The 288,358-nt window shown below is 37.3% G+C and overlaps 1 protein-coding gene across 1 annotated transcript; it reads right to left on the bottom strand.

The window, feature by feature from the left end:
• Positions 1-47,835: 47,835 nt before the first annotated feature.
• Positions 47,836-275,612, bottom strand: LOC149545093 (putative LRR receptor-like serine/threonine-protein kinase At1g53440). The gene is made up of 24 exons (XM_089795589.1): positions 275,292-275,612; positions 275,024-275,195; positions 274,871-274,942; positions 246,482-246,553; positions 245,951-246,022; positions 245,786-245,857; positions 151,338-151,409; positions 151,175-151,246; positions 150,877-150,948; positions 150,555-150,626; positions 150,351-150,422; positions 76,123-76,206; positions 75,035-75,103; positions 66,568-66,630; positions 66,285-66,329; positions 66,089-66,141; positions 54,915-55,297; positions 54,587-54,782; positions 54,025-54,180; positions 53,780-53,898; positions 53,426-53,636; positions 52,691-52,928; positions 52,406-52,556; positions 47,836-48,723 (listed from the first exon to the last, which is right to left on the bottom strand). The coding sequence occupies exons 1-24, from the start codon at positions 275,401-275,403 to the stop codon at positions 48,352-48,354; spliced, it is 3,072 nt and encodes a 1,023-aa protein (XP_089651715.1). The 5' UTR covers positions 275,404-275,612; the 3' UTR covers positions 47,836-48,351.
• Between the last annotated feature and the right edge of the window lie 12,746 nt (positions 275,613-288,358).

Here is a 288,358-nt window from a genome sequence, read left to right as displayed (position 1 = left end):
TCATCAACAAACTAGAGGTGGGAAAGAGTGGAAAAACCATTTCCCCATTGCCATCCTTGAATTAGATTTTGGGAAACATGAAACTTGATAAGTCTGCCAACTCCCTTAGCCATAATGATAAACAAATAAGAAGAGAGGGGATCTTCCTGGTGAAGACCTCTAAAGGCCCCAAAAAGCTTCGCCGGTTCACCATTGAGAAGGACCGAGAAGGAAGGAGTAGTAACACAGGTAAGAACCCATCTAACCCATTCCTAACAGAAGCCAAAAGCCAGAAGAACTTTCTAGAAGAAATCCCAATTGACTTTGTCATAAGCCTTAGCCATATCAAGCTTAATAAACACGACCCATTCCCTTGAAGTAGACATAGAGTGAATAGCTTCGGAAGCAATTTCTATTCTAAATTTTTAGTGTTTTCAATTTTTTAGAATTTGATATACACTTTTAGTTTTTAAGAATTCCATATACACCCTAAATTATCCTACCATCAACTTGTCAATTTTATTAGTTCCTGCCTTATATAAGGTAGGGAATTTTCATTGTACAAAAACAATTCTTCCAAACTAAGGTTTGAAACCATGTATTTTTAAATGCATTCACGCTCTTCAAATTTTTTATTTTTTATTGGCCCATGGCCAATTTCCTAAGGAAAATATATTTTTGGAAATTGAAAAAAAAGAAAAAATTTAGCGATAAGAATTAATAAATGCATTCTATCTAGAAATTACTATTGTCATCTCTCCAATATTGTTGACCACTCGTCTTCCCCTGAGTTGAAAAGTTACTCACTGACATGGAAACAAAATAAGGCCTTGTCATTTCCTCCATGGCTCAAGGACTCTGCAGAGATCATTTTTTATGTTCAGTACCGATTTGAAATTCATTAATACTTACTAAGACAGTCATGGAATCAACATTTACCTTTCTTTAAAAGCAAAAATTTGAACAATTTGTAAATGTTTAGAAATTATAATGTGGCATATATATTAAAATTAAAATTCTTTAAAGTTTTAAATTAATTGATTTTAGAAATTATAACGTGGCATACATATTAAATGCAAAAATTTGAACAATTTGTAAATTTTTAGTTTTAAGACGATTTACATTGTTTACAATATGCAAATATGCAAGTTATAATTTATAGGTTGTCCTTTTATATTTGACTTTTAAATAATGTAAAGTTTTATAGAGATGCAACTTATTGTGGATTTCATTGTGTGTTATATTTTAGTGATCATTTTCTAAATGAATGCAAAAAAATTATACAAATATAATCATAGGTCTATCAAACAAAAAGACTTGGGGGGGTATATTTAATATGCACAACGTATATATCATGGCTTTTTTTTTATATAGTTTTAGAGTGACTATTATTCCTCGATGAGTTGCAAATACCATTATTTATCTATATAGGATGTGATTTATGTTCTCAACTCCCTAGTCTAGCTTCAATTAGGTATACATTTCTCAACTTCATCCCTGCTTCCACTCTCAAAAGGCAGGGACTCCAGCTTAGCAAGAGCTCTAGTTTATAAGATTTAGGGTTTGTTTGGTTGCTAGAATATGATTTAAGAATTGGAATTTAAAATCCTTGGTTTGGGATTCTGGAACTTGAAATCGAGATTATGGTTTTTTGAGACTATTTGGTTCAAACCCAAAAAGATTTTATATTTGGAATTTTTTATTCCAACCTTGTTTTGTTGAAAATAGGAATATATGGCTCAACAAATGAATATAAAAATTACAATGAGAAAGATGATTTGTATCTCCAATTTGTAGTTCAAGGACCTATTCATGGTTCTTCCAACTCCATACATGTCAAAAATGACGATGTTCATTGCAAAATAAAAATTCAAGAAAAAGTTAAAAGAAAGATAAAAGAAATTACATGTGTGTAGTGCTAGTTATTTTATTTAATCCAAACATATGAGCAGGTGCAACAATAACAAAAAAAATTCCCCTAATTTTTAAAAATTTAACTTCAAAAATATGCAAAAAAATAAGTGCCCTCAAATTGGCATCTAGATGTCAAACCCAATTAAATTTCACTTTAGTTGAAATCCTCATTTTCAAAAAATGGGAATTAAAACAAGAATTCCAAATAACAAGTATTTTGAGGGGAGATGGAATACTTGTTGGTCTCAGATTGGTTTTGACAATTGAGTGTCAACACACTTAAGAAAATTCTAAGGTTGATGCCAAGTATAATATAGATGCCGAGCTAGAAATTCAACAGGTGTCGAGTGAACGGAGTTACTATAAGGAGTCGAGCAAGACAAAAATCCTATATGTGCCAAGCATCAATAGATAGTAAGTGTCGAGTAACATAGAATCAACATATGAGTTTGTAACTTCACAAACTCAGATGAAAACCATTTTTGGAGCCGACACAAGATGAATCTCAAAGGATTGAGAGATAAGATCGAATCTTTTTGATTCCCTATGAAATCTGCATGCAACCAATAGGAAAAGTGTAATGATTTGAGAAGGAAAAGATGGGTGAATATTGATCATCAATTCATACCTAACCCTAAGCCTCGAAAGCCTTTATAAGGAGGTCAAGACCCCATAACTCGTGTGTGCATGTGCAAGAAAGTGAGAAAGCATGATATTAGAATGCAGGGAGAGAATGCTAGAGAAGTTTGAAGGGGTGTAAAGACTTAGAAGAAGAGAAACACTGCAGAATCAAGTTGATTAGAACATAGCATCAATACTATGAATAGATGTTTATCAGATCAGGAAGGATCATATCAGATTGAGCATAACAAGGGTCTGGAATCAACAATAGAAGATTGTAAGTCATCAGATCAAGACATTCTACTATACTTTCTAACCATTGTATTAGGAGAATGAAAATCCTATGTGAATAGGTTGGATTAACAACTATATTGTAAGATCCTTAACAGGGTTGTAAATCCTTTTACAGGGTGACATTCTAAGTGATTGTTTGTAAATCCATTAGATAGGTCACTTTTAATAGTGTGTAAAGCCTTTAACAGGTTAGGCCTTTCACAGGGTAGATCATTGATGATGGCCAAACTTTGTAACCTTGACAAGTTACATATTGCTATAGTGATAAGTTGTGGGTGTCATCCCCACCCCAGTTTTACCTTCTCATTTTGGAGGGTTTCTGGGTGATCAAATCTTGTGTTATCTATTTTCATGCATGTCTTTACTTTCATGTTGATTAGATGAGTTAGATGCATGTGATTGATTTCAGTTAAATGGTTTTAGAGGTTAAAGTTTGTTACTTCTAATTCACCCCCCCTCTCAGAAGTAAATCTTCCCAGTTGTAAATTCCAACAATTGGTATTAGGGTACAAAGTTCTCACAAGGAGAAGCCTTATAGCTTGGAGAAAGGATCTTGAAATGGAAGTCTAAAAACTTGGGAAGATCATAGAGAACCAAGAAATTGAGATACATCTCATTTTAAACTCTCTGGAAGAAGCCAGGGAAGAATTGAGAAAATCCTTAAAGAGAATAAGAGAGATTGCTATAGCTAAGAATGATACAAAATACAAGAAGATTGACACCTCAAAAGTATTTGCAAATGGAGATTCCAAAGAGTTTGATGTAGCAATAGCAGATATATGGAGAAGAATAGAGCTCAAGTAGAAGAAATCAGAACTCTGGAGATTGAACAAGAATCACAAGCCATGATGCTTTATGAAGTGACTAAACAAAAGAAAAGAGCCATTGAATATAAAGCTATGATAGAAGATGACAAGAGAAATCTTACCAATAGATTGGAGGAAAAGACAATTGAGTTTGAAATAATTTCCAACATACAGCTAGACACCCTAAGCCAGATGATGAATGCACATCATGAGTTGAATGTCAAGGACATTGAGATCTCTACACTAAAGATGCAAAATGAACAACTACAAAATGACTTGAGAAGAGAAAAGGAAATTTTAGAAAGCTTAAACAAACCTAATGAAGCCATCAAGTACTTTGAACAGCTTCTGAAATCACCAAGGTCCAACAATGACACTTAAGGACTGGGATACACTAGCACTGAAGAAGGAGAGTCATCCAAGACTGCAAAAGAAAGAAATAACAAAGGTAAGAACAAAAAACCCACTTGTCATTTTTGTGGTAAGAAGGGACATACCTCTAATTTGTGTAGGAGCAAGAATGCCAATCAACATGAAAAACTTAAAAAAATAGGTCATTGTCACAAGTGCAATAGACAGGGACATTAGGCACTTGACTGCAAGACTAGAACTATCAGGACACCAAGATTTAAAGTTCACTGCTACAATTGCAAGAAGTATGGACATAGAGCTTTTGAATGCAGATCAAAGCCTATGTGGACATCAAATCAACTATCAAAGACAAAAAGTCGTGGACATCACTATAATTGGGACTACAATACTAGGCATAGCTGTCACTACTGTCAAGAGTATGGACACATTCCTAAAAATTGCATAAGAACCCATTTCAGTGGAAACTACAGTAGATGGTTGAGCCAAACTACATGCTTCAGTTGTTTGAAGATTGGGCATATCAGCTGGAATTTCCCAACAAGGTCAAAGGCATCCAATTCAGAGTTCAACAAAGGAAAAGACAAAGTTGATGTTGAACACATTAGTAGAGAGATGAATAAAACATGGAAGAAGAAAGATGAAAGTAGCACATCCAATGAAGAGATCACTTCATCTGAAAGGTCAAGTGATCTCACTTCATCCAACTAAGAAAAAGAAGGTATGTGGGACTGATTTACAAAGCTATTTCATACATTAGTTCCAAAACAAGTAAGTACTGAAAATGATAGATTAGCATGAATAGAGATGCAAAGTTAAAATTTCAAGTTTTCACAAGTGTATCCAAGTTGGTAGTGGATGCTAAGTGAAAGAAAGTTTCAGTTAAAGCCAAGTAAGGGAAACTCTAGTGTATACTAATTGATTGAAAATCAACAGAAGCTGAGTGATGAAGAAAAGCTTAAGAAGCCGAGTGAACAATTGTAAACACACTAAGCATTAAATGCTAGGTATTGAAGGGTATATGTTTTCATTTTGAATCATTTTTCACCATTGTGAGCAAAGAGAAAAGATGAGAAGAGTGCAAAATGATTTCAAAGTAGAATTTGAAGCATTTGAGGAGATTTCATCACAAATTTAGCTTCATTTTGATGATTCAAAGTATTTATACTAAGTGTCGAGCTACGCTATTTCACAATTTCTTTGTGTTGAAACCCTAGATTGCACAAATGGCCTCTAGTTCTAGGAAACCTTGCGAGAATGAACCATTTGAAGTTCAATTAGTGTCGAATGAAGTAAAACAACCTAATTTTTGACCTATCCCTGAAGTTGCCTACAAAAATGACCTAGTCAGTGCCCTATCTATTATTCCTCCTAAGGTAGTAATGGTACAAGACATTAGGAGATGCTATAATTTCAAGATAGGTGCTATTGGAAATATGGAGGTAAGGGAAGTGTATGATAGATTGTGTGAAAATGGAGTCTTGAAGGAAGAATATCAAATCACCGAGAGGAAGGTCTTATCCCATGCCCTAGAATTCCCTATGTCTTTAAGATCGAATGGATTAGAATTGTGTTGAGTAGGATTCATGATGGTAGTATGTGGTTAGAAGATGGCCCAATCAAAATAACAAAAAGGATTGTTCATAGAGTAACAGGGTATCCAACCCTAGATCAACACAAGACCCTAAGAAGTGACTCCAAAGAAGTTATTGAGAAGAATATAGGAATCAAATGGAACAAGAGAGGCATGAACATAGATACCATTAAAGATCCTCTTGTTGATTTTGTTGTCAGAGTTATATCTCACAATTTTTATCAATCTAGTAGACTCAATAGTGTTCCATGTATTGCAGTAGATGTTGGCTACAAACTTGTTAAAAAGGATTGTACTTATGATCTTGCAGAACTGCAACTACAACAAATTAATGAAAATTTGGGAGCTATAAGAAGAACAAAGGGAGCCCAATGAAAATTTGGTGCAATTTAGATTTGCATATTTTTCTATGCATAGAATGAATTTCCATCTTTTGGAAAAGTTAACTGGAAAACAAATAGGTTCATAGTAGCCTAGGTAAATGAATACATTGAACAAATGGGGGCAAATTTTGAGGCATTAATGACTAACTATTTTGAAGATTTCAAGAAGTCTATGAAATAGAGACTGAGGATACCTGGACACATCTCAAAAATGTGAAATATCTATGTGCTACCCCTAGAAATGATTGAAAACTAATCTAAAATCTAAAATCTAATTTTTTTTTTTTAAAGTGTGTAGAATGGCGTCTAGTTTTAGTTGTTGAGAAATTTGATGAACGAACTAAAATCTACAACCCAATTAGTACATGTTGGTTTTTGATAAAAATGGACATACATTCAAAAGAAAATATAGTTGAAAGGCTTGAAATAGTTCAAATAAAAAATAAATTATATGGTTATATAGCTAACACAGAGACCTGCGACCTGCAATGTCATGTAACCTAATTTTAATAATGCTCAACCACGAGGAAACTTGAAGGAGAGTACATAAGAAAAATCAATCATTTTTTGTATGTTTGCAATAAAATACGTCTCAGATTAGTTTAGAGACTCCAAACCTTTGGGTTGGATCCCCAAGGCAAAACTAAGCGTTAGGCTTGGTAGAATGCAAAGCTTTGAACAGCATGTGTGCACTATACTGCACACGCACTATTTAAAGCTTTTATTTAAATTTGGGTCTTAATAGCACATATGCACTTTAGTGTGCACGCACTATTAAGACCTAAATTTCAATAGAGAGAGAAGGAGAGAGGCAGAGAATGTAGAGAATGAGAGAGATTAGAAGATTGGAAGAGAGTAGGAGGTAGGATAGGGAGGGGGGGGGGGGGGGGGAGAGAGAGAGAGAGAGAGAGAGAGAGAGAGAGAGAGAGGATCAGAGAAGGTGGGATAGGGAGAGAGGGATGGATAGAGAGAAAGAGAGAGTAGGGGATGGGAGAGAAAGAGAGATAGAGAGAGTAGGGGATGGGGGGGGGAGAGAGAGAGAGAGAGTGGGGGTGGTAGAGAGAGCAGGGGATGGGAGGGAGGGAGAGTAGGGGATGGGAGAGAGAGAGTAGAGAGGGAGAGAGAGAGAGAGAGAGAGAGAGAGAGAGAGAGAGAGAGTAGAGGGTGGGAGAGAGAGAGTAGGGGATGGGGGAGAGAGAGAGAGAGAGAGAGAGAGAGAGAGAGAGAGAGAGAGAGAGAGAGAGAGAGAGAGAGAGAATAGGAAATGGGAGAGGGAGTGGAAGTGGGAGAGCAAGAGAGAGAGGGGTGAGAGAGAGAGAGTAGGCAATGGGAGAGGGAGAGTGAGAGAGAGTAGGAGGTGGGAGAGAGAGAGAGAGAGAGAGAGAGAGAGTAGGGGATGGGAGAGAGAGTAGGGGGTGGGAGAATGAGAGAGAGAGTAGAGGATAGGGGAGAGAGTGAGAGAGAGTAGGTGGTGGGAGAGGGAGTGGGAGAGTGAGAGTGAGAGGAGAGGGGGGATGGGAGTGTGTGTGTATGTGAGAGAGAGAGAAAGTAGGGGATGGGAGAGGGGAGAGAGAGAGCAAGAGAGAGTAGGGGATGGGAGAGAGGAAGTGTGAGAGAGAGTAGGGGGTGGCAGAGAGAGAGAGTGAGAGAGCATGGGATGGGAAAGAGAGAGTAGAGAGGGAGAGAGAGAGTAGGTGATGGGAGATGTAGTGAGAGATGGAGAGTGAGAGAGAGGGGGGGGATGGGAGTGTGTGTGTGAGAGAGAGAGAGAGAATTGGATGGGAGAGGGAAGAGAGGGGGGATGGGATTGTGTGTGTGTGTGTGAAAGAGAGAAAGGGATGGAAGAGGGGAGAGAGAGAGATTAGCTTGAGAGAGAGAGTAGGGGATGGGAGAGAGAGTGAGAGAGAGAGAGAGAGTAGGTAGTGGGAGAGATGGTGGGAGAGGGAGAGAGAGAGAGAGAGAGAGAGAGAGAGAGAGAGGGGATGGGATTGTGTGCAAGAGAGAGAGTAGGGGATGGGAGAGAGAGAGAGTGAGAGAGAGAGTAGGCAGTGGGAGAGAGAGAGTGGGAGAGGGGGAGAGAGAGAGAGAGAGAGAGAGAGGGGATGGGATTGTGTGCAAGAGAGAGAGTAGGGGATGGGAGAGAGTGTGAGAGTGTGAGAGAGAGTAGAGAGTGGCAGAGAGAGAGTATGGAATGGGAGAGAGAGAGTGAGAGTAGGGGATGCGAGAGACAGAGAGAGAGAGTAGAGAGGGAGAGAGAGAGAGAGAGTAGGCAGTGGGAGAGGGAGTGGGAGAGGGAGAGTGAGAGAGAGAGAGAGTAGGAGATGGGGGAGAGAGAGTGAGAGAGAAAGTAGGCGGTGGGAGAGGGACAGCGAGAGAGAGAGAGAGAGTAGGGGATGGGAGAGAGAAAGTACGTAGTGGGAGAGGGAGTGGGAGAGGGAGATAGATAAAGAGAGAGTAGCCTAAGAGAGAGAGAGAGAGTAGGGGATGGGAGAGGAGAGAGAGAAAGAGAGAGAGAGTAGGGGATGGGAAAGGAGAGAGAGTGAGAGGGAGAGTAGGGGATGGTATAGGAGAGAGAGAAGAGAGAGAGTGAGAGAGATTAGGAGATGGGAGAGGTCTAGACAATGAGAGAGAGAGTAGGTCGTGGAAGAGGGAGTGGGAGAGGGTGAGAGAGAGAGTAGGAGATATAGTGTGAGAGAGAGTAGGCAATGGGAGAGGGAGTGGGAGGGAGAGAGAGAGAGAGAGAGAGTAGGGGATGGGGAGAGAGAGAGAGTAGGGGATGGGAGAGAGTGAGAGAGAGAGAGAGAGTAGGAAGTGGGAGAGGGAGTGGGAGAGGGAGAGAGAGAGAGAGAGGGATGCGAGTGTGTGTGAGAGAGAGAGAGAGAAGGGGATGGGAGAGGAGAGAGAGGGGAGGATGGGAGTGTATGTGTGTGTGAAAGAGAGATAATAGGGGATAGGAGAGGGGAGAGAGAGTAGGGGATGGGGGAGAGAGAGAGAGAGAGAGAGAGTAGGGGATGGGAGAGAGAGTGTGTGAGAAAGAGAGTAGGTGGTGGGAGAGGGAGTGGGAGAGGGAGAGAGAGATAGGAGGATGGGAGTGTGTAAGAGAGAGAGAGAGAGAGAGAGAGAGAGAGAGAGAGAGTAGGGGATGGGAGAGAGTGTGAGAGTGTGAGAGAAAGTAGGGGGTGGTAGAGAGAGAGTACAAGATGGGAGAGAGAGAGTGAGTAGAGGATGTGTTACCATTTTTTACACCTCACCAATATTCAAATTTCAAATTTTTGCCCACCAACGGCTAGTTCCCAGAGTTAATGTTATTTTAATGCCTAAGAAACATCGAAACAATTAAAAAATAAAACTTGTGTTATGTTTCGCCGGCTTGCAAGTTCCTCATCGTTGGATCTTCTTAGATCAACAACCCTTGTTACGTCGCCAAGGAAAGCTGTTTGAAAGATATGTATCGCGACATAGTGAGTGATTTCTACATGGATCGACGGGCCCAATCTAGTAGTAGTGGTTCGATCTATTTCTCTGGCGCCAAGTTTGGACATCATCACTAGCACTCTCTACCTTGCTATTGGAAAACTCAACAATCTCACCATTAGCGAAGTAGCGAGGCATCGTAAAATCAACCACTGGTGGGACCGCATGCGACATGGAAAGGTAACAGTACACAGGAGAGATCATGAGCATCAGATCAATGCAAAATCAATGGCCATCATCTTCTCACCATGAAGAGTTGCAAGTTGTTTATGTCTAGAAACTTAGCAAGAACGGGGCCCACCACTTTTCAGAAGGCTTCGTGCAGCTTCCCCACCTTTGATTTGATCTCAAATCAACGGCCATTATCTACTCACTATGGAAAGTTGCAAGTCATTTATTCATAGCGACTTAGCGAGTATGGGACCCACCAATCTTCAAGATGTTGGATGTAGTTTCTTCGCCCTTGGATTGACCTCAGATCAAAGGCTCTCGTTAGCTCACCAAGAGAAGATGCTTAGAGTTTAGCTATAGTGAGTTAGTGATTCGCTGCCACGTGTCTTGTGGAGCCAGAACCAATGATGTGTCATGAATGAATGTACAAGTGAGTGTACACATCGGCAATTGGTTGATTTCTCATTGGCTAGGGCGATGACAGTGCAAATGTGGGCTAGTCTCTTCAATGCATCTTGACTACCATCAGATGGTGGCAGATCTATGGTCCTCGTTAACTCACCATGGGAAGATGCACGTCGTTTAGCTATAGCGAGTTAATGACCTGGTGACACGTGGATGGTGGGTCCTAGTTCTAAGCTGCAAAGCATAGGGTGGATTTTATATATCTTCAGGACCGTCGAATGATGGAAAATCGACGATACTCGTTACGTCACTATGGAAAGATGCTCAGAAGATATGTATGGCAAGGTAGTGAGCAAGGGACCCACCATTATTCTCATTAGGTTGTATCAAATGTCATCCACAGGATCAAAGGTAGATCTACGGCCGTCATTAACTCGCCATGGAAAGGAGCTCGAAGGTTATGTATAGTGAGTTGGAAATTTAGCGACACGTTTCCTCGTGGGCCCAGGAAGGTAATGCTAAGGGTTAACAGTTAAGGGCTGGCTGTTCTGTTACAAGTTGTCATCGTTAAGTTTTAATAGGTTGGCATGGTTAGTTAGAGAAAGACGTGGTCAACTCGGGAAGACTCTGCTAGGTGGAAAAATGAAATAAATTGGTTGGTCCACATGGCTCATCTCGGTGCCAAGGTTATTTTGACCTACTGATCATGCTGATTCACGAACTAGGAACAGGAGGAGATTAGATTTTGTTGCACGATTTGATCTTTGTGATCAATCCCAACCACCAGAAGTGAATGCAAAATGCAGGAGAGCACTCCACCGCCTTCAGTGATCTGTCTACTTGGTTAGAGCACAGTAATGGTGTCATTTATATATTCTCAAGGCATTATTTGACAGACAAAGATCAGATTTTCTTCAGATCCGCATGATTGTTCCCTGCAGGACTTGATGGCGGTGGTTGCAGGATAGTTTTGGAGGGAAAATCTCAGTTATGCCTACACTATAAAGGCAAGTTTTGTAGATTTTGCTAAGGTCGATCATTCTTTTTTATTCTTTGTTGTTGCTCTGCAACTCCAGTGTAAATTATTCTGTGCCTCTGAACTGTATGATTCTCTACCTTATCTCCTTCAGCCATTGGTGTGAAAGTGCAAGAATCCTTGCCTCTCATTGATGCTTTGTGGAAAGTAGTAATCTGCATGACTGTATCTCTTTTAGCCTGTGAATGATATATAAGTGAATATTCTCTTCCTTGTGTCATTCATTCAACTTTTTCTGATCTACATGTAGTTATTAGATTAAAACAAGTCTGAATGTGTAATATCCTTAGTTTCATTTTGGTTCAATAGTGCATATATGGGTAGAGTTTGGTCTGAACACGCTATTTTGGTGCATCACCTCTTTAGATTATATTAGGTAGATTTTCTTTCATGCTCTCCTTCTCCCTTTTCCCCTCCAAGAGTAGTTAGGTGCATCCTAATAGTAAGAGGAAGTCGGCCTTCTCTGGAGACTCAACCTCACAGTTCAAGTCCCACAACTTGGAGGTTAAAAAGGAAAGATTTCAAGATCGATATCGAGAAGATAGTACTGGCTTCAGTGTTTAAGCCTTCAAGAGGCTCATTCTTCAAAGTACTTGGTGACTCTGAGCTTCAATACATATCTAATTCCAAGCCAAAGTTGTAGTGATTCATGCCTAAAGCTAAAACAAAGGCATCTTCTAGAGGTAACTTTCATTATCAAGAACTCTCACTTTCAAATCCTAGAAGAAAGAAGACTAGAATATCTCTATCACTAGTTAGAAGTGTAGTAGTAAAAAATACCCCTACAAGATCTATCTCTACTCCTCCTATTGTTAGATCTCAGCCTAGATTGCCATCAATACATATCAATAGATCACTTGTCTATATGGTGTTGCCTAGAGCTCATACTTTTGCCACCTTTAATGGTGGGAGCCCTCTCTTATTAGCCCAAAGACATGACATACCAGTAGCTACCCTCAAAAGTATACCAGAGTTTACTGGTGAAACCTCTATTTCTCCCTCAGAACATATTCAAGAGGTTGCAAATGTCTGCAATATTCATGGTGTTACAGAGGATGATGTTGCAGTTAGGCTCTTAGCCTCATCCTTGAAAGGAAAAGCACTACAATGGTATAAAGGTTTAGCTCATGGTTCTATAATAGATTGGGATGGATTAGGAGCAGGATTGTGCAAACATTTTGAGGATAAAAGTGACTATATGTCACTTTTAAAATAGTTGACTACTATAAAAAGAGCCCCCCATGAATGTATGATCGATTTTAACTATAGATTTCAAAAGAAATGGGATAGAATACCTACTTCAGTGAAGCCTACCCCTAGTAATGCCCTCTTGCATTATCGTAGAGCTTTTAATTGTGATATTACCACCACAATCCAAACTATGGGAGGAGATACCTTACCTTGTCAAAGAAAAGTTAATTGTATGTGGAGATTATTCTTTGAAGAATTAAATATTACAGGTCAATGCCAATTATTTGTTGAAATGATGAGGAATTTGAAATTTAGGCCTATCATGAAGATTATTGGGCTAAGAATGATGGACGATTCAAATGAAAAAAGTATTATAAAGAATCTAATGAGTGCTTATGACAAAGTGGGTTCTAAATCATGCACCAAAGATAGTAATATCACAAGACAAGTACTTACATCAACAATAGTAAGTGCCCAAATGAAGAAAGTTCAACTCACAAGAAAGACAAGCAAAACATTGAAAATTGGTAGAGGTACTCTAAGGAGAGCCATGCCAAGGCGTGAGAGATTGAAAGATCTAACAAAAAATGAGTTATGAACATTTAGTGGTAGACTACTGCAAAAGGATAAAAAAATTAGTGAAGCTTTAAAATTATTGATCAAAAAATTTTGGACAAATAACACGCGTGTTTCCCTTAATCAAAGAGATGTTGTAACGAGGATTGGTAGCCAAAATCACAACCCACATGTGAAATATTTTTTGGACTCAACTCAGACACAATTTTTTGCAAAATTTATTGGTATATATCCTCAAATTCGAATAAGTCAAAGATTTTTTGAGATGGGTAAATTTTTTTATGTGAAGATAAACCACACATGCACAACTTGTTGTTGTAGAATACATATTGAATTTTCTAACCATTTTGATGTTTTTAGGCATATATCTATGTTTTTGCATTCTAAGTTTGTTTTGCAAGATTGTGACATGCATTAGCCACCTAGATCTTCAAGAGAATTCATATCCAACATTTTATGTGAAATAGGGGACAACCAACAATTTTACAAGACATCATGCTTGGATGGTACATACTTATTTTGAGGTTCTTTCCAACTTTTATTAACTTGTGAACATATGAATAGTACACATTCACTTAGAAATGAAATAGTAGATTACATAAAATATAAGACAGTGATATATGCTTTAAAAGATGGAAAATAAGGTAAAAGATGTGATTTAGTCATTAAAAATATTCTAGTGTATGAGTTCATGAAGATTTATCATGAAAAGATTATGTACAAGTATGCAAGGCATACACATAGAGCTCGATGACAGGATTTGCAATTCAAGTTGTGCAAGGATACATTTCCACTGGACACCATTGTTTTAGTTGTACACTTTGTAGAGAACTACACACTACAACCACAGAATGAGGTGCAAGAAAAGTATTATACTTCTCAACAGGTTTCCATATTTGTTCACATAACATTCATGCATTGCCTACAAGTACAGAGGATGACAGAAAAATTTTGAGGGAGTACCATTTTTATATCAGCAATGATTGATCACATTCTATGGAGTTTGTACATGGTTATTTTCAACTATTTTATGGAGATTTGGCTAACAAGGGCATACCATATCGTCAGCACATTATTTGGTCAGACAATTTCACATCTTAATTCAAGAATACATGGATGTTCTATTGGTTGAGCAGGATGCACAGGTTGTATAGAATTCAATATATGTGGAATTTCACTGATGGTACAAGAACATGCATCAAAAGAGCCTTAGCTCTTGAAGAACTAAAGTATAAAGAGGGATTAATATTGACAGATGCAAAATCCATCATCTAGTGGTGTAACACTACAATGGTTCTAGGTAAGGAAGGTGACTCTACGGTTCGTATATTTTTTTGGTTGATAGATAATACTAACATTGCACCATATGAGGATTGTTGCACACTAACAGGGTCAAGTGAATTGCATTCTTTTAGAAGCTCTGATGCAAGTTCATGGAGTATCTGTACACAAAAAATGGCATGCTATTGTCCATCATATCTAGAGGAAAATTGGGATGAGTGTGAGTCGACTGAATGGGTGGACAAATGAGATATACAAGTTTTGGACCCAATTGACACTATCATCCCCCACAAGCACTAGAAATGGTAGAGATCGATTCATCCATTGACTTTGACTGCTTGTTTGATCTAGTGCAACCTAGTAATATATATATATATATATATATATATATATATATATATATATATATATATATATATATATATATATATATATATAACTTTATAACTTTTACCTACGTATTTTTTGAATTAATGACCACATTTTGTACATTTATCACTGTAGATTGTGTTTTTGTTGTTATTGCACCTGAAGACAATGAAGAAGGGACAAATTATTATTTATGTCATTGTGTCCAAGACAAACAAAAATTGGATCACTCGGTTATAGATGGTGAAGGTTTAGAGTACCATATCAGTGTGGTGGTTGTAACTAGCACATGGCTTAGATGAAATTCTATGAAGAACCCTAACTTGTGGTTATTTGAGGATTCACAAATAGAGAGGAAGATTTTTCATTATTCAAACTTTGTTGTCACATCAAATGTCCACTTGATAAAATATGGTGGAAAATCACATAATAAGACTCTTTGAAAAGTTCACGAGGCAATACTTGAAACATTAAAATGTAGAGCAGATCTAGTTGGTTTATTAGATTGAATAGGGAGAGGGGGGGAGGGAGGGGGAGGGAGGCAGAGAGAGAGAGAGAGAGAGAGAGAGAGAGAGAGAGAGGGAGCGAGGGAGGTAGGTGCAGGGGCATCTTGAATCATAGGGCCCTCACCTTTTCATTTTTATTGTGTTATGCTCCAAGTGACCCTTGTAAGTAAAATAAGGGTCATTGGACCTAGGTGTGGTAGTTAGGGTATTGGATGTCATTTAATGTCCTTAGAAGAGTCACTATTTAGGCCTAAAAATCAAGGAATACCTTGCCATAAGGCAATGAGTAACCTAAGGGATGAGTCATTAGCTTAGAGAAGGGTCCCTAGCATGAAATTGCTAAGGGATAGCCTAAATAACAAGTTAGAAGTGTTAAGAAGAGCAAGCAAGAAAAATTGCAAAAATTGTTATATTGCAATTTTGCAAGAAATTGTGGATTTTCCTTTTAAAACTTCAAGGAGACCAATGCAAACCATAAGGATGAAGGGAAAATACCTAGAAGGAGATATAAAGACTTTCTAAACCCTAAAATGAGAGAACACAATATCATTGTGTATGGTCAGCATGCTATAACATGATATTTGAAGGCAAAATTACTAAATTTCTGAGTTTAAGGCATTTTTGAAAAAAAAATTTGTAGACAATACTAGTTCCCATGGTAGATTGGTTTGTTTAGAAAAATTTTGTTTTAAGAAGTTTGGTTTGATTATCTTTTTTTTCATAGTTGCTCAAAAAGTTGCTTGACAACTTTTGAGCTACTTCTTAAAAAGTTGTTAAATTTTCAAAAAATCTTCCCCAAATGGCTAGTTAGTTCAAACCAACCTTGTAATTGTTGAGGACAACCTATATTATCCCTTACATGTGGGTGATAGGTATGATGTACTTATTTTGGCAAGAAATTAATAAAATAACCTATTTTCTTGTAAAATTCCATGTTTCAAAGCATTGTACAGATTGTTACGAATGTTGGGACATGTGCCAATGATCCTAGGAATTAGAGGGGTGAGTTACCTTTCATTTTAACTTGATTTCGTGTTTTCATTCTTTGTAGTTTGCAAGTTATTCAAGTATTGTTGAAGGTGCCTAGAAATCAGCATTAAACCAAGGCTTTCACCTAGGGCCTTGTTATTTTGGCACTTTTGACCATGGGAATTTGATGCCCCTTGGTGGAATGCAAGCCCTATCAGTGTACTTCATGATTTTTTAGTTTTACAGATGGCCAAGAAAGGAATGAATTTTTCCACCATACCCTAGGTGTATGGCTCCATATATGCACCATTCAACATTTTACCACAGTCACTATAATTTTTTCTCTAGAGTGATCCAAGGTCTGTAACTTTAGATTTGGACCTTTTTCAAATGCCCCTCATTGTTTCAATAATTTTTTTGTAGTTTGGTACGTGTGAAAGGGTACCTATAGTGTAACTGTAGCCTAATTAGGCCTATCAACACTTTCCAAACATTGTTACAGCAACAACTTCTAGTCTCTTCTAGTTTGTGAGGTTTACATATGTTTTATATGTCATAAAAGGGTATTTGAATCTCACTTTAAATTGTGTCTTCATGTGGGGTTTTTCCATATTATGTTCAATTTAAAATTTGAAGGACTACTAGCCTTTTCAATGGCAAACTATTGTAACTGTATATCAGTGTTGTTTGGACACAAGAGAATCAATTTATCTACTGTATATAGACCTTAATAAGTCTAAGGTGTGTTTTTATTCCATTCCATGGCCATTGTTCTTTTTTCATTCATGTTTGGGGGTATATTCCCTTATTAGGCTTTTGGAGACTCCTTATGTTTTGGTGCTTTTGAACTTAGTAAAACATAGTGATTAGGTTCCCTACCTTGTTTGGTTTGTTATAACCTATGATAATTTCATTATCGATGCTTGTGATAAGTGTCCCAGCACTAAACCCTCTTTTTGAGAAATTTGAAGGATTCCAACCTTGTCTAATTGCCTAGTGGCTTTCCTTTTAGAAGCCTCCACCATGCACTGTTGCATCACAACCCATCCTAAGTGAACTATTTAGGATCATTAGGTGCCTTCTTTGATGAGTCTAGAATGGGTACTCCTGCACCAGTCATTTACTTGACTGGGACATGTTTGGGAACTGACAATCTCCATTTAAACTCAAGTCTCCATTTAAAGGTGGCAATGACCTTTTTGTTGTTCTGTTAAGATCATTAATATATTTCAATGAGAACTTTGAGGGATCATGCCCAGCTTGAGTATCCTAGCTTCAAAAGTCCTGTAAAAGCAAGGCCATTGATGAATAGGAATTTCTAATTGAAACATCTATGAAGCTGGAATGAAGTGTGTGACCAAATTGTTTGCCTACTAATGGGTCAATTTGAGTCTTCACTTCACATTGCTCCATGGATAATTCTATAGCACTTGTTACTTCACTATCTAAAATTTTTGTGTCTGTGTACATGTGCACTCTTTCCCAATAGTTGTAGGTTTTCTCTCTTTATCCTAAGTAATTGTCATACCCTTGATGGCACTAAGATAATAATTTTCTTCTAAAATGTCCTTTTTTCTTAGACTAATCTCTCTATTAAGCAAGTTTTCTATATCTTCCTTTGTATATTCAATAGATGTAGTTGCAATTCCTCTATATATATTCCTTTGTATATTAAGCTTTCCTCCGTAGGAATGAGAAGGCATGGGGAGTGAGGAAAACTATTGGTCACTATATTAAAGAGGTAGTTCTTGGCCATGCCACTGATGGGAATTGTTTCAATCTTATTTTTAGAATCAATACCTCATTTTTCTTAAAAGAATAATATATATTGTTTTCAATGTCTTTGAAATATCTGTAGCTGGTAGCCAATTGCTTATTCATAAATTTTTAATATTCATGGAAAACTAAGGTATTTAGTTACCTAATAGGTCCTAGTAATCTTAACTAGGGTCCTAGAATAGTCCTAGATGGACACATTTGACCTAAATATGTAAAGAGCAAAAATTTCTCAAAAGTTGCAATGTTACTCAAAAAGTTGCTTGAGCAACTTTTGCATTTTTTGCAAAAAAGTTGCAAATGGAAGTTTGGGAAGTTGTAACTATCCATGCTCAAGTTAATGAGTATGGAAAACATATTTTTGAAGGTTAGAAGGTTTCTAGTTAGATTTTCATTTTAAAGCAATTTTTACAACTTTTGCAATTTTGCATGAAAAGTGCAACTTTTGCAAAGTTCACTAGATTTAACTTCTAGGACTTGAAAAAGGTTCCAAACTATTAGAAAATAACTAAAAACACCTAATCCTAGGCTACTTTGACCAAAAACTCAAAAAGACTCAATTTTGTCTAATTACCAACTTTTTCTCATATCTTGCACAAAGTGGCCTAAGCATACATATCTTGCTCATATCTCTCTCACCATTTTTCATGGGATCAAACTATCTATTTTGTAAGCTCTGATCAAACTATCTATTTTGTAAGCTCTAGGTGGATAGGTAAACCCTAGCCCCAAGCTCATCATGTCTTTTTGAGCACTCAAATTTTCTTAGGCACATCAAATCGAAATGTCCCTAAGAGTCACTAAATGCCATTGGGAAGCAATCTTTCACAAGGTATATCTTAGAGCTTGTACAAGATATGGATGTGATTCTAGATGCTATAGGACCATGTTGCAAATACCTACAATAATCTCTCTCTCTTTTTGAAGATCTTATTCCATTTTGATTTTGTGACCGCATCTCGGGTGATGCTAAAACTTGTAGTGTTGGCTAGTACAAAGTTGCCAACTATCAATCTCCCTCACCGTTCATCATAAGATAGAACTATCTATTCCATTAGCTCAGGGTGGTTGGGTAAACCCTATCCCAAAGCTCATCCCATCCTGTTGAGCATGCAAACGTTCTTGGGCATGCCGAACTGAAACATCCCTAAGATTCACTAAATGTCATAGGGAAATGATTTTTGATGGGGCATATCTTAGAGCTCATACAAGGTATGGATCCAATTCTAGGTGCTATAGGACCATGTTGTGAAGACCTACAATAACCTCTCTCACTTTTTGGAGATCTTATTCCATTTTGATTTTGCGACCCCATCTTGGGTGATATTAAAACTTGTAGTGTTGGCCAGTACAAAGTTACCAATTATCGAATCTCCCTCACCGTTCATCATGGGATTGAACTATCTATTCTACTAGCTTTGAGTGTCCAAGTAAACCCTAGTCCAAATCTTGTCCTGTCCAGTTGAGCACTTGAACATTCTCGGGCATGCCAAACCAAAATGTCCCTAAGAGTCACTAAATACCATAGGGCAATGATCTTTGACAAGGCATATCTCAAAGCTTGTGTGAGGCATGGATGCAATTTTGGGTGCTATAGGACCATGTTATAGAGACCTACAATAATCTCTCTCACTTTTTGGAGATCTTATTCCATTTTGAATTTGCGACCCCATCTCGGGTGATGCTAAAACTTGTAATATTATTCAGTACAAAGTTGCCAACTATCAAATCTCCCTCACTATTTGTCATGGGATCAAACTATCTATTTTGTTAGCTCTAGGTGGCTAATTAAACCCTAGCCCCAAGCTCGTCCTATCTCATTGAGCACTTGAACATTCTTAGGCATGCTAGACTAGAACATCCCTAAGAGTCACTAAATGCCATAGGGTAGTGATCTTTGATGGGGCATATCTTGAATCTCATGCGAGGTATGGATGCAGTTTTGAGTTCTATAGGACCATGTTGTCGAGACCTACAATAACCTTTCTCTCTTTTTGGAGATCTTATTTCATTTTAATTTTGTGATCCCATCTTGGGTGGTGCTAAAACTTGTAGTGTTAGCCAATACAAAGTTGTCAACTGCCAAATCTCTCTCACCTTTTATTGTGGGATCAAACTATCTATTCTATTATCTTTGAGTGGCTAGGTAAACACTAGCCCCAAGCTCCTCCTATCTCGTTGAGCACTCAAACATTCTCAAGCATGTTGAACCGAATTGTCCCTAAGAGTCATTAAATGCTATAGGGTAGTGATCTTTAATAGGGCATATATTGGAGCTCGTGCAATGTACGAATATGATTTTGGGTGCTATAGGACCATTTTTGTGGTGACCTACAATAACCTCTCTCACTTTTTGGAGACCTTATTCCATTTTGATTGTGCGACCCCATTTCAAGTGATGTTGAAACTTGTAGTGTTGGCCAATACAAAGTTGCCAACTATAAAATCTCTCTCATTGTTTGTTGTGGGATTGAACTATTTATTCCATTAGCTTCATATGGTTGGGTAAACCCTAGCCCGATCCTGTTGAGTGCTCAAATTTTCTCAAGCACGTCAAACCGAATTGTCCCTAGGAGTCACTAAATGCCATAGGATAGTGATCTTTGACTATGGCAACTGGATATGTCATCTCATCCAATGATGGAGACTTGAGATAGAAGGTAAAGGGGTGATCATACACCTCATTTTTAACATGTTATTTTTTTATGGTAATAAGGTAATCCTTGTTTGTAAGGTCAAGGAACTTGAGGTCACCTATAAACCCAAGTTGCCTTAGTCCTAACGATTTTTCCTTTTTTTGTTATCTTTGTTAATAAGTTGACTCAATAAGTGTTTTGAGAGTCATTACACCTTATATAGGTCCTATGTGTTACCAAAAACCACTTCATTAAGTTTTAGGAAGAGTTAGTGTAAAAATTGCATTTTGCAATAAAAGTTGCTGACAACTTTTTAGCAATTTTAACAATTTTTTGGAAAACCTTGAAATTAACCTTGTAACCAATCAAACCAACTAGTAATCGGTTGGAATGGATGTCAAATGATGAAAATACCCTCTAAGAATTTAGAGGAGGCATAAGGTATTGATTATTATTAAAAAATAATAATATGGCAAGGAATCACTGCTGATGTTAAACTTGTATATAGGATCATTGAGTTATTGTCAAATATCATTACTTCCTATTTGGAACAACAAATTCGTACTTTGTCAAAATGAAACACCTCTTTAGCTGCATGTTATTACTGAATAGAGTTAGTGGAAGATGTTAAGGATCTTGTTGTTTGTCTTAATAGCCATTTCATGGGTTTGAAACATAATCACTTCCCTTTGTGAAGAGTTGTTCGAAAATCAACAAATTACATGTTGTTGCAAAGAAAATGCAGTCATAGGATGTTGAAGAATCTCTTGGAAGGATGGAATAGATGATAGATTGAAGTTTGTGAGATAGTTATTAGGTGTTCCTTGAAGTGTCTAAGATGTTATTTTGAAGCAATAAGTTGATTATGATCCATTTCTCAAATTTGCTCATTTTTCCCTTATTGCTTCCCAAGTCTTGAATAGGGAAAGTGATCAAGTAGTTTTGTGAAATTGGGTACAACTTTTTGCAATTTTGTAACCAAGTTGGAAAGAGTCTTTTGAAGACACTTAAGAAGGTGGGAAAGGTAGTTTTCCTTAAAAATGTTCTTGCTGAGAATCCACTAGCTTTTGGTGTGAACACTTTGCATCATTTTAGATGCAGTTTACATTAAAATGAAATACATGAAATGTACTTAAAATTTAAACAAGAAAAACAAGATATATATTATGATAACCAATAATGTCATAGATGAACAAACATATAATATATTATGATAACCAATAATGTCATACATGAATGAACACATAATATATTATGATAATCATTAATGTCATACATGAACAAACATACAATATATTATGATAACCAATAATTTCATACATTAACAAACATATAATATATTATGATAACCAATAATGTCATATATAAACAAACATATCATATATTAACCACTAATGTCATAAGTCTAATAATTTCATGCATCAAATATATGGCATACATCAAATATAAAATATCATATATACATCAAACAACATAAATGTCCACTAATGCCTATACATGTGTGTCTATCAAGTATATCTTCTCCTTCCCACAAGGGGAAGGAAACAAATCCCTAGAGGTCTTCGGTCATTATGCGGAGGGAGATAATGGGGATAATGTGGTCTTCCTCAAATACTCACTCATCCTCTTGTTTAGGCTCTTCTCTAACTCAAGTTGATACAAAGTAGATATGAATCAATAATTATTATACATTGAAATAAAATATATGTACACACAAAATTAATTATTTTTTTACTACCATCAAATAGTCACTTTGTACATCCACCTCAAAGGCTCGTGGACAATCAGGTGTAATAAAGCCCTACAACAATTCAATCAATATAATCACTTATAAATAGCATTAAAAAATTTGATACTAACTATTATAAACTTAAACTAAAACCAATAAAAGTCTTTCATACCTCATTCAATGGCTCTGAACTAGCCATCATTGCAAGAACTCCAAGATCAACAGACTAGCGAAGATGAGGAGTCTCAAACATCAATAGCTACATGTCATATAATAAAATTTACATGTAACATGAAACATGAAACAAATATAATCAAATGAATTAAATTAACATGAAAAAAATGTACCTTTACAAAGCTAGTATCATGCCTAGGCTCAGAGTCCCTTGTGAATGTTGATGGTCCAGTAGAGAACTGATGCACATGCATAAATTTTTTTGTCAATCCTTCATATAATTACTTAATAAACTTATGTATTAATTTAAATGATTAAATTGATACATACCTCTCGACTTGTTGATAGGATGAAAAATGGTGCCAAGGAATCTGTACTAGGGCTAGCAATACTCTTACCCTAAATTTTGAACAATGTCAATACATGCTAATTAATTAGTCATTCACTATACATACAAAATGTGATCAAATTAGTTTATTATAATTGTAATTTACCTGTGTGTCAATGCTAAATGTGTCACTCAAGAACTCATTAGTGACTATCCCATCATCCATACTGTCTCCAGCATGACTACCAAATGTGCATAAGGATCCGCATCATGTGCACATGTGATCACAATGCACAGAAGGCTTCTCCTCAACTAATGGATTGGCACAATCAATGAGGGTCTGCATCAAAGCATTGATAGTCCCTAGAGTGTTGGTATCTGCATATTCCTTCACAACTAAAGGAATAATCATATGCTCACCTTGTGACTTGACAATAGGTTACCTAACTACATTAGGGTCACGACGTGCCCTTGGCCTCTCAAATGATGACCCCCCACCTCTGCTCTGAGATTCTAATATATCAAAATAATTGGGAATCTCCCCAAGGACAAATTCATAATACAATTTCTTTAAGAAATACTTTGGAACCTCATGATTATTGTACAGAGGGGTATCAAAGACCATCCACCATCTATCCCAAAAGTTATTTCTAGTACCATCATGTATGCACCAATGGATGGGGAACCTTTTAGTTGTATGTTTAATAGTGTCTTGTTCTCCAAGCTTTTTAAACAATGCACAAATGCTACCTTTTTCTATTCCCTTTTTTTTATATCTTGATATGATAATTTGTTTGCATAATATCTTCTTTGTTCATCCCTCTTAACATGTCAAATATCCAAATGACCACTAACAAAAGCTATATGGTTCATAATGGACTCAAGGGAGGATGCCAATTGTGCTCTCATCAAATTGGTTTGTCCACAAGCTTTCAACCTACCAATAAGTGCTTCTAATTCATTTTTCTTTTTTTCTATTTCATTCATTATGTTGTCTTTGATGCCAAGAGGAGGTCTTCCAATCAATGGAGGTTGCAGAATTTTTTGCTCTTCTTGTGAAGTGTTTTAATTTTTATATTGTAGAGGGTTTTGATTTGGATCTTGTGGAGGGTTTTCATTTTGATTTTGTTGATCTAGCTAGGGATTTGGTGGTTCATTATTCACATTTCTTGATAAGAAATCAATTTAAATTTAAATAAATAAATAAATTTAAAGAAAATTTGAAAAAACTTACAAAACAATGTAAAAACTTACAAAACAATGCAAAAACATATAAAATAATGTAAAAACAAGAGTAGAAAACATAATACATGATCCCGATCTTGATCTTCGATGACAAGGAGGCATTTTGAGGAGGCAGGTGATAAAATTCTTCAATGTTTCCAATTCGGGTGTGTGCTATTAAGGAGAAATAATGCAAAATCGAAAAACAATAAAATGGGTAGCAAGTTTATAGCCCATATATAGAAATTTTTAGTTTTCCAAAGTGCGTGCAGGAAAAAAAACTTTGTGTCATGTTTTTGACACCACAACTTGGTGCACATGCCCACTAGTTGGTTGGGGAAGACCACTATTTGGGTATAAAACCAAAAAAATGTAACCAGCCCTATACATAAATAATATAGTTTTCAATGAAATTATATAGTGTGGTTTTTCAATGAAATTATAGTATCGTTGACAGCTATTAGTCAATATCATGAAAGACGGTGTAACGCCTCGCCAAGGAACCCAAAATAAATTAGCCTAAAGTTTCACTAAGTTTTTCAAGCTTTTTTTTTTGAAAGATGACAACTTAACAACAACAGATAAAATATAGCAGAAGCATTTACTCACATACATAAAAACCATCATAAAACAAATTACATCTCCTAAGGTTTCATGTTGAATTACATTTAAGTTTAATTAATACTAAATCCAATACACAAGATAACCACATCAAAGAATAATTATAAGTACAAATCTATTTAAACAATATACAATTATATAAGATGCCACTCGACAATAATCAGAAATTCTTAATCATCTATTGTACAAGTCACAGGATATGATAAGCTCAAAGAATATACATCATCAATAATATACAACATCTCATAAGATCTTCGATAAATCAAGCACAATATAATAGGATATAACCATCCAACAGAAATATAAGATAAAAAAAAAGGATCAGCTACATAAGCACATCCAACAACTACATCTAACGGTTTAAGAAAAAACATTGCCACCTAGACACATAGAACCTAAATGGCCCACTCTTGCCATGCTGAGGAGATAAACTCAAGTCCCAAATGGATATCCAAAAAGTAAGTCATAACCAGTATCTAGGTCAAGGAAACACCTAAAAAATCTATCTCAAAGGTTACTAAGACACAAATATCATCTAAACCTAGAGGCAACAAGACACGTAGGAAATCTACTATGCAAGTGGGCAAGTGTCATCGCATGAGCCAACTCTAAGGTTACCCTAGCAACTTTGCTAGACTCTAACCCCCTAGTGTCTATATGCAACATCAATATCCTTTCATACAAACAAGGCATACTAATGAGTCAACTCTAAGGTTACCCTGGAAACCTCTTAGGACTCTGGTCCACTAGTGACTTTATGTGGCACCAATATCTTATTAATTTATTTTAAACTCATTTAATGAATGTTATCACTTGTTAAAACAACCTACAATGAGTTACCCAAGTAGCCTCTTTAGGACTCCAACCTCCATTGCAAGCTACTTCCCAACATGACATACAGATAACCTACCTTATGCTTAGCAAAAGAAGAAGGTCTCATATGACCATAAACCACACATCAATTTTTAAACAAGCAACCAGAAAGTATCGAAATATCACTGATCAAAATCATAGATTTCACCAATATAATCATACTAATATGACTGATCCAAAATCAAGTACATGTATACCAACCCATGACATCACCAAAAATAAATCACATAATCACCTCAATCCTATACAAGAAACTGAGAAGCAATCCAAAGATAACTAATCGAAGACTCAAAGGTTATACTAGAAAAGTCACACCATTCACTTTAGTTTTGCACAAGATAAATTGGAAAGTACAACAAAACATCTGATCAAACTCATCATAGAACACACATAACACATCACCATGGTCAGGTATCAAAGATTGTAACCAAAATAATCCATAACATCATCACTAAACAAAACCCCCAAGCCTCTAGTAAAACTCTTGATTTGGTCAAAGATAAGTCAACCCCAAAACCCATAACAGTAAACCACACGTCATAAAGAGTACATACAAAAGTATCTTTCATAACTCGTTAGGTTTTGAAAACACAAAAGTTTAATCTTCACTATTAGTTTTGAAGTTTTCATTTATAAGTCACAAGTTTGCTAATGTTCTCGAGTCCACATGAGTCTCAACACTCAACAAATCATAAAAGGTTGTTTAAACATTGTTTTCATAGTTCAATTCATTTTCTTCAAACATAAGATTTTAGTATACAAACAAGTTTTAGTTTCTATTTTTCTAGATGTCAGATTCACCAAGGTTTCTAAGTTCACAAGAAAGAACCTCAAGAGATTCAACAATCAACAAAATAAAATTGTTTAAAAATAAACCCCATTTTCAATTATCAAATTTATTTTCCAATATGTCTTAATAATAAAATTCTTTAATTTACCTATTATTAAGACTCATAATAACAATCAATAAACTATTGATGATAATAATTATTTATAAAATAATTATTATTGCTAAAATAATTTTCAATTAAATTATTAATAAAATAATTTCTTATCTAAAAGCCCACAAATGTTTACAAAAAGATCATTTAAGTAAATCAAATCTAGATTCAAAATAAACAAATCAATTATACCAGATTTAATTTGAAACTATAATCAATTTCCAAATATTGTACTTCATTTATCTGGATATGTTTTAAGTAATAATTTATTCTTATAATAATTTAATAAAAGTTAACAATGATTATATAAAAATAATCATATTAATTAATATTAAAACAAACTATATTATGCAACTTAATATAATATAATATAATTATAAAACTTTATTTTAAAATATTTTATTTAATATATAATAATAAACAAAATAAAATTAAAAAACTACCAAATGTATTCATACATTTTAGGCCTGTCAGTCTATTGCCTTTAGTAGCGCCACTGCTTAGGCAACCTTGGCTGCCACAGTGACTATGATCACTGCTGGGAACCCTAGCTACCTTCGCAGCCGATGGCTAGAGGTAAAATGGGAAGGGGGATGAGGGATGTGGTTGCCTCCCTTTCCAAGTTAATATTATTTTATTTTTAAAATTTTTTATTTAAAAATAAAGAAAAACTTCCAGCCCCCATCCTAATACAAATCACCCAAAATCTTACTTCATTAAGTATATCAAATACACGTTTAAATGTATAAAATTATCACAATAAATTTATTTTACTATGCTAATTTTATTATAAATATATTTTTTTTAAAAAACTTACATAAAAGATTTGATAGAGGAAACACAATTAACCAATCAGATATTGCATTTTAAATTTTGTTTTCCTTGAAAAATCCTTATTCCGATTTCCAATCAATTAGACAATGGTTTCAAAACTATAGCCATTCAAAAAAAAATTTGAAACAAAGAACAATAAATTCACAATGAGATTTCAGACTAAATCACGAAATTTTTTATAATGGAAATCAATTTTCTCAAACAAGGGTTTCAACCCAAACTAAATTTTGAAAACAAATTCACAAATACAAAGAAGACAAAGAAATCAAAGAATGACCAATTATTGCACAAACCCACAATATCCTACCTGGATCTAATACTAAAACAACAAATGCACAAAACATGCAAGAATTTTCCTTCTCTTTTGAAAACTCTCTTCTTTGAAATCAGCTCCTCCAAACCTATGTATGGAGAAATGAGCTCTGGTTTCCTAATAAAGAGCTTTTCTGCAAATCAAGGCTTCGATTGTGCAATCATGCAAATAGCCCTTTATCTTTTATTATTTTATTCTTTTAATTTCATGCACGAGCTTTATGCAATTTAATTAAAATAAGCTTTATTAAATTAATTCTTTCTCTCTCTTATTAAAGCATGAGACACTATTGATATCTGATTGAAAAGATCATTTGAAAAGAGATTGTTAAGAAGGAGATTTTTGAAGAAGACTATGTGTTTCAATCATTGTTTTGTCATTGATGTTAAACTTTCTATTTTTTGGTAAGAAAATTGCTTACAAGATTCAAGTACTATCACTTAGGTGATTGATGAGGAGAATTTGATCAATAAGATGTAACAAGAGTATCTAGAGGAAAGGTTGAGTTATGATTATGTAATGAAGTACAAGGATCAGTTAAGATAGTGATAACATGATGTATTAATGATCTACTTAAGCTTAGAAAATGGATGGCTACACTTAGAAAGTTTAAAAGAATAAGTTAAATAAAGTTTGTCTGCCAAGCTTTACCAAGTGGATAGTAGGTGCTGAACAAAGTTAGTGCAAGCCAAGCAGAAAGTCAATTGGAGTCGATTGAAAGAAAATTCTAGTGGATGCAGAGAAAAATAGTAGATGCTGAGTAAATTTTAGTTGATGTCAAGCACTGAAAGAATCTAGTTTGTGAGGCCTTGCCCCGACCCATCCTAGCATCGATGATACTTTATTATTTTGTTACTTATGACTTGATATGTCAGAACATTATTTGATGCACTGAACATTATTATGCTATTTATGATGTATGATGCTTTACTTTAGTTATTTGATTTTGTCATTTAATTCTTTATGAACATGTCTAATGATGAAGTAAATGAATACAAAATTTACACCTTGATTATGCAATTCTAATAGTCGAAAATATGAGTAGAATTAGATAAACAACTGATTATTAGAAAAATAGATGCTTTAATTTGTATGATTTTTTTTTATACATAATTTACATAATGCATGTGATTTCTTGATCTATTGATGTGTGCAATGAGTGTGCAGGAAAGTTAGCCGAAAAAATCCAATGGAAAGACGAAACTGAACCCCTTGTTCATTTGTGCTATCTTGTATTGTTTATCTTTAAAAGATTGTTATTTGGTTTTATTATTCTTCTAGCTTTTATTTGTTTCTATTAAGTCCTTAAGGCTTAAAAATATTAAATTTAAGTACCCTAGGGGTACGGATGTGGGTGGGGAGTACTTTCCACCCCTTTAGCCTCCTTGGTTGACTTTTAGGGTCACTCAAAAACCCTATTTTTGGTTGATTGTGAAAATTGGTTATCTCCTCATGCGTTGGTGACTCAAACTCCATCTTGAGTTACTTGAAGTCTAGATGAGTTAAGGATCATACTTAGAGGCATTTTTGGAGTAGTTTTGATTTTTGTCACCCAATCTCTAGTTTTGGAGAAAGTTGAAAGATTGAAAGAAGAAAAGGAAAAGCTCTTCTCAAACCACCATTTTTTCATAACTCTTTTGGTGAAGGTAGGAGTTCTTCACTTCTTTGAATTGTTTTCTTCATTTTTCATGCTTGAATCTTGCTTGAATCATGTATTAGGCATTGTGTTATTTTTTGTATTGCTTGCTTGTGTGTTGGGGTTGATTTGGAGGGATCTTAACTTGTCTTTCTTTGGATGTTAATCTCATGCTTGCTTTGATGTTTTGTGTTTTGAGGGGATTTCATGGGGATTGTTTTGGCATCACTCACCTTTGGATAGGGAAGAAGTGGCCATGTATGGTGGAAGGGCCTTAGTTGGACCTCAATAGTGTAGAGTCTCCTATCATGGTGAGAGGAGGGAAAGAGGGTAGGGTGTATAGGCCCCTACTTGTCATCCCATAGCTTGTATGAAAGTTTTGTGAATTTTTGAAGAAGGGAAGAAATGAATACATTTGTTATATTGGCCTCGAAAGGGTATTTATTGAAGAATGAAAGTTCTTGAATGTTGGCCCCGAAAGGGCTATGTTATGGTATGGTGATTGACATCTCCTATTGAAAAAATTCACCTCCACCCTATTTTGGTTCATTGTTGAACCGATTGTGCAAAATCAGGTTGGGAATGCATGCTTGAATTGTTCATCTTATTGTGTTTCTTTTACCTTCATATTGGTTCTCGTCTCTCCCATGGTTTCCTTGATGCATTGAAGACTTTGGTAAAGATCTTTTGTGAGAGCCCTTGAAGAGAACTCAATTGAATTGTAATATTTGTAAAATTGTATTTTAAACTTTGATGTATTGGCAAAGATGTCAGGTTTTCTTAACTATTCTTTCTCGACAGAGCCTTGAACTAGGTTAAATAATAGAGAAAAGAAAAGATTGTGAAAACCTCCTTGTATTACTCTCATGTGATTTCAAATTTTGCATATGTATGTGAGAAAATAGAATGATAGATAATGTCTTGAATTATGAATTTTCAAGTTTTCAATTATGTTAATGAAAAGCAATTTGATATGTTGAAGTTCCCAATTTGATGTTTAAGTATTAAGAGGAAATAAAAATCTTACATTGTGATCACAAAGTTATCTCTCTTTTTGTTAAAATTCATAATTGACACAATCAAAATTTGATTAAGAATTATGCATCACCATGAATTCTTATTATAAAGGAACATATACCTTGCTATGTGATGATTTATAAAACACAATTAACATGAGAGAAAGACAAAATATAACCTTATGCACTTCTTTGTATTGGTATGTTTGTTGAAGGAATCAGTGTGGTCATTTGGTTAGAAGTCACTCTTAGTATAACAATATATATATATATATATATATATATATATATATATATATATATATATATATATATATATATATATATATATATATATATATATATATATATATATATATATATATATATATATATATGTGCGGGGGGCAAGAAACAAATTATGTCAACACTTAGACAAAATTGGCTTTTAAAGAAAAATGTGTATCTCCAGGAGTTAACAAACCTCTCTGAAAAATGTATGGGAAAAATTTTAATTTCCCCAAGTCACAGAGAATATTCTTTGTATTATCCTTTTGGATTGCAATTTTTAAAAAAAAACAATATTAAATCTTTTAAAAAGAATATAAATTAATTACATTTGAAATTAAAATATTTTATTGGGCTTCTTGTTGACATATCTCACCCATAAAACTTTTGCATTAAAACTCCTTGTGACAAGAGAGGTAAGGTACTTACCTACGTAATCATATCTATCCATTAAAATAGAAATAAAAATAAAAGGAAAATTTTAAAAACTTCACCAACTTAACTCTCCCCCCCCCCCCCCCACCCCCATTCTCTTACCTTATTCTTCTATCACATTAAGGGCTAGGCATGGGCTAGAGGTACTGTGGTCTTTCATACCACTAATGACATGTCATGTTATTAGGGGAGAGCAAGGTAAGTCTCTTAAAAAATATATATAACTTTAACACTTTACCCATCCATATAACTCCTTACTATGCACTGGTTTTGGGCTTCACCACCCCTCACACATCATCAGTGGGGACAGACCTGCACTTGGATAGGCTTGCGTCAGCTTCTCAGGACGTGGGGCAACACGTTGCCCCTTGGGTCAGCCCGCTTGGCATAGGGGGTAGGGGTATGTATTAGATTAGGGGGTAATTTAGTATTATAATTGTTATTTGTTTATTTATTTATTTGTGAAGTGTAGTTGCTAGTTGGTAGTTAGACTAGGTTAGTATAGGATTGATTGTTGTTTTTAGATAATTTTATTAATAGTTGTTAAATGAGTTCAAGCATTAAATTGCTAATTAGATTAGTAAGTAGATTTTAAATAAATTTTTTTCTTTTAAATTTAGTTTAGTATTATATGTTGCATAAGTGTAGTATATAGAATGTAATCTAGGTTAGTAAAGATGTTTAGTTAGTTTTAGATTGATAATATTTTTAATTAAGTATGGCATTAATCTATCAACTAGATTTGAAATCTTGATGGTATTAGGAGGTAATGTATTATATTTATGTTAAGTAATGATGTTAATATTAAATAGTGATTTAGATATTAGAATATCAAAATTAGTTTTAATTTAAAAAGTTAACTTGAAGCTAGTATACTTTAATTATAATAATTTTAATGTTTTATTAATTAGTTTTATACTATCGTGAACATTGTTAGATTGATTTTAATATGGGCTTTACTAATGTGGATTTAAATTTATGATAGTTGAAATGAAGTTAGATTAAATTATAGATTTTTGAATTTATTCTAAACATCAATTTCAATTGTAAACGATAAATGAATGAGTTAATTTAGGTTTTGATTAAAGTTATACATGTAGTTAGCTTGGTTGTATAGTAAAATTTTGATTGATCTTCTAAAGTTTCAGATTCCCTTATATGTTTAATGGTTTAGATTGTAATGTCGATCAAGTTATTAAGTTAATAAGAGCAACTAGCCAATTAGATCATCTTTAGGGTTAGTGGTATATTACTCATAATTAAAATGTATCATTAAAACAAATTGATGAATTATGACTTTAGTTAAATAGATTACTCATTTAATTTCATTAATGGAATTACTAAGAGACTTTCAGTTCACCCAAATAATCTCTTTTATGAAATGATCAACTGAGTCATAACCCTATTAATTATCTATGGTGATCTTGCATTTAGCTTCATAGTACCTGTGACTATCTAAATCTTAAACCCCTCTGACAATTAACTCCATTGTAGTTCAACATCTAAACCTTGGTCGACCTTAGTTTTTTTAATTAATTCTTTTTTAAAAATAAAAATAAAAAAAATTGTTGTGTGTGTTTTTACCCTTATATTTTGGGCATGACATTTTGGTATCAGAGCCTGTGTTGCAACACTAGGAACCTAAAACCATTATGCTTCTAAACTTAACTAAAACTTTAATTGTGTAGGATGCCTCTTGTTACATAGAGCAACCGACGAGGTAGAGGTTGTAACGCAAGAGGTGGTAGAGCAGGACAAGAGGATGGACCACCACCTCCACCACTGAATCCAAATCAGGACATTTTGGATGCCCTCCAGGCATTGATTGGCATTGTCCAGCAGAGGGTAGCACCTTAGTATAGCTAGGGCAGTAGATTCTCGGAGGGGAAGCACAGGTTCCCAGAGGAAGCAAGGTCGGAGATAGAGAGAGGAGTAGGAGTTCTCCACCAAGGTAGGTCAAGGGTCAGGGTGAGCATGAGGGTGAGTCAATACATCAGAGGGAACAACCACTTGATAGACCTCCTAGACATATAGGAGATGATATTAGGGAGTTGATATGACTTGGACCACCACTCTTTACTGGTTCCACCGATGGGACAGTAGCAAAAGCCTAGTTATAGAGTCTTCAACGATGCTTTGGATTACGCCCTTATGGGAGTAATTTGAAGGCATGTCTTGCAATTCATCAATTGAGGGGAGATGCCTCCAATTGGTAGCATCAGGAGGAGACTATAGGAGGAGTGAGCATGGATACCCTCACATGGGAGTCATTCTTAGAGAGATTTAGGGAGAGGTACCTATCTGATCACTTTAGATAGAAGTAGATCAAGGAGTTTCGTTCCCTACATCAGAGGGGTCTCACCATGGTTCAGTATGAGAGCAGGTTTCTCGAGCTCCTTCCTTATGTCGAGTACATGAAGGATGAGAAACTGCGAGTGCATCAATTCATCATGGGTCTGAATTTCTCACTTTAGGGTCTAGTTTGTTTGGCCTTTCCTACTACCTTCAGACAAGTAGTTGAGGTTGCACTAGTTGTAGAGGATACTCGAGGTAGATAGGAGTCATGGTATCAGTCTCAGAACTGAAACTCTCAGCAGCATAAACCCCCTTGGAAAGGGAATGAAAACTATATAGTAGGGTCCTCTAAGGGCCAACAGTCTTAGCAGTAGCAGAAACCCTCACAGGGTTATCAGGGCTCCAAGCCCAAGCAGTGGCATTCACCACGTCTGAGGCAGGATCAGAAAGTATAGACCCCACAGTCATAGCCAACGAAGACTCAACCGTCTTCTAGGGGTGGTTTCAGTGGATCTAGTAGGTCAGGAGGTCCACAACAGTCTAGATCACAGGGTGCACGATCTTACACGTGAAGACCATGTTACACTTGTGGTGGCGTGGGTCACATAGCTAGAGAGTGTCCTCAGGGATAGTCCCCCAGTGGTCAAAGAGGGGCATTTTTAGAGCCGATAGTTGGTGATGTAGGAAGATTCCACCCAATTTTTGTTGCGGTTGATAACCACCAGACCAAGCATCAGGCTACAGTTATTGAGGCTACAGGTAGTATACTGGGTAGCATGGTTACTCTTTTATTTGATTTGGGAGCTACTAACTCATTTATATCTCCCTTTGTGGTGGAGCGTTACGGGCTAGTGGCAGTTAGATAGGACATCAATTGGGAGGTAGAGTTAGCCTCAGGAGCCAAGGTGTCAATTAGTTTCATGGTGCATAGTTGCTCGATTCAAATTGGAGACATGTCTACAATGTCTGATCTACGCATTACCCCTCTAGGTTCTTATGATGTTGTTCTTAGCATGGATTGGCTTTATGCCCACAACACCAAGATGGATTGTTGATAGAAGAGGGTGGAATGTGTGGATGTGGATGGTATCTCTAGAGTGATCCTTGGGGTTAAGAGACCCATATCCCTTCATATGATTTTTGCTATGTAGCTTAGACGGTGCATGCGAAAGGGATGTTAATTGTGAGCTATCACCATCAGCGACAGGGAGGAAGATTCAAAGGGGGAGCCATCCCTCGATAATTTTCCTATATTGCAGGAGTTTGTAGATGTTTTTCCTTTAGAGCTCCCTAGTAGGCCTCCACCTAGAGCAATGAATTTTCATATCGATCTTGTGCCAGGAGCAGAGCCAGTGTCGAGAGCACCTTACAGGATGACTACTCATGAGCTTAGTGAACTGAAGATTCAGTTGGAGGAACTCTTAGAGAAGGGGCATATTCGACCTAGTGTCACCTTGGGGCGCACTAGTGATCTTCGTAAAGAAGAAAGACGGATCACTTAGGTTGTGTATTGATTATCAGCAATTGAACAAAGTAACCATCAAGAACTAATACCCACTTCTTAGGATTGATGACCTCTTCAATCAATTGTAGGTGCCCGAGTGTTTTCAAAGATTGATCTCAAGTCAGGTTATCATCAGTTGAGGATTGTGGATAGTGATATCCCTAAGACTGCATTTCATACTAGGTATGGTCACTACGAGTTCACCATGGTGCCATTTGGTCTCACGAATGCTCTAGCTGTATTCATGAGCCTCATGAATGGAGTATTTTGTACCTTTTTGGATAAGTTTGTGGTTGTTCTCCTAGATGACATCTTGATATATTCTCATGATGAGGAGCATGAAGAGCACTTGAGACAGGTATTGCAGAAGTTGAGGGAGAACCAATTGTTTGGTAGCTTGTCAAAGTGTGCATTCTTTAGAACTGAGATACATTATTTGGGTCATGTCATATCAGGCAATGGTGTCTTAGTAGAGCCATCAAAGATTAGGGCCATCATGGATTGGCCAACACCCACCAGTGTCACTGAGGTGAGGAGCTTTATGGGATTAGCAAGCTATTATCGATGCTTCATTGCAGGACTCTCTAGAGTGGCACACCCCATCACGTCTCTTCAAAGGAAGGGAAAGAAGTGTGAGTGGACAGAGAAGTGAAATAGAGCTTTTCAAGAGCTCAAGAGAGCCCTCATGAGTGCACCGATTCTTGCGGTGCCAGATCCATCTGTGGACTTTGTGGTGTGCATCGATGCATCATTGGATAGTATTGGGGCAGTACTTATGCAGGATGGCTAACCTATCTCCTTCAAGTCTAGGAAGTTAAAGACTCATGAACTCAATTATCCTACTCACGACCTAGAGCTTGCAGCAGTGGTTCATGCTTTAGTAAGGTGGCGACACTTCCTACTAGGTCATAGATTTGAGCTTCATTCTAACCACCAGAGCTTGCAGTACATATTCACGCAACTGAACCTTAATGCTAAGCAAAGAAGGTGGATGGAGTTCATTTGTGAGTACGATTTTGATGTCATTTCATCAAGGGGAAGGAGAATATAGTTGCAAATGCCTTAAGTAGAAGGCATCGTGAGCTTTCATCTATGACTACTAGCACTGATTTGAGAGAGTGGATTCTACAGCTCTTGCCAGCGGATGAGCTTTACATAGAGGTTAGTCAGGTGGTGCATTCTTAGAGACCCTTAGAGGGGAAGTTTGCAGAGTATTCCTTGGAGTTCGATGGACTCTTGTGTCATAGAGGAAGTATGTATGTACCTTCCATTGGCAGATTGTGTGAGCTCATTATACTTGAGGCTCATAGAACACCTTATGCAGTGCACCTCAGTGTTAAGAAGTTACATGCAGATTTGAGGTAGTTATATCATTGGCTAGGCATGAGAGTGCAGATTGCTAACATAGTTGTGAGATGCCTCGAGTGTTAGAGGGTGAAGGCAGAGCATCATCATCCTGGTGGGCTCCTTTAGCCTCATAAGATTGCAGAGTGGAAGTGGGATGTTATATCTATGGACTTCATTGTTGGTCTCCCCTTGTCATCTCATCGCCATGATGCCATTTTGGTGACAGTTGACACATTGACAAAGGTTGCCAACTTCTCTCCCGTGTATACTACATACATAGCATGGAACATAGCTCAGGTTTTTTTACAGGATATTATTAGACTTCATGGCATTCCTCGTAAAATCATCTCTGATAGGGACTCACTATTCACCTCATCATTTTGGAGAGAGTTGTAGACAGCATTGGGCACTAGGCTCAATTTCAGTATAGTGTACCATCCTCAAACCGATGGGCAGACCAAGTGAGTGAATCAAGTTTTGGAGGACATGTTGCATATGTAAGTAATGGACCATTGAGTTAAGTGGGAGGAATACCTACATCTTGTTGAGTTTTTCTATAACAATGGGCACCATTCCTCCATAGGTATGCTGCCTTATGAGGCTTTGTATGAAAGACCTTGCAGGATGCCTTTGAGTTGGGACAGGATTGAGGATCGAGTATCTATTGGCCCTCAGTTAGTTAAGGAGATGGAGCAGTAGGTGACTCTGATTAGGTAGCACCTAAGAGAGGCACAGGATCAACATAAGAAGTATGCTAATGTGAAGAGGATAGATCAAGAGTATCAGGTTGGTGATAGAGTTTTCTTGAGGGTGCGATCGCACAAGAGTCTAATTCGATTTGGAAAGGGCTCTAAGTTGGCACCCCAGTTCGTTGGACCATTTGAGATCCTAGAGAGGATAGGACCAGTTGCCTACCATTTAGCTTTTCCACCTAGCCTATCACGCATCCACGATGTGTTTCACATTTTAGTTCTTAGGGGATACATTTATGATGAGTCTCATATTATAGATTGGGATGCCTTGCAGGTGAATTCAAATGGCCAGTTAGCGCTAGAGCCTATCCATATTATTGCCCAACGCACCCTAGCACTTCGAGGTCGAGAGTTAGACTAGGTTAGAGTCTAGTGGGATTGCTATGATGAGGTTACAGCTTCATGGGAGGATGTGGCACATATGCGATCTTAGTACCCATATCTTTTTTATGAACTCCAGGAGGAAGTTCATGCCTAGTGGGGGAGGATGTGAGGCATTGCCCCGACCCATCCTAGCATCGATGATACTTTATTATTTTGATACTCATGACTCGATATGTTAGAACATTATTTGATGCACTAAACATTATTATGATATTTATGATTTATGATGCTTTACTTTAGTTATTTGATTTCATCATTTAATGCTTTATGAACATGTATAATGATGAAGTAAATGAATGCAAAATTTACACCTTGATTATGAAATTCTAATGGTTGAAAATATGAGTAGAATTAGATAAACAACTAATTATTAGAAAAATGGATGCTTTAATTTGTATGATTTTTCTGATACATAATTTATATATTGCATGAGATTTCTTAATCTACTGATATGTGCAATGAGTGTGCAGGAAAGTTAGCCGAGAAAACCCAATGGAAAGACGAAACTAAACCCCTTGTTCATTTGTGCTATCTTGCATTGTCTATCTTTAAAACATTGTTATTTGGTTTTATTATTCTCCTAGCTTTTATTTATTTCTATTAAGTCTTTAAGGCTTAAAATCATTTAATTTAAGCACCCTAGGGGTAAGGATGTGGGTGGGGAGTACTTTCCACCCCTTTAGCCTCCTTGGTTGACTTTTAGGGTCACTCAAAAACCCCTATTTTTGGTTGATTGTGAAAATTGGTTATCTCCTCATGAGTTGCTGACTCAAACTCCATCTTGAGTTACTTGAAGTCTAGTTGGGTTAGGGATCATACTTAGAGGCATTTTTGGAGTAGTTTTGATTTTTGTCACCCAATCTCTAGTTTTGGAAAAAGTTGAAAGATTGAAGGAAGAAAAGGAAAAGCTCTTCTCAAACCACCATTTTTCCATAACTCTTTTGGTGAAGGTAGGAGTTCTTCACTTCTTTGAATTGTTTTCTTCATTTGTCATGCTTGAATCTTGCTTGAATCATGTATTAGGCATTGTGTTGTTTTTTGTATTGCTTGCTTGTGTGTTGGGATTGATTTGGAGGGATCTTAACTTGTCTTTCTTTGGATGTTATTCTCATGCTTTCTTTGATGTTTTGTGTTTTGAGAGAATTTCATGGAGATTGTTTTGGCATCACTCACCCTCGGATAGGAAAGAAGCACGGCCATGTATGGGGGAAAGGCCTTAGCTAAATCTCAATAGTGTAGAGTCTCTTCTCATGGTGAGAGGAGGGAAAGAGGGTAGGGTGTATGGGCCCCTACTTGTCATCCTATACCTTGTATGAAAGTTTTGTGAAATCTTGAAAAAGGGAAGAAATGAATACCCTTATTATATTGGCCCTGAAAGGGCATTTATAGAAAAATGGAAATTCTTGAATGTTGGCCCCGAAAGGGCTATGTTATGGTATGGTGATTGACATCTCCTATCGAGAAAATTCACCTCCCCCCTATTTTGGTTCATTGTTGAACTGATTGTGCAAAATCGGGTTGGGAATGCATGCTTGAATTGTTCATCTTATTGTGTTTCTTTTACCTTCATATTGGTTCTTGTCTCTCCCATGGTTTCCTTGATGCATTGAAGACTTTGGTAAAGATCTTTTGTGAAAGCCCTTGAAGAGAACTCAATTGAAGTGTAATATTTGTAAAATTGAATTTTAAACTTTGATGTATTGGCAAAGATGTCAGATTTTCTTACTGGTTCTTTCCCAACGAAGCCTTGAACCATGTTAAATAATAGAGAAAGGAAAAGATTGTGAAAACCTCCTTGTATTGCTCTCATGTGATTTCAAATTTTGCATATGTATGTGAGAAAATAGAATGATAGATAATGTTTTGAATTATGAATTTTCAAGTTTTCAATTATGTTAATGAAAAGCAATTTGATATGTTGAAGTTCCCAATTTGATGTTTAAGTATTAAGAGGAAATAAAAATCCTACATTGTGATCACAAAGTTATCTCTCTTTTTGTTAAAATTCATAATTGACACAATCAAAATTTGATTAAGAATCATGCATCACCATGAATTCTTATTATAAAGGATCATATACCTTGCTATGTGATGATTTATAAAACACAATTAACATGAGAGAAAGACAAAATATAACCTTATGCACTTCCTTGTATTGGTATGTTTGTTGAAGGAATCAATGTGGTCATTTGGTTAGAAGTCACTCTTAGTATAACTATGTATATATATATATATATGGCAAGAAACAAATCATGTCAACACTTAGACAAAATTGGCTTCTAAAGAAAAATGTGTATCTCCAGGAGTTAAAAAACCTCTCTGGAAAATGTATGGGGAAAATTTTAATTCTCCCTAGTCACAGAGAATATTCTCTATATTATCCTTTTGGATTGCAATTTTAAAAAAAAAACAATATTAAATTTTTTAAAAAGAATATAAATTAATTACATTTGAAATTAAAATATTTTATTGGGCTTCTTGTTGACATATCTCACCCATAAAACTTTTGCATTAAAACTCCTTGTGACAAGAGAGGTAAGGTACTTACCTAAGTCATCATATCTATCCATTAAAATAGAAATAAAAATAAAAGGAAAATTTAAAAAACTTCACCAACTTAACTCTCACCCCCCCCATTCTCTTACCTTATTCTTCTATCACATTAAGGGCTAGGCGTGGGCTAGAGGTACTGTGGTCTTTCATACCACTAATGACATGTCATGTCATTAGGGGAGAGCAAGGTAAGTCTCTTAAAATATATATATATATATATATATATAACTTTAACACTTTACCCACCCATATAACTCCTTACCAAATGCACTGGTTTTGGGCTTCACTACCCCTCACACATCATTAGTGGGGACAGATCTGCGCTTGGACAGGCTCGCGTCAGCTTGTCAAGACATGGGGCAATGCGCTCTCCCTTGGGTCAGCCCACTTGGCATAGGGGGTAGGGGTATGTATTAGATTAGGGGGTAATTTAGTATTATAATTGTTATTTGTTTATTTATTTATTTATGAAGTGTAGTTGCTAGTTGGTAGGTAGACCAGGTTGGTATAGGATTGATTGTTGTTTATAGATAATTTCATTAATAGTTGTTAAATGAGTTTAAGCATTAAATTGCTAATTAGATTAGTAAGTAGATTTTAAATAAAGGTTTTTTTTTTTTTAAATTAGTTTAGTATTATATGTTGCATAAGTGTAGTATATAGAATGTAATCTAGGTTAGTAAAGATGTTTAGTTAGTTTTAGATTGATAATATTTTTAATTAAGTATGGCATTAATCTATCAATTGGATTTGAAATCTTGATGGTATTAGGAGGTAATGTATTATATTTATGTTTAGTAATGATGTTAATATTAAATAGTGATTTAGATATTAGAATATCAAAATTAGTTTTAATTTAAAAAGTTAACTTGAAGCTAGTATACTTTAATTATAATAATTTTAATGTTTTATTAATTAGTTTTATACTATCGTGAACATTGTTAGATTGATTTTAATATGGGCTTTATTAATGTGGATTTAAATTTATGATAGTTCAAATGAAGTTAGATTCAATTATAGATTTTTGAATTTATTCTAGACATCAATTTCAATTGTAAACGATAAGTTAATGAGTTAGTTTAGATTTTTATTAAAGTTATACACATAGTTAGCTTGGTTGTATAGTAAAATTTTGATTGATCTTCTGGAGTTTCGGATTCCTTTATATGTTTAATGGTTTAGATTGTAATGTCGATCAAGTTATTAAGTTAATAAGAGGGACTAGCCAATTAGATCATCTTTAGGGTTAGTGGTATATGACTCGTAATTAAAATGTATCATTAAAACAAATTGATGAATTATGACTATAGTTAAATAGATTAGTCATTTAATTTCATTAATGGAATTACTAAGAGACTTTCAGTTCACCCAAATAATCTCTTTTAAGAAATGATCAACTGAGTCATAACCCTGTTAATTATGTATGGTGATCTTGCATTTAGCTTCACAGTACCTGTGACTATCTGAATTTTAAACCCCTCTAACAATTAACTCCATTGTAGTTCAACATCTAAACCTTTGTCGACCTTAATTTTGTTAATTAATTCTTTAAAATTAAAAAAAAATTGTTGTGTGTTTTTACCCTTATATTTTGGGCATGACATAGTTGATGTCGAGTGATTTTATAGTTGATGATGAGTAATGCAGTTTGTGCCGAGCAACAAAAGATTGATAATGCCAAGTTGTTGCATTATGACAAAGATCGAAGATTTGCCAAATATAAGCTGACAAGTTTTTTTTCTTGGAACTTGTGAACTAGGAGGAAGATAAGATTGATGAGCTAGTGGCACAAAATTTGATGTAAACTATTTTTAGGCAAATTCAAATGGATTCTAGGAGAAGTTTATAGAATAGACGAGATATGGGGTAGATACATTGTATCGTACCTAATCCATCCAAAACCCTAATTTAGATGATGGATAATGAGCAAGAAAATATTCTAATTTCCTTTATATAGGAACATCTGTTCATGACACAAAAGAGTGAGAGAGGTTGGTGTCATAAGCGAGAACCTAAGGAGGAGAAGAAATTAAGAGTTTGCTTCATCAAGTGACCAAGAGAAGTGTTTGCAATGACATACCAAGCATGAAGGCTTAAGGAGATGAATGCTTGAAGGGTAAACAAGCTATCAGAGCTGCAAAGTATGAAAGCCAAGCAGAATTGAGGAATGAACAAAGATCTATAATCTACAAGTGAAGTCCTAAGTTGTATTAGATCAAAGCTTTAATGTTGCTCTTTAACAATTGTATCAGTCTAGGGTAAATCCTTTGGATTATGGTTGACCTAACAGTCAGTGGGAAATCCTTTAACGGGCTGGCATTCAAAGTGAATGGCCTAAAGTCCTCTAACAAGGCTCATTTTTAACAGGGTGATTGAAATCTCTTAATCGGGTCACATTTAACAATGTGTATTGTAACCTTTAACAGGGTTGGCCTTTCACAGGGCATCACTTCAAAAGAGTGAAAATGAGTAGCATGTTATTGGAGGTTTTTCCCAAATTGGGTTTCCACATTAAATCATTGTGTCAAATGTGTTGATGAATGTGTTGTGTTTCATGATTTACATTTTTGCAACTTGATTTGACAGTAACATATAAGTCTTATTTGATACACAATGAATGAATGCATGCATGGGTATGAATGTTTTATGGGTTAACTGAATTGTGAAAAAAAAATTATTTTGTACATCTAGACCTTGAATAACTGATTTACCCCCCACCCCCCCCCCTCAGTTATTCTAAAAGAATTCCAACAGACACTTCTAATATAATATTTATTAATTTAACTAATAATATTATTTAGAGTTTATTAATTAAAATAAAACTCTTAAATAAATATAAATATGACAAAATTAGAACTTTAAAAGAATCTTTAATTTTAATTCTTTTATTTAATTAATTTATCAATTAATTAAATATAATTACATATTGAATTTTCATTAAATTAAATCAATAAATTATGTTTTGATTTGATTTAATTACAACTAAAAGTCACACCAGACTCACAAGACTAAATACAAAAAATCAACTAAAGACAAAGAACAAAATCAAACTCTAGGGTCAGAATCACGAATTTACATCACTTGACAAATTTAGACGGGTAAAACAACTCAGATACTTATCCTACTTTCTAGGACAATTGGCTTAGGTTAAGATTTGGACTCAAGAATTATCTCTCCACTTATACCATTGAGATACTATGTTAGGGTACGCTCATCCTGGCAATTCAGGAAAGTCAATACCCAATCCCTGCAATCTGCATAAAATCCATGCATGCACATACACATATATTTTAAATTAAACAAGCAATGGTGGGGAGTGGTACATCATGTAGATCTCAGCTAGCAGGTGACTACGACCCCTTCCCTCAAACACATCAGAATTGTCAATCATAAAGTAAAACAGACAAGTACACCATACACATGCAAGTATGGGGTAAGTAACCATAGAAACTGCATATAAATCATTCCTCTAACTAACATCATGAAATAACTAAAAGTCACTAAATGAACATTTATATCATCATCAAAAGAGTCCTAAAATAATTGAAATAACTAAATAACTTGTCACATAAATCAATTGAGTATAAAGTGACATATAATAAAATTCGGCACCCAAGTACTAATAATCATAAAACACAATAAAAAAAACTAGCCTAAAAGAATCTGGCAATACTAAAAAAAATCAACTAGGGGTAGGCATGACATCCACTGCCCCTAGACTTAGGATTACTCATGGAAGCCTATAAGAAAGATGAAACTAAACTAGGGGTAGATATTAAAGATGGTATACACCATGAAAGTCACTATGGCCTCGAATGCCTAAATTTGGACAAAAACTTGTGAGTTCAAGCAATGGTCACTGGTAAAAAAATCATCAAACTTTATGCAAAAGCCTTTTCAATAAGAGTTTTATCATCATATTGAATTATAAAATTAAAATGGTAATTAGAAGGGGTGATTGTAGCCAAAACAGAGGAAATATGTTTGCTTAGTAGTGAATGAAGAGCCCAAAGAAGGCTGATTTTAGAGGGAGGATTTCAAAGTAGGGATGGAAACAATAGTCTCTTAGATATTCCATCTATAATGTAGCTAATTCCCACATCCACTTCAAAACAACCATTTGACATGGGCATTAGGGGTCAATGGAGCAAATAAGGGGAAAAAACTGGAGTAGGTTAAGTGCACTCAAGCTGAGTAGTACTGGGATGGGTGATCTCCTGGGAAGTCGTGATGCTTCACCTCTATGAGCATCACCTACATCCAATGAGTGCTAAGTGTTCCATTTATTCTCATGAGAGATGAATTTGTATTGAATGACTCATGAATTATGGGTCAATGAGTTTAACTCAAAAAGCTACATAGTTAAATCTTGATAGCAATATCACAATTTCACTTGCTGTGGAACTTATCTCCTACTTACCAATTGGTGAGCTTAAGGAGCTTTCTAATGAATGGTTCATAAGACACACTATTTGGTGAAGGTTTTGCAAATGGCATTGCAAGCAAAGTGGGTTTAACCATGGAGGAAACTACGAAGTTAAGTGCACTCAAGCTAGAGTAGTATTGGGATGGGTGACCTCCTGGGAAGTTTCGATGCTTCACCTCTGTTAGCATCACCTAGATCCAATGAGTACTAAGTGTTCCATTTATTTTCATAGGAGATAGATTCGTATTGAATCACTACTCATGAATTATGGGTCAACGAGTTTGACAAAAAAAATTACACAATTTAATCCAGATCTCACAGATTGACTTGCTATGGAAATTATCTCCTACTTATCAATTGGTGAGATTAAGGGCCTTACTAATGAATAGTTCATAAGGCACAACACTTGGTGAAGGTTTTGCAAATGGGGTTGCAAGCAAGGTGGGTTTAACCATGGAGGATACTCCGAAGTTAAGTGCGCTCAAGCTAGAGTACTACTGGGATGGGTGACCTCTGTGAGAATCACCTAGATCCAATGAGTGCTAAGTGTTCCATGTATTATTATGAGAGATGGATTTGTGTTGAATCACTACTCATGAATTACGGGTCGATGAGTTTGACTCAAAAAACCACATAGTTAAATCTTGATAGCAATTTAACAAAACTGAATATACTCACTCAAATAATAAGAAGAATGAAAACCAAATAGACATTGGTATAATATGCACGATGATTTCTTGCGGGTTTTTAAATAAGACTTACCGAACTCGAGTACGAGGCTTTTGTAATAGATGATATATCACAGAGGCACGAAGCTCAAATTGTTCTTAGCTGAAACCCGATGCTCACTATCAGTTTTAACTCGCTCCTTGTCTACACTAACTCTGATTCTGCTCGAAATGCTAAAGACTTGCAGAAGCAACTGACATTATTGATCGCCTGAAGAACAACACAATGAATGCTACCTTAAATTTTACTGCAATTTTGGATCTAGGATAAACTCTTGCCAAACATTAAAGATATGTAAAAGATTTCTAAGATTTTTAAAATAACATGGGGACTCCAAATTGTAACCTACTAATGATCAATTGCGACAACCCCTCTGTGCCCTTGCGGATTCGAAAGGGATTTCAAATGCTCCTGGTCAGATGCTGCAACTTCTCTTGTTGACTAGTATACTGAATAACTAAGACTGGAACAAGGTTCTTGCCTTTCAATTCAATGGACCAGTGGAGATTTGCAGATTTGGAGCTCAATCTATGTAACTTTCCAAGTTCTAGAATAACATCTAAGAATAATTAACTATTCTTATTGTTTATAATGTGGTGAAATATTGTATTTTTGGGAAGGAAAATTTAAAATTCTCGTTGTTCTAACGAATGAAAATTTAGAGAAATCATATTTTCAAATTATTGAAAATAACTATAATTAATGAATTACACAGTTTTCATTTGGAAAATTTAATACTTTGTTGCAATTGGTTGCTTTACCAGTCAAACAAAAAAATGTACTAAATGAATAAAATAAGTGTCTTACCAACTAAGAACTAATATCTTGGCTGGCACAAAGAGGAACTAATAATCATCATATTTAAATAATATAAAAGTAATTATTTTATTCATTTAAATATAAAGATTTTTTTGCCCTCAACTTAAAATCAAAAGTTAAAACAAAAGTTCTCATTGAGGTGGCCTCTTGTCCAAAATAAAAGCATAGCATAGCAAGGGAAGGGGTATAAAGAAGGTTGTGGAATGATTAAAGGTAGGGATATTTCAAGTTTTAAAAGATTGTATTGTAAATAAGTTAAATATAATGACAAAAATAAATTTATTCGTCAATTGAATTCTTAAAATTCTAATTGTGTGCATCCACTCTTGCTATGGTCACCTCAAGGGAGGATATGGAAGAAAGATAACACAGAAGTACATATTGCAACAATGTTGAGTTTTCATTTTGGTTCTTTTCTAGTTGAGCTCTTGAACCAATTATATATATATATATATATAGTGGCATGTCCACTTTTACAAAAAAAAAAAATTAAAAAAAAATTGAAAAGTTAAAGTAACTATATTCAAAATGTGAAATTAAGTAAACTTTGAATTAAAGTCATGATATAAATCTTTAATTATTAATAATAAAATATCTTAAATAAATCTATCTAAAGAAATGTAATGCCGATAGATATCTACTACATAATAATTATAATTTAATTTACTACATCTAAAAATATTTGTATTTCCTTTATCTCTATTTATTTAGTTTTTTACTAATTAAGCTTTTTATGTTAATTTATTAAAAAATAGAGGATTTATATCTCCAAATATTATAATTTAAACAAATATTTTATGTGGTATTTATTAAATTATTTTTAAAATAATATTTTATTTATAATAAGATTTAAACTTTTGATGTGTAGATGGTTGTCAAATTTAACTTAAAAGAATAAAAGTTAACATTAAATCTTGTGATTTTAATTACTTCAAATTAAAACAAAGAATTTAGTTTATATATAAGAAAAATACTTTAAAAAAAATTATTTGAAAATTTTATTATAATTTTGAGTTAAAATATTTTAATCAATATTAAAAAGTAAAATGTTAATTCTCCATAGAAAATAGTGAGTTCAAAATGGTAGTTTAACTTGCGAATTGTAGATATTAATTTTAATTATATTATTAAAATAAGATTCAAATTCTTTAAATTACAAACATTAAAAAATCTCAAAAATTAAAAGACACTTTTTAATGTTAAGTCTATTAAAAATTATTTGATTTTACAATATAGCACATCTAATTGATTATAATTTTTTACAAATTGAACAATTATTTTATAATGTTGTAATATATATAAAAGTGTGTTGTATTTTAATATAAAAATGATTTGTAATTGTTAAAAAAAATTCAAATATAAAGATTGAGAAAATAATGGCGATAAATAAGACTTAGAATTATAATTATACTTTATAAGAAATCATATCTCCCAACTTCTCCATATAAGACCTCAATTCATTCAACCAATTAAAACACAGAAAATTAATATGTAAAAATAGAAAAGTTAAAAAAATTGTCATATAACTTTTTAAAATATAATATTTATATGAGAAAATCAAATAAAATAAATTATAATTAGTACATTGGAGGTCATTTAATGTCAAGAATCCATAAAATGTCGTTCAACCAATTAAAACATAACAAATTAATATGTAAAAATAGGCAAATTAAAAAATCATTATATAACTTTTAACAATATAATATTTATATGAGAAAATCAAATAAAATAGATTATAATTGGTACATTAGAGGTCATTAATGTCAAGAATCCATAAAATGTTACAATAATACTAAACGTGTGCGCAAGGCAAGTACTAATAATCATGTCTATATGCTAACTTAAATAGCTTCAAAGTATAATGATGTTATAAACCTTCAATTAATGAAAACCAAAAAAAAGAAAAAGGAATCTCAATCAAACTAAACAATTTATGTCCACTTTGAACTTTTCAAATTAGATTCCTCTATCAATAAACCCAAAACAATCTTAAGTTTAACATTTACTTTGTCTTTATAAATAATTTTCTTAACAATTAATCTTTTAAGTAAAATTGTTTTTTGAATTTTTTTTAAAACAAGTAAATTCTCATATGTAAAATTGAATTACATTCTCTATCTTTGTATTACCAGCTATTTTTAAAGAAGTAAGCTTTTGGAATAGTCTTTGATTGTAAATATAGAATACAATTAGAATTAAACACTATTCTTCTATTTTTGATATATTTTAAAAAGAAATCTTCATATAGATAATTTTAAACTTCAAAACATAAAAGAAATAAATCCTTTAAAAATAATAAATAATTAAAACTATTTTCTCAATTAAAATTAAAATTTATCCCAGAAAATATTTTTGAAATACAACTATATCTATTCACGAGGGATCTCCCCCACTCTAATCAACGCAGCCATCTTTCTCAAATTCTCTATTTATGTTTTTTTCAAATGTTTTGCTACTCCTTTACCATGATTGTATTTCACAAGCTGACGGCATAGTTATGTAGGAGGCGATATGACAGGTATAAAAGACATTTTTTTAATACTTTATCTACAGCTCTTTTCGCGTCTATAAATAGGCAGAAACTAATAAATATCATTGCAAATATTTGAACTCCCATGAAGCTCCACCAATACTTCAACCCCTTTAAAAAATTTCTCACATCTTTCAATCACGGAAATAATGCCTCCTGTTGTTCTGAATGAAGCTTCCACTCATCACAATAAAAGCTTCATCTATGTATACAATTTCGACAAACGGAGGTCAGAGATTGAAACTGGATAGAGGCCAGCAGAGAGAAGGTTTTACATAAGACTGTTCTCGTCATTATCATCATCTGCATTTTGTCGTTTGATCACAACATGAGAGCCTTCTTGGGAAGATACGCTTCCTTCCCATGGTCCCTCCAAGCCAGACAATGAACTCTCTTCTGCAAGCACTTTCGACTTCCCATGAGAGCTCAGATATGGAGGTTGACAATGTGAAACATCCACGCCTATTTTCCCCTCCAACATGTCAACAACTTGTGACATCGCTGGTCGCAGTGAAGGATTTGCTTGGATGCACAAAAGACCCACATTGATTGTCCTCAACACTTCTTCCTCCGAGTACCTTGAACGTCTAATACTAACGTCCATCACCTCCAGCTGTCTCTTCTCTTCATACAAATGCCAAGTCTGTTGCGCAATAGCAACAGAAGGACAGAGTTAGATTTGTAACCTATGATGTTTATATTGCACAAAAAAAAATTGATGTTATCAGAAATTATTTTTTAATGATATTATGCGGAATTTTTCTTGTTTCTATTGTGTTAAGAAAATTATGAAAACATTTATAAATTTATTACAGTTTATGTTTTCTTATGATTCCTTCCAATGTTTATCATGTTATTGTTTATAATTTCTTGTATAATATTTTGTACTACATATTAAAGAATCAAGTGTTGATATAACGTATGGTTCATTTTATCTCCCTTCTTTTTCTTTTAGTCTTTTCTTGAAAAATATATTATTTATATATATATATATATATATGAGGAGAAAGTCTTATGTAACTACGCTGCAATGAATAATAAACAGTCAGACTTCACATCCAACATCAAACTGCTTATTATTCACTGCAGCTTGATTACTTAAGACTTTCCCCTCATATATATACAATAATTTATAGGTGAAGACAAAATTAACAGTCAGATTTTACATCCAAAATCAAAGTGCTTATTTGATCTTAACTTCCATCATGAATATAACACAAGAATAGAATAAAAAATGTTTGCATGCTGAGTTCAACAAAATGTTCAAAAATATATTGTAATTATAAAATTTTGAAATATAAAAAAAATTCAATAAATTTTTAAAATAATAGTATATACAATTTTTAAGAATAACAGAATAAAGATCATATGTAAAAAAATAATTAAAACCTATGTTACCTCAAGTTTCCGGGATGAGGGGACGGGGGGACAGGAAAACGGGTTTTCAGGACGATTTTTTTTTGCCGAAATAAGGGACGACAAGGGACGGCTACACACACACACACACACACACACACACACACACACATATATATATGTGTGTATATGTCTGAATTTTATCTGAATTTTCAAATATATTCATCAATTCTACATTCATCACAGCAACATAGTTTAAAATTATCAATTTCATTCATCAAATGATGATTCATCAATGATCATAGAGCATAGCAATCAGCATTTAATCAAATCATCATAGAAAATTCTAAATAGCATCATTTTCAATCATCATTTAAGTACTTAAAATACCATTAGTACATAATGAAATGAGTCAACTAAGAGAATGAAAAACATCAACTCCCAGTAAAATGGAAACATTGAATAAATAAAGACTCAAAATTTTAAAATTTTAAACTTTTGAAGTATCAACTATAGTGTATCAATGATCATATAATATTATAATGTCAAGACAAAACACTCCGAAGTCTGAAACATCAAAGTCAAAATGAAAACAAAAGATACTAAAGCAGCTGCCCCTAATCATCCATATCAAAGTCACTATCACTATCATCTTGAGCTTCAAAATGAAAACAAAGATAATATGATAGTTGCCCCTAATCATTCATTTTATAATATATTTTATAAAAAAATTGACTTCTACATGTCTGGGACTGCAGATGATTGGAAAATCATTTTTTTAATGGTTTTTTTGAGTTTAATAAATTTTAATAGGAAACTTTTATGCAATCCCCAGGACGTTAGGAAACGGAAAAACAATCCCTGAAATGGTCAACATGGTTTGGAAACTCGTTGACCGTTTTCGAAGTTTCGGAGACACGTTTCCTATTTTCTTCTCTAAGTGGGGACGTCTAGGAAAAGTCCCCTGCCGTCCCCCCGTCCCTGAAACCGTCCCCGTTTCCGAAACTTCAGGTTTAGGGGTGGAAACGCGTCCCAGGGTAACATAGATTTAAACAAAAATTCTTTTGACAGTAAAATGTTTCACTATTGAAAAATATTAAACATTACCTCGTACATTAACAATTACCTCTTACTTCAGCCTTAAGCATACTACATGAAATTATGCAAAAAGATAAAATGTTTTAAGATAAACAAAAGTTTTATTGTTAAAAACTACTAATACAAATTTTGTGATCATATTGCTTCGTGTTTGACTTATTACATTAATTAATTAGGTTAGTTTCTATGTTTAGACTAAATATATAAATTAGATATTTAGTTGTAGGAAGTTATTCTCGTAAGTAGTTTTTGTATGGGAAAATAAAGCTATATAAAATTGTTCACATATCAATGTGAATCATTTAGTTTGTATCCCAATGTATCTAATGAAAATTTGAATCAATAAAATCAGTCATTTTATATTTTAGCACTTTCATTTGGTATCAGAGCGGGTTGATAAAAAAGGAGAAGAGTTATTTTAATGGATTTTGGATGACCAAACCCTAACTTTTGTAGAGGAGATCTTCTACAATTTTTTTATTGAAGAGAGGTTTGAAGTTTATTGTGCAAATGTTATATTTTCCAGCCTACGAGTCCATGAATATGTTGTGAGTTATTTTTTATCAGGAATAAAATAGGGATCGGTTGCAGATGATGATGATACCAAAGAAACCCTACTTAGTAGCATGCCTTCAAGCTTTGATCATGTTGTTTTGAACAAAATGAATCCTAGCCTAGAAACAATAATTTATTTTTTAATTGATGAAGGAAGTAGAGTTGATAAGAGTCATCATATTATGGAAGGATGTGTTATATTTGCTAGAAATAAATTTAGTGTTCTTCCCATAAGAGAATTAAAATGTTTTTATTGTCAGAAAAATAGACATGTACAGATGAATTGTATTCAATGAGCCAAAGATCTCATTGACAGGAAGTTGAAGAAAAATACAACTTTTGTTGCAATTGAAGGTGAGACATAGTTTTGTGATTCTGCAATATATACAAATAATGATGAATGTGATAGTCCACCTAGAAATGATACAAGATTTGTGCTTTAAAGAATAACAAAAAAATTATAGGACGCTGGAGGATTTTATCATCTCAAGTTAGCTTCTTGCTTAGAGATGGTTATTGCATGAGAAGCACCTTTTTGTGTCTCAAAAGAGGAGCGGGGGATTGACAGCATGATTGTCCTTCCAAAGAGAGAGGAGGAAAGACATCTCATGTGTAGTCATATCAGTGATTATTGTTCCTACTACACTGAAGGAGACATTAGACACACTCCAATGAGATGCAAAATTTTGGAGGAACTATGTTTCATTGTGCAATGGAGGTGGGAACATTCATATTATGAGGACAAGTTCAGGATTTGCAATCTATAGTTGTAGACAGGAAATCCGGTTCAATAAGTGAAGATTGGTGAAAGCATCATCAAAGTTTTTAGAGGAAGAAATCTTGGTGAAGGAGCTTCATCAAAGTTTCCAGAGCATTGGGTTAAAACCTTTACAACTTTCACTTTTGTTGAATTAATGTAATAAGGGGGAAATGTTGGTTTTTATGTTTAGATTAAATAAATAAATAAGTTAGATATTTAGTTGTTGGAAAGTTATTTTCATACATAATTTTTGTAAGGGAAAATAAGACTATATAAAGTTGTTCACATATCAATGTGAATCATTCAGTTTGTATCTCAAATATATCTAATGAAAATGTGAATCAATAAAATCAATCATTTTATATTTTAGCACTTTCATTATCTCAACCTTTTCACATGAAAAATAGACTACGCTTATCCAACCTTCTTTATATTTAACACTTACCCAAGAACTTATATTCATTGCCTCACAGATGTTAAAATTCACCTATCTATCTTGCACTGACATAAGTACAAATTCTTAAAAAGTCAGAAGAAAGGCGATTTGTACAGTTACCCATTCTGTCAGATAAACCATCTCTTCTTGCAACTTCCTTTCCATATGCTGTCTGCCACTGATAACTTCAAGAGCAACTATCCCAAAACTGTACACGTCTGCCTTTTCAGTGAGTTGACCTTTCAAAGCATATTCAGGAGCCATATATCCACTGAAAAAATGCGGAGCAAATTTAGAGTTCCACCTTATATATACCTTGGTAAATTAAGTTTGAAAGAGATGGATACTGATGTAATTCATTGTTTCTTCTAAGCAGGAAATATTAAAAATGGTCGTAAATCTTACATTGTTCCTGCCACCCTGGTGCTGACATGAGTTATGTCCCGGTCGAATAACTTTGCCAAGCCGAAATCTGATATTTTGGGATTCAGATCTTGATCGAGAAGGATGTTCGTAGCTTTGATGTCTCGATGCACAATTCTCAATCTAGATTCTTCGTGCAGATATGCCAAACCACGTGCAACTCCAAGGCAAATATTGTATCGTGTATGCCAATTGAGAGTAAGCCTAAATTCCTGGGAACCTATGAATTATATTACAGTCTCATTTGTCAGTGAGGATGTGTATTAATCTTAGTGTTGATACTCGGATTCAAAGAAAACAACATTTTTCTAAATTGGACTGTAATTTTGTGTTACAATGCATAAAGAAACAACAACTGGGGATGTTTATTTAACCTCAAACATGTATATATGATCAGGTCGTATATGGGTTAATGTAACATTGGTTGGAGTTAGAAGATAGGGATGAATTAGAAGGTAATACATGTTTCAAAACGTTTGTCAAATTCCAGAAGAACTAAAATTCTAGTTTTTAAAACTTCAATACTTAACACAGCTTAACACAAGTTAAACTGTCAGTGTGCTGAATGTAACTTACCATTGAGAAGAAATTGACTCATATCTATTTAAAATAGTGTTAGATTAGCAGAATAAAAAGGGTTACTGAGAATCATGTATTTACCAAATTAATTTTCTTATAGCAGCCGAAAAGCGCAGATTTGGAAAAATATGAACGTACCAAATAGAGTGCGGGCTAGATTGTTGTTCACCAAGTATTCATATACCAAGAGCAGCTGTTTTCCTTCAATACAACAACCGTACAATTTCACCAAATTGGGATGCTGCACCGCAGATATTGTACCTACTTCATTTAAGAATTCACGTTTCCCTTGTGTTGATTTTGCAAACATTTGTTTTACTGCCACCACTTTTCCATCTGGTAGCATTCCCTGATAAGAGAGAAATCTGATGTTGATTTGTGTATCTGACTCCAAAGCTCCTAGAAAACTATCCCAAATAAAATTTATTCCTACTATTACAGGTTATAAACACCACACTCAAGTTTCAACTATCAGAGTCTATAGTGATATACCTTGAAAACAGCACCAAAACCACCCTCTCCAATCCTATTCTCAGAGTGAAAATCATTCGTGGCATTTCTTATCTCTTCTAGAGTGAAATAATTGGACATTGCTTTCATACTTGTCAATTCTGTATGAATAAGTTACACAATTTCCATGTGAGTATCGTCATCAACAATTCCTAGGGTTAATCATCATACAGAAATAAACAAATCAGTCAGAAGTGGTTCCGAATCTAGGAAACACTCATCATCACCTTTGCCGAGAAGAGCATCTGAAAATCCAGTCTTGATTACATCTCTTTTCTTTAAAAAGATGAATGACAAGCACACTGCCATGCCTACGGAAATTAATACCCCGAAAACAATGCCGATAGTCATTGCAGTTCTTTTTCTTTTGCCAATTTCAAATTCTGTCAGAAGAAACAAGTGACCAAGTCAGAGCTTAATGCTGAATACTAGTATTTAAGATATGATTTTACCACTCACATCCAATCTATAATGCCAAATTAAGCATAGGAGAACAGCCATAAAATAATTTATCTTCAAATTTTCAAAATATCAGTTCTACTACAGATGACTGACAAAATCTGAAAATTAAGGTAGCTTTTCAGATTAGATGAAGTACATTCACCTTGCTGGATGTCAAATCATTTAATTTCATAACAATTAAAGAGCTCTGCATTCCATAGATAATAATGCAAAACGTCTGTTTAAACAACCTAGCAAAAGAATTTCTATGCAAATACAGAAAAATACTAGGTTTCCACTTACAAATCTGCATATTCCTGAACAAATTTGTGTATAGGTTGTGTTTACCTGGAGTAATTACAACAGCTGATACCAAGGGTCCATATGTCCCCATCACTGGCACGTCATATGTTCCTCTTCCAGACCACAAAAAGTGAATCTCCAGGTAGTTTTCAATTACATCCACAGGAAAAATTTTAACAATACCCTTTCCTGGGTCTCCAGCAGCCTCCTCTATGTTAAAATTTTTTAAGATCCTTGTTCCCTGCATAAATTTCAAAACGTGAAATTTGCTGTCCAATCAGATATAAAACCAATCATATATATTGATTCTTTTCACACTCATGTCCATTCGCTGAATAATGACTAGATTGATACAAATTACATTGTTATAAACCTGAATATAGACATCAAAGATGCGCCTCCCAAGGCTTCTGAACGATTTGTTACTAGAAAATTCTATCTCAGCAAAGTGGAGTTGCACTTTATATGGTCCATTATAAAGGCATAACCCATAGTATCTCAAGGAAGTAGAAGAAGACCGTGCTGTCATGTACAGAGTACTATTTCCCATATCAGGCTGAAGGTTGCTCCCATTCTTTAGTAGATATTCTGTTTTTGTTGAATTATCCATATAATGTCCTGTGTTACTGACTGCCCAGCTCTTTTCAGAACTCAGGAAGAAGGTTGAAGCACCAGTTGGATTTTCATCCGCCTCATAGTTGATGGACGGGTTAGAAGATTTCCATGCTTTGCCTCCACAATTAATGGCCAAATTATCTACGAAGAAAATGACATACAGTTAGACCATAATTCAAATGCATTTTTGGCAATGCTGTCTAGTATGGCGACCATTACTCTATAAGGAGGAAAATGAAATTTGATGTGCCTGATGTACATGGCATCTATGGCTAACAACTCTACCAGAGGATTTAATAGTAGGAAGGACTAGGAACCATCATGTTATGCACAAGACATGCCAACCTTCCTTTTTCCCCATGTATAATGATTTCCCTGGAACAGGCTATCCAAACTGATATAATTCTAAGAAAATAAACAGATAAAAGCCTTATGATAGTTTTGTGTCTATGTTAGATCCTGTTAATGATGCATTGGGAAAAATTTAAAATGTAGAACAAATGATGTAGAATCTATAGAGAACAATCGTTTTCATTTCTCTTAGTTACTTTCTTCATAGCTAAAACAGTGAATTTGATATGATCCTAAAGCCCACATTTGTCCTTTAATAGAAAAGATGCAGCTTGTATAGTTCCCAATCATTCAAGAGTGATAATAATCATTTCATTTTCAGCAGCTACACATCAGATATACAACACAAAGTAGACAGAAAAGAGTAAAATAGAGTAGTAGGCAAATTCGGCAAGTAACGAAGCGGCATGCTCGTCAAATATCTAGTGAGTTCTTGCCATTTTTCTGGTAAGTGCTCACAAGAAACTTGGCGAGTCTGAGGCGGACATGGTAAAACACGTTCCATAAGTAAAACATGCAAAAAGAACACTCCAAAAGGTTACAATTTTGCCCTACAAATGCATGAAAACCCTCGTACTTCCTCACACAGCTGTTGAAGAGCCAATTTGAGCTGGCTGCAAATATATTTAGGTAAATTTAAAGAGAGAATCTGAATAATTTCAAGGGCAGATAAGTAAAAAAAAAAATTGTTTTTTAGCAAGCATTTAAATTCATTTTAACAATTGAAATCTAGCAATTAGGCTATAAAAATAACATTATTTCTTTTAAGACTTCGTCTATTTAGAATTTTTACTTCCAAAAAATTGGATCCTACTACGACCTACTATGATGAGCCCCAAATAGGTCTAGGTTTTCAGTTTTTGTGGAATTGTTCAAACTCTTTCCAAAGGACTCCCAAAACTATTGACCATTCTAGATACCCTTTTTGAAGATTTAATAGATTTTATAGGTTTCAGGACAATAGCCTCTGTACAATGCTTGATTCCCAAATTGGGCCTAATTAGATCAAATACAGCTTGAAACTTATCTTTCTTACTAAATTGAGGCAAGATGGATTCAATCACAGTTTGTAACCTATCTCCCAGTCTTTTCTAGCTTCATGTAACCCTAACCAATCACTGCCCTCAATCTTACATTCCACTCCAAACTATATTGTCTACTATGCAATCTTCCTAGTCGGGCACTCTATCTGCTCGCCTAGGGCTTGCTTAAAAAATTAGCAAATGATACCTTTTTGCAAACTACCAATTGCAACATTAAGTACACTGCCCCTACTATCGTTCCTCCAAAGGCCGTGAACTTCCCATGATTGAATTTCAAGATAGGGGCATTTTTATTTACAAACCCTAGGACTGCCAGTGAAGTGCAATTACAAGTTTGATTTTTGTTTAAGCAATCAGAACACTAAACCTAGGAAAACAGTAATACAGGAAGGAAGATCTAAACCAACTCTAACTGTATACAATGAAAGAAGCCAAGAATCAATCCAAAAATCAAGAAATGCTTGAGTTGCAATAAACTGTACACAAATTGGTAAACTGTCAGTGTACTCGAATTGCAAGAAAAATGTATTCAAATATCCAACCTCTCTTAATTTGATCTGAGGGCTATATATATGCTTCCTAACCATTTTCCAACTGAATTCTGGTTCTCATAACTGTTTACCATATTGGTAAAGAAATCAACGCATACAGACAATGAAACAAAATAGCAGAATTATATTCGCATATGCCAGACATTACATACAGAGCATATCATATCACAAGATGTATTACAATGATCCCAGACGGGATATAAATACTACCGCCGAACCTTCTCGAAGGAGTCCGTCGGCCACAAATATTCTATCCGCTACAAACTATTTATCGACGACGTCGGCTACAGAATACAGAAACACTGCCGGACATCACCCCGTCGGCTACAGAAACACCGCCGGAACCATCCAGTTGGCTAACAATAACCAAATCTGCCTTCGAGATGCAAAAGTTGCATTTCTTGCTCAAGCAACATTGACAATGTTGCATTGGTCTGAGTGAGCTTTTGAATATTAAAGACTTAGATCCATATTCCATTATATCACCGTGTTCCTGCAATCTATATTGATTTCATGAGATCATACGTAATTGCCAAAATGCAGCATACAAATCAGGAATTGCATGGAAATTGAGTGGGGGAATGCCCTTTCAACTGTCTTCCCATAACTGAACCTGTTCACCAGATCCAAGTAGCCAAGTGATTCATCTACAAATAAATCCCATACCTTTCTTGATATGTAATTACTATTGATAACACGATTGTTCTGTTGATCTAATATTATTTGATCTGATCTATTCTATTCCATTCCATTTACAGCTCACAACCCTTCCCCTCCCCCCCACCCCCTCCTGCCCCCTGGCATTTAAAACTTAAATTTATTTACATAATTAATGGACAAAAATATATTTTTCCTTTTCATAGATAAAATTAAATAATAATTTAGCCATATTCTACTAACCATATAATGAATATAAACCTGAAACTTTAATCTCTAAGATTGTCATATTTTGAGAAAACAAAGATTTCTAAATTGAAATTGTAGAAACAAAACATTAAAATACTATATGAGAAGCCCATGATAGATAGCTTCCTATCTCCACATTAAAATACTATACATGTAACTTAAAAACCCCACAATTAAATCCTATAAAACATCATTATAGAAAAATCGCTCCATTTTGCCTTCGATTGTTTTAAAAAACCTTGAGATGCATTTACAACCACCTCCATATGCTACACATATTTTAAGTGTTCTCTAATTGATTCAAGCTCTCAACATACAGTACCTCACACCTTCGTTTATTATTAGATGATGCAGCTTGATACTTAGGCATGTTGTGTGTAATGTCCCCATTTTAGCAGTTGACCAAATGTGTGTGCGTTAGCCTTGTTCTACATGGTCCCGCGGGCTAACGAAGGGTTTAATGGGATCCTAGAATGTTTTGGCCTAGTCATTTCCAGTTTGGGCCAAAACGAAGTTGATTTACTCAGTTTCAGGCATACTTACTATTTTTAGTAAGTCAGCAGGACACAATGCAGGTCACTTTTGGTGATTGGATTCGATACTCCTCGGTGAGAGCTTTTCGATGAGCTATCACTCGCATTATTCGGAGTTCGATTGCTAATACATTTTAATGCCTGAAGTTTTATTAAAGTAACGTCTAATTTAATTATAAAATATTAAAGTGTTACTTTAATATTTATTTTATGGTGATGTGTACCCAAGAGAGACATAAGGGGTATTTTAATATATGTTTTATATTACACATCTTTTATTCCACATTGCCCATATGAGTTGAGCGGACCCGTGGGAATAGAATAAAAGGAAGCATTTGTGGCTTCATTAGACAGGTTGAATATGAGAAGAAATTGGTGTGTGAGTTGCAGCTCCATTCTTGGCATTTGAGGACGTCTATTCTCTCTTGTAACATTCTAGACGTCATTCCCTTGGGGTTTGGCCTTTGGAATTCTTTGTTATTGGCTTCATTATCAGGCAGTTTAGTTGCATTTCTGGCTACAGGCAGATTTGGTATTTTGCTCATATCTTCTTCACTACTTGTCCGATGCTTATGCCGCTTTGAGGGAATGGTATTACGATGGTAGTGGACTCATTGAAGGACAAAATATTGTAGCAGCAAGTTCAAAAGCATGGGCTGGAGTATTATGTCAATACTGCTGAAGTAATTAGTGAGTTGTTAAATCTGCCATGTATTTGGTTTTATGAATTCTGAAAATAACATTTTATTAGCAGCAGTTCATTTCCACTTTGCATATTATTGTAGTTTCTTTCTTGTTTATGTTATATGATACCAATTCCATGCACAAAACAAAACAAACAAATAAACGTTTGATTTCTGGAGTTATAAGGGGTTTAAAACATTAAACGGAGAAATAAGAGGTTGCATGCAAACTGTTTGACAAAATTCCTTTCAGCAAAATTGGTTAGTTTTTTTGGACATCCAGGGGTGCCCATTACAATGGTATCAGAGCTATAAGTCCTACCATCCTTTGGAGGTCTTATAGGGAATTTGGAACAGCCGGATAGAGGGAAAAAGTAAGTAAAAAACACAGGCTAAGTATTTATGTTTGAGCATGCGACAGGGGTCTTATAATTTCCGCGATACCAGAGCAAGACAAAATAGGATTTCAGACTTGCAAAGCTAACAGTCTAGTACATCCGTATAGGTGGACATTGAATCCAACCATACAGACACAGAGGAGATATTCTTTGATCAGGACAATAATATGGGTGATCGAGATGACAGGAATACAGGATTAGGCGGAGGCAGAAATGCTGGTCCAGATCAGGGGGAGGTACTGTTCAGACAATTACTGGATACATTAGAGTAGGGGCAGCGTATGCAACAGGAGCAAAATAGGCGAATGGACATGATGTTGCAGCTCATGGCTAGACAGATGGGTGTCAATATTAATCCAGGTGATGCTAACAACAGAAACAATAACAATGAGGGAAACAATAACAACGGGGGAAACAACAACCATGGAGGCCAAGGCAACAACAATGGTCTTGAGAATAACATTAATGGTAATAATGGACACGGCAACAATGGGAATGAGGCTGATAACTTTAGACACATTGCACGCCCAGCGCGGACTGCGAGCTCGAGACCTCTTCTACCCACTTTCCCACCGAGAGATCCGGTTCAACCAGTAAACGAACCGCAAATTACCGAGTTACAGGATCAGTTCAGGAGGGACTGGGAGGCTAGTGGACCGGAGTTTCAGGCGGATATTTCTCTTAGAGATTATATGGACTTGAGGATGAGACACATGCCTAAAGCAGGAGGGAGGAATCAAAACTTTGAGCTGAGAAAGAAAGTTGGAAAACTTTCTTTACCTTATTATGATGCTTCAGGGAAGATGACTGCACGAGCTTGGGTGCAGAAGGTAGATACATACTTGCAGCTAAATCCTATGCCTGAGGAGGAGGCTATCAAGTATGCGGCTATGCACTTGGATGGCATTGCACATGAATGGTGGCATCATGGCATGGTGACTTTGGGGCATAATCAGATTACATCCTATGAGGAATTCACCGAAACATTGATTGGGAGATTTGACACTAAGGATCCCGAGTTACATTTCAAGGAGCTAGCATAGTTAAAACAGTCAGGTTCTGTGGATGCTTACATTGCCGAGTTTCAACGCTTGTCTGTACTTGTTACTGATATCTCTCCTAGGAGATTGGTGGTGTTATTTTGTGATGGTCTTGCTGATCCATTACAAGGTTGGGTGAAGGGACATGATCCACTTACCTTAGCTGAAGCAACTTAAAAGGCACGAGATTTAGCCCCTTCGGTATACAAAGGAAAAAACCATTCAACAGATTCTTCCTACCGCAAGGACAAAGACAAAAAACCGTTTCAGAAAGAGTATAGCAAACCCAAAGAAGGATCAAAAGGACTAGACAATGAAACCTTGAATGAACTTCGAAAGAAGAAGCTGTGCTTCCATTGTAGAGAGCCTTGGGACTTATCTCATAAATGTTCTCTCAAGGCTAAGGCAAATCAAATGGAGTATTTTTCAGCAGAAGAGTCAAAGTCAGAAGGGGAGGATCAGCACTCCGATTCAGATGAGGGTAACACTATAGAGGAGAGCAACATTCCTAAGGATGATAGATCGTTGGCACGCTTGACAGGGGCCCAAAAGGAAATCACATTTAAGGTCAAGGGTACTATCCAGGGGCAAAAAGTGATATCTCTTATCGACACTGGGGCTACACATAACTTCATAGATGCACAGTCGGTAGCCAGGAGAGGGTTACAGACAGAGGAGCATGATGGGTTTAGAGTCATGGTGGCTAACGGTGATAAGTTATTATGCACTCGGAAGATATCTAATCTTCACATCAGGTTTGGAGATGGCTACGAGTTGGAGGATGAGTTCTATGTTGTGGACATGGGAGATTATGATGTCATCCTCAGCATGACATGGATGGCTTCACTAGTTGAGTTCACACTCAATCTAGCAAAATTGGAGATGAGATTCCAGCATGAGGGCAGAACTGTGGTACTTAGAGGACTTTCAGATGGAGGTTGCAGAGTAGTGTCCTTGAGGAGAATGCAGAGAATTTTTCGTCATGATGACATAGAGTGGGCAGCAGAATGCTACATTATGCCAACTGCACCAGAGCCACAAGAAAAGAGTCATCCACCAGATATCCAGAAGATACTTGATAGAAACGCTAAAGTATTTAGCGATATTCCTCATGGGGTTCCTCCTGACAGAGGGATGGAACATGTTATTGAGCTTGAGGAGGGAGCCAAACCAGTTATGATTACTCCCTATCGTCATCCTAAGAAACACAAGGATGAGATAGAGAAGGCGATTAAGGATTTGTTGGAGATGGGGCATATCAAGCCCAGTAAGAGCCCCTTTGCTTCAGCAGTAGTATTGGTAAAGAAGAAGGATGGGACGATGCGCATGTGCATCGATTACAGGGCACTGAATAAGAAAACAATTAAAAACAGGTATCCCATTCCTAGGATTGATGAACTGATTGATGAGTTGCATGGGGCATGCTTCTTCACCAAAATTGATTTGCGATCCGGATACCATCAGATCAGGATGAGAGCAAAGGACATTGAGAAAATAGCCTTCCGATGTCACTATGGCCACTTTGAGTTCATGGTTATACCATTTGGTCTAACCAATGCACCTGCTACATTTCAAAGTTGTATGAACCAGGTATTCAGGAAGCAGCTGAGGAGATTTGTCTTGATCTTCTTTGATGACATCTTGGTCTTCAGTAAGACCTGGGAGAAGCACTTACATCATCTAGAGGAGGTGTTATCTATTCTGGAGAGAGAGTCATTGTATGCCAAGGAATCTAAATGTGAGTTTGGCATGACTGAGCTCCTTTACCTTCGGCATATCATTAGTGCAGATGGCGTTCGAGTTGATCCCGAAAAGATTAGAGCTATTGTAGAGTGGCCTACTCCCACAAACCTTGCACAGCTTAAGGGATTCTTTGGTTTATGTGGTTTTTATTGGAGGTTTGTTAAGGGATTCTCACAGATTGCTACACCCTTGACAAATCTTACAAGGAAAGGAGCCTTCGTGTGGACAGGGGCAGCACAGAGGTGTTTTGAGCATTTCAAGCAGGTAATGTCTTCATGTCCAGTTCTAGCTCTACCGGATTTCACCAAGCCTTTTGAGCTTCATTGTGATGCATCAGGTGATGGGATTGGAGCAGTATTGATGCAGGAGAAGCATCCCATTGCATTCGAGAGTAGGAAGCTCCGGGGAGTTGAGAAAAGTTATTCTATCTATGACTGGGAGATATTGGCCATAATGCATGCATTGGCCAAATTTCGATCATATTTGGTAGGTGGACGTTTTGTGATCAAGATTGATCACAACAGTATTAAATACTTCATGAGCCAGTGTGATCTTAATGACCGGCAACAAAAATGGGTGACTAAATTGCAGGCTTATGACTTTGACATAGAGTTTGTCAAAGGTAAGAAAAATGTGGTGGCTGATGCCTTATCTCAGAGACCTCACTTATGTGCTCTGGTAGAGATTTCAGAAGATTGGAGATATCGGATTATAGCAGAGTATGTCGGAGATGCTTGGGCTTCTGGATTGATTTTAGGTACCATACAGGATGATCGCTATGAGGTGATAGATGGATTGATCAGAGTTCAGGACAGGGTTTATTTGATTCCATCATCACATTTGAGAGAGGCGATATTGAAGGCATTTCATGATGCACCCACAGCTGGACATCCGGGGGTCTTCAAGACCTACAGGCAGATCCGAGAGCGTTTCTCATGGAAAGGGCTCAAGGATGATGTTTAGAGGTATGTTAGGGAGTGTGTGGTTTATCAACAGAATAAGGGAGAGCACACATTTCCTGCAGGTTTATTACAACCCTTGCCCATTCCTGATAGGAAATGGGAAAGTATTTCGATGGACTTCATCACTGGTTTACCACGAGTAGAGGGAAGGGATTGCATCTATGTGGTGGTGGACCGCTTGACAAAGTTTTCTCACTTCTTTGCTATTCTGTTCATTTACACAGCAGCACAGGTGGCAGATCTTTTCTTTAGAGAGATATTCAGGTTACATGGGCTGCCCAGATTCATTGTCAGCGACCGGGATAGTAAGTTTATGAGTGTTTTTTGGCAAGAGTTGTTTAGGTTGTGTGGTACAGATCTTACACCTAGCACTAGTTATCATCCGCAAACAGATGGGCAAACAGAGATTGTGAATAAATGGACGGAAGGATATTTGAGGAACTATGTAACTACACAACAAAAGGCTTGGATCAGATGGTTGCATATGGGAGAGTATTGTTATAACACCACTTATCATATGTCCATCAAGATGACTCCTTTTATGGCACTCTATGGTTACGAAGCACCTAGCTTCATGGATTTAGTTTTGGGGGACAGTAGAGTGCCCAAAGCCAAAAACTTATTGCAGGATAGTCAAGACATCCTAAAAGTGCTCAAAGAGAATATACAATAGGCCCAGAATCAACAGAAATTGTATGCTGATCAGCACCGAATAGAGCGTAGCTTCGAGGCAGGGGATATGGTTTACTTGAGGATACAACCATATAGACAGTCATCGCTCAAGAAGAGCGGAGCTGAAAAGTTGAAACCTAGATTTTATGGTCCCTACAGGGTGATTCGCAAAGTGGGCAAAGTCGCCTATGAGCTTGAGCTTCCAGAGGGCAATCGAGTGCACAATGTGTTTCATGTGTCTAGGCTTAAGAAAGCCATCGGTCAGAGTGTAATGCCTTTTGCAGATTTACCCCCTTTGGATGAGGAGGGGAAGCTTGTGTTAGTACCCGAGGCTATTCTGGACACCAAAGAGAGGAAGCTTAGAAACAGGATAGTGAAGGAGTATTTGGTCAGATGGAAAGACCTGCCGGAGGAAGATTCTACATGGGAGAGTGAGCAAGTTATTCAGCAAGCTGGACTGAGATTGCTTGAGGACAAGCAATTTCAAGGGGGGCGGACTGTAATGTCCCCATTTTAGCAGTTGACCAAGTGTGTGTGCGTTAGCCTTGTTCTACATGGTCCCGCAGGCTAACGAAGGGTTTAATGGGATCCTGGAATGTTTTGGCCTAGTCATTTCCAGTTTGGGCCAAAACGAAGTTGATTTACTCAGTTTCAAGCATACTTACTATTTTTAGTAAGTCGGCAGGACACAGTGCAGGTCAATTTTGGTGATTGAATTCGATACTCCTCGGTGAGAGCTTTCCGATGAGCTATCACTCGCATTATTCGAAGTCCAATTGCTAATACATTTTAATGCCTGAAGTTTTATTAAAGTAACGTCTAATTTAATTGTAAAATATTAAAGTGTTACTTTAATATTTATTTTATGGTGATGTGTACCCAAGGGAGACATAAGGGGTATTTTAATATATGTTTTATATTACACATCTTTTATCCCACATTGCTCATATGAGTTGAGCGGACCCGTGGGAATAGAATAAAAGGAAGCATTTGTGGCTTCATTAGACAGGTTGAATATGAGAAGAAATTGGTGTGTGAGTTGCAGCTCCGTTCTTGGCATTTGAGGACGTCTATCCTCTCTTGTAACATTCTAGACGTCATTCCCTTGGGGTTTGGCCTTTGGAATTCTTTGTTATTGGCTTCATTATCAGGCAATTTAGTTGCATTTCCGGCTACAGGCAGATTTGGTATTTTGCTCATATCTTCTTCACTACTTGTCCGACGCTTATGCCGCTTTGAGGGAATGGTATTACGAAGGTAGTGGACTGATTGAAGGACAAAGTATTGTAGCAGCAAGTTCGAAAGCATGGGCTGGAGTATTATGTCAATACTGCTGAAGTAATTAGTGAGTTGTTAAATCTGCCATGTATTTGGTTTTATGAATTCTGAAAATAACATTTTATTAGCAGCAGTTCATTTCCACTTTGCATATTATTGTAGTTTCTTTCTTGTTTATGTTATATGATACCAATTCCATACACAAAACACAACAAACAAATAAACGTTTGATTTCCGGAGTTATAAGGGGTTTAAAACATTAAACGGAGAAATAAGAGGTTGCATGCAAACTGTTTGACAAAATTCCTTTTAGCAAAATTGGTTAGTTTTTTTGGACATCCAGGGGTGCCCATTACATTGTGATAAGACTGTAATTCTTAGGATTAATCACGTAGAATAAAACATCAAATCTACATCTAGGAAGCTACGTTTTCCACATCATTATGCAACAGATATTCTTACCACAGAAAATTATCATTAATATGCTAGCAAAGCCGCTCCCACTAACCCTAATAGTATTAATCTGAAAATTTAGAAACAATTAGTCAAGCAAAAAAAAACTCAAATCCTTATACAACCACTCATTGGTGTTCAAACTTCAAGGACATAGTTTTATGAGGAGAGATGGTGAGTTGCAAGACCATCAATTATATGATTATCAAAACCATCATCACAACAATCATACTCCACTTAATTTATTTAGTTAAAGTGCATGCGCCTGGGCTAACCACAATGAAAATAAAATGCCAAAAAATGCCTATTGTCAACTTACCTCGTTGATTTTCTTTGTTGCACTTGAAGCTCCTTTGAAGATAAGCTTCATTTCTGGGTGCAATTATATAACAAAGTAAATACTTCAGTAAGTATCAACCAAGAGAATATCAGCATTGCTGTTAAGCTTACATAGCATAAGAAAATTCAAACACATTTTTTCTAAATCTTGTAAAATAATAAAAATCAGCCCACACCTGTTTTGAGACAGATTCACATTAAATGAATTTCCTATCAAGTTCCTGTGGGATTGATGGGTTACAAAATTCAGTGTGAGTAATTATTTAGATTGGAAGCAAATAAAGAAGAATAATACCAGACAGTAAATTTTGTAGTCATGTAGAACATGATACAGAGCTCGAACTAGTTTTTCTTCAACTTGAATCATTATGTAAAATTCATTCAGAATCTACTAAAACAGACTAAGCATCAAGATTCAAAATAAATGATCCAATGAGTTTCCTCGGCTAATGCACTTACAATTCCTTATCTGGACTCAACCATGAAGGAAAATCTCCTGAATAGTTGTTATAAGATAAGTCCCTACAAAGAACAAGTTCTCAATGTGAACTTCCTTAGATGAGAAAAATACATGTTAAACATTATTGAATATTCAGATTTCCTTGCATTTCAACTTTTGCATTTGGCATTCAAACTTGTATGCTTAAACTTTGAAGCCAAATGTCATGTAAACGAACAAAAATTTGCAGACTTTAAATTATACATTTTTTCATATTATAGTTGTTATATAATTATGTCCAACTAACCTTTACTTCCCCTATAAAACTTGTTATTAGGAATCCATATAATTATTTCCAGCTAACCTTTACTTCCCCTATAAAACTTGTTATCGGGAATCCATATGCCATACTTACTAATAAAATAGGGGATTTTATCATACAATAGATACCTCAATATTAGTGAGCCAAGTTTTACTAATTATACACAGCCTAGGGAAAACAATTCTACATCAAAGCAATAATGCTAAAACAACGCCGCATTATAAAGGCTCGTTCTCAAAAAAAGTCGCTCACTCAAAGTAAATTTATTCTTTATTGTTCCCCTCAATAAAACACTCAAAAAAGTGTGTGGGTGTTGTAATATTGATAATTTTTTCTTTATAAAGATTGACAAATATTTGATGAAATGCACATGCCCTAATACTTTCTAATCGTGTAGATCTTGATGTGGGAAAGTGTAATGTCCCCATTTTTCCCAGCATTTGAGTTTCAGGGATTAGCCTATTATTGTGATCCTCGTAGGCTAATTATTGTGGATAGAGGGTCTTCTATGGCAATGGCTTGGCTTGGGAGGGTCTTATCTTCTCCACATTTTAGTAAGCTACAAGTTGGTCTTCGTTTGGCTCAGATTGGACTTCATTTGGGCTTAGTTTTGTGTACTTACTATTTGTGGTAAGTTGGTGTTGATCGAGATGGCCCCTTTCTATTTTTTGAAAGTGCATTTGGTCACACACAAAAATAACAAGTATGAATCCTATTTCAAACGACATATTTAAATGATGAGTATTTTGGGAGTTATTATATTTTTAGTGGCCAAATTATTATTAATTATTAAATGACATTATAAAGTTATAATTTATTATAACTTTATAATTTCACTTGAGAGTTGAGTTATCATTGGAAAGTGTCATTTATTAATTAGTTAAGCCAAGTCAAGTGAGAGAATATAAAGGAAGCTTCTAATTAATGTTGTGTGGTGAAGCTTCTTGAGCGAAGTTACATTTGTTGTCGGTAAAATGTATAATGTAGCCGATGGGTAGAGTAGTGTCCAAACGGGCGCGTGACGCTTGAGTCACCCCTTTGGAAAGGTATATGTACACATCCGAAATGGACTTTGGAATCATCGATTGATCATTGTAGTCATTGTAATCGGATTGTAATCTGCAAGTGCATACATGAATAAAGTACCTGTTCTACATTGAGTCGTGTTATACATGTGTTAAGCTTTTTACCCTGTACAGTAAACAACATTTTGGCAATAAAAGATAATTTGGAGGTTATAAATACAAGCCCATTTGTTCAGAAAAGCATGCTTGGATATTTATTTTCTTTTGTTGCCTTTGAGGCTTTTTTTTGAGGTTCTGAATTTGGTTGCCCTTGGTGAAATATGAGGGTTGAGTCTGAGATTCTGAGAAATGCTTGGGAATCTACAACTAGGGCATTGTGGATTGTATTTCTGGGAATTATTGCAAGTGTTTTTCCCTATTGTACTTACTGTGACTAGGTATTAATCTGAGGTTTCTTTCCATTGCTGAAGTATAGTGGAGATTGGTTGTTTCTTTTGAGTTTGTTCGGGATTATGTTTTGAGTGGTGGTGATTCACACATCTGCTGTAGGTGTGCATCTGCAACTATCCATTGACATCGAGTTAAAGCAACTGCACGTCTATTCTTGGTCTAGAGGCATGGGCTGTAATTCTGCAAATTGGTGCAGGGATTCGGTGGTGTTAGTGGGGTTTCACAGCCTAGTTCAAACTGTAATATCTAGGGCCATTTTTGGTGATTCGAACCTGCACTTTTGGGCATTGCTGGCATTGAATCTGGGCAGCTAATCGTCATTTTTGACATCTTTGGGACTGCCATAGCTGCACATTCCAGACCTGTGATTTGTGGTGAAGCTCATGGTTTACTGTGTCACTCATTCCAGCTTCTATGTTTTTTCATAAATAATTAATGAATACATGTGAAACAATAGTGAATGATCAAAGGAATTTTCAGTTTATGGTATCAGCATTAAATTGGAATCTTGCTTTAGCCTGTAGATTTATTTGTGCAAAGGAGTGAGAATGTAAATCATGGATGCTTGGAAATATATGAGTAGTTTACTAATTTAGTCAAAGCAAACTTAATCATATCCTTTTGCATGAGAAAGTTGTAGCATGTAATTGCCAAGTGTCTGAAAAAATGTCAAACTTCTGATTAGTTAAGGAAATTGATGTTTTTCTAGAGCAATAACCAGCTAGGGGTTATTACAGAAAGATGAGAGATTACAATTATATATGAATCTTTTACAAATGTGATTGCAACATTGAAAAGGATACAAATGAACTATCATCTTAATAACATAACCATAAAGCATACAAATATTTTTTGAACTAGTGGAAAACAATCCATCTAGCCCAACTACTCTTGCAGCTGCATGGACATTGGCGATTGAAATTGAAGATGATCTTATTCTTGTTGGACATATAAGAATTGAAGCAAGTGGGTTTGAAGAAAGTCATCTCTCTTATGATTCATTTTCTTCCATGACAAAGACAGATCATGTGTTACAGAGGTTTGCAAATGAGTTGCTTCCCCTCAAAAAGCAAATAGCCCAAGGCAAGTTCTTCATTCCTCGCGAAGATGTACAAATAAAGGCTCTTCCAAATGTTGCTCATAATTCTATTGTTGGCAATCAACAAAAGTTAGTTTCATCACCATAGAAGCTTGTTACTGAGGTGCCATCAGTAAAGGCGACACCAAAGCATTCTGAATCTAATGGTAGTAATCTTTCCATTCACTTTTAAAGAAAATTTTAAGAAAAATTAGCAAACATAACTAGAAACACTTATTTTTGGTTCACATGGTCTTAGAAAGATGTAGACAAAAAATTATTTTTTGATGTTCAAGTGAATAAAGACATTCATGTCAGAAGACATGAAAAAATGGACATGCATGCATGTCCTAATCAAGCTGAAAATGATGCATTTGTACCTCAAGGTCATGAACTTGAATACACTTTGCATAAATGTTCTACCCCGGAGCATGAAAAAGAATTTCTCATAAATAAGCATGACTTCCCCTTTGCGAGAAACACACTAAGGTATGTAGTTCAGTCATGTCACCACTTGAGACACATCAGCAAGGTTTCCCCAATTAGTAGAATGTTGTGGTTGATAAACCAGTTAATTAAAATGTAGTAGCAGGAAAGGAAAGATCAGTCTTTGTTCGATCAAGGAGATGTCCAATCAGACATCTCATTTAGTTGGAGGCCACTAGGAAGTCGAAAATTTCACTTGAACTTGAGCATACAAATACTTGTGAAGAAGAAACCAAAGAAGCAAGTTCAATTCAGCAGGAACAATGTGAATTTATTGACCTATCTTAGACAACCAGTACATATGATTCATCTCCAACAAGTGAATTTGTTCATCTCTTCGAAGAGGTCTTACATCAAGCATTGACATCATTGTTCCCATTGCTCATACTCCATCTATACAAAGTTTCCTGTGAACATGCAAGGTATTGTAAGCTGTTAAAAAAAGGTAGCTACTTTGTTGAGCCAATAAATGGTTTCATCTGAAAAGTTGCTTTGTCGGTTAGTTTTAATTTGTTAGGTTTTTCTTTTTTTTCTTGTACAGTTTGTTTTGTTTTAAATAGGTTTTGTTTTTTGTCAATTGTGTCATCATTTTTGTCATTTTTATTTGATTCTTGCTTAGTAACCCAGTAGATACTAAGGCACTTAGAGATTCAGATTCTATATTCCTCATTGTTTCTAAGAACAAACAAGCTACACTCCCTAGTCAAAGCCAGCTATTGTCCTGAATTTTGTATTTGCAAAATTGTGGCAACCCTATGGAATTTTCTCATGGATTCATAGGTGCATTCTTTGAGTTTTTGGTGCTCTAAATAATGCGTCATAGAGTCATCCTTGAATTGTCCTATATTTTACAATTCTTTTGCATCCTTTTTGGAAGGTTTCCATCAAGTTACTCACCTTATTACTTGTAAGAACGAGTTCTCTTCTCTGACTGCAGGCACTTGATTTTTGATAACCTTTGAGTCTTTCCTTTCCTTTTCCTAATCTTGTGTTTTTCTTGTAGTTTTGTTAATGCCCTAGGATTGTAGCATTTTCAATTCAGCTCATTTCAAGCTATCTTAGGCCTCAAATGAAGTTGTCTGGATAAAGTTACTAAGGAATTAAGTGTTCTACAAGTTGGGTTTTTGACTTGACTATGGATCCTTGTTCTTTAATTAAAATCTCTCATTAGTGGGCTTTTTATTGATAATTGCATGGAATATAAAATGTCATTTACATGTAAGATGGATTTAGAACTCCATTTAAAAATTCAAATGATTTCGATGAAATTTAAATATATTTTTTAATGAATTTCTAGTGTAAAGGGGGTCTTTTTGAGTCTCATTGCATATCTCTGCATTAAAACTATAATTACATGTAAAACACAACGAACTTGTGTGCAAGGGTAGTGTTTTTTTTTGTCTATTGCATGGCGTTAAAAATGTTTAAACATGTGCTTTGTTTTCTAATTCCATTATAAGCCAATATTGATGATTTTTAATACATTTACATGTCTTAAAAAAAAAGTTGTGGACACCTATGAAAGGGTCAAAACAACCTATCATCACTTTGGGCAACCTTTTCAAACATGATTGAATGTATTGAACTACATTGGAATGTATGAGTATAGAGCTTAAAAGCACATTATGATTTTTCATATATGTAAAAGCCATCTTAAATCCCATTATAAAGCATGTAGATTTGACTTTTGCATTTCTAAACCTAAAAGTGGCAATTTTCACCTCTATTGCATATTAAAATGTGTGTAGAGAGCATTTTAAAGTGCTTTACAACTTAAGGCATCATTTTTTTAGGCTTATATATATATATATATATATATATATATATATATATATATATATTACAAAAATGCATTTTAAATATGAGAGTGTATTTGAGTTATAAAAACATGTGTTGGCATTGAAACTTTATAAACAAATGTATTCTTAAAATGTGTTTTTAAGCCTCTAAGGCTGCGTTTGGGTTCTAAGTTTTAAGAGTGGTGATTTTGAACTACACAAGTAAATGTGTTACAAAAAATGTCTTTATGCTTGTAAAGGCCGTGTTATTTATAAAAACTCATAAGCGGCAATTTTGAATCAATTTAGATGCTCCCCAAATACATGTTTTAAACCTTTATTTTTCCTAAAACAGCTCGTCTAGGGAATTCTTAGGATGAAAATAGGATTTAAAGAAGTAAATACAAGTTTCTAAATATTGCATTTTTTAATCTAGAAATCCGTTTAGGGCAAAAAGAGTGTATTTGAGTTATAAAAACATATGTTGGCATTGAAACTTTGTAAGCAAATGTATTCTTAAAATGTGTTTTTAAGCCTCTAATGCTGCGTTTGGGTTCTAAGTTTTAGGAGCGGTGATTTTGAACTACACAAGTAAATGTGTTACAAAAAATATGTCTTTATGCTTGTAAAGGCTGTATTATTGATAAAAACTCATAAGTGGCGATTTTGAATCAATTTAGATGCTCCCCAAATACATGTTTTAAACCTTTATTTTGCCTAAAACAGCTCGTCTAGGGAATTCTTAGGATGAAAATAGGATTTAAAGAAGTAAATACAAGTTTCTAAATATTTCATTTTTTAATCTAGAAATCCATTTAGGGAAAAAACACCATTTTATAGCTTGTTTTCATCATTCAAAGTAGCATTTTTCTCCTCTAGGTGTCATTTTTCTTTTGCATTGCATCTCCATCACAAGGGATTCAATTTTCAGCTTTGAATCATTCTTCTTATTGCTATATTCATGCATTTTGTTTCTCAATCACCTACATTTGTCAAGCATTTAATCTTGACTTGAAAATGCATTCATTTCTCAGTTTTGAGACCACACCTTGCTGCGGCTTTTCCCCCTAAGATTGCATTCTGACTAGTTCATCATCTCATTCTTCACTATGGTTCCCCCCATGCAAAACACCAAGCAAGAGTTGGATCCCTTGTCAGGGTCTGCCAGGGGTGTGATACCATGTAGATCCTCCATTCAATAACAGTCTTCTTCTACTTCCATCTCTTCCTGGGGCTCTCGGAGGCATCTTGGGATCTCTTTTTGTATGGCCTATCCATCAATTGTAGACTTCTGCCCAATTGATTGGAGCAGCTAGATGCTTGTGATGTCTGGTTTGGTGGCTTCTTCTTGCTTGCTTTTGTTTTGGTTCCTTGGTTCTTTGCTCTTTGCTTTGTTTTTCTTCCGGACATAGTTTCGTGCTCCCATTGTATGCTGGGTTGCTGCTTGGTTTTAGACAGTCCTTTAGACCCTTTTGTTGATCTTTTGTTGGAAATTAATAAAATTATCTTATCTTATCTCAAGGATATTGAGTAAATTTTTTTTCCTATATAACATCTTTTTGGGGATCTTTCTCCAAATCCAGAAATCATTTGTATTTTTTTTCAGATTTTCTCAAAGATTTTGGGAAGAATTTTTCTTGTGCAAACTTAGGGCCTTTTTCTTGTATATATTTTTGTTCATGTACAGAAATGCATGGATTTCATTTCTTTTTTAGATTTGCATGTTTGAATTTTTATAGTTGATCAATATACTTCTGTCTAAATTCTCGAAGTTGCATATGCAAGGATTTCATTTCAACTTGCATATACAATCAGGATTAAAAACCTCATTTTAGGATTATAAAGTATTCTAAGGAAGCAAATCACTTTCCTGTTGTACAAATGCAAGCTAAAAACCTACTCTCAAGCGCATAGCATACATTTTCAATGCTTTTGCCAGGGCTGCAAATGAACATAAACTCTTGTTTGTGAGTTTTAAAAGCTTGTTGGTAAACTTGTAATGAGCCATAAAAGACCCAATTATGAGTAAATAACCTTCCTATTTGTATATAAACACATATGCACCTCATTTCCTTTCTCTAAGCTTGTAATCTGCTCATATGCAGTGCCTTCAAAAAATCTTGTTTTTGAGTTTATCTCATTTGAAGAGTTGGTTTTGTTTAAAATCCTTCACCCTTTGTTTCTCAAAGGCCTTCCACTTATATCCTACATATCTACTCTTCCAAATCTACAAATTTTTAGCTTGAAAGATCACGTTATGGTTTTTCCTAGGAACTAAAGAACAACATGATATAATCATACAAAGGAATGGATGAAAGATGAAATGATTACATGCATAGAATGCTTTCAAGTCAAAAATGGTCATGAAAAGGTACTTTTCCAAGAATGACCATTATGATACAAGACAATCAAGGATGCGGATTCATATTACAGTTCATGATGCTTTCGTCGAACTTCAATACTTCAAACAAAGAGAATCTTACAGTAGCATGAAGACTGACAAAGGATAACGTAAATAGATGATGTGTCCTATCAAGCACTTAGGATATTTTCATTATGGATTTTGTAAATTTGTAATTGAAAAATCAAATGTAATGTAAGAACAAGATGTAATTACATGTTAATATCACATGAAAACTTGTAATATGTAATCAGATTACAAATGCATTAAACTTCATTATCTTGAATACATCAAAAGTGGTTAAGGGTTACCCCTTCTTTCTCCACCTTTTTCTCAACCCCTCATCTATAAATAAAAAAGGGTGCTTATTGTAATTTTCACCTTTTGGCAATGCAAGATAATTATGCCAAATTTTTTTGCACTATGAGACTTTGAGCTTAGATGTAAATTGAATTTCTTTCAATAAAAGGGGCACCTTGCTTTCAAATTTTGTATTGATTCAAGGTGTTATGTAACAACATTTTTTGGATATTGATTGTGAGTTTTGAAGTTTTTCTCAAGAGGGAGTAGAATTCAATTGTGCGTACTTTGAGCTACCTATTGAACTTAGAGTCAATTTGAACTTTTAAAGACTTTGAACCACACAAGGAAAAATTGTTATAAGTGATAGTGGCATCAAATACTTAGGGATGATAGACTTTGTGCTTCAGTGTTAAGTATCACAGAATTTGGTCAGAATTCGGTAATAGACTTTGTGCCTTTATAAATCAGTGTGATCTAAGAAGAATTAACAATATTATTATATGATACAGCTTTCAACATCACCCAAACTACTGATATTTAGAAGCAACACAATTCATATTTAGCGAGCTATACTTCTAGTTATCACATCTCACACATGAAAGATATTGGATTGATACTTGAATAAGAAAAGGGAAAAATCTTACACATGAGAAACCTTTTTTAACCATTGTTTGTCTTGGAGGTTTCCTGTTAAGCTATTGTTTTCAAGGTACCTGAAATGGTAAAACTTTGTGTTAGCTTGAAGATTTTTTTAGCAATACTATAAGATATTTTAAATGCAACAATATGCCTAAATCATATTTTTAATTAGCAAGGAGTTATACATTAAATTTTCCTTCAATCTTTCATATGTGCTAGGTTGACCAGCTTAAAATATCCAACCTTGGGAGGAAAGGGCAATTTTGGTAGGGAAAATTAATAAACCAGAAAACCTGCATTTTTGTTGTGTTTGAAAATAGTTCGAAGACATAAGAGGAAGGTTTGATGAGCATTGAGGACTACAATGAAGTATGCAAACAGCTTTTTCAAAAAGAAAGACCAACATTATATTCTGTCAAACCTTATTGGATGTTGGAATCTTCAATAAGGATGAGGAATTGTCAATAGATGTTATCCTTTCATATATAATATATGATTTATATGAGATGGAAAAAAGAAGGAATGCTGGTTCATTGGTTTCTAGCAATCACATTTGATCAAACTATGATGGAGTGTACATTGTCTGAGTTTCAAAGGTTATGTGGATGTAGCTATTTCAAGTAAAGATTGTTTTGTCTTTCTCTTCTTACATTTATAGATCAAAGGCAGTGGTTTCAAATAAGACTCATGGGCTATAGGTCAAGTTTGACAATGAAGGTAGAGAAAATTCATCATAACCTAGGCCAAGAAGTCAGAATCTCAAGTAATGAAAGAAAATGTGTGGAAAAAAGAAAGAACATGATAAAAATTAACATCTCAAATAGATTATGACCAGGAAAGAAAACCTATTAAAATGGATAAAATATATAAAGGAGACACTAGGAATGATATATCCACTGGAAATTACATCAATTTTATAGCTACTGAATTGCAGAAGCAAATAAACAAAGGTGATTGGAGAAGAATAATCAACATAGGAGTTCTAATAAAAATCAGTAGTTCTTCAATTGAGTAGGCATTGCATATTTGTGATTTCAGTTTTACAATTCATCAAGATTTTAAACAGTATATTTTTCCATGGTATATAACTTACAAATATTCTAGATCATAGCCTTCATTGTTTTGATTCGAGAACGTGTTTGGAATAAAACCTATCAACCTGTTGAATGCCAAATCCCTGCAGCATACAGAACCACTTTAAGCATTTTTTTAAAAATCAAAGAATTTCCATCATATTATACACATGAATAGCCAAACCTATTAAAGAAAATGATGGATGGATATTAGGTGACATACAGAGTCAAAGTGGTATGGCATTTTTCCTTTTGTGCTAGCTAACTTGATGCACTTCATCAATCACATTTCCTAGTCCTCTTTCAGCTTATTTGTTGTTACATATTTGGATGGAATACTAATCTACAAGATTATTTGGAAGACAACGCCATGCATGTGTACTCAATTCTCTATTTAGGTTGCCAACACAAGCTCCAATGAAGAATTTGCTGAATTGGCCAAACTTCAATCAATTATTTTAACCATGTCTTTATACAATGTGGAGTTCATACGTAATATAAAAAAAATGAACTTTCTTAAAGACTCTTCCACATTTTTATTTCAAGAGATTTTAAGGGGCATGAACAGATGTCTGTAATTTATCAAAAAATAATCATATATTGCTTATCAAATAGAGCTACCTAGAGGGTGAGATATTCACCAACTTTTAAAATGTAGAATTCAAATGAATACCATGCAATTAGAGGCAGCAGATTATAAGTAAGACAAACTAGGAGATTGACAATATCTTATATGATGCAATGTCCCTTTTCTAGCATTCACAACACAATGTTGTCATTAGCCTATTTCCCCATGGTCTCATAGGCTGACTAGGACATGAAAGAGACTTAGAGGCTTTTTGACCTAGGCAAATTCGGTCTCAATTCTTTTTGAGGCAATCTGAGGCAATTTTGGGGGCACTTAGTATTTTATAGTAAGTCATTATGGGCATGTTGGACTTTCAGCTGCAGTAGCATGATGATGGTAAATTTTGGCAATATCAATAAGATCATTTATCTATCATTGATATAATTTATTGTGTTAATAAAGTTATTCGTGAAGTTAAATTTAATTATTTAACCTTATTAATGCATAGTCTATAGTTTGTGGGAAATATTTAATTAAATGGCCCCGTCGATGCTAAATACATTGGAAGAATAAATAAAATTTATTGCGGACTTCAGTGATGAAAAGCTGTTTTACATGTCATGGACATATTAAAGAGCAATTGTAAAAAATTAGAGGCCGAAAAAGCAGCCACGAGAAAATAGGAGTGTAAAAGTGAAAATTCCAAAATCATAGAAAAGGGCAAAAATGTGATTTTATTTATTCCACCTTGTCAAGATAATTGGTTGAGCTCTTAAAATGCATTATAAAAGAGATGGAAGTGCCTTCTTTCATCATGCTTTGAAAATATATGGAATTAATGGAAGTGTTTGAAAAATTTCTCTCAAGGGCTTGGAGGATGATGTAAGAACCCCCCTTCCTCCCCTCTCCTCTCCCATTGTGATAAATTTGTCCTCTTCTAATCACAAGAAATTTTGTTGACGAGTTGTCTTGCAATCTCAATGCTAAGTACCAGTTGAAAATAGCAGATGTAAATGTTTTTTTATTTGTTTGTGAAGGATCTCAAATTTCATTTCCAATGTAGAACAATGCATAACAAAGCTTGAGCTAACAAATTAATAAAATAAACATAACTAAGACTTATTTCAGATTCCAAAAATATTTCAGATTTATTCAGAAATTCAACAATTACAAATCAGATATAAAATAACATAGAAAACCATCAGTCCAATGTCATGCATGTACTCGAGTTTCTATTCTTTAATGATATTGTCCATTAAGCATAACAGTAGAAAGTAGAGGCCCTTAACGCCTCTGCCTAGCTATTTCCAGCTCTGTATGGTACCTTAATACTGATCTCAAATTTTCTAAACATGATGCAGACCTATACGACACCCTCTGAGGTGATTGTAGACTTAGGTGACTTTCTGGAAATGTTTTTCCGAGTGTTAGAACACTGTCCAAACATGTACAGCAGCCTCCAAATGGCTTCCCAAACATTACAACATCCCAACTCAGTCATATACAACCCAATCACATTGAATGCATCATTCAGTTGATTCATTCGGCTTGTATATGCACACAAATAGCATGGCCTTTAAATTCCTTACTTCTGAAGCTAAAAATAAATCTCCAGGCTAGCAATCTGATTCAAATGCAAATAACAAGTTTCACAAACAATCTGATTTACCTTAAGCTCCACAAAAATCCTCCTAACTATATCTTTCAACAGTGAGAAGAATGTTAGCATTGAAGATTACACAATTATACTGTGAAGGGGGGTGAATCAGTACAATAACAACTTTGCCAATTTAAAACTTTTTATCCAAACAATTGATTAAATAACCTTAGATGCTCAAATAGACAATCCTACATATTAACACAAATACACAATGATTTATGTGAAAACCCAATACGGGAGAAAACCATGCATGTTTACCATATAGGGTAAAAGAATACTTATCGCATGTAGTACAGTAAGATATAACACAAAACAGATACTTTATTCATATACGCAATATGCACTCCAATGCTTACCACGTGATTATGATGATTACAGTTATGATCCAAAGTCCCTTCTAGACGGTGTACATATACTTTCCAGAAGGGGTGACTCAACCGTCATGCGCCCTTTCGGATATAATTCTACCCGTTGGCTACAATATAGAATTTTATCGACAACATCATCACCCCCAAAAAAGAAAAGTTGTTTCTGCACGACAATTACAATGTTGCCGAGATAGATTAATAAAATAGAATACATTAATTGTGACTAACTATAATAAGATAGATCTTTTTCCATCACATCACATTCACATTCCTCTCGTGCCTACACCAAACTAGCCTCCAAAAACATGTTGCGTCTGTAGCCTCTGCTAACACGATACTATCTCCTTAGCCAATTTGACCTTGATAGCCACCTGTGCTGCCTTCTCTACTTCTAATGCCTGGGTACACTAAGCCAAATGTCACTCTACTACCTCCAACTGGACGGTTAGGTCCTCCCAAGCTCTCTATGCATCCACCAAGATAGCCTCAAGTCCAACAGCTACTCTGAGTGCCTCAAAGTGTAGCACCCCTCTCAAAAGTCTTGCTCCAGTGCTCTCTCCACCTCTGACAGACAGACACTCCATGCTTGCAGTAGCTTCAAGTCTCATCAACTAGTCATAGTTCTAATGATTGATAACTGAACTGATCGGGGGTCTAAGGGGCAATACCCCCAGCGAGGTCGAGGGGCAGCACCCACGCCGCCAAGACCAAATCAACACTCTCAAACCCACTCAAAAGTCCATGGAACACACCATTTTTGTGATTTTCTTCCAATTCCATACTCTTTCTACCAACCGCTTATGTTTTTATCATTACCTATTTATGTCTTTCCCTTCAGTACCATACATTTTCCATTATCAATTGTTTTGATTTGTCATCATTTTTTTTTATAGAACCTCCTATCACCCTTCTTCTATGCCGTCCCTTGTATCAATTTATGTTGCACGAACGTGCAATGATGTTTTATAACTTCTCTGTGGCTGTTGTATGGTATACAACACTTGGTCTTCTTACGGTGTTTCAAGTGCCCCTTCTCTGTGGGAGCTGTATGATCGTAGGGAGTCCTTCCAGTCTATATAGTGGTCCTTCCTCCCAGTCTGTACGGTGCTCCTTCCTAGGCCGTATAGTGGATCTTATGTGATCACCTGATAGCCCCATACAAGGTCGTACAATCTACTATATTCCCTTTCTACACTCCTCAAGTCCATACGAGTACGACACCTATCCTTATGTTTTCCTTGTCCATACGGTCTTGCTTCAAGTCCTCCTGTATTGTAATGGCCATATGGTATATTATGTTTTAACCTGTATAGTGTTGGCCGTACAGTGGTGTCTTTGGTTTGTTGCCTATCTTCATCGTACGATCTTACTGATGAATGCTCATTAACTTGTGTTGGCCGTACAATGTACAGGCCAACTCTCCTTTTATTGTGCCATACATTACACCCACCTATTTGCATTCGCACGATATTCACATTTCCCTAATCTTTGAACTTTCCGTACACCCAACTCTAGATGTCATGGCGACACGGTGCTCCTTTAATAGTCATACGGTACTCCTTATTTTCTTTCTTGCACTATGACTGTACGGTGATTCAAGTTGCTTCACCTATGCATTGGCATACTGTCGTACGACTCTCTCCCTCTTTTGTAGACCATATGAGATGAATCCTATGCACTCTCCTCTTTGTTTATTGCTTACTGTATGGCTGAATTAATATTTCCTTGCTTTCCCATCTCTCTAGGCCGTATAGTACAATAATATAGACTCAATGAAAATTTACACTTATTTTACATATATAAATTAATAATTACTATGTTTATACTGTCTCTCAATTGTTTGTCTATGGAGGAGGCACTTTATTTCATTCATAGTAGATTTTTAGTTTCAATCCATTTACTGCATTGAGCACTTCCTTCCCGTCGAGCGTCCATAATTTGATTGCTCCATTATTACCGACTTTGCGAATTTTGTATGGTCCAACCCATTTAACTTTAAGTTTTCCTAGTTTGATCTCGTTACACCTATTATACTTTAAAACTAACTGGTCTAGTTGAGATTTATTCAATTTCAAATGCTTGTCATGCCATACTTTTCACCTATTTTGTAACTTTCATGGCTCATTGTGCCTGCAATCATCGCTCATCAAGTTTATTTAAGTTATACAATCTCTCCCGTAGGCTTTCCATATCTCCTAGTTTGTTCTTGATTGCGATCCTTAAACTTCGTACCATGAATTCTGTCGACTGCCATGTAATGACCCTACTCAAATCTGCTCTCAAAATGCTGATAAAAGATCAAGGAATTTCATCAAACAATTCACATGCAAGGGACATATGACTGATATAGTATTTCAGCTTGCTTTAAATGACTCTTTCTTCGATTTGCATCAATGAGAATCTTGTGCTAGAAGACTCAAAATGGACTACACAATGACCTAACATGAATGTGCAACTAATTTTGACAATATTCAATGCATATATATGATCTAAGCATGAGAAATGAACACCTACAGCCAACTAACATTTTAACAAACAGTTGGTATGCAAACTAACTAGCTAATAGATAATGAAATTGAATTGCTCAAATGACACCAGCAACTATTATCTTCTTAATTTCAATGAAATTTCTAATACAATGCTCATGAAATATGGCCAAGACTTTTGGCATTTACATGGATTACAAAAAATGATAATGTCGGTATAATGCACACCTACAGCTGAAACTTATAACACCTAAGAAGCAATACTAACAATGGAACCTGGTTGTAGATGTCTGTAATAATTTTCTTCAATGCTGTCCCTTCTGCTTTGTTTTTTCCGATTTGCTTTTTCCGCTTGCTTTTTCCAGATTTTCTTTTTTCGTTTTTCTTTTTCAAACTGCTTTTTCAAATCCGCTTTTTCGAATTGCATTTTCGGATTGCTTTTTTTGGAGCTACTTTTTTGGACTGCTTTTTCAATTCTGCTTTTTCAGATCTGTTTTTTTTTTATAAAAAAAATCAAACCCTCAATCAAATCTCTGTCCAAACTGAATATACCAATGAAGAACAAAATGAAATGGCTGAGTACCACTTCCAATGTGCAACCCTTCAGAAGGTCTTTCACTTCCTCAGTTATGCAATCTCTTGAGAGGTATCGTTCCCAAGGATTAAGCTGAATATTTGTAGACTATCAAGCTCCACAAATGCTCATAGAAGATGTAGTTGAGTTACCAAATTCCGTATATCAAAATGGAAGCCCAAGCCCTCTATTTATCTATTCTCCTAAGAAGTTACTAAGAACTTCTAGAAGCATCCCTTTCTAAGAAGTTACTAAGAACTTCTAGAAACATCCATTATAAAATTCCATTATAATGCACTTTTTAATAATAAGTAACTTTATAAAATAAAAAGTGCAATCTCAACTTAAAATTATAACATGTAGGTCGCATATAAAAAGTAATGATAAAATAATATCTCCAAGAGCATAGTGAGCCATCCAATCACCAAATAAATTCCAAAATGACTCTCTCATCAATCCTATTTGCCTACGAGAGTCTGTAATAGGCAAATCCACGATCAATGCCATGTCGTACTAAAGAGGGGACATTACAGTCTGCCCCTCTTGAAATTGCTTGGCATCAAGCAATCTCAACGCCGGGTGCTGCAAAATAGCTTCCCCCTCCCAAGTAGCATCCTCAACAAGTAGATCTTTCCACTTAACCAGGTATTCTCTGATCACCCTCCTGCGAAGCTTCTTTTCTCTGCTCTCCAGGATGGATTCTGGCACTAGGATCAATTTCCCCTCATCATCTGAGGGAGGTAATACTGCAGACAGCACCACGTTCTGACCCAACTCCTTTTTGAGACGTGACACATGAAACACATTGTGCACTCTGCTATCTGAGGGAAGTTCCAACTCATAAGCCACCTCACCAACTCGCCTGATAATCCTGAATGGTCCATAATAGCGTAGCTTGAGTTTCTCTGCACCACTCTTCTTAAGAGTAGACTGCCTGTATGGTTGCAACATGAGGTAAACCATATCATCTACCTCAAAACTACACTCAGTCCTCTTCTGGTCCGCATACTGGTTCTGAGCTCTAGCAATATTGTCCCTGAGAGTAGCAACTATATCCTTACTCTCCTGTAACAATTCACCTGCACTGGGTACCTGGCTGTCGTCCAACAACAAATCCAAGAAACTGGGTGCCTCATAACTGTAAAGTGCCATGAAGGGTGTCATCTGTATAGTCATGTGATATGTAGTATTGTAACAATACTTGCAGAGACATATCCACCTAACCCAAGCTTGCTGCTGAGCTGCCACATAATTCTTTAAATACCCTTCTAACCATTTGTTCACAATCTCCATCTGACCATCAGTCTGTGGGTGATAGCTGGCGCTGGGTGTGAGCTCGGTGCCACATAACCGGAATAACTCCTGCCAGAAGTGACTCATGAAATGGCTATCCCTGTCACTCACAATGTTGTGAGGCAAACTGTGCAATCTGAAAACCTCCCAGAAAAAGACCTCTGCCACCTGAGCTACTAAGTGTGTAGTGATGATAGGGAAAAATGAGCATATTTCGTTAATCTATCTACCACCACATAAATACAATCCCGTCCCTGTGCCTTGGGCAAACCTGTGATAAAGTCCATGGAGATGCACTCCCACTTCCTGTCAGGTATAGGAAGTGGCTGTAGGAGCCCTACCGGATAGGTGTTTTCTTGTTTGTTCTGCTGACAAACAAGACACTCTCGAACATACTGCAAAACATCAGCCTTCAGCCCCTTCCAAGTGAACTGCTCTCGAACTGATCTGTAAGTCTTGAAGTACCCGGGATGGCCCACTGTTGGTGAGTCGTGAAGTGCTCTCAAGATCAGCTACTTAACCTTCGATCATGGGACTAAGTAAATCCTGTTCTTGTAAACGATCAAATCATTTACGAGTGTGTATCTGGCATCAATCACTGTTCCCTCCACTATATCGGAGGCCCATGTACCCCTAGCATACTCTACTATAATCAAGTGTCGCCAATGCTCTGAAATCTAAACCATAGAAGTCAGGTGTGGCCTTCGAGATAGAGCATCTGCAACAATATTATGAGTTCCCTTGACATATATGATGTCAAAATGATATGCCTGCAACTTACTTACCCACTTCTGTTGGCAATCATTCAGGTCCCGCTGTCCCAAGAAATGCCTTAGATTGTTATGATCAGTTTTAATACAAAACTTGCTACCCACAAGATACTGTCTGAATTTGACCAAAGCATGCATGATGGCCAACATCTCCTTATCATATATACTGAATGAATGCTCGGGACCTCTGAGTTTCCTGCTCTCATAAGCTATAGGGTGCTTATTCTGCATGAGTACAACACCTACTCCCTCTCCAGATGCATCACATTGAAGCTCAAATGGCTTCGTGAAGTCAGGCAATGCTAGAACTGGGCACGTCGTCATTATTTCTTTGAATCTCATAAAACAGTCCTGTGCCTCTTGAGTCCACACAAATGCTCCTTTTTTCAGCAAATCCGTCATGGGAGCCACGTGGTGTGAATAGCCACTAACAAACCTGCGATAGAAACCACATAAACCAATGAACCCCCTCAACTATGTAAGGTTCTCCAGTGGAGGCCAATCAACAATAGCGCGAATCTTTTCAGGATCCATCCTCACTCCATCTGCACTAATGATGTGTCCCAGATATAACAGCTTGTCATCCCTAAGTCACATTTGGACTCCTTGGCATACAAGGACTCCTTCTGCAGAATGCTCAACACCATCTCCAAGTGCTCTAGATGCTCCTGCCATGATTGGTTATAGATCAAAATGTCATCAAAAAACACCAACACGAATTTCCTCAACTGATGGTGGAAAATCCTGTTCATAGTGGATTGGAAAGTGGCAGGTGCATTGGTCAAACCGAAAGGCATGACTACAAACTCAAAGTGCCCACAATGACATCTGAAAGCAGTTTTCTCAATATCCTGTTCATGGACTCTGATCTGGTGATATCCTGATCTCAAATCAATTTTCGTGAAATAACAAGCCCCATGCAATTCATCTATCAACTCATGAATGCAAGGAATGGGATACCTGTTCTTAATGGTTCTCTTATTTAACTCCCTATAATCAATACACATCCGAAGAGTTCCATCCTTCTTTTTTACTAGAACAACAGAAGATGCAAAAGGTGACTTACTTGGTCGGATGTGCCCCATAGCTAGCAACTCCTCAATTGTCCTCTCGATCTCATCCTTGACTCGCTTTGGGTATCAGTATGGTGTGATCATGATAGGCTTAACACCTTCCTCCAGCTCAATAAAATGTTCAATGCCTCTGTCTGGTGGCTTGCCTGGTGGAATCTCACTAAATACCTTCTCATACTTAATCCTCAATTTTTGAATATCAGGATGATATTCAGCCTTATGCTGCTCCTCCTGTGTAGGCATCAAAGTACAAACTGCTGCCCACTCTATATCATTATGCCTGGCTAATCTCTCCATCCGCCTAAATGAGATAGTCCTTACATCACCATTACGGATAGCCTTCAGCACATGAGTCCTACCATCCACCTCGAATTGTATATCCATATCCTCCAATCTCAAGGTAACCACCTTCAAAGAATGTAGCCACTGCATCCCAAGTACTATGTCCATGTCACCCATGTTGACCACATGATAGTCCACCTTAAACTCATAGTTGTTCAGGCGCAAAGGTAGGTCTCGTACCATCCTATCACAACGAAGAGTATATCCATCAGCTACCTTGACTCTTAGTCCCTTGAACTCCATAGTAATGAGTCCACGCCTCTCTACGAATCGTGCATCAATGAAATTATGTGTGGCACCTGTGTCCAAAAATGTAATAACCTTCTGCCTAGCCAAGACTCCCCGAAGTCTGAAAGATCCCTCTCTCTGGATACTAGACAGCCATGCTTCCTGTAAATGTAGCTCTGGTTCCTTCTTTTGCTCTGCACTGTCTATCTCCTACTCTCCCTCTGCTTCATCAGGATCCTCATCATGGTGCTCTAAACTATCTGAATCTAAGCCCACATCGCCCGGTTGGCCTTCCCTTTAGGCCTCATAGGATAGTCATGGCCATACTCATAAGGACCTTTGCAATAGAAGCATAGCTTCTTCCTACGCAAGTCATTAAGTGTCTCATTGTCCAACCTCTTACTTTCCTCCCTAGGTAGCTGAGCCTCTCTATGAAAAGGTTTCCTGTCCTTATCTTTCCTCGAAGGGAAACTCTTTGCCTGGAATTTATTTTTAGAAGCTGAAGAGGAATCCATGTCACGAGCGTTCTTAATGGCTTCTTGCAAAGTGGAAGGGTTGAGAGCTTTAATCCACCCTCTCAACGGATCAGCTAACCCATCCATAAATAGAACCAGTATCCTCCATTCAAATACATCTGTTACTAACACTAAAAGTTTCTGAAACTCTGAAATGTATGTTTCCAATGATTCCCACTGTTTAAGTTGAGCTAACTCCTTGAAATAAAGTTCTGGATCCTTCCTATCAAAATGTTCAATCAGTCTCTCCGTAAACTCCACATATGAAGTAATGTGTGCATGACCCATAGTGACCATACCATGATGCCACCACTCGTGTGCTAACCCATCTAGGTGAATTGTTGCATACTTAATAGCTTCTTCCTCAGGCATAGGGTTCAATTGAAAGTGTGTCAAGCTTTTGAACCCAAGCTCTTGCTGTAGACTTCCCTGAGCCATCATAATATGGTAACTGAAGTTTCCCTACTTTCTTCCATAGCTCATAGCTCTGGTTCCTGTCATGTCCACATGGCATATGCTTCATCCGCACATCCATATACTCCCTAAAGGTAATTGCAGCAGTAAAATTTGGACCTCCGGCTTCCCAATCTCTCCTCAACTGGTCCTGTATATTAGTGATCTGGGGCTCTGGTATGGGCTGCTCTGGAGCTCTAGGAGGAAATGTGGGAATCATGGGCCTCGAACTCACTGTCCTAGTTTGCTGGGGTGCATGACCAAAATTGTTCCCAACTTGTTCGCCTCCATTATGTGTCCCATGTTGGCGCTCAAAATTGCCTTCCCGATTTTGAGCACCATTGAAAAATCAAACCCTTAAATGCTTTTAAATGAGATTGTACCTGGTTGTCAGTCTGAGGCCTAAGAGGTGTTTAATGTTTCTAACACCTTTCATTTAGTGCGTCTATGTGTTCTATGAAGTTAAACTGACACTTCGAACCATTCTGTGAAGTCCCATTTTGAGCTAGTGTCAAAATTTGCAATTCTGGCAAAGTGTCAAATAGCGATCAGAGGCCCAGTTTGAATTTGAATATCTTTTACCCAGGAATGTGTCATGGCTCACCACTTTGGAGATGTTTAGTATGCATATCAAAGAACCTATGTTTCAATTTTCAAGTCATTTCGAATCCGTTTGAATAAGTTTTGAATCCCTCAAAGTTGGTCATTCACTGTTTTCATTCATTTGCACTTTGTACACAATTCTGGGAAGCCCTGTTTGACGTACTATAAATTCTGACCAGTTGATCAAAATCTTGAAATTCCTATTGCACTGTATTGTAGACGTCAAAAACTTGTTATGTTTCAAGTTTCAGCTCTTGACGAATCCGTTTGAGCAGTTTTCAAGGGTGATTGCAAATGGAATTTCTAACCTTTCACTGGTGTTTGAAAGTGCAGATTGATTGGTAGCCCTGTTCGTGACATTTTATCTCCTAATCCATGATAGGTCAAGTCAAATAGATTGTACCCCTATATTTTCCTCTGAAATTACTTCAAGTGTGTCAGTTTGTAAGACATGATGAATCCGAATACGCACTTTTTAGGGTCATTTCCATTTGCCAACGTCGCTTTTCAGTCAGTGTTTCTAATTGCAAAATCCAAGTAGCCTACTTTGAGCGTCCGCCAAATGCGTCCTGTGATTCGTCATGAGCCCAAATCGCATATTCATACTGTCCTCATGACAAAGTTTTAACGCCCCAGTTTTTGTCTTCCCAAGTTCCCGTTTGCCCAGTTTTCCAAGCCAATTCCAAACCCAATTTGTTGCTTTCTGACGTGTTTTCTTGTAGGTAAGTCTGGAAGGGTAACTTTAATAGTCGATATCTTTTGATTGGGAATTTTTCATGAGACAAAATTTGGCAGGGTGCAAGAATGCAGAACCGAGATTCAGTGTGCCAATTTTTAGAGCCTAATCAGGTGATTTAGTCAGGTTTTAAAGCCAGTCAACAAACCTCCTGGCACAAAGTTGGCGAGTTACAAAGAGTTGTAAGATGAGTTTCAAATTGATTTTTAGGCAATGGAATTTGTTTTCAGTTAGTATCAGATGTTTTGAAGATCAGTTTGAAGAGTTAGTGTTCTGGAAATGAAAATTTTTTTAGTCGGACCCGCTTTGGGGCCCGACTAAATCTTCATCAAACGCCAAGAATAGAAGACTATCTTCGTAGTTTCTGTGATTATGGATGAATCAAGTCATGAAGATCAAGAGGCTAAAGAAAATGCCTTAACATATCAAAGTGATGTAGTGTCTAGGCTAGCTATATCAAACATTCATTTGGAGGAGACATAGCACATAGTACAAGACAGTCAATGGGAGCTTCATGACATAGAACAGATCAGACACTGTTTTAAAAAGTCCCACGCCTACGGATTTCAAAAAAGAAAAACAATGGGGTCTCGTGTGACAGGGAGCCATACTCCATGAATTGGGAAGAAACTTCCATGAAGCAACTGTCTACGCCATAAATGAAAGGAAGCACCTGCCAAAAGGCAGTCAACAGCAATAAGACAAGCCGCAGTTAAGAAGTGAAGCCTTTCCAGTTGAGGGAAAGTGCAAGCAGTCCATGGCTTGAACCAAGCAGTCCACGCCTTCAAAGGGAAGCTCTCACGCTACGCCAGCTTAGAAGGGGCAACCCACATTGAGCCAAGGAGTAGATCCTCGCATAAAAGAGGGAGCGGCCCCTTTTGGAGGAAATTAGTGCAAGTATCAAAAAAAACAACACCACGCCATGTCAAAACAATCTTTTGCAAGTTGTTGCAGATGCTGTTTGAAACACGTCCTTCACCAACGAGGAGGTGTGTTTTCCCACGTTGAAGTAGGAAGGCAGCAGACTAAATTTTAAAGAGAAATGAAGTTTGCGCAAAAGATAGTTCCATAAGAAGATGAGCCGCCCAATAATGCAATGAGCTCACGCTATCAGACGAGCTCGCAGTAGATTAGAGATAAATCCTGCATAGAAGGAATGCGTGAGAAGGAGGTGTCTTCAAACTCTGCCACGTAGCCAAACAAGGGAGGCGTCTCATAACAAAGGAAATCACACTTGCTAAAGGAAAACCCTCAGATGAGGAAGAGCAAACGACTTCAAGCAAGGAGCTTTTCTCATGCATGAAAAAGTAATGCATAGCAATGAATTCGCTGGGAGCAACACATGTTTCAAAGCAGCCCTCACGCAATGCGAAACAAACCAAAGCTCCAAACCGTTGATTAAATGAAGGATGAACCCGCAGTTGTCAAAGTCAATAACCTGCCAATGATCATCAAGCAAAAATGAAAATGCCAGAACAGTTAAAAGGAGCCGAATCAATGCATTGAAGGAGCAATCTGCAGGCCGTTGCGTACAGGGCATGGTTTCTTTTAAAACCAGTTATCCCACATTTGAGACGTGAGAAGCGTTTTCACTTTTTAAATACAAATTTACACATATATGATTGTGTCTTAAAGACACCAAAGGCCGAGGCCGCGGCCGCGTGGTGGGCCTCCAAATCCGACTTAAGTGTGGATGACGTCAGCCGCGGTCGACCAACTCAAAATTTTAAACATATTCTGCCGCGCTAGTGTGATCCAGGCGACAAGATGATGACATGTGGCGAATCGAGCGGCCCTCGTTACCTCGCCATGCGAAGATGCTCGCTAGTTAACTATAACGAGATAGCGAGGCTGACGTGGCACGAGTTCTGAGGTGGCAGAGGATGACACGTGTCATTTCGTCGCCATGTCGCTAATGATGTGGAGGTTGTTGAGTCAGATAGCGACATAGCGAGGGAGAATTAGGAAATAACATGTGGCAAATGATCTGGACCATGTGGGCCAATCAAATGCAGCCATGTGGCATGGGTCAACAGAGCTTTGACCTCGAAATTGAAGAGTTGGACAAAATAAAATAATTTTAAAATTTCTTTTTAAAATTATTTTCAAGATATGCACGTTTTCAAAAATTATTTTAAAAGAGATTCATTCTAATGTTCAAACATTAGATATTTTAAATTTTGAAATTTAAAAAATTAAATGTGCAGACATAACTTTCAGTCAGAGGAGTCATTTTCAAAATGATTTTTTTCGGGGGTTTCCTGGAGGCAAAATAGGCGATGTTATATATCGCCGAAATCGGGAGAAGACGAACTTTCCAATTCCAGAGTCAGTCAGTTTGAGCTACACGAGGTTTTCTATCAGGTACCTAAAGTGCAACCATATTCATACCAGGAAGTTCAGATTTGTTTTTTGTCAAGATAATGACCTGGATATCAGTAGAAGGCAATGGAAATGCAGTTAGGGTCGAATTTGTTCTGATTTAATCAGTAAAAACTCATTTTCACTGGCTTTTTCATGGGGCAATCAGATATTTTGGCAAGTAAAGGGTTTTCATCATTAGGCAAGGATATTTTGCAAGTTTGTTAAAGATTAATGATGAAACAAAATTAGATCAGAAGGGATGAAAGAAGAAAGAGGTTTTTCAGTTACAGAGGATTGGATTTCAAGTGGACACCTGGCAATTGCATATCAGATCCGGGAATTCATTTCTTGCTATATCTTTCTTTCTTTCTTCATTTGTAAGGGTTCCAGTTTTTGTCACTGAGAAACCAGTTGGTTCCAGTTTCTGGGAAGAAAAAAGTTCATTGCTGTGATACCATTTGGGATCCCAATTTTTGCACTGTGAGACCATTGGTTCTAGTATTTTGACATGTTTCCATGACTGTGACACCATTTTCTTCAGCAGAACTCTCATGTGAACAGCATTGTAGAGATAATATAGATAGTTCTGAGATATTAGGTTGTTTCATGTTTTAATCTTATGCATCTGAATGTATAGTTTCAAGGAAATGAATACATATGAGCAACAATCTCACTAGTTTTGTTCTGGTTCTTGTCTCCTGTCTCAACAATCTGTAAGTCTTATGTGGTTTTGGAACAAAGATTTGAGACCCATTTGCATCCCTTTCAGGTTGTATGTTTAATGTATCTTGCTGTTGGACCAAAGGGCCAAGTAAATGCTCGATATGTTTAAACAAGGTTACTGGTTATTTGAGAAGGATATTTTTTTGAGAATGAGACCTGAATGAACATTGATGTCTGAATCACAAGGTGGTTGCATAGATCTGATGTCTGGGTATATGAGATACGTCCTGATGTCACAGATGTATGTTTTGAATTCATGGAATTGCCCAATGGATTAGGCACTAATCATTTATAGGATCACTGGTTATACTGTTGCATTTTTGAGGTTTTGTTGAATCAACATCTTTAATCAAATGAATTTCCCTTTCATGTTGAAGAGCTATAAACAGAATGCCCTCACTCTGCTTACGAATTTCATTGTTTTGCATCTAGCTACTACAGATATATGTTATTTCATAAGTTATCAGGAGAAATAAGGGTTTTATCTGCTTCATATTAGATTCAGTGTATGCTTTGACAACTGGTACCATATAAAGAATCTACAGGTCTACCCGCCTACGTTTTGCAGAGCCTGAAGTAGAAGAAGGGTCATGCCTTATAGTTGGCCTGGTGTCTGAATGGATGTGTTGATAATGGGAGTTAGCTGCCCCTAGATGCATTTTGTTCTCATCAGGGTAATTGGAAATGGGTAACGTTTTCAAACACCAACATCCCATCCTGATTATTACATTCTGATTATTTCCTCCACCCACATTAGCATTCAACCCCATTTGACGAGCCATCATCTGCATCATAAGCTCCAATCTCTAACTCTGTTCTTGTGCTCTCTGCTCTGCTAATCGCTGTCTCTGTGCCAAGGTGTCTAATAACTATAAGAATCTTTCCTCTCCCTAATCTGGATCGGCATTCCCGCCTCTGCCTAATCCTGTATTCCTATCCTCTCGGTCAGCCATATTGCTGTCTTGATCAAAGAATACCTTTGTGTCTGTATGACTGAATTCTATGTCCACCTGCACAGATGAATTAGACTATTCGCTCTACAGGTCTGAAATCCTATTTTGTCTTGCTCTGGTATTGCGAAAATTATAAGGCCCCTATCACATGCTCAAACATAAATGCTCTGATTTTAGTGTTTTGACATTTCGTCAAACACTTTCCCCTCTATCTGGCTGTTCCAAATTCCCTATAAGACCTCCACAGGATGGCAGGACTTACAACTCTGATACCACTGTAATGACCCTACTCAAATCTGCTCTCAAAATGCTGATAAAAGCTCAAGGAATTTCATCAAACGATTCACATGCAAGGGACATATGACTGATATAGTATTTTAGCTTGCTTTAAATGACTCTTTCTTCAATTTGCATCAATGAGAATCTTGTGCTAGAAGACTCAAAATGGACTACACAATGACCTAACATGAATGTGCAACTAATTTTGACAATATTCAATGCATATATATAATCTAAACATGAGAAATGAACACCTACAGCCAACTGGTATTTTAACAAATAGTTGGTATGCAAACTAACTAGCTGATAAATAATGAAATTGAATTGCTCAAATGACACCAGCAACTATTATCTCCTTAATTGCAATGAAATTTCTAATACAATGCTCATGAAATATGGCCAAGACTTTTGGCATTTACATGGATTACAAAAAATGATAATGTTGGTATAATGCACACCTACAGCTAAAACTTATAACACCTAAAAAGCAATACTAACAAAGGAACCTGGTTGTAGATAGCTGTAATAATTTTCTTCAATGCTGTCCCTTCTGCTTTGCTTTTTCCAATTTGTTTTTTTCACTTGCTTCTTTTGGATTTTCTTTTTTCATTTTGCTGTTTCGAACTGCTTTTTCGGATCCGCTTTTTCGAACTGCTTTTTTGGATTGCTTTTTTTGGAGCTACTTTTTCGGACTGCTTTTTCAATTCTGCTTTTTCGGCCTGCTTTTTTGGGTCTTTTTTTTTATAAAAAAAATCAAACCCTCAATCAAATCTCTATTCAAACTGAATATACCAATGAAGAACAATATGAAATGGCTGAGTACCACTTCCAATGTGCAACCCTTCATAAGGTCTTTCACTTCCTCAGTTATGCAATCTCTTGAGAGGTATCATTCTCAAGGATTATGCTGAATATTTGCAGACTATCAAGCTCCACAAATGTTCATAGAAGATATAGTTGAGTTACCAAATCCCGTATATCAAAATGGGAGCCCAAGCCCTCTATTTATCTATTCTCCTAAGAAGTTACTAACAACTTCTAGAAACATCCATTATAAAATCTCATTATAATGCAATTTTTAATAATAAGTAACTTTATAAAATAAAAAGTGCAATCTCAACTTAAAATTATAACATGTAGGCCGCATATAAAAAGTAATGATAAAATAATATCTCCAAGAGCATAATGAGTCATCCAATCACCAAATAAATGCCAAAATGACTCTCTCATCAATCCTATCTGCCTACGAGAGTCTATAATAGGCAAATCCATGATCAATGCCATGTCATACTAAAGAGGGGACATTACATGTCATTCCTTGCCATCAATAACTATATTCTTGATTCTAGAACCTTCACTCTGTACTACTGCAGTTTTTATTAAGCCCTTCCTCTTTTTTTCCTATGCAAACCATACAATGTGTTTTCCTTGTTGCCGGTACCTTTCTACTAAATTTGTGGTGCGGTGTAACCTTATCTTTCCGCACGGTCCGTTCATTGTGTACCGTAAAGTGGAATCTTTCCTTTTTCTAGGTTCGTATAGCATGTTCTTCCTCTTGTACTGGCCATACGGTATGTTCTTTCCTTCAGCTTCAACTGTAATCGACTTTCCTTCTTTCGTTTCTATGTATTCCTTCAGACATTCATTTTCCTCTCTTTTATTACCTTCATGGACCCTCAACATATTACAACTTGGAAAGAGTTCGTAGTCCTCCATCTACCAATGGAGTAGGTCATTCACCGAGTCCAAGTCATCATCAATAGACCCTCCTTCCAGTCTCAAGACTCCCTCTTCATCAGGTTCCATTCTCTTCTCCCCCTCGTCATCCCCTCCACCTTTGCCTTTGGAATCCAACGATGCTACCTTCTCACCTATCATCTATGTGTGCAAGTCAATTACAAATCTTTGGCCTTCACTTTCCATGGATAGGGTATTTTGTTTCCAATCATGTTTCACCTTTGCCTATACCAGCTAGCCCCGTCCAAGGATGGCATTGTACCCTTTTCTTTTTAACAGTATGACCACAAAATCCAACAGGAATGGTTGTGTGCCAACAGTTGCAGGTTGTGCCATTAGGGTTCCCAACGGCTTGATTCCGTGTTGATTTGCAGTGAGTGACTGAAATGTAGGTGGCCAAAATGTAGGTTGTCCTCACCTTTTCCATATATCCTTCTGTAACACATTTACGCCTGACCCTCCATCGACGATTGTGTCTATAAGTACGGTTCTGAGGATACCCATCTCTACTACTGCTAGATGTCTTCTTATCGTGAGTGCTAGTAGCATCGGGTCTGCTAGAGTCGTTCCATTGCCGTCCTTTCCTATTTCCTCTATTTCTTTCGAGAGTGGTGTCATGTTCAGTATCGCCATTCGCAATTGAGGCATTGTAAGGTCATTTAATTTTATAAGAACTTCCATTTGCATTACCTGACTTACCATGTTTTGTTCTGTCAGGTTTCTCCTCGAGGTGCCAATAGAGTCTTTTGTTTGTAATTTTTCCATTTCCATTTATTTTCCCAACTCCATGCGTGCTTGCTACAACCTCTTCTTTTCTTCCTCTACATCTGGGTACATTGCCTTCTTTGCTTGTTCGCATGTGATGGCTAGTATCTTCTCATCACATGCTTCAATGCTTAACAAGTTTACCTCTTGCTTAGGGCATTTTGAATCTTCATGGTCTCTCGGAACACACCATTTGCATAACAATTGTGGCGTCTCCTTTGTGGTACAATCTCTGGAGAAGTGCCTCCAGAGGTTGCACGCATGACATTGTATCATCGGCCATCCACTTGAGTCGTACTGTATCCGATTTTGGCCTCCATTGTTATTGTTATTATTATTACCACCTCATCCGTGCCGATTATTGTTCCGATACCCTCTTGAGGTTGCATCATTGGTTGTGTTTGTTCCTGCTCTGGCGGATACTTCCTACGTCAATAGCACTTGCTGATGTCCCTTTGTCTTCATATTGAACGAGCATTCCTTTGTAGAATGTCCCGCGATCTAGCAGATATTGCAAAATTGTTTTTTCAAGCAGGATCCCTTTGTGTGGCCCTCCTTACAATCCGTACACCACAATTTCTCATTCACTGAGTCAAGATTCTTTTTTTGGTTTTTAAATTCTTTCATCATCTATAGCATATCCTTCTGCAACGCTCGAACTTTCTTACTTGATTCTTGGTCACTATTGCTACTATTGAAAGATGAATCATTTGAGTCCGACAATTTGTGCTTCTTCTTCTTGCTTATTTTTTGCTCACTCTCCAGATCCATCGCCTAACTATAGGCATCTGCATATGATGCTCGAGGTACAATCTTCATTTTCTTCTTTAGTGCTGATCGTAGCCCTTCAACAAACCATCATTTCTTTAATTTGTTAGCTGATGGGCTCTCCATCTTCCCCACCAATTCTTTCAGCCTTCTTGTACATATACAAATCGTTTCATTCTTTCCCTTCTTTGTATAGTATATTTCTGCTACAATTTTGTTATCATCCCTTAGCAGTCGAAACTCTACTATGAACTCTTTCCCAACGTCTGCCCATGTGATTAATTTCTGAGGATCGATATCTGCAAACCAATCAACTACTACACCTGTAGGGTCGCTGAAAACTGTCGGACCCAGTCATCCTAGTCTGTTACACTGTTTTCTGTCCATATTGTTTCACATGTCTTGCAGTGTCTGATCAAATCTGTCATCCCGTCACCATTGAACTTTGGCAATTTTTTCTTTGGACCTGCCATTACAACTTTCTTCTAAAGTGGTGGTGCTTGTTGCGCACCTGCATTGTTCTAAGTACCCACGTTGCTCTGAGCACCCATGTTGCTCTGCACACCCGTGTTGTTCTGCACAACTACCCTACTTCCAACAAACACATTACCTAGTGAGAAAAGATCTTCCTCAAGCAAAGTTCGATTCCCTGCTTGTATCCATTTGTCGAGTGTATCAAGAATGAAGAGTTCAATTCACACTTGTGCTCCTTTGGCACTTTGAGCCGTGTGATTTACTTCCCTTCCGTTCGGATTCTCTACCCTTGGTGTATACAAGTTAAGGAACTCCTCTCTTGTCTCTTCCACCAAATTCAATCGCTATCGAGTTTCCTCTAGCAATTCCTCGGCACTCCTCAGTTTGCTAAGTAAATGCACTCCCTCTGTCTATGCTCCTTCACCTCCTCAGTGTCCTTCAGTAATCTACTGAAACTTCTATCTACACTCTGCCTATTGTGCTACAATTATAACTTCCTATGCTATGAGTATTTCATCCTTATCTTGTAGCTTATTCCTATCCTTGTTAAGCAGATTCAACATTTATCTTCATAACACTTCATTCCAGGTTCGACTGGCAATGGTGCCAAATGTTTACCGTACAGGGTAAATGGAAACTTATCGCATATAGTACAGTAAGATTTAACATAGAATAGATACTTTATTCATATATGCAATATGTGCTCTAATGCTTACAATATGATTATGATGATTGCAATTATGATCCAAAGTCCCTTGTAGACGGTGTACATATACTTTCCCAAAGGGGTGACTCAACCTTCATTTTCCCTTTCGGATACAATTCTACCTATCGGCTACAATATAGAATTTTACCGACAACAATGCAAAACAATTGTTTTTATATAAACTTGTTCTTTTACAATGATTTGTAGGCTATGGCCCACTAGAGGCCCCAACCCCTATGCTTGTGAGTACCGACTCAATGGAATCTCCAACTCCCACACTTCCCCGGCACCAACGTACTGGAAACACCAATCCCCAATACTATCTTTGTGAGCACCAACCCACTATACAAAAACTTATTTTCCACCTTGTCAATGTTGCTTACTCAATTGATGATGGACTATTTGAATCACTCCTTGATTTGTTTCTCCTTTCTAATTTACTTCATCACACTCTTCATTATCATCATATGTGTTTCATTTATCTCAGCACAAAGTCTCTTTTTATATCGGTATACATGCCTCTTCTATATCTGCATATGTATATCCTTTTATATCTGAATTAATCTTGACACATATTTCATTGAAATCTGAATATAAATGTAATAACTTTAATCACCACTTTTACTCCATTTGCCCTCTATTTTCACTTCATACACTTTTTATTGAAATGCTTTCATTTGTTTCACATCTGACATATATCTTTTGATATTCTTCTTTATTTTTATTTCTCATGCCATCACTTCTTTGTTTTATTGATTCATCTCATATTCATTCATTCTTCATCTAATCAACTTCTAATGTTTCTGTCATAAAATAAATAATTAATCAAACCTTTGTTAATGGGCCAATTGATTTAGTATATCTCAAACCCTTTTTTTTTGTTTCCATAGGTAGGTGTAGCCATCAGCTATCTTTGTACACCCTCAGAAAGGTTTTCCGAATGGGTATTTAAGCACTGCTTGTAGGTAGTTGTTGGTATACAATTTTGGATTTTTTTTGTACTACGAATTCCTGTTGGAGTTCTCTGTTGTTCGTCATTTCGGAAGTGAAAGATCTTCCCTATTTGGCTATTCTGATTTTGGTGGGATTCAACCTCATCCTATTCCATTTTTGTACTTCTCGGCTCAGATCTAGCAAATCGGAGCATCATTTGTATGTGGAAATATCATTTCCATTCGGTAATAAGTGTGTATCTATTTGGTCTCTGGCTTTTGCAAGTAATTTGTGTTTAATATATTGCATTTGTATTTCAAACGGCATTGCCGAATTCATTTGAATTGCCCCTTGTCATGATCACCTTAAACTTTCCAACCTCTTGCTTGTACCATTGTACGGATGTACGACATCTTGCAAGCAGCACACTATCATCTTCAACCCTCCGTACTACTCTTTCAGCCTCCATCTTGTCCTACAATACAGACTGCACACAGCGTACGACCTTCCACACCTATCCACACCAGCCAAGGCCTAAATATCATATAACCTGTACCTCCTCTATTGTATGACCAACTGTATCTCCAATACAGCTACCCATTAAATATCATATAACCCATATCACCTGCTCCTGCTCACCGTACGGACTCCCTAGACACCGTATGACCCATACCTTCCTTCCGTACGACCTTTCTATAGTTCCTTCCATATGGCCATTCAATGTTCTACGACTAGCTATTAAGCGCACATGATGAACAAAATATTCAGTGGTATCAAAGCTTCAATCCTACTAGCCTATGGACAATGAATGAGAGTTTATAGCTAGAAGAGAAGAAAATCCCATTTGATTGATCAAATGGCGGCAGAACAAGAACCCACAACTGCCAAACTCTTGGCGCTACTAAGAGAACTTGCATGGAATTAAGCACAGATCAATGATACCCAGTGACTCATGGAAGAAACTCTCAAGAAATTGGCAGACAATATCCATGCATTTGGAAGCCACGTTTTTGCATTTGGAACCATGCATTAGTATTTGGGGAAGTCGTTTTTGCATATCCATCCAAAAATGATCAATTCACATGCATTTTTAACTACATTTTTGCAAAAATGACCCATGTTTTTGCATGAAAAGGGCACATTTTTGTCCAAAAAACTCAAAAAATGGGATCAATAGGGATTTTTTTTTAGTTTTAATGCATGCTATTGCCTTTGGAGACAATGTATTTGGCATTTTTATGTCAAATTCAACACTTCATTGCTCATTAATATTTGTTGAGTGCAAGTATGGAAGAAGTCAAATTATTGTTTGAGAATCCGGATTTTGAGGAGAATTGGTCTTCAAAGTCTACAATTCTTGCTATTTTGGCCCTTTGATCTCCAAGTATGAGGAAATTTTCAAGTTTTCTCATCAATTCATGCTTATCTTGCTACGTTCATGCATATTATGACTTGTTATTGCACATTTGTCCAAATATATGGTATGAAAAGTACATTTTTTCTTTAAAAAAGATAAAAAGTTTCATTTTCATACATTTGGTTTTTTTCCAAAATCCAAATTCGAGTTTGCATGCTGAAGTAATTTCTTGTTGACATGTTTAAGTCTAAAACCAAAGGCACATGTTTCTTTTGTGCTTGTTTTCATTGTTTGTTTGTTTGTTTGCTTTCTTGTTTTTCTTCATTTGGAAGAAATTGCAAGTTCTTTCCCAAAAACTTGAGCACATTTGACTTCACTCCACCTTCCATCTCTTCATGCAAGTGTATCATTTCATTCCATATTCACCATTACACGTCAAGGCACATTGCATTCATTCCTTTCCTATGCAATTACACTTCAAAAGCAATTACATGTAATCTTACTTTCCATGTCATGACACATTGCATCTCATTCTACACATGCGATTACATATAATCTCACCCTCCATCCACATTTACATGCAATCTCATCCTTCGTTCCCATTTACACGCATTTCCATCTTTTGAACCTAATTACATGTTTGTATCAAGTCATGATTACATGTAAATTACTTTACATGCGATTGCATCTTGAGAACCAAATTTTGGTAAAGGTCACTCTTTTAAACACCAAAGTTGTCATTTGCACACATGCATATGCATCCTAACTTGCATTCTCGCCCATACCCATTAAAATACATATGCTTTCCAGTTCATTTCCAACCATCATACATCTTTCATAAGTATTTAATCCTTACTTCAAAAACTCATCCCTCATGGATTCACCGTTGTAACTCAAATCTCAAAGCTTTCATGGATTTAATCCCATTGAAACTTTCATGTTGCAGTACACTCTACAAGATATGTCATAACTTTTTCAAAGAACCGATGACATCCTATCAAGATGTGTTTCGGATTCAAAGAAGCAATAATTTATTTGGTCTCCATTTTCCCAATGATTGTTCGAGAACTTGAGTTTGTGTGGGAATGCGCCAAGCACTTTACTTCAAAAAAAAAAGTTAAAGGTGTTGACATCCAGACAGCGTCAATAAATTTTTCAAAGTGTCAGAGATTCCAGAATGTGTCAATCTACAATGGAGAATTCATGACAACTTGAACGAGAAAAAGCTTGATCACATCAAGATTTCAAATGATGATAGAAAATTCATCAAAGAGAGTTAGAAGCTATTAAAAGAGGTAACACCATGATTATCAAGGTGAATGTAGTGGAATGAAATACAAGAACTCCCGATCCTGTTATCATCCAAGATTGCATCACCAAGTACAAGGCCTTTCAGAACAATCTCTAGGATTGTTTCATTTCTCTTACATCTTTCTTCTTATTTCATGTTTGTAATTTGTTGGGTGGATATTTTGCAACCGACAATTTTGAGTAAAATCTAGTCACAAAATAGATAGACCAGTCATAATGTATGAGACCAAGTCTCTCCTACATCAAAGGGAAGGCTCCCCCTTCTCATCGTTTCTTGAATCAACTCAAGGTAAGCAAGAACTTGAGAGATTTTATCATGTCCCAAAATTTTAATGTAATTTTTAAAATTAAATTAATTAATTAACTGATCCCAAAATTTAAATAATATAAAAAACTTTAATTAGTTACTTTAATTAATTAATATGTGGCCCAAGATAATATCTGTATGTGTGGTTCTGATTGATTTAGTATATCTCAAACCCATTTCTATATTAGTGTCTGTTGGTAAGTGTTGTCGTCGGCTATTTTTGTACACCCTCGAAAATGTCTGCCTCGATGGGTATTTAAGCATGGTTTGTAGGTAGTTGTAGGTATGCGATTTGGATTATTCCTTTTGTACTGCAAATTCCAGTTGGGATTCTCTGTTGTTCGCCATTTTGGAAGTGAAAGATCTTCCCTACTTGGCTTGTCCGATTTCAATGGGATTCAATCCTCACCGTATTCCGTTGTATATAATACTTTGCTTGGATGTGCCAAATCGGAGCACTGTCTTTTGGCAAATATTAATTGAAGGATTATTCATGTTCAATCTCCACTCTTGTTTGTGTTTATCTAACGAATTCAAATCTATAAGTTTATAGTTGCATGATTGGGCATTCTTCCCTCTATCCGTACACCATTGGCTAGTTTCCTCCCTCCTACCATACAGATGACTCTACCTTCATTTTTCCTATGGCTTGTCCTGCATCTACTATATGGCCTCCCTTGGACTATCGTACGACCATCCCTTGACTACTGCACAACACAAGCAACTGAGGCCATGCAGCATGGGCAATTGAGGTTGTGCAACACAGGTTGTGGTTGTGTAGTAGGGGCAATTGAGGCCGCGCAACACAAGCACTAGCCACGCAGCACAGGCAACTGAGGCCATGCAGCACAAGCAACTAAGGCCATGTAGCACAAATCACCCAATAATGCTAGGAACGAAACATTATAGTGGTATCAGAGCAGAAACCATTTGGGAACATTACTGATTCCATTTGGGAACATTACTGAAACCATTCAGGAACATTACAGTGGTATCAAAGTTGGTGATCTTGCCAGCCTGCTAGGACGATTGAGAGATTTTGGTACTTGGATCACACTATGGCCCCGAATAGCAATGGAGAGTGGTGGTTGAAGGCACTACAAAGGATTGGCAAAGAGCTCAGTGAGAGTGTTGATCTTCCATTAGATATATTGTAAGTATGTTTGTGTCAGGTGGACCAATTACCTTCAAGATTTATACAGAGAATCCTCTCGCTAATTAAGGAGGCCTTAAGTCAACCTAGGCTTTTGAGACACCATGACAAGGATAAAAGATTGGTAGTGCAGCATGTCTTAATGAGGTCTTGAGAATTCCGGCTCCTAAAGCATCGTATGATGATAACACCATGATAGAGATATTGCAATTGATAGTTGACAACTTTCAGAGTCTTAATGACTTCGGTAGTGACCCTTTACGATATTGGAGAATTGTGCAAATGTCAAAGTAAGTAACCTTCTCTTAGATTTTGAACTGCAAAATTTGGTCCATGATATGTTTCATCACTTCTTGGTAAGAAAATGACAGCCCAAAATATGTACAACAATTTTTCCAATTCCACCCATAACAAAAGACTTCAACTTCTCATAAACAGTATGCCAAAGTAGAGAAGTAAACAATTGTAATACCTCACTTGCAATTGCATAGATGATTTAAGGAGAATTAGTCTCCAGGCAAGATCACCAAACTTTCATACCTCAACAAAGGCAAAGGAAAACAATTCAAAAAATTCTTCACATGCAACAAAAGCAGAAAATTAATCAGATTCTTTTTTCATCAAATGGGCTCATATTTATAATCTCCAAATGGCACAAGTTTCTCAAATGAACTCCACTTAAAAAGCTTCCTCATCACAATATTAAAATATAATAAAGTGCAAGTATAATATAATTTATTGATTGCTTTTGGCTCCCAAAAATGACCTTTTCCACCATAGCATAATATTTTGACAAACAAGGCCACTATCTCTTGTGCTCACGATTTAAAAAATTCTGACTTGGTTCCAATGAACTATGATAATGTAATATCCCTTTCTGGATATTTTTCCAAAACCCTTGATATTTAAGTGCAAATTCAAATCCAAACAGTAAATCAATATTTACTCTAAATTCTAGAACATTAATCATTCATAACCAGCAGATAAGCATACGAGAAAATCCAGAAAAAGTGTATTTATTTCTTCCAATATTTAGAAGTACATATATAAACCAGGAATTAACACAACAATCTGCCAAAATATGTTACTGTATTATATAACAGCAATACAATAACATGCAACAATCCAAGTAATCCAATCTTATAAACAAAAATAACAGTCAAATTGGCAATATAGATTAAACTTGTAAGAAGACTAAGTTTGCGTCGAACCTTCAAATACTTCTTCAAGGGTTTGCCTCCTAGAAGAAATAACTGGCAACTGTTTCCAACTCCCAGATTAATATTTGTTTGAATAATATAATCTTCATATATTCTCTCATATAGAGCTTGTTGTACCTTTATTACTTTTCCCAATGTGAAGCACGCTCATTCAAGCAATGTGGGTTAAAGCACCCTTTTTGTCCTTTAGTCACTGAAGTGAACATGGTACCTTATTAAATAAAGTGACAAGTTAAATGAATTTTAATAGTCACTTAGTCAGTAAACCATATGGTCATCAGGCATTAAAATAAATGACCAAATGAACTCTAATAAGCATGTGCAATAGCTCGTTGGAAAGCTCTCGACGAGATGCATCCAACCCAGCACTGAGGTACTGAAAATACTGAGTTTTGATTACTTAATAAAAATAGTAAACATCTAGACAACCTGCCAAAACTGCTCTGATGAGTCTGGAACTGGAAATGTCTAGGCCAAATCTTGAATTGAACCCCGTAAAGAACTTTTTCGCCTCTGAAACCTAGGCGAAGTGAGCTGGCCACATAGAATTATGTCTTAGAAAAAGGGGACATTACAAAGCCTCCCCACTCAAAGATTGCTTGCCATCAAGCAGTCCGCTCATACCTGTAGAAATCAAATGCCAGGATCCCATACTCGCCTCGAAAATGAGGTTCGACTCCTCAGTTGATGTACCTCGGCATGCATCTTCCCAAACTCAAAATGGTGAAACAATACAATAGGAATCGTTGTTCCAAATAACTCAATGCTAAGATCCCACGTCTCACTATAAAGGGACACCAACTGCCATGTGTTGCTGCCCTGTGTGCCAATACACTCAGTCAAGATGAAAACCTCACTCCATGAGTGATCCTATGAGCCTCTAGTGTCAAGTGAAGATGGGGGCCCATCAATATACCCATATCCACCTCAAGAAGATAACAACCAAACTCTCTATCTAGCTCCCCGACCAAAGGCAATACCTAGGGATGCTCCACCTAGATCCCAAGTGAGGACCTGTGTAGTGTCTGAGATACCACTGACCAATTCTTGTAATACCTGCACCATTGTACCACTATACCACTCCTGGAATATCTGTTCTGATGTCAATGATAGATTCGGTCAATCCGACTCCACCGCCATAACACTCTGGTGAAAGAGTAATCCTAATCTTTGGAACTCCGATATGTCAAAAAGCTGAAACACACAGATCATAATCATGTGTCTATGTAGCAACACAACATAATTCGTTAGATGTAAGATACTATTAGCACCTGGATCCCTGACTTCTCAAACATTATGATCCCGGGTGAATGAAAGAGTGGTTGGTGAATCACTAACATCATGAGTGCTAACACTGCCTTCAATACCCTACTGAATAAAAAATGTAGACACCTCATGTGGAATGTAGGATAATGTGTGATCTCTCCACTCAACTGCAAATAACTCATTGACCTTGGAAGGCCAAATAGAATCAACACATATATCACCAACATACACAGGAAAATCACTAACAAGGGAAATATACCAACAAGAAAAATCACCAATCAACAAGTAGGCCATGGCCATCTGTCATGTCCCCTTTCTAGCGACATGACTTCTATAGTAGATTTGCCTATCATTGACTCTTGTCGGAAAATGATTTTAGAGAGAGAGTCATTCTGTTGCCGGATGATTACATTTTTGCTCTCGGAGAGTTATAATCCAGTAAGTGAGGCCTACTTGTTCTAATGTCAAATTGAGATTGCACTTTTAATTTGATAAAGTTATTTATTTAATTTTATAAAGTTAAGTGCATTACAATAAGTTATTATAAAAAATGTTCTAGAAGCATCTAGTGACTTCTTAAAAAGTAAATAAATAGAGGGCAGGGGGCACCCATTTGAACAGGCGATTTTTTTGGATTCGACTTCTATTTCAGTTAGAGCAATTTGTAGTCATTTGGTCTGCAAATTCTCAAATTATCCTTGGGAACGAAAACTCCCATGGGTAAGCAATTTTGAGGGTGTGGAATATCATCTGAATTATTGCAAAGTGGAGGTGATAATACAGTCACTTCACCTGGGCAGAGATTTGTGGCCTAAGGCCAGATTTGTGGTTTGTTGACATCGGAGAAAGGAATTAACTATTGCCGGACTGGGGGAACTTGAAGGAACTGGAAGCACATTTACCTGGTTGAATTTGCATGCGAATTGTTACCTGGTCTTACCTAAACCCAGACGGCTCAGTCCACATCAAGTTGGGCATTTTTGTAATGACCCTCACTATAAAGGCCACAGAAACCCTCAAACTGAACTTAGGAATTTTGTCAAACACTTGGCGTGTAACAGTAACAATATTCAGAATATGGTAATTTCAGATTTGATACTTTCAGAATATAATCACAGAATTACAATATATATAAAGCCATTGAACTATATTTCAATTACAATGCAATAAATTCTGAAATTATTTTATTACCAATTCTGGACTGATTATTACAATGACTGTATGACAGCAAATTTACCCCAAAAATGACATATATTTCAGAATGCAAGAACCTGGTTTGAAGAACTATGGAAGAACACCACGTTTTGCTGCAGATCGTTGATGAAGACCTCCAACCGCACCCCCAAACTGTCCTTAATTTGCTGCTGCTGCCCAAACTAGCAGGGCCGTACCAGTACGGCTGCTGAAATAAAATAATATTAGGGTTTTGGGACCCCCAAATGCAAGGAAAATGGGCGCCTAGGGTTAGGTAGTAACCCTGTAAAACCATAAAAAATAACTCCAAGGGGTTGAGGAGATATGAGCAATTATGTGGTTCCGAACCCTGCTTTGCCAATTCTGAAAATGCACTTATTCTGTCTTCAAACTCTTGTCAAATGCTTCTCCAATGATAGGGCAAATCTGAAATTCTTATCCCAACCAAAAACAAACCCTAACAACGAATTCTCAATAAGCTCCAATGAGATGGCTGAATACCAACTCCAATTATGCAACAATTCAGGTGATATTTCACACCCTCAAAGTCGCCAATCCAAGGGAGTGATTCGTTCCCAAAGATCGAATAACTTGTAGATCCAAAGTCCACAAATGTCTTCACAATGAAGAAGTAGAAGAGTTCTCCAATCCAAGCATGTCCAAATGAGAGGCCCAGCCCTCTATTTATTCACTTTTCTAAGAAGTTGCTAGAACTTCTAGAAACATCCTTTATAATTTCTCATTATAATGCACTTTTTTTTATAATAAAGTAATTTTATAAAATAAAAAGTGCAACTCAAATTAAAATTATAACATGTGGGCCCCAATATCACATAATGATAAAATATAACCTCTTAACACTTCTTCAAGAGCAAGATATGACTATCTGATTCGCAGAATTGACTCTCTTTCCACACCATTTGCCTACGAGAGTCTGGAATAGGCAAATCCATGATCAATGCCATGTCGAACTAAAGAGGGGACATTACAGTCCGCCCCTCCTGAAATTGCTTGGCCTCAAGCAATCTCAACGCCGGGTGCTGCAAAATAGCCTCCCCCTCCCAAGTAGCATCCTCAACAAGTAAATCTTTCCACTTAACCAAGTATTCTCTGATCACCCTTCTACGAAGCTTCTTTTCTCTGCTCTCCAGGATGGATTCTGGTACTAAAATCAATTTTCCCTCATCGTCTAAAGGAGGTAATACTGCAGAAGGCACCACATTCTGACCCAACGCCTTCTTGAGGCGTGACACATGAAACACATTGTGCACTCTGCTGTCTGCGGGAAGCTCCAACTCATAAGCCACTTCACCAACTCGCCTGATAATCCTGAATGGTCCATAATAGCGTGGCTTAAGTTTCTCTGCCCCACTCTTCTTAAGAGTAGATTGCCTGTATGGCTGCAACATGAGGTAAACCATATCATCTACCTCAAAACTACGCTCAGTTCTCTTCTGGTCTGCATACTGCTTCTGCTGGTTCTGAGCTCTTGCAATATTGTCTTTGAGGGTAGCAACTATATCCTTACTCTCCTGTAATAATTCACCTGCACTGGGTACCCGGCTGTCGCTCAACAACAAATCCAAGAAACTAGGTGCTTCATAACTGTAAAGTGCCATGAAGGGTGTCATCTGTATAGTCATATGATATGTAGTATTGTAACAATACTCACAGAGATATATCCATCTGACCCAAGCTCGCTGCTGAGCTGCCACATAATTCCTTAAATACCCTTCCACCCATTTGTTCACAATTTCTGTCTGACCATCGGTTTGTGGGTGATAGCTAGTGCTGGGTGTAAGCTCCGTGCCACATAACCGGAATACCTCCTGCCAAAAGTGACTCATGAAACGGCTATCCCTATCACTCACAATGTTCTGAGGCAAGCCGTGCAATCTGAAAACCTCCCGAAAGAAAACCTCTGCCACCTGAGCTGCTGAGTGTGTAGTGGTGATAGGAAAGAAATGAGCATATTTCGTTAATCTATCTACCACCACATAAATACAATCTCGTCCTTGTACTTTGGGCAAACCTGTGATAAAGTCCATGGAGATGCACTCCCACTTCCTGTCGGGAATCGGAAGTGGCTGTAGGAGCCCTGCCGGATAGCTGTGTTCTTGTTTGTTTTGCTGGCAAACAAGACACTCTCAAACATACTGCAAAACATCAGCTTTCAGCCCCTTCCAAGTGAACCGCTCTCGAACTGACTTGTAAGTCTTGAAGTACCCGGGATGGCCTGCTGTCGGTGAGTCGTGAAGTGCTCTCATAATCAGTTGCTTAACCTTCGATCCTGGGACTAGGTAAATCCTGTTCTTGTAAATGATCAAATCATCTACAAGTGTGTATCTGGTATCAATCACTGTTCCCTCTACTATATCGGAGGCCCATGTATCCCTGGCATACTCTGCTATAATCAAGTGTCGCCAATCCTCTGATATCTGAACCATAAGAGTGAGGTGTGGCCTTCGAGATAGAGCATCTGCAACAACATTCTGAGTTCCCTTGACATATGAGATGTCAAAATCATATGCCTGCAACTTACTTACCCACTTTTGTTGGCGATCATTCAGGTCCTGCTGTCCCAAGAAATGCCTCAAACTGTTATGATCAGTTTTAATACAAAACTTGCTACCCATAAGATATTGTCTGAATTTGGCCAAAGCATGCATGATGGCCAACATCTCCTTATCATATATATTGAATGAACGCTCAGGGCCTCTGAGCTTCCTGCTCTCATAAGCTATGGGGTGCTTATTCTGCATAAGTACAGCACCTACTCCCTCTCCAGATGCATCACATTGAAGCTCAAATGGCTTCGTGAAATCAGGTAATGCTAGAACTGGGCACGTAGTCATTATCTCCTTAAATCTCATAAAACAGTCCTGTGCCTTCTGAGTCCACACAAATTCCCCTTTTTTCAGTAAATCTGTCATGGGAGCTGCATGTCGTGAGTAGCCACTGACAAACCTGCGATAAAAACCACATAAACCAAGGAACCCCCTCAACTGTGTAAGGTTCTCTGGTGGAGGCCAATCAACAATAGCGCGAATTTTTTCAGGATCCATCCGCACTCCCTCTGCACTAATGATGTGTCCTAAATATAACAGCTCGGTCATCCCTAAGTCACATTTGGACTCCTTTGCATACAAGGACTCCTTCTGTAGAATGCTCAACACCGTCTCCAAATGCTCTAGATGCTCCTGCCATGATCGGCTATAGATCAAAATGTCATCAAAAAACACCAGCACGAATTTCCTCAACTGATGGTGGAAAACTCTGTTCATAGTGGACTGGAAAGTGGCAGGTGCATTGGTCAGACCGAAAGGCATGACTACAAACTCAAAGTGCCCACAATGACATCTGAAAGCAGTTTTCTCAATATCCTGTTCACGGACTCTGATCTGGTGATATCCTGATCTCAAATCAATTTTCGTGAAATAACAGGCCCCATGCAATTCATCTATCAACTCATCAATGCGAGGAATAGGATACCTGTTCTTAATGGTTCTCTTATTTAATGCCCTGTAATCAATACACATCCGAAGCGTTCCATCCTTCTTTTTTACCAAAACAACAGAAGATGCAAAAGGTGACTTACTAGGTCGGATGTGCCCCATAGCTAGCAACTCCTCAATGGTCCTTTCGATCTCATCCTTGAGTCGCTTTGGATGTCGATATGGTGTGATCATGATAGGTTTAGCACCTTCCTCCAATTCAATAATATGCTCAATACCTCTGTCCGGTGGCCTGCCTAGTGGAATCTCACTCAATACCTTTTCGTACTTAATCCTCAACTTCTGAATATCAGGATGATATTCCGCCTTATGTTGCTCCTCCTGTGTAGGTATCAAAGTACAAACTGCTGCCCACTCTATATCATTATGCCTAGTTAATCTCTCCAGCCGCCTAAATGAGATAGTCCTGATGTCTCCATTACGGATAGCCTTTAGCACATGAATCCTACCATTCATTTCGAATTGTATCTCCATATCCTCTAATCTCAGGGTAACCACCTTCAATGAATGTAGCCACTGCATCCCAAGTACTATGTCCATGTCATCCATGTTGACCACATGATAATCCGCCTTAAACTCATAGTTGTTCAAGCGCAAAGGTAAGTCTCGTACCATCCTGTCACAACGAAGAGTGTATCCATCAGCTACCTTGACTCTTAGTCCTTCGAACTCCTCAGTAATGAGTCCACGCTTCTCTACAAATCGTGCATCAATGAAATTATGCGTGGCACCTGTGTCCAACAATGTAATAACCTTTTGTCCAGCCAAGACTCCCCGAAGTCTGAAAGATCCCTCTCTCTGGATACTAGACAGTCGTGCTTCCTATAAATGTAGCTCTGTTTCCTGCCTTTGCCCTGCACTGTCTATCTCCTACTCTCCCTCTGCTTCATCAGGATCCTCATCATGATGTTCTGAACCATCTGAATTTGAGCCTTCGTAATAAGCCCACATTGCCCGGTTGGCCTTCCCTTTTGGCCTCATAGGACAGTCATGGCCGTACTCATACGGGCCTTTGCAATAGAAGCAGAGCTTCTTCCTACGCAAGTCATTAAGTGTCTCCTTGTCCAGCCTCTTACTTTCTTCCTTAGGTAGCTGTGCCTCTCTATGAAAGGGTTTCCTGTCCTTATCTTTTCCTGAAGGGAAACTCTTTTCCTGAAATTTATTTTTAGAAGCTGAAGAGGAATCCATGTCACGAGCTTTCTTAATGGCTTCCTGCAAAGTGGGAGGGTTGAGAGCTTTAATCCACTCTCTCAACGGATCAACTAACCCATCCATAAATAAAACCAATAGCCTTTGTTCAGATACATCTGTTACTAACACTGCAAGTTTCTGAAACTCTGAAATGTATGTTTCCAATGAGCCCCACTGTTTAAGCTGGGCTAATTCCTTGAAATGGAGTTCTGGATCTTTCTTATCAAAACGTTCAATCAGTCTCTCCGTAAACTCCACATATGAGGTAATGTGTGCATGACCCATAGTGATCATACCATGATGCCACCATTCGTGTGCTAACCCATCCAGGTGAATTGCTGCATACTTAATAGCTTCTTCCTCAAACATAGGATTCAATTGAAAGTATGTGTCAAGCTTTTGAACCCAAGCTCTTGCTGTAGACTTCCCCGAGCCATCATAATATGGTAACTGTAGTTTTCCTACTTTCTTTCGTAGCTCATAGTTCTGAGTCGTGTCTTGTCCACGGGGCATATGCTTCATCCGCACATCCATATACTCTCTAAAGGTGATTGCAGCTGTAAAATCTGGTCCTCCTGCTTCCCAATCTCTCCTCAGCTGATCCTGTATGTCAGTGATCTAGGGTTCTGGTACCGGCTGCTCTGGAGCTCTAGGAAGGAACGTAGGAATCATAGGCCTCGAACTTACTGTCCGAGCTTGCTGGGGGGCATGACCGAAATTGTTCCCAATTTGTTCGCCTCCATTATGTCTCTCATCCTGATTATTCCCATTCTGATTGTGACCATTTTGATTATTTCCTCCACCTATGTTAGCGTTCAACCCCATTTGTCGAGCCATCATCTGCATCATAAGCTCCATTCTCTGATTCTGTTCTTGTGCTCTTTGTTCGGCTAATCGCTGTCCCTGTGCCAGGGTGTCTAATAACTGTAAAAATCTTTCCTCTTGCGGATCTGGACCGGCATTCCCGCCTCTATCCATATTGTAGTCGTAGTCTTGATCAAAAAAATACCTCCCCTGTGTCTGTATGACTGGATTCTATGTCCACCTGGATAGATGAGCTAGACTGTTCGCTCTGCAGGTCAGAAATCCTATCTTGTCTTGCTTTGGTATTGCGAAAATTATAAGGCCTTTGTCGCATGCTCTGATTTTAGTGTTTTGACATTTCGTCAAACACTTTCCCTCCTATCTAGCTGTTCCAAATTCCCTATAAGACCTCCACAGGATGGCAGGACTTATAGCTCTGATACCACTGTAATGACCCTCACTATAAAGGCCACAGAAACCCTCAAACTGAATTTAGGAATTTTGTCAAACACTTGGCGTGTAACAGTAACAATATTCAGAATATGGTAATTTCAGATTTGATACTTTCAGAATATAATCACAGAATTACAATATATATAAAGCCATTGAACTATATTTCAATTACAATGCAATAAATTCTGAAATTATTTTATTACCAATTCTGGACTGATTATTACAATGACTGTATGACAGCAAATTTACCCCAAAAATGACATATATTTCAGAATGCAAGAACCTGGTTTGAAGAACCATGGAAGAACACCACGTTTTGCTGCAGATCGTTGATGAAGACCTCCAACCGCACCCCCAAACTGTCCTTAATTTGCTGCTGCTGCCCAAACTAGCAGGGCCGTACCAGTACGGCTGCTGAAATAAAATAATATTAGGGTTTTGGGACCCCCAAATGCAAGGAAAATGGGCGCCTAGGGTTAGGTAGTAACCCTGTAAAACCATAAAAAATAACTCCAAGGGGTTGAGGAGATATGAGCAATTATGTGGTTCCGAACCCTGCTTTGCCAATTCTGAAAATGCACTTATTCTGTCTTCAAACTCTTGTCAAATGCTTCTCCAATGATAGGGCAAATCTGAAATTCTTATTCCAACCAAAAACAAACCCTAACAACGAATTCTCAATAAGCTCCAATGAGATGGCTGAATACCAACTCCAATTATGCAACAATTCAGGTGATATTTCACACCCTCAAAGTCGCCAATCCAAGGGAGTGATTCGTTCCCAAAGATCGAATAACTTGCAGATCCAAAGTCCACAAATGTCTTCACAATGAAGAAGTAGAAGAGTTCTCCAATCCAAGCATGTCCAAATGAGAGGCCCAGCCCTCTATTTATTCACTTTTCTAAGAAGTTGCTAGAACTTCTAGAAACATCCTTTATAATTTCTCATTATAATGCACTTTTTTTTATAATAAAGTAATTTTATAAAATAAAAAGTGCAACTCAAATTAAAATTATAACATGTGGGCCCCAATATCACATAATGATAAAATATAACCTCTTAACACTTCTTCAAGAGCAAGATATGACTATCTGATCCGCAGAATTGACTCTCTTTCCACACCATTTGCCTACGAGAGTCTGGAATAGGCAAATCCATGATCAATGCCATGTCGAACTAAAGAGGGGACATTACAATTTTCGGTGGAAGATTTGAATTTATATAAAGAGGTTGCAGTGTGAACAGATCGGGGGCAGATTAACAAGTTCCAGATCCATCCTTCCGTCCGTTCTTCCAGCAGCGCTTCCCTATATCATTAAGACCATTTTCGTGGAGTATGGAAAATAAATAAATAAAATCGCAGGTCACATTGCAATGCGTCCTAGCGCATCTTACTTGCCATTCCAGGCGGACTCAGGTCGGATCATCAATAAAAAGGGAGGGGTGCAAATCGCACCAATTCAGAGGTATTGATCGGCAAGCAAAAAAACAACGCGCGGAATTCGCTTAGGCTCCTTTGAGGGTTATGAATTATATAAAAATCGCACAAGACAACAGTGTTGGCAGGCAGTCAAGGAAATACAATCTAGATCATCAGTGACCATCACCATTTTGGAGTTTAGGAAATCGCAATAATTTCGCAGGTGTGAATATAACTCATTACAAGAGATGAAAGCAATCTTTGTCCAGACCTGGCGGAAAGCAGATTGTAGCTCGATTTGTATTGGGTGACTCACTTGATTAGCTAGAACAACTACAGAGCTCATTCCGATTCAGATCCGGCCAGTATCGTCACCAAAATTGGATGCAATTGTGCACAGGCCGAATAGAGGGTGGTAATAAGTTGGCGGCATCAGCTTTCTTTCCCGATTGGGTAAAGCAAACTTTGAACAGATTTGACAATCTCATGACAACTAATGGAGACGACAAACTCAGGTTTTTGATATTGTTCCTGTTATATATATTCAGTCTAGGCTCTGTTATTCAATTATTGAATTGTTATTGAATATTGAAAAGATTTGATTGCAATAAGATTCTTTCTTGAATATCGCTGGTATTATTATCTATTTTGTTACATCTATATTACTTGGTGAATTTTGCTGGAGATAATACAAACTGAAGGTTACATGACAAGTGTTTGACGAATTGTCCTAGTCCAATATTGGTTTTTTTTGGTGACCCATATAGTGAGGGCTATTTCACCATCTCATAAGAACTAGGTGATAAAACTTTGGGCAAGTTGAAGATTCTCTCAGAACATGCTAAGGATAAATCTGAACTTCCTATTCCACCATAAGTACTCTTGCTTATGTCAAAGTCTTTATTAAAGGATGGTTCACCAGTAGTTGAAAACTCTGAATTATCCTCACTTGTATCACTAGCCATGTCCTCCTGTGAAAATGTATAGCTGCTATCACAAAAATCAGAATTTTCAGTCTTATCGACTTGCTGATCCATAAAAGTTTTCTCACCATAGATAGTCTCAAATGGGTAATACATTATTGAATCACATTGCTTGCCTTCACATCTACCCAATTTATGAATTCCTTTAATGATTTGCGGGATTTCATGTGCCCTTGAACCATTGTCATCTTCTTCATAAGTGGCTGCCCCACTTGTTTGTCTTTCAACTTTGTGGATGGAATAATGTGTTAAGCTCAATTGAATACATAGCTCATCTACCTCACTCTCCTTGTCCCTTCCAAATTTTATTGCTAGATCTCTGTCCATTAATAGTTGCAAGTACTCATATTTTATCATTTTGAAATTTTCAAAAATAGTATGTAAAAGAGTACTTGTGACACCACATACATTCCCCTACCTCTCTTCTATGACAATCTTCCGCATGAGATCCTCAATTAAATTGGAAGACTCATCCATCCTCGTCAACACTTGGACAATCTTGCCCTCTTTGACCAAAAGCATATCCAATAAGTCAAGGAGTGATAATGGTTTTTTACCATCTCCCTCAAACACACACATGGGTTGTTCTCCATACAGTTTTCTGATTTTTATCATCTACAGGAACAAAATTTTCAAATATATCCTCTAACTCAATGTATGCTAAATCAGCTATCCTGCTAACATTGCGGTCCATTTAGCATCGGAAACATCTGCAGAGGACTGATGGGGAGCGAAGCAGGGAGGAGCGGTAATTTGAATCAGGCTTTAGGCGGGCACTTGGAGAACACAGGCATTGGGGACCATCTTGTACATGCAGAGCAGGAAAAGAGGGGGCAAGATGCCGATGCATCCAAGGATGGGGACCCACGAGCACTGCAGCCTCATCTAGGTGAGAAGATTCTTCCCCCCCCTCTGGATGGTGGGTCTTCTGGGGCTTGGGGTCAGTGGTCGAATCTTTTCGGGGTCAAACTGACAAGTAAGTCAACCTTTCCTAAAATTATTGACAAATCTGATAAGGAGAAGGGCATTTTCGTCTTGGAAGTCCCCAAAGAAATCATAGATCATAATATCCTCAATCTGGCGACTACTCTAGTGAGAAAATTCATCGGTCCACGGCCTAACATTGACCTCGTGAGGGTCTTCACAAGGAACAAATGGGAGCTGAAGGGGCATGTTGAGGTGACTATTATGGCCAAAGAGTTCATGTCTTTTGATTTCTCTTGTTCGGAGGACTATGCTAAAATCTTGTGTTCGAGAAACTAGTCTCTGGGGAGATCTACTCTAATCCTACAGAAATGGACCTCCAACCTGGATCTAAACAATGATTTCCTTACCCAGGCTCCAGTTTGGATTTGATTGCCTGAACTTCCTCTTGAATACTAGCATGAAGATGTCTTCGATGGTATTGCGAGATCGTTTGGAGAACTCCTTTCCATTGATCCTATCACAACAGCTAAGAAGAGGCTTACTTATGCTAGGATTTGTGTTGGTGTGATGGAAGGCCAGGACATGCCCCAAGTCATCGAACTTCAGTCCCGTTTGGGAAGAAAGGTTCAACAGATCGACTATGAAAGTGTTCCCTTTGCGTGTTTTCACTGCAAAAAGGTAGACCATAAAGCTGGCACCTGCCCGTTATTTAAAGGCAAAGGAAAGGAGGTGAAGGCCCAATACAAAGCCAGCAAGAATACTACCAATGCTCCCAAAAAGGAATGGAAGAAGAAAGATACTCTAGACAAGAAAGCAGGGGAGATAGTGGGGAAAGTCAATACTAATATGGTTACAGATCCTCAAGCAGAGGTCTTAGCCCCCCAAGTTGTGGATGCTGACTCAAATAAAGATATGAAGGAAAAACCTGTTGGCACGGTTTGCCCCCCTCACAAGAAGGCAACCATCGTTTTACCAAAAGAGGCAGGTATGGGGGTGACCCAAGGGCCTAAGAAGATACATGAGGTCATGATTTCTACCAATCTAGAACCTGAGTTATCCTTTGTCCTAGACTCACTGGAGGAAACTATGGAAGATGATCCTCCTCTGTCCTAGGAAACCAACACAAGCCAGGTCAAAAGGATAACCCTTAAGACTGTGAACAGAATCATTGAGCGACTCTCAGCCACCACACCAGGACATCTGGCCAGACTAGAGGCTTTGTTTGACAACTGCAAGGACTGGAGGCTTTGTTTGAAATTTTAGAGAAGCTATGAATCCTCAGATTCTGGTGGAAAACCAGGAATAGCCCCGGCTTGAAGAGCTCATAGACCCTACTATTTTGGCCATCACTGATAATGCTAGGGAGACGGGTATGAACCTTTTGAACAACGCTCATAACAGCATGATTGATAATTTTAGATCAAGCAAGTGGCTATACCATGAGCTGGAAGAGGTTAGAGAGAAGGTTTGTCAATTGGAGGGCAACAAGAAGAAGACAAAAAATGAGAATCAGGAGGATCAGGACGATAGAGTCAGTCTGGTTGAGAGGAGAATTAAGAATCTCGAAAACTACAATCATATTTTGGCTAGTCAGATGATCTCTCTCCTCAATTCAATCAATGACAATATTCTCTCCTTAACTGTTCAAAGACTCTAGGTCTACTGGTAGGTGAGGACAGAAAGGATAGAGGTAGAGCCAGGTCTGATGATGACATGGCCACTAATATCACCTTTATCAGTTTGGACCAGGAAAAGGAGAAAGTCCAGGAGCAGATGGCCAAGGAGCACCAGAAGATTTATGAGGTTGCCTAGACCATGCAAGATCTCGAGAAGAAGAATGAAGAGTAGCCCTCTTGTTCTGTCTTTTTGTGTTTTTGTTGTTTCTCCTTTGGCTTTTTGTTCTAGCTTTTGCAAAGTTCTGTTAAAGACAATTTGTTCTGGCCTTTTTGTTGGCCTCTGTTGTTGGCTGGGCCTCGTGCTTAGTATCAGCCGTTAGACTTGTTTTATTCTAGCTGGGCTTCTTTTTCTTATTATCAACCATGTTTATGTAGCTACTTTTGGGTTTTAGGGTCCCTATAAAACCTGTTTATCTTATCAAAAACATTGCAGTCCATTTGCTCCTCCTCAAAACTTGACATAATTTTCAGCCTATTATCATCATAAAATTCATCCAGGTTAATTTCCATATCCCCAAATAAGATGTTGGAGTTGCCAACGTTGGCAGTTTGGTCAACTCTACTACATGGGCCATTAACCTGCTCATCAGAAGGACTGGTGTAAACAGCTCCATAAGATACTCCAGTCTCCCAATTACTTGTTAGTATACTTGTGTCATTATTAGTGCTACTATCAAGTTGATTGATATCTTCCCTATGCAAATCTCTGTATCTATCCTCTGCAAAGAGATCTCGAGCCAATTTATAATATTTGTTTCTCATCATATCTGTCTTGTTTTGCAGTTCTAGCTGAAAGTCCACATAACTAATGAAGGGTAATTCTTTCTGAATCTATGGAGAAATTTGTTGTACTCATCATATATGCTCATTATTTCAGCCCTCATATCAGATTGGCAATTTTGGGCTAACTACTATTGCAACTTATAGCTAGGTATTTTCCCCATTTTAATCCTGTTAAGCAGTTTGCAAGTTTGTTGATACGATGCTTCAGTTTGTGCAGTGATAATGTATGTCGTCGTTTGGACTGCTAGGGTGTCTTTGCAATAACTCCCATTAACAATTTATGTCCCAATACTTAAATTGCATAGGCCTAGATTTTCAAACATATTAAATTGCATGTAAAATAATGCATTCTACAAATTTAAAAAGCACACTATGGGATACCACTGCTGTAATCTTGACTGCATTCAATAGCAGAGTTCTAAAATCTGTAACTGGAGATTTACGTCAAACAGTTGTCATGAATAATGCATTTAGAATTACCTGCAATTGCTCGAGTTGTTTGTTCAAACATTTAGTGCTTTGTCTTGTTTGGCTTTCAACTCATTTTGATGGAGATTAAGCAATACTATCTTGCCATACAATTTGGTTCATTCTTTCAAAACCATGTCACATGTCACCATGCTGTCACGTCTCTTTTCTTGAATTTTCCTTGGCTCCTTTCAACATGCCCATTTAGCACTTACTATGCAATTTCCCTTCATTGCTTTTCATGAATTCTCAAAAAAATACAGTTATGAGGGGGGGATGATAACATCAATTCACTAAGATCTGCTGTGACCAACTGCTGTATAGGGTCCTCATACTTGGTGATGCTGGATTCGCATGTGATAGACTGGTCTTCTTTAAGTGTTCGAGTTCAGCTTCCTTAGCTGCAAGTGATTTCAAAGCCCTTCTCAGCTTTGTTCCTTCTCATCACGAACCCTGTAAGGTTCCACTATAATATTCTGCACTTAATTTTTTTTCCTCAAAATATTGTATGTTTAGTAACTGAACATTACATCAAACAGTTGTCACCCCAAAACACCATATGACCCCTTCAACTAGGCTATTCAATTAATTCCAAATCACTGATTAAGTTTTATAAGTAGCAGGATATACTTCAGCAATAATAGAAAGGTTCAACCAATTAAGAAGTCTCAGGACGAGTTAAGAAGTCTCAGGCCGAGTTTGAAAACCAAAACTAAATCAGACTATGAACAGCAAGATAGTAAAATTTCCTTGCATTCAGAATCATGTAGGATCCTAAGACAGCATTTGCATTACACCTCCAGAACAATATTTGATGTCTCTCTAAAACCCGAAGTGCATATTAAAACCGATGTCTGTTGATTAAGAAAGTAGGGAATAACAATAACAGACCCGTATTTTATCTTGGCTTGAAATATTCTAGGAGCAGCTCACGTCTCAATGTCCTAACTGGTGCTTATTCTCAAACCCAACACAGTATTTGTTGCAGCATAAGATGCCTGTTGGCGTAAATGTGCCCCATTCGGATTGGTGATATCCTCAACACAGCCCATGTATTTGTATGTCGTGAGATTGCAGCCAGTATATATCTGATGCTAAATGTGAGAGAGTTCGGTAAACTTGCAATATGCTCGCAATCTACTGGAAAGTCGGCTCCCAAAAACAACGCGTGGTGACTTGCAGAACAGGTACTTTATTCATGTATGCAGAAGTTCAACACATGTATAACACGATTCAATTCAGAACAGGTACTTTATTCATGTATGCACTTGCAGATTACAATCCGATTACAATGACTACAATGATCTATCGATAATTCCAAAGTCCATCTCGGACGTGTACATATATCTTTCCGAAGGGGTGACTCAAGCATCACGTGCCCGTTCGGATACTACTCTACCCATCGGCTACATTATACATTTTACCGACAACATCATCCCCCCCCCCCAAACGAAAGGTCGTCTCTGGACGACAATACAACAAAATTCATTACAAAATTTCATCAACAAATTACACCAATGCATAAGTACTAGACAGATGGATGCGTCCCAAGCATAGTGGTTGTCCGCGTGCACAACTCATTCACCTCTGCCCTTAGCTTGTAGACTTGTTCTTTTCTGATCTTCAACTTTGCTTCCGCTTCCAACTGGAGCTCTAGGGCTGACTACATCATCTCCCCGACTTCTCCCAGTTCCTTCTCCTTTTCTGCTGCCATCTTTTCTTTTTCCATTAACAGGGCTGCCCTCTCGAATTTCTAGGCCGCCCTCTCAAATTCCCAAGCTGCCCCCTCCGAGGCTAACCTGACAGCTGACTCCTCCCGAGCTCTCTCAACTGCTACCTAATCCGCCTGACTCCTCTGAAGAGTGTAGTATGTCTCCCTGTGTAACTTCGCTATCTCCTGAATATGTCTCTCAATCCGACTCTCCATCTCAGGTTCCTTCGTCATGGACCAATCCTGCCACATCTCCGTAGTCTCCACATCGGGCCATCCCCTCTCCTGAAAACAAACGGTAAAGGCAGTTGGGCATCCTGTCCTCATGAAGGATATGACTCCCTCCAGCTCCTTCCCTACTGAATCCAATGCCTGCGTCTTTGCCAAATCTATAACCTGGTGAGCTCGAGATGCTAGAGCTATGACATCATCAAGACAAATTGCCTCTGTCCTCGTTGTCTCCTGCGCTAGTGGGTGTTCCTACTATGTAACCATAGCCTTCTCTACTACATCCACCATACGCTCAATAGCGCTACGCGATACCTTTTCGAAGGGGTGACTCAAGCATCACGCGCCCGTTCGGATACTACTCTACCCATCGGCTACATTATACATTTTACCAACAACATCATCCCCCCCCAAAAGAAAGGTCATCTCTAGACGGCAATACAACAAAATTCATTACAAAATTTCATTAACAAATTACACCAATGCATAAGTACTAGACAGATGGATGCGTCCCAAGCGTAGTGGCTATCTGCGTGCACAACTCATTCACCTCTGCCCTTAGCTTGTAGACTTGTTCTTTTTTGATCTTCAGCTTTGCTTCCGCTTCCAACTGAAGCTCTAGGGTTGACTACATCATCTCCCCGACTTCTCCCAGTTCCTTCTCCTTTTCTACTGCCATCTTTTCTTTTTCCATTAACAGGGCTGCCCTCTCAAATTGCCAGGCCGCCCTCTCAAATTCCCAAGCTGCCCCCTCCGAGGCTAACCTGACAGCTGACTCCTCTCGAGCTCTCTCAACTGCTACCTAATCCACTTGACTCCTCTGAAGAGTGTAGTACATCTCCCAGTGTAACTTCGCTATCTCCTGAATATGTCTCTCAATCCGACTCTCCATCTCAGGTTCCTTCGTCATGGACCAATCCTGCCACATCTCCATAGTCTCCACATCGGGCCATCCCCTCTCCTGAAAACAAACGGTAAAGGCAGCTGGGCATCCCATCCTCATGGATATGACTCCCTCCAGCTCCTTCCCTACTGAATCCAATGCCTGCTTCTTTGCCGAATCTATAACCTGGTGAGCTCGAGATGCTAGAGCTACATCATCAAGACAAATTGCCTCTATCCTTGTTGTCTCCTGCGCTAGTGGGTGTTCCTGCTATGTACCCATAGCCTTCTCTACTACATTTTCCATACGCTCAACAGTGCTACGTGGTACTCCCTCATTCTGTGCTTGCGCAACCTCCTGTAGTGGGTTCTCCGAAACTACTTCCCGCGTGGGTGTCGGCAAGTATGTCACTCGAGGTGCTGGAGTTCGGTGGAACTTTGTACTCAGAAAAGCACTCACCCTCTGGGTTTGGTCCTCTCTCTCGTTGTCCTGCTCAGGTGATGCCAATAGTGCCATGTCTACTGTGACCACCGCATCAGATCCTACTACATCTAGTAGGACACTTGATGCCCCCAACTCCTCGCCTGCGAGTACCTCCAACACCCTTGTCTCTGTGTCTATCTCCATCTCCATGTTAGGTACCACAGTCCCTTCTGTGTCTAGTAGAGTCTCACGAGCCATCTCCATCGGTGCCTCTGGAGCTACTATCTTCGTCGGTGCTGAATGTGACTCCGCTATAGCTCGTGTCTCTATAATGGGCTCCGTCGTAGCTAAAACTGACATTATCACTACTTGCTGTCTAATTTGTCCAAACCTTGGGATACCATGTATACCTACAAGAACCAAGTGTGTCATAGCCGAAAGCGCAGGCCGTGGAAATCTCAAGGGTGTAGCCGTGATCACTTCTACCTCTTCGTCATCCTCCTCTTCCCCCTAAGACCCATTCTCCTTTGAAGATGTCTCCTCTCTGCCACTATCTGTGTCACCACTATCCGTCCTTGGTCGCTTCTATCCTACGATTTTGGTGTCGAGAGTATCCAAGTGCTTCCACTGCATTATAGGTGGTTCGCTATCATGTCCCCATTTTTTGGAGGCAGTTCGATTTAATTAATTTAATTAATTAGGTTGTCCAAAATAATGAATATTTTATGAGGACGACTAATTAATTATTTTAATAAGTGATATTAAGTTAATTATTTATAAAGTTATCAAATAAATAAATATTAAAAGGTAACTTTATATTTAATTAATTTAATAAAGTGACTTGAATTATAAAAATATTTTATAAAGTCACTTAATAGATAAAATAAAATAATATTCTAGAAGCTTCTGGAGAAAATGGAGAGAAAAGAATAAATAGGCACCCTGGGGCTTCATTCTAATCAAGCAGTTGTTTATTTCCCTCTTGATATCAGATTGTGATTCAATCACATGTGCATTGTGGAGCCTAGGGTTTCTGCAATTCACACAACTGGCCATTGAGAACGAAAACTCTCAATTGGTTCGCAATTTTGAGGGTGTGAAATATCACCTAAATTATTGCAGATTGGAGGTGACATTACAGTCATTTCATCAGGGCAAAATCTGTGGCCTAAGCCCAAATTTTGGGGGATCATTCTGAGAATTGATTTTTGAGGATTTAAGCTATTCGCAAAGGTTTGGAGTTCAGCTTTTTATCCAAGCAGGGTCTGTAGCATTTAATTTGGATTGTCGAAGAGACAAGCAAGACTCCAAAGTCGAAATTTATTATTGGGCAGTAATTTTTCCTCACAACTTGTGTGCTGCCGTCTCTGGATTCAGGCGCTTCTTCATAGTATATTTTTTCGTCACTTGAATTTACAAAAATCGCAGGTGTTATTCTTAAATTTGCGGCAAAGATTTTGGTGTGAATTTCGAACCTGGGCTGGAGCTCATATTAGCGGCACATTTCCTTGAGAATCGAGGCGCCTCATTCCTTAAGACAGGCCGTAGGTATTTGGAGGTTGGAAAACGGCTTTTTCACATTAATCGTGTATGCCGAGATTGCCATTGCAGGAGACGGGAGTATATTAACCTTCAGCATGGGCTCTAAAGTCTCGTGTGACTCCAAGCTACCGCTCCAGTATTGGGGAGTCCGTCAGTAATCGCACCACTGTCTCAACAATAACACTTCCATCAGTTTGGGCAGCTTGAATCACAGATTTGGATGCCATTCTGAGGAGTTTTCATAAGGCGCCAATTCGATTTCTGGTCTGCAATTCGAACCACGACTGGAAGGGTTTGTGCTGAGAATTATTTCATATATTGTTTGCAAATGGGTTAAAGAAGGGTTGGTTTCAGCTGGAACTTATAGTTCTGCAATTCCTACCAGCATTGGATGATTTATCATACCATATTAAGGACCTACATTCACTATACTAGAGCTGCATTCACTGTTATTGGAGCTGCATGGGGTTTGATAGTAACAATACATTCTGAATATTGGTTGCGATCTGCTATAGGGTATTGGTGAGGAATTTCGAACAAGCTGCAAATTATCTTTCAATCCAGACATTCAATGTGAACCCTCAAGACTACAAGCTTGTGCTTGGAGACAAGTTCTTAATCTTTCTTTAGCAATTGAAGACCCAATGTTGATTCTTCCCTTTGCCAGGTTCCTTTAATTAATAAAATTATAGCATATTACATTTGCAATTGTAAATATTTGCAAGTTTCTATTAGCACATAAAGTTGGCATTAAAGTGTTTGACAAATTGTCGTAGCTCAGTTTTGGTGTAATTTAGTAGCTCTTTAAGACAGGATCATTTCAGTGGTATCAGCGCTTGTTTGCAAACTGTTGGACGAAACGTCAAACTCCTAAAGTATTAAGATTTTTGGTGTTGGAAGAAGTTATAACCTGTTGGGGTTATTACATTCGCCAAGTGCGAGTGGTCCCGGTTTTGCCTCTACTGCATCATTTGGAATCATCCGTGTCGTCGCATCCAAAAACAGACCAATAGCATAATGTCGCATATAGAATGTTTTGTGTTGTAATGTTATAAACTCTGACATCTGCTTGGCCAATAATGTTGCCCAATCATAAACTCTGCCGTGCAAAATTCCATTCATCATGGCTACATGAGGAAAAGAGATATTTGAAGCGTGGCTCGAACTTGTGAGACGGCTTTTAACTATGTCCATCAAACAATGCCAATGCCCCTCCTGGATATTAGATTTCTTTAGTCCTCTGCCTTTGGACGTGTCTGAAAGAGCCTCCTATTCTACCTGCGACAAGTCTCCGCACACAAGCTATATCAACTTCATCTTCACTTCACGGCTTAACTTTTTCGGCTTGCTTTCTATTTTTCTGCCACCCTGAGCATGACCAGGTATACCAAATACCCGTGTAAAATCTACCAGTTTGAATGATACTATTAACTTGCAACCAAGATATTCAAATGTATTGCTTCTGGAGAACCTGTCATATGTTTCAATCATAATGTGCAAAAACTCTTCGTAGTCTCTGATGCAAAATACTGGCATTTGCACTACCCATTCCACCTGTGCTTTTCGGATACTAGCCTTCACCTGGTGGTTGTCTGAAGTCTCCTGCCACCATTTCCGGCACTCTGCACCATTTAACCCTTCGAATGTGATACTCTGTACTGTAGGAAGTTCTCCCTGCTGCTTCATTTGCTTTGCTTTCTTCTTACTTGCACCTGTGCTACTAGACCCTGCATGAGTCCCTCCTACTACACAAATTCCAGATGGTAGTGTCTTCGCGTTCTTGTTCATGGCAGTGTCTTCTTCTAATTTTCTCTTCCAAGCCCTCTTTCTTGCAAACTGCATAACTGTCACTCTTTTCTCCTTTGTGAATGAATCTTAAAACCGTTCTAGTAGTTACCTCTGTACAACTTTTCACAACCTCCTTTCTTGTCTCCACTTCCATACTGTATGGCTTCTTCAAATTCTGTGAGCAATTCCTATGGTACGGCTTTATTTCCTTCTCCTGAGCTTGTATGGACTCCCTTTATCCTTTGCAACTCTAAGCCTATCACCGTACATCTATGCAATACTTTACAATTTACTCCCAGCCGGCCGTACGCTTCAAAGACTTATATTTTCCAGCCGTACGCTATACAATTGCTCCGTTGGCGAACTTGTTCTTCTCCTAGCCGTACGGCTATTCCTTGTTCATCCTGTTCTAATTCCTGTCTCTATACAGATTTATTTCTTTGCCTTCAAGGGTCGTACAGTCTTCATATCTAATGTTGATATGTCGTACAGCTGCTAGTATTTATTTTTATCTTCAACACGTCTTTTTTAGGCCGTATGGTCGTCCCTAAAAGGTCGTACTGTCATGCAATTCAGCCAATCATTCTTCTATACTTCAGATTTTTCCTGTGTCTACATATCCTTTATACAATTTGCATCTATATGTTCTTCTATATCTGTATGTACTATGTAGATCTCACAAATTTTCTTTTATGCCTTTTATATGATTATCCTTCATATCTTATCTGGAGGCATATTTCTGATTAGAATCAAAATACGTATGCACTTACCTTATTCACTACCATTACTTCATTTATTTTATATTCAGTTTACACACTTTTCTTGATGTGCTTTCATCTAGTCTAAATCTGCGTATCTCTTTATAATGTTCTTTACTTCCTTCCTTTTACAAACATCTCTGTTTTGATAGTCCTATTCCATCCACTGCTTTACTTCTACTTCTTCAATCCTTTCCATGGCCGTACAGCTTCACCTCCAAGGTTTTTGCAGTCCGTAGGGAGTTTTGGCTTCTGGGAATACTCAACAACCATACAGTGTGACTTATTTCTAGGCAGCACAAGCCGTACATTCTTTGATTACTAATCGCTCTGCTTCTATCATCATACAGTGATGTTCCCCCATGCCGTATGGTCCTTAATTGGTTACCTATTGAGGCCGTACGGTCATCTATATTATATTCAAGGGATACTTTTGAATCGTTTTCTTCACTTATTGTGTTCTTAGCTTTTCTTTATTATTATTATTTTTATTTTCAACACAAGACTTTTTGGGGCCGTACGGCTATCTAGGGAATCTGTACGGTCATCTAAACTGCTCCCCATTACTTTAATATTTAAAGTTCGCCTCTTAATACATTTACTTTTACGCTTCATTTTATCACTTCATACTTTTACAACTACAGTTTATCACTTGTCATTTTAAACTATATTAGACTTTAATATTATACATATATACATTATTTACAAAAATCTTTTCTTCATTCAATTATTTGTCCGCGGAGGATCCCTCCTTTCCTTGTATATTTCAACTTTGATCCATTTACGGCATCTAGTATTTCTTTTCCATCTAATGTCCATAGTTTAATTGCTCCATTATATCCAACTTCCCGTATCTTGTACAATCCAACCCATTTAACTTTAAATTTTCCAAGCCTTATTTTATTTCGTCCATTATACTTCAGTACTAATTGATCGGGTTGAAAGTTGTTCAATTTTAGGTGCTTGTTGTGCCACGCCTTCCTCCTTGCTTGTGTAACTTCGATGGCCCACTGCGCCTGCAACCGCCGCTCATCGAGTTTGTTCAAATTGTACAGTTTCTCCCGTAAGCTCTCCATATCGCCCAGTTTATTCTTGATCGCTATCCTTAAACTTGGCACTATGAACTCTATCGGCACCACTGCCTCCTGTCCGTACATTAGCTGGAACGGGGTGTGTCCTATTGTTACTTTATACAAGGTACGGTACGCCCATAAAGAAAATGGTAACTTCTCTTCCCAGTCTTCTCCCTCAACCGCACAGGATTTATAAATCACTCCCACCAGAATTTTGTTCATTGCTTCGGCCTGTCCGTTAGCCCTTGGATAATACGGGCTCGACAATGAATGGTAAATTTTGAAACTAGTAGTGAGCACTCTGATAACGTGGTTAACAAAATGTCCTCCACGATCACTTGTCAATTGGAGTGGGATCCCGTACCTTGTAATAATTTTTTCATATAAAAATCTTGTTGTGCTAACTACAGAATTCTCTAGTAACGTGCGTGCCTCCACCCATTTAGTTAAGTACTCTGTCGCCACCACGATGTATTGGCACCTTGTTTTACTCACCTTTAGCGATCCAATAAAATCCAATCCCCACCTCTCAAAAAGTTCCTGTGCGTGTGAGGGATTCAAAGGCATAAAATCTCTCTTCAATGGTTTTCTGGCTCGTTGGCATGTATCACATGCAATGACCCACTCCCTGACATCGTTATATACAGCTGGCCACCATAGCCTTGCCAAAAGTATCTTCCACGTAGTAGTATCCGGCCCCATGTGTCCTCCCGTTGGGCCCTCGTGTGCTTCCTTGAGTACTTTCGGAATTTCCTCCTCGAGGACACACAGTCTTAGAATCTGATCCAGTCCCATTTTATACAATAGGCCATTAATTAACTGAAATTTTCAGCTTTTCAGCACCAATTTTCGTCTTTCGTTCGGTGACATGTCGCTTGGAAACTGCCCCATCGATAGATATTCTCCAATGCATGTGTACCAGGCTGGTAGTACTATAACCTGAAAAAGTTGCACATCTAGAAAATCATCATTAACTCCTTCAGGTGTCTCCCCCGATTTTATTCTTGATAGGTGATCTGCACTCACATGACTCTTCCATGGCCATACCACGATCTTAAATGTGAACTCCTATAATAATAACAACCATCGGCTTATTCTTCCTTGAATAATTGGCTTATTGACCAAGTATAGCAATGCCTGATGATCTACGTAGAATACAAATGGAGTAGCCAACAAGTAGTGTCTAAACTTCTGTACTGCATATACCTTCCCCAACACGTCTCGCTCCATGGTACTGTAATTTCTCTCCGCCTTCAACAACAATCTACTTGCAAAGTACACTGGATGGTCCAATCTGTGGTCACCAGTCTGCGCCAGTGTTGCTCTGATGGCATAATTTGAGGCATCTACATGGACATGAAATTCTTTATCCCAATTCAGATAAGCCAAAATCAGAGCTGTAGCCAATCTTGTCTTCAATCCCTCAAAGGCTTTATTTTGCTCAGTCTCCCATCTGTAAGGTTCACCCTTGCAGGTGAGTTTGTCCAACGGATAAGCTAATTTTGCATAGTTTTTAATAAACCTTCGGTAATAACCGATGTGCCCCAAAAATGACTTCACTTCCAACACATCTGTCAAGGGTGGCATCTCTAAGATAACGCGGACCTTGTCTGGATCCGTCTTCAATCCTTCTTTACAAACTATATGTCTGAGCAGCTTCTCCTGTGGCACCATGAACCTGCACTTCTTCGGGTTCAATGCTAATCTTGCTCGCCTACACCTCTCCATACATTCTCCTAACGCCGTTATGTGTTTGTCTTCTGTGCTAAAAATTGACCAATCATCTAAAAATCCCTTAAATTTCCAACAGACATCTTATCAAATATACACAAGATAATCCTTTGGAAGGTCATTGGAGCATTACATAATCCGAACAGCATCCTATTGTATACATATACTCCATCCTCGACAATGAATGTCGTTTTTAATTTATCCTCCTGTGCGATGGATATCTGATTATACTTTGAGAATCCGCCATGAATGAGTAAATTTCATGCCCCGCCAATTCCTCCAAAATGCAATCTGTAAACGATATTGGGAACGGGTCATTAATTGTCACGGCATTCAAACATCGAAAATCCACACATTCTTATTTGTGTTGTATCCTTTTTCAAGGATATCACGATCGGTAATACCCACTCACCTATCTGCACTTTAAAGATGATACCAGCCTCTAGCATCCTGTCAATCTCTTTCGTGATCCGAGCTGCATAGTTTTTGTTCATTCAATATGGTCTTTTTTGTACTAGTACCGCACCTTCAATTAATGGTATCTAATGGACAAATAGTTCTGGTGGTACTCCTTTTAAGTCCTTGTACGTCCAAGCAAAAACATCTTTGTACTCCATGAATATTCTGAATGCTGCCGCCTTTAATACTGGGTTCCAATCATCTCCTACAAGAATGTTCTTCGAATTTTCCTCATCACCCAAGTTCATTGTTTTTACTATCGGCTCTTCATACTCTATTGATTTATCTTTACTGAACGTATGGGCAAGTGTTTCATCCACCTGCGCTTCTCCCTCCTCCAGTTCATTGTATTCCTTCGGAAACTCATGGCCTTCTTTTCCTTCCTCGATACTCAAAATATTGCAGCTTAGAAAGACCTCATAATCTTCCATTTGCCAGTGTAGCAGTCCGTTTACTGAATCTAGGTCGTCATCAGTTGACCCTCCTAATCTCAATACCCCTTCCTCATCTGGTTCCATCCTTTTTTTCCCTTCGTTGTCATTCTCACCTTCGCCTTCTGAGCCCGACGACGCTGCTTCTTCTCCTACCATCTGTGTATCCAAATCGATTATAAATCTCCTACCTCCTTTGTCCATTGATAGGGTATTCCTTTTCCAATCATGCTTTACCTTAGTTTGCACCAGCCACCCCCATCCCAGGATGGCGTCGTACCCTCTTCTCTTTAATGGAATGACTACAAAATCCAGTTAAAATGGTTGTGTCCCAATTGTTACCGACTGCGCCATCAGAGTGCCCAAGGGTTTTATCCCATGTTGATCTGATGTAAGCAACTGAAAGGTGGGTGGCCATAGTGTTGGTTGTCCAAGTTTTTTCCAGATATCTTTCGGCAACACGTTCACTCCCAATCCTCTATCTACTATTGTATCCATTAGCACCATACCCAGAATGCCCATCTCCACCACTACTAGGTGTCTACTTGTCGTAAGTGCTAGTAAAATCAGGTCTGTTGCTGCTGCCATGGTTGTTTCCTTACTATCCTTTGCTTCCTCTGTAACTTTTAGGGACAGTGTCATATTTATAATAGCCATACGCAACTGTGGCATGGTGAGAAGAAGATCATTTAATCTAATTGGCACTTTCGTTTGCATTATCTGTTTCACCATGTTTTGTTCCGCCAAGTTTCTTTTCGGGGTTCAGCAGTGTCTTTTACTTGTGACTTCTCTGCTTCCATCTGCTTCTCTATCTCTGTTCGGGCTTTTTGTAACCTCTCCTTCTCTTCTTCCACATTCGGATATTTTGCCTTCCTCGCCTGCTTCCGCGTGATCGCCAACACGTTCTCATTACTTGTTTCAATACTTAATAAATTTACGCTTTGCTTTGGACATTTTGAATCTTCATGGTCGACCACACCATCTGCACAGTAGCTGCGGCGTCTCCTTCGTAGTACAGTCCCTCGTGAAGTGACCCCAAAGATTACATGCCCGGCACTGTATCATCGGCCGTCCACTTGCATCATATTGTATTCTACTCCGGCCTCCATTGTTATTGTTATTGTTTCCACCCCTTCCGCGTCTATTATTATTTTGATATCCACCTGAAGTTGCATCATTGCTAGTGTTATTACTATTGTTCGATGCTTCTTGCGTTAGTAACACCTGCTGGTGTTCTTTTGCTTTCAAGTTAAACGGGCACTCTTTCAGGGAATGCCCCGCCACCTGGCAGATGTCACAAAACTACTTCTTCGGGCATGAACCCTTTGTATGGCCATCCTCCTCGCAATCTGTGCACCACAGTTCTCCCTTTACTGTATCCGGATTCTTTTTCAGATTTTTGAATTCTTTCATCATCCAAAGCATGTTTTTCTATAGTGCTTTCACCTTTTTGTTCGATTCCTCATCGCTACTACTACTTTCCGAGGATGAATCATTTGTATCAAAGGATTTATGCTTCTTCTTCTTACTCGTCTTCTATTCACTTTCCAAATCCATGGCACGAGCATACACATCGGTGTACGATGTCGATGGTACAATCTTCATTTTCTTTTTAAGAGCTAGCCGTAGCCCCTCCATGAACCATTGTTTTTTTAACCCATTCGCTAGTTGACTCTCCATCTTTTCGATCAATTCTTTCATTCACCTGGCATAGGTTCGGACTGTCTCATTCTTTTCTTGTTTGGTGTTGTATATCTCTGCCACTATTTCATTATCATCTCGGAGTAATCTAAATTTTCCTATAAATTCTTTTTTAACATTCTCCCATGTATTAAGTTTCTGAGGACTAGTGTCAGAAAACCAATCTATCGCCACACCCCGTAGGGTCACTGAAAATTGTCTTACCCAATCATCCTCATCCATCACACCATTTGCAGTACATATGGTTTCACACGTTTTACAATGTCTGATAGGGTCTGCTGAACCATCACTATGAAACTTGGGCAACTTTTCTTTAGGGCCTTCCATCGTTACTTGTCTTTGATTCTGAGGTACTTGTGTACCCGTGTTGTTCTGAGCTCTCGCACTATTCTGGACTCCCGTGTTGTTCTGGACTCCCACGTTGTTCTATGCTCCCGCACTGTTCTGGACTCCCGCACTGTTCTGTGCTCCCACTCTGTTTTGGACTCCCGCACTGTTCTGTGCTCCCACGCTATTCTAGACTCCCGCGTTGTTCTGGACTACAATCTTGTTCCCAACAATTGTGTTGTCTAGTGAAAAGTCTTCAAGTGACGTTCTATTCTCCGTCTATACCCGTTCGTCTGGTGTATCAGGATTGAAGAGATCACTCCACGCTCGTGCTCCCTCGGCACTCCGAGCCATGCGAGTTGTTTCTTTTCCGTTCAGACACTCTCCCCTCGGTGTATACAGTTTAAGGAATTCTTCCCTTGTTTCCTCTACCAAATTCAAGCGTTGTCAAGTTTCTTCCAACAATTCTTCGGCACTACTCAGCCTACTAGATAAGTGCACTCCCCCCGACTGTGCCTCTTCACCCGTTTGGTGCCCATCGGCAATTTGCTGAAGTCTCTGTTTGTGCTTTGCTTGCTGTGTTAAAATTAAAATTTCTTTTGTTGTACTTAGTTCATTTTTATCTTTGACCTTGTTTTGATCCTTGTTTGGCAAATTCGGCATTAATCCTCATTCCTTCGTTCCAGATACGACTGGCAACGGCACCAAATGTTTACTGTATAGGGTAAGAAGTTCAACATGTTGGGTGGATATTTTGCAACCGACAATTTTGGGTAAAAATTCAGTTGCAAAATAGGATGACCAGCCACAACATGTGAGACAGAGTCTCTCCTACATTAAAGGGAAGGCTCCCCCTTCTCACTGTTCTTTGGATCAACTCAAGGTAAGCAAGAAATTGAGAGATTTATAAAGAAGGTGTTACTAATATCCTTTCTTCTTAACTTTCAAGAAAGGATCCACTTACTCGTAGAACGAATAATGGCAAGGTAAATCTCTAACTACACTTCTATCAAGAGCTGGAAACAGTGATACCGATAAATCTTCACTAACTCAAAAGCTAGCTAAAATCTACCGGTTTGGCTCTAAGTCCGGGCATACTTCTATATGGTAAAAGTTTTACAATTAGGGCACAAAGACTCCTAAAAGTAAGAACAATCTAACTATTTTGAGAATTAAGATGAAAATACAAGCCACAGACAAAGCTTCTAGCTATGGATTTTCACAATTGTTCCTGGTCAAAGCTCGAGCTTCAATTGTTTCTTAACTCTCTATGCTCTTTTATTGAACACACAATAATAACATGAATCAAGACAATAGGCACAAATTATAGTCAAAGCTTCTAATTTGTTCTATCACAATTGCTTCCAGTCAAAGCTTCGAATCCAATTGCTTCTTTTATTCACTTTTCTCCCAAATTTGTACTACACAATCAAAGTTATGCTTGCAGAAATCTGGCAAAGCTTTCTTGCATACAACAAAAGATAATTTTTACAATGAGGGGGCACTCCTTTATATAGGCAAAGAAGTTGAGAAAAAAGGGGAGGAAAAAGTGGGAGCAACTCAACCAACTTTGACCAAGTCTAACTACAAGAGAAAATATAAGGTTACGTGCAACTGCACTTGCAACTCGCATTACATCCTTTACATACATGTAACTTGCATTTCATGCAATTACACTTTTTCATGTAATGCATCTTCTCCAACTACAAACATGAAAGAAGAAGAAAGAAGACGGAAGAGAAAAGAACAATTCTGAAAGGCCTTGTACTTGATGATGCAATCGTAGATGATAACAGGATTGGAAGTTCCTGTACTTTGTATTGCTGCATTCACGTTAATAACCATAGTGTTGCGTCTTTTGACAACCTCTAGCTCTCTTTGATGAATTGTCCATTATCATGTGGAAACTTGATGTGATCCATCTTTTCTCGCTCAAGTTGTCGTGAATTCTCCTTTGTAGATCAGCACAAATTGGAGTCTTTGACACTTTGAAAACCTTCTTGACGATGTTCGGATGTACACTCGGAACAACTTTCCATCAGCACCTTTAGCTCTTTTTTTTTTTTTTAAGTGCTTGGCGCATGGGAATGCGTGTAAATGGAGATTGCCGATTTTCAAAAAGTGACTTGGGCTTTTAAGATGTCACTGCACGGAAAATGGATTACATGTAAAGGAAGGTGGAGGGTGAAATGAGATGCAAGTGTGAGTGAAAGATACGCTTTACATGCATCTGCAGATGAAGGCTAAGATGAAAAGTATGGAAAAATACGGAAACATGTATTTGCTCATGGAGGTGTGAATGCATATGTAGAAGAGAAAAAGACATCTTTTTTACTTTACAAAAAGTGACTTTTAGTCAAAATTGGACCTTTTAGATGCAATTACACGTACGACATTTCGTGTAATCGTGTTGTGCGAATGAAAGCGAAAAATGAGATGGATGAAAATGGAAGTAGAAAATGGGATTACATGCATGTGTGAATGGCGAATGAGGTGAAAAACATGTAATCACATTTGTCGGATGAGATGTGAGGTGTAATGATATGGAAATGGAATGTCAAAAATGATAGCGCTTTCGCATGTAATGAAGGAAAAACAAGGTTTTGGGAAAAAACTTGCAACTTCTCCAAATGGAAAAAAAACTGACAAACAAACACATAAAACCAAAACAAAACAAAAACATACTTTTGAAAACAACTCAAAATATGCCAAGATGCAATGCACTCCAAAGATGAAATTCGAATTTGGAACTTGGGGAAGAACAAAAAACATCAAAATGAAGGAGAAATTCATATTTAAAGGAAAAATGCACATTCTAAGGCAAAGATTCTTACAAATGGCATCCATTCAACAATTTCATGCATAAAATCAGCAAGGATAAACATGAATTAAAATGCAAGAAAGAAGAGGTCCACTTACATGAAGAATATGTGCCAAAAATGAAGGAGAAAGAGCTAAAATAGCAAGTTTTATAGTCTTAAGACCAATTCTCCCTTAAATCCAGATTTCCAAACAACCTTTTCACTTTTTCCGCACTTGCATGTAATGGACATTTAATGGTCGGATTTGACATGAAAGTGTCACATAAATGGTCTCCAAAAACAATATCATGCATTTAAAACTCAAAAACAATCCCTTTGATCAAATGTATGGACTGAAAATGCAATTTTTTGAGTTTTTTGAACAAAAATGACTTTTTTATTCAAAAATCTAGGCCGTTTTTGCAAAAACGTGACTAAAAAATGCATGTTTTAAAGTCATTTTTGACTTGTGAATGCAAAAACTTCTCCAAATGCATATACATGGATCAAAATTCAAAAAAGTGACTTCAAAATGCATAAAAGTGGATTAAAACCCCAATTTTTCAGGCATTTTAAACAAAAACGTGTTTCTCCAAGCAAAAAAAGTGACCTTCCAAACAAAACGATTTGATGTTTAAACACAAAAATGGTGATCACTATGTGATGTAATCAGCAAATGGGGCCAAAATGGTTTGATTCCATACAAAAATGTGATCAAACTTTGAAGATTTATAGAGTTTTATACAAACAACGTGCCCTAGCTCGGGAGTTTCAAACACGTTTTTGGGTGCAATAACTTGATTTTTGATGAAGGCAAAATGATCACCTCTCCAAAACATGATGAATGCAACTGATTTCATTCAAATCCATGGAGAAAATCAAAAGTTATTAGCAAAATCGGAGGTTTTTGGAGCAAGAACATGTTTTCTTCACATAATAGGATATTTTTATGTTCATTACATATTTTAAAACATGTTGGAAGGCAAAAGAGGACCTTTTTGAGTCCAATGCATGTTTTAAAATGTCTTGAGATATAATCTCACTTTTTGAAGCCCATTACATATTTTAAAATGTGCAAGTTTCCAAAATCTCACTTTTTGTAGTCACTTGCATATTTTATAAACATATCTCACATTTTTCATGCACAAGCATGAAAATTCAACTTTTCATATCATTGCATCAAAAAGGTCCACTTTTACAAGATTTTGATGTAATGGCATGAAAAGTATCCTCAAAGTGAATTTTCATATGCATTAACATGAAAAGTTTCCACTTTTCATTTTTTTTTACATGCATATGCACATAAAATGTCCACTTTTAGACTTTTAAGTTATGCATTTCACTTTTTTTTATAAAAATGTCAACAATATGGGTCAAAAATAATATTTATGCATTATATTAATCAATATAAGTCATAAACATTAAGTTAAAGTGACATTTATATAAGTATTTGATTTAAAAATCAAAAATTTAAAAAGTAACTATATAGTTCTATACTCACTTTAAGTGAAAAATTAAAAAGTAACTCAACTTAAAATTATAACATAAAGTGCACTATAGTCACTTTAACTTATAAATTTAAAAGATAAAGTAACTTAAAAACATAACAAAAAGTGAGAAAAATGTTATATTTTCAAAAAGTGAATGTCAAAATGAAAATATAACATCATTTTTTTAATTCGTGCTGTTGCACCGAAAATGTCCACTTTTGAAGCACTAAAATGACCATATCTCTTGATTGACAACTCTGATTGACCTCTAGGTTAGACCGAATCGAAGGGGAAAACAAAAGGCGTGACATGAGCAAAACCAAAAGACTAAAAACAAACAAACGCAAACTCAAAAGCAAAGAACGGACTGTGAAGGCTTCAAAAATCAATCAAAGGCTCGACAGAAAGCAAAATGAAAAAGACTTGACGAAGGCCTTCAATAAAAAGATTCATTGTATCAATTGGTACCGATTGGTTGATCAATACTAACCAATTAAATAATGAAATAAACTCAGAGAAATGCGAAACTAGTTTGAAAAAGTTTCGTACTGTTACTTACATTTTGTGGTGACAAAATGCAGGACAACACAACACATGTATAACACATTTCAATTTAGAACAGGTACTTTATTCATGTATGCACTTGCAGATTATAATCTAATTACAATGACTACAATGATCTATCGATAATTCCAAAGTCCATCTCGGACGTGTACATGTACCTTTCCAAAGGGGTGACTCAAGCGTCACGCACCCGTTCGGATACTACTCTACCCGTCGGCTACATTATACATTTTACCAACAACAGTGACCTTGTGTAGATGTCCGACGTGAAAACGCTACCCACTACTGCACATACACACATCATTTGACCTATTAGTCCCCTTATGACACATCCACTTCCTGCTCAACACTTACTCACAAATAAGGAGCTCCTAGTTCAGTTAGAATGGTGTCCTACTGAGATTCTGTGAGCACGAAAAGATGCACTCCTACGGCTCACGTGCCACTCTCTTCCTAGATTTTTCCACACAGTATTCAACTCATGCTCTGTTGGACAACTAGATGTAATGCCAAACGCACTCCAACTATGTTCACTGGTCAGCTCTTGACCCAACTGGGATAACCCTACAATGCTGCCGCGACCTATGTTTCTTCTGTCCACCTCCGGTTTAGATAAGACGACTACCCCAAGTCTCTTTCAAAAGGTTCAAAATTCCTTCACCAGTGTGGACGGAATGTCACACGACCATGACGTTCTTCAAAAGTTTAAAGTCACAAGTACCTGCCCGCCTGGAAATTTATGTCTGTTTCGCGACTCGTGAGGAATTCTTCTAGGTTTTTGCAGCAGCCAACATTTATACCAAACAATAACTTGTTTCAAACTGTCTGCACTGGGGTTCTAACCTTGAGCTGAAACCAATCTCCACCCTATATATTCGCAGCTAAAATAACCTAGAATTTGAGTTTACCAATGTTTAAAAAAAAATCATACCTCCTTTTCTTCGATTCCTAAACTTCTTACTTGCCAATTTTCTTCCCAAATTGTTTGCACTTGAATGCAGGAAGGTTGGGGTGAGTTCCAACCTCCTTTGAAAAAAAACACAGAAACTTGAGGGTTTTTGTCCTCAAGATTTAACCATTCACATTTAAGCAACCAAGACTCGGAATATTTGATTTCATAAATTTCTTGTGTGTATTTCTATAGGATGGCAGGATTCTTGGCTTTGATACCACTGTAATATCCCTTTTCGGATATTTTTCCAAAACCTTTGATATTTAAGTGCAAATTCAAATTCGAATAGTAAACCAATATTTACTCTAAATTTCAGAACATTAATCGTTCATAACCAGCAAATAAGCATATGAGAAAATCTAGAAAAAGTGTATTTATTTCCTCCAATATTCAGAAGTACATATATAAACCAAGAATTAACACAACAATCTGTCAAAATATGTTACTATATTATATAACAGCAATACAATAACATACAACAATCCAAGTAATCCAATCTTATAAACATAAATAATAGTCAAATTGGCAATATAGATTAAACCTGTAAGAAGGCTAAGTTTGTGTCCAACCTTCAAATACTTCTTCAAGGGTTTGCGTCTTAGAAGAAATAACTAACAACTGTTTTCAGCTCCCAAATTAATATTTGTTTGAATAATATAATCTTCATATATCCTCTCATGTGGAGCTTGTTGTACCTTTATTACTTTTCCCAATGTGAAGCATGCTCATTCAAGCAATGTGAGATAAAGCACCTTTTTTTATTTTAGTCACTTAAGTGAACATAGTACCTTTTTAAATAAAGGGACAAGTTAAATGAACTTTAATAGTCACTTAGTCAGTAAACCATATGGTCATCAGGCATTAAAATAACTGACCAAATGAACTCTAATAAGCATGTGCAATAGCTCGTTGCAAAGCTCTCAGCAAGATGCTTCCAACCCAACACTGAGGTACCAAAATTACTGAGCTCTGATTACTTACTAAAAATAGTAAGCATCTGGACAACCTGCCAAAATTGCTCTGATGGGACTGGAACTGAAAATGTCTGGGCTAAATCTTGAACTGAACTCTGTAAAGAACCTTTTCACCCCTGAAACCCAGGCGAAGTGAGCTAGCCACACAGAATTATAATGTCCCAAAAAAAAGGGACATTACAGACACTAAAGTGTCCAACATACAACACCAACAAAAATAAAAACCTCAGCAGATTTAGATGAAAAATAATAATAATTCACCTGTCTTACAAAAACAACTGAAGAAGTATAAAAATTGAAATCTGACAACACCAGAGTGATCCTGATGAAGAAAGACGATCAATGAGCATGACAGGTTGACTTACTATAATTAGACGCTCCCTCCAAGATTCTTGGAGCCCAAACTTGGAGCCCAAACTAAGAGCATCACTCAACTCCTTTAACTCAACTAAGCTCATCGGAAGCAAGAGTTTGACTTCCTATAAATAGCAAGTCCCTCGGAGCCAAAACACACAATAGGCTGCTAGAAATCCTATAAGCACACAACTGAGACCCTCAAATCCCACTATCAACTATCTTTAATACTATGTGTGTGTGTGTGTATATGTGTGTATATACACATATATACTGTCATACATGTTCTTTCCTTACTTGCATCTCAATTGGATAGATAAACACATAATCAAATCAACCGTCAAAATATCAAAAAAGGGAAATAATATCTATAGAAAGAGATCCCTTAGTGATGGTGAATTGACCAAGCCAACTGCAAGAACATACTAAAAATGGGGACATTCCACTAACTGTGCTTATTCCCCTTCCTATTTCATTGACTTTGTATTCCTCATTCATATTTCATTCCTCTTAATTGCTTTTTATATTAAATTTATCCTCTTACTTACGTTCTCCATTACTTGCATAATGGTCCTCTGTCCATCTGCTAATTCTCTTCACTGTCATTTCCTTTTCTGTGTGTATCAAACTCCTTTGTTTTCCCTTGGCAATGTATAATTGCTCCTCAATACATTATATTTATATATGTGTTGTATATGCAATATATTTTGTGTTTCTCTATTCTTGTCTCCTCCACGATTACTGTGCCCTCAATAGTGACGTTGGTTATATGTATTATTGGTTGACTGTACATTATGACATAAATGTTCCATTCATAATTTAGATATGATCACATTCAAGCTCCCTATTGCTCACTATTCGCTTTTGAGTCAACGTGATGTATGGTTTAGAGTGTGTGTTGATGATATATGTCCAGCTTGCTCTGAAGGGGAAGAGTAAGGTAGACTATTTTGATATTGTATTCGCTTATTTTTTACAAAGACAATTTTCTATTTTTAGTTTGCTTCAGAGTTCAAACTATTAGACTATGGCTACTAGTCATCAATATTTGACATGAGGATGCAATTTTGTATCCTATTTGCATATATATATATATATATATATATATATATATATATATATATATATATATATATATATATATATATATATATATATATATATATATATATATATATATATATATCCGCCTGTTTGGTTTGTGTACTCATTTACTGAGTCATCGATGCATCTCATTATTGAATTTTGCAACAAAAAAAAAATGCATTTCTAATTAAATTTAACCAATTTGTTAAGTTGCCAATATTTTCCTAATAAGTTTCCAACTTATCTTCGATATTTGTTGATACCTTTTTATTTTCCCTTTGTGATAAGTTGTCGATAACGCTATTTTGAACTATGGTGGGAACCATGGATAGAAAAGATATAATGGTGGTACCACTATAATGTTCATGTGCCCTACATCTCCATTGGAAACAATCCTTTTCCATCCACTGATGAAGAACTTCACCCGATGGTGTTATTGCAGTAGTCGTACAGACTGTAGATAGCAGTACGGATATGAAGTGGTACTGTACAGTTACCAAGGACGATAGAAGTTGTACAGTTTGTTGTGTATGATGAAGCAAGGAAGATGTCATACGGTATTGGTCGTACGATGTCTACGGATGGTCGTATGGTATCTAGGAAATATCATACAGTATGCAGGAATAGTCGTATGATATGCAAGAATGATCGTACAGATGATGTATATAGTCAAAGTCGTATGATGAGAGGAGATGTAGAGACACAAGGTAGTACGGATGTATAGATGCGTAAGGCTGTGATACAGAAGATGTATTTTGTGTTGTGGGGTACGGCTGGAGGGAACAATCATTCATGCAAACTTATAGATCCGAATTTATGAAACAAAACCAAACAATAATAGAGATTGAACATATATAACCTTCAATTAATTTCTGCAACAAGATGGTGCTTTGATTTGCCAGATCTGAGCGAAATATTACATGCAACAAAAAAGTAGGGTGAGGGTTAAATCCCATCGAAACCACATGAGCCAAATAGGGAAGATCTTTCACTTCCGAAATGGTGAACAAAATCAGAACTCCAACAAGAATTCGTAGTACAAAGAAAATAATCCAAAATGCCTGCCTAACAACTACCTATAAACCGTGCTTAAATACCCGTCGGGGAAAACTTTCCGAGAGTTGACAAAGATAGCCGACGGCTACACTAACCTACGGAAATAAAACAAAAATGAGTCCAAGATATACTAAATCAATCGGCCCATTAATAATAGTTTGATTAATAATTTATTTTATAATGGGAATATTACAATGGATAGACTGCTGATAACTTTGGCCATGCCACTAGAGTAGAGAGGACAATGTGTTCAAGGCTACTTGTAACCACCTTTCGCCCTAGAGTTTCTATACAACTGGAGAACGAGTTATAGATTACGAAATTACAAGCACGATTTCAAAGAGATTGGGAAGATGAAGAAGAATTACAAACAGCTATCTCTTTCAAAATATACATGGATGTGTTGGTAAACAAATTGTTCTTCTTCTGACTCTCTTTTCAATTTGCCCAATTTGTAATGAAGAACAACTTTACACAACAATTGGGAAACTGTTTCTGAGAATAGCTAGTTTCCCTCTAAATTAAGGTACAGCTCCCTATGTGAATAATGCTCAAGGAATTATGTTTTGATCCTAAAACTAATGTGGGTAATGCTCTTAACCTGAGAGTAGAAGAGGCAAACCGAATTAAGCCTAACTAGAACTCAATTCAGGCAAGAAAAATTTCTAAATACTGAAAATAGATTTACATATCCACACCTCTTATGAATCCATAAATCCATTCATACGAAACCAGATTTAAACCAAAAATTAAAGCTAAACTAAGACTGAAAAAGCTGACAAAAATTAACAGAATCCTTCCACCAAATGAATTACAACAATACTTATCACACCCATTTGAATTCGGAAAACAGGGGAAATGAAATTCTGTTCTTCCCTAGTTCTCTGCAAACGGAAAGGAAATACTAACTAATCACAACATCTACTGGAGCGGAAAATAATTGAAATAAAATACCATTCAATTGGCTCTGCAACAAATAGTACTTCACACCAAAATTTGCCGACCTTTGATTCATCATTGAATTTCATACATATAGGTTTGAGAGATGACCGTTACAATAGGAAAATTGTTTTCCGTATAGAATTAATTAAGCAACGCACACAGGTAATAGACACAAATACGAACAGCAAACAGAAGAACTCTTATTATTATTCGCATATACCATCAGTACATCATGCTTTTCTCCTATTATAAGATATGATGATAAGATTTTATTACGATGCTTTCCGAAGGGGTTATAAATACTTTCCGAAGAACTTTCCCGAAGGAGTCCATCGGCCAGATACATTATGCCCGCTACAAACTGTTTACCCGTCGGCTACATAACAAGACTTTTACCGAAGGGACCCGTCAGCCGATACACAATTTCCTTCCCGAAGGGACCCATCGGCTAAAACACAATTTCTTCCGACAACATCATCCCCCCCCAAAAAAAAAAGTCGTCTCCTGACGACAACAAAACAAAACTCAAACAACAAATACAACAATATTGATTTGCCACATCACTTTCATATTCATCCCGTTGCATCTATAGCCTTGGCTAACACAATACTGACTCCTCAAGCTGACCTTGATAGCCACCTGTGCTGCTTTCTCTGCTTCCAACTCCTCGGTACCCTGAGCCAAGTGTTGCTGCATTGCCTCCAACTGGATGATCAGCTCCTCCCGAGCTCTCTATGCATCCACCAAGACAGCCTCACAGCCAACACCTGCTCCCACTGCCTCTGGTAGACAGATACTCCATGCCTGCAGCAACTTCAACTCTTCTCAACTGGTCAGACTCCCACGATTGATATCCGCAACGACTGGGGGTCCGCAACGCCCCCGGCGGGGTCCTGCGGCACTCGCCGCCAAGACCAAATTAGCACTTCAAAACCCACACAAAAATGCACGGAACACACAATTTCTGTCATTATCTGCCGATTCTGCACTCTTTCTGGCAACCATCGATGCGTCCCCTTCCCTTTGGCATCATCTGTCACTCATTCTGAACAACTTGATTCTGTTGTCGTTTTTTTTTTCTTTTTTTTAGAAAACCTCCTGTCATCCTTTTGTGATGAAATCCGTACGGCTTCCAACTTGACACAATCTAGATTCCAATCTGCTTAAAAAAACCGTACTGCAATATCCCACCGTCTGTACAATGAAAATTAACAAATTTTGGCTCCAGAAACCGTACGTTAATCTTCTGAGGCACAGAGCAACTTTGAAGGTGGAAACCGTACATTGCCTTAAAACCGTACTTCAAATATGAAACCCGTACAAACCGTACACCATTCTTCAGATGTTAAAACCGTACAGTATTCCTCTTTTATTGTGAAATCCGTACGGTGGTGCTCCTTCATGCATATATTGCATACCGTACAATGCCCTTTACTGTGAAATCCGTACGGTATCACTAAAATCCGTACTTTTAACAATGAAAACCCATACGGCACTATGCAATCCGTACCTTACAAATGGAAAACCGTACGGTGCTGAGAAATCCGTACCTTGCCAATGAAAAACCGTACGGCACTATAAAATCTGTACCTTGCTTATGAAAAACCGTACGACACTATGAAATCCGTACCTTGCTTATGAAAAATCGTACGGTGCTTCAAAATTCGTACTTATGAAAAATCGTACGGCACTTCAAAATCCGTACTTTACTTATGAAAAACCATACAGTGCTTCAAAATCCGTACTTGACTTATGGAAAACCGTACGGTACTTCAAAATCTGTACTTTACTTATGGAAAACCATACAGTGCTTTTTGTCTCTTTTTTTTTTTTCCTTTTTTTTTTATTTTGAAAATCTCACTTCTGGAACAATTATGTACAATATTTACATATATACAGTACTTACAGTCTTCTTCTCTCAGTTGTTCGTCCATGGAGGTGCGTTACTTCTTTCATGGCAGACCTTCAACTTCGACCTATTCACTGTGTCGGCAACTTCTTTTCCGTCTAGCATCCATTGTTTTACTGCTCCATTATCACCCACTTCCCGAATTTGATATGGCCTGACCCACTTAACCTTGAACTTGCCTGGGTTGATCTCATTCTGATCGTCGTACTTCAACACCCACTGTCTGAGTTGAAACCTGCTACGCCTGTTCTGTGTCATCTCCATACCGCCCAGTTTGTTCCCGAAGCTCCGTAGCATGGACTCCATCAGTTGCCCCTTCTGTCCGTCAATAAAACTTTCACTCTGTACTGCTACAAATTTTATTGAGCCCTTCCTCTTTGTTGCCTGTGCAGACGGTATCGTGTGTCTTTCTTGCTGCCGGTACCTTTCTCCTATATTTGTGGTTCGACATAATACTTTCTTCCGGCTCAGTCGTACAGTAGAATCTTTCCTTCTCTTGGGTTCGTACTGTATGTTCTGTTCTTCAGCTTCAGTCATACCCGCGTTTCTTTCTTCGGCTTTTCTGTGTTGCTTCGAACATTCATTTCCTCCTTCGGCTTCTCCATGTTCCTTCAGACATTCATTTCCTCCATCGGCTTCTCTGTGTTCCTTCGGACATTCATTTCCTTCTTTCTTACCTTCGTCGATCCTTAGCATATTACAACTTGGAAAGAGCTCATAATCCTCTATCTGCCAGTGGTAAAGACCATTTACTGAATCCAAATCATCATCTCCTTCCAATTGTAGGACTCCCTCCTGATTGGGTTCCATACTCTGCCTCCTCTCATCATCTTCTCCTTTGGAATCTGACGATAGAGCTTCTTCCCCGACCATCCGAGTGTGCAGATCGATGACATACTTCTGGCCTTTGCTTTCGAGTGATAAAGTATTTTTCTTCCAATCGTGCTTTGCTTTGGCTTGTATCAACCACCCCCGGCCCAGAATGGCATCATATCCCCTCCGCTTCAGAGGAATCACAACGAAGTCCAACAGGAATGGTTGTGTTCCGATTGTCACTGGTTGTGCTGTCAGGACTCCCAATGGCTTGATTCCATGTTGATCGGCCATTAGCAGCTGGAAGGTAGGTGGCCATAATGTCAGCTGTCCCAACTTTTTCCAAGTGTCTTCAAGCAACACATTGACACCAGACCCTCCATCCACAATTGTTTTCGTCAATACAGTCCCGAGAATTCCCATTTCGACGACTGCTGGATGGTGTCTGGATGAGAGGGCTAACAACATCGGATCTTCTGCACTTGCGCCACTTTCCTTCTCCTTTTTATGCACTGTACTTGCTCCACTTTCTTGCTTCCTTCCATGTTCTCCTGGTAGTTGAGCAGCGGGAACAATGTTTGTGAGTGCCGATCGGAGCTGAGGCATAGTGAGCAACAGATCACTTATCCTGACAGGTATCTCGGCTTGCAAAATTTGTCGGACGATGTTCTGTTCTGCGCAGTTCCATACGGAAGTACTCGGCGTGTCCTTCAGGTGTGCCATTTCTGCCTGTGTTGCTTTCTGGATCTCTACCCGTGCTTCTTCCAGTCTCTTCTTTTCTTCTGCCGGGTTGGGGAACACTTTTGCTTGCTTCCGTGTGATGGCCAAAACCTCTTCTTCGTTCGTCCCGACGGTGATCAAGTTTACTCCCGACTTCGGACACCTAGCATCTTCATGATCACCAGGTCCACACCATCTGCATAACAACTTCGGTGTGTTCGCTGTTGTACACTCTCGGGCGAAGTGACCCCACATTGCATGCACGGCATTGAACAATTGGCCGACCATTCGCATCATACTGAATTCGACTCCTTCCGCCATTATTGTTGTTGCTGGTATTGTTGTTATTTTGACCGCGCCGGTTGTTTCTGTATTCACCCGATGTGGCACCTTCTGTACTAGTGTTCCCGTTCCCTCTGGACGGGGAGGCCTCCTGTGTCAGGAACACTTGCTGCGGTGTTCTTGTTTTCAAATTGAAAGGGCATTCCTTTACTGAGTGTCCCATAATCTGGCAGATCTCGCAAAATTGCTCTTTTGGGCAGGATCCCTTCGTATGGCCTTCCTTCTTGCACTCCGTGCACCATAGTTCATTGCCCTTAGTTTCCTTGTTCATGTTCTTGAATTCCTTCATCATCCGAATCATGTCTTTCTGAAGGGCACGAACCTTCTTGTTGCTTCCTTCGTCATCGCTGCTATCATTTCCTGAGGATGCATCGTCATCTGAATCGAACGAGTTGGTCTTCTTCTTCTTCTTTGTCTTCTGGTCACTTTCGAGGTTCATTGCTCGGTTGTACGCTTCATTGTATGTGGATGGCGGCACGATCTTCATCTTCTTCCGCAGCTTCGGGTGAAGGCCTTCAATGAACCATCTTTTTTGTAACCCGTCAGCGGGCTTATTCTCCATCTTACTGATTAAGTCCTTCAACCTCCTGGCAAAGACCCGTACAGTTTCATTCTTCTTTTGCTTGGTATTGAATATCTCTGCGACAATTTCATTGTCATCATGCAAAAGTTGAAATTCTGCGATGAACTCCTTAATGTTATCTCAACTATTTAATTTCTGTGGATTGGCATCAGTAAACCAATCAATGGCAACACCCCGTAGGGTTGCGGGAAATTGTCTGATCCATTCGTTTGTATCTGTTATGCCATTCGCCCTCCAGATCGTGTCACATGTTTTACAATGTCGAATGGGATCAACTGCTTCATCACCATCAAATTTAGGCAATTTTTCCTTCGAACCTGCCATTATTACTGTATGTCGAGGGTTTTGTTGGGTACCTGCGCTGTTTTGCAATCCCGCGCTGTTTTGAGCACCCGCGCTGTTCTGTACACCCGCGCTATTCTGGACACCCGCACTGTTCTGGACACCCGCGCTGTTCTGCACACCCGCGCTGTTTTCTGCTTCCGCACTGTTTTCAACACCCGCGCAGTTTTGGACTTCCGCGCTGGTTGGTGAAGAAGAGGGTTTGTCAATCGTAGCTGTCTGTTCTGGAAGTATATCTCGGACGAAGAGGTCACTCCACGCTCGTGCTCCTTCGGCACTCCGAGCCGTGCGAGTCGATTTGCTTCCGTCAGGATTCTTTTCCTGTGGCATATGCAGGTTCAGAAACTCCTCCCTCGCTTCTTCCACCAAATCAAGCCGTTGTCGAGTCTCCTTCAACAATCCTTCCACGCTCTTGCTTCCGTCGAAAATCTTCTGAAACCTCCTTCGACGCTCTATCTGCTGAGCCAAAATTAAATTTTCCTGCGCAACGCGTATGTCATCTTTTTCCTTCAGCTTACTCTTGTCTTTGTTCAACTGATTCGGCATTTAATTCATCTCCGCCTGCCTATGTGCCAGATCCATCAGGCAACGGCGCCAAATGTTTTTCGTATAGAATTAATTAAGCAATGCACACAGGTAATAGACACGAATACGAACAGCAAACAGAAGAACTCTTATTATTATTCGCATATACCATCAGTACATCATGCTTTTCTCCTATGATAAGATATGATGATAAGATTTTATTACGATGCTTTCCGAAGGAGTTATAAATACTTTCCGAAGAACTTTCCCGAAGGAGTCCGTCGGCCAGATACATTATGCCCGCTACAAACTGTTTACCCATCGGCTACATAACAAGACTTTTACCAAAGGGACCCGTCGGCCGATACACAATTTCCTTCCCGAAGGGACCCATCGACTGATACACAATTTCTTCCAACGACAAAAATTAATCGGTTCATCTTCTCTGGATGACAAATGGCAAGCTACCAATTTATCATATTGAAATATTAACAAAGATTTCAAAATTTATAACAGAAAATTAAAAAAGGGGCGAATCTAAATCACTTGGACTTCTTCCCCTTTTCAATTTTTGTCCTATATGCCCTAGCAGCCACCATGATGGGAATTAGTTCTTCGTGATTGGTTACTTGTACGTTGGTGAATCTCAAAAGCCATCTGGAATGTTCCAGAGCTAATTCTTTCACTTCTTTTAGTTGACTGGTTATTCCTTCAGCAGCCACGTGCACACATCCACCAAGCGTTTGCAATTACATTACTCTGTTTTGGTTGCTTGAAATTATCCCGAACAGATTACTCAAATATGTAGAGAAATTGTTTTTCATTACTTCTACATTAATCAAAGATTTCCCTTGCCCACTGGTTTGTACCAAATCGGACGGTTTTGATTTGAAAAACAATAAGCTTTTCGGCTTTTTAAAAACAATGCTACGTGTCACAATTCCGCTTCCCCGCACTATTTAAATAGCTTGCATCTTTAAATTGCGGGGAAGCATCATTCATTGATCAAGACAAGATCAACGAGTAGGCTAATCCACCTTCTGATAAAGTCCAGCCAACTGTATTGACCAATAAGAAACCACCACATAAGTTAGCGCCATCTGACAACATTCCCTGCCAGCAGATCCCATATCTTCCTCTTAGCAAGCAAGTACTTGATATCACTCAGTCCACGTGTCGCAGTGGCGCATTCCCGCTTTTCTTATCTAACTTGCAGCTTCATAATGTGGGTTGGCACCAATTGTCGATTTTCGAAATATCAACGATGACAGAAATTATGCCATGCAGAGTTTCTGAGTCTAGATGTCACCAAGGACACATGTCCACACGGTGCATTCCCGCTTTCCTTAAACTTCATTCTAATCTAAAATGTGGGGAAGCGTCGTTCGTTGATCAGAACAAGATCAACGATCAGAAACAGCTCTTCATCCTGCACTCGCATCATCCACTTGGGCCAATGACATGACTGCCTTCTAATCCGCGTGTGTTGTCCTCTGTACTTATTTCTGACATCTTTCGAAAACACATCATGAATAGCTCCAGCTGAGCACGGGTGGCAGACCACATGGCGTAATTTCTTCTTTTTTCCATAATCCGACCCCACCTTGCCACGCGTCAAAAATCGGCTTGCCCGCAATATTTATTTCCTGAGCAACTTCAAATTGCGGGCAAGTGCTGGCCTTTGATCGTTTATAAATCAAAGATTGCAGAAACTTCGAACCCTTATCACCTACTTTGGCCATAATGACAAATCAAAATCTCCAATCATCCCAACTCGTCTAACACTTGCCACTTGTCCCATTTCTGCTTCCCCGCATTATTTTTCTGACAAGTATCTCCTTTTTGCAGGAAAGCGCTAGCCATTGATTTAAATGAAATCAACGGTTGACGTTGCTTGGTGATTCAACCAATGATATAGTGTCAAATCCAGGACGTGCAAAAAGGTATTGACAAACCTGCGAAAGTTCTTGACAATTTACAGTTCACTGGTCGTTTAGAGAAGGAAAGGCTACATGGCACCAAGTCGCACGCCCGCATTATTTAAATAGCTTGCATCTTGAAATTGCGGGCATGCGATGTTCGTTGATCTGAACAAGATCAGCGACTGTGAAATTTTGAATTTTGAAAAAAAAGTCAGGCCAACACGACCAGACTTTGACGAACCCCGACCTTAGTTTATTTTCCACTTTGCAAAATTTGTATATGGTGAAAAGAGGGGCAACAGGATGTTAGTTTGAAGTTTTTTCCTCGCATAGGTGGTAGGAACAACATGGTGATCTACAAAAGAAAGTGAGAAATTTCACATTACCCTACTATGATGGTTTAAGTAAGATCACTACCAAAGCATGGGTGTAGAAGGTTAATACTTATTTCTAGTTAAACCCAATGCCAAAGGAGGAAGCCAGTAAATTTGCAATGTTACTTTTAGATGGCTTAGCACCCGAGTGGTGGCATTGTAGCATAGTCACTAGGGGCATGACCAAATTACTTCATGCATAAAATTTACGGAGAACTCAATTGATCGTTTTGACAAAAAGAATCCAGAATTACATTTCAAGGAATTATCTAAAGTTAAGTAGTGGGGTTCAGTTCATGCATTAATATTGAAGTTTCAGAGGCTTTTGATTTTGGTTACAGATTTTTCATAGGGGAAGTTATTGGTTTTGTTTATTGATGGTTTGGTGGAGCCATTGAAGGGATGGATAAAGGGCTTCAATCCTTATACATTGCAGGAAACCTACTAAAAGGTAAGGGACATGAAACCTTTGTCATCAAAGGATAAATTTCATTCAAAGGGTTTTCCTTCAAAAAAGGATGAAGATAAGAAACATTTTCAAAAGGATTCTCATTAGCAAAAGAAAGATCCAAATTGTTTGGACAGCCAGAAATTAAATGATCTTAGGAGGAAACTATGTTTCCATTGCAGACAGCCTTGGGATCCTTTGCACAAGTGTCCAGTCAAAGCAGAAGGAGCACATATTGAGTACTTTTCAACTGAATCAGCATCAAGGGATGCAGAACAATGATCTAATTCTAAGAGAAGTGATTAGGAAAATACATTAGGAGAGGAGTCAAGCGGTGGAAAAACTATTGCATGACATATTGGTACTAAGCAAGCAATAAATTTTTAAATGAGTATGCTACATGGGCAGCAAGTTGTTACATTAATTAACATAGGGGCTACTAATAATTTCCTCTCTAAGAATTTGGTTAAGAAGAAAGGGCTTCAAACAGAGGAGTGTGAGGGCTTCAGAGTCATTGTGTCTAGTGAGCATAAGCTGCAGAGTAATCGCATGATTAGTGATCCTAACATGCAAATGGCAGATTACAACATGGTCGGTAACTCCTATGTAGTGGATATGGGAGATTACGATGTTATTCTCAGGATGACCTGGTTGAAGTCTCCAGTTGAGTTTACTTTTAATTTAGAGAAAATGGACATGAGGTTTGAGCACCAAGGTAGGAAAGTAGTACTCATTGGGTTATCGTACAGTAAACTCATGTTGGTCTCACTTAGGAAGATGGAGCAATTGTTCAGATGGGATGAAGTGGAATTGGCAGAAAAGTGCCTTATCATGCCTACAGTATGAGAACAGCAGACTAAGATTTATCATCTAGATGTTCAGGGGGTCATATTGAGGCACTCTGAGATGTTTGATAGCATTCCTCATAGAGTCCCTCCCGAGAGAGGTATTGATCATGTGTTAGAATTAGAGGGAGCTAAACCTGTGAATGCTATTCCACAAACATATAAATAAATATAAGGAAGAGATTGAAAAGGCAATTAAGGAGTTATTAAAGATGGATCACCTCAAACCAAGTAAGAACCCATTTGCATCAGTCGTGACTTTAGTGAAGAAAAAGGATGGGAGTATGTGGATATGTATTGATTACAGGACCTTGAATAAAAGGACAATGAAGAACACCCCTCACCGTGGGTGGACAAGCTTATATATGAGTTGCATGGAGCCTGGTAGTTCACTAAGATAGGTTTGAGATTAGGTTATCATCAAATCAGGATGTGGGCCTAGGATATTCAGAAAACATCATTCAAGTGTCACTGCAGCCACTTTAAGTTTTAGGTAATGCCATTTGGGCTTACCAATGCCACTGCTACATTTTAGAACTGTATGAACTGAGTTTTTAGGAGGCAGTTAAGAAATATTTGCTAGTCTTCTTTGATTAACATTTTTATTATATAAATCATAATAACTACATATTGCAATGATAGTATTTCTAACACTGCAAAAGTACATCAGAGTGGAGACATTCAAAAAAGGTACATAGAATTAATATAATTTTCAAATGTATGCACATGATGTTTGAAATTACTGACTCACAATGTCTTCAATTTTTTGAGTTTCCCTATCGCTGGAGGAATTTCTCCATAAATCAAGGCACTTCGTAGCACTCTACAAAGAGAAATTTCAATCAGGCATATAAGAACGTGTTCATTGAGTACATCACTCTAAACATATTGCGATCCTAAAACTTTGATCTATACATCAAAGACTATGCCAAATAAATTATATTCTTTTACTCACAATATTTTCAATTTGTTTAGATTGCTCACAAATGATAAATTTGATCCACCACCAGTTAGATCACTTATCCTCCTGTTCACATATGTAATTGTGTTGAACAATTGAAATCCAGTTACATTGTCTGGATATTCTCAACAAGCTTATATAAATAAAAGTATTTATGTGTTAAAGATAACAATGATCTATTCAGAAAAATTCAACTTAGTAGATATCAAGCTAAGAGAGAACTGAACTTTCCTCTTCATACACAATTTCTAGGCACATTATTTTAGAAGCCAAATTTGAAATAAAGGGATGAATCAGAGGAGAAAGAAATCCTTACAAGTCATTCAGTTCAATCAAGCTTGAAAATTTTGATGGAATTGGACCCTTGAGAGAACTAGCTTGAAGTCTCCTGCAGCATAGATGATTCAATATTCTTCCATTTCAAAAAATTACCAGCCATTAACTTCTATTTAACTTACCATGGGTTTTATAGCGGAAGAACAATGGTGAAATTATATTCTATTAGTTCTCTCATTCACTTTGAAAGGCATATAAAAGCATTTTGTATGCTTTCTTTTGCATAAGAGAGAATACAAATAAGTAATTGACATCATATAAGAGAAAATTCATCTCACAGGGTTTTAATATGCTTCCACTTAGCAATGAAACCCGGTATTTCACCATCAAAATTGTTGCTACAAGCTTGACTGCCAGAGAAGAAATGTGTTCCGTGTTAGTTTTCTAGAATTTGAAATATTAGCGTTGAATCCTTAAAGTAGAGAATAAGAGGTCACTTACAAATCCTTCAAAAACTTGAAATTGGAGAAGCTCGCGGGTATATGGCCACTAAATTGATTACTTGCAATATGCCTATAAATTTAAAGATACAAATTATAATCCAGAATATTCAACCTTCATCAGCAATTTTACAAGGATGACTACCTTCTACACAGGCATAAATAGAGACATGCATTTATGATTTAATTAAGGATAAGAATGTCTTAAAAGCATATACCTTCTTGATATTAAAATATAATTTATTTTTGTTACAATGAACTAATTCAACAAGCTTTAAATGCTTTCCAATTTTGTTCAATGACAAATTATTTTATTTATGAATGACATAACTTAGTTTTTAATCATAATCAAACCTTTCTGATTGAAGCTAAGCATCTCAAAGAATAAAGATATGTGTTAAGACAACTTCAATTAAGCTGACTGGATATATTGTTAATTAAAAAGGTTCAGAGAAACAATCTGTTATCAAATGACGGAGTTCCAACTATGGTTCTAAATTAAATCATTAAATTAACAAGTACTGACACTTTACCAAAGTCAGAAATTATTGTAGATGTTTAACATATTGGTCACAAAAGTTCAAAGAAGCATGACATTCAACCCTGCTGAAAGTATCACGACCATGAGAATCTTCCATTACAAGGTCAAAGTTATAAAGATTTTAAACCCAAATATCCGATGAATATATATGGAGCTTAAGTCCATCACAATTTTTAAATAAATAAAAAAGTAAAATAGAATTAAGATGACATTCTGTGCCTGTTAAGACTGATTTTGATCAAGTGATCTGGATCTACTATGTCGCTATTGTAAAAATGTATCAAAATACTCTCTCCTTGTATTCTAATTGAGATTTGAGATTTATGTATTTAGCGCATAGAAGATTGTGTTTATATGATAGGAAGAATCAATTCTTATTAAGGTTTCCAATCTAGAAATGTGGCCTATAACCTTGCAAGGAGATTGGCGCAGGGGCACCTAGCCTATTTCATGAATATAATCAAATAACGAATTTGGATGTTTTAAGTCATTTTGGGATGTAATGAGGTCATAATAGATTATGTGTGAGTCAATGGGGGTTATTGGGGGTTCATGCTGTCATATTTTGAAAAAGTTGTCAAGTTGCACAAAAAGTTGTCGAGCAACTTTCTTGCAACCAAACTGTCAATAGGTGGTTATGATTGAATCTTGTGGATTTGAATTTTTAAGTGATGTAATAAGGTCAGATTAACACCATATTTGATGCATTAGAGCCAAGTAAGGTCTTTGAATTAGGAATTGCTAACTGATGTAAAAGTTGCTAAGTTGCTAACAGTCATAGGAGTTTAAACATGGTTTTGATTCGTTGGGTTGAGATAAGTTTAGAAAGGCCTTGAAAGGCTTGAAGAAGGGGGAAGACAGTGTTTTTATTTACACGTGAATAAATAATCTTTTCCTATGTATTTTTTGTTGTTTCTCTTTGTTTTAGAGGTTTGGGCCACCATATACACTTAGATGAAGATGTGAGATTAATTGTATTTGATAGAAAAAAAAGAGTCCTCTTCCTTTTGCAACATGTTTTAGTCAATTCCATGAAATTTGAAAGAAGTTGTGTTCATTTTACTGAAAATGTTCAGTGAACAACTGTAATGACCCTTACCAATAGGCCACTAAAAGCCTCTAATGCTGAACTGAGAAATCTTGTCAAACACTTGGCATGCAACTGAAGACTACTACTGAAAGTAAATGCTGAACATAGGAAATTGCTCAAAACCATACGCCATTCATATATCAACAATTTGCAACAATGCCATACATATTTCAGCCAATAATATGATCATCAAACCCTAGGTTGGCAATATAGATAATCTAAAAATTACAATACTCCTTCACTTGCAAAATCCTAGCCTTCCTTTGATATCAATAATGCCAAATGGCAAACAAAGACAAGTACAATGTAAAATAGTAAAGTGGTGAAGCTATATTTTGTACTCAACTGAAAACATACATTTTTCAGAAAATATGCCAAATGTCAAATCAGAAGTAAAGAACCTGATTGTAGATGGCTGTAATAATTTTTACCTATGCTGAAGATGCCAACACCCAAGCCAAAGTCACCCCAAATCTGAAAATGTACTTCCTTGCAAATTTTCGAAAATGTCTAGGAGTTTTGAAAAAAATTCCTTAAAAATAAATCATGGCATTTTGGAACTCCACAATGCACCTATCTTTATCTCCTCGACAATAGAAATCCGATGCAAAAATACCCAGAATGATATGCTGAGTAATGAGGAAGATATGAACAAAAATGTGGTTCCAAAGCCCTATCCTGAAATTCTGAAAATTGGATCAGACTTGTAGTAGAAACGAACCAGCAGCTATAAATTTTTCCTCCACCATAATTAAGCCTTCTAAAGATGTCCTGCAATCAATCCATGACTGAAAATGAATAGTCCTTAGAAAATGCCCTCCTTCTATAATTTTGGATCTCCTGAAAGAAGCCTCTTAAAATTTTGGATATGCTAAAAAGGGTTTCCTATAATTTTGGACCTGTTAAAAACAACCTCCTACAATTTTGGCCCTGCTAAAAATGCTTCCTAAAATGCTGAAATGTTGAAAATGGCCTTAGGCCCAATGATGCCCTAGCTGAAGTGACTGTAGTATCACCTCCAAACGTACAACCCTTCAAAGGATATTTCACCTCCTCAATTATGCAAAATCCTTAGGAGACACCATTCCTAAAGAAGAAATGGTAATCTGCAGACCAAGATGGCGCCACAAATGCTCAAAGAGAAAGGTAGTGTAAACTCAAGTTATGGGATGTCCAAATGAGAGGCCAAGCACTCTATTTATTCACTTTTCTAAGATGCCACTAGAACTTTTAGAAACATCCATAAAATATTCTTATGAAATCCCTTTATAATGCACTTTTATATAAAAAATAACTTTATAAAATAAAAAGTGCAACTCAACTCAAAATTATAACATTTGGCCCTGCATAACACATAATAATAAAAATATAATAAATACTATCTCTCTAAGAGCAAATAAGACCATCCAAACCCCAAATAATCATTAGAATGACTCTCTCACCAAAAGCATCTGCCTACGAGAGTCCATGATAAGCAAATCCACTGAAAAATGACATGTCATTAAAGAGGGGACATGACAACAACGATTCTAAGGGTTTTATGAAACAAATTGAATTCATGGCACCTCCCACCATTGGAAATCCTTGAAAATTGTCTGATTGGACACTTAAAGCGTGCTATTTAAGATTTCCATGCTTGCAAGAGTGAAAATTATTGTTTGTAATCAAAATATTGATGCCCTAAGGCAGATAACCTAAGTGTTTTTGGCTTAATTGACTGCATTGTTATAAGAGTTTTGTAAAATGAATAAAGAATGACCTTGACGAATCATTGTGAGGTATGATTCAGAACTTTTGGTACTTATTCCAACTTTTGGTGTGCAATTTCAGAATCTGTGGATACGAAAAGAATGTGGACACAGCTGGTGCCAAGATATAAATTAAATAAGACACTAAAAAAATTTCCATTAGAGTCAAGAACTTGGGAAGAGTCGAATATATCACATGAAATAGCTATTGAGCAGTGAATGGAGCAGAAGGAAAAATAAATATATTTAGAGACCAATAACAAGAAGACATTCAACATTTTGTAAAAATACATCTGCCATTCAGTTGCCCAAACAACAATCTATAACAGCCCAAGTCAATATGGACAGCCTGAAGAAAGAAATGCCTCAGAGGAATACATAGCAATTAGAAATCAATAAATTCATTAGTAGATAGGAGATCGATTAGGTTTATATCAAGGGTCGATAGAGGATTATCTTTAGTCTGGACACATTGAATAATATCAAGAATACCATATTATTGACTGCAAGACCTGTATCCAATGTCTCCTACTCATCAGCGGTGACCTCAGTATAGAGTGGTTATTTTTGTACGATTCTGTAAGTTAACAATACATCTTTATATAGTGGACCATTTATTTATATCAATATATAGACCCTTCAATCATATAATGATAAAACTCCTTGGTGCAGGAGCATCTAAGGATTGTTGAGGCAATCTAAGGTTTCTTATTTTTGTTGTGTTAAGTGTGAGCCTTAGGGCATTTTGGATGTGGAATATAAGGTCATGTTGACTATAGTTGGAGTAAATTGGTAAGTTCTGTTCATAGGTTCTTAGTGCCTTTTTACTAGGTACAATTAGGGGCTAGGAAGTTGTAAAGCCCTCTGATTGGCACGAGGCATGATGATGACATCATCATGAGGTCAATAGGGTCTAGGAAGAGTTAGGGTGAGATTTTTTACCATAGTTGAGGTTTGTGATTAAGTTTGATAAGATAGGAAGATCATTTAACCAAATTGGTGAAAAGTTGCAAAAATATGTAAAAGTTGCATTGTGCAACTTTGCAACTTTTAAAAGTTGCTTGAGCAACTTTTTGCAAAACAGTTGCAACTCATTGGAGAGGAGTTCTAAGGAGTCTATAACCACCCGAACACCCTATATAAGGTTGGAGAAGATCTACGAGCAGGGTTGGAAGTCTATTGTATGGATAGTGTGTTTTTGCAAACAACATACTAAAGCATTTTGTAAGCATTTTCTTAGTTTTACATGACAGTAGGTAGTTGGGTGGGAAAGATTCATATTGTCACGTGAGAATCTTTAGTTTTCATGTTTTCTTAAATCTATGAGTTGATAGATAGAATTTTTGATTAGTTTTATTGTCTTTCATGAAATTACTTTGATTCCACACTGTCAAGGTTTTGTCCAAGCAATTCTTGAAGATGGAGCTCTAACTCACTTTCCCATAATTCAATCTATATGTCCTCTTGGAAATAGTGAGTAGACTCCATGTATATCATGTGTACAGAAGCAAGGGACCTCAAATGCAAAGCAGCCATTTTTAAGGTCTTTCCCTAGGCGAGCCTATGGTGAGTTTGGCTAGGGAAGACCACATAGAAGTGTCCAATACTTGCAGAGGAGAAAAGCTAGAGTCCAAATTCCTGTTGGACATTGAAGATGTAATGTTCTGATCCTGTTTGCAGGCGAAGGTTCCAGATTCGACAATTCCCTCAGTTAAATGTTAGTTTGTATAGCCTACGCAATGGACACTAGAAGTTTGTATGGAAGAAAAAAGGGCAACTGCAAGGGTGAAGAAACAGTCTGTACTATCTGGATACCGTACAGTGATGTTAACATGGAGGTCATACAATCCAGATGTCGTATGCTGATGTGTCTCAGCCGTATGGTGGAGACACTATTCTGTATGGTGGTTTGTGGGAGCCATACAGTGATGTTGAAACACTTCATACGGTGCAAGTAGATGGATCCATATGGTTGCAAATCCAATATTCGGTGGAGGTCGTATGGTGTATGGGCAAAGAGTGATGTGATGTAATCACTTTGCCAAAGTATTGCACACATTCATGCAAGAAAGATAAATTGCTACCAATAACAATTATATTGCACATGATTGCATATAGAGAAATAACAATAGCACTTCAAATTTTCCAGATACAGATGATAGATAAAATGCCAATATACATAATTACACACGGAATGTATATTCACAGATGAAGATGGCACTCCAGATGTGCCAGGCCTGAAGCAAAGTAGAACACAATAGAATAGGGTGGGGGTTGAATCCCACCAAAACCGGAATAGCCAAGTAGGGAAGATCTTTCACTTCCAAAATAGTGAACAATGGAGAATCCCAACTAGAATTCGTAGTACAAAGAAAATAATCCAAATCGCATACTAACAACTACCTACATACCACACATAAATACCCCTTCAAAGCAAACTCTCGAGGGTTTACAAAGGAGTGCCAACACAGAAAACAACTACGAATAATTAATAAAAGTTGGGCCCCATTATTAAATAATTAAAGGTCCAAATGATATTATTTAAATTTTGGGACTGTTAATTATTTAAAGTATTTTATTAAAATTGGGGACATTATGGAAGGTCTTACCATCTGCCCATGAAGGAGAGAGGTTCATACCAATCCCATAACAACCCCAAGACAATCTTGCTTAGTGGATCAACCAGTTTGCCTAAAAAGTCCAATTTTCACCTAATTTGGTTTAGAGTTTGTTGTATCACAAGGTTCATTGAAGATGGACCCAAGCAAGGTGGAGATTGTTTTGAATTGACCAACACCAACCATTGGGATAGAGTTAAGGATTTTTCATAGGTTAGCTAAATTTTATAGAAAGTTTATTGGGAACTTTAGTGGCATTTGTGCACCAATTTTGGACACCATCAAAGGTGGATTGAAGATAAAATTCAAATGGACTCTTGAGGTAGGAAGAGCCTTTGAAAAGTTGAAGAAAGAAGTATCTACCCAACCTATCCTAATGTTGCCTAGTTTTGACAAATTGTTCATATTGGAGTGTAATGCAAGTGGAATTGCAGTAAGGGGAGTATTGAGCCAAGAAGGAAAACCCATAGCTTTCTTTAGTGAGAAGCTGAATGAAGCCAAGAAGTACTCTTCCTATGACTTGGAGTTATGCTTTAGTGCAGTCACTAAGGAAATGAAGACATTATCTCCTACCTAAGGAATTTGTAGTGTTTACTGATAACTAGGCACTTAGCTACATTAATATTTAGGAGAAGTTGAGTAATAGGCACTTAACGTGGATGGGGTACTTACAAGCTTTCGCATTCACTATCAAGCACAAGAAGAGACAATTGAACAAGGTGGCAAATGCATTAAGTAGGAGAATGTTGACAGTGCAAGAGGTGCAATTGCAGAGCATTGACATAGAAAGTTTCAAGGACCTCTACAAGGATGATGAAGATTTCTCTGAAGCATATATGGTATATGCTGATTTCCAAAATCATTTTCATAGTCAGTTCTTTGAATATACCCTACAGAGTAGCTTATTGTTTAAGGGAAATCAGTTATGTATTCCTCAAGGTTCAATGAGAGAGATCCTTATTCAAGAGAAGCACAATGGCAGTCTTAGTGGTCATTTTGGTGTTAAAAAAACATTGGAGTTGGTTCAAAGGTTCTACTATTGGCCCAACAAGCCAACAGATGTTAGAAGGTATGTAGAGCAATGTGTGGTGTATATGAAAGCATGGTGCAAGAGCATCCTAGGCTTTCTAGAAATCTTGCATGGTTGGAGGTATTTGTCTAAGTGTTGTGGACTCAGTCACCAGACACTGGTGCTCGGTCATTGCTGATCGCTTGGTAGATATTGTGCTTGACATGCACTGTAGGCACTCGATGATGCTTGTAGGAACTCGGCACACACTGGGAGTTCCGTGAAGCTTGCTTGTAGTGTTGCCCAAGTTGTTCAGTTTCTTTTGGAGGACTCGGTATATCCTTTGGCTCGGTTTGCACTAGCAAGCTCAGCTTGGTTTGCACGTTGCAATGATGCCCAATTAGCTCGATTAGTGTAAAAACTTGGTTATGTCTAGCTGAACACTGACATCGGCTTGATTTTTCTAGCACTCAACTTGGTCTTGATTCCCATTGGTGTTGAGTTGTTTGTGAGCCAACTTTTGGCATTTAATTTATGTATAGATATTTAATTTGTATTATAGCTGACTTGTGGCTCAACATATATTTAATGTAAAGAATTTAATTTAATTTGTAATGAATTGGGCCAACTTGTGGCTTAGTTGGGTATAAGTAGGAGGTTTTTTGAGGTCTTTTGGCATGATCATCCAGCTTGGAGAAGAGGATGAAGGGTAGATGCAAACTTTGAAGAGCGCGGGCATAAGGGCCTTTACAACACAATCAATACCTCTCTTCACTTTCAATTAGGTCTTTCTCTAGCTTCTTTGGGAGTTGTTACTTCTTTAGTAGCTCAACACATGTATTCTTTGCTTGCCTATGCATTCATAGCACAAGATTTTACTACTCAAGCTGAGGATTGATTGGTGGACCTGTGGGTACAAGTGGGGATTCTTCTTGGTATTATTATCCAATTGTAGATCTGGACTAGCTTAGATTGAGATTGTAAGTTGGATCTTGTGGAATCTTGTAGAACTGATATTGTAATTGTTGATTGTATTTGGCCCTAACCCGGAAGGCCTTACAGTCAGGCATATCGCATGTAATCAGTTATCTTATGAATAAAGAGTTGTGGTTTGGTATTAGATCTTGCATTATCGTTGCTTGTTGTTGTGTTTCCACTATGTGGTTATTTGCTATGGGTTGGGTGATGCAGAGTGCACAACAAAAGTGTGCTTTATGGGCCTTGCACAAAGTTTCAAAGTTATAGAACCAACTCTACTCCAGCACTCCTTAACCCTTACCTGGTACGCAGACCTAATAGGCCTAATCAGGTTTGGTTTATAAAGAAAGTACCAAATAATGGGTACATAGAATCATTCCAAAACTTAAAATATATTATTCCACTCCATTCTTAGATAGGGATTAACATTTATAATCTTTTTCAACCACTGAAATGAATACAAGAATGTTGCATCTTTTAATAACAATTTCTCAACTAGGGAAAAATTTAAAACCCTTAATCAATCATTAATAACTTCCATAAATGAAAGAATGAATCCAATCCTTTTTGTGAGACTCACTAACAGTGAGTTACCCACATTTTTTCCAAGTTATAGCCAAATCCAAGAAAGGAAATAAACATTATTGCAATTTCCTCAAAACTGTTCATATTATGACAAAATCTGACCAGTCTTCACCAAAATGGCCATAACTTCTTCTAAACGTAATGCAAATCAGCCAAACAAAAACCAAATGAAAGCTAACTCATATACTTTTCTGAAAATATAAGTTTTAGGTCTTAATCATTCCAAATGAGTTTGGATCAACCAAAACATTAGGGAAATTGCAGGAAAAAATAACCAGAAAACTGAAATATACATCAAAATAAGTTTCATTTCATTCCAAATCCTTCTTCCAATTTTACTCCCACTTACAATTTCGTACTTTGGAGACCAAATATATATAATTTGGAAGCACATTAAACTCTCCAACCAACCTATAACTACCCATTAACATCTTTAAACCAACTTTTAAAAAGTTGTCACCAAGTTGTAAAAATTGTCATTACAATTTTGGCAACTTTTGAACAACTTTAACAAATATTATACAAATGACTTAAAAAATTTCCTAAACCTTTGAAATATGATTAAATGACTTTAAGACTTAAATAATATCATTTCCACTCTATTTTTATACATTTTAGTGGTTTTACCATGCTTTAATAGATGTCCCTACACCATACTCCCCAACTTTGAAATTTTTCCAAGTCCTCTTGGAAATGGGGTTTCAAAAGATCTCTTCATCTTCACTTTTGGTCTGTCAATCCTTTTGCTTGAGAATATGAACTTGTTAAGAACACATTTATGTCCTCTCCAATCTGATTTTATCACCTGCAATAAAATGAGCATAACAAAAAATTCATGGGCAAAAATCAATTGATTAGTATCAAAATCAATCGCAAAATTTGTATCTTTCTTCTCCAATCTTCTTGACAACTCTTCTTTTTTACCATCATTCTCATCATAAATTTGATCATTCTCTAATATTTGTTCATTATCATCCTTGATATCTGAAAATAGTTCAACATAATCATTTTCAACAATGTCCATCTTCATGGAGTCTTTGATTGGTTTAACTTCCATATTAAATTCAATCAACTCTTCCTCTTTTGTTTCTTCTATACTTGTTTCTCTTTGCTCTTCCTTAAGTTCATTCTTTTTTCCCACATTGTTTTCAACATTTTCAACCTCTAAAAATAAAATTCTTCATCTCCCTCGCCATTTGCAATTCGCTGCTCTAGGATTTTAAGAAGTGCCTCCAACTTCTTTGTATGCTCCTTTTCTTCTTTTTCCAATCTTTCTATCTTCTCTTGTCTTTTCTTTTTTTCTTTCTTCCTCTTCTTTTGTCAATCCTTACCCTGAAATTTACCATTCATCAATTTCATAAATAAATTCAATTTCAAGAAAGTCTCTTTTACCTTTCTTCCTCTTGTCTTCGATACCTCTCCTTGGCCTTTCTCCTCTTTTTTGTCTTGCTCTAGTCTCTCGGTATCCAGGTTCTCTCTCTTCAACCTGTAAAACACAAACACACAACCAAAAAATACCTTTTGCGCAGACCTTTTTGGCTCTAATACCATTTGATGCAGAGTGCTCAACAAAAGTGTGCTTTATGGGCCTTCCACAAAATTTCAAAGTTATAGAACCACCTCTAGTCCAGAACTCCTTAACCCTTAGATGAGGAAGAAGTTCGAGGTGAAATTCCTTGATCCATCATCTAGCAATGGCTATGGTGTATCTAACCTCTAACTTGGTTCATGGTGCATATCATAAGAGTTGCCATTTTGCATATGTGGATTATGTCATGAAAGGTGATGATATTTCATTGATGTGTTTGTGAGATCACTACTGTAACGTGGCAATCTTAACAATGGCTTGACTTGTTATCATGATGGACTACATTAAGTTGTTGTCCCGAAATGTATTAGAGATCATACTAACAAACGTATCATTATAGACTATATTAAGTTGATGTCCCTAAGATTGTGTTTGTTATTTGATTGACTACATTTAGTTGTTGTCCCAGAGTGTGTCGAAGATTGGATAATCCATATCCTTCTAGGATATATAATACTATATTTTTTGGTAGGCATCATGATGCTGATGCTAGTGTTCATATCACTAGAATATGAGATTGACAAGATTGCTCAAAATAATATCACTATTGTAATGTCCCCATTTCTAACAAGTTCCTACAATTGGCTTGGTCAGTTCACCACCACAACCCTTGTGAGATGATAGTGGGTTTTGAGGGTTTCATTTGTGGGGTTATAGGCTTTCCAACAACCTATGGTGTATTTGGCTCTCTTTGAAGGATTTACTATATATAGTAAGTCAAACTGTTGGTTACGATGAGCTTACTTGATTTAGAGGAGTTGAGTAATACTCTTAGTTTTTATTTTGAGCTTTTGGTTTGGGCTCCAAGAATATTGGAGGGAGCCTCTATTTATAGTAAGACACCCCATCAAGTTCATTTATCATCTTTTTTCATCAGAATCACTTTGGTGTTGTCAGATTTCAATTTTGATGCTTCTTTGGCTGTTTTCGCAAGACAAATGAATTATTATTACTATTCATCTAAAAATGCTAAGGTTGTCATTTTTGTTGGTGTTGTATGTTAGTCACCTTAGTATCATAGCTTTTTGGAACTGAAACAAAAAAAATTTAAATTGTGGGCACAAGAAACAGTGGCCTCGTGTGTCAGAATAGTATGTTATGATGGAACAAGTCATTTTTGGAGCCAAAAGCAATTAATAAATTATATTATAATAGCATGCTATTATATTTTAATATTGTGTGGTGGAAGCTTCTTAAGTGAAATTCATTTGGGAAACTTGTGTCATTTTGGAGATTATAAATATGAGGCCTTTTGATGGGAAAGGCATCCGATTAATTATTCGCTTTTGTTGCCTGTGAAGATTTTTGGGGTTGATATTTTTGCTTTGCCCTTGCTGAAGTATAACGGTTTCGATTTGAGAAGTGCCTAGCAATTCATAGCTGAGATATTGTGAGTTAGTTCTGAAAATTGTTTATAGTTTTTCCCTATTGTTTCTTATTGTTCTGGGAAGTCATTTAATTTGCAGAGAATATCTGCTGAAAGAAAAATCTTCCGGATTTGTAGAGAGTTTATTGGGAGTTATTTATTAAATATATCTAAGGTCGTTACTTGGAGTGTGTGGTGCAAAAGAAGACAGATCACCAATTGCAGCAGAGTATTGGTCCAATTCTTACATGTGTTTCAAGTGTGGGAATTTGAGTTGAATTTGAAGGGCTGCAATTTCATATTTGGAGCAGCGATTTGATCATTACATGAGCTGCAATTTCCAGCTAGAAGTCTGAGTTTAGTCCTGAGGACCAGTGTTGAGTTTTCAGGTCTGCTGCCTTATTCTTTAGGGAGCCATTTAGAGGCCTAGCAGACAGATTTGAAGGAGGTTGCAGTTCAACTTGCACTTGGAATGGTTATGGCAAATACAGGTTTTGAATTTCAGTTCGCAATTTTTTTATTGTTGATGTAAAGACTTGTAATCCACTAAGGAATGTTATTCATAGAATTGCAACTGAATCTAAACTAATGGACATGGTTAGCATTTTGTCAATATTCAACACTGTGTTCTTTTTCATATATATATATATATATACACATACATACATACATACATATATTCAAATACAAAGTATTTATACAAACAAAAAGTTGTATAAAATTTGCAATCTTCAGCATAGTCAGTGGGAATTGGAATTAAGTATGCTTGCCAAGTGTTTGACAAAATACCTAATTACTGATTAGTAAAGAAATTTGGAGTTTGTTGAAGTCATAACCAGCTGAGGGTTATTACAACCATTTTATGAGATGATCATATTGATCAAATCCTCCCTTGAGATCATGATACTCATCATGATGGACTACATTAAGCTGTTGTCCTTAAGATCATGACTGTTACTTGATAGACTACATTGAATTGTTATCTCGGAGTGTGTTGGAGATCATATAACTCATATCCATCTAGTATACAACATATTCTTTTGGTAGGCATAATGAACATGATGCCAATGCACATACCAAGAGAATATAAGTATGATGAATATCATATGATTGATATTTCTTGTTGAATCATGCTTCAGATGATATCCTTAATATGCCATTGCAAGAATATCCTATTGAGATGATATCTCTCTATATGCTTGAGAGAATAATGTGTTCTATAATAATCTTCCCTAGCTAAGTGGGGGTGTTAATGTTGTAGCTTCAGTTGGATTGATTTGACCTAGAGATAATCCTTCTATGTTTATTGGTTAATCATCAATTAGACAAACCCTCATATATCTAATTATCTAATTACTATATGTAATATATGTATTATATATATAGATATGTTATATATTAATGTTAATATTATCTAATTGATGATTAATTTATAAATTGCCATAGAGACATGTCTCTTGAAGAGACATGTTTCTTCCATGCATATTTATATAACATTCAATCTACATTTGGAACACTATAATGTCCCCTTTTTTGGTTCATTATTTTTGTCACGTTCTTAGCCCTTTCTGCTATGTTACGGTTGGCTAACCAAGAAACCTTTGAGGTATCACAGTGGGTTTTGGTCTAGGTTCTTGCAGTTCAAGCCAGGTCAATGTTTTAGCTAGGTTTCTCAGACACTTACTACTTATAGTAAATTGGTTGGGTCTGTATTTTGGTATTCCAATATTGGACTTGAGCTGGTTCATCGAGAGCTTTCCATTGAGCTATCACACTTGCTATTTCAAGTTCAATTGGTTCATTTTTTTATGCCAGAGATGCATTTAGACTATTTATTATGCCACTTTCCTATTACATGGGGAGATAAATTAGAAGTAGAATAATAAGACAAGGAGAAATATGAAAAGTCAAGCAAGGGGAAATTGAAGAGACATTGAGATAGTTATAAAAGGATATTCAGGCATTCATTTTGGGAAATGCTTGGATATTTGCATGGATTCGATTTGGATATTGAGCTCTCTTGGAGAGACAATTGGAAGCTTATGCTTTTAGCTCGCTTGGAGGACGAAAACCCACAATTTAGAAGACAAGCTTAAGGGGATTTCTAATGCATGGCTCATAACGCACAACACTTTCTAAAGGTTTTGCAAATGGGGTTGCAAGTAGAGTGGATTTAACCATGGAGGAAACTCCATAGTTAAGCATGCTCAAGCTAGAGTAGTACTGGGATGGGCAACCTTTCAAGAAGTCTTCATGCTTCACCTTTGGGAGCATCAGCTAGATGCAATGCATGTTAAGTGTTCCATACATTCTCATGAGATATGGGTTCATGTGAGCCATGGGTCAATGAGTTTGACTCAGAAAACTACACTATTGAATCTTATAGCAATATCACAATTTAACTTGTTGTAGAAAATACCTCCTACTTATCAATTGATGAGATTAAGGGGATTTCTAATGAATGGTTCATAAGGCACAACACTTGTTGAAGGTTTTACAAATGGGGTTGCAAGAGAAGTGGATTTAACCATGGAGGAAACTCTATAGTTAAGCATGCTCGAGCTGGAGTAATATTGGAATGTGTGACCTCTTGGGAAGTCTTGATGCTTCACCTTTGTGAGCATTGCCTAGATGCAATGAGTGTTAAGTGTCCATTCATTCTCATGAGAGATGGGTTCATGTGACCCACTACTCATGAAACATGGATCAATGAGTTTGTGTCATGAGCCCAAATTAATAGGATATATAAATTTTAAAATAATATATAATAATAATAATAGTATTAAGAATAATTATATTAAAGTAAAATATAATCTATTATATACAATGATATATTTGCATCACTTTACAAAGATATAAATTTAACAAAATTAGATATTAAATATTAATATGGTTGATCTTAAAATATAATAATATTATATCATATATAAATTAACAAATATAATAGTCTTAGATTTGATAATATAATAATATAATCATATAGTATTTAGATTAATAATATAATAAAACTAAGGAGATGGAAAGACACATCCTTTCATATGTAAGAATATAAATGAAGCAATCATATCACTAGAAAAAAGGGCATTCAAAAATAGCTTTATATCAGAAATTGGGAAACACTAAAAGGATGATAGAAAAGGGTTATCACAAATGGTATCAGAGCATGATCCTGCCATCCTGATTGGGAAAAATTTCAAGAATTTATTTACACATTAAGAATGCAAAATAAAAGAAAACTTTAAACAAAGAAGAATAGTGTGATTTATAATACCATGGTGATATTCTGCTACTCTAGTTCATACACGATCTAAAATATTATTCAAAAAAAAAAAGGATACCAATTGATAATTTTCTGAGGATGACTAATAAAGATATATCTAGTCATGGCTATGAAGACTGTTTAGATAAACAAGGCGCTACGATGGAAAGACATGGTCTAATCAATGAAGAAATAATTGGAATCATGCAATTATTTATATGAACCTTTTGTATATTACTCCCAATAATATTGAAGAAAGGGACAAGTATTATCAAGATCTATCTAATTGAAATCTCCCATGTAAGCAAGATCATGAGCTAAATGCAGCAACATACTTTCTAATTATGAGTTCCCAATGGCTCTATACCTATCGATTAGAAATTCTTAAAAATAAATATCTGAAATATTGTTAAGAAGGCTATAGATAATGTTTTTTTTCTAGCAAAGACACTTCATTTCCTACAGAGCATTTGAAGCTATCATTTATTCAATGAAGAACACAATAGCGGAAATAAAACATATATTAAAGATAAAGAAAGGTGAGATCAATAGATAATGACGACATAAAGAGTATATAGAAGAAAAACAAAAAAAATTTAAGAATATAAAGAAGCCCACGAAAGAGTTAAGGAATTGAATCACATATATTAGTTCCCTTTTAACGTACTATCACCGTATATATTTTAACCAAGCAACAAGAAAGAAATGATCGAGAGTGATAAGAAAAGAAAAAATAATTTATTAGATAAGGAAATGAATCACAACAAGATGGAAGGAAGTAAAAACATAAGGCACATGAAATGACATGGAATATGGTGGAGCATTTTACTAATAATAAACCCTCCAAAAAGCATAAGGGGCCGAAATTATAGGGATGAGTAAAAAATAAAGGGCAAGGAATTGTATTTTAGGCAAAGTGCTCAATATAAAGTAAACAGGATAAAGACATGTTTTTAGGAAGAACATTTGAATAGAAAGAAGATGGCCAACTCAAGAAAAGACAAAAAGGGCATTATACGTGGAAAGAATTAGAAAGAAGAAAAGTAAATTTAAAAATCAAGTTAAAGCGCATTATTTAAAAATAGCCAAAATTGTAGGATGCCCCTAAATAACAAGGTGGAAACAAGAGCTGTGAACCATTAAGGCTTGGGAAAAGTCAACATAGTTATGAGGTACATATTTAAAATTATTTTTATTTAAATTTTAACATTATAAGTAATGTATAATAAGTAATTTATGTGGATTGTGTTAAATAGTTAAATCATTATTAAGGGAAAAATTGCATAATTAAAGGGGGCATTATAAGAAAAATATGTCATAAATAAATATGGAAAATATTATTACAAGTGTGATGTATGGATTTAGTGACCACATACAATATAGTTGTTATAATATAAGTAATTCTCATTTAGCAATTATTAAAAAGGGGAGTTCTAGGACACATCAAGTAAGATCTGAGAAGCGATCAATACAAGGGTCTACCTAAGTCTTCTAGTGAATAGGGAGTTTGTGAAAGGGAGAGTAATCTGGTCATAGTGAGGAGAAGATTCCCAAAATGGGCTTTGTTCATGAGGGAGCCTTTTGGAGATTGTTTCTACCTCAGCACAATAATTCTACCATTCACTATAGGAATAGGACAATATAAATGAACAATACATACATTATTGTTTCCAAGTATCTATCTACCTCAAAATCTTATAGTGAATGCAAATCTTGTGAAGGGAGAGGGGAGTAATTCAGTCACGTTGAGGTGAGATTCCCAAAACGGGCTTTGTTCATGAGGGAGCCTCAAGTAGACTGTTTCCATGCCCAAGCACAATAATCTGACCACTCACTATAGGAATATGCCTATGCAAATAAATAAGCATATCAAAGAGATAAATAGTACACTTTGATGTTTATACATCATATTTTATGTCTTCATGTGTATACTTTGTGTCTACTTCCTGTCTTCTTGCATCAATGTGTATACTTTGTGTCTGCTTCGTGTCTTCATTCATTAATATGTATACATTGTATATATTCATACTTCATGATTTTGTGAGTATGATCATTATTTTAATAATCCAAAGTAAAATGATTAAGGCATAGGAATCGCTTTAACCAAAGTCATTCATCTTAACATTATAAGGTGTTGAGTGAAAATTAGAAATTGCTTGAGGGCAAGCAATTTGAGGAAGGGCAGGCTTGTCATGAGCCCAAATTAATAGGATATCTAAATTTTAAAATAGTATATAATAATAAAAATTAAGAATAATAATATTAAAGTAAAATATAATCTATTATTATACAATGATATATTTTCATCACTTTATAAAGATATAAATTCAACAAAATTAGATATTAAATATTAATATAGTTGATCTTAAAATATAATAATATTATATTATATATAAATTTACAAATATAATAGTATTATATTTGATAATATAATAATATAAACATATCATATCTAGATTAATAATATAATAAAACTAAGGAGATGGATAGACACATCCTTTCATATGTAAGAATATAAATGAAGAAATCATATTATGGGAAAAAAGGGCATTCAAAAATAGCTTTATATCAGAAATTGGGAAACACTTAAAGGGTGATAGAAAAGGGTTATCACAGTTTGACTCAAAAAAACTACACAATTGAATCCTAATAGCAATATCATAATTAAATAATTCAATTAGAATTATGTGTTGTATGAACCCGAAACTCAGTAATAATATCTTTAGGGACCTCCTTTATTTGTTGGTTAAGTTATAAATGTTTTGTCATTTTGGTCCATTTGTAACCCCTTCGGGAAGTTTCTTGGAGCCCATTTATAAGGTTAAGTTTGGCATGGTTGTAGGCATGGTGAATTTTGTATTCAAATTCTAGAAGGAAGTTTAGTGTTGGTTTCCATTTAGGAGGTGCAAGCTCCTCCCTACTTTGGCACTTTTCTGTTTTGGTGGGAATTACCCCTCACCATATTCTATCTACAAATCTCAATTACTATAAACATGAATCTATTTTGTGCAAAAATTCCATATTTGTTATCAAGGGTTTGTTCTACTGCTTGCATCTATGTGATTCCCTCCATTACAACCGAGCAAATTATTAAGTATTGTGTTCTCGAGTAAATCTTGATTTGGCATGTGTTGGTAACTTCACGATTCTCCTTGTAGAAGTGCGTGAAGGCATACAACAATATCATCTAAGTTTGAGTGTACAGGAAGAAAGGTTTGAGATACTATATGAATGACACAGAGCCACCACACAAGTGACTCATTGTCACCATAAGGAAAAAAAGATACTATACGGCTGACAACTACTAGCAACATACATGTTGGCACTGCATGGAAGAGGAGGTGGACTCCATATTTATCATTGTACTATAATGGCATGAATAGCTTGTCATACAAACATAAGTCATTCGAAGGGGGATGTACAAGTTACTGAGAGAAGTTTGCCTTCAAAACACTAAATTTTCCCTTTTTTCTCCCCTTATGAGATATTTTCATTTCTACATGAGTGCCTTATCAAACCATGTTGTTGAGACTCATATTTTAAGTGATTATCTTACTTGCTAAGTATGGCTTACGGGGGGTTTTGTTGTAAAAATATTTTTTCTAATTAGTTAGCTTTTAGCCTACATAGTTGAGTCCTATTCACATTACACATAAGCTCACTTGGAAGTTAGCTAGATTTTTGCCTTGCCTAAAGTAGACTCACCAAATGTCCCAAAACTTGTCCATAGAATCCTACACTTAATTCACTCTTGGAGGGCTAGCTAAAGTTTAACTTTGTGTAACTCAAGCACTGGGGGACGTTGGGAGTTGGGAAGGGATTCCAGGACTGGGAAAAAAGGGTTTCAATTTGGAGAGGGCAATGGTACAGTGAAGGAATGCCAGCAAGGGGTGGGGGGATTGGGGTGTTGTAATATATTATACATATAGTACTTGAAATGATAGTTGTGGAATGACAATAGGGGGTAGCATTGGGCATGGGGGTGTTGTAATATACTATACATATAGCACTTAAAAACTATTTATGAAATGATGTATGATAGTATAAGAACTAATAAATTATAATACCAAATACTTGAACATAATAAAATTGCAACATGAATACAAAAATATCATAAAGATGATTACAATGAGTAGCATGATGGAAAAACAAGTACAAAATCATGTATATAAATTCATAAATATGCATATGTAGTGTTTGTATATAACAATGTCCTTTATAGAAGCTAGTAAACTCCCTTTCTCTAACAAGAGTTGCAGCTGCAACTTTTGCTTGCAGAAACCTCTAGCGGCAAGATGGTAGTACGAAGACCACAGTGGGAGGACTTGGGAATGCCATGTCCCTGACCCACTTGTAGTGTGGGGGGGAGGGGGGCGGGGGTGGGGTTGGGTTGGTGGGGGGGCAAGGTGGCGAGTCCTCGCGTTAGATTGGTTTTATTTCTACCTTCTCACTTCTTCTTGTTTTCCTTCATAAGCAATGCTCATCTATACATTTTCAACTAGAAGCTTCTAATATCTTTTCACTTTGCACATTGCTTGTTGTGGAGAGTTTTGTATTTGCAAGTTGATCTTGGTTGTTACAACACCTAGGCACCAAACTTGGCAAGTTTAACAGTCGCCTTTTTTTCTTCATCATTTTCTCTTGCATCCTCTTCCCAAGAGTCTACATGAGAGAATACGAAAGAAGGAATAGTAAAATTACAGTTACCTGTTAAACCTTTCCTTATGAATGTATCTGCAACATTAAATTGGAACATTAATATATTGAAATGGGATTTGCAAGGATGATGGCACCTTATCGTATCATCAACCACCTTCTTTAGTGCTGACAATTGATTCTTGAGCTACAACACTTCAAACATCAAGTTTGATTTGATAACTCGACATGATACCAATGACAGAAACAAATTTTAGGAACCCATCAAAATATTCACTTTTCTCATTCAAAGCAAAGGATATTAATACAGAAAATGAGTTCTTACATATAACAAGCTTGATCCTAAAACCCTAACATGAAACAAAGCCCACTTATAACAAGCTTGATTCTAAAACTCTCACACGAAAAAAATGTAATAACCCTAGATGGTTATAACTTCAAAATACATCAATTATTCAGATGTTTAACAATTCATCAAACACTTGGCAAGTGAACTCGAAACTCAAGAAAATGAATTGGAGATGGATAGATGCACATAACATTATATAATACCAATCTGAAAATTGATTCTCCACTCTTTCAATAATTTGATACATTTACAAATTGACTGGAAATTGATATCAAAATATTGGCAAACAGTTAATGAGCAACTCCTCACTTTATTAAATGCCTTAGCACAATTTCATTTATTGGACATGACACAATAGTGTTGCAGGTAGACACAATAAATCTGAAAATGAAATATACAACAACTAAACAGCTTTCTCATCAAACACAACTTGGAATGTAATGCCAGGATGGATGCTAATCTCTTCAAATTCTAATCTTAGCATAGCCAAATGAATCGCAGCCTCCCATGCAAATTTGGAACTCATCTAACCAAATGCTATCTGTAGACTTCAATAATCAACCAGTCCCTTTGAACCAAAAATGCAGGTACAAATTTAATAATTTTTCCCAATGCCAATGAAATTCTTCAACACAGAACTCTCCTCAGCTACAGTGAAGCAATAGGAGAAATGGCCAATTGTATAGCTCAGCAAAATTGCTAATGCCCACTCAAAACAAAATCTCAAATTTGAATCTACAATACTTCATCTATAAATCCAATGGAACAACTCAGAATTCAAACTCTTATACTTCAGCAAAGGCACAAAAATCAAAACTCAAAAAAAACCACAAAGACAACAAAAGAAATAAATATTCAAGCATGTTTTTCTCAACAAATGGGCTTGTATTTATAACCTCCAGATTCCCTTCTGTTGCCAAAATATAACTTCACTCAAGAAGCTTCACCACGCAATGTTAGTTAGAAGCTTCCATTAGAGTCTCTCACTTGAGTAGGCTTAACTAATTAATAAATGGCACTTTCCACTAATAACTCAACCTTCAACTTAAGTGAAATTATAAAGTTAAATTATAACTTTATAATAAGCCATTTAATTATTTAATAAAAATTTGGCCACTAAAATTATAATAACTCCCAAAATACTCATCATTTAAATATGTTGTCTAAAATAGGGGTCATACTTATTATTTCTTCATGTCACCAAATGCACTTTCCAAAAATAGAAAGGATCCATCTTGATCAACACCAACTTACAACAAATAGTAAGTACACAAAACTAAGCCCAAATGAAGTCCAATCTGAAGCAAACAAAGACCAACCTATAGCTCACTAAATTGTGGAGAAATTAAGACCCTCCCAAGTCAAGCCACTACCTCAGAAGACCCTTTATCCGCAATAATTACCCTATGAGGATCGCATTAATAAGCTAATCCATAAGACTCTGATACTGACAAAAATGGGGACATTACAGTCCTGCCTCCCCGAGATTGCTTGTCCTCAAGCAATCCAACAATATAGTGAACTCCAACCTCCACCTGTAATGTCCCCGTTATAAAATAAATAATTTAATCTTTGTCATAGGCCGATTGATTTATTTTATCTCGAACCCATTTTATTTCGTTTTGTTTTCATAGTTTGTGTCGCCATTGGCTAACTTTGTACACCCTTGGAAGCTTTTCCCGACGGATATTTAAGCACAACTCATAGTAGTCTATAGGGATGTTTTTGGGATTTTCATTTCTCTGTACTACGGATTCCTGGGGGAGTTCAGCATTATTTGTCATTTCGGAAGTGGACGACCTTCCCTATTTGGCTTGCTCGGTTTCAGTGAGAATCAATCCTCACCCTATTTCGATGGTGTTCTTGGTCTGTATCTGGCAAATTGTGGACTTAATTGCATATCTGTTCCTGTTGGTGAATCTGTGGACTCTGCGTATACAAATTGTGTATGTTACTCTCTACATTTCTAAGTGGCATCAATTGACTTGTATTACTATTCAGCGTTAGGCTCTATAGACTGACCGTACGGCATCATTAGTTCCTTCCAAACAGTTCCCTCCATCCGTATGGCCTCTAACTCCATTCCATTCCTTAACCTATATGTACAGCTAAATCCTCTGCTTGTACTGCTTCATCATCCTCTCGTATTGTTTATGCTCCATCCACCGTACAGCATCATAAACATATGCCACCGTACGACTTTCCTGTTCATCGTACGAACATCTACTAGTACCGTACAAATTGCCAAATTTGCCCCCATATGACATTTTGCACATAGCGTACGACCATCTTGTCGTACGGCTACCAACTCCCCGTACACCATCTTGTCATGTGCATTACCCCACTTCTAGCCCATACAGAGATCCTACCCATTACACTGTACAGTCAATCCTATGCAACCGTATGGCCTCCATATAGGCATATCCGTATTGCCCCATAGTGTCAAGATTTGCAGAGTAGGAGGTAGAGGGTTAAATCGCAAACGAAACATTATAGTGGTATCAGAGCTCTTTGATCTTGCCAGCCTGTAGATAGTGAATGAGAGTTTATAGCCGAAAGAGAAGGACACATTCCGTTCATCAAATGGCTGATGAACAGGAATCAACGGGCGCTGAACTTGTGGCACTCCTGAGGGAACTTCTCCGGAATCAAGCACAGATCACGGATACGTAGCAACTCATGGAGGAAACCCTCAAGAAGTTGGTGGAGAACAAAATGGGCACAACACGGACTCAATATCAAGTAAGCCACACCTTCAACTAGCATGCTCTCGACCTTCCATGCCGACTTTCCCACCACGAACGGAAGCACATCACGGAGAGAGACTACCAATTTTGAAGAGATAAGAGAGGACTGGAGGAATGAAAACCTGGAAGAGGACATTTCCTACAAAGATTACGCACATCTAAGGATGAGATACTCGGGAGGCAGAAACAGGAGGATATTTTAACAATTATCTCTAGAAGAAATTGAGTAAGGTGAATCTGTCTCCATTTGATGGATCAGGTTCCATTTTAGCACAGACGTGGGTGATGAAAAATGATACCTACTTCCAACTGAATCCTATGCCTGAAAAAGAAGCTATCAAATTTGCCGAGTTGCACTTGGAAGGAGTTGTACACGAATGGTGGCACCACGGCACTGTCACACTAGGGCATGATCAAATAAAGACCTATGCGGAGTTTAGGAAGAGATTAATAGAACGATTTGATGGGAAAGACCCCAAGCTCAATTTCAAAGATTTGGCGCGGCTAAGGCAAACTGGATCGGTAGATCAATTCATTGCAGAATTTCAAAGACTTTCCATGTTGGTCATGGACATCTCCAAAAGAAGGCGGGTCGTGCTCTTTATGGACAAGCTAGTAGAACCACTGAAGGGTTGGGTGAAGGGATTCAATCTGTCAACCTTTTCGAAAGCGATCAGTAAGGCATGAAGCATGGCATTGTCGTTGGCATCATCCTCATCCTCTCGGAGTCACTCACATGCGAAACCACTGACATTTCCGAGGGACAAACCTCTACCCAAGAAGCCATCATTGGATGAAGCATCCCTACAAGAACTCCGTAGGAAGTTGTGTTTCAATTACAAGGGGCCTCAGGAGCTTGGCCACTGATGCCTCAAGAAGGGGAAGATCCATTACATCGAGGTAGTGTCCAATGAAGAGGATGAACATGAACAAGAGGAAATGCCAGTGGAAGATATTCAACCTAGCAGTGACACCAGCATGGCCAGTTTAAACTGTACAGAGAGGGTTGCCGCCTTGGTACAATGCAGGGGATCCATTGCATTGGTTGGCAGTCCGAGGTGCATAGTTTTCTGTGTATGAGGTACCCTTCAAGGACAAAGGGTTAAGATGATGTTGGATAGCAGAGCCACTTTGAACTTCATAAACTCATCCTTGGTAAAGCGCAGAAGTCTTCCTACGGAAGCACATGTAGGCTTTCAGCTCAAGGTTGCTGGAGGGACTTTCCTACCCTACACGCACATTGTTCCTCAGTTGAGCATCACAATGGCAAATCACATGGTGACGGAGGACTTTTTCATAGTGGATCTCGTGGACACGGAAGTCATTCTTGGCATACAGTGGATGGAGACACTTGATGAGTACACTCAGAGTTTTAGGTGAATGGACTTCACTTTTGTGGTTGACGGGAAGAAGGTGGTCCTCCGAGGGATGGCAAATAAAGGGCCAAAGGAAGTTTCCATGCATCGGATGGAGGCAATCCTACAACACGATGATGTTGCGTGGGCTGTGCATTGTTTTATCTCGGCAGAACCTATAAAGGGGCACCAAACACCTCCACAAGATAAAGAGCTTCAAGATATTTTAAGTAAGCATGGAAAAGTTTTCATGGATATTCCACCTAGCACACCACCACATCGAGGGTTTGAGCACACAATAGGGTTGGAATCAAGGGCAAAACCAGTCATAACCATACCGTACCGCCACCCCAAGAAATTCAAGGATGAGATCGAATGGACGATTCAAGAGTTGCTTGAGAAAGGATGGATCTGTCCCAATTCTAGCTCATTCGCGTCATCTGTGGTGTTGGTCAAAAAAAAGGACGGAACGATGCGCATGTGTGTGGACTATCACGCATTGAACAAAAGGACAATAAAGAACAGGTACCCAATCCCAAGGATAGATGAGCTATTGGATGAACTACATGGCGCGGTCTATTTTTCAAAAATAGATCTCCATTCCGGATACCATCAGATCCAAATGAGGGAAGAGGATGTGGAGAAAATGGCTTTCCGCTGCCACTACAAACACTATGAGTTCCTAGTCATGCCGTTCGGTTTAACCAACGCACCTGCTACATTTCAATCATGCATGAACCACATCTTCAACAAACAGTTGTGTAAGTAACTATTGGTATTCTTTGATGATCTTCTTATTTATAGCAGGACATGGTAGGAGCACCTGAAGCATCTGAACGAAGTTCTAAGTATCATGGAGGAACAATCCCTATTTGTCAAACAGTCCAAATGTGAGTTTGGTATGACAAAGATATTGTACTTGGGGCATGTCGTCAGTCAATACAAGGTTCAAGTAAGATTCAGGCTATCCTCGATTGGTCTCCCCCAAAACAGATCTATGAGGGTTCTTCAAATTATGCAATTACTACAGGAGATTTGTCAAAGATTTTTCTCAGCTCAACACACCTTTAACGGATCTAACGAAGAAAGGGGCTTTCAAGTGGAACGAAGAAGCACAACTCACATTTGACAAGCTAAAAGAGGCCATGAGCACTGGCCCAATTCTTACACTGCCTGACTTCACCAGTCCATTCATTTTGGAATGCAACGCATCCGAGGAGGGCATTGGAGCGGTTATGATGCAAGATAGACACCCCATCGCCTATGAGAGCAGGAAGCTTACACCAGTGGAATGACTGTATTCTATCTACAATAAAGTAATGTTGGCCATCATACATGCACTAATCAAGTTCCAACAGTATCTGGTTGGTGCCAAGTTTGTTGTCTGTACGGATCACAACAGCCTGAGATATTTCCTAGAGCAGCAGGACTTGAATGAACAACAGCAAAAATGGGTAAGAAAAGTTCAGTCTTTTGATTTTGACATTGAATATGTAAAAGGAAATAACAATGTTGTTGCAAATGCCTTGTCCAGAAAACCCACCATTTGCTCGCTAGAATAGATCTCAGCCAACTGGAAGGCACAACTATTGGTAGAATATTCCAAGAATACGTTTGCCTGTGAGATAATGGATGGTCACATCCACGATGATCGGTACAGAGTGGTGGATGATATCATCTATTATAAAGATTGGATCTACCTAGTGCCAGAATCCAAACTAAAGCAGAAGATCCTGAAGGAAGTGCACAACTCCCCTCTGGCTGGACATCTGGGCTTTCTTAAGACTTACATAAGTATGTGAGAGAGATTTTCATGGAAGAGACTGAAAGGAGACATGTTGCAGCATGTGAGAGAGTATACATTTTGCCAACAGAACAAATCCGAACATACTCTTCCTGTCGGACTATTACAGCCTTTGCCAATTCTCGAACATAAGTGGTAAAGTATATCAATGGACTTCATAACAAGTCTTCCCAAGGTGAATGGAAATGACTGCACCTTCGTGGTGGTTGATAGATTGACAAAGTATGCTCACTTCTTCACCATCCCTTTAGACCTTCAGGCTACACAAATCGCCGAACTATTTTTTAGAGCAGTCTTTCGCCTGCATGGGTTACCCCGAAACATTGTTAGCGATCAAGATGGACGATTCGTTAGTATCTTCTAGACAGAACTATTTCAAATGGCAGGGACAGAATTATCACCGACCACGAGTTACCACCCGCAAACAAATGGCCAAATGGAAATTGTGAACAAATGGCTGGAAGGCTACCTACGGAACTACGTTTTGGCACAACAACATGAATGGGTAAAATGGATCCACCTCGGGAAGTATTGTTACAATACCACGTATCACATGTTGATTGGGATGGCGCCAATCAAAGCTCTGTATGGGCACGAACCCCTCTCCTTCATCGACATAGTCCTAGGCGACAGTCGCGCTCCAAGGGCGAAGGATTGGCTTCAAGAGGGACAAGACATACTGAGGCGCTTGAAAGAAAACTTGCAGCAGGCACAAAATTGACAAAAGGTGTACGTCGACAGACAACGAATAGAGAGGAGTTTTGAAGTAGGAGATCTGGTCTATCTCCTGCTTCAGCCATACTGACAGTCTACATTGAAGGGAACAGGAAAGAAGAAACTGAAGCCACATTTTTATGGTCCCTATCGCATGATCCATCACATTGGTGAGGTAGCATACGAACTGGACCTTCTGGAGGATAGACGCATTCACAATGCCTTCCATGTTTCTTATCTAAAGAAGGCTATCAAGCAAAATGTCACAGTAACTACCGACCTTCTACCACTTAGTGAGGAAGGGAAGCTCATTCTAGAACCTCCTGAGATTCTCGAAGTGCGTGAAAGGGTCCTACGGAATCACACTATGAGAGAACACTTGGTACATTAGCGACACCTACCATTGGATGACACAATGTGGGAAGGCGAGCACATCCTCTAGCACCCGGCATTGCACTTGCTTGAGGACAAGCAAATTTTGGGATAGGAGGACTATAATGTCCCCGTTATAAAATAAATAATTTAATCTTTGTAATAGGCCGATTGATTTATTTTATCTTGGACCCGTTTTATTTTATTTTGTTTTCGTAGTTTGTGTCACCATCGGCTAACTTTGTACACCCTCGGAAAGCTTTTCCCAATGGGTATTTAAGCACTCCTCATAGTAGTCTATAGGGATGTTTTTGGGATTTTCATTTTTCTATACTGCGGATTCCTATGGGAGTTCGGCATTGTTCGCCATTTTGGAAGTGAAAGACCTTTCCTATTTGGCTTGCTCGGTTTCGGTGGGAATCAACCCTCACCCTATTCTGGTGATGTTCTTGGTCTTTATCTGGCAAATTGTGGACTTAATTGCATATCTATTCCTGTTGGTGAATCTGTGGACTCTGTGTATGCAAACTGTGTATGTTACTCTCTACATTTCTAAGCGGCATCAATTGACTTGTATTACTATTCAGCGTTAGGCTCTGTAGACTGACTGTATGACCTCATTAGTTCCCTCCATCCATACGACCTCTAACTCCATTCCATTCCTTAACCTACACATACGGCCAAATCCTCTGCCTGTACGACTTTGTCATCCTCCCATACTGTTTATGCTCCATCCACTATATTGCATCATAAACATATGCCACCATACAACTTCCTTGTTCACCATACGAACATCTACTAGTACCGTACAGACTGCCAAACTTACCCCCATACGACATTTTGCACATAGCATACGGCCATCTTGCCATACGGCTACCAACTCCCCGTACACCATCTTCTCACGTGCATTACCCCACTTCCAGCCCATACGGACATCCTCCCCATTACACCGTATGGTCAATCTGTGCCACTGTATGGCCTCCATACAGGCATATTCGTATTGCCCCACAATGTCGAGATTTGCAAAGAGTAGGAGGTAGAGGGTTAAATCACAGACAGAACATTACACCACCTAGATCCCAAATGAAGAAGTGTGTGAAATCCCTGTAGTCACTTAACCAACTGCAAACCAACATCATCAGGACTAACCACATGTCGTGCAACATAACACCCAAAACTTGTGTTGATGATGTAAAAGTCAAAAAGTCACCAAAAGGCAACTCCATAGAATATTTATGCATCCTCTTCTTCCCTGTATCTACCCACATAATATATATTGGACTGGAATCCTAATCATCACCAACAATCCTTGAAAAAAACATAGCTACAAGAGAGCCATATGCACTAATTCCAATTGTATAAACAATAGGTGTAGCCACATCAAAATATGTTGTCACAAGAACATCATGTAATGTTCCCGAATGGTTTCAGAGATGTTCCCAAACAATTTCGAAGATACTCTTGTGTTGCACGGTCACAGCCTGTGCTGCACAGCCTCAGTTGTTGTGCTGCTCGGCTACTACCCGTGCTGCATCACCACTTTCCCAAATGGTTTCGGAGATGCTCTTGTGTTGCGCGACCTCAGCCCGTGCTACACAGCCACTTTCCCGAATGGTTTTGGAGATGCTCCCGAGTTGCACAGCCTTAGTTGCCTATGTTGTGCGGCCGCTACTTGTGGCCTCAATTATCTATGCTGCACAACCACTGCTCGTGTTGCGCAGCCACTTTCCCGAACCATTTCAAAGATGCTCCTGATGATTTATACTCTAATACCACTGTAATGTTCCTGACCTCTATGAGATGCAACAAACAAGTAGAAGGTTCATGATTTCTGTTGTGTGTAACAATGAAGTATGGATAGACTAGAACTAGGGCCATACGGTAATGTTGGTTATGGAGGGGAGTATGTGTGATGCTAGAGGCCATACGGTGCAAGATAAAGTGTTCATACGATGGTCGTACGATGGAAACAGGGTGGTTGTATGGTGTAGACAAGATAGTCGTGCGGTAGAAGTTATGTGGCTATATAGTGGATACAAGGGGTGTGGGAAGCCGTCCAAGGAGGTCGTACAGTTGGGCTGAAGAGCGTTGTATGCTCAATGGATATCACATAGGAGGAGGGTGAATGTCACAGGGGATGTAATACAAAACTTGTAAATAACAGATGGGATAGTAAAATGCAAGGAAAAAAACAAAGAATGCTTATGAAATACCTTATTCATTCAACACAAGAGAATTTGATAATCATGACTTCATCAATTCGCATGATAATAGTGCTCCGATTTGCTAGATCCGAGCGAAGTGCTATAGGCGACAGAATAGGGTGAGGGTTGAATCCCACCGAAACCAGAAGAGCCAAATAGGGAAGATCTTTCACTTCCGAAATGGTGAACAATAGAGAATCCCAACTGAAATTCGTAGTACAAGAAATAATCTAAATTTCATACCCAAAGACTACCTTTAAGCCGTTCTTAAATACCCATCGGGAGACTTTCCGAGGGTATACAAAGATAGCCGACGATGACACAAACTACGGAAACAAAATAAAAATGGGTCTGAAATATATTAATTCAATTGGAACCACAAAATATTAACTTGGGCCCCATCTTAATCAATTAAAGTAACTAATTAAAGGTCCTTATATTATTTAAATTTTGGGACCAGTTAATTAATTAATTTAATTTAATTATTACATTAAAATTTGGGGAAATGACAAATCCTCGCTGCCCAAAGATTGCTTGTCCTCAAGCAATCCATCATCTAACGAAACATCAACAACTCTACGATCCCAAATCAAACACGTGGGTGAAATGAGTGAATTGTTATCAGACCTCCCTTGCACCACACTGTCATTAAGCATCTATTGTGCCACTCTGATATAAACATTGTCCTAGCCTTCACCAGGATCCCAATAACACAAATTGATGTAATCTTTCACGTCATTATGTTCAAAAACCTCTTTGGGTATGGTCGTGCACACATACGCTAATGCTTGCACAAACTTACTCACTGACACAACCACAACGATCACTATTATATTTCTGATGGATGAAACCTTGAGGAAGAGAACTTCAATGGTGAGAATGTCAACAAAGGGGGCCTCGACTACGAACAATGTCTCAATGGCGGAAAACGCAGCTATTACGACTAATGCAGCCACAATGATAGACACACAATGATGATAGAGATAGCCATGACGTCGTCCACAGATACAACTATAGCAATGGATACACCCTTAATGATGGATACAAACTTGACATTGGTGACGGACACAACGACATTGATAGATGCAATGACAATGACGAACATGATGATGGACTTGGCAATAGACACAGCTGCAGTGACGAAAATGTACACAATGAAGATGACATACATGATGACAATGGCGATGTCAGACATGGCAATGGACAAGGCTGTAGTGATGATAATGGACACAATGATGATGATGGCTATGGTGATGGTGACAGACATGAACTTGATGATGAACACGAATTTGGTGTCGATGATGGACACAACGGTGACGAATATGAACTCAACAAGGGACACGAACTCTGTGTCGGTAATGGACACAACGGTAATGGATACAACGGTAACAGGTACGAACTTGTCAGTGACAGATACGATGGTGATAGACATGACAATGGTGGCGGACACAAACTCAACGACGGACTCGGCGTTGGCAATGACGGACACAAACCTAGCATCGATGACAAACATGACAGTGATGGACATGACGGTTACAAACACAATGACAATGACAAACACCAACTTGACAACGGAGATGGACACGGACTCAGTGTCGATGATGGACACGATGGTGTTGGACACAAACTCAACGATGGACATGGACTCGGCGTCGGCAACGGACATGATAGTGATGACAACAATGACGAACGCAAACTCAATGATGGACACAGACTCGACGTCAGTGATGCACATGACAGTGATAGACACCAACTTGACAACGGACTCAGCATTGGTGATGGACACGACAATGTGGGACATAAACTCAATGACGGACACAAACTCGGCATCGGCGACAGACACAACAGTGACAAACATGAATTCGATGTTGAACACAAACTCGGCGTCGGTGATGGACATGACGATATCAGACACAAACTCGATGACGAAAATGAACTTGGCATCGGTGACAAACATGACGGTGATGGCAACAACGATGATAGACACAATGACGATGAGGGACACGAACTTGACAAGGGACACGGACACTGTCAGACACAAACTTAACAACGGACATGGATGCGATGTCAGTGACAAACATGTTGGTGATCGACACAATGGTGATAGACACAACGACAATGATAGACACTAACTTGATGACGGACACGAACACGGACTCGACATCAGTGATGGACGCGATGATGTCAGACACAAACTCGGCGACGAACATGGATCTTAGCAATAGACACCGCTTCTATAATGGAAACAACTTTGGCAACTAATAGAGCGTCCTCAACAGATAGTGCATTGATGACAGACACAACCTCGGGCACAACATGATCCGTCCATGTCTTCAAAAGATCCATGTAAGCAACCTCTTCATTTTTTTGGTGTTCTCCCCATGTTGGTGTAGTAGAAAGATTTAGCAAATCCTCCTGGAGCGGCCCTGTAATCATGTCTGCATTCTCCTCATGTAAAGTATCATCCTTATCATTGTCATCCATTTTTTTCCACTTGTGCAAATGAGGTATTAGTTTTTCTTTGTAATGCTTGAAAACATTACTGACCAATCTATATGCTGCTATAGAGGGGATACAATCTAGATTACGAACCGCCCATAACATAGATGTGATGGGTTGGGATATCTCATCCATCTCTTCAATGCACGGAATCATAAGACTCTCCATAGCAATTGGAATCTTAGTATCATGATCTTACTTGATGGTGACCAAAAAGTGATGAAACATATCATGGACCAAATTTTGCAATTCGAGATCTAAGAGAAGATTACTTACTTTGACATTTGCACAATTCTCCAATATTATAGATCTCCTACCAAAAGGGTCACTACTGAAGTCATCAAGACTCTGAAAGCTGTCAACTATAAATTGCAATATCTCTATCATAGTGTTATCATCATATGGTGTTTTAGGAGCCGAAATTCTCAAGACCTCACTAAGACATGTTGCAACTACTAATCTTTTATCATTGTCATGGTGTCTCAAAAGCCTGGGTTGACTTAAGGCATCCTTAATCAGCGAGAGGATTCTCGGTATAACTCTTGAAGGTAATTGGTCCACCTGGCACAAACATACTTCCAATATATCTAATGGAAGATCAACACCCTCACTGAACTCTTTGCCAATCCTTTGTAGTGCCTTCAACCACTACTCTATTGTTGTTTGGGGCCATAATGTGATCTAAGTACCAGAATCTCTCAATCATCCCAGCATGATGGCAAAATCACCAGCTCTAATACAACTATAATGTTCCTGAATGGTTTTGTAGATGGTCCCGAAAGTTTCAAAAAATTGCCCGAACAGTTTCGGAGATACTCCCGTGCTGCGCGACCTTAGTTGTCGTGCTGCATAGCTACTACCCATGTTGCATGGCCACTTTCCCAAACGGTTTTGGAGATACTGTCGTGCTACGCAGCCACTTTTCCAAATGGTTTCGAAGATGCTCCCAAGCTACGCAACCTTAGCCCGTGCTGTATGGCCTTAGTTGCCCATGCTGCGCGGCCACTACCTGTAGCGTTAGTTATCCGTGTTGTGCAGCCACTGCCTATGTTGTGCAACCACTTTTCCGAATAGTTTCGAAGATGTTCCCGATGATTTTTGCTCTTATACTACTGTAATGTTCCTGATCTCTATGAGATGCAACAAACAAGTAGAAGGTTCCTGATTTCTATTGTGTGTAACAATGAATTACGGATACACTAGAACTGGGGCCGTACGGTAATGTTGGTTATGGAGGGGAGTACGAACGATGCTGGGCGTCATACAGTGGAAGATAAAGTGGTTGTACAGTGCAGACAAGATAGCCGTACGGTAATGTTGGTTATGGAGGGGAGTACAAATGATGCTAGGGGCCGTATGGTGGAAGATAAAGTGGTCATATAGTGCAGACAAGATAGCCGTACGATAGAATTTATGTGGTTGTACAGTGGATACAAGGAGTGTGGGAAGTCGTACAAGGAGGCTGTACAATTGGGTTGAAGAGGGTCGTAGGGTCAACGGATACCGCATAGGAGGAGGGTAAATGTCATACGGGATGTAATACATAACTTGCAAATAATAGATGGGACAGTAAAATGCAAGGAAAAAAACACAGAATGCTTATAAAATACCTTATTCATTCAACACGAGAATTTGATAATCATGACTTTATCAATTTGCACAATAATAGTGCTCCGATTTGCCAGATCCGAGCGAAGTGCTATGGGGGACGGAATAGGGGAGGGTTGAATCCCACCGAAACCAGAAGAGCCAAATAGAGAAGATCTTTCACATCCAAAATGGAAAATAGAGAATCCCAACTGGAATTCGCAATACACGAAATAATCCAAATTGCATACCCAAAGACTACCTACAAGCTGTGCTTAAACACTTGTTGGAAAACTTTCCAAGGGTGTACAAAGATAGCCGACGGTGAGACAAACTACAAAAACAAAATAAAAATGGGTCTGAGATATATTAAATCAATCGAAACCACAAATACAAATATTAACTTGGGCCCCATCTTAATTAATTAAAGTAACTAATTAAAGGTCCTTGTATTATTTAAATGTTGGGACCAGTTAATTAATTTATTTTATTTAATTATTACATTAAAATTTGGGGATATGACACATCACCAATTGCCGCAACAAAAAATTGAATTGAATCTACAGATGGTGAAAACAAAGTCCAACTCCACTTAGGTGAGTGATCAATATCAACCTCAAACAGTACATTGTCATAAGACAATGCTGCATCCATGTCAAATATAGGATTATCCATGAAGTGAACCTCACCACTGTGCTGATCTGAACTATAACATGACTACCTCGACACCACTCACCTCATCATCATTGACATGTGTGTTATCATCCGGGCACACATCTACAACCACTGCATGCATACTGCTAAACTCCTTACTAGATGGCTCAACTGACATAGAAGTGATTTCTAATATGACTGTATCCTCGCATGCTTCTACTCCCACTATCATTGCATCGCTATCAAATACATGATCCTGGAAACTCATGCCAACAACTGCATTATTTGACTCAACATGACATGAATTCTCATCACATTCCCCCTCAACTATGCCCAGCTCATGCGGTGACTCATAAAAAGTGTCTTGCACATCTATAGCCGCAACTATATCATCACATTTCGCCCTTCGAAAAAGCAATATCATGCTCTACTCAAATCTTGGATTTCAAATTAGTTGGGTCATCTATTTGTGATTTTGATTTAGCTCATTTACTAGCACATCTAACTGTTTCACAATACCTCGTATCTCAGATTCTCTATCCCTAGGTGGAGAAGTACGCCCTTTGCGAGTATAATGAATAACAAACTCTTGTCACCATCCATAGTACTGAAAATGAAATCTCCAAAACTAAAGCACTAATCAAACTGGGTCTAATTCCTGTAGGTTGGCAAGAAATCGTTCTGATACCACTATAATAACCTAGATGGTTATAACTTCAAAATACATAAATTATTCAGATATTTGACAATTCGTCAAACACTTGGCAAGTGAACTCGAAACTCAAGAAAATGAACTGGAGATGGATAGATGCACATAACTTTATATAATACCAATATAAGAATTTAATCTCCACTCTTTCAATAATTCGATACATTCACAAATTGACTGAAAATTTGATATTAGAATATTGGCAAACAATTAATGAGCAACTCCCCACTTTATTAAATGCCTTAGCATAATTTCATTTATTGGACATGACACAATAGTGTTGTAGGTAGACACATTTAATCTAGAAATGAAATATACAATAACTAACCAACTTCCTCATCAAACGCAGCTTGGAATGTAGTGCCAGGAGGGATACTAATCTCTTCAAATTCTAATCTTAGCACAACCGAATGAATCGTAGCCTCCCAATTCTGCAAATCTGAAATTTATCTAACCAAACACTACCTGTAGACTTCAATAATCAACCAATCCCTTCGAATAGAAAATGCAGGTACAAATTTAATAATTTTTCCCAATGCCAGTGAAATTTTTCAACACAAAACTCTCCTTAGCTACAGTAAAACAATAGGAGAAATGGCCAATTGTATACCTCAGCACAATTGCCAATGCCAACTCAGAAAAAAATCTCAGATTTGAATCTACAATACTTCAGCTATAAATCCAATGGAACAACTCAGAATTCAAACCCTTATACTTCAGCAAGGGCACAAAAATCATAACTCGGAAAAAGCCACAAAAGCAACAAAAGCAAATAAATATTCAAGCATGTTTTGCTCAACAAATGGGCTTGTATTTATAACCTCTAGAGTCCTTTTTGTTGCCAAAATGTAACTTCACTCAAGAAGCTTCACCACACAACATTAATTAGGAGCTTCTATTAGATGCTCTCACTTGACTTGGCTTAACTAATTAATAAATGGCACTTTCTATTGATAACTCAACTTTCAACTTAAGTGAAATTATAAAGTTAAATTATAACTTTATAATAAGCCATTTAATTATTTAATAAAAATTTTGCCACTAAAATTCTAATAACTCTCAAAATACTCATCATTTAAATATCATCTGAAATAAGAGTTATACCTATTATTTCTCCATGTGACCAAATGCACTTTCCAAAAATAGAAAGAGTCCATCTCGATCAACACCGACTTACCACAAATAGTAAGTACACAAAACTAAGCCCAAATGAAGTTCAATCTGAACCAAACGAAGACCAACCTGTAGCTTATTGAATTGTAGAGAAGATAAGACTGCCCCAAGTCAAGCCTATTACAATAATAGATAAATCATCTATTATTAGTTAATGGTTATCTATTGTAAATATCTTAAGCCCTAGTTTGCTTCCGTTTTTTGCTTTCTCTAGAATAGAATGTTTCTATTTTTTACGATCGTTTCCTAAAGAAACATTGTCTCATTCTTTTGTATATATTGAGCTTTTGGTCTCTATTAATATCAAGCAAGTATTTTTACCAATTGCCTCATAATATCATATTGAGCTAATACTTAATTTTTTTGGAAAATTTTATAATTTCTTTTTGAAATTATTTATTTAAATTTTTTCAAAAATTTTCAGTTGATTTTCTCTAAAACCCACCTAGGGTTTTTTGCCTAGAGAAATCTTGAGCTACAGTTTTGCGACTCCTCTTTGAAAATCGTATTTTTTTTGTGTCTGGTTTTGCAATCACGTATTGAAAAATATTTGAATTTTGTGGTCATTTTCCTGTGCAACCCGTAATCGTTTTTAATCAAAAATTTGGAAAAATCATGGTCAAGACTAGGCCGAATTTTTTTGTGAAAATCACGACCAGCAAATCACATTTTCAATGGTGGGATTCGGCGTGTTTTGGCAGGATTCCCACGTGAAAACAAAAAATGACGGCCATTCCTTTTGTGTGGCAAAACGACTAATAAAACTTGTGTCTTTTACAGCACTTGGCGTCATTTTTTGTCTGATATAAAATAATTGGCTATCTCAATACCACCATTGTCCATTTTCGGGCATCTCCTTGCAGTTTTTTACTTTTTTTCTGCATTCAAAACCTCCATGGCCACCAACTAAATTATTTGCTCAAAACCTAATTTTTGGGCTCAAAACCTAATTTTTGGGGTCAAAAAAAATTTTTGATTGCAAATTCTTTGTGGGTTTTTCGAGATCTCAATTGGGTTATCATTCGTTTTTTTGGGTGCCTCATTTTTTGTGCCTCAATTTTCAAGCCAGTGGATCCAAAAATCGATAATAGATTCCTTCTAGATTTTTTGAGCCTTCTTTTGGGTCACTCTAATTCTTTTGGGTCTTTCATATTTTTTCCTCGAAGAATGTGCCTTCATAGATTTTCACAGTTTTTTATTGAAAAATGTGCCATGGCATCTTTGACAAATATTCTGCTCGAGCATAATTTCAAATTCAATGGTCACAATTATGGAACTTGGAAGCAGCGCATCATTGCAATTTTTGAATATCGCAGCACCGATCAACTTGTTCTAGGTGTTACGAAGCGTTGGACTTCTCCAAGTTTTGATCAAGATACATGGGATTTGAATAATAAAGAGGCAGTAATACTTCTCAAATTATCTGTCGCTAATGATTAACTTTCTCAGATACCATCTGGCAAGACAGTTGCCGAAATCTAGACACATCTCAAAGGTCTTCATGAGACTTCCAACAAGAGCAGAGCCTTCTTTCTGAAAACACTCTATTTTCTATTGTCATGGATGAGTGCACCTCGCTCTAGGCACACCTGAATCGGATTCAAGAAATCCATGATCAGTTAATTGTCATCGGTCGCAAGATGGAGGAAAAGGATATTGTGGTTATCACTCTTCGGCGTTTACCAAATTCCTATGAGCATTTTATCAAGACTCTCCACATCACATCTACTGGTGTTGATCTGAAGTTCACTGATCTTTGCACACTTTTGCTTGACCAAGATCGGTAGAAACAACAGTTCGATAGTAGCTCCAATTCCACCTCCACCAAGAGAAGGATTAAGGGCAAGTTTTAGCAACCATCCTAGTAGAAGTCTTCTGCTCCAACATCAGATGGTTCCAAAAAGAAGAACATTCAATGCAACTACTGCCATAAGTTTGGCCACATGAAGGTTGAATGTCGGAAATGCTTAGTTGCACAGTCTAAGCAATCAGGTTCAGCTCAAAGGGAACAATGCAGAGCACACTGAGCATGCGAAATCTACCTTTTACGCCTTCATGGCTAAAAGACCTAGAGATCATGTGAAATCATTTGCCTGGTACATTGATTCAAGTGTCTCTCAACATTTCACTCACCGCAGAGACTGGCTTACTGACTACTAGCCTTATCCAGACTGTTATTTTTGGTGGCGGAGAAGAGTACAAAGTTGTCGATAAAGGCAACATTCAAATTCAATCTATTGGGAGGAATCTCATATTCCTTGGTGTGTACTGCATTCCAGGGATGGAATTCAATCTACTCCCAGTCAATCAACTACTATGATATTCTCCACACTTGGAAGTCACCTTCAGTTCACATCAATGTATCATCACTGATCAAGCAACTAAGTCTACTGTTCCAGTGGATCTTGAGGATCATGGTCTCTTCAAACTTAATGATTCTAGTGATTCTCAGAACTTAGCTATGGCTGCTCGACGATCTTCTGTCAGCACACTTTGGCATCAACAATATGGGCATTTAAAGGTGCATTATCTCTCATAGCTTCATCGGGATGAACTTCTTCTTGGATTGCTAGAGATTCAAAGTCAACAGTTTGGAGTTTGTGACGCATGCCAGGTTGGGAAGCAACATTGCACACCTTTCACGAGTGGCAATTCTTGGCGAACTTCTCAGGTGCTTCAGCTTGTTCATGCCAATATTTGCGGCCCTATGGCCATTCCTTCTATTCTTGGGTCTAGGTACTTTCTGTTGTTCGTTGATGATTTCAGTAGAAAATTGTGGGTGTATTTCCTTAAAAAGAAATCAGATGCATTTTCTGTATTTCAGAAGTTTAAACCCTTAGTTTGTAATGTCCTCGTTTTGGAGGTAATATGATTTAATTAATTTAATTAATCAAGTTGTCCAAAATAATGAATATTTTATGAGGATGACTAATCAATTATTTTAATTAAATAAATAAGTGGTATTAAGTTAGTTATTTATAGAAGGTAACTTTATATTTAATTAATTTAATAAAGTGACTTAAATAAAATAATATATCATAAAGTCAATAAAAATAAAATAATTTATAGAAGCTTCTAGATTTTGGGCCAACCTCTTGAGGAAAAAGTATAAATAGATATCATGGGCCTCATTCTCATCATCCAGGAATTGATGATTGTTTGATGTGATTATTTGGTGGAGAAGCCAGCTAGGGTTTCAGCCATTGGAGGATCTTTAAAGATGAAAACCCTCATTGGTTACGCAATTTTGAGATTGTGATATACCAGCTGAATTATTGCTAATTGTGGGCTTTACTTTAGAAGTCCAATCTTGTGCTTCACAGTGGAGATTATTTGAATACAATAGTTGATGTATTATAGTACTTGCAACAACTGATGTATTGTTGCATTCGATAGAGAAGTTACTTCAACAGCTGATGTATTGCTGAAATTGATTATGTTATTGAGCAGGATCATTACAGACCTTCATAATCTGCTATCATGGAGGTTGATCAACTTATGTGAGTCTCATGTTTTTACTCATACCTTTCGATTGAGGATGTCGTCAGAAAATAATGTATCGGGATGTATCCGTCGAGGTAATGGGATGTACCCATCGGGATAACGAGATTTACCTGTCAGGGTAACGGGATGTATGCATCAGGGTAACGGGATGTACCCGTCGGGGTATCGGGATGTACGCGTCAAGGTAACGGGATGTACCCGTTAGGGTAACGAGATGTATGCCTTAAGGCCGACATGTATCAGGATGTATCGGGAAGGTTCTATTATTGTAGCCAACATGTTGTATGTGGCCGACAGATACCTTCGAGAAGCTTCCTCAAATAGTATTTATATCCCCCTTCGGGATCGTTGCAATCATCAACAGGAGAAGCATAATGTAATATCTTGGCGTATGCGAATATAATAAGGAGTTCTGCTATTCTGTCTATTATCGGTATGAATTGCTTTCTTTACCCAATACGGTAAACATTTGGCACCGTTGCCCGATGGACCTAGAAAGGCAGGAGAATGAAGAGTAATGTCGAATCAGCTGAACAAGAATAAGAACAAGCTAAAGGACAAGGACAAAATACACATAGCACATGGAGATTTGATTTTGGTGCAGCAAGACAAACGCAGAAAGAGGTTCCAGAAGATTGTTGCCGACGGACGCAGAAGCGCAAAAGCATTGTTGGAGGAGACGCGACAGCGGGTGGAGTTGGTGGAAGAAGCACACAAGGAGTTTTTGAATTGGTGTTCGCCGAGGGAAGAGAATCCAAACGGAAGAGAATCGACTCACACGGCTCGGAGTGCCAACGGAGCAAGAGGGTGGAGTGAACTCTTCGTCTGCGATACACTTCCAGAAGGAACAGATTCGCTTATCGGAGATCCTTCTTCACCAAACAGTACAATTGTTGGGATACCAAGCGTCAGTGTCAAGATACCAAGTGTGAGCATCGAGATACCAAGCGTGAGCGTCAGGATGGTGGGACCAAAGGAGAAGTTTCCTAAATTTGATGGTGATGGAGCAGCTGATCCCATCCGACGTTGTAAAACCTGTGAAACGATTTGGAGAGCCAATGGCATAATGGATACAAATGAATGGATGAGGCAATTTTTGACAAACCTACGGGGTGTTGCAATTGATTGGTTTACTGATACCGATCAACAAAAGTTAAATAGTTGGGATAACATTAAAAAGGAATTCATCGCAGAATTTCAACTCCTGCGCGATGATAATGAAATTGTAGCGGAGATATTCAATACTAAGCAGGGGAAGAATGAAACAATCCGAGTCTTCGCGAGGAAGTTGAAGGACTTGATCAATAAGATGGAGAATAAGTTGGCTGACGAGTTACAGAAAAGATGGTTCATTGAAGGCCTTCACCCAAAGCTGCGAAAGAAGATGAAGATCGTGCCACCATCGACATACATTGAAGCATATAACCGGGCAATGAACCTAGAAAGTGAGCAGAAGACCAAGAAGAAGAAGAAGAAGAGGAACAGTTCATCTGATTCAAATGACGACGCCTCTTCAGGAGAAGATAGCAGCGATGATGAGGGTAGCAACAAGAAGGTTCATGCCCTTCAAAAAGACATGATTCGGATGATGAAGGAATTCAAGAGCATGAACAAGGAGACTAAGGCCAATGAACTATAGTGCACGGAGTGCAAGAAGGAAGGACATACGAAGGGATCCTGCCTGAAAGAACAATATTGTGGGATCTTGCAAATTATGGGACACTCGGTAAAGGAATGCCCTTTCAATCTGAAAACAAGAACACCGCAACAAGTGTGCCTAACACAGGAAGTGTCCGCATCCAGAGGGAGCGCGAACAACAGTACGAAGGGTGCTACATCGGGAGGATACAGAAATAATCAGCGCGGTCAAAACAACAACAATAGTAGCAACAACAATAATGGTGGGGTATGATGCAAATGGCCGACCGATAGTCCAATGCCGCGCATGCAATCTGTGGGGTCATTTCGCTCGAGAGTGCACAACGGCGAACACACCAAAGTTGCTATGCCAATGGTGTGGACCTGGCGATCATGACGATGCTAAGTGCCTGAAGTTTGGAGTAAACTTGATTACCGTCAAGACGAACGAGGAAGAAGTTTTGGCAATCACTCGAAAGCAGGCGAAGCTATACCTCGATTCAACAGAGGAAAAGAAGAGACTGGAGGATGCACGAGCAAAGATCCAGAGAGCGACGCAAGCAGAAATGGCACACCTGAAGGACACACCTGGTACCTACGTACGGAATCGGAAAGAACAAAACATTGTATGAAAAATATTGCAGGCTGAGGTACCTATCAGGATAAATGATCTGTTGCTTACTATGCCTCAACTTCGTACAGCACTCACAAACATAGCTCCAATTGTTAAGCAACCAACAGAGCAAGAAAAAGAGAACAAAGGGAGCGCAAGTGCGGAAGACCCGATGCTGTTAGCTCTTTCATCCGAACGCTATCCAGCAGTTGTCGAAATAGGCATTCTCGGAACTGTGCTAATAGACACAATTGTGGACGAAGGGTTCGGTGTCAATGTGTTGCTCGAAGACACCTGGAAAAGGTTGGGACAACCGACATTATGGCTGCCTACATTTCAACAGCTAATGGCCAATCAACATGGAATCAAGCCATTGGGAGTCCTAACAGCACAACTAGTGACAATTGGAACACAAACATTCTTGTTGGATTTCGTCGTGATCCCATTGAAGCGGAGAGGATATGATGCCATTTTGGGCCGGGGGTGGCTGATACGAGACAAGGCGAAGCATGATTGGAAGAAAAATACTTTATCACTTGAAAGCAAAGGGCAGAAGTACATCATCGATCTACAAACTCAAATGGTCGGGGAAGAAGCTCTATTGCCAAATTCTGAAGAAGAGGATGAAAGGAGGCAGAATATGGAACAGATCAGGAGGGAGTCCTATAGTTGGAAGGAGGATCGACAAACGACGATCTGGATTCGGTGAACAGTCTTTACCACTGGCAGATAGAGGACTACGAACTCTTTTCGAGCTGTAATATGTTAAGGGTCGATGAAGGTAAGAAAGGAGGAAATGAATGTCCGAAGGAACATATAGAAGCCGAAGAAGGAAATGAATGTCTGAAGGAACATAGAGAAGCCAAAGAAGGAAAGGCGGTTACGGCTGAAGATGAAGGGAAGAACATATAGTACGAACCCATAAAAAGGAAAGATTCCACCGTGCGACCGCACAGAAAGGACATGTTACGTCAACCCACAAATATAGCAAAAAGGTGCCGGCAGCAAGGAAGACACATCATGCGGTCTACATAGGAAACAAAGAGGAAGGGTTCAATAAAAGTTGTAGGTGTTATTGACGGCCAGAAGGGGCAGCTGACGGAGTCCATGGTATCGAGCTTCAAGAACAAACTGGGCGACATGGAAAACCGGGTGGAGAGATCGTGTCCCTTAAATAAACTTGATGAGCGACAATTTTAGGCACAAGGGGCCATTGGAGGTGACACAAAACAGGCGCAAACCATCACACGATAGACACCTAAAATTGAACAAGTTCCAACCAAGACTGTTGGCGGTGAGGTATGAAGGACGAAACAAGATCAACCCAAACAAGTTTCAAACAAAATGGGTCCGATCGTATCAACTTTGAAAAGTAGGTGATAACGGAGCAAGGAAACTATGGATGCTAGACGAAAAGAAAGTCACTGACGCAGTGAATAGGTCAAAGTTGAATGTCTACCATAATAACGCACCTCCATGGATGAACAACTGAAAAAAGAACAACTATAAGTACTGTATATATGTAAACAATTGTACGGAGTTATAAAAATTTAAAAAAAAGCAGCATCGTACGGTCAAGTGATCATATGGATTGAAGGAATTGAGCACCATACAATCAGTGACCATATGGCACCGTACAGTGTTTTCAACAAGGCTTAAAGTTTGCAATGGTTGAAGTTTCGCCGTACGGCACTTTGAAGACACCATACGGCATTTTGAACACCACCATACAGCATTCTTTTATGCAATCGTACGGACTTTCCAGTTTGATGTGTGGATTTCCCACTATGGCATACGGATTTGTGAATGCAGCTTGCCGTACGAACTTCAAGGACAAGAGTTGGTGCATGGATTTTGGAATTGGTATACGGATTTTAGAATTGGTGTACGGGTTTTAGTCTTCTATTCACTCTGTACGAATTGGGAGAGCTTCATAAGGGATCACCGTACAGCTATTGGTACAACATCCAAGTGTGGCATTTTTACCCTTGTCACTGTATGAGCTTTAACACAGCATTGGACGACCTCCCTTTCATGCATCCGTATGGCAATTTTTTGAAGGAATAGCTGATGCGTTTGTATGATAATCCATGGTGTAGTTGTGCAGTGGCAACGTAGAAGAACCTAGGACCCCGCGAGGGCGCTGCCCCTCGACCTCGCCGGGGGCATTGCCCCCTGGACCACCATTCGTTGCGAATATTAGTTGTGGGAAGTCTAATCAGTTGCGGATATAGACTTGGAGTGTCTGTGTACCAGAGGTAGAGAAAGCAAGCAAGTTCGTGGTAGAGTTGGTGCTTGCAGAGAGAAGCAAGGCAAAGGCTAGGCAAGAAGCTCGAGAGATGGCGGAAAAGGCTCGGGAGGAGATGGCCAACCAACTTACCACCCAGCAGATTGCATAGGACGGAGAGCGGATAGCCCTATTAGCACAGCTCGAGGAGAGTGCACGAGGGAAACAGCAGGCAAAACAACGGTTAGCCACAGTGGAGCAACAACTAGCAACAATCGAGCAGCGGGTGGCAAGAGCACTTCAAGAGAAGGACTTAGCGCAACAGGCTCACGATCAGAAGGAAGCTAAGTGTCAGGAGATTGCATTGATGCTGAAGGAAATGGCGGAGAAGAACTCATAGATTAGAATTGATTTGTAGATACGGACAGATCAGGTGTATCAGCTTCGACGCAATCAGTCTTCACAATCAGAGACTCAGCCTTCGGCTTCATGATGTATAAATCCATGTTCTTTTTTCTTTATGAATAATGTAGTTGGTTGTTGGGTTTTTTTTGTCGAGTCGTTAGAGACGACTTTTCTTTTTGGGGGGATGATGTCGTCAAGAAATAATGTATCGGGATGTATGCGTCAGGGTAACGGGATGTACCCATCGGGGTAATGGGATGTACTCGTCGAGGTATCGGGATGTATGCGTCGAGGTATCGGGACATGCTCGTCAAGGTAACGAGATGTAACCGTCGAGGTATCGGGATGTATGCCGTAAGGCTGAAATGTATTGGGATGTATTGGGAAGGTTCTATTATTGTAGCCGACATGTTGTATGTGGCTGACGGATACCTTCGAGAAGGTTCCTCGGATAGTATTTATATCCCCCTTCGGGATCATTTTAATCATCAACAAGAGAAGCATAATGTAATATCTTGGCGTATGCAAATATAATAAGAGTTCTACTATTCTGTCTATTATCTGTATGCATTGCTTTCTTTACCCAGTACGGTAAACAGAGGAGGCCAATCATTCTGGGTATTGTTGCATTCAATTCCCATCATTGAGACAATCATTTTAGAGAAAAATTGGAAGGCGTTTGGTGCTACAATTAATTATCTAAACTTTTGCCAGGCAAGAACAGGGGCAGCAACTTGAGTATTCCGATTTGAGCTTGGAAGGTGCCTATCACATTGGATTTTTATTGTTTTTTCATCAACAACATTGGGCATCATCAGTAGCAAGTTCTTCTTGCATTCACTAAGTAGTTTGCATTGTCATCATAGGCATTTTAATCATTGCTAGAAGTGAATACTCAGAAAATCAAATTTGGCACTATTGTCAAACAATTGTAAGTCAAGAGTCTGGACCAATTCATAGCATCATTGTAGTAAATATTTTTTTTGCAAAGAAGGAGATATAAGTTGTTGTTCAACTACTATTGTAATTGAATATGTTATTGTCATTCATGATCAACATATTAGTTTGCATGCCAATTGTTTGTCAAAATGTCAATTGGTTGTAGGTTCTCTTTTTTGGCATAAATAATGTTATAATTATGCATACCAAATGTTTCTTAAAATAACACTTGGCTGTAAGTTCATAAATGTCATCTTAGCTTGCATCCAAAGTGTTTGTCATAATTACGAGTTTCTGTAGCTGCATATTGCAAGTAATTTTAGTCACATATATGCATTGAATATTGTCAAAATAAGTTGCATATTCATGTTAGGTCATTGTTTAGTCAATTTAGAGTCATTTGTAAACATTATCATTAATGCTAATTGAAGAAACAAGTCATTAAAGCAAACTGAAATGTTATCTCAGTCATATGACCCTTGTATGTGAAGTGTTTGACGAAATTCTTTGAGCCTTCAATCAATATTTTAAGGTCAGATTTGAACAAGGTCATTACAGTGGTATCAGAGCTTTGATCTTGCCATCCTATGGGAATTGATTTCATTATTTGTATGAGATTATTATCAGAGTGATCAGCATTTCTATTTCCGAGTAATGGATAGATATAGGAGGTTGAGTTCGGGAAATCGACACAGTAGCAAAGGGAAGAGAACAGAGTTAGATGCTGTGGTGGAAAGTGTCGAGAAATTAAGATTGCATTAGCAGCGACTTGCAAAGAGATTGTCGGATCTGGCTACAATTGACAGGGCAGTGAAATATTTTACTTCTGCTTTTAGTAGGCCGACATCGAGTTCTCATGGGAGAAGACTTGAGTTTCCTCCATCCGCTAATTATGATGCTGATGTACCATTATCTAGTCCAGCACCTGCTATTACCATCCGTAGTGCTGATGATAGTTTTGTTGCACCAGATTCACTGGATGTTTCTGTGCCACTAGAGGACAGTAGTGTCGAGCATCACTGGGTTGAGTCTCCCAGAGTAGTTACTGTGGGTTCTACAAAGGCAGTTGATGCTATAGTCATCTCTAATCATTTAGATTCTTCTTCGGAGGGAATTGTCATTAGGGATGCGTATGTCAACTTCAGTAGTGTGACTCCAATTCAGGAGGCAGTGGCTTCTTCAGATAGGCCTGAGGCTTCTATGGAGTCTCCCAGTGGTGTACTTGGTGATCAGAGTATCTCAAAGGGGAAACTTGATTTCAGTTTGGGCTCCAGCATTGTTGGTGTACAAGTTGATGATGAGTCATGTGTACGCGATTCGTGTCTGCAGTTGAGATTCGTGCAAGTGATGTTAGACTTGTTAGTATGGACACATCTGAGGACACTTTCGAGGATGCTGTGAGTTGCATTGGTGACAATGCCCCCTGTATGATGTTGAGTGATGACTGCGAAGAGAGTTTGAGCTTTGACAGTTTTTATATTTATGATAGCAGTCGTAGTATGGGTTCTGTACTGAGGATGTGAGCATGGAGATTTTTAGTGACGACACTCAAGATGGGAGTGTTATAGATGTTTTGTCTAATGACACTCCATGCTACAGTATAGCTTATGCACAGGTTGACATCGAGTTGTGTACGTGGTCAGAGTCGGTAGAGGAGATGCAATTAGAGGATATATACACTAGCATCCTAGATTCATCCATTGCTATGAGTGAGGCTAATGAGTGCTATAGAGTATTTCAATTTGTATTTCTGACTTTGGGCATAGATTTAGTGTCGACAATTGGTGGAGATGGGTTCCTTGATTCAGTGTTGCCGTGTCATGTCCCCAATTTTCGGAGGCAGTCTGATTAATTAATTTGATTAACTTGGTCGTCCAAAATAATGAATATTCTATAAGGACGACTAATTAATCATTTTAATTAAATAAATAAGTGATATTAAGTTAATTATTTATAAAGTTATCAAATAAATAAAAATTAAAAGGGTAACTTTATATTTAATTAATTTAATAAAGTGACTTGGATTATAAAATATTTAATAAAGTCACTTAAGAGATAAAATCAAAAAATGTTCTAGAAGTCTCTGGAGAAGATGGAGAGAAAAGAATAAATAGGCACCCCGGGGGCTCCATTCGGATCAGGCAGTTGTTATCTTTCTTTTGATTTCAGATTGTGATTCAATCACAGGTGCATTGTAGAACCTAGGATTTCTGCAATTGTCACAATTGGCCATTGAGAACGATAACCCTCAATCGGTACGCAATTTTGAGGGTGTGAAATATCATCTGAATTATTGCAGATTGGAAGTGGCATTACAGTCATTTCATCGGGGCAGAATTTGTGGCCTAAGGCCAAATTTGGAGGATCATTCTGAGAATTGATATTCGAAGATTTAAGCTTTCGCAAGGTTTATTTCCGGTGTCAAGAGGAGTCAGGCGACATATTCAGCATTCTATATAGGAAGATGCAGTGTGAGCAGATTGAAGGCAAAGAACGAGTTTCCAAGACTTTCCTCCCAGCCAGCATTTTTTCATATATCTCTAGAGGCCGAACCTGGGCCGTAGGCAAATTACAAAGATCGTTTATGGTGGAGTACTTATAAAACACGATTGCATTAACCTGCCGGCTAAAGACAGGGACATTCGCTGCATAATCAGTGGTCGGGTGTATAACTGATCTGAGTCTGCTACGCCAGGGCATCTTCGTCATTGGAGGTAAAATCGAAGGTGAAATCGCAAGTGCCGGAATCAACACTTAGCGGAAGATTGGAGGAGGGATTTTCACGCGATTCAAGTTTATAATCACCGTTTGACCATCACGAAGGGCATTCATGCGCGCATTGTTAACAATATTACGTTTTGGGACTCCGACTGTAATCGACCGCTGTCTCAGCGATACAAAATCCTGCCTTTGACTGCGGGTTACACACGGGTTTCACACGCTGGCAGCATCAGTCCAAGACGGATATCTTAGAGTTGGTTGCGGATAGAGAATCGCTGCTTCCAAGTCAGCATTACTCGCGAGTTTGATCTCGCAAATCCCCTGACAGTACACGCAAGGCAGTCTGAAGGAACTCAGTAATCGCACGAGCCTGCACGGCAGTTTGGACAAACATTATTTATGCTCATTTCATGAACAGGGAAGATTACCAACTCTAAATTGCACCATTCGGTAGATTAAAAGGGGTACGAACTGTAGAGTTGCGGCATTAGTCCCTCTACCATTCGGAATTAGGTAAATTGGGTAACCTTCATAATGATTTATGGAACCGGCTATCTCAGGTTTAATTCCTATACAGTCATTGTTTGATTATTGGACTATGAAACATTGATTCTTTCTTGAACATCATTGGCATTATTATCTACTGCTTTGTTACATCTATACTAATTGGTGACTTATTTGAGATACTCCCCTTTGCATGTCAAATTTCATAGTACATTGTCTTTCATAACTACAAATTTGACATCAATTCATCACTAATTCTTAGCGACCTTGATTGCTAACTATTTTACGAAATGTTTAACTCTTGAAGTTTAAATTTTGGTTGTTAAAAGAAGCAATAATGCAGTTGGGGTTATTTCATGCGGGAACCCATAGATGAGGATGAGGTAGAGTCTGAGTGGCAAGAGTTTGTTTCAGCCAAGGCTACTGTAATGGGCACCCATGAATGTAGCTAAAAACTAAACCAAATTGCTGAAAGGAATTATGTCAAACAGTTTGCATTCAACCTCTTATTTCTCCGTTTAATGTTTTAAACCCCTTATAACTCCGGAAATCAAACGTTTATTTGTTTGTTGTGTTTTGTGCATGGAATTGGTATCAAACAACATAAACAAGAAAGTAACTACAATAATATGCAAAGTGGAAATGAACTGCTGCCAATAAAATGTTATTTTTAGAATTCATAAAACCAAATACATGGCAGATTTATCAACTCACTAATTACTTCAGCATTATTGGCATAATACTCCAGCCCATGCTTTCGAACTTGCTGCTACAGTGCCGCATGAATAGTGTTGCGTGAATAGTGCCGCATGAACAGTGCTGCTACAGTACTTTGTCCTTCAACCAGTCCACTACCTTCGTAATATCATTTCCTCAAAGCGGCATAAGCATCGGACAAGTAGTGGAGAAGATATGAGCAAAATACCAAATTTGCCTGTAGCTGGAAATGCAACTAAACTGCCTGATAATGAAGCCGATAACAAAGAATTCCAAAGGCCAAACCCCAAGGGAATGACGTCTAGAATGTTACAAGAGAGGATAAACGTCTTCAAATGCCAAGAACGGAGCTGCAACTCACACACCAATTTCTTCTCATACTCAACATGTCTAATGAAGCCACAAATGCTTCCTTTTATTCTATTTCCAAGGGTCCGCTCAACTCATATGGGCAATGTGGGATAAAAGATGTGTAATATATAAAACATATATTAAAATACCCCTTATGTCTCCCTTGGGTACACATCCCCATAAAATAAATATTAAAGTAACACTTTAATATTATACAATTAAATTAGACGTTACTTTAATAAAACTTCAGGCATTAAAATGTATTAGCAATCGGACTCCGAATAATGCGAGTGATAGCTCATCGTAAAGCTCTCACCAAGGAGTATCAAATCCAATCACCAAAATTGACCTGCACTGTGTCCTGCCGACTTACTAAAAATAGTAAGTATGCTTGAAACTGAGTAAATCAACTTCGTTTTGGCCCAAACTGGAAATGACTAGGCCAAAACACTCCAGGATCTCATTAAACCCTTCGTTAGCCCTCGGGACCATGTAGAACAAGGCTAACGCACACACACTTGGTCAACTGCTAAAATGGGGACATTACAGTCCGCCCCCCTTGAAATTACTTGTCCTCAAGCAATCTCAGTCTGGCCTGCTGAATAACCTGCTCACTCTACCATGTAGAATCTTCCTCCGGCAGGTCTTTCCATCTGACCAAATACTCCTTCACTATCCTGTTTTTAAGCTTCCTCTCTCTGGTGTCTAGAATAGCCTCGGGTACTAACCCAAGCTTCCTCTCCTCATCCAAAGGGGGTAAATCTGCAGAAGGCACTACACTCTGACCAATGGCTTTCTTAAGCCTAGACATATGAAACACATTGTGCACTCGATTGCCCTCTAGAAGGTCAAGCTCATAGGCGACTTTTCCCACTTTGCGAATCACCCTATAGGGACCATAAAATCTAGGTTTCAACTTTTCAGCTCCGCTCTTCTTGAGCGATGACTATCTATATGGTTGTAGCTTCAAGTAAACCATATCACCTACCTCGAAGCTACGCTCTATTCGGTGCTGATCAGCATACAATTTCTGTTGGTTTTGGGCCTGTTGTATATTCTCTTTGAGCACTTTCAGGATGTCCTGACTATCCTGCTACTGTCCCCCAAAACTAAATCCATGAAGCTAGGTGCTTCATAACCATAGAGTGGCATGAAAGGAGTCATCTTGATGGACATATGATAAGTGGTGTTTTAACAATACTCTCCCATATGCAACCATCTGATCCAAGCCTTTTGTTGTGCAGTTACATAGTTCCTCAAATATCCTTCCACCCATTTATTCACAATCTCTGTTTGCCCATCTGTTTGCGGATGATAACTAGTGCTAAGTGTAAGATCTGTACCACACAACCTAAACAACTCTTGCCAAAAAACACTCATAAACTTACTATCCCGGTCGCTGACAATGAATTTGGGCAGCCCATGTAACCTGAATATCTCTCTAAAGAAAAGATCTGTCACCTATGCTTGCTGTGTAAGTGGACGGAATAGCAAAGAAGTGAGCAAACTTCGTCAAGCAGTCGACCACCACATAGATGCAATCCCTTTCCTGCACTCGTGGTAAACCAGTGATGAAGTCCATCGAAATACTTTCCCATTTCCTATCAAAAATGGGCAAGGGCTACAATAAACCTGCAAGAAATGTGTGCTCTCCCTTATTCTGTTGACAAACCACACACTCCCTGACATACCTCTAAACATCATCCTTGAGCCCTTTCCATGAAAATCGCTCTCGGATCTGCCTGTAGGTCTTGAAGACCCCCGGATGTCCAGCTGTGGGTGCATCATGAAATGCCTTCAGTATCGCCTCGCTCAAATGTGATGACGGAATCAAATAAACCCTGTCCTGAACTCTGATCAATCCATCTATCACCTCATAGCGATCATCCTGTATGGTACCTGAAATCAATCCAGAAGCCCCAGCATCTTCGACATACTCTGCTATAATCCGATCTCTCCAATCTCCTGAAATCTCTGCCAGAGCACATAAGTGAGGTCTTCGAGATAAAGCATCAGCCACCACATTTTTCTTACCTTTGACAAACTTATGTCAAAGTCATAAGCCTCCAATTTAGTCACCCATTTTTGTTGCCGGTCATTAAGATCACGCTGGCTCATGAAGTATTTAATACTGTTGTGATCAGTCTTGATCACAAAATGTCCACCTACCAAATATGATCGAAATTTAGCCAATGCATGCATTATGGCCAACATCTCCCGGTCATAGACAGAATAACTCTTCTCAACTCCCCAGAGCTTCCTACTCTCGAATGCAATGGGATGCTTCTCCTACATCAATACTGCTCCAATCCCATCACCTGATGCATCACAATGAAGCTCAAAAGGCTTCGTGAAATCCGGTAGAGCTAGAACTAGCCATGAAGACATTACCTGCTTGAAATGCTCAAAACACCTCTGTGCTGCCCCTGTCCACACGAAGGCTCCTTTCCTGGTAAGATCTGTCAAGGGTGTAGCAATCTGTGAGAATCCCTTTAAAACCACATAAATCAAAGAATCCCTTAAGCTGTGTAAGGTTTGTGGGAGTAGGCCACTCTACAATAGCTCTAATCTTTTCGGGATCAACCCGAACGCCATCTGCATTAATGATATGCCCAAGGTAAAGGAGCTCAGTCATGCCAAACTCACATTTAGATTCCTTGGCATACAATGACTCTCTCTCCAGAATAGATAACACCTCCTCCAGATGATGTAAGTGCTCCTCCCAAATCTTACTGAAGACCAAGATGTCATCAAAGAAGATCAAGACAAATCTCCTCAGCTGCTTCCTAAATACCTGGTTCATACAACTCTGAAATGTAGTGGGTGCATTGGTCAGACCAAATGGCATAACCATGAACTCAAAGTGGCCATAGTGACATCGGAAGGCTGTTTTCTCAATGTCCTTTGCTCTCATCCTGATCTGATGGTATCCGGATCGCAAATCAATTTTGGTGAAGATGTAATAACCCCAACAAGGTATAATTTCTTCAAACACCTAAAATCTTTATACTTCAGTTGTTTGACATTTCGTCAAACACTTTGCTAGCAAACTCTGATACCACTGTAATGGTCCTGCTCAATTCTGACCTTAAAATGCTGATTGAAGGCTCGAAAATTTTTGTCAAACACTTTGCATACAAGGGACCATATGACTGATATAACTTTTCAGATTGCTGCAATGACTCTTGTTTCGATTTGCATCAAAAAGAATGCTTACAAAAAGACTCCAGATTGTCTAAACAATGACCTAACATGAATGTGCAACTAATTTTGACAATATTCAATACAAATATGTGACTTAAACTACTTGCAATATGCAGCTACAGCGACTAGTAATTAAGACAAATACTTTGGATGCAACCTAAGATGGCATTAATGCACTTACAACCAAGTGGCATTAATATAAACACTTAGTATGCAAAATTATAACATTATTTATGCCAAAAATAGAACTTACAGCCAATTGATATTTTGTCAAACAATTGGAATGCAAACTAATAAGCTGATCATCAACTCTAGGGTTGCAATATAGATAGTCTAAAAATAATGAAGTGCTGAAGCTATATTTTGTACTCAGCTGAAAACCTACATTTCTCAGAAAATATGCCAAATGAGAAGTGAAGAACCTGATTGTGGATGGCTGTAATATTTTCCTTCAATGCTGCCCCTTCTGCTTGATTTTTTTTTCCGATTTGCTTTTTCCACTTGCTTTTTCCGGATTTGCTTTTTCGAACTGCTTGAACTGCTTTTTCGGACCCACTTTTTTGAACTGCTTTTTTCGGATTTCTTTTTTCGAAGCTTCTTTTTCGAACTGCTTTTTCGGCCTGCTTTTTTGGTTCTGCTTTTTCGTCCTGCTTTTTTCGGACTACTTTTTCGGCCTGCTTTAAAATGGCTTCCTATAAATTTCAGACCTGCTAGAAATGACCTCCATTAATTTCGGCCCTGCTAAAATTGCCTCCTGAAATGCTAAAATGCTAAAAATGGCCTTAGGCCCAATGATGCCCTAGCTGAAGTGACTGAAGTATCACCTCCAAATGTGCAACCCGTCAGAAGATATTTCACTTCCTCAGTTATGCTAATCCAAGGGAGTTTTCGTTCCCAAAGATCAATTGACTATATGAAACCACTTGGCTCCAGAATAGACTATGTGACTGAATCACAATTTGCTATTAAGAGAGAAATAAACAACTGGATGATTAGAATGAAGCCTGGGGTGCCTATTTATTCTTTTTTCTCGACTTTTTCCAGAAGCTTCTAGAACATTATTTTATTTTATCTATTAAGTAACTTTATAAAATATTTTATAATTCAAGTCACTTTATTAAATTAATTAAATATAAAGTTACCTTTTAATATTTATTTATTTGATAACTTTATAAATAATTAACTTAATACCACTTATTTATTTAATTAAAATAATTAATTAGTCATCCTCATAAAATATTCATTATTTTGGACAACTTAATTAATTAAATTAATTAAATCAAATTGCCTCCAAAATGGGGACATGAGAGAAGAAGCATGCCCCATGCAACTCATCAATCAGCTCATCAATCCTAAGAATGGGATACCTGTTTTTAATTGTTTTCTTATTCAGTGCCTTGTAATTGATGCACATGCGCATTGTCCCATCCTTCTTCTTTACCAATACTACTACTGAAGCAAAGGGGCTCTTACTGGGCCTGATATGCCCCATCTCCAACAAATCCTTAATCGCCTTCTCTATCTCATCCTTGTGTTTCTTAGGATGATGATAGGGAGTAATCATAATTGGTTTGGCTCCCTCCTCGAGCTCAATAACATGTTCCATCCCTCTGTCAGGAGGAACCCCATGAGGAATATCGCTAAATACTTTAGCGTGTCTATCAAGTATCTTTTGAATATCTGGTGGATGACTCTTTTCTTGTGGCTCTGGTGAAGTTGGCATAATGTAGCACTCTGCCGCCCACTCTATATCATCATGACGAAAAAGTCTCTGCATTCTCTTCAAGGACACTATTCTGCAACCTCCATCTGAAAGTCCTCTAAGTACCACAGTTCTGCCCTCATGCTGGAATCTCATCTCCAATTTTGCTAGGTTGAGTGTGAACTCAACTAGTGAAGACATCCATGTCATGCCGAGGATGACATCATAATCTCCCATTTTTACAACATAGAACTCATCCTCCAACTCGTAGCCATCTCCAAACCTGATGCGAAGATTAGATATTTTTCGAGTGCATAATAATTTATCACTGTTAGCCACCATGACTCTAAACCCATCATGCTCCTCTGTCTGTAACCCTCTCCTGGCTACCAACTGTGCATCTATGAAGTTATGTGTAGCCCCAGTGTCAATAAGAGATATCACTTTCTGTAATGTCCTCCATTTCTAGGGTTGAACTTAATAAATAATACCAATTAAAATAATAATAAATAAATACAAAAATATTGTAATCTATTATTAAATATATTTATCAAATTGATATAATATAAGATTATATCAATTAATATATCATGGTGCTAGGAAAGTAGTATAATATAATATAGCTAATTGTATTAGTAAAACAATATAGAAGAATTCCTAAATAAATATCTTAGTCATAATAATAAATCTATTATTAATATAATCTGATTATTATAAACATATTAGTATTTAATATAATGCATAACATATATATTTAGTGCTAAATCTTATTAGCCTATCTTAAATATATATTATAATTAAAATATACTAACCAAACATTTTAATATAAACAATATGCTAAGTTTGGACTTATGAATAGTCACAACTTTTAGTGCAGACTTGTATATTAGAGGAGAATGATTACTTATCGGGGGGGGGGGAGAAAAAGGAGGAGGAACATTCAGGTTCATACACAGCAGACGGCGGAGAAAAATGGACAGGAAGAGAAAAAGGGAATCATAAGTGGAGAATAGATTATAAGCCCCTTAACCGTTCTCGTTGAGGGACATTAACCCGACTTCTTAAGTCAGTTCATGTTGTACCCACATCACCAACCCTTGGGGATGGTCATCGTCAAGATTGCAAGCATTATTGGAGTAAGCATTGAATGTGGTAGGAGAATGGGAAAGATGCTCATATAATCATCTATCTGCAGAACCAACCAAGAGACTAGCAAGCATTATAGAGGGGGATTAAAGATTATTAATTGATATCCAAGACTAGAATTATGTATAATTCACATCACACATTTTCGAGGAAAATCATGAGTGGAATTGCATCTAATACCAAAACCGCAAAGCAGACAAGATTGAAGCCTGTGGATGAAGGAACAATTACACCTATCACAATGGTACGTTAACAGACAATAAGCCAAGCGAATGTCATAGACAGACTGGGAGACATTGACAGAAAAACCACAGTCCAATCATCCTCAACCGACGTAGCAAATAAAAGGTCAGCTATCATGTACAACAAACAGAATCAGTTAAAAGCAATATGGACAGGGAGTGAACCAGATAAGGGGAATAGGAAATATCGGGAACAATTAAGAGTGAACTCAGAAATTAAGAGATCCTACATAATAATTAGCATCCAACTCTGATAATGACTATTTAATAAATAATTTGATCATGATTCAATTAGTGATAAAAATACTGAGTTGGCAATAATTAACAGAGAATATAGTAAATAGAGGACTTCAGAAAAGAGAGATATAATGTAGTGATCTGAAGGAGGAAATAAAATGACCGAGTCAATCCTGTAGCATGCAGTGACTCATACAGATTTACAGTTTCAATGATTCATAACACCATTCACAACAAGATTTATAAGAAGGGTATGTGCAGATTTAAAGAAGGATAGACTAAAGCGATTGAAAATAAGTAACATATACATCGAATAGAAGAATATCAATTATATCTAAGGAAGAAGTACTATATCATTATATCCGAATCAAAGTGTCGTACAAATCAGATTAACAAGGAAGAGGAACAATAAAAGAGTATTATTCAGATGTTGAGAGCAGACTGAACAGAAGAATTCTATTTGATAAAGGAGATCAATCTAATAGATTAATTTGATATGAGAAATCAAACTCCAGATATTTATACAGCTTATTTAATCTTAATTGAGTAAGAATTATATCTCGAACCACATTTTTACTCCTGCTTCATTTTGGATTTGTGAATCTTGGGCAAAATATAAGGTGACCTAGAAAGGGAACATTACACTTTCTGCCCCTGGATAGTACCCCTGACCTTAAATGTGATTGCCTTTTGGGCCCCTGTCAAGCGTGCCAACGATCTATCATCCTTACGAATGCTGCTCTCCTCTATAGTGTTACCCTCATCTGAATCGGAGTGCTGATCCTCCCCCTCTAACTCTGACTCTTCTGCTGAAAAATACTCCATTTGATTTGCCTTAGCCTTGAGAGAACATTTATGAAATAAGTCCCAAGGCTCTCTACAATGGAAGCATAGCTTCTTCTTTCGAAGTTCATTCAAGGTTTCATTGTCTAGTCCTTTGGATCCTTCTTTGGGTTTGCTATACTCTTTCTGAAACGGTTTTTTGTCTTTGTCCTTGCGGTAGGAAGAATCTATTGAATGGTTTTTTCCTTTGTATACCGAAGGGGCTAAATCTCGTGCCCTTTTAGTTGCTTCAGCTAAGGTGAGTGGATCATGTCCCTTCAACTAACCTCGTAATGGATCAGCAAGACCATCACAAAATAACACCACCAATCTCCTAGGAGAGATATCAGTAACAAGTACAGACAAGCGCTGAAACTCGGCAATGTAAGCATCCACAGAACCTAACTGTTTTAACTGTGCTAGCTCCTTGAAATGTAACTTGGGATCCCTAGTGTCAAATCTCTCAATCATTGTTTCGGTGAATTCCTCATAGGATGTAATCTGATTATGCCCCAAAGTCACCATGCCATGATGCTACCATTCATGTGCAACGCCATCCAAGTGCATAGCCGCATACTTGATAGCCTCCTCCTCAGGCATAGGATTTAGCTGCAAGTATGTATCTACCTTCTGCACCCAAGCTCGTGCAGTCATCTTCCCTGAAGCATCATAATAAGGTAAAGAAAGTTTCCCAACTTTCTTTCTCAGCTCAAAGTTTTGATTCCTCCCTCCTGCTCTAGGCATGTGTCTCATCCTCAAGTCCATATAATCTCTGAGGGAAATATCCGCCTGAAACTCCGGTCCACTAGCCTCCCAGTCCCTCCTGAACTGATCCTGTAACTCGGTAATCTGCGGTTCGTTTACTAGTTGAACCAGATCTCTAGGTGGGAAAGTGGGTAGGCGCTGGGCATGCAACGTGTCTAAAGTTATCAGCCTCATTCCCATTGTTGCCGTGTCCATTATTACCATTAATGTTATTCTCAGGACCATTGTTGTTGCCTTGGCCTCCATGGTTATTGTTTCCCCAATTGTTATTGTTTCCCTCATTGTTATCGTTTCTGTTGTTGGCATCACTTGGATTAATATTGACACCCATCTGTCTAGCCATGAGCTGCAACATCATGTCCATTCGCCTATTCTGCTCCTACTGCATATGCTGCCCCTGCTCTAATGTATCCAGTAACTGTTTGAACATTACCTCCCCCTGATCTGGACCGGCATTTCCACCTCTGCCTAATCCTTTATTCCTGTCATCTCGATCACCCATATTGTTGTCCTGATCAAAGAATATCTCCTCTGTGTCTGTATGGCTAGATTTAATGTCCACCTACATGGATGTACTAGACTGTTTGCTTTGCAAGTCTGAAATCCTATTTTGCCTTGCTCTAGTATCGCGGAAATTATAAGGCCCCTGTTGCATGCTCAAACATAAATGCTTAGCCTGTGTTTTTATTTATTTATTTCTGATTTTATTGTTTTGACATTTCGTCAAACACTTTTCCCTCTATCCGGCTGTTCCAAATTCCCTATAAGACATTCACAGGATGGCAGGACTTATAGCTCTAATACCACTGTAATGGGCACCCCTGAATGTCTCTAAAAACTAAACCAAATTGCTGAAAGGAATTATGTCAAACAATTTGCATTCAACCTCTTATTTCTCCATTTAATGTTTTAAACCCCTTATAACTTCGGAAATCAAACGTTTATTTGTTTGTTGTGTTTTGTGCATGGAATTGGTATCAAACAACATAAACAAAAAAGAAACTACAATAATATGCAAAGTGGAAATGAACTGTTGCCAATAAAATGTTATTTTTAGAATTCATAAAACCAAATACATGGAAAATTTATCAACTCACTAATTACTTTAGCATTATTGGCATAATACTCCAGCCCATGCTTTCGAACTTGTTGCTACAGTGCCGCATAAATAGTGTTGCGTGAATAGTGCCGCGTGAACAGTGTTGCTACAGTACTTTGTCCTTCAATCAGTCCACTACCTTCGTAATATCATTCCCTCAAAGCGGCATAAGCGTCGGACAAGTAGTGGAGAAGATATGAGCAAAATACCAAATCTGCCTGTAGCTGGAAATGCAACTAAACTGCCTGATAATGAAGCCAATAACAAAGAATTTCAAAGGCCAAACCCCAAGGGAATGACATCTATAATGTTACAAGAGAGGATAAACGTCCTCAAATGCCAAGAACGGAGCTGCAACTCATACACCAATTTCTTCTCATACTCAACCTATCTAATGAAACCACAAATGCTTCCTTTTATTCTATTTCCAAGGGTCCGCTCAACTCATATGGGCAATGTGGTATAAAAGATGTGTAATATATAAAACATATATTAAAATACCCCTTATGTCTCCCTTGGGTACACATCCCCATAAAATAAATATTAAAGTAACACTTTAATATTTTACAATTAAATTAGACGTTACTTTAATAAAACTTTAGGCATTAAAATGTATTAGCAATCGAACTCCGAATAATGCGAGTGATAGCTCATCGGAAAGCTCTCACCAAGGAGTATCAAATCCAATCACCAAAATTGACCTGCACTGTGTCCTGCCGACTTACTAAAAATAGTAAGTATACCTGAAACTGAGTAAATCAACTTCGTTTTGGCCCAAACTGGAAATGACTAGGCCAAAACACTCCAGGATCCCATTAAACCCTTCGTTAGCCCTCGGGACCATATAGAACAAGGCTAACGCGCCCACACTTGGTCGACTGCTAAAATGGGGACATTACAGCTACCTTGTTAGTTGAGGGAGTTACTTTGTCAATGACCCCTGATGATATTTGTCAGGATCTGGACTCTCAATTAGTTGCAGAGGACAAGGGAGCTGGAGATTGTGATGATGAGATAGTTTCAGCAGCAGCTTCTTCAGAGTTAGATGAGGATGAGTCCGATGCTTGCATTCAGAGTGTGGAGGTGTACTCAGATGCAAGTACACTGAGCGTTGGTGATCTTGAGGGGAGTTCATTTGATTCAGCTTTCTCTCATAGTGTGGACAGCGTATTCGAGATGGTTCATAGGAGGCCCCTAGTGCAAAGTCACCATGTGACCAATCAGTTGAGAGTTGGTGAGAGAGATATCACTACTGCTCTTGAGAATTTTGATACCGCTCATTAGTTGTTGGCCATTACTGGTTGGGGTGCTTCTATGATAGATGAATCCAATGGAGGTTACCTTTCTTTGGGAGAGGTTCATGCCTTGCGTGAAGATGTCAGGGTTTTGAGACAGGATTACTTACAGTTGGTAGCCGATTGTGATCACCTGGTTGAGTGGGGAAGTACAGCCTATGAGGCACTCTTGGATCATGAGGAGGTGACTGAGCTTACCCAAGAGCTCATGGCAACTGCTGAGGCTTTGGAGGACATACAGCGAGATCTACAGGAGTCACAATATCAATTAGAGGAGGTGACCGTGGAGTTGGAGCATTTGCGGTCTACACCAGGCCCAGACCCAATTCATTTGTATATTGAGGTGGTTGGTGGTGAGTACGCTCCTGCAGTTGTTACTCAGGAACATGTGGTTGGGGCTGACACACATGTTCAGGATTTGGGAGTACCTAGTCCTAATGAGTTTGGGACACCAGTGGAGTCGAGTCTCCAGATTGATTCTTCTCACACAGATGACAGTGTGGTACAGTTGGCCATGCCACCTTTACAGAGGGATCAGTTGTGGTGTGTGGGGGAGTATGTTGATGCTTCCTTGAATAATTTTTACTGAATTGAACCGTTCATGGAGTATTTGTTGGATAGTGCAGGTGTTTGTCTGGACTCACATAAAGTGTCAGAAGGTATTCTCATCCGAGGTACTAGTGCTATTCACAGATTAGTTGGGGAGATTATAGTGATCCTTTCTACTATGCTACCTCACCAGGATTTTAAGGTCGGGTTTGTTGAGTAGATTGCTCAAGGTCCTATCTAGCCTACAACCACTTAGAGTCAGAGATTGGAGCCATCTGTTGATTCCCAGTTTAGTGATGGTGAGCCAATAGCAGAGTTTGAGGGTTCTTACCGGCATTATATGATAGGGTATGCTCATCATTTTTCTTTTGACCCAAAATAGAAGATTTGATTTCACGCAGGTGTAGATCGGCTCCAGTTTCTTACCATCCATTATGGGATGGATTGGCACCATCTTTTGCAGATGGAATTGGCAGTTGCAAGTTACACAGCTTGCAGTATCGGCACACCCAGGATGGTTTATCAGAGATTGGATTTGGTGGCAGTGACTTAGGTACCTATGGTTGTTGTCATATCCACAGTGCAGTTGGGTGCAAGTATCAAACAGGGACCTCAGTTTTGACAGAGTCAATGTTTCAGTTGGCTTGAGTTCCGCAGAGTGGCTTCTTCTATTGGCATCTACAGTTGGTCTTCAGATGATTTTGTAAGTGATGTCAATTGTTGGGTGTTGAGAGCAGTTTCTCAGTTGCTGATTTTTGTATTGTTGATGCTGATGATTTCTTCACAGGAGCTGTTTGGTGATGATTGGGACATTACACAGGTTTTCACTTGGGATCTAGGTGGAGAAGAATGGTACTTGTTGTTGAGATTCCTCGGGGACAAGCAATTTTAGGAGGGGCGAACTGTAATGTCCCCATTTTCGAGGTAATCTGATTTAATTAATTAAGTTGTCCAAAATAATGAATATTTTATGAAGATGACTAATTAATTATTTTAATTAAATAAATAAGTGGTATTAAGTTAATTATTTATAAAATTACCAAATAAATAAATATTAAAAGGTAACTTTATATTTAATTAATTTAATAAAATGACTTAAATAAAATAATATATCATAAAGTCACTTAATAAAAATAAAATAATTTCTGAAAGCTTGTAGATTTTGGGCCAACCTCTTGAGGAAAAAGTATAAATAGACATCATGGGCCTCATTCTCATCATCCAAGAATTGATGATTGTTTGATGTGATTATTTGGTGGAGAAGCCAACTAGGGTTTCAGCCATTGGAGGATCTTTGGGGGCAAAAACCCTCATTGGTTACGCAACTTTGAGGCTGTGAGATACTAGCTGAATTATTGTTGATTGTGGGCTTTACTTCAGAAGTCCAAACTTGTGCTTCACGGTGGAGATTATTTGAGTACAACAGTTGATGTATTATTGTACTTGCAACAGATGATGTATTGTTGCATTTGATGGAGAAGTTACTTCAACAGCTGATGTATTGCTGAGATTGATTATGTTATTGAGCAGGATCATTACAAACCTTCATAATCTGCTATCATGGAGGTTGATCAGCCTATGTGAGTCTCATGTTTTTGTTCATACCTTTTGATTAAGAAGGCCAATCATTCTGGGTATTGTTACATTCAATTTCTATCGTCAAGACAATCGTTTTAGGGGCAAATTGAAAGGCATTTGGTGCTGCAATTAATTATCTAAACTTTTGCCAAGCAGGAACAGGGGCAGCAACTTGAGTATTTCAATTTGAGCTTGGAAGGTGCCTATCACATTGAATTTTTATTGTTTCTTCATCAACAACATTTGGCGTCATCATTACCAGATTCTTCTTGCATTCATTAAGTAGTTTGCATTGTCATCATAGGCATTTTAGTTGTTGCTATAAGTGAATACTTGAAAAATCAAATTTGGCACTATTGTCAAACAATTGTAAGCCAAGAGTCTAGACCAATTCATACCATCATTGTAGTAAACATTTTTTTTGCAAAGAAGGAGATATAAGTTGTTGTTCAACTATTATTGTAATTGAATATATTATTGCCATTCATGATCAACTTATTAGTTTGCATGCCAATTGTTTGTCAAAATGTCAGTTGGCTGTAAGTTCTGCCTTTTGGCATAAATAATGTGATAATTAGGCATACCAAATGTTTGTTAAAATACCACTTTGCTGTAAGTGCATAAATGTCATCTTAGATTGCATTCAAAGTGTTTGTCATAATTACTAATTGCTGTAGCTGCATATTGCAAGTAGTTTTAGTCACATATATGCATTGAATATTGTCAAAATAAGCTGAATATTCATGTTAGGTCACTGTTTAGTCAATTTAGAGTCATTTGTAAACATTCTCATTGATGCTAATTGAAGAAAAGTCATTAAAAAAAACTGAAATGTTATATCAGTCATATGACCCTTGTATGTGAAGTGTTTGACGAAATTCTTTGAGCTTTCAATCAACATTTTAAGGTCAGATTTGAGCAAGGTCATTATATAGTTGAAAAAGAGTCTAGGAAATCTATTATTACTCTTAGATCAGACAATTGGAGGGAATTTTGTTCTAATGTTTTTCCAACTTCTTAGATACACATGGCATCAAACATCAGTTAACCACACCTCACACACTACAACAGATGGCTCATTCCATGCTCGAACACAAACATGTTCCAAAGCAGTTAACATTGCAGTTTATCTATTGAACCAGTCACTCACAGTAGCAGTCAAAGGTAAAACTTCGGAACAGGCCTGGTCAAATTGCAAGCCCAGAATCAGTCACCTGAAGGTTTTTGGCTCTCTTACTTTTTTTTGGGTCCTTGATGCTTTACGCACCAAGTTGGATGCCAAGAGTCAAAAACAGATGCTTGCTGGATATAGCAGTCTTCACAAAGCCTATCGCCTGATTGATGTTGAGACATCTCATCTCATCTACAGTCATGATGTAGTCTTGATGAGCAAAGAGGACCATTCATGCCTATTTCTCCTATTCCTGATCCAGCAGACCAGCCTATGATGGCTCATGATTTGGGAGTTTGGCTTCCATTAGGTCCACCTAATGGGAGGGCTCTAGTAGCTCCTGCAGCTCTAGTTATTCCAGTGATACCTGTACAGACACCTTCAGCTTCTCATGCAGGATCACCTCGCTTTGTAGATGCTTCACCTGAGTTTGATTCAGCTTCTTCTGATGAGGATCCTACAAATCAAGCATCTTCTAGTAATACTGTTGGTCATTCTCCTATCCGGCCTAAGTGGTGGGCTAAGACACTTGCTGATCTTCATGATGATGAGCTCATTGATGGGAAAACTGCTTGAAAAAAGAGCAAAACTACAGATTTTGTTAACTTTTCTCTTATGGCCAACATTCATAGTGTGTTTGAACCTCAAACATATTCTGAGGCTAAAGGGATTCCAGAGTGGAAACAAGCCATGACATTTGAACACCAGAGCCTATTAAACAACAACAGTTGGGTCTTTTCTAATCTTCCACCAGGGAAGAAACCCATTGGCTGCAAATGGGTCTACAATATCAAATACAAATTAGATGGTACTTTGGACAAGTACAAAGCTCGTTTAGTGGCGAAGGGCTTTTTTCAACATTAGAGCATTGATTATGAAGAGACCTTTGCTCCTACTGCAAAGATGAGCACCATCAGATTAGTCCTAGCCATGGCAATACAGTTTGGCTAGAAGGTCCATCAAATGGACATCAAGAGTGCTTTCTTCAATGGTGATATTCATGAAGAGGTCTACATGATGCAGCCTCCTAGTTTCAAGGTTGTTGGTAAAGACCATCAAGTTCTCCAGTTGGTAAAAGCTCTTTATGGCTTGAAGTAGGCCCCTCGGGCGTGGTACATCAAGATTAATAAGTACCTCAGTGATCAAGGCGTCAAGAAGAGTTCTTCAAACTCAAATCTGTACATCAAGACTATTGACAGTGACATCATCCTTCTGATTATCTATGTGGATGATCTGATCATCACTGGCTGTTCGGCATCTTTGATTCAAGGAATCAAACAGAACTTATGCCAATCTTTTGATATGACTGACCTTCGGCTCATGCATTATTGCTTAGGTGTTGAAGTTTGGCAACAATCTTCTGGTATATTCATCTCTCAGTCCAAATATGTCAAGGCCCTATTAGACAAATTCCAAATGTAGGATTGCAAACCTGCATCTACACCTATGGAGAGAGGTCTCAAGTTATCAGCAAAGTCTGATTTTCCTTCCATTGATAATACTACCTATAGGCAACTAGTAGGCAGCCTCATTTACCTCTCTGCAACTAGGCCTGATATCAACTTTGCAGTCAACTATATTTCACACTTTATGACAGCTCCTAAGGCTGATCATTGGATGGCAGCAAAGTGTGCACTTCATTATGTGAAGGGCACTTCAGATTATGGACTTCTATACTCTTGAAGTTCCAATCCTAAACTCAATGGGTTCATATATTCAAATTGGACAGGTTCTGTTGATGATAAAAAGTCAACATCTGGGTATGTGTTCAGTTTGGGATCCGATGCAGTCACTTGGACCAGCGAGAAGTAGTAGGCAGTTTCTCTCTCTTCTACAGAAGTTGAATATAGAAGGACTATTAAGGTAGGACATGAAGCTATTTGGCTTTGTCAGATGCTTGGAGATATGCAAATGTCCCCAACAGGACCGACTACTCTATTTGTTGATAACAAAGGCATTATCAAATTAGCATGCAATCCAGTCTTCCATGAATGAACCAAGCATGTGGATGTTCATTGTCATTACATACGATAGCTGGTTGAAGATGGGGCTATAGATTTGCAATATGTTCCCACCACAGATTAGGCTACAGACATTCTCACCAAGCCTCTTGGTCTTGATAAGTTTGTCAAATTCAGAGAACAGCTTGGTGTGTTAGATAGATTAACTATTAAGAGAGGGTATTACAATAATAGTTAAGTCATCTATTATTAGTTGATGGCTATCTATTGTAAATATCTTAAGATTTAGTTTGCTTTCTCTAGAACAGAATGTTTCTATTATTTACAATCATTTCCTAAAAAAACATCGTCTCATTCTTTTGTATATATTGAGCTTTCAGTCTCTATTAATATCAAGCAAGTATTTTACCAGTTACCTCGTAATTGTAATATTCTGACTTCCTCTTGTAACAAATGATCAATAATGGTGTATCTTCCCTATTGGAGAGGTCAGACAGATGGTGTACGGTGTAGGAATGGTTGCTCAAATGTTTGTATGGGAAGCCACAGTGGTCATACGGTGAGAGGTTGTTGGGCAGTACAGTGGCAATTACCAAGCCGTGCAATAAAAAACGAGCAGTCGTACGGTGAGGATAGATTATAGATACCGTACGTTGGATAATGGGGATAGAACTATTAATGTTTGGTAGCTTCTATCGAATAACTCTATGTTTATTCATATAATTATACACGAGATATATTATTATGTGAGAGATAAGCTTATTATTTGAGATATATATAACATAATTAAGTTCATATTATTAATTATCTATTTATTGAATAGACATGTCTATTCATTCACCCATGCTCAATATAAATGAGAGGACGTTGCCTATGGAAAACAAAATACCTAATTACAAGGCAATGCTATTACATTTGCAGTAGATCCTAAAAACTAAACATGGTATCAGAGCCTATTGTAGATGTATGGAAGAAGAAAAATATGATGTCACTTTAGTTGTGAAAACCCTTGAGAAGTTGCCAAGACCAAGGAATGCTCAAACTTGTTTGTGGAAGAATTGATGTTGAGAAGTTCAATTGTACCAAAGTCAGAAATGCAAGGTTCCATGGAGGATTCCAGTAAGACATTATTGCAAGTAATGTCCCAACAAATCATAAGTGTGATGAAGACACACCAAGGCATGCAAAATTCCTTGCTTGAGCTTGTAGTGTATTCTCCATTGTAAATTTTTTGCCTTTTTCACTACACAAAATATGTCAAAAGCTTTCGTCTTCCACATAAACATTGGAAAATATCTAAGAGCGCATTAAGATACCCAACAAGAAAAGGTCTTAGAATGAATTCAATAAAAGGTAAGCGACCTTTCATTGGCTCGATTGGTTTCCGAAAGTAAGAAACATGCTTAAAGACTACCCTCATTAGTGGAAAATAAATTAATGCTTGGTATTGGAGGCTCATGCTATGGACGGGGAACTCAGAGGCAATGTTTTGTAGTGAATTGAGCCTCTGCGATAACAATGAAATTTATGATTCAATTTGACCAGCTGATGATATTGCTCCTAATGATGCATTCAAATACCTATATCTCTGGTGTATCAAATGCGTCGCAACATCATGGCAATTCAAATTAGATTAGTGAAATGAGATAACACTCCTATTATGAATGAAGATATTGTATTTGTGGATATTGCGCCTCTTTGAACCGGTGTCATGAGCTACTTTGTAATGAATTATTATCATGTTTTTGAATGGATTATCAAATATGTAGCTTAAAATTTTGGAGTATCATGCCGTCTCCTGGGAGGAATTTTCTCCATTTGTGACTAGCAACTGTAATTTTCGTGTGTGAGCCCTACTTGATGTAGAACCTATTGTCCTGCATTTTGTCACCACAAAATGTTGGTAACAACACTTTTTCCAAGCTAGTTTCGTGTTTCTCTAAGCTTGAATTTGATATTCAATTGCTTAATGTTGATCGATTGATCCATTTCAATTCGAATATCAAGTTGTTTTACTAAAGGCCTTCGTCAAGTTGTTTTTGTTTTGCTTTCTGTTGAGCCTTTGCTTGATTTTTTAAGCCTTCACAGTTCGTTCTTTGCTTTTAAGTTTGTGTTTGCCTGTTTTTGGTCCTTTGAATTTGCTCATGTTATGCCTTTTGATTTTCCCTTCGATTCAGTCTAACCTAGAGGTCAATTGGAGTTGTCAGTTAAAAGATATGGTCATTTTAGTGCTCAAAAAGTGGACCTTTTAGGTGCAACAGTATGAATTAAAAAAATGATATTATATTTTCATTTTGACATTCACTTTTTCAAAAATATAACATTTATTCACTTTTTGTTATGTTTTGAAGTTACTTTTCATTTAAATTTATAACTTAAAGTGACTATAGTGCACTTTATGTTATAATTTTAAGTTGAGTTGCTTTTTAATTTTTCACTTAAAGTGACTATAGAACTATATAGTTACTTTTTAAATTTTTTATTTTTAAATCAAATACTTATATAAATGTCCTTTTAACTTAATGCTTATGACTTATATTGATTAATATAATGCACAAATGTTATTTTTGACCCATATTGTTGACATTTTTATAAAAATAAGTGAAATGCAACTTAAAAGCCTAAAAATGGACATTTTATGTGCATATGCATGTAAAAAATCATAAAAAGTGGAAACTTTTCATGCTAATGCATATGAAAACTCATTTTGAGGACCTTTTTCAAGTCATTACATCAAAAGCTTGTAAAAGTGAACTTTTTTGATGCAATGACATGAAAAATTGAGTTTTCATGCTTGTGCATGAAAAAAGTGAGATATGTTTATAAAATATGTAAGTGACTCCAAAAAGTGAGATTTTGGAGACTTGCACATTTAAAAATATATAATGGGCTTCAAAAAGTGAGATTATGATCAAAGACATATTTTAAAACATGCATTGAACTCGAAACGGTTCGATTTTGTCTTATTACATGTTTTTAAAATATGTAATGAACATAAAAATGTCCTATTATGTGAAGAAAACATGTTCTTGCTCCAAACACCTCCGATTTTGCTCATAACATTTGATTTTCTCTGAAAGATCCCTGATAGATGCCCTTGCTTATCTGTTGTAGTTTTTAAATTAATAAACTATATTTTCCTGTGATTTCTTTGATGGTCTTTGAGAATAGACAGAAGTTGCAAAAGGTTTTGTTTTTGTTTTGTGTTTTTTGATAGTTTTAACAATAGTAATGAATAATGAATAATAAACATGAGAGGAGACTGAAAATAAATAAGAACATAGAGCCAAATCAGAATTGCTATAAATCGTACCAGGTAGATTTCTGATTTATAAAGCCAAATAATAAATACAATGCAGTTTCAAGGAGCTTACATCCAACAATGATGCCAAACTGCAGTAAATGGCAGTCGTAAGACTGCAATGAATCACGTCCCAGCTGAAAAAATCAATCTGTAACGCTGAAACCATAAATCTGCAACCTAAATCCACAATAAAGAATGGTGTACTCTATCCCTGATAGCAACGCACACTGTCTGAAGAATCCAATGCCAATAACTGCTGAGGGCTACGTCCCAGCCAATCCAAAACCTGGGGTTTGCGTCCCAGATGAAGAATTGCTCTCTCAGAGCCAATTCACAAAAACAAGTTTTTCAATATGAAAAAGATAATAAGAAATTAGGTCTCCATCTCCTTATATCCCCTTCCAATTGTAAATTGAACCCTAAAGGGAAATTACACTTTGCCCTTTAAATAAAATATAATAAAATAACATTTTCCCAATTAAAGTCGTCCATGCTATAGGAAAAACATTACTTTATTAAAATTTCATAGCTGAAGGCACCAAAAAGTCTACAGATAGTAAAAATCATGTATAATAATTCGAGACCTTTCCAACGAGCTATAACACATAGGTGTACCTAATCAACTGAAGCCAAAATCCCCTTATTACTCCAAAATGGTATTAACCTTATTTTAATTTATTTGATCACCAACTTAGGAAATATTTAAATATATTAAAATATTTTCCAAATGGTCCCATAAAGCCCAAAATGACCAATCAAACATGAATCTGACCTTGTCACCTGTCTGTGACTGATGCCGGACAAGATGGGTCAACTGGTAGTCCATCCCTAAAATCTAGGAATGCTCCTAAAAAGTAGGAGAGCCCCAATCAACCAAAATTGAGTCCCAATGACTCCCCTACTGTGTGCACCTCTGAAAGAACTGTCACTGAACTGGGAGTGCCTCTTAAAAAATAGGAGATGCACTCTAAGTCTCCAAAACGTTCGCCGAGGTCTCCAAATGCCTCCTAGACCACTCCTAGTCAATCCTTACAAATTAGGAATCCCTCCTAAATTGTAGGAAACTGTTGTCTACTGCTCCAAACTACTTGGGAAGCTCATGCATGACTCTCAAAACCCCTGGGTTGGTTCCCTCTATGCTCTGCTGGCCTATGGGAACCAGATAATAGACCAACCTTGCTAGAAATGTTGTCACTAAGGAAGGGCAGAAATTGGGGACATGACAGTCCTCCCTTCCCAAAGATTGTTTGTCCTCAAGCAATGTCAATCCAACTCCACAAACATTAGGCAAGTCCATATCATAACCAAGAATGATCCCAAGGTCCCAAGCCATCTTGGAAGGTTTGTAGTTCCATCTTCTAGAAACACTATCCTGCACTGCACCCAAACAAGTAGCCTCATGAAAACCCCCTGAAGGAAGAGCAATCAAATACTGTACCAACTCTGTCAACTCCTCAATGAATTGCTCTTCGAATGAACCAAAGTGGAACACTAAAGGCGGAAACTCTAGTAAGCCTACGTTGGCTTCCACATCCTCAACTATTGAACTGCAAATCCAAGTGATTCGAGGATTCCAAATCCACCTCAAAAGGGAACCACCATGCTGATGCTTCGTCACTCTGATATAAATATTAGTGAACCACAAGTTGTAAAGCAATTCATTATGACCTTGAAGCACCAATGTATCAATGAGATCAGGGCTCGGATCCCAAACCAAAATACCAAATGCACTGAATGAGATGAAGAAGTATCTCAACCACACTCCATGAAACATACATACAATGAAGTAGACCAGCAAGGTGTGAAAGTGAACTCCCATAAACCAGTATTCCAACCCACATGACCACCTAACAATGCTGCTATAATTCTGACCAGCAACTCGAATGATATCATAGATATCATCATACCAATTCCAAACAACAAATGTCCCAAAGAAACACTCCTCAATGCCCTCATACTGAATCATGGATGTAGTCAATGCCAAGTCAAGTAGTAAATGATTCCAGCTTGGACAGCCACTAGTCCATAAGGAATCGAAGACTATGGAATCACCAATCAACAAGGATACCATTGCCATATCAATGGATGTAGATGAAAAACTCGAAGATGAAGTATGTATGCCATCATGAGAAAAACCAAAGCATGTGTCATTTGTACCCAACATTGTAGGATTATCAATTCCTGAATCCCATATCGATCTAAGAAATGTTGCTCCACCCAACCACTGCGCTACTCTGATAGAAACATCTGTATACCAAAAGTGAAGCAACTCAATATGAATCCACTGAAGAAATGCCCAACACATGTTGATACCAAGATCCCAAATCTTTGCACTGACACATCCCTTCGGCATGTTGATACTCATTATGTTGTTGTTGTGAAACTGTACCTCATCCAACCAACTAAGAACTTCACTCCAAATGAAGCCACAATTACTACCAACAACCAATGCTGTTAGGAATTCACAAATGAGCCAATCATCGGCAAGGAAAGTTTGTTGAATACTTTTCCAACTCTTCCAAATAGCTGCTACAACTTTACCTATATTTCCACAAATTAGTGTGCCTTCATTAGAGGTTGTTAAGTAAATGTTTTGTTTAACCATGTAACCAACGAAGTCCCTTATATTCTGATCTTGAAAGCCCAATATAATATTTAAAAAGTCTAAATCTTCAATCAAAAGGTACATCGCTGCACTATCATATGGAAGAGGTGATAAAACCATTGCTTGAGAGATGTTTCTAATTCTCAACAAAGACAGGGTCTTTGTGGCTGGTCCACTAGGTATGCAACTTAATATGTCATCAACTCTTGGTACGGAAGGATCAGCTTCACACTTGAACACCCCAACTTGAATGTAACCAACCCAAGGTTCAAAGTTTGACTCATAAGATGAAAGAGAATTGTTGTTCAAAGTCAAAAAATCAGAAGTATGTTCATACCTTTCCACAATGTTTTTGCGGTCTTCTCTTGCCTCTCCTTCCAAGGTAGGTGACTCCTCTAAAAGTGCTAGTCCATGGGGTGTGTTCAAATGAATATAACATGTCCCATTAACTGCCTTAGCTGCCCAAAATCTGATCCATACCTCTATCTCCATAACTGATATGTTTTCCATTACTAACAAACTCCAAGGTGTAGTATGCCAAACAAACCAAAGATTATCAAAATGCAATATCTTCTTAGTAAGCAGCCTTTTAGTCTCCCTAATCATCTCTTTAAGACAAGATGCTTCTTATGATCTTAACAGTTGTCCTTCTATTGTAGATGATACATGACTAACCAAATCAGAATCAATAATGTTCCATTCCACACAAATGAAAATAACACTTGTGGCTGGTCCATCAAGTGTGAAACTAATATCATCATTGTTTGGAGCCTTTAAGGGGCTCTTTAAAAGAGGAACGTCATAAACTTCATGATGCAAACTAGACCAAACTGAGTTTTCTAAATCATAACTCTTTTCCTCTTCACACATCTCAACATGCTCTTCTTGTGGACTTACCTCAAGAAGCTCTTCCCTTGTATGCTCAACATCCTCACTTTCCTCCCTTGGAAGAAATAAGGATCTAATGTATGACTCTCTTTGTCTTCTTGCATTATCAAGCTGATTGCATCTTTCCTTGACTTTTTGTAAGTGTTGTCTTGCTTGGGTAGCAAGCATCTTGGCCTTCTTAGCTCTATGTGACCATCCATTGCACGTCTCTTGAGCCTTTTTCACATCTTCCAAGGTGGGGTAAACACAATCAAAACCTTTGTGGTTTGAATCCACAATATAAATCTCATGTGCAACACACTTAACCTGAGTACCATTACAGGAAGACTCAACAACCTCATTACCTTCATGTGAAAAGGATGATACCACATGACTAGAGCTACTATTGCAAAAATTAGAATAGGGATCCGACCTTGGAGACATGCTTTCAACATCCCTAATGGACTGATCCATGATTGTAATCTCTTCCATTTTGTGATCAACTTGATGAATCAATGATGTGCTATGTGTCTCCTCTTGATCTAGAGTTATTTCTTCTTTAGGAATCCCACATGATGACTGACTTTTGTTTTTCATAGGTTGCAACTCAAATGATAACACATCTTCATGCCTTTCTTCTGCATACCCTGCAAGTGACTGATCCATTATGGTGTTTTTATCATGAACATGGATAGGTTGACACAAATCTTCTTTCTCACATGAAAACATATCATCAACTATGGCATGGTATTCCTTTTTTGCAAGCTTAACCTTATGACAAATTTTTGGATGCATGCCAATGTAATCTTTGAAATAAAGGTTCTCCCTAACATATTGAGGAAGAGTATTATACTCCTCAAGTATGCTAATTACTTCCGTTTTCCTGTCTAGTGGCAATGGATCCTTTCTAGAAGAAGATGATGATCCACTAGCATGTCCAAATTTCCTTGATATAGAATCATTGAACTGCTGCAATTGAAGCTTGAATTTTTGTTGTGATTGTTCCCATTCTTTCCACAGGGTTATATCTCTTAACAATTTTGCCATAATGAACTACCACACTGACCAACTGAAACTAACATGCCTGAGCAAAAATCGACCTTGTACTGCTAATATGAATTATCAAAACTTTTGATCCAGTACCCAAATGCCTAAATGAATTATCAAAAAAATTTAGCCAATACCCAGATGCTGAAATGAATTATCAAAACCTTTTATCCAATACTTAGATGCCAAAATGAATTATCAAAACTTTTAAGCCAGTACCTAGATGCTGAAATGAATTATCAAAACTTTTTATCCAGTACCCAGATGCCAAAATCTATTATGACAATTTCTCACAAACCCTACAGGCTGGCAGGATGTAGGCTCTGATACCACTGAAAGATCCCTGATAGATGCCCTTGCTGATCTGTTGTAGTTTTTAAATTAATAAACTATATTTTCCTGTGATTTCTTTGATGGTCTTTGAGAATAGACAAAAGTTGCAGAAGGTTTTGTTTTTGTTTTGTGTTTTTTGATAGTTTTCACAATAGTAATGAATAATGAACAATAAACATGAGAGGAGACTGAAAATAAATAAGAACATAGAGCCAAATCAGAATTTCTATAAATCATACCAGGCAGATTTCTGATTTATAAAGCCAAATAATAAATCCAATGCAGTTCCAAGGAGCTTACATCCAACAATGATGCCAAACTGCAGCAAATGGCAGCCGTAAGACTGCAATGAATCACGTCCCAGCTAAAAGAATCAATCTGTAACGCTAAAACCATAAATCTGCAACCTGAATTCACAATAAAGAATGGTGTACTCTATCCCTGATAGCAACGCACACTGTCTGAAGAATCCAATGCCAATAAATGCTGAGGGCTACGTTCCAGCCAATCCAAAACCTGGGGTTTGCATCCTAGATGAAGAATTGTTCTCTCAGAGCCAATTCACAAAAACAAGTTTTTCAATATGCAAAAGATAATAAGAAATTAGGTCTCCATCTCCTTATATCCCCTTCCAATTGTAAATTGAACCCTAAAGGGAAATTACACTTTGCCCTTTAAATAAAATATAATAAAATAACATTTTTCCAATTAAAGTCGTCCATGCTATAGGAAAAACATTACTTTATTAAAATTCCATAGCTGAAAGCACCAAAAAGTCTACAGATAGTAAAAATCATGTATAATAATTCGAGACCTTTCCAACGAGCTATAACACATAGGTGTACTTGATCAACTGAAGCCAAAATCCCCTTATTACTCCAAAATGGTTATATTATTAACCTTATTTTAATTTATTTAATCACCAACTTAGGAAATATTTAAATATATTAAAATATTTCCCAAATGGTCCCATAAGGCCCAAAATGACCAATCAAACATGAATCTGACCTTGTCACCTATCTGTGACTGATGACGGACAAGATGGGTGAACTGATAGTCCATCCCTAAAATCTAGGGATGCTCCTAAAAAGTAGGAGACAACCCCAATCAACCAAAATTGAGTCCCAATGACTCCCCTACTATGTGCACCTCTGAGAGAACTATCACTGAACTAGGAGTTCCTCCTAAAAAATAGGAGATGCACTCTAAGTCTTCAAAACGTTCGCCGAGGTCTCCAAATGCCTCCTAGACCACTCCTAGTCAATCCTTACAAATTAGGAATCCCTCCTAAATTGTAGGAAACTGTTGTCTACTGCTCCAAACTACTTGGGAAGCTCATGCATGACTCTCAAAGCCCTTGGGTTGGTTCCCTCTATGCTCTGCTGGCCTATGGGAACCAGATAATAGACCAACCTTGCTAGAAATGTTGTCACTAAGGAAGGGCAGAAATTGGGGACATGACATTCTCCATGGATTTGAATGAAATCAGTTGCATTCATCATGTTTTCGAGAGGTGATCATTGTGCCCTCATCAAAAATCAAGTTATTGCACCCAAAAACGAGTTTGAAACTCCCAAGTTAGGGCACATTTTTTGCATAAAACTCCATAAATCTACCAAGTTTGATCACGTTTTTGCATGAGATCAAGTCATTTTTACCTCATTAGGTGATTACATTGGTTGAGGATCATTATTTTGGTGTTAAATCATCAAAACATTTTACTTGGAAGATCACGTTTTTTGCTTGTTTTGGTAAAAAACGGCTCAAGAACATGCAAGCTTTAAAACGTGGCAAAGAGGAGCTAATATAGGGCACATTTTGGGATCTTGCATAATAATCTCCTTGTTTGCTACCCTTCATCATTCAGATTTTGGAGATTTGAAAAGTTCTCATCATTTTTGAAGAAAATTTCAAACAAAGAGCATCTTTTCCTTCATTTTTGGCACATATTCATCATGTAAGTGGACCTCTTCTTTCTTACATTTTAATTCATGCTTATCCTTGCTGATTTTATGCATGAAATCGTTGAATGGATGCCATTTGTAAAAATCTTTGCCTTAGAATATGCATTTTTACTTTAAATATGAATTTCTTTTTCATTTTGATGTCTTTGGTTCTTCCCCAAGTTCCAAATTGAAATTTCATCTTTGGAGAGCATTGCATCTTGGCATGTTTTGAGTTGTTTTCAAAGGTATGTTTTTCTTTTGTTTTGGTTTTGTGTGCTTGTTGCTGGTTTTTCTCCATTTGGAGAAGTTGCAAGTTTTTTTTTCCAAAAACTTGTTTTTCCTTCATTACATGTGAAAACATTATCATTTTTCACATTCTATTTCTATGTCATTACATCTCACATCTTATCCAACAAATGCGATTACATGTTTATCATCTCATTCGCCATACGCACATGCATGTAATCCCATTTTCCGCTTCCATTTTCATCCATCTCATTTTTCACTTCCATTCGCACGACACGATTACATGAAATGCCTTATGTGTAATTGCATGCAAAAGGTCCAATTTTGATCAAAAGTCATATTTTGGAAAGACAAAAAAGATGTTATTTTCGCTTTCTGTGAATTTTGACTTCTTTCTTCCCCCAAAAATGACTATATAATTCATTGGCTCACCTCTATTGTTTCATTTCCATCTTCATATATGCATTCGCACTTACATGAATAAATACATGTTTCCACCTCATAACATATTTTACATGTTACCATCCATCTGCATCCGCATATACGTGTAAAGTATACACATTCGCACTTACACCTCATTTCATTTTTTCACCTTTTGTTAGGGCCCGTTTGGTTCGTGGATATCAACGGGAATTAGAATTGCGCATTCTAAAAAAATTGCAATCCACTGTTTGGGTCGACGAAATGAGAATTGGAATACGAGAAAATTAGAATTCGCAATCCTCATTTAGCCCCCAATTCAAGGATTCGGTCTTCCTCTCAAATAGTTGGTATTGGCCAAATACCCATCTTAATTCCAATTTTGGATAAAATGAGCATTGCGAATTAATACAAAATGAACTTTTTTGAAGTCCGGCAGCCCTAAAATGTTGCATTTTGGGCGCTCAAACTTATTTTCTGCCGGATGAAATTCGTTTTCCCTCCATTTTAGCGCTGCAAACATTTTGCTCCAACGTCTCTGCTGGCTCACGTTGCAAGGTGCTCTCCATTTCCTCTGGTTGCAAGCTGGCTCACGATCGGCATTGTTGGGGTCTTCTTCCCAGTTAACTTGGAACAAGGTAACTCGCCAATAATACCCTCTTCTCTCAAATGGTTTGCATACCATCTCTGTACTTCTCAGACTGAGATCTACAATATTCATGTCTGAACTTTCACATTGGTGCGTTCATCTCTGCTATAGAAATTTAATTTCATCTTTCTCCAACCAAAACATTTATTTGACCTTCTAGATCAAGCATGTTGTGATAATGGCATTCTTGACAAGTTTGCTTCATGATTCTCCTAAAACAATTTCTAGTCATACCCCACTGGTTTGAGAGATCCTATTAAAATGGTGTACCTACACAGAATTATTCTTAATATTCCTTTAGCCATGTGTACAGTTATTATGATTCAAATTTCCTTAAATCATAAAGTAAAATTTAACTCTAGAGTATAGATTTATATGAGTTTGGATCTTGACAATGAGATTTCCTATTAGAGTATGGAGAGGTATATTAATGATTAGGTATTACTAGTGTTTCCGATATGTGCTGATATGAATATTAGTATTCTTGCAGAGTGTTAGGGAGAAGGTTACTTACCTCTTCATCAATGTATAGTTGTGAGAAACCAGAAATGCTTGTTCATACTTTGTAATGAAGGACACATAACTCTACATACATAATCCTTGGCCATAGTTAAAAAGGGCATACAACACATACAATACCAACTAGTGATATATCTAATGTAAGGATAATTCATTGGTGCAAATTTCATTGGTAGCTCACCATTAATCTAGAGTATCCTAGCTTTATAAGTTAGACTTCATTTAATGATACTTAACCTTTTCCGACCTTTGAGTTCCATGATTAAATTTAATCTACTCATTTTTAAACATAAAATTAAAATAGGCAATTCATCAAAGGCATCTTGTTTCGGCTAAATGATCTTGAATAGACAATGGCCAAACTTGTGAGGCAGGCTAACATTGTTTCCATATTTTTAGATGAACAGGAAAGCTTTCTGCTACTGTATTGCTATTTATAACAGCAAGGGAACAGTGGATTATATATGGATAACAGACCTCAAGAAGAAGCCTTGTCTCACAATCCTTAAACCAGTTTTGACCTGGAAATATATGTCACACATTTATGGGTAAAATGCTTTTCACTTTGGGAAACTTAAAGGCAGCTTATTTTTTGTTTTACTGTTACAGCAATGCCATTTTAAAAGAGTGCTCAAACATGATGTTAATTTAATGTTCTAATAGTTAAAAAGTTAGAACAGGATTTATAAATCTATTTGAATTAGCTGTTAATTATCTCTATTGAAATGTCCATTAGTTTTACTTAGTTATCAATTATATTTTGTTTGCTATTTTTATTAGCATAATTATAATATTTTACTAAAGTGAAATGATTCTATATATTTCTATTTTTCATATGTTGACATACTTCACTTTAGGGTTTTATCATGTGAAACTGTGTTTTTTATCTCTTATTTTATCTCTTTTTGTTGGTGTGCACTTATAATGTTGCCACTTAACCTGCTGTTGTATTTCCTTGCTGAGCATTGATCAAAGCATAATATGTAATTTTATACCTTACACTTCCTTTGGTACAAATTTACATGATTCATCTTAAAACTGCTACACTTAAGATGTTTTTGGAGCTCTATTGACTGGCCACTAAAACTTGCCCAACAATTTGATCTTTGATTCATCTGATGGGCTTTGTGGAGCTGTCATCAATTTTTGTTTGAGGGTAAAATCACATTTTTTTCTGATTTTATGTCAGCAATTTTTCTTTTAGCATATGCTAGCACTCTTTACTTCATGGTGTGTTGAAATTTACAATTTGTTCTCTCTAATATATTTTCTCGAATCAGTTTTTGACCGTATCAGTAATCAACATTCATCCTACTTTCACAATGTGTCTTTTATTGCCCAGTAAATAGTCACTGTTTCTGATTTTTGTTTATCTCTATATAGGTCTTTATCATCTTTTTAGATCTGCTTATGTTTCTTACTAATGAATAGACATATATTCAGAAAGTTGTTCATCATCATATTTTACCAAATCCATGGATCTAACGAAACGTGTCTCTATAGTGGTTTTAGGTTACTAATGGATCTAATGAAAGATAAAAACATTTTGGGGCACATTGCTAGGAAGAGAAGAGTCATTTGTGCTCTTGTAGTTGGCCTTGCAGCCTTTGCTGCATCTATAGCAGCGACTGCACAAGAAGGTAGAAGAGCAATATGTAAGCGCAAAAGAGGCGAGATTCCATTTTATAAACGTATTATCTATTCGAATGAGACTGATTGTCATGATCAAATTCGAATGAGTAAACAAGCCTTCTTTCATCTAGCTGATATTCTTAAGCAAGAAGGAAGCATCAAAAATACGATGCACTTACCGCTAGAATAACAATTGGTGATGTTTCTCCATACTCTTGGCCACAATCTGAGGAATCGTAAGATTGCTCATAACTTCGGTCACTCAGGGGAGACAATCAGTCGATATTTCCACAAAGTTTTGACAGCAATCTTGGCACTTCATGGAAAATATTTTTTGCCACCTGGTCCAAACACTCCTCCAGAAATTAGTGGGAAGGACCGTTTTGATCCGTACTTCAAGGTACATACCCCTTTGGTACAATTTGTTTTCCTTCACTTTATAGTTAGTTTATTCTATCCCTTTGATTATAAATTTTCCCAATGTAGGATTGTGTGGGAGCAATTGATGGAACTCATATTCTAGTCACAATCGATGTCGACATGCAAGCTCCATATCGTGATAGAAAAGGCAATTTATCTCAAAATGTTATGGGTGTAGCTTCATTTGATTATAAGTTTCATTATGTCCTTGCTGGATGGGAAGGGTCAGCTGTAGATAGTCGTGTTCTATCTTCGGCCCTGTCAAGATCCGATCAATTGGTAGTTCCCCCTGGTATGTCTAGTATGTTTATATACTGATACATGTGACTTTCTTAAAAAGTTATATTAATAAACTTTTATTCTTATGTAGGAAAATATTATTTAGTGGATGCTAGGTATCCCAATGTACCTGGATTTCTTGTGCCTTATCGTTGCACACGTTACCACCTAAAAGAGTTCTCGAGGGCAAACCCAATAAACAACCCGCAAGAGTTGTTTAACCACCGCCACTCATCCTTAAGGAATGCAATTGAACGTACCTTTGGCATTTTGAAGCAGCGCTTTCCTATCCTAAGACATGCGACGTCATATCAAATCATGACCCAAATAAAGATTGTTTTGGCATGTTGCATACTACACAACTTCATTACCATAGAAGATGGCATTCTTGAAGTTGATGTTGAAGAGGAGGATGATCGTGAGGGGATAGATGTACCAATACTTGAGACATATGGGATGACTCAGCGTGATAAAGATGATTGGAGGAAATGTAGAGACGATATAGCCAAAAGGATGTGGGATGATTATAGAACTCGATCTTAGTTGTGATTTGGCAAGATGATGTTACAAATTATGGTCAATGATATGGAAAGATGATTCAAATGTATTGTAGTTAATGCCATATGGAAAACTTTGCTTTTGTCGAATGCTATTTCATGCCATATTTAAGAGAAAAACAAAAGACTTTTTAGAGCACTATCATTTTGCAAAGGTGGCATGATAATGAGAATACATATGTTTAAAGGATTGTTTTCTATCCGGATGACCAAAGTCTTCAGCATATATTCCTTGCTTACGTATTCACATGTATTCTATAGGTACCTTTCATGATGGTGTAATTATGATAACCTACACTCGTCTCTGTATACATTTCTACATTTCTTGTACTCTCCTATTCGATGATTTGATGTCAAATGATAAATGCTTTGATTGCTAGTTTTGTATCCTAGATGTCATTATATAAGTTAACAAAATTTACATTCATTTGTTAATTTTTATCAACATTTGTTGAACAATGCTCAAAATAACCTTCATGTGTAAGGCTTTACTTGTCAAATTTCAAAATGAACTACACAGATGCACACAGCTATCAAGATCTTAAAGAGCAGAATTATCTTCCCTTGCAAGAAACAACATTAAGACTAGATGCTCTTCCTCTTCAATCCCACCCTGCTGTACTAGATTGAGGGAATAAGTTTACAGATGCTGCAGTTCCTCCTTTTTGCCAGGGAAATTGCAACTTGAAATTGTGACAGGTGTTACCAACAAATTTGCTTCTCCTCCATAGATAGCACACTTCTCAAAAAGACTGAATACTCTCCTTTCATCCCTGGTTAGATCTGGAAAAGCAATTCATCCACATGGTGAAAGTCTGAAGCTGAGATTGATTGGTGCTGGACAGCCCACCAAATTTATCACTCAAAGATAGAGCTTCTCTTTAGAAAATGAGGGGGTTTCCGGTTCTTTTCCTTGAGTTCGTCCAACTTTTTACAGAATATTTCTGCTTTTAATGTATTTTTGGTGGAAACCCCAATTGGGTTTCATATCTATGTATCTATCAAAACAATGGTTTTCCAATCATTTTAATACAGTTGCCTAAATCTTTTGCTTAATCTTTCATTGCCTGATTGATCTTTTGAGCTTTCTAATCTATTTACAGGCACAGAGTAGGTTTCTTAGATGCAGAAATGGATAAACTATAACATCGATTTTTCCAGATCCATATCATGTGAGAATGACTTTAACAGGGGACTTTTACAATTTATCTTGAAAGCACCAAAGTGCTATCTATTCAGAACATTGTTTTAAAATGTGACCATATTTTAATAAAACCATTTAAGCTTATGCCCAACCTTCAGTTTTGGACTGAAATTTTTGAAGGTTTTGATTATCTTATTACCTTTCGATTTTTTTTCTATTTGACACATCTTGGAGGCAGAGTTATTACTAATTTGTGACAAAAGAAATCAGTTTCATATTTAATAGTTTATTCACTGTCAACAGATGAGATCTATGTACTAATAAAAGGAAATAGAGATCTAAACATATGTTTTGAGGAAGACATTTTCATTGAAGTCAAAGTTCTATATTCGTTTTTGGAAATAATTTCTCCCTTTCCAACTATTTCCACTACCTCAGTCCAAACTGCTGCTTGCACCAACTCTATGGAATTTTCTACCAACTCTCAGTCTAGACTTTACAAACTGGCATACATTCACAGCTTGCAATCCAATTACCAACTTGGGAGCTCCAAGTTACTCAACCACTGATATGATCTTGTCTTCACATTTATGTAGTTCTTAACCAATAAGTTAATTGAACAACACGTATGCAATGTAACCTCTTCAGTATGGTTATAAATACAAAGGGGCCTATATGTAATGTTAAGGGATGTGTATAATCAAAGAATTTGAGAGAACTCAGAAGTCTGTAGAGTTCCTTTGAAATATAATCAGAGAAGATTATGTTTCTGTAGAAAACATACATTGTGAGACCATGTAATTGCATTGTGAGAGAGCATAGAGCTTACTGAGATTGCTATAGAGTTCATATTTTGTATATTCTGTTCTCAATTAATAGAACTATTGTTTGTAAGCTGTAGCATACTGTTATCTACATATTGTGTTTAGCTTAGTTTATAGTTGGCTCTGTTTTATTTTAGTACCCTATTTTATTGTGATTCCCATGTTCTCTTCATTTGTAATTGGTACTATTTTTGCATATATTACTGTGACACTTACAATCACTGTATGGGTCGAAGAGTACAATGACTATGATCGTCTATCACAATTCTTAAACAAGTAAATGACTATGTTCATCTTCAATAATTGTTCCAAGTATTTCTCAAAGTCCTATCGATTGAAAAGGAAAAACAAGGATTGAGGAATAGTTAGAGACTCTGCGCAGCTGCAAATGCTGATCAGATACTAGGACAACAATGTCAACATAATAGGGAGACCACAGGATCCTCCTGAACTGCTCTCAGCCTTAACAATTCTTCTCCACTGTTTCCATTTCTTTAGTAAGGCCTCACCAAAATCTTTGGTAAGCTTAGTTTTCTGGATTAAAATGATCTTAGCTTCACAATTTTATAGCTCTTTCCTGGCTTCACCAAGCCCCATTTGTTAGGGGCATTCAAGATTCTTTACATTCTTTGATAGTATGATCATTGCTCATGGGGAGGAAATTTCACCCTCTTGGATCTTAGACCAGAAAAAATGCTAAGTACCATTTGAATCCTAGTAATAATTCACTCTTCTGTGACATCTTTCTCTGATTTCCTTGTTTTCCTTTCTATTTCACAATTTGCAGTGGTTTTTAGAGACTTAGATTAACAACTTATTATTTTTTCTCCCAAAAGATTGTTAACTCACCAGTTGATTGGTTCCTCTGATACCAAATTAATCTGATTCTGTAGGTGTTCATGTTTTTATCTCACTCTCCATGGCCTCTTCTCTACTTAGCTTTCATTTGTCTACACTGCAAATGTAATGTCCTCTTCCACATGACAACTGGGAAAGAATTTTCCTAACCTTTCTCATTCGTGGGGTTAGTAAAATATTGAAAAATAAGAGGGATTAGTGAATAGTTATCAATTGAATACTAGCCCCAAGAAGCTAAAGTTACTTGCAATATATTTAATTATTCATTATGATTATTGTTGGGGCCACAAGTTATAATTATATTACACCTAGCAAGTACCATAGTGATAATTAATATATATGTTTCTAACTTTGGGAATTATGCTTGGCCACCCTTGATGAATAATCTAGATAAATTGCATCGTTTTGAAATGGCCTGGGTTTTTATAAAGAGGGTCGATGCTTTCAAAGGAAGAAAGATTGGTCATTATTTTGTTTTCCTCTTCATCGAATATTGAGTCCTACCACCCTTAGTCTACCACAGGATGATATCGCTGTATAAGTTGCCTGGACATAGCCCCAGTCAGTTATTAGCAGTCACAGAAATTAACAAGAAAAATAATTTTATGGCATGAGAGTCATGGTGAAAGTCTGAAGCTTACAAAAGGTTTTAGGCCATTTAAGCAAGCACATGGAGTAAGATCCCATAAATCCAACAATCTAAGCCAGCTGACTTAAATTCTGTTATTTCTATCTGACTGTGAGTTAGTTTTGAATATACTTTTATGAGTCTTATCCATATATACACTGCATATTATCTCTTCCTACGTTATATCCACTATATCCTACACGTGATACACAAATTGAATCACAAGCTCATCACTGCGGATTATCCTTGTATGGAAAAGATCCAGGACCTATAGGGCCAAGATCTTCTTTATCTGCACCTTCAGCAGCACCAGTGATTACCCAGGTTTGTATTTTTTTCATTAGAAAATTAAGAGCGACTTCATTTAACTCCTGTAACTGATTACATACACGATAGAACTGCTGAAGATGTCCTTGGAGTGCATGGGAAATTTTTGTTTGTAGTTCGCTGATGTTTGAATTATCATGGACTATGTTGTGTGTAAATATTTGTTAAAGCAAGGCCTCATATATACACTGAAAACCTATAATGTATCCGACTTCGTGTACAGGCTGGTAATGTTATTCTTGCAAAAACAATTTAAAAATTCTTATTATCCCGAGTGACTGTTTCAATCTTTCACATGAATTATATCTAAATCATAGCGTTTCTCATGTAATAGTGGGGTCATATGTTTGAACTCAATTGTTTTGTCTATTGGTTAGTCTGTATTTTGCACTTGGAACAGTAAATAGAGTTGAATTGCATTTCTTTATGGGCCTGTTGTTTTCTTTAGAGTTTTAGCCTGCAAAGAGAAATAACATTATCAACTTAGGTGTATGACGATCTAATACATGTTCTGTATTGTGTAAGGATAGCAAGTCATATTGTAATAATGTTATCAGGATTCAACTGTGTAGTTTTGAGCCAAAATTTATGAAATATAGGTACGAGTTTGACTCAAAAAGTTTACATTTCAACCCTGATAGCAATTTCACAAGAATGCAGTCAATCTTGTGTAAAAATGTAGTCAATCCTGTGTAAAAAGTATACAGTCCAATCTTGTGTAAAAATGCAGTCAAGATAATTTTCTAGAATAGAATTTTAAATTTTGATAACCAACTTAATTGGTCATTGTCGTCGGTAGAAATTGTGTATCGGCTGACAGGTCCCTTCGGAAAGGAAACTGTGTATCGGCCGATGGGTCCCTTCGGAAAGGAAATTGTGTATCAGCCGACAGGTCCCTTCGGAAAAGTTCTTGTTATGTAACTGACGAGTAAATAGTTATGTAGCGACATGTTGTATGTGGCCGACGGACTCCTTCGGGAAAGTTCTTCGGAAAGTATTTATAACCCCTTTGGGAAGCATTGTAGGGAGGGGATCATCAAATCATAGATCATATTACCATGGAAGTATAATGTACTGTGGGCATGTGCGAATAATAATAAGAGTTCTGCTGTTTGTTGTTCATGTTCGTATTCATTGTCTGTTTCTTAATTAATCTATGCGGTAAACATTTGGCGTCGTTGCCCGATGGACCTAAAAAGTCAGGAGAATGAAGAGTAATGCCGAATCAGCTGAACAAGAATAAGAACAAAGTAACGGACAAGAACGAAATACGCACAGCACATGGCGATCTGATTTTGGCGCAACAAGCTGAACGCAGAAAGAGATTTCAGAAGATTGCTTCCGACAGACGCAGAAGTGCGGAAGCATTATTGGAGGAGACGCGACAGCGGGTGGAATTGGTCGAAGAGGCAAGGGAGGAGTTTTTGAATTGGTGTTCGCCGAAGGAAGATAGTCCAGACGGAAGAGAATCGACTCGCACGGCTCAAAGTGTCGAAGGAGCAAGAGCGTGGGGTGAACTCTTTGTCCAGGATCCACTTCCAGAAGGAACAGATTCACTTAACGAAGACCCTTCTTCACCACACACAGCTATCAGGATACCAAGTGTGACCATCGGAATACCAAGCGTGAGCATCGGGATGGCGGAACCAAAGGAGAAGTTACCTAAATTTGATGGTGATGCAACAACTGATCCCATCCGACATTGTAAAACTTGTGAAACGATTTGGAGAGCTAATGGCATAACAGATACAGATGAATGGATGAGGCAATTTTCGGCAACCCTCCGGGGTGTTGCAATTGATTGGTTTACTGATACCGATCCACAAAAATTAAACAGTTGGGATAACATTAAAAAGGAGTTCATCGCCGAATTTCAACTTCTGCGCGACGATAGTGAAATTGTAGCAGAGATATTCAATATTAAACAGGGGAAGAATGAAACAGTTCGAGTCTTCGCAAGGAAATTGAAGGACTTGATCAACAAGATGGAGAATAAGCCAGCTAACGGGTTACAGAAACGATGGTTCATTGAAGGCCTTCACCCAAAGCTGCGGAAGAAGATGAAGATCGTGCCACCATCGACATACATGGAAGCGTATAACCGGGCAATGAATTTGTGTAAGAAATGAATAATGTTGAGCAAGGAACGAGAAACAATCCAAGTAAGTTAAGTGTGAAACAATGTTACCATAAGATAAGCAACTCCAAGAGCATACACCAAGATGGTTCAACAATGGAGACAAGGATTTATAAGGGGAAAGCAAAGAAAACCCCTTGTGAGTTATTATGAATGAAGGCAAATGCCTAAAGAAAAGAGAGAGAGAGTGTTGGAGCAAAGATAGCTCAATACAATAACATCAAGTGCTTAGAGTGTTGTGTTGTTGTGAAGAAAGAAGGAGGAGCATCTCTTATATAGAGATGAGAGAGGAGTTGCATTTGTAACTCCCATTTCTATGAATGCCACATTCATAATAGGTGTGTGCAAAGTGTCACAATCCTCTTAAGGAGGATAAACTAAATAAAGAAATAAACAAGAGTTGTCCTTACATGTGGAATAAAGGACAAATGTGTACAAGTGGACAAATTACATGTAGGGACCCTTGGAATATCCCACTTAAAATATATCCAAGGAAAGATTAACCTTTCTAACAATTTGGAAAGTGAACAGAAGACCAAGAAGAAGAAGAAGAATACTTCATCCGATTTAGATGACGACGCCTCTTCAGGAGAAGATAGCAGCAATGATGAAGGCAACAGCAGAAAAGTTCGTGCCCTTCAAAAGGACATGATTCGGATGATGACGGAATTCAAAAACATGAACAAGGAGACTAAGGGCAATGAACTGTGGTGTACGGAGTGCAAGAAGGAAGGCCATACAAAGGGATCCTGCCCGAAAGAGCAATATTGCGAGATCTGCCAGCTTATGGGACACTCCGTAAAGGAATGCCCTTTCAATTTGAAAACAAGAACACCGCAACAAGTGTTCCTGACATAGGAGGCATCCCCGTTAGGAGGGAACGGAAACACCAGTACGGAAGGTGCCACATCGGGAGGATACAGAAATAATCAGCGTGGTCAAAACAACAACAACAATAGTGGCAGCAACAATAATGGCGGAAGAAGTCGGATCCAGTATGATGCGAATGGCCGACCAATAGTTCAATGCTGCGCATGCAATCTATGGGGTCATTTCGCCCGAGAATGTACAACGGCGAACACACCGAAGTTGCTATGCCGATGGTGCGGACCTGGCGATCATGATGATACTAAGTGTCCGAAGTCTGGAGTAAACTTGATTACCGTCGAAACAGACGAGGAAGAAGTTCTAGCTATCACACGGAAGTAGGCGAAGCTCTACCCTGACCCGACGGAGGAAAAGAAGAGACTGGAGGAAGTCCGTGCAGAAATCCAGAAAGCAACACAAGGAGAAACAACACACCTGAAGGACACACCTGGCATCTCTGTACGGAACAATGCAGAACAAAACGCAAATATTGCAAGCCAAGGTACCCGTCAGGATTAATGATTTGTTGCTCACCATGCCTCAACTCCGTACGGCACTCACGAATACAGCCCCGATTGCTAAGCAACCAGTAAAGCAAGAAAAGGAGAAATAGGGGGGTACAAGTGCAGAAGACCCGATGCTGTTAGCTCTTTCATCTGGACGCTATCCGACAGTTGTTGAAATGGGCATTCTCGAGACTGTGCTAACGGACACAATCGTCGACGAAGGATCCGGTGTCAATGTACTACTAGAGGATACTTGGAAAAAGTTGGTACAGCCGACATTATGGCCACCTACCTTCCAGCTGTTAACAGCCGATCAACACGGAATCAAGCCATTGGGAATACTCACAGCGCAACCAGTGACAATTGGAACACAACCATTCCTGTTGGACTTCGTTGTGATTCTTCTCAGGCGGAAGGGGTACGATGCTATTCTGGGATGGGGGTGGCTGATACAAGCAAAAGCAAAGCACAATTGGAAGAAAAACACTTTATCACTCAAAAGCAAAGGCCGCAAGTATGTCATCAATCTGCACACTCAGATGGTCGGGGAAGAAGCCCTATCGTCAGATTCTGAGGGAGAAGAGGATGAAAAGGGACAAACTATGGAATCAGATCAGCAGGGAGTTCTACGACTGGAAGGAGATGACGATTTGGATTCAGTCAATGGTCTTTACCATTGGCAGATCGAGGATTATGAATTGTTTCCAACCTACAACATATTGACAATAGAAGAACACAATACCGATGAATTTCCAAAGGAGTTTACTGAATTGAAGGAAGGCGATGCGTCACTCGATGTCACCCTGGCACATAAGTTCTCTGAAGGGGAAACCATCAAATACAACGAAGTTGCATTATAGACCATGAATTTGGGCGATGAAGCCGAACCACGGAACATACTGGTAGGAGACAACTGGGACCCAGTACTAAAGGCAGCAGCATTCAAAATATTTTTAGAATATAAAGATGTGTTTGCATGGACATACAAGGACCTCAAAGGAGTACCGCCGGAGTTGTGCGTGCACCGCATTCAGTTGATCGAAGGAGCAATACTTGTAAGAAAGCGACCCTACAAAATGAACAAAAATTATGCGGCACGGGTTAGGGAGGAAATCAATTGAATGTTGGAGGCCGGCATTATTTTCAAGGTACAGACCAGTGAATGGGTATCTCCGATAGTGATTTCACTGAAAAAGGACTCCACTTAGATCCGAATATGTGTTGATTTCCGATGCCTAAATGCCGTCACCATCAAGGATCCCTTTCCGATTCCATTCACAGACAGCATCCTAGAAGAGGTAGCGGGACACGAGATCTACTCATTTATGGATGGGTTTTCCGGCTACAATCAGATTTCCATCACAGAGGAGGATAAGCTGAAGATGACATTTGTCGTAGAAGATGGGGTATATGCCTATAATCGAATGCCGTTCGGTCTGTGCAATGCGCCTGCGACATTTCAACGAATCATACTACATATTTTTGATAAGATGTTCGTCGGAAACTTCAAGGCATTTTTGGATGATTGGTCGGTGTTCAGTGCAGAAGACAAACATCTGGTAGCATTGGGATGCGGCTCATGCATGATTGAAATGTAGCAGGTGCATTGGTCAATCCGAATGGCATGACAAGGAACTCATAATGTCCGTAGTGGCAGCAGAAAGCCATTCTCTCCACATCTTCTCTCATTCGGATCTGATGGTATCCAAAACGGAGATCTACTTTTGAAAATTAAACTGCGCCATACAGTTCATCCAGCAGCTCATCTATCCTTAGAATGGGATACCTATTCTTTATTGTTTTCTTGTTCAACGCATGGTAGTCCACACACATGCGCATCATCCGGTCCTTTTTGACCGACACTACAGATGATGTAAATGGGCTAGAACTGAGATGGATCCATCCTTTCTCTAGCAATTCCTAAATCGTCCTTTCAATCTCATCTTTGAATTTCTTGGGGTGGCGGTAGGGTATGGTTATCACTGGCTTTGCTTCTGAGTCCAACTCAATTGTGTGTTCAAACCCCCGATGAGGTGGTATGCCCGGAGGGATATCCATGAAAACTTTATCATGTCTACTTAAAATATCTTAAGTTCATCATCCTGTGGTGTTTGATGCCCCTTTATAGGTTCCACCAAGATAAAACAATGCGCAGCCCACGTGACGTCATCGTGCCACAAGATTGCCTCCATCCGATGCGTGGAAACTTCCTTTGGTCCTTCATTTGCAATTCCTCAGAGGACAACCTTCTTTCCGTCAACCACAAAAGTGAGGTCCATCTGCTTGAAACTCTGAGTGTATTCATCAAGGGTCTCCATCCACTGTATGCCCAGAATAACTTCCATGACAGCTAGCTCCACTATGAAGAAGTCGTCAGTCACCGTGTGATTCACCATAGTGATGCTTAGTCGAGGAACAAGGTGCGTGCAGGGCAGGAAAGTCTCTCTGGCAACCTTGACCTGAAAGCCTACATACACCTCCGTAGGAAGACTTCTTTGTCATACCAAGGATGAGTTGATGAAATTTAGAGTAGCGCCACTATCCAACATCACCATAACCCTTTGTCCTTGAAGGATACCCTGTACACAAAAAACTATGCACCTTGGGCTGCCAGCTAATGCAATGGCTCCTCTGCGCTGCACCAAAGCGGCAACCCTCTCTATACGGTTCAAACTGACGTTGGTGTCATGGTGGGGTTGGTTATCTTCAGCTGGCATTTCTTCTTGTTTGTCCTCATCATCAGACACGACCTCAATGTAATGGATCTTCCCCTTTTTGAGGCATCGGTGACCCGGCTCCCAAGGGCCTTTATAGTTGAAACACAATTTCTTCCTTTGGAGTTCCTATCTGGTACCTTCATCCAATGACGGCTTCTTGGGCAGAGGTTTGTCCCTTAGAAACGTCGGTGGTTTAGGATGTGAGTAACTTCAAGAGGATGAGGATGATGCCGATGACGATGCCATACTTCGTGCTTTACTGATTGCTTCCGACAGGGTAGCCGAATTGAATCCCTTCACCCAACCTTTTAGAGGTTCAGTCAGTTCGTCCATAAAGAGCACTACCTGCCTTATTTCGAAAATGTTTGTGACCAAAATAGAGAGTTTTTGAAATTCTACAATGAACTGATCTACCGATCCAGTTTGCCTCGGTTGCACCAAATCTTTGAAATTGAGCTCTGGATCTTTACCATCAAATCGTTCTATCAATCTCTCCGTGAATTCTGCATAAGTCCTAATTTTATCATGCCCTAATGTGATGGTGTCGTGGTGCCACCATTCGTGCGCAACTCCATCCAAGTGTAACACAGCAAATTTGATTGCTTCTTCTTCTAGCATAAGATTCAACAAGAAGTAGGTATCGGCTTTCATAACCCACGCTTGTGCTGATATGGAACCCAATCCGTCAAATGGTGATAGATTTACCTTACTCAACTTTCTCCTGAGATCATCGTTAAAGTATCCTCTGTTTTTGCCTCCCGAATATCTCATTCTCAGATCTACGTAATCTTTATAGGATAAATCTTCTTCAAGGTTTGCATTCTTCCAGTCTTCTCTCATCTCTTCGAAAGTTGGTTGTCTCCCTCTGTGCTGTGTCTCCATCTGTGGTGGAAAAGTCGGCATGGAAGGCAAGGAGCATGCTAGTTGAGGGATTGATTTCCCCGACATCGAGACCGTGCTGTGACCATTTTGTTCCCCAGATATTTTGTTCTCCGCCAACTTCTTGAGAGTTTCTTTCATAAGTCGCTGCGTATCAGTGATCTGTGCCTAATTCCTAGCAAGTTTTCTCAAAAAAGCCACAAGTTCGGCAGTGGTCGGTTCCCGTTCATCAACCATTTGATCAAAATGAAATGTGTCCTTCTCTTCCAGCTATAAACTCTCATTCACTGTCCATAAGCTAGCAGGATCGAAGGCTCTAATACCACTGTATTCTGAATTCCTCTTGTAACAAACAATCAATAATGGTGTATTTTCCCTAAAGAAGAGGTTGTACGGATGGTGTACGGTGTAGGAATGGTTGCTCAGATGTCCCTACGGGAAGCCACAGTGGCAGTACGGTGAGAGGTTGTTGGGTAGTACAGTGGCAATTACCAGGCCGTATGGTGGAAGAGGAGCAGCTGTACAGTGAGGATAGATGTCATACGATGGATAATGGGGATAGAACAATGGTGTATGCAAATTGTACTAGGAAATAGGAGGTCATACGGTGATGTTTGAAGGTTGTACAATGTCTTTCCAGTCCGTATGGTGTGGGTGACAGGCTGTTCGGTATCTCTTGTCATCCATACAGTGGTAGTTTAAGTGATAATTTGGAGCCGTATGGTATGAATGGTGGAATCCGTACGGTGCCTAGGTTGCCTAGCAGACTACCCAATATGTGAGCCATACGGTGATGTTCAGTGACAGTCTTGAGATAGTTCGATGATGAAATGTTCAGATAGAATAATATAGTGGAAAGGAATGCAAACAATATAACCATGAACAAGCAAAAATGGAGAAGTAAACACAGAGATGATTGATATTCACCTAAAGATAATGCTCCAATTTGCCGAATTCAAACAAAGAATTACATGCAACAACAGAATAGGGTGAGGGTTGAATCCCATCAAAATCGCATGAGCCAAATATGGAAGATCTTTCACTTCCGAAATGGCGAACACTCCCGAACTCCAACAGGAATTTGTAGTACAGAGAAATATAATCCAAAGCATGTCTAAGACTTCCTACAAGCCGTGCTTAAATACCTTTCAAGAATCCATTCCGAGGGTGTACAAAAATAGCCGAAGGCGACACAAACTTTGAACACAAAAATAAAAATGGGACCAAGGTAAATTAAATCAATCAGCCCATTACAAAGTTTAATTAAATACATTTATTTTATGACGGGAACATTATAATAATAAAGCCACTACCTCAAAAGACCCTTTATCCGCAATAATTAGGCTATGAGGATCACATTAATAGGCTAATCCATGAAACTCTTATACTGACAAAAATGGGAACATTACAAAAAACCCCACTTGATTTTTTTCTACATGGATGTAATGTCCCTCACTTAACTCAACTTTCAAACTAGCAATATGCATGAAATCTTATCTTTGTCTCTATTAATTCCTTGTCCATGTTATGAATATTCAAATTAATACGTGTCCCTTGCGTTCTTGTTGCTAGGAAAATTTGAATATACAATTTAACACCAATTCCTTGCAAAGATAGCTATTTTGAAAAAATCTATGATGCACCAAAGAAATATTGAATTTCACATTTATTTAATGAAATGTGAAAATACAATTGAAGGAAATATCAAATTGGACAATTGATACTAAAATTTCACCATGCAATTTTATTGAGCTTCTAGAAAAACAGAAATTTACAAATGCAATTAATGGCACGTGATTTGTATAGCATATGCACTCTTCTCTTTCATTGATCACTGCTCAATTCTATGGTAATGGCATCCTTTGGCAAATCGCTGGCTCCAAAACATCAGATTGCAAGCTTATAATGTAGACCAAGAACCTCAAACTAAAGATGCAAACCTGTCATAATAGTTTGCAATGCCAAGAAATATGGAACACAGGCATTGTGCTATGCATTTCCAACCCATAATAATTCACAGCCTCCTAAATATGAATCGCAGGCACTAGAGAAATAACGTCCCTCCTCCAAGATTGATATCTCAGCTTTGGCAATGGCTATAGATATTAGCAATACCCAAACGTGGTCTCCAGATGAAAAATGACAATCTGAAATATGCCCAAATTTACCCTCCACTATGCAGATGCAAGCTGTTTTAGAAGACTCTGATGGATCTTCTCACAAATTCAAACAATAACCTTGAGCAACACAACTCTCCTTACACACAGTTAGAACAGTAGGAGAAACTAGCAAATAGTTTTACCTCAGCAACTATTTGCAAAGCAATCCCAGAATTAAATCTCAGTTTCAAGTCTACAATACTTTAGCTATAGATCCAATGGAACAACCCAAAATTCAGACCCTTATACTTCAGCAAGGGCATAAATATCAGAACTCAGAAAAAGACATAAAGGCAACAAAAGAAAATAAATATCCAAGTATGTTTTTCTCAACAAATGGGCTTGTATTTATAACCTCCATATTCCCTTTTGTTGCCAAAATGTAACTTCACTTAAGAAGCTTCACCACACAACATTAATTAGAAGTCTCCATTAGATTCTTTCACTTGACTTGGCTTAACTAATTAATAAATGCCTCTTTCCAATGCTAACTCAACCCTCAACTTAAGTGAAATTATAAAGTTAAATTATAACTTTATTATAAGCCATTTAATTAGTTAATAATAATTTGGCTACTAAAAATATAATAACTCCCAAAATACTCATCATTTAAATATGTCATTTGAAATAGGAGTCATACCTATTATTTTTCCATGTGACCAAATGCACTTTCCAAAAATAGAAAGGGTCCATCTCAATCAACACCAATTTATCACAAATAGTAAGTACACAAAACTAAGCCCAAACAAAGTCCAATTTGAGCCAAACGAAAACCAACCTTTAGCTTGCTGATTTGTGGAGAAGATAAGACCCTCCCAAGCCAAGCCACTACCTCAAAAGACCCTCTATCCACAATAATTAGCCTACGAGGATCACAATAATAGGCTAATCCCTGAAACTCTAATGCTAGCAAAAATGGGGACATCACAGTGGATGTAGGTACAAATTGCAACAAGACAACTAAAAATATATATTTGTCTGGACCTACTTACTATGACCCTCCTTAGCAACATTTACCAAGCTATTAGCTTATGGCATAAAATATGTCCCTAACAGATTTGAGGAGGAAATTCCTCTACTTCAGTTCTTGTGTTTTGGGTTTCTTCATGTCAGTTGCTCTCTCTACGTGGTTTGTCATCTATGCTCTTGACACTATTCAGACATGGTTCCTTTCAAGTTGTTAGAATTCTGAACACTAGACTTAGAATAATAGGAACTATTTGTCTTATATTTTATTAAATGACAGCAACTGTATGAAGCGATGCGCATTAAAGATTGAATAAGATTTGTATTTATGAATTATATCATGGAGCATTCACAGTAATTACAGACACAAACTTCATATTGTCACTGTTATACCTGTAACCACACTTTCTATGGAGTTTTGATCAATATTTAGACTCTCATTCTTTAAAGCTGTTTATAAAGTTTCAACCACATAGATATCAAGTACTTACCAAACTGAATTAGTGTGCCATTCTACCTATTGAATATTTATCCACACTCAATAGAAAAAATAACTGAAGAGTAGTCTTTGGAAATACACGATAAAATTGCTGAAGAAGGGTTATAACATGAACTTACATTTTCTCAAGATTACTTAATCTTGAGAGTTGCCATGGCAATTGTCCTGATAGATTGTTTGAACGAACAACCCTATTAAACACAGATAGAGTTCTCAATTTAAAAAATTATGCATATCATTATCAATCTTTAGATCATGTATATATGGCGAGGTTGCAATCTTACAATGATATCAAGCTACCAAGGTTTCCAAGTTCCTTTGGAATATATCCAGACAGACGGTTTAGGCCAAGAGACCTGAATAAATAAATTAAGCATTCAAAATACATGTAAGATAATAAGTTGGACAGTCAGTTTTTGTGTGCATTGTAATTATGTAAGGTAATTTTGGTTCTTACGTGTCAGTCCCCATCACTGACAATTGTTTGCACCACAAATCAGAATGCTACAAAGAGGAATGCTATGTACTATATTCAAGCCAAAAACAGAAATACGTTTTTAACATTTTATGTAGTATTCCAAATTTAATCTGTCAATATAATTTATATACTTTGATTTGAGAGAATGTGTGCATTAAAAGAGTTGATGGTAAATAATCAAGGATTTAACTAATTCAAGGAACTTTATTTATGAATTTAAACTTTGAGGCAATTCCCAAAATCATGACTCAACACATCCTATCTTTGAGTCAACTACCAAAAATATGACTAAATACAAAGTATCAAAAGGAACTAATGATAAAGGTACAAATCTTACAAATTTTTCAAATTTGACAAAGATCCCAACTCTACAGGTATTGAGCCGTTAAGATAGTTCCCAGTCAGGTCACTGTAGAAACATTGAAGTCAATTTGGCATTAGTACTAACATAGTGTACCATTGATGATGAAAAAGTGATGCAGCTTTCACCTCAAATATCTATTATAAAAACTCTTTAAAGCAAGCCACCAAATTAAAAAAGCATATAGGTAACAGCATGGCCATAAAACGAAGACACTGAAAAATATCTGATTGTTTTTAACTCTTAACTATCAAGCAGGATTTGTCTCATTCCAAAACATGAAATAAACGTTTGAAATATAATAAGGGCAATAAGTTGCCAATAAAGATTTGGGTATGGGTTCGTGTGTTCGGAAAACTAAATTCCATTTGGGTTCGTGGGAGGGGGGGGTTTGTGAGTATATATGTGTGTGTGTGTATGTGCAAAAACTAAGAGAAATAATATTTAGGACTAAGATTGACTGCCAATATGGTTTCCTATTATTCAATATATACTTCTTGATTTGGTGTGATATTCTAAATCAGCTTTGTGTTGGATTTGGATTAATTTAATCGCTATTGATATCTAGCATCACATATTTTATTTTATTAATGGTGGGCTTGAATATATATATATATATATATATATATATATATATATATATATATATATATATATATATATATATATATATCTGTGTGTGTGCATACACAGATTAAAATCTCTCCGAGAAGTAGCAAATGTCTCTACTTCTCGCGAGAACTTTTGCAAAATGAGAAAGCATAAGGTTTTTTTGGCAAGAAATTCAAGCTAGGAAGACCGTAAATTCTTGTTGGTAATTTGGCCGCTTCTCTGCGATAAATTGCGAACTTCTTGCAATAACTTAATTATTTCTCTTGGACAGCATAGGTAAAACTGGGACACCTAGCAATTTGCCCATTCATTGTTTATTTTGCAATTTTGAGTATTTGGAGGAGAGGAGAAGAGTTTTTGTGGGGAGAAATAGTTTTTGGCAGCCTTCTAGATCAATCACAAGTGGACTCGACACAAATCCGAAGAGATTTTTCAAGAAAATTCAGATTCACAAGTAATTTTTCTAAACTCTTTTTCTTTTTAGTGGGAAGAAGAGGAAGATGTAGATTAGTTTCATATTTTACTTGACATTTTTATTTTCTTATCCTTTTACAAAGAGAGTTTTCTATTTCTAGTCTGCTTATTATGGTTATCTTTTTGGATAGATTGTTACAAATTTCATAATACATGAGCTGTATTGATTCCAAATGAATTATCATGATGTATTGGGATGCTTATGTTCACATTGAGCACGTTTGTATTACATTGATGAAATGTGATTGCTTAATCATATTAAGATGAAAGACTCATAGAACTTATATTGTTGAAATGCATTTCTATCACGTAATTTATTTATTTTTAAATTATTGAAATATTATGTGATAAGATGGGCATGAAGGCCCAAGTCACATAAATGGAAACATGGATCCACTAAACCTCTCAAATGATTTGTGAGCCTACAAGGATGATTTTACTCATTTATTGAGTCCCATATATTAGATGGTATGTATGAGTGAATTATTTACTTATGATCAAGATATGATTTAGAGCATGCTAGTTAAGGAATTGCAAGTTTTTGAATGGTTATCCTTGCTCTTGAATCTTGAACATTGAAAAAAAAAATCTCTTACACAAACTACTGGTATGAAAATTAAACTAAAAAATTTTGTGTCGCCATAAGTGTGATAGGAATATGAAATAGAATATCCTAAAACATGATCAATTCAAAGTGATGCTGCAGTGAGCACAGGTATGGTAAAGTAAACACAGGTATGTGTGTGTTGCTTTTGATTTTATGGTATCATGTAAGAATTTTTCTAAAAGCATTGAGATAAAGGAATGGTAGACCTTGATTTTGATCATGGCTTAGATTTTAATTCAAAATGGAATGAGATGAAATCATGATGCTCTCTCTATCTCTCTCTCTCCCTCTCTCCCTATATATATATATATATATATCTTGTATTCTTTTAGTATTTAAAATTTGCAGAGTTCATTAGGGACAATGAAACACAAGAAAGAGGGTATGTTACATCTCAATTTTTGGCTCAACTTTAAATGTTCCTTTATAGCCATTGAGACTTCATGCGAAGTTGAGTGATTGATTAAATCAGTTATTCATTATGGTTTCATGTGCAAATGAAGTGTTAGTTATTCATTATGATTTCATGAGAAAATGGAGTATCGGTTAATCTTTATGGCAATATATGAATTGGAAATGGATGGCTAATATGATCATATGATATGACAATTCTGAATTCGTAAAATGATGAGAAATATGTTGTTAGCATGATAAATTTTCATTTGCAAGAACGCGGCGAAGAGGGGGAAGCATTTGTAAGAAACTGAATAATTTTCAACAGCAGTAATTAGGTGATTACTGTATGAATATGTTTTCAGAATTTGCCAAATGTTTGCAGGAGTTGTTATAGTTGTGAGAGAGTAATTTTGTCAAACAATTCACAGCCTTTATTAGTTCTGTAAGAGAGCTATTAACCAAATCAGACCAACTGATAACCAAACCCAACCACTTTTACTGTAACTTGAGACTGAAATCAGTCACAAGAACTGCTACCTAATGCTGCTTGCTACAGGGGAAAATTCATCAAGCAATTCACTGTTACTCTAGTTCTGGATTTTAATTCACAGCAGTCGATACTAATTCAAGAGACATTCATAAATGAAGCAACACTACTTTCAGGGTCAGTCGCTCATTTCAAATTGCTACGTAGGAAAACAAATAATAAACCTGTAGATGAGTTACAGTAGAACCAATCCCCCAAGCTTCTAGTATCATTTGAAACCTACAGTAGACTTTTCATTCAGAGATTTATTACAAGTAATTAACATACCAATGTAACACCTGGAGAATTCACTTGAGCAGAAAAAACAAGCATATGCTTGGGTCAGATCAGCTGACTGCAAATTCGAACCTAGTCCCAGCAGTTTGTCCTCATACTTGGTATTGGCGTCGGATGTTTAGTGTAGTTTTACTTGTATAATCTGAATCTTAACCACCTATAAACCGTTCCTTACACCCGTCTTCCAGTATACATATAACTGGACGTTATTTGCTCTTCCCGCACGGTGAACTGTGTCTCGCCAAACCCCAAAATTCATCTGAACTTATAACATCTGGTCGGTTTCAAATCACACCGTCTGCACAGGTGGTAGATGCCCCTCGACCCAATCTTCCTCAGAACAATGGACACCTGAAAGTTGCTCGCCGTCGGATAGACTGTAGAATACGTTCCAACACTTGTTGCTCACCCATGAAATCTGTGTTGAGGTATGTTAACCGCTGGAAATATCTATGTTTTCTACGTGTGCTACAGAGCACGAAAGAAGTTTTGCCACTGAAACTGGGGGCGACCAATTTCCACGGGTTCTCCTGGAAAACTACCTTACGTGGTGACACTTCTAATTCCCACGGAACTGGCCTCAAAACTCGGGCATTGTTACCATACTCTGAATTTCGACCCAACAAAACAAACTCTGAATGCAATTTAACTGAATGTGATACTACCTCAACAATCTTGGAATTCCATTTGCCCTATCACTGTTGCTTGCCGATATTCTGCCCAACCAGATTAATTTTCATTTAGCTTGATGCTGCCTTACTGCGCTAACTTCATTTACATTTACAGCAGGGGCGTTTTTCTAGTATTCAGCAGGAGGGATCTTTTAGGTTACGTGGTGTTCTAGCAGGACAGAAGGTGATCACATTGGTTGATACAGGTGCCACACACAACTTCATTGATGCACGATTGGTTGAGCACCGTGGAATCAAGATAGAGGAGTTTGAGGGTCTACGAGTACAGGTTGCCGATGGATACACTCTTAAATGCAATAGAATGGTCAGAGACATGCCTTTACGTCTGAATAATTATGAGTTTAAAGCAGATTACCATGTGGTCAATATGGGCGACTTGGATATCGTTTTGGGTATGGCATGGTTACGTTTATTGGGCGAAGTTACTTTCCGTCTCAAGGACATGGAGATTAAGTTTGAGGTAGATGGGAAGCAGCATGTGTTGAGAGCTATCAAGAATAGTGATATCCGAACTATTTCTCTCAGAAGATTGGAAAGGTTGGTGAGGCATAACGATATTGAATGGGCAACTGTGTGTACTCTCATGCCTACAAACGTAAAACAACAAAAGACGGAATATCATCCAGACATCCAGATATTGAGGGAAAAGTATAGTAAGGTATTCAGTGATATTCCACCTGGTACACCACCTGATAGAGGGATTGAGCACATCATTGAATTAGAAGAAGGTGCTAAACCGGTTATGATCACTCCATACAGGCATCCAAAGAGACTCAAAGATGAAATAGAAAAAACCATCAAGGAGCTTCTTGCAATGGGACACATTAGACCTAGTAAGTCTCCTTTTGCTTCTTCAGCAGTTTTGGTAAAAAAGAAAGATGATTCTCTTCGGATGTGCATTGATTACAGAATGTTGAATAAGAAGACTATTAAGAATAGATATCCTATTCCAAGAATTGATGAGTTGATAGATGAACTACATGGGCATGCTACTTTAGTAAAATAGACCTGAGATCCGGTTACCACCAGATTAGAGTCAGAGAACAGGACATAGAGAAGACTGCTTTCAGATGTCATTGTGGACATTTTGAGTTTGTAGTGATGCCATTCGGGTTGACCAATGCTCCAGCCACCTTCCAGTCCACCATGAATAAGGTTTTCCATCATTAGCTTAGGAAATTTGTGTTGGTTTTCTTTGATGATATCTTGGTATACAGTCGGACATGGCATGAGCACATGGAGCATTTAGAGACAGTATTGAAGACCTTGCAAGCAGAGTCTTTGTATGCCAAAGAGTCCAAATGTGACTTGGGTATGACCGAGTTGTTATACTTAGGTCATATTATCAGCAGAGAAGGAGTACGGATGGATCCTGATAAGATTCGTGCCATTGTGGAGTGGCCTATTCCTGAGAACCTGACCCAGCTGAGAGGATTTCTTGGTTTATGTGGCTTCTATCGCAGATTTGTTTGCGGGTATTCGCGACTGCGGCTCCTATGACAGATTTGCTTAAAAAGGGAGCTTTTGTTTGGACAGCAAAGGCACAGGCTTGTTTTGACAGATTTAAAGAGATCATGACTTCATGTCCAATACTAGCATTGCCCGACTTCTCGAAGCCATTTGAACTTCAGTGTGACGCTTCAGGAGATGGTATTGGGGCTGTTTTGATGCAGGACAAACACCCTATTGCATATGAGAGCAGGAAACTCCGTGGGCCAGAAAGATCATTCAGCATTTACGACAAGGAGATGTTAGCTATCATGCATGCCTTAGCTAAGTTCAGGCAGTACTTAGCAGGTGGTAAGTTTTGTATTAAAACTGACCACAACAATTTGAGACATTTCCTTGGGCAAAGAGATCTCAATGATAGACAGCAGAAATGGGTAAGTAAGCTACAGGCATACGACTTTGATATATCATATGTTAAGGGCACTCAGAATGTGGTAGCAGACACCGTGTCACGCAGGCCACATCTCAGTGCAATGGTAGAGGTCTCTGAGGATTGGAAGCATTTGATTGTTGCAGAATACGCTAGAGACTCTTGGGCATCTGGGATAGTTGATGGGACAATTGTTGATACCAGGTATACACTTGTGGATGAATTGATTATTTACAAAAGCAGGATATTTTTAGTCCTAGGATCGAAGGTGAAGCAGTCTATTATGCGAGCTCTTCATGATTCACCCATAGCTGGTCATCCAGGGTACTTTAAAACATATAGACAGGTGCGGGAACGGTTTACAAGGAAAGGACTCAAGAAGGATGTATTGCAGTATGTTCGTGAGTGTTCTGTATGTCAACAGAATAAATAGGAGCACACCTTCCCAGCAAGACTTCTACAGCCACTACCCATCCCGAGATAGAAGTGGGAATGCATATCCATGGATTTCATTACAGGGTTGCCCAAGGCTCAGGGACACGATTGCATTTATGTGGTGGTGGATAGACTAACGAAATATACTCACTTCTTTCCCATCACCACAACTTATACAGCAATACAGGTAGCTGAGGTATTCTTCAGAGAGGTTCTCAGGTTACATGGGATACCCCGTAGTATTGTTAGTGACAGGGACAGTAGATTCTTGAGTCATTTTTGGAAGGAGGTGTTTCGATTATGCGGCACTGAACTCACACTCAGTACTAGTTATCACCCGCAGACTGATGGATAGACGGAGATAATAAACAAGTGGGTGGAAGGCTACTTGAGGAACTACGTGGCTGATCAGCAGAAGGCTTGGGTAAGATGGATTTATTTGTGTGAATATTGTTACAATACCACTTTTCACATGTCAATTCAGATGACACCTTTCCGAGCATTATATGGGTATGATGCACCGAGCTTTATTGACTTGCTAATGGGGGATGTCCGGATTCCACGTGCCGAGAATTTGATTCAAGAGAGTAAAGACATTATTAGCATACTTCGGGATAACATTGCTTGGGCACAGAATCAGTATAAGCAATATGCAGATCAAAAGAGGACAGAGAGGAGCTTTGAGGTGGGTGACATGGTTTACCTCATGCTTCAGCCCTTCCGGCAATCTACTCTTAAAAGAAGTGGGTCAGAAAAGCTTAAGCCTAGATATTATGGGCCTTACAGAATCACCAGATGAATAGCAGAATTGGCTTATGAGCTTGAGCTCCCAGCAGATAGTAAAGTGCATAATGTGTTTCATGTGTCGCGCCTCAAAAAAGCATTGGGACAGAATGTGGTACCTTCTACCATATTACCGCCTTTGGATGATGAAGGGAAATTGATCTTAGTGCCGGAATTCATTTTGGAAAGCAGGGAAAAACAGCTCCGCAGAAAGGTAATCAGAGAATATTTGGTTAAATGGAAAGATCTACCAGTTGAAGATGCCACTTGGGAAAATGAAACAGTTTTGCAGCATCCAGCTTTGAGATTGCTTGAGGACAAGCAATTTCAGGAAGGGCGGACTGTCATGTCCCCTTTCTAGTGACATAACTTTTACCGGGGATTTGCCTATCATCGACTCTCGTAGGCAAATGATTTTGGAGAGTCATTTTATTTCCAGATGATTACATTCTTGCTCTCGGAGAATAATAATTTAGTAAGTGGGGCCTACTTGTTCTAATATTAAATTGAGATTGTACTTTAACTTTATAAAGTTATTTATTCAATTTTATAAAGATTAATAATAAAAGTGCATTATAAAAGACAATTCCGGAAAACTTCCAGTAACTTCTCAAAAAAGTGAATAAATAGAGGACATGAGGCACCCATTTGAACAAGCGGTTTTGTGGATTCGACTTCTATTCCAGTTGGAGCAATTTGTAGTCTTTGGTCTGCAAATTCTCAAGTTATCTTTGGGAACGAAAACTCCCATTGATAAGCAATTTTGAGGGTGTGGGATATCACCCGAATTATTGCAAGTTGGAAGCGATATTACAGTCACTTCACCAGGGCCGAAATTTGTGGCCAAAGGCCAATTCTGATGATACGTTACATTCTGTAAGAGAAAAAAAACGGGTTGAAGGTAACAGCTGGGTTGCAGGAGGGAAGCCACGGATTACAGGAGACGATCTTTGAAGACCAATTGTAACAGCATCCATAAGCAGCGGTTTTACCTAGCAATTAAAATATAACATCGATACAGGTCTGGCCGAGGGTTGAGAAACCGAGGATCTCGAACTGATAAAACCGCGCGGCCTGGGTTTTGAATGCCAGAGACGGAATCGTAGGAGGTAGGATCACAAGCGATCTCAGGATTATTGCCAAGCGAGTGCAGTTATAAACATTTCGAGCCCCATTCTGGAGGTGGCCATTAATACCATCCCTTGCGCTGATAACAGACAGGCCAAAGGCACGCACAGGAGGATATCATCCAATGGCGCAGTAGCGACGTCTCAGTTAGGTTAATGTGGACGGATTAAAATCGCACCAGTGCCATAATAAATGCCGTCAGAATCCATCAAGGGCAGATAGCGTGTGAAAACGCACTAACCACAAGTGCTTTCAGTCAGTTATTTGTTCCACCCGAACGGCATACTGCGAATTCGGCTACCGCTCCAGTTTTGGGAAAATCCGACAACAATTACACACAGTCTGGACGCCGGTAAGGACACGGAAATAAATAAATAAATCGCACCCAGATTCGAGGGTTCCATTTGCAATACGATTGTGAAGAGCAGAATCATATCCATCGAACAACGTTACCATCAGACGAAATCCACGGAAACAGGGAATCTCAGGTTTTTTTTTTTTTTTTTTTTGTTGTCCTTTCTATTATGTGATAACTTGTATATTCAGACATTATTATGCTTATTGTAAGACCAGCCACAGAATCGAGTAAAGTTGTTGATATTACCATTACAATTGATATTGCCAACATATTCAAAAAATTGATTGAGTCATCTTTTCCATCTAATAGTTTGGCAAATTTATAGAACAGTTTCAGAATACAAGATAAGTGTTTAATGAAATATTTCAGCTTAAGCATTGGTTCTTTAGTGACTTTGATACTTAGGATCATCTCAAAGGTTTTGAATAAAAACTCAATTCTTCAAAGATTGGTTAATTAGTATGGAGTTCATGTCTAGACTTAATGGTGGAGGTTTTGGTTCAATTAATAAGCTATGATGCAAGTTGAAGGTAACATGAATACTATTGTGAATAGTACCACGAATGGTAACATAAACAATGTTGTTGTATTGGTAATAAACAATTGTATACTGCTGGTTATAGTGATTCACTGCACAAAAATCAGAACTTCGGATGGCGTTGTAGTAGTGTGTTTGCTTCCCCAACACGCATGCCTTCATCTATTCAATACGGCTCCTTGCAGTAAGTTTTGAGACTGATTTGCTAATCATTGTTGGGCATTATCATAACCTAGATTTCTTATCTATTTGCATGTTACTAGTTGAAATATGTTAGGAGTTAGCTGGTCAAGTGTTTGACAATATGTATATCTGATGCCTCTGGATATCAAGGACAAATATTGAATGCAAAGTGTTTGGTATAATCAAAATAACGAGAATCGAAATTGGATCGAAATCGGCAAGGCTGAATCAAATCGTGAATCGGCCATGAATCGCACATGAATCAGATATGAATTGGCAAATCTAAAAAAACCCTTTTAAATTTAGAGATTTTAACAATTTAAAACTTATTTCATATACCATTTATTGAATATAACTTAAACATACTATAACATCATCAAATAGAAGTTAACATACATAAACATAGAACATAAATGATAAATTCATATGTAACTATGTTATATGTAAAATGTAAATTGTAGGTTGTAGCTTAAGTAAATAGAAATCATATGATCATAATGATTCAAAGTTGAAACACACAAAAATCCTTCCTCTAAATGGCACTTTAGAAATATTAGATACACAATAAATTACTCGACATTCTTATTACTTTGCTAATGCAACAAGTTTGATTTTTATTGCTGCATAGGCATATACACACAACAACTCAAGTCTTTTTATTGTTGTTGATCAATCTTGGGAGATTTTATTGTTTTCGTTGATTGCTTCTTAACTTTTATTGCCACATCCTTAGATTTATCAAGTTCCATGTGTATGTCTCTGCTTGTATATTGAATTGTTCATATTAATCGTTGAGTATCTTAGTGATTTCATCCTCTTATTTTATTCCATATTGTTACAAGATTCAAGAATTGGCAGATTAATGGATTTCCGGATAATTGATTTAATTAACAAAGGAACAAATGTGTTTCTTATAAAGAATTACAAGGATGTTGTTTCTAAAAAAAACAATTTAGACTGAAGACGAAATTAGAAACAAAACTGAAGACAGGATAGGAAACATTCCTATTTGGACTGAAGACAAAAGAGATAGGATAGGAAACATTCCTATCTAGCCTGAAAGACAGACTGTAGACAAGTAGTTGACAATTATAGAAAGTATTTAACTAAGGAGATAATATCTTAATAAAGATATTCAAGATATTATCTTAATACCCTCCCTTAATGGTCAATGTACAGATGTCGGAACATTTTGGGACAACTAAGACCCTCCCTAGATCTGCAGAATGCTGAAACCAAGAAGATTTGCCAGAAGAGCGTTATGATTCAAAACAAATTGCAATTATAAAACTTCGTTTTTGTGGAAAAAACGGTAAAACCTAGAATCTTACGCAACCTTGCGTATTACAGACAACATGAAATGATTTTTGAGGAGAAAATCAACAAACCCAAAAAAAAAGAAACAGATTCAAAAGGCAAAAAATACAGTTTTGCCTTGATCAAGAAGCTCGACAACTTGTGTTGTTGGCTGGGAAGCATTTTGCCTTGCTTGGGAAACCAAACGTTTCCGGCACTCAAACTTCATATGGCCAAACTTGTGACAGTAATTACACTGTACATTTTGCTTCGTAGAGCCATCCAGGGATTGAGCAGAGGGTTGATGCTGGAAAGGCTGAGAAGACCGATGGTTGTTGATGTTCTGTTGAAAGGATTTTGCAGCAAATGCCTGCTCTAAGGAGGCTGTAGAAGCATTGCTACCAAACTGTTGTTTCCAATGATCCTGCTACAAAAGTTTGGTACATAATTCTGTAAACTTCAGATCAACATTAGTTGACGTAATGTTGAGTGTTTCTATGAAGTGCTCATAGGACGATGGTGGACTTTTCAAAGTGATGACTACCATATCCTCTTCCTCCATTTTCTGACCAATAGCTTCGAGATGATGGCGGATGTCCTTAATCTTTGTCAAATGCTCTTGCAAGGACATACGTTCACCCATCATAATGGAGAACAGTTGATTCTTCAGAAAGAATGCCCGACTCTTTTCAGATGTTTCATGCAGCTCCTTCAGATATTTTCAGATTTCTGCTGCTGACTTGCCAGAAGGAATCTGTGGTAGCTAATCATTGATAACAGAGAGCTTAAGAAGCATAATAGCCTCTCGAATTGCGATCATCAAACTTGTCCCATTCTGCTTGGTCGGAGGTCGGACGAGTCTTTGTGCCTAGAACAAGCTCATCCAAATGACGATACTCGAAGATGGTTAACATGCATTGCTTCCAGTGGTTATAATTGCGGCCATTAAACCGTAGACTGCCCTCCAACATCAAATTAGTCAAAGATGCCATTTCAAAGAATTCAGATACAAACTTCAAGACTAAAATTCAACAGGCACGAATTTCAAGGCAAATTCCTAACTAACCCAAAAAAATCAGAGAGTGACATAGATTAGAGCTCGAAAAACCCAGAAATAATATGTTGTTGGAATTCGGATCCGCTAGCTTGAAAATCGAGGCACAAAAATTGAGACACCCAAAAAATTAGGATTTCGGGCAAAAAATAAAGCATCGGCCATGGATGTCAAATCTACAAGAAAATGGCAATTTCTTGGAAATAAATGGCCATTTTTGTTTTAGAGTTGTACTAGAAGCAGAGGCCGCACTGAAGATTGGAGTTTTAACTCCACAAATGGCCGAGATTGTAGGCTGTAGATCCTGAAAGATGTTTGCACAAAAAATGCCAAAAATGACCTTCAAAAATCGCGAGTTTGCAAATGGAAATGGCATGATTTGCAATTGCAGGCAGACACAAAAGGAAATACGTGATTTCCTGTCTTGATTTACAAAGAGAACACCAAACAAACGTGGGCACGAAGTCGTGATTTTGCAAGGAAAAAATGCCAAGAAAAAACTGCCTATAGTTCACAGAAAACGTGAGATGAGTTTGAAAAAACATGGGAGTTGCAGACGAGCCTAGGTAGGGTTTGTGGAAAACACAAAGAAAAATCTGCTTGTGATTTGCAAACCTTGCACTTGAAAACTCCAAAATCGCGATTTGCTAACTGAACAGAAACCCTAACCGAGATTCAAAAAATTTGAGGAAATAATTTCGAATGAAATTATAAATCAAGTATTGGCTCTGATACCATGTTACAAGATTCAAGAATTGGCAGATTAAAGGATTTTCGGATGATTGATTTAATTAATAGAGGAACAAATGTGTTCCTTATAAAGAATTACAAGGACGTTGTTTGTTTTAGAAACAACATAGACTAAAGACGAAATTAGAAACAAAACTGAAGATAGGATAGGAAACATTCCTATCTAGACTGAAAGACGGACTACAAATAAGTAGTTGACCATTATAGAAAGTATTTAACTAAGGAGATAATATCTTAATAAAGATATTAAAGATATTATCTTAATACATATTAATAGTGCAAAACTGGTAGTTGTACATGGCATGATGTGTATCTAGTATTACATTTTTCCACTAATACTTCATGATATGCTGACTGGAATATTTGTCTTGCTAAAATATTTTTATTGTGTACATTATATCCGTCAACGCTTCTTTAATACTGGGCAATATCCTATCACCCGTATGCTTACAAAAAGAATGCAATACATATACCTTCAGCGCTGCATTTATTAGTTATGAGTCTCCAACGATGAAGTTGTTGTTCTAGATCTAGTAAGTGAGGCATCCCAACAACTGGTGAAAAGGAAGGGTGAACGGAGACCACAATGGACATGGCGATAATTCAATCAATGGGAGGACAAACACAAGGTGCTTGCACATGTGGGTGTTAATGCCTATATTTCCCCAAAGAATAGAACAACACAAATAGAAAGAACCCCACCTTGGAGATGCAAAAAAAATTGACACAAGACTAGAGGGATACTAATCTTGGGGGAGAAATATCTTGAACAAAGATTATGAAGAATTGCGAATGAAATATTCTAACACTAGGAATTATGGCTATCACAAAAGTGACATTAAGCAAAAGATTAGAAAGTTGAATCCATCTACCTTTGATGGTCCTAAAAAGACATTGACAAGAGCATGGGCACAAAAGGCATACACCTACTTTCAGCTCAGTCCAATGCCCAAAGATGAATCAATCAAATTAGGAGCCCTATACTTGGAGGGAAATGCTCATGAATGGTAGCACCATGAGATGGCCACATGCAGTCACAATCGAGTCATGTCATATGTTGATTTCATGAAGAGACTCAATGATCACTTTGATGGGAAGGATCCATAACTCAACTTCAAGGAGTTGGTGCAGTTGACACAAACTAAATTGTTGGACAACTACATCACATAATTTCGAAGGCTCCAAGTTTTGGTCACTGACATTCCCAAGAGGAGACTTGTCATACAAATCATGGATAGATTGAAAGAAAACCCCTTAAGGGATTTTATCAAGTAAATGTGATTTGATTTGCAGATGAAATGACTAGATGTGAAATTTTGGGTTGATGAAAAATATATATTGCAAATGAAGAAGCAAAGATAGCCAGTTTTGGATAAGGAAGAGAGGATAGACATCGAAAGAAAGAAATTGAGTATTGTAGAACATTGTGTAATGTGTAGCTATCCCAAGAGACATGAAAGATGTAAGGCAAGGGACCTAACACTAGATGAAATCGAGGATGATGATACTACTAAGAAGGTAGAAATTGTAATCGCTATAATAAGATTTATATAATTAAAACTTGATATTATAATATAATATCAAATGATATATTACATTATAATAATAACAATATTAATGAATGAAGATGGATGAAATGGTAATTAATATTATTATGTACAATAATAAAATATTATTATTTTTAATAATAATCAAAATATATAAGAATATTAGTTTTAATAACATAATTTTAACATTAATAAATAATAATAAAAGATTAAGCTAAGTTACTAGGGTTCGCCCTTGGACCCCCCGGACCAGCCCTAGTTCAAATTGGTCCATTGTTTCGGGCTAGTTCATTGGGTGGTCCGGGCAGGGTTCGATTTTATCCTAGCTGATTCGCACCACTTGGAACCTAGTTCGAACTTGGGCAGACCATGTCAAAAACATGTGTTGTCTTCATAGGTTGCTAGTTCTTTTGCATCAAAGAGAAATTGGAGCACCTATTCTTTCATCCACTCGGTAAAAAGCAATAGGTTGCAATAAAAAAAGAACAAAGAACTTGGTATTTGTGCATTACAACTTGCGCCTTCTTTTGTACAAGAGTAAAGAACTATAAGCACCAATTTAAGTAGCAGCATCAATACAAAGAAGAGGAGACAAAGAAGTGGGATGTAGGTTCAGAGGTTTGGATGCTTCCACTTCTCGGCTTACACTAGGTGATTTTGAAGAATTTGATACCAACACCATTGTTATTTTTGTTGTTGCTGATCCCAATGGCCTCAGCTCTATTGCTAAGTCTACTAATGCTAGAGAAGAAGAAGATGAGTATGAAGAAGAAGATGGAGATTGAAGAACTTAGAATATTAATAGATTTCTATTTCATTAGCTGAACAATAAGCGTGAAATAATGATACTTGAACTTGACGCTATGATTTATTTTTTATATTTTGAATCTTTGATGTCGAACTTGCTACTTGAACTATATGACGGTATGATCACCACGATTGCAAGTTTATGGTATGTTTGTTGTTTAAATGTGTTTATGCTACTATGGGATATTCTAATTTTAACTCATGCTTCATAAACATATATATAATTTTTACATGTTTTTGTACTAACAAACCCAAACCCCTTTCCAAAATTTTGATAAAATTGCCAACCGGTTCTCAAACTTCGAACTTGGAACTGAAGTCGAACTGGTAACTTAGAAATTAAGGAAAAAAAAGCCTTTCTTAGAACAAAGTATATAAGGAACATTATACACCGATAAGAGATAAAAAGGAGGTGAAAATTATCCACTAAAGTTCAAATCAAAAAAATGAGGAAACATAGAGGGAACTATCCACTGGTTGTTTTATATTATTGAGATCTACGGAAATAATAAAGTTATATGATACCCGTTCTACATTCTTGATACAAATGCACAAAGCCATGGACATCAGGTTTGTATAAACAGTACAAAGTATCATAGCAAGAAAGAGGATTATTTTTTGTAAGAGAGTACAATATATGTAAGAGCAGCACTTTTAACATGTCATAATAGCCATAAAAATCTGCTTTGTCAAGCATGACAGCTACACACAAGATAACTATAGGGAATCAAAACACAATTTATCAGAGTCAAAAATAGCAGATATAGCAACAATAGAATTATGAAACAAGCAAACATTAGTGCCACACCAAAATAATAATGAGAGAAGATGAAAGAAAACCTCTTGCAGCAGTTGAAATCTTCCACACAAAATAAGAAAAATTCTGGGTTCATCTTCATAATCATAGAGCAAAGATGAAAAACTAATAGTATAGAAAACAGTTTCTTTGCCGCTCTTGCTTAATTATAAGTATGCACTCAGCTGGATTAACGTGTCTATGAATTTATGATGGTACACTTCACTACAGTATCAACTGCATTGGCAAACCTTAATTCTCAATGTTGTACCACATGCAAACTTTCTGGTGCAGCAGACGTTATACAATCCCAAGAGAATCCCTAAGGGTTAAGCTCATCGAACAGTTCAAATTGCTCCCTTTATTGGTTCTGAATTAAAACCAATAATAATTAAACATGAAATATGCATAAAACAAGATTCTCACTATATGCATAAGTAAAATACATCAGAGATAAAACAAAAATAGTACGTGGTGTTACAAGAATAAAATGGAAGTTATATCAAAATAATAATAATAAAAGAAAACAAGCAAGATTGCTGCTCAACTTTAAAAGAAGATATTAAGGAAAAATAAATCAGATGCAAGTGTAAGCAGATTAAAATTGAGGAAATAAATGGAGATTTATATTATGGTACCATAAATGGTGTATACAACTGATAAGTAGGTAACAACATACAGAGACATCAGAGTATAAATAAACAAATCTAGTCATCTGCACCTGTTGTGTCCTGGTATTGATAACACCAGCAGAGAAGGAAAGACAATGCTAATAAAACAAGACTTATGCATCTCTAAGGTAAGTGCATAACAAATTATCTATCATCAATTTATTCCAATTTATTCCAATTATACTATGTTCAATCCTCTTATAAGTCTAGGCTAGAAGGAATAGGTATACAATATGGGAAAGATGTGTATAAATCAAGCCAAAGGGTTATCTCAATTTGTGTAAGGGTCAGCATACCAAAGTTGCCTTGAGGATTGTTGTCCTACATTTTGTCACCACAAAATGTTGGTAACAGCACGAAACTTTTTCAAGCTAGTTTCGTGTTTCTCTAAGCTTGAATTTGATATTCAATTGCTTAATGTTGATCAATCAATCCATTTCAATTTGAATATCAAATTGTTTTACTAAAGGCCTTCGTCAAGTCATTTTCATTTTGCTTTTTGTCGAGCCTTTGCTTGATTTTTGAAGCCTTCATAGTCCGTTCTTTGCTTTTGAGTTTTCGTTTGCTTGTTTTAGTCCTCTGGATTTGCTCATGTCATGTCTTTCGTTTTCCCCTTTGATTCAGTATAACCTAGAGGTCGATCAGAGTTGTCAGTCAAAAGATATAGTCATTTTAGTGCCTCAAAAGTGGACATTTTAGGTGCAACAATACGAATTGAAAAAATGATGTTATATTTTCATTTTGACATTCACTTTTTCAAAAATATAACATTTACTCACTTTTTGTTATGTTTTGAAGTTACTTTTCATTTAAATTTATAACTAAAGTGATTATAGTGCACTTTATGTTATAATTTTAAGTTGAGTTACTTTTTAATTTTTCACTTAAAGTGACTATAGAACTATATAGTTACTTTTAAAAAATTTAATTTTTAAATCAAATACTTATATAAATGTCACTTTAATATAATGTTTATGTATTATATTGATTAATATGATGCATAAATGTTATTTTTGACCCATATTGATGGCATTTTTATAAAATTAAGTGAAATACATAACTTAAATGCCTCAAAGTGGACTTTTTATGTGCAAATGCATGTTAAAAACTATGAAAATTGGAAACTTTTCATGTTATTGCATATAAATACTCATTTTGAGGATTTTTTCATGCCATTGCATCAAAAGCTTGTAAAAGTGGACCTTTTTGATACAATGACATGAAAAGTTGAGTTTTTGTGCTTATGCATCAAAAAGGTAAGACATGTTTTTAAAACATGTAAGTGACTCTAAAAGGTCCGATTTTGAAGTCTAACACATTTTAAAATATGCAATGAGCTTCAAAAAGTGAGATTATGCATAAAGGCATATTTTAAAACATGCAATAGACTCTAAAAGGTCTGATTTTTCCTTCCAACGTGTTTTAAAATATGTAATGAACATGAAAATGTCCTATTTTGTGAAGAAAATATGTTCTTGCTCCCAAAAACTCTGATTTTGATCATAACTAGAGATTTTCTCTATGGATTTGAATGAAATCTCTTGCATTCAAGGCATTTTGGATTGGTGATCCTTTTGCCCCCATAAAAAATCAGTTTATTGAGCCCAAAAACGTGTTTAAATCAGAGTAACGAGAATCGCGCTGAAATCGCGTGAATCGTCGATTCAGCGATCAGATTCATGCACCCCAATTTTTTTGGAGTTGGAAATCGTGATCGGCGATTTCATCGGGTGAATCGCATGTATCGGCGATTCACTCAAAAAATCGCCTGAATCGCCATTAGAAATCGCCAAAAATCAGCTGGCAACAGCATGCATGTTTAGTTGGAAATAATAAAAAAATCACTTATGTTTTTTGCTTTCTTTTTTACCTTTCCTCTTTGTTATAACCCTAAAGGGCCTTCTAATTGTTAAGCATGACTAGAAGAGAGGAGAAGAGAAAAGAAGAACCATAGGTTATAAAAAAAAAAAAAAAAAAATGACGACAAATAAAAAATGTTTAGAATGCATAACGGATGATGCCCAAGGGAAGGGAAAGACATAATCAAGTAGTAAAACATCAGCGGTTCCCAGAAAGAGTGTGGGATCAGAAGAAAATCACAAAAACACTGTGTTCCATATAGTTTTGTGTGGGTTTCAGAGTGCAAATTTGGTTTTGGCGACGGGGGCGCTGCCCCTCGACCCCGCCTTGTATCGCGACAGGGAGCGCGCCCGGGGCGCTGCCCCAGGACCCCGCGAGGGCGCTGCCCCTCGACCCCGCTGGGGGCGTTGCCCCCTAGACCCCCAGTCGCTGCGGTTATCAGTCGTGGGAAGTCTCACCAGTTGATGAGACCTGAAGCTGTTGCAGGCATGGAGTGTCTGTGGTGGAGAGAACAATAGAGCAAGCCTTTCAAGAGGGGTGATATGCTTTGAAGTACTTGGAGTAGGTGTTGGATGTGAAGCTATCTTATAAAAACTCTTTACCCCATGTGGTAAACACAAACTTCCATGTTTATATATGTTAAGTTTCAACTTCTATTTGATGATGTTATAGTGTGTTTAAGTTATATTCAATAAAGGGTGCATGAAATAAGTCTTAAATTGTTAAAATCTCTACATTTAAAGGGTTTTTTCAAATTTGCCGATTCACCGGCGATTCACCCCCGATTCACGATTCGATTCGGTCGTGCCGATTCCGATTCTCGTTACTTTGGTTTAAATCTCCCAATCTAGGGCACGAGTTTGCAACAAACTCCATAAATCTTCAAATTTGGATCACGTTTTTGCTTGGAATCAAATCGTTTTTACCTTATTTGCTGATTATATCACATTGTGATCATCATTTTGGTGTTAAAACACCAAATCGATTTGTTTGGAGAATCACGTTTTTGTTTGGAGAAACATGTTTTTGCAAACATCTCAAGGGATTGAAATCTTCAAAACGTTGGAAAAAGGAGACAATCTAGGGCACGTTTTGGCATCTTACACAATAATCTCCTTGTTTTCTGCCCTTCATCATTCTAATTTACAAGATTTGAAAAGTTTCACCATTTTTTAAGAAGATTTCAAACAAAGAGCATCTTGTCCTTCATTTTTGGCAGTTATACTTCATGTAAGTGGACCTCTTCTTTCTTGCATTTTAATTCATGTTTTATTTTATGCATGAAATTGTTGAATGGATGCCATTTGTAAAAATCTTTACCTTAAAATGTGCATTTTTTCTTTAAATATTAAGTTTTCCTTCATTTTGATGTTGTTGGTTCTTCCGCAAGTTCCAAATTTGAATTTTATCTTTGGAGTGCATTGAATCTTGGCATGTTTTGAGTTGTTTTCAAAGGTATGTTTTTTCTTTTGTTTTGGTTTTGTGGGCTTGTTTGTCGGTTTTTCTCCATTTGGAGAAGTTGCAAGTTTTTTTTCCAAAAACTTGTTTTTCCTTCATTACATGCAAAAGCATTATCATTTTTTACATTCCATTTTCATGTCATTACATCCCACATATCATCCGACAAATGTGATTACATGTTTTTCACCTCATTCGCCATCCGCACACGCATGTAGTCCCATTTTTTGTTTCCATTTTCATCCATCTCATTTTTCACTTCCATTCGCACGACATGATTACACGAAATGTCTTACGTGTAATTGCATCAAAAAGGTCCAATTTTGATCAAAAGTCATGTTTTGAAAAGACAAAAGGATGTCATTTTTTCTTTACATGTACTTTGACTTATTCCTTCTTCCAAAAGTGACTATATAACTCATTATCTCACCTCCATTTTTCATTTCCATTTTCACATATGCATTTGCGCTTACATTAAAAATTACATGTTTCCACCTCATAACATATTTTACATGCTACCCTTCATCCGCATATACATGTAAAGTGTACCTTTCATTTGCACTTACATCTCATTTCACTTTCTACCTTACGTTACATGTTGCATTTACAATTATGCATGTTTCATTCAATAAAGCCTTGAAAACTTTAAGTCACTTTTGAAATCAGAAACTTTCACTTTGCATGCATTCCAATGCATTTCACCTTCACAGATTTTCATTCCACTCCATTTCATTTCATTTTCCATATTTGCATTTCATATCATTTCATTCATTCCATTGCATATGCATATGCTTTCTCTTTGAAAGTCAATCCTTTTCGAATCTTCACTGCTGCTCCGGTATTCACTTGCATGAAGATTCCTTTTGATGATGTATTTGTTTTTTGGAATTTCTGTGTTGTAGCACAAGCACAAAAAATGTCCTTGCCATCCAAATCCAAGGGAAAAATAAAATATCAATATGATAAGGAATTGGCTCATGCATCTCCTTCTTTAGTTACATCTGTTCTCAATAACGTGCTAGACAGCAAGATTGGTCACGTAGATGTAGCTGATTTTCTACAATGGATTGAAGCTCTAGCTACTCATGAAATGAAGCGCATTAGGAGAAGCAACATCTATTTGGTTTCTACATTTCCCATGGCGGCCATAGAACCTGATTTTGTTTATGGATGCACTCGGCGGTTCACTCCTAAGGCAAGGAATATCAAAGATGCTAACAGCAAGGTTATCATTAGCATTGATCCTGAAGTGATTGAACAAATCTTCAAAGTTCTTCGAAAATCAGAATGTGTTGATTTGACCAAAGAATCGTCATTGGCTTGTTGGAATAAACAAAAAAGCAACTATCAGAAGTATGTCAACCTTTACTAATTAGACAATAAAAGAAGCAATTTTTCCAAGTGGCCAAAGACTCTTCATCGGTCAAATTTTAAATAGGAATATAAGGATCTCATCATCCTTCTCAGCAGGATCTGTGGTCTTAAGGATTCTTCCGATTTTCAGCCATGGATGTACAAATTTATGTTTCAAATTATAGAGAACAAAGAACATATCTTTTGGGGAGAGCTTATTAGTACTGCACTCTGTCAGCAGATATGCAATGTAGGAACATCAGTACTTTTTTACATGAATTCTTATCTAGTTTACATTGCTGCTGCCATGGGATCTTTTTTGGGTCTTTCCACCAAAGATGATTGTCTTCAAGTACCTGTTTGGGAATACTATGACCAAATCACTTTGGCTAATAGTAAATTCCATTACAGAAGAGTCCAAGATGTCTTCTTTGGACATTACAGGTGTCTGTTTGATAAACAATTGTGTATCAAAAGAGTATCTGATGCAACATGGGAAAAGGTAAACCAGTACAGTTGCATTTTTCTTCAATTTCCCACTTTCACATATTTGAGAGTTGGATATTTCAAAAGAGAGCCGTATAACTTACTAGGTATGCTACAGATTGAATCCTTCTAATGAAGTTAGCCAGACAACTCATGGACGTGCAGAGTAATCAGCATGCTTCACATAAGCCCGGATTTGGCATTACCTCAGCTAGGCCTTTATCTATTGGCAACTATTCAATTGTTTCTATGCTTAAAGCAAAGAATATGGAAGCAGAGTTGTAATTGATTACATTGAAGAGATTCAAGGTTAGATTTGATTTTGATTATCGAGAGATGAACTCTCAGATAAAGAGGGCCTACACTTATGTTCATCGCATTGAAGATATTTGGATTGACATGTGAACAGAACTTGACATTATGAAGATGGATTATTGCAAGTTAACTTTACAACATAATTGATCTTAATATGTTGAAAAATGTTGAAAATTCCTCTAGATTTCCAAGTTGAAGATGATGGCAACATCCTTGATCCAGAATTTCATCAAGTCGGTTTCGATAAAATGTGCCCTTTCCCTATTCAATGGCAACAAAAGGAAGGTACATCTATTATGGACAGGTTTCAATCTATCTTAACAAACACTAACAAGTGGTTGAAAAGTAAAGGCCTTAAAAGAGTAAATCCTAAAATGGGTCTGAATTGTGTAAGTTTTGGTCCTCTTGGCAAGAAATCACAACTAGAAATTACAGGGAAAGATGGTGCCTCATCTTCAAATGCCAAGAACACCCTCAAATTCAAATTAAACAGCAAAAAAGGAACTAAATCATCTCAAGTTCCTAAACCAATTCAAGAATCAGTTACAAAATTAGAAGAAGAATTGGAAATAGAATCCAAGAAAGAAGATTCAGATGAAGAAGGAGAAATTACGATCACATCTCCTCCAAAGCCTACACGAGCCTGCACATCTTCTCTACATGAAGAGCCCTTTTTGCATGAGGTTGATGATGATGTAGATTCATTCTCTACAGTTTTCACTCACTCCATTCCAATCTCAGAAGTTAACACCATGGCTCTTCCAATTTCATCTGTTGCTCCTCGTGTTCCTACACATGATCAATATGAACACTTAGCATGTGTTTGAAGATTTTTTGACTCTTACTAGTGGTCAAGTTTCTCAACTTGATACATCTTTGACAGGATTTGAAATTTTCATGATAGGATCTTCACAACATATTCCTATGCCTATAGCAGTACAAACTAAATCTTGTTCAGTCACTACAGATATACAATCTGGATCAATGCCAATGGTCTCCACTGTGCCTGCTTCTACAAATGAAAGTTTCAACCTACCTGCATGGTTGAGTAGAATAACAACAAAGAGAAGGAAGGTGGTTGTTCCTCCTAACAATCTTCTTGTGAAGAAGACTAAATCTAAATCTTTGAAAGATGAGATTGTTTCCAAAATTTTGGTTGATTTCGACAAAACCAAATATGTTGAGGTTGCTAAGCCCTTAGTAGATAAACCTATTGAAGAGCTTACCTATGCTGACTATAGGTTTACTAAGGTTGAAGTTGGAAAGCAATCTCATTTGAGTTATTTACACGATGCTCAAGATGCATTGACAAATGTATCAAAAAGCAATCATGAGCTTTGGGAAAAGAAGAATCAATTGAAACAGGAAATAGCTCATTTGAATGAGGTTATTCAGAAGCAATCTTCTCAAAATGTTATTGTTATATCACAAACATCTAAAGAGAGAAGGCTGATTTAAGCTGCTAAATCTTGGATACAGGAAATCATTGTTGAAGAAGTTCGAGCTATCACAGAGACACTTGCAATTCTAAGGCGTGTCAAAGAGATGAACAAAATGGAACTAAGCTTAATTTTTCTTTGACTCAAGAAGCAGATAACCTGAAAGAAATCCTTGAGGATTGGGATGAAATGATAAAATTTGATCTGAATGCTATGGTCTCATGTGACGTTCTTCCGTCATGTGAAATGTTCTTCAGATTTCAAAAACTCATTGGTTACAAGGAACAGACATTAAGAAAATTGATCACAAAATTGCAAATTCCTCTTGAAAATTGTCAAGCGGTTGAAACAAGCCTTACTTGTGATTTGGAGTAATTGGGATGTCGTGTTACTAATAATCTTGGTAATCTTTTCACAGCATAGAGAGTGAATTCAAAATATACAATCAAGATCAATGCTGATATAGATTTCAAAGATTTTTGTTCGCACACAATGAACAAGTTTGTTTTGTACAAACCCTTGACAAAACACTTGTTAGATAATACAACAGCAAATTCCAAAGTTGTGCAATCAGCATATGAAAATGCAGTGAGAATTGAAGCCATATCAAAAACTATGGAGATTGTTGATCTTCCCATAGTGCATGACGTCATTGTGAAATTCAAGGCATTAAGAAGCAATCTTTAAGATTGTTGTATAGTTTCTATTTCATAGTTGTTTAGAATGCATTACATGAAAAAGTGTAATTGCATGTAATGCAAATTGCATGTATGCAAAAGATATAATGCGAATTGCATGTGTAGTTGCATATAACCCTTTAGTTTATGTAGTTAGACTTGGTCAAAGTTGGTTAAGTTGCTCCTACTTTTTCCTCCCCCTTTTTCTCAACTTCTTTGCCTATATAAAGGAGTGCCCCCTCCTTGTAAAATCATCATTATCTTTATGCAAGAAAACTCTTGAGAAATTGTGTCAGCATAACTTTGTTTGTGTAAAGCACTATTTTAGAGAAAGTGAATACAAAAGAGCATTTGAGACTCAACTTTAATTGAGATTGTTATTTGTGTGAATTGTAAGCTTTGTCTTTGATTCATCCAAGTTGTCTTTGATTCATATCATCTTCTGTTATTGGTAATTGTTCTAGTGAATTGAACTGAAAAGAGTTGAGAAACAATTGAAGCCGGAGCTTTGACCAAGAACAATTGTGAAAATCCATAGTTAAAAGCTTTGTCTGTAGCTTGTATTTTCGTCTTAATTCACAAAATAGTTAGATTGTTCTTACTTTAAGGAGTCTTTGTGCCCTAATTGTAAAACTTTTTACCAAATAGAAGTACGATCGGACTTAGAGCCGAACTGGTACATTTTGGCTAGCCTTTGAGTTAGTTAAAGTTTATCGGTATCACTATTTACAGCTCTTGATAGATGTGTAGTTAAAGATTCACATTGCCCATTATTCGCTTTATCAATAAGTGGATCGTTTCTTGAAAGTTAAGAAGAAAGGATAATAGTAACACCCTGTTTATAAATCTCTCAATTTCTTGCTTACCTTGAGTTGATCCAAGGAACAATGAGAAGGGGGAGCCTTCCCTTTAAGGTAGGAAAGACTTTGTCTCACACGCTGTGGCTGCTCATCCTATTTTGCGACTGAATTTTTACCCAAAACTGTAGGTTGCAAAATAACCACCCAACAAGGACATGTCCAAGATGGGTTTAAGGGCTTGGTTCCATAGAAACCTTGAGGGAGACCGTTGAGTTTGGTGCCAAAGCGACTTATTGCATCTTGATAGCATGAACTTTCAATTCATATAGAGTTTATTACTAACTTATCTATAAGGGTAACCTCAAGAGAGAGGACAAGGTTTATTCAAGGAGAGGCTACTTTAAGTCCAGCCAATAGGTTATTACCAAGATGGGTAAGTGTCAACATCCCCCAAGAATGTCTTGAGGACATATCCAAGATGGGCTTGAGAGCTTGGATCCATAGAAACCTTGAGGGAGATTGTTGAGTTTGGTGCCCAAGCAATCTATTTACATCCTAAGTATTCTTCTTGACTAAGAATGATAATAAGACGAAAAAAAAAACAAGAATCTTGCTAAGTAGGCCACCTCGTGTGGATGCATAAACACCACCACCAAGACCAAGGGGGCCAAAGTTCTGCTCTTGGACTTGGTATAGGATTGGCTTGGATTAAATTATCATGACTCACATTTTCTTGGAAATTTATATATACATATATGTACTAATGATCACATTGTGGTTGCAGGATTCTATTGAAGAAGTAAATTTTGTAAATCTTTTTTTAACCCTATCTCGTTACAAATTGTAAGGAATTAATCAAGAATGCATGCATTGTATGTCTGCATCATGTCTACTTTGTTTCTTCATGCATTCATATGTCTACTTTGTGTCTACTTTGTATCTTCATGTATTTATGTGTTTACTTTGTGTCTACTTCATGTTTTCATGCGCTTACGTGTTTACTCTGTGTATGCTTTGTGTTTTCATGCATACTCCATGAGTCCCTTATGCTTTCTTGCACTCAATTATATGCTCTACAAGAAAAGTTATGAATATATCTTTTCACTTGAGGACAAGTAAAATTTGAGAGTGAAGGACTGTGATATCCCCGCTAAAATAAGATTTATATAATTAAAAGTTCATATTATAATATAATATCAAACAATATATTACATTATAATTATAACAATATTAATGAATAAAGATGGATTGAATGGTAATAAAATATTATTTTATAAAATAATATTTTATAAAATAATAAAATATTATTATTTTTAAAATATATAAATTAAAGCATATATTTACATATATAATAATATTAATTTTAGTAACATAATATAAACATTAATAAATAATCATAATAAAAATTAAGGAAAGGACATCTTTTTTCATAACAAAGTATATAAGGAACATTATACAATAATAAGAGATAAAAAGGAGGTGAAATTAATCCACTAAAATTCAAATAAAAAAATTATGAGACAGTTAGACTAAGTCCCAGCAAATGAGACAGTTTGACTAAGTCCCAGCAAAGGACATTACAAAAATGATGTTTTGTATGGCGGGGAATCTTGTAAAATGGATTGTAAGTCTTGTGACAAAGAAAGGTAAAAAACTAGAGCCAGTTTCAAATGAAGAAATAAAATTCAAGGTACAAATTATTAATGTATAGGAGATAGGTTCACTATTATGGTGTTTGGCTCCGCATTCTACCACAATTGAGAGTTATGGATTGCAGTTTGGAAGTAAAGTAGAATGACACGAGGTTTGTTTTTCTAGAGTTTATAGGTGGATGTTAAAAAGAATGAAAGTTATTAATGACAGAGGGGTCACTATGTCTACATGTTGGTTGTGTTGCTCCCGTTGAACGCACCACAATATTGTATTGTGTGCCAACTAGAGGAAGCATGTGGAGGTTGATTGGGATCAATTAAGTTGGTGTTGGGAAACACATAACATGTTCCCACTCCTGGGATAATGTATTTGTCTTTTGGGTTGGGCTATTACACATTTGGTCAAAGGTTTATTCCTATGGCTGATTTGTGAATGTTGTAGATAAGTTCTAGGCTGACTTAACGATGTAATTAATGTGGGAATGCATATACAACAGTGACTTGATTCATTTTGTAGGTGAACCAATTATAGATATCCGTGACAAAAGTTGTGTAAGTTGTTTGTTCGATTTGTATAGTTGTGCAAACTAAACTGAAGATCACAAGCACACTGTGAGAGAGCTCTAGGTAGATCAGATCAAGGAGGTGATGGAGATTCAGCCTTCAAGGTCTACATGACATATTTTCCATATACTTCGTTTTCTACTCAATTTGTGTAAGTGTGCACACTAAAATGCAAATCCTGTGCACATTGTGAGAGTATTTTGAAGAAGATCAGAGGAGATGCTGAAGATTTATCTGTGAAAATCTGCTTGACATATCTTCTATATACTTTTTTGTAATTAAGGTTGGTGCCTAATCACCTCAGTCGGTGCTCAATTCTTGGAATAAGGGATTGGTGTCTGAAAATTTAATTGGATATTGGTGTCTCTATCGTAGATTCTAATTCCTATAGATTGGTGCATACAAAGTATTTTAAGTTATTTATCTTTGTGAGGTTTGATTGAATGACAGAACCAAGCAACTATTCTTACCATGGCTTTACCCTTCTCGGTTTCCACTATATCTGGCGTTTTCATTTTTTTATCATGATTGTGTTTATCATTTGTCTAATTATTTTAATCTTAAATTAAGCTCTGATATTGATCCTGATATTTGACATATACTAATTCATCCCTCCCCTCTCAATATATCTTTGTATCTTTGTGTCCAACAATGGTTAGTGAAAACAAGTGACCGTTGGAGAGTGGACGAAAAACTGAAAAAGAAAATTTAAATGTAACGACAGAAAAATATATATAAAGAAGTAAGCAGGATTGCGGATATGATAATTTGATTTGAAAGGATGGTGAAAACTTATTCTTGCGGTGATAGAAGTCAAAATTGTAGCTAACTCGGAGATGATAACTAGCAAAAGAAAATAAAACAAACAATGTTTTTTCAGTTCTTTATCTACGTTTTTTTTATAAAACTTCTTTTAGCTAATCAAAGAATACTTTTGATATTTTCGGTTTTTTTCTCACTTTTTCTCTTCGTTATGCTTTGAGGAAGTCTATAATATTTTCGGTTTTTTTCTCACTTTTTCTCTTCGTTATGCTTTGAAGAAGTCTATATTATTATAATTCTTTCATTGTAAATGATGAAATTTTTTTTTTTGTCTTCTGTTCTAAATTTTTATTTATACAATTGTATATTTTATTCTATCATTCTAACTAAGATTATTTGCTGGTTAAGCTAAATTTTTACTCTGGTTGATAGAGTTGTTTGAAATAAATAAAGAATAAGATTGGAATGGTGATATAAGGTGAACAAAATGAAGACTATCTAGATCAGAGATAGATGACATAGTCTACGAGATATATAGTGGATAATACATTAATAGATGAAAGTGCAAAAGGAAACACAAGAGGGAAATTTGGACAATGTAGAAGAAATCGTTTCAACAGAGGCAACCGGAAGATGTGCGATGATGGTAGAAAGCATTTCAGAAGATGGAAGAAGTGATTGGATGGAGGGAAAATGTACTGTTTTGTACGGAAACACCAATAAGGATCAACATCGATAGCATTAAATCTGGTACTGGCTAAAGCCTAAACTAAAACTTAAAGCTTTATCAAGTCGTACACTAAAAAATAAACTAATTGTTCCCTGATAAGCTTTACATTTTAATTTAGACTTTAGACGTCACCATAAAATCTTGAGACAGATGTGTTATAGCAGAGTATATGGCAGTTTGGAAGACTTGGAAGAATGCTAGTAAACAAATACCAATAACAGATTTTGGAATAATAGCAGCAATGAAAATTTGGAAAACAACAGAAATTGGAAATATGCGACAGAAATTTTGATACAAAAATTGAAATACGTACTCTCCCCAGGTTTCAGACTATTAGAACTCGCAACTACATCTTTGGGGATATAATAGAATGCGAGAATTGTGTGCAACCAGAATTGATTATTAAAAGAGGGTTAGACCAAACAATCTCCAATACTTACAGTACTTCAAGGTATTTGAGATCGGAAAACTCGGATGGAATCATTCCAGAGATACTCTGTCTCTTGAGAAGTCTGCAATTAAGTACCCTCAGTCAAAAAAAACTATGAAAAAAATCCTTAATTTTCAACGAAAATGAAAAATTGTGGATATACATTTGTGTAACATGGCAAAAACTTTCGCCAACAAAAGTACAGTTGCAGGAGACATAGCTTGCGAAATTTTTATCCTGGCTTTTATTCCAGCTTCCTTTCCCACTACAAGGATCCTCACCGAAGTCCCACTCTAAATATTGTAACTTATCTCTTATTTTCCTCAGTACTTTAGCTGTTCAAATGCCAAAAAGCCGTAAGGACTAGCGAAAGATTATAAAGGTCAGAAATCAATGCGGAAGTATTGAAAAGATTAAAGAGAGTCGATTGCCTTCTTGTGGGTCTGTTGTACTAGCAGAAGAATTTCCCGTCTGCAGAATGTAGAAAAAGCTTATGCACAAAACCAGTGAAAACTTCAGACCCACACGACAAATGGTAGCCATTGCAGAATAAGGAAGCGATCTCAGGGATGATTGCTTGTGCTTTTTATTCCGAACTCGTACGAGCTAGTGCGAGCTGGAATTATAATGATGATAATAGAAAAGGGAAATTAGATTCAATTATTGACTTGGTGAGGGAACCTACGACGAAGTCTCATCGGAGAAGAGTCCACTTGACTCGTCAGTTGGGAATTTATATGAAGTATTCAACTAGTTGGAATTCCCTTCTCAGTTACGTAAGTATATAATAGAAGTTTTGGATGCGTGTGTAAATGGATCTTTCATGTCGCTAAGAAGAGGATTATTGTTGATTTATCTAGATAATGTTATAAAAATTTATATTTTCAAAATTATATCAATAAAGTTAATCATTTTATGTGGTCAAAGAACTGATAAAATCATTCTAAACCTCCTTTCTAGTATTAAAGTTTCTAAATAATAAATGTTCAAAATGATTATAATCTTTTTATTAGGTGGGATTTTGACTCAAAATTTTAAGTAGATATCTTTTTTTTTTAAATGTGAGTAGGGGAGGGACGCTAGTAGTGTAGGGTCAAATAAGTTAGGTAGTCGTACATGGGCTTTTTCTAATGTGCATAAGTTTGATTGAAACTACAAATCAAATAGAGAGAAGGATTAGTTGGAAAGTGAAAAGTATTGCCCTTGACGAGACTCGAAGAGTTCTTAGTCATGTAAAACTACCTCACACAAGTTTGACTATATCAACAAATCAAATAGAGAGAAGAATTAGTTGGGACGTGAATGTTGGAGTTGATCACCTACATGCGAAAACTTGTCAAAGAGAAGCCAAGGAAGGAAGAGCGTGGAGCAAGGGGAAAACCCTAAACGGACATGAGAGAGAAAATATACAAACACAAGAAAATTGTATTTACAATGAGAATGTCATATGAGATGATGATAAAATACAATTAGGGAGCTTGAATATAAAGAGCTCGAGGAATCTCCTAGAACAAGCTAGAAGATGCTAGGAGATAAGTGTGACAACTAAGCATACATCCACATAAGGTGGAAAGTCCTCGAACAAGGTGAGAGGATAAGTATGACTTAGGAGAGAACAAACTCTCCTATTGTCAACAACGTATAACTAACTCCTAGACTACAGCTAATTAATGAAATGCATTTACCTAAGTAAGCTTAAGTAAATAGAATAAATAATTAATAATTAATTATTTACTCTAACACTCCCCCTTAAATGCAACTTAGGAAAATGCCTTAAGCTCAGAAAACTAAGAAATGCAAAATGCAGAATGGGTCCCGGCAACGAGGCCATGTTAGGTACCCATGTACAAAGCAAAAGAATGCAACCTCTGTAAACGGGGAAAGAGAGAAAACCACGTGGGAAAAACCCTCCCCCAAAAAGAGGTAAGAACCTAGTGAAGAACAAAAGAAGCCTCCAACTAGGGAAATGTCCCCTAAAATAGGAACAAAGAGTGATCATGAAGAGCATTACTGAAGCATGAAGAAGCCGCAAAATCTGCCATCAGAAAGAAAATTGTTGATCTGAAGAACCTCCAAGGAAAAAGAAGGCACGAACTGAACATGTCTATATGGTAGATGATCCACCTCACCAAAATGCATAGGTAGCCAGCCACTGTAATCACCTTGTATATAGGATTAACCATTAAATACATAGTTCACACTATCGAACCATTGAACCAAGGATGTATTAGAACAACAGCATAATCCATCTCACCGAAATGCATAGGTAGCTAGCCACTGCAATCGCCTTGTATATAGGATCAACCACTAAATACATAGTTCACACTATCAAACCATCGAACCAAAGATGCATTAGAACAACATCATAACCCCTCCTTAATGCAGATGGGGTGAGATGACAAGCAATTGAGAAGGTGGGCCAAAGTCTCCTGCAGACGAACCAAGAACGACGAGAGAGGAAGAGGTACAGACACGGTCACACTAACGCTACATGGGGCTAATGTCATGGAAGAGACACTCACTTGAAAAAGGGAGAATGCCTAAAACAGCAAACAACTATGCACCCCATGGTGCTTTATAAAAATAGTGCATGTACAAATGACTCAAAACAATGTTCATGACCCTCGGAATGCAAGAGTGACACTTTATCTCAGTGCGATACATAAAAGTGCTTCAAAATGATAGCTACAATTATCAGAACAAGGAAAAAGCTGACATAAAAGAAAGGACAGCCTAAAACAAAGGAAATCATGCTAGGAAAATGATCCTCAAGCCTAAAACACTCAAGATATCCACCATATAGGAAAAATGTAAAAAATATGATAGAAAGAGCATGGGCCAAAATCTAAGAAAAAGGACTACATTTCTGAAAAGATCACAAAATCGACTTTTCAAAAAACTAACATGGGACGCAAAAGATATGCATGTCGAAGTCAAAAATAAAACTTCAGACTTCAACTAAAAAAGTAGACAACAAAAATCTATCACAACCTTAAAATATCTACACCAATGTCTTCGTCTCGGAACCAGCTTTTCGGTGCTTCTTTCTGCTTCTTTCGGATTGGAAAAATACCTCTGTATGCTCAAGTTATGGCCAAAAAATGAAGGTAGGTCCAAAATTGACCTTAAAGATGTGCAAGCCAGGATGATGATGCAACACTGACATCATGCTAATGTCAACATTCCATGCGATTACATTTGACGGCCACAAGATAATCACAGCAAAAAAGAAAGCCATGTGGCAGTGCTACATGGACGCCACGTGGCAAGTACAGCTGACATGGTAGGAGCCCTGTGGCAAAGTGCCGTGTGGTAGCACTGCCACGTGTCACTCATTAACACGCTACAAAGTGCTAACAAAGGAGCAGAGGTGGTGGCTGACTGTGCTGGCACGTGCACACTAACCAGGTGCTAACGCAGGAGCGGAGGATGAGCGGAGTTCCTAGGTGGTAGACCAGTGAAGCTGAGCTGCAGAGGTTGGACACCAACGGAGGCACTGACTAAGTGATGCACCGGTTGAATACCTTAGCTGAGGCGAAGGTTCAGGCGGCATTGCCTGCTACGACCGCTGGAGGCCACGCACGGGTAGTGCAGCGGCTGCACCTATCTTTTTATATTTTTTTATTTTTGATGTGCGAATCGTCCATATAGCTGTACAGCAAGGCCTACAAGCAAAAAAAATTTGCCTCCCAGAGCTCTGTCTCCAAAATCAAAAAAAATTATATGGATCCTAGCTGAAAAGCGCCTTTTGAATCCAATGGCAGCGTCCGTTTGGGCTAAAAATGCTCCAAAAATTCATTGTTCTCTTGATTTGAAGAAAAATGCACAAACAAACTAGGGTTTGTGACTCCAAATCACGGCTTCAAAAAATTTTCAACGAAGCAGCAGCAGGGGGGCTCTGATACCATGTTAGAGTTGATGAAATCCAACTCCGAAGACGCCCAAGATCACCTGCATGCGAAAACCTATCAAAGAGAAGCCAAGGAAGGAAGAGCGCAGAGCAAGGGAAAAACCCTAAACGGACATGAGAGAGAAAATATGCAAACACAAAAAAATTGTATTTACAATGAGAATGTCATATGAAATGATGATAAAATACAATGAGGGAGCTCGAATATAAAGAGCTCAAGGAATCTCCTAGAACAAACTAGAAGATGCTAGGAGATAAGTGTAACAACTAAGTATACATCCACATAAGGTGGAAAGTCCTCGAACAAGGTGAGAGGATAAATATGACTTAGGAGAGAACAAACTCATGTATTGTCAACAACTTATAACTAACTCCTAGACTACAACTAATTAATGAAATGCATTTACCTAAGTAGGCTTAAGTAAATAGAATAAATAATTAATAATTAATTATTTACTCTAACAATGAAAAGCATTGTCCTTGGTGAGACTGAAAGAGTTCTTAGTCTTGTAAGACTATGTCACGACTCACATATCCACTTTAGTCAACTAAACATTAAGATATGCTCATTTTATAAAAGATTTAATATTGTGACATCTTTTCAAAAAATTATAGTTTCCTTTTTACAAAAGATTTTAGAATTTTGTTTTAACGTCATGTTTTAGAAAAAATGTATTAATTGACAAAACTTAAATCTTTGACAAATGCATAATTCCATGTCATAAAAGACTAATTGAAGGGTGTTAAGCACCAAGAAGTAGTAAAAGAAGAGAGCATGTATCAAACAATAGAGGAATGTCTTCATGATCACAACTACAAACTTCGATGAAGAAACTTGTTGGATTATAGAAACACACTACACCCTTGAATATCATGTTTTGAGCTATAATTAATAGACACCACAAAAAGTCAATTCATAACTAATATAATTTATTTATGTTCTTGATTATTTCAATTTCTTTCACCCCGAACCTCCAAAAATAGTAAAGAAATATGATTATCCATAAATTTACAAGTTAAAAGATGTTTAGAAAAAGAAAAGACATCATCCACAATAGATTTTGGATTAATAACCTAAACCAAGTGATTATTTTATTTCTCAAGACGTGCTCTATAATTTTGATGATTAATCATTCACAAATTAAATCTTGGACTCTATGGCATGCATTGAAAAATGGATTATTTCTTCATGCAAATAATGAAGATGACTCGTTCATGTTAAGCTTTAAAAGAAAGATTGTGGTCCCTTGGATCCCCATCAATTATCATCCATGTTGTCACCCCTACAAGACAAAAGAGAAGATAAAAGATCTAGGGGAAGGGGCCTAATTACCACCAATATTCTTATTATTGTTCGTTAGATTTTGCTAATTAAAAGGTCACATAAAAATCATCTAGTGGGGCAATAGCTAGCCACTTTTACAACCAAAAGTTGAGAGAAAAAGAAGTCACTATTTAGACCTATGGTGCAACTTTATTAGTATTGATACCACATGATTGTTGGGGCATTCATATGTGAGTACTCGATCAATTGTGCAATTTTTGTGATGGTCGGAGTGAATGGTTAGCGAGGCAATAAGGAATATGTATGTAATGTCAACTCAAAATGACCACTTTCTAACCTTGTGTGCATAATAATTCCTTCAACATTTGTTATAACTACCCAAAAGCTAAACCACTAGCTACAAACACCTAAATCACATTTAAAAACAACCAAAAGGAATCATTGAAATCCAATAATACTCTTTAGAAACTTAAGATGTGCAAATAATTATAACGATTATTGGGGAAGCATACCAGTAGTCATAATAGTACATGTGAAGCCTAAACTATTTATCGAAATTCAATGAATATTTTTATCGTCTCCATATATGACTTAGCTACTTACAAAATATTTCTCACTTATGGGTATTAACATGATACTTAATGATACCATACTAATCTTGCACTCAAAATTATCAATACTTTTGCATAAATGTACTGGCAATCATGTACAAATGTCTCAATAGTGATACACAAATGGGAAGGCTTAAAAATCACACACTAAGACTTGATCAATAGACTTAAAGTGTTAAATAGTTAAAATTGACTTATTAGTCCTTGCCTTATATATAATGCAGGGAATTAATGTTCCCATTTGACCCCCCTATCAATTCTTTTATGGTAGAAAATAATTTGAAACTAAGGTTTTGAATGTTCGTATTTTTTAATTCTTTTACACCTTTCTAATTTCTTTATTTTTATTGGCCCAGACCAAATTACCTAGGGAAAAAATATATTTTTAGAACAGAAAAAGCGGAAAAAAGCCAAGGATAAGATAAGAGTGAAATAAATGTTTGTCAGGTATTAGAAAGTTTGTTATGCAAGTTGTCCTTTTTATTATTATTAAATACACTCAATTTATTAACTCGTGATGGATGCCCTGTAATGTCAATTTGAAGAAAATTTTAAAAATCGTTAGACATGTATGACTCACCCTTCATCCATGCAAGAGAAAATAAATACACATAAACAATGTGTTTTGTAGAATATTTATACTTGTGTTTTAAAGTTAATTTTAAAACATAAGTATATAATATGATTTATTCAATTATTTTCATTTTAAGTTAATTTAATTATGAATTTGTAACCTCAAATATGTAAGTTTATTTTGTAAGATAGATTTATTTATTTTAAGAAATATCTAAATATGATTTTGTAAATTTATTTTTTCATTTCAATTAATTCAAACACGAATTAAAATATTGATTATCTAAATTTTCTTTTTAAACTAGATTTAGTTTTTAGTTTTACATTTACATATCTATATTTTAATTTATTTTTTAAAAATTTCTTATCTTCCATTTTAAAAATAATATATCAATTAATCTATATTATTGAACATTTAATCTAACAAATTAAAATTATAAAGTACAACATATTTTATATTTACATTTTTATATGATTAATTTATTTTTACAATATAAAAGCTATTTAATGTTTCTACTACATATTTCAAAAAATTTAATGCCACTAATGATTCAGAAACATTTGCAAGATATCTCATACTTGCTCTCTTCCATATAATATGACTCCACTCCAAGTTCAATTTAATTTATGATACTTTTCAACTTCATCATTGCTCTCATTTCTTCAAAAGGTAGAGACTTCAGCTCACCAAGAGCTCTTGTTTAAGTGGATTCAAAGTGTGAAGGATATATGAAGCATCATTTTAAAAACACACTAACAAATTCTTAAAAAAATTATTTTACTAGTCACTAGTATTAGAGGAATTATTTTAATTACCTATATAATAATAAATGGCATTCTTAAAAATTTATTGGAAGAAAAAAATGAATACAATGTAAAAAAAAAAAAGCCTAAATGTAAGAAAAGAAAAAATATAACTCTATTTTTCAAATCAAAATATTTTTTTCCGTCCACTTGTTATATACATTATTTTTTCATTAGATCATAATAACAAAACATTTTGATAAAGCATTTTAATATATTTTAATAAATATTTTAATTTTTTTAATTATAAATATTATATTATATTATAGATTATAAAGACATGATTTATATCTTTATTCAATTAGAAATTCAAATTACTTTGAAAATTTTTTTTTATCTTTTATAGTTAATTTTTTTAATAATAATCTTATTTCTAAAGGCAGGGACTCCACCTCAACTAGAGCTCTTGTTTTTTCAATCTTAATTTTGTCCTTAGTGTGTGAGCTTTAAGGATGGCCTACACAAATGGGCCAATGATTAACCAAAAAAGCTAAGAAACTTGATCAATAGACTTAAAGTGTTAAATAGTTAAAGTTGACTTATTTTTTCAACCTTAATTTTGTCTTTAGTGTGTGACATTTAAGGATGGCCTACACAAATAGGCCAATGATTAACCAAAAAAGCTAAGAACTGGTCGACTTTTAGTACATGTGAAACTTGTTAATGAACTTTTAGTTATCATTTTTTCACTTCTTTAAAATTAGCAATTAAGAAGTTGGGTACACAAGAAGTGCATGACTTATTAAGCACTCTCAACTATTGATACTCTCCCTTAAATATCCTCCCCCTTTTGAAAATCAAGCCCACTCCAACAAACACCCTTCCACTCTAGATAAGTGTTGGCTAAAGTCTAGTCAAAATGTAATAAAGACAAAATTAAAATTAAAATTAAAAAATCTTTTAAAACTATTTTATGTTTTATGTTTTATTGATTTACAATGCAAGGGATACAAAGCATAAAGAACAAATGCTATTGTTTTTAGAAAATTGTATTGTTTTCTACAATTTCAAAATTGAATTTTGTCTAAACTATGGCTACATGTCTCCAGATAGATAGATAATTTTTAACATTCACAAGGCTAAACATGACCTATGGGACAACATCTCCAATCAAACCAACTTTAGTAATGTTTTTTTGTGCAAGTTGGCGATGAGCACCCCCAACTTGTCCACGTACTCACTAAATAAATTATGCCAAGAGCTATCCTGAAATTTGTCCATGTTATCATTGTATGCAACAATGATAACATGTTAAAACATAGTAACACGGGGACATGTCTCCCCCCCCTTTTTGCCCCACGTCCTTGAGACTTGGACGCATCAGGGACTTGGGGACTCTATCCCCTCATCCCCAGTAGCACCACCAGATTTTGCCACCTCCGCCAAGGATGGCAAATATTTCGATGTTGACTATTTTCTGATTTGACTATTAGTTATTCAATGTTTGATGTTCCAATTCAATCCAGTGTTCAAGTATTTACTCTTTTACATCTTTATATCTTATATTGTAATACATTTTTTCATAACGAGCATTTAAAGGACAATACATACATACATATATATATATATACCCCCTCTTGTCTTCTGCCACAGTCCCCCCACTATCCCCACCATCCCAAAATAAGGCTTCTCTATCCCACCATACATAAAACTTGTCCCCCTATTCCTTGCTCGTGGCTATACAGCCACGAAAATGCACTTTCTTTACATTGCTTTTTTTATCTTTTCAAAAAAAATTCTAAGTCCTCTCCTTCGTAAGAAAGTGCATTTTCGTGGTTGTATAGACGTTGCCCTATTCCTTTGTCCTCCAGGTTGGTGCAACTATATTTTAAAATAAAGTGTTGTTTAGTTTATTTTTGTGGGGATTGGAATTGTCACGTAACAAGGTCTACATACAAATTTGAGGGGTCCAGCATTCTAATTGAGGGGTCCACAAGACACGGGATCAGTGCAGGGGCAGATTTAAGGGTTTGGTCGGTAGTCTTAGCAACCGGTGGGATCATCCAGTACTAAATGCTTTGATATTGGCGGGCTTCTAGATGAGGATTTTGCTTGATATGGTGTCCCTCTCTTTTAGTGGGCTCCAGCTCGGTTCCATTTGAAGACAACATTATGTGCCTCCAATAGGCAGACAGGCAGATCCCAGGTATGCCTTTTCCTTTTCTCTTGCATATGATTTTGCACCTGTTCAGGCTCCCTTTGTTTCTTCTCCTGGCATTGGTAAGTTTACAACAGTAAAACACCATTAAAAACATATAAACAAGGCACCAGTGGGAATGATATGGTCCTCATGAACGGAACAAACGGGGAAATCACAGATACATCTGCAGATAGGATACTTGTAAAAGTATCATTGACTGATCAACCTAAGATAAGAGACGAACAGTCAGAACTTGATGGGTCCACCTTACATAACACAGGATCTGATAGTAACAGGGTGGCAGAGAATCAGATAGTCAGGGCACCCGTAACAGCAGAACAACAAACTAGTTTGGAAGAAGCTACGAAACACGACATCTCTGGCAATAGTGGCTTGGTCCTGACATACGGAGATAGTTTAATGCACAGCAGCATCATCAAGTGGAATCAAGGGAGCTTCCTCATTATTCCAGAACCCTCAGCCGGACACACGAGTTCATTCAATCTTGGAGGGACAAATGGTAATTTATCCACAAACACTTTGAGCTTATCACAAGCCAGCGGACCACTCACAGGAGGCAACTACATCTATGTGAATGCCAAACAATATAAAAGAATAATTAGGTGGAGAAAGATACGAAAGTTTAAAAATGCAAAAAGAGGGAAGTTAGCAGCTTTACTTCCAAAACCGATTCCACAAACCCCAGATAGCACAAGGGAGGGAGAACAAAGTCTGAGGCCGACTGAAATCTCTAAAACAATTAAGCAGTTTGATAATATCAGAGATATTAACAGTACTGGGAAGCCAGATAATTCTCAGGTGATAGACACAGTGGAGGATGGGCTACCGAATAATTACAACCCCACAAGGACACCTATGACGTGGTATCCAGACATTTTTGTGAACGATTTAGTAGCTATGAAGGAAAGGGTGTGGGCACTTGAGGAGAGGAACCAAATAGAAAGTATCACAATGAAAAGAGTTACTGAAGATAACTGGAAGCTGGCAGCGGAGGTCAAGTCACTTAGAGAACAAATTCAAAAATTGCAATTTAATATGGAAAAAGGAGAGTATGAATTAATATTGTTAAAGAAAGAAGTAGAGGAAAAGAGGACAGTAGCAAGTCCTATGGGAGAAGGAGAGGCTACAGAAGCAGACAAAAACTCGCAAATGAAAAATATACAAGATGCCATGGCCAATATGGAAATAAAAGAGAATCAACTCAGAGAACAGATTGAAGAAGTTAGATCATGGGCCAACATAGTAAAGGGGCCAGCAAACACTCCTATTGACAACATAGAAAAACAAGTTCGGAGACAGATTAGAGAGGAAAAAGAAAGAAATGAGAAAGCAACAAATATCGGTGTCAAAGGGCTACGAGACTATGGAGAACAGGAGAAAACAACGGATTTATTTAAAGACTTCTTTAAAGACCAATTAGACTGGCATGGAACAACCATACATGCTCAAAGAATCAGAAAATGGATTAGAGGAGGCAAAGATAGACATGTTAGAGTGACAATGAAGAATATAGGAGATAAAAATAACATTTTCAGCAAGAGGAAGTTTCTTAGAGGCACACACATATATCTTGATGATGACCTCACCGTAACTCAGCAAGAAGAAAGGAGGAAGGAATGGGAAAAAGTGAAAACAACAAGAGGAAAAGGCAAGTGGGCGTGGCTACAAGATGGCAAAGCCCAAATCAGTGACAAAATCACACGCAATAAATAGGAACTCGAGCCCACCCAGGAACATTTAACTATAGTTAGCTGAAACTGTAGAGGTTATCCTTGGAGAAGAGGACCTGGGTTAGGGCCGATAGATAAAGATAATGACATCATTATGCTTACCGAGACTCATGAACATGATGGATGTAGAGTTCCAGATTTTGAAGGGTATAAGAAGGTATCACTGTGGAATGAAAAGATAGATAATGGTAAGGGGCATGGAGGCATCACCGTTCTAATAAAAGAAACTTGGAGCAGATTTGTAAACTTAGAGAAAGAAGATGTAAACAAGCAGTATATTTGGATAAAAATAACAGAGAATCAGATTTCTACAAGGGTGGCTATATGTTATTTCGCTCCAAAAGGCTCAAAAATATATAAAAAACATAGATTGGATCGAGAAGATCCGTTCGTTGCACTAAAAAAAGACATAACAGCCTTTAACTCTTCAGGGGAAATAATGTTAATAGGGGATTTCAATGCTAGAACAAAAAACAACCAAACTCTCAATCTTAAGGAGAGTTACAATGAAAGCAGAGATCCAATTTGGCTCGAAGAAGAAGAGACACAAAAATGGGAAAGATCTTCACAAGATAGCATGGGAAAGATTAATCATTTTGGTGCTGAATTACTAGGCTTATGCTGCCTATACAACATGGTTATATGCAATGGTATGGAAAAGTGGCCTAAATCAGGAGGCATCACATGCAAAAGACACAATGGACAAAGTGTTGTTGATTATGTTATATGCTCGCAAGACTATGTCGCAAAGATAATTAACTTTGAGATAGAAGATTGCCCCATGAAGTTAAAATCTGATCATAACCCCATCTTGATAAGGGTGACTACTCACTTTAAAGATCAACATATTGTTCCAAAACTTTTATAGAAGAGGAAGATGATTCCGACTGGCAAAGTTTTAATGACACAAGAAAACCATGATACTTTTCAAGACTCTCTTTTGCGGCTGTCTAGGGTTCCGGGAAACCATCTAGAGTCTAAAAAATAACATTTCATGGACAAGAATAATCTTGTTCTTACTATCATTAAAGCATTGGAGGAGTGTAAAAGATCTAGGGCCACAAAAGAAGCCAAGAACACTTTTCCAGCCAATCCTTGGTTTGATGAGGAGTGCAAAATGGCAAAAAGGAATTGGAAAAAGAACATGAACAAAGAAAGTAGAAAAGAGTATAATCAACTGGTTAAAAAGAAGAAAGAAGAGTATGTGAACAAGAGAAGAATAGAGTTGATTAATCTTGGTAAAAACAACCCCAGAAAATTTTTGAAAGAGCTTCAGCAGAGAAAAACTCAGATAGTGAATAACATAACAGGAAACAAATGTCTGGAATATGCCAAGACTCTCTACGAATGTGATCTAAGAGAGCATAGTACCATGGAAACAGAGACTACAGGGGAGTTATTCAGTGAAAATGATATTATTCAAGGCATCAGGAGGTTAGCTGTTGGTAAAGCGCAAGATATAGATGGGCTACAAGCGGAATACTTAAAATGGGGTGCTGAAATCCTCACACCACACATCACTAAGATTTTCAACAGTGTCAATAGAGAAGGTTTCCCTGTAAAATGGACTACAAGTGTGGTGATCCCACTCCACAAAAGTGGAGATATAAACAATCCTTCTAATTACCGAACCATCATGATCAATCCACTATTTGGCAAGTTATTTGGTAGTTTGGTAGAATAAAAAATCAGCAACTGGACGGAAACAGAAGACAAACGTGCAAAAGGGCAAGCAGGCTTTAGACCGAAACACTCTACTATAGATCACAGCATCACTCTCAGGCATTTGATAGAGAAAGTTTGGGACACTCCAAGGAACGAGGCTTTTTGTTGTTTCGTGGACTTTAAAAAAGCTTTCGACACAGTGCCACGTAATAAACTATGGGATACAATGGTAGAACTGGATGTCCCTAAAGAACTTAGGTCAGCGGTTTACAGATTATATGAGCAGGTCAAAGCTAAAATCAGAATGACAAAAAGGATATTAGAAGATTTTGACAGCAACATCGGGGTTAAGCAAGGGTGTCTGCTTTCTCCAACACTATTCGGGCTTTATATTGACAAGTTAGAAGAGTGGATAAACAAGACCAATGGCGAGGGGGTGCAGCTAGCCCACTTCGTGATAAGATTGCTCTTATATGCAGATGATCTCATAATTCTTGCTAGAACAGCTAAAGGTTTGAAAGAGCACTTGAAAGCACTAGAATTTTTTTGCCATGATGTAGGAATGCAAGTTAACACTAGCAAAACCAAAATTATGATCTTCTCACTAAAGAAGAATAGGGGCATACAAGACAAGTTTCTGTTTGAAAATAGCCCCCTTGAGATTGTGGAAGAGTACAAATACTTGGGCATCGATTTTCATAACAAACTCAACTGGGATACTTGTAGATCGAAAAGGATCCAAGGGGGCTGGAAGGCGTT

This window comes from Cupressus sempervirens, chromosome 8 (assembly GCF_028749045.1).
Source record: "Cupressus sempervirens isolate cs-2001-9-10 chromosome 8, ASM2874904v1, whole genome shotgun sequence".
Classification (NCBI taxonomy): domain Eukaryota; kingdom Viridiplantae; phylum Streptophyta; class Pinopsida; order Cupressales; family Cupressaceae; genus Cupressus; species Cupressus sempervirens.
This window is presented reverse-complemented; position numbering and strand designations above follow the sequence as displayed.

Bases quoted from the DNA above. Each gene is read 5' to 3' on its own strand.
- LOC149545093 (XM_089795589.1), bottom strand. From the start codon at position 275,403: ATGGCTACCATTTGTCGTGTGGGTCTGAAGTTTTCACTGGTTTTGTGC. The intron at 274,943-275,023 runs GTATATCCACAA...ACTTAATTGCAG, and splicing joins TTTTGCCATGTTACACAAAT to ACTTCTCAAGAGACAGAGTA. The intron at 150,949-151,174 runs GTGAGATGAATT...TCTATGCTGCAG, and splicing joins TGGAAGCATATTAAAACCCT to GAGACTTCAAGCTAGTTCTC.